The sequence below is a fragment of the Eulemur rufifrons genome, chromosome 23 (assembly GCF_041146395.1).
Source record: "Eulemur rufifrons isolate Redbay chromosome 23, OSU_ERuf_1, whole genome shotgun sequence".
Taxonomy (NCBI): Eukaryota; Metazoa; Chordata; class Mammalia; order Primates; family Lemuridae; genus Eulemur; species Eulemur rufifrons.
Window position 1 is genome coordinate 12,162,648 of NC_091005.1, and position 244,099 is coordinate 12,406,746.

The window sequence follows — 244,099 nt, forward strand, 5'->3', positions numbered from 1 at the left end:
CCCAGCAGACTAGTTGCCAGGACACCCCAGAGGTGAAAGTCCATCAGAGTCGCACCTGCAAGGAGGAATGCCTGCTTTGCACCGGGTGGCAGGCTCTGTTGTCTACCTGCAGTGATCTCAAGGGCAAGGCAAGGCCTCTGGCCAACGTTTCCTTTCCCTGTTGATGCCTGAAATTCCACTTTTAGCACTGGACTGGCCCTCGGAGAGATCTCAACTCTTGGATTTTGATTTTTCCTCTCCCCAGGTGAAAAGCTAAGGAAAGCAGTAGGCCTTGTCACCGGCACCAACAGGTTTGTGTCCAATCTCAGGGCGTTCACAGATACTCCCTCTGCCTCCCCTTCCCCCGTTCCCCAAGAAGCCCATCCTCAGACACCAAGTTAAGAGCCCTGGACCAAGTTCACTAACTCCAAAGCTGTCATTCCTTTGAAAGAAGCAAGGTCGGCCGGGCGCGGTGGCTCACGCCTGTAATCCTAGCACTCTGGGAGGCCGAGGTGGGCGGATCGTTTGAGCTCAGGAGTTCGAGACCAGCCTGAGCAAGAGCGAGACCCCATCTCTACCAAAAATAGGAAGAAATTATATGGACAGCTAAAAATATATATAGAAAAAATTAGCCGGGCATGGTGGTGCATGCCTGTAGTCCCAGCTACTCGGGAGGCTGAGACAGGAGGATCGCTTGAGCTCAGGAGTTTGAGGTTGCTGTGAGCTAGGCTGATGCCACGGCACTCACTCTAGCCTGGGCAACAGAGTGAGACTCTGTCTCAAAAAAAAAAAAAAAAAAAAAAAGAAAGAAGCAAGGTCAATCCCCCAGCCCTCTTTAAGATGCAAATGACCCTGGGAGGGTGGAAAAGACTAGCCCACCTGAGTGAAAGCATTTTTCCCAGCAGATGCCAGAGATAGCCCGAGAGGCTTTAATGGCGACAGTGGGGAAAGGTGCGCTGGGGGTGGGCAGGCTCCTAGGGGCTCACAATTTTGCCTAGAACTGGGAAGAGAATGTATTTGGCCAAGAATGCTAAACGCTAACTTTTGTAGAGTCTTTGCAAGAACTTTGTGAATTAAGTGCTATCAATATCCCCATTTTACTGATGAGGAAACCGAGGCTGGGGAAGATAAAGTGACTTATGCAACCCAACGCGTTGCAGAGACGGAGATCCACAGCCGTAGGCAGCTTAGCTCAACATCAACAGCACAGGCTCCCCCACACTGGCTCATTTCATCCTCACAACGAGGTGTCCCTGTTTGATAGAAGAGGAAACTGAGGCCATCACTGTGTTGCCCACAGTTGCACAGGGCCTCGCCTCCACGGGGAGCCCCTTTGTGTTCCCTCCTCCCCCAGGCGGTGGTGGCGGTGGTGTCATCTGTTCCTGACTCTCCCCGGAGCTTGGAGAAGGACTTGCCCAGAAATCTGAAGGGCTCCTCAGGCCTGACCTGGCTTCAGTGCCCCTAATTGTTTCCTAAAATCCTTTTTATTGAATTATCAGAGTGTAATGGAAGAGTCGATGAGAGTCGCTGCCGAGTTACAAGGCCAGGGCTCGCTGGTAGAAGAAAGTAAAGCCTGAAAGGCTCCCTGGACCCAGTGATGGTATGAAATATGTATTTTTGTTCCTTCTTGATGTACTTTAAAAAAAAATTTTACATAACTGGGAGGAAAAAAGTAAACGGACACTTCTGCCCCATGGGGGAAACGCCTCTTTCTGTATTTCCATTATCTTGTTTAATGCACAGTCTGGAGCCTTGGTGGGAAAGGAAATGCCGGAGCCTTTTCCCTCTGAGCCTCCTGGTGGGTAAGAGACAGAAGGAGCCAAGAAGCAGAAATCCAAAAGGCCTGGGTGTGTGCTTGGAAACCCATTAAAACCGAGGGCACAGGTTGGAGGGGGGGCCCGGCTAACGGGAAACAGCGCCTCGGTTGGAGGCAATCTCTCTCTTCTGCGGTTGAGCATGTACCCTCGATGGGCTCACATTCACCTTTAGCTCCGGGTAAAATATTCCAAACTCGACCTTCCCCATAGGGAAGGGAAATAGGAGGTTGGCATTTCAAAAGAACAACCTCCACTGCAAATGTTTACTGAGCAGTTGCTACTACAGGCCAAGAACTCTGCTTTGTGACTGTTTTTGCATTAGCTTCTGTCGACTCATTTATACAGATGAGAACGCTGACTTGCCCAAGGTCACATAGCTAGTGAGTGGCTGACTCCACCTTCTGTACTATTTCTGATCACGCTTGCTTGGAGGGTGATGGGAAAGAAGGTGTCCTTGTCAGGGTACCCAAACTGCACAGAGGTGGCTGGCCCCAGGCAGTCAGACAGGGAATTTGTCTGACCTAACATTTGCCTGTCTATTCTGTTTTTGTTTTTTTTTTTTAAATGGGGGACAGCAGGTGTCGGGGGCCACTTGCCCAGGACCCTCGATTCCCAGTCCCTGTCATTCTGGGGTTTTTTTGTTTCCTTTTTTGGCATTAAATTTTGTTTTTTAGAGATAGGGTCTTACTCTGTTGCCCAGGCTGGAGTACGGTGGCCTGATCATAGCTCTCTTCAGCCTCAAACTCCTCAGCTCAAGTGATCTTCCTGCCTCCCGAATAGCTGGGTATTCTGTTTTTGATGCCAACATTATTTCACGGAGGATAGAATTCTCTAGAGAAGGTGGTGGTAGCTGTGGTGTGACTGTGACATTAACAGTCCCAGTCTGGGGTTCAGGAGATCTTGGGTTCTGGTCTTGGCTTTGACATTGACTTTCTATGTGACATCGAGCAGGTTATTTTTGCAAATAACAGGTTTGGGGGTTCTCTAAAGGTCTCTTCCAGGTCAGCATTAAAAAACAGATTGAAAACTGCAGCTCCAGCTGGAAGACCATCTGGGGCCCCATGAGATGAAGTTAGAAGAAAGGGCCCTGGAATCGAAGGGAGGTGGGTTCCAGTCCTGCACCGCCTCTTATTGGTCTCAACCTCTTTATGCCTCAGTTGCTGGTCTATCAAATGGGAATGACAGCACAGCTCTTGGGCTGTTTTAAGATGAACTTAAATGAGATGGCCAATGTCAAATGCTTAGCACAGAGCTTGTCACAGTAATCTTCAATGCCCAGCACCTATTACTACTTTTATAATCCCCTCAAGTCTGTACAGAGCCTTTATGGCTCAAGAAACATTAGCCTGAGCAAGAGTGGGACCCCCGTCTCTACAAAAAATAGAAAAATTAGCCAGGTGTGGTGGTGCACGCCTATAGTCCCAGCTACTTGGGAGGCTGAGGCAGGAGGATTGCTTGAGCCCAGGAGTTTGAGAGGTTACAGTGAGCTATGATGATACCACTGCATTCTAGCTGGGGTGAAAGAGCAAGACCCTGTTTCAAAAAAAAAGAGAAAAGAAAAAGAAAACAAACAAACAAACATTGCTCTTATTAACTGTACAGGAGCCTCACGGCAACATAGGAACATAGGGAGGCATTTGTGATCATTACTCCCATTTGGACAGCGGAGAAGTTGAGGTTTCCAGAGGTGGTCCTGACCCAGTGGATCGATTTGCTGATTCACTAACCCATGGAGCCCTAAAGTTAAAAAGAGTTAGTTTTTGTTTTTAAAGAACTAGATAAAAAGTCCTTTCTGATCCCAGGTCTCAGTGAGCCACGGGCGGGCCTGGGATTCGAACCAGGTGGAGTAAGAATCGTGCAGGTCCATCACAAGACCCCTGACCCTACCAAAACAGACCAGTGGGTCACCCGGTCGGCGCGAGGCCGGGGGCGGGGCCGGGGGCGGGCCGCCCCCCTGCCGGCCGGAGGACGCCCAGGGCCGCGCCGCGCCGCTCATTGGCTGCGCCCGGCAGGTGCATCCTCGGCCAATCAGCGGTGCCGGGGGCGGTGCCTACGAGGCTCACCTGGCGGCCGCGGCACAGCTGGGCTCAGTGGCGTCCGGAGCCGCAAAGCACCTGCGAGTTCGCGGAAGTCAGTTCAGACTCTAGCCCGGCCCAGCCCGGCCCGGCCCGACCGCACCCGGCCCCCGCCTGCGCCCGGAGCTCCCGGCCCGCCATGGGCCCCGCGTGCCGCAGCCTCTGCGCGCTCCTGCTGCTGCTACAGGTACGGCGGGCCCCTGACCGTGCGGGACGCTTCCCGGCCCCCCTGTCCGCGCCCAGCCGCGCGTCCCTTCCTCTCTCCCCGCGTCGCCGCTTCCCTTCTTCCTAGAAAGTTTGGGTCGGAGGGGCCGGGACGGCCTGGAAGCCGCGCCGCGCTCTGGACCCCAAGGCGGTGAGAGCAGGAGGGGGTGCCCGCCCCCTCCAGAAAGTACGGGGTGGGGGACGCCTCGCTGCAGGCTCCGGGGACTCCGGTTGGCCGCGGTGTGGGCTTGGGGCGGGCGGTGGGGGCGCGGAGCAGGGTGGGGGTCTGGATATAGAAAAGGGGCGCCCCGGTGCAAATAAAGGGGCACCCAGGTGTAGTGGGGACGATCCCCGAAGTAATCAAAGCGGCCTCCATAGAAAAAAGGCACCTGCCGTGTAAAGAAAGGGCGGTAAACAGGAATGGGGACCCGAGATAAGGAGGTGGGAGCGCCCCTCGGTATGAGGAAATAGACCTGGGAGTGGGAGCGTGCCCGGCCTAAGGAAGGTGGGGGCTGGAAGAGTAAAGATGTCTCCAACGAAAAGAAGGAGACAGCAAGGAAGGCGGGCTAAGTTGTGAGGAGGTGACCCAGCGGCCCCTTCTCCTGAGTTCCTGGGGGGTCGGCGGCCGCAGGTCGGGACGGGAGAGGATGACGTCGCTGCCTGCCCGGGGCCGGGTGGGGGCTCCTCCCACAATCCTGGCGCCGGGAGCGAGGGAGGGGCGGCGCCGTTGGTTTCGGTGTGGGCAGGAGGGCCCCCCCCCTCCCCGAGGTCACCCCAGTTCCATACCTTTCTCCCCACCCCTCCCCCCCTCCAGGTCTCTTCGTGGCTGTGCCAGGAGCCAGAGCCCTGCCATCCCGGCTTTGGCGCCGACAGCTACACGTTTACCGTCCCCCGGCGGCACCTGGAGAGAAAACGCGTCCTGGGCAGAGGTGAGGGCGCGCCGCTGGTGTCCCTGGGCATAGTGGGGTGGGGTTGGGATCGGGTCGAGAAATTGCGCCCCCACGCCCCTGGGTTGCAGCGGGCCAGCTCCTTCCGTGGCTCAAACGACACCCCACTGGAATTTACCCAGGGTTAGGGATCTAAACTTTTACCACGATTGAGCACTGTGGTTGAGCGGGTTAAGTATATTATAAAGAAGCAGAGGAGCCAGGCACTTATTAGAGGCCCTCTGGGTTTCTCATCCTGTCCTGGCCACTTTTGAGGCAGTATTATTTCAGATTGCAAAAACCTGCTGGGTGGGAAGGCAGGACAGGCATATTCCCGTTTTCCAGATGAGCAAATCAAGGCTCTGAGGGGTATGTCTGTCCATTTGCCCAGGGTCAGCAGAGCAGCAATTCAAAGTGGCATCTGACTCCCAGGCCCCATCTCTGGGTGACTGAGGAGGAGCCCTCTCTTGGTTTCCAGGGATGTGGCTTTTGTTCATAGAGATGAAAACATTTTGATACAGGTACTGTTTCCCCCAAGGAATAATGATTTTTTTTTCCCCCAAAAAAAGCATGGTAGCTCAGACTCGGAATGAAAACGCACACAAACACCCCATGTACTTCTAGGCTTATCGCTGTGATAATCTAGAGTTTGCTTTGTTCCCCTTCACTGTTGCCCAGGGGTGGCAGCCAGGGAAGGGGTAGGTTTCTCTTGTGGTTTCGCTGATTCCCAGGTGCTTACTTCGTATCAAACCACTTTTTCCTTCCCCATGAATTTAGTTGATTCGGGGAGTATCATAACAATAAAAGAAATACTCTTTAAACAAAGAAATCCCCCACAATTCCCCTGAGGGAACACTTCCACTGTATTTATTCTTCCAGTCTTTGGCCATGTGAAAAATCAGCAGCAATTCATGCTGTTGTCTTAGAATTTTTTTTTTTTTTTTTTTTGAACTTTGGAATTTGTTCCAACAGTGGGTGGCTTTTTTTTTTTTTTTTTTTAAGAGAAACTGCAGCTTGATTGATGAAACATATTTGCTTTTCTGAGACCCGTCTGTGTGCTGCGGAGCTTTGTATTGGATCAGAAAGGAACCGTTGTCCGCCTGATGTTTCGGTGGCTCTGCCATTACTCAGCCAGTGTTCACTTGACGTTCGGCCCAGCCTGACCATCCCAGGCCTGGGATGTTTTGGTGCCTCAGTGGGCAGCGATGACTGGCTTCTGGGAGGAAGCAAGCTTGATCCGCCCTTGGAGAGTGGGGCAGGGGTTAGAAACCAGAGCATGTGTTTGCGTGTGTGTATGAGGTGTCCCAATACAAGTGCTGGTCCGTTTGTTTTCCTGCACCAAGACATTTGGTGGTGCCAACGGTGGGTTGGCCTGGTTTTTATTTCCCCCCTCTAAGCTCTTGTGTCTGACCAATAATAATATTAAGACATATTAATAATAATCCTGTAGAATAATGATTAGTATTAATAACGGTGCCTACTATATACACTTTGGCCCCAGACCCTGGGGCAAGTGCTTCACGTATTTGATCTTATTTAATTTTCCTAAGAACTTTTGGAGGGTGGACACCATTATTATTTCTGTTTTGCAAGCGAGGAAACTGAGGCATAAAGCAATTGGCTAATCTGCTGAGGGACCCACAGTTGGTCTTTCTCCTTCTCTTTCTCTTCCATAGTGTGGAAAAAAAAAAACAAACAAACAAAGAAAAAGGATGTTTGGGGAATTAGTGTCCATGTGAAGTAGACTGAGAACAGAGGTGTTGACAGGATGAGACCCCTGAGAGCGGGTGGTGATGATGGAGATAGGTCAGACCAGGTGGGGGTGACCGGTGGCTGTGGCAGGAAAGGCAGCCTCCACACAGATCCCACAAGCTTCTCCTGTGGCTGCCTCCAGTTCCCTTTTTTTTTTTTTTTTTTTTGAGACAGAGTCTCACTCTGTTGCCTGGGCTAGAGTGCCATGGCATCAGCCTAACTCACAGTAACCTCAAACTCCTGGGCTCAAGCGATCCTCCTGCCTCAGCCTCCCAAGTAGCTGGGACTACAGGCATGCGCCACCATGCCTGGCTAATTTTTTCTACATATTTTTAGTTGTCCAGCTAATTTTCTTTTTTTTTTTTTTTTTTTTTTTTTTTTTTTTTTTTTTTTTTTTTTGTTGAGACAGAGTCTCACTTTGTTGCCCAGGCTAGAGTGAGTGCCGTGGCGTCAGCTTAGCTCACAGCAACCTCAGACTCCTCGGCTTAAGCGATCCTACTGCCTCAGCCTCCCGAGTAGCTGGGACTACAGGCATGCGCCACTATGCCCGGCTAATTTTTTCTATATAGATTTTTAGTTGTCCATATAATGTCTTTCTATTTTTAGTAGAGACAGGGTCTCGCTCAGGCTGGTCTCGAACTCCTGACCTTGAGCAATCCACCCGCCTCGGCCTCCCAGAGTGCTAGGATTACAGGCGTGAGCCACCGCGCCCGGCCAATTTTCTTTCTATTCTTAGTAGAGACGGGGTCTCGCTCTTGCTTAGGCTGGTCTCGAACTCCTGAGCTCAAACAATCCACCCGCCTCGGCCTCCCAGAGTGCTAGGATTACAGGCGTGAGCCACCGAGCAGACCCCATCCTGACTCAACAGATTTCCTGATATTTAACTTTTTGGGGGCATTTTTGGAGTATGCGGTCTCCTTGTGCCAGTCCAGTGTGGAATTGCCCCATGACGGAAGTGCGGGCTAGTAAAACCACACATTCTTCCACCTCAGGAACTGGCTTTGTCATTTAAAAATGCAGCGGGGATTTGGGGATTTCGGAAGGTGGCCCCACTCTCTCTGTACAGTGCAGGGAAATGGGGAGTGTGGCGAATTTGCTTCATGGGATATGAAAATATGGAACCTGTCACATTTTGTCCACAGGTAGCTGTAGAGTCACAAAGAGGGTTTTAACTGAACTTAGGGGACTTTGGGGGTGGTTTGCTAGGGTCCTTCCTGTGTCCCCAATTTCAGCCTTGTATTTATTCCATTGGTTTCTCTCTTGAATCTAGCATGGGGAACATTTTCAAGATACTCTCTAAACTGATTCTTTAGAGTTGCTGATTATTTTCCTTTTTCTTAGCACAACTGGTGTGAGAAACCTAGGCTATTAGAACGATTGGCATCTCAGAGAAGCATAAGCCTATGGCCCACAGCTTTAAGTTGATTCAGGTGTGGACAAAAGACAGGCTGGCAGGCTTTTCAAGTGACGGTGGCCTGCCTTTGCTTGCTCTGCAATCTGGCTTTGGACAAACAGGGCTGTATTTCGGGTTTGAGCTTTGGCTGCTCGATGGGCTGACCTAGTTCCCAGGCACCCACCTGTGTAGATGAAATACGCCCATTTCCCCTCTTTCCTCAAGGATGTGTGGAAAGGTGGTGAAAGCTATTATGCAGGCCCCCTAATGAAACCAGACTTTAAAAAAGCAAACAGGCAAATGGCTTTGGGATCACCTTACATCATCAGATACCCACACTCCCCACGCCCCTCCTAAACCAGTTACTTCCCCAATTACTCATGTCTTTGACAAGGGTGATGCAGAGCTTACTGGGAAAGAGACAGTGGGCCCCCCTCCTGCCCTTGCCTTTGCGTCCCAAGAGGAGCAGAGGCAGAAAAATCCCTGGCCCGGCAAGGCCATTTAAGGAAGGCTGCCTGCCCTCTCTGCCAGGAGGTTATGGAAATCCCTGTTTGCTCTCCAGGGCTTTTTATTGGGCGAGCTTTTTCTTCTGAAACGCTCACCTTAGTTAGTGTCTATTACACATTCCCTTCCAAGTGTAGCCCCAGATAAGCCAGACTCGGAAGCAATCAGCGCTCAAATCTTCCAGAAGCTGCCAAACCCCTAAAATCCCCGAGAGGCACCTGTCACAATCCAGACTTGGCCTTGCTGGGTTTCCACCCCTCCTCACTCAACCCCTTCTCCTCTGAGGCCACGAGGCTTTCAAGGAGGGGCACGAATGCAGTGAGTAATGAATGGCTGGTTAGGATAGACCAGTGAGGAAGTATGAGAAAGAGCCAGGTCTGAATTTCAGCTACTAGATATGTGACTTTGGATAAGGCACTTTACTTCTATGAGCCTCAGTTTTCCCATCTGTAGAATGGGGACAATAATAAAGGTTTGTTGTGAGAATTAAATATGCACATTCCTTCATATAGTTCATAAATGTGAGTGCCTATGATGTGCTGGCACCAGGCTAGACCCTGGGCTTGCAGCAGATACAGAACATAAATGCAAGAGAGCGAACGTAAAGAAAGGAAGCAGAAAGAATCATTGAATGGTGGCTAATATTTCTTCACAATGTGGTAGGCTCTCATACTATTTTGAATGAATGAATGAACACACGAATACATCACCAACCTGGCTTATTTTTTTTCCTCTCAAGCTCTCTATGCCCTCCATCTAGCCCTTGATGTTGACTGTAAACGGGCAGGGAAGAGTTGGTTCTGTTAGAACTTTCTAAAATGCTTGTGAAGGCTGTGTGCTCTGTGGGGGGCTCTTGAAGCCAGGCTGCAGCGCGGAGTGTGTCCCGGGATAGCGTGTTCTGAGTGCTTCCCTCTGAAAGCTGTGGAGGGCAGAGAGGAAAGACCTCAAACCAGAGTCTGGAAATGGGAGGGCAGCTAGTCATTTTTAAGAGTTGGCCAATTAAAAAGAAATTTGTGGTGCTCCCTTCTAGCTCTCTGTTGTTAATTTCAGTTTCATTTCTCTATGTCCCAGCTCGTCCTTGTTCCTGTTGGGAGGGCTTTAGGCCCCCTCCCTTTCTGCACTTTTTCCTCTTCCCTTTTCTTCCTCTTGTCTGCCTCAATCTCCAATCCTCCACTTTCCCCTCAAGGTTTTGGTAGCATCTCCCCCAAATTCAGAAGGTTCTTGAGTCAGACTGCCTGGGTTTAAATTCAGGTAGTGTCCCTTGCCAGCTTACGGATGTTGGCCAAGGACTTTCCTCGTGAAGCCTTAGTTTCCCCATCTGTAAAATGGGCATAATAGTGCTGAGACATCATAGAGTGTTGTGTCAAGTGCTCAATGAATATTAACTATTGGAGCCTCTGCAGGACCTGGTGCTGAGACTCTCCCATGTTTTACCTTTGGTTCAAAAGTTCCTCAGCCTCCCTCCCACCCAGCAAACCAGTCAAACCAGTTTCCTCACTCTGCCTGCTTCTGTATTAAGCAAACACTGCCCTGCAAACAGTGACTAGACCGAGTGCCTTTGTTAGAAAAGGAAACTGGCGTTTTCTTGCTTGCCACTGTGCAGGGTGCTCACGGTGGGCTGAAATGGGTGGGCTGAAATGGGTTTGCCGAGGCTTAGGAAAGGAGACCTGCTCACGGATGTTGTTTAGAACTGGGGTGGGAGGAGTGGAGCAAGGAGTAGCTGGGACTGGGGAAGTCAGGATGACCTTGAACTTGCCAACTTCTGCTTGGTTTCTAAAAGTATTTCTACTATGAAATACACATACTTAAGGCTACCTGTTTGTTCTCCCATTGCCAAAAATGCTCTGTCCCAGCCCCTGAGACGGAACCCCGGGTGGCTGAGTATCACATCACCTGGGACACTTCGCACCTGCAGATTTGCCCTCCTGCCGATTCACTGAGCCAGCTCTGAGGGTGGGGTGCTGGACCTGGCATTTTTAAAAGCTCTCCAGGTAGCTGCTGCCACCCAGTTCATTGCCCTGGACGAGCCCAGGGGCCAGATGTGTGATGAGTGAATACCTGGTGCCAGCCAGGATCTGGGCATCTGGTTGTCCAGCCTGAGACCAGGGATCCCAGGGCACCCTTGGTCGGTGAGAATAGGGCTGGTGGTTCTGCTGTGCCCAAAAAGGAGAGCTCTGTGGCTGCAAGTAGAGTGGACGGGGAGGGGGGGACCCAGAGAAGTAGCCAGTGTCCTCAGACGTAAGACTTGTCCCCTGCCCTCAGGGAGAGTCCAGAAAGCCTCTGCAAGAGACCCCTTACCGGGTATTCCAGTGTATCTGAGACTGCCATTGGGGTGGGACAGTGTTCAGAAGGCATCAGGAGTGGTCAGTTTCACCTGTTGGGCTTCGGTGACTCAGAGTCAGGCGCAGAAAGGGAAAGGGCGCTGCAGGAAGAAGTGGGTGCCCAAAGGTGTGGCAGGGTCACTGAGGCAGAAGGCTGGAGCTGCGCCTGCCTGGTCAAGGAGGGCAGCCGTGGAGGTGTAGCGGGGAGAGGGCCCGAGGACTAGGCAGTCGCAGCTGGGGCCTTGGGCTGCAGGTGATGGAGGGTTTTCTCTCTCTCTTCTTTTATTAGGCACATTATTCACTTGGTTAAAAAATAAGCTTCAATACATATTTTCATATGCATGAAAAAATTGTACGTGTCTTTATGGACAGTGGAAAGTTTCCTTCCCACCCTACCCACTCTTCACCCAGTTCTTCCCCAGGCCCAGGTGACCAGTTCCTCCCAGGGAACTGATTTTATTCCTCTCTTGTGTATCCTTTTCACGGTTTCCTTATGGAGATACAAAAATGGTCTTACTTCTTCTTCTTTTTTTTTTTTTGAGACAGAGTCTCGCTTTGTTGCCCGGGCTAGAGTGAGTGCCATGGCATCAGCCTAGCTCACAGCAACCTCAAACTCCTGGGCTTAAGCGATCCTCCTGCCTCAGCCTCCCGAGTAGCTGGGACTACAGGCATGCGCCACCATGCCCGGCAAATTTTTTCTATATATATTTCTAGTTGGCCAGATAATTTCTTTCTATTTTTAGTAGAGACAGGGTCTCGCTCTTGCTCAGGCTGGTCTTGAACTCCCGACCTCGAGTGATCCACCTGCCTTGGCATCCCAGAGTGTTAGGATTACAGGCGTGAGCCACTGCGCCTGGGGCTGGTCTACTTCTTTATGCCAATGTATATTTCATAATATAGGATCCTTTTATACAATGAATGACATACGACAACACTGTTCTGTACCTTGTTTTTCTCCCAACAATATATCTGTATCTGCATGTTCTCTCTCTCTCTCTCTCTATACACACACACACACACACACACACACACACAAAGACTTCCACGTTTATTTTTTTTGTGGCTGCATGATACGGATGTACCACAGTTTATGTAACCAATCCCTGATAGGTGGACACTGGGTTGTGTCCTTTTAGGAAATAGTACTGCAGGGAATGATCTGGTATATATGTCCTTTTCTATACATTCCAGTATACCTGGAAGATGAATTTCCACAGTGGGCCTGCTGGCTCAGGGTTTGTGCATTTGTAATTTTGACAGATGTTGCCTTCCACAAGGACTGTCAATTTGCACCATCAGCATCTAGAGACAGCCTGTCTTCCACTGTCCCAGTGGATGATTTAAGCAAGAGGTTGGGAGAGGTGGTGGGTGGGTGCCTGCCTCTCTGAAGACAAAAGCAGTTTTGATTTGGGGGAAGACGTCAGGGTTTTCCACACCTAACTGGATCTAAACAAGAAGCAATTCCAGCAGCTTCTAGAACGTTTCTTTGTACTAACACTGGGAATAGAGGAGAAAGTGGCATAAGTTGAGGGGAGAAAATTAGTTCTTGGCTAGAAATCTGTTGAGTTCGAGTGTCTGAAGGACCCGTGGAGTTATCAAGTCAAAGAAGTATTTGGGAATGTCAGATCTGGAGTCTTAAGAATGTTAAGTTTAAATAAGAATTTGTATAGGACAGTGGCCTTCTCTAATCTTGTGTCAATAGATACAGAGATTTTTTTTTAGAGACTTTACAAACTGGAGGATAAAGTGATAGAAGGTGTTTATTTGGAGAGTGTTTACTTAAAGGCAGCCAACAAATAAAAAACAAATATTTGTTATGGACTGGGTGTTAGAGGGTGGGTCCCGCCCAGGGCCTTGAAGTCTTGACAGTTAATCCTCATACTGCATCCAGGTGGGAACTGTCGTTTCCCCTACTCTAGAAGAGGAAACAGGAGGCTGGACAACTTGGCCAGGATCACCCAGCCAGATAGTGGCAGAGCTGGGGCTACAGCCCAGGACTTTGATCTTCCAAACCTTGTGCTTCATCCAGCCCCCGCTGCCTGCCTTGTGCCAAACTCAGCACCTCCAGTGGGACCTGGTTCACCTTTCTACAGAGAAGGATTTCCCTCCTTCACTTTTGAAAAGCTATCTTTATACCTTTTGCATCTCAACTAATTTTAATTGTGATGCTAGAATTCAGCCTCTTCTGCTTATGGGCAGTTTTGAGCCCTTTTCTCTCTTGGTTTTCATTTCCAAACACACTCGAGCTGAACAGCACTTCATTTCCTTTGTCTTTCAACTTTCTGGGTTCCAGAAATTCCACTTATATTGGCGTTCAAGATTTGGGGTACGGCGACAGGGAAACTGTCCTAAACAAACTCCTGTTCCAACTGGGACTTACCCAAGGTGCTTGAGACAGGCAGACACCTGGCGGTGGATCTCATGGCCAACCAGGGAGAACATGCTACGTGCTCAGATCCCTGTGAGCTCAGATGTTACTACCGGGACCTAATAGGGTATCCCTGGAAGGGTTGAACCTGTTCCCCGTGAACAAGATCATAAACGGTGGCCGGCTCAGGACCCCGTGGGATAATTGGCCAAGCTCTAGATAATAATTAGCTGGCTTTGTAATTAGGAGAGCTCGTAACAAGCCAAAAGCTTTTGAGATTTATTTTACCCGGCCAAGTTCAAAAAAGAAGAAGAACACCTGTTTCTGTGGTTTGGCAGTCCACGACGCCGTGCACTTTCTCTGTTCCCGAAAGAGAAGTTTTTGTGTCTTCACCCTCATCGTCGCAGCAGCCTCCTCTCTGCTCTCCCTGACCCTCCCGCAGCCCGGTCTTTTCTCCACCCGGCAGTCAGAGCGATGGGGTTTGAATTTTTTTTTTTTTTTTTTAAGAGATGGGGTTTAAAGGCCAGGGGTTTTTTTCTTGTTTCATTCTTGGGCTGCATTGCAACTAGCACAGTGCCTGGCACATAATAGGTATTCAGTAAGCAACTGTTGAATGAATGAGTGAGTGAATGAATGATGTTTCAGGATGTATATACAGGTTTGTGCATCTTTTCTTTCTAGAGAAAATTTCACTGTAGTGTGTTTTTTTTTTTTTTTTTTTAAATTTTTGAAGAAAAGATGGGGCCTTCTTTTCTATAGGAAAGGACACAAGCAGGAGGGAACGTTCCCAGGCCATGTGTCTCTGCTTGGCACTCCCAAGTTTCTGCCAGCCCTGCACACCCCTGGTGTAACCTTACCTAATTGTCTTGTCACAAAACAGCTTGCAGTCCGGAGTCTAAAGGTCAGATGAGCCATTTCTGCCCCACACTTCTGGGCGTAAGGAAGCACCAGATCAAAATCTAGACGGATATCTGAGCCGCCAGGGCCATCTGGTTTCCCAGCGTCTGGGTAACACCTTCCTTGCAAGGTTCCCGGATGCACCCAACACCTCCCACCTGGGTATCTCCAGCATCCTCCAGGCCATTAATTGTTCAAGACCCAGTGTCCATTCTTCCAGTTCTTGGCAGGCCGAGGAGCCTGGAAAGAGCATGTTGAGAGATGCAAAAAACTCCAAGACAAATATTTAAGGCTAACTGAGACAGATCTTGGCCAAGATAAAAATCTCACAGCTCCAAATTCCATCTGACCAATAGATATTCATTGAGAGAGTACTGTAGGGCAATAGCTTATAAATCTTTTTGTGAGATTGCTCTGCCTTCGGGAAGATATTGCCTAATGGGTAATATTGCCAGATTTAGCAAATGAAAGTACAAGGCACCCGGTTACATTTGAATGTCAGGTAAACAACGGCTAATTTTTTAGTATATGTCCCGTGCAATAGTTGAGACATACTAAAAAAATTATTTATTGTTTTATCCTCTCTTCTGATTATAAACAACATATTAACTGGTACTTACTAGTATTGAACTCTTTCCATATGCTATCTCCTTTAAACTCACAACAACCTCACAAGAGGTGAGTTGTGGACAGCACAGGTGTGTCAGGCAGACAGAAAGTAGGAGAGGCTGGCCATGTGTTCAAAGCCTGTGTTCTTTTTTTTTTTTTAAGTTTTTTTTTTTGGTAGAGATGGGGGGCGGGGGCGGGTCTTTGCTATGTTGCCCAGGCTGGTATTGAACTCCTGGCCTCAAGTGATCCTACTGCCTTGGCCTCCCATAGCACTGGGATTACAGGCGTGAGCCACCATGCCTGACCATAAAGGCTGTGCTATTTACAGCAGGAAAAGGCAACTAACAGAAGGCATCTGTGACCAGCCACGTGAAGGGGACAAATCATTTTTTTTTTTTTTTAAGAAAGTTTGTGTCCTATAGTTTATTTTTATTTTATTTATTTATTTTTTTAATTTAGAGACAGGGTCTTGCTCTATTACCCAGGCTGGAGTGCACTGGCACAATCATAGCTCACTGCAGCCTCGAACCCCTGGCCTCCATTGATCCTTCTGCCTCGGCCTCCCAAAGTGTTGGGATTACAGGCCCGAGCCAGTATGCCCAGGCTGAGGAGTGATCATCTTTGCTTTGAAGGTCTCAGATGACAGGGGCATTCAAGTGTCTATTCACAGAGCACCTGCCAAGCCCTCTGCTAGGCATTGGGGATACAGCAGGAGCTAAAACAGATCACAGTCCTGCCCTTGTGGAGCTTCTCTTCTAATTGGAGGGGACAGGAGGGGACAGGGACAGTGATCTATGGAAGAAAAATAAAACACATCAGAAAGAGTGATGAAGACCATGCGTGTTGGGGGGAGAGATTTTGTGGGGTTATCTCTAACAAGAATGGCATTTGTATAAAACCCTGAAAAAGTGAGGTGCTCAGTACCTGTTAGAACTGGACTGTGTCTTGAGGGACTAGACTTCCCATATTCTTTGAGTCCATATTTGTGCCCTTGAAAAAGACTCTTGTCTGGCCAGGCATTTTGTAGAGGAATAATCCTGGGGGCTAATTGTCACCATGTCTCCTTAAATGGGTATTGGATTCAAACCAGAATCTAATGCTCTTTCCAAGCCACCCCACCCCTTGGCATGTTGCCCAAGAGGAATCTGACTCTAGTCTAGTTTTCCAAAGCTGCTTATGGTGGAGGGATGAGATTGTCCTAGATGGACATCATGAGCTCTCGGGCATATTTTGTTCGCTTGTTTGGAGCATGTATACCAGCGTCCCCAGACCTGCTCCCTTAGAAAGAAGCCTGGACTCCCAGCATGAGGACTTTCAAAGACTGCAGGCTTCCTCCCCCACAAATTCTTCACCATGATTGTGTGGGAGCGTTTGAGAAGGGAACAAGATGACCAACTTGTTTGTGGGAAAAGTGGCTTTCATATCAGAGAACGTCACCCCTTGAATCAGCAGTGGGACAAATACCTGGGCACTTATTTTATTGACAGGTGGGGCGGGCTCCTGAGTCACCATCATTGGATAGAGGCCTGTGATTTTCAATATCAAAGGTTGAATCAGCCGTGACATCACCCTTTCATAGTAACAGGTACTTAGGTGCCAGCTCTTACTCATAAGTCCCGGGAGATACTGGCCCTAGATCTCTTCCCTCTTTGCTTCCTACTAAGGAGTTTAGGAGAAATGACAGCTTTCACAGCTGTGTGGTGAAGTTCTTGTGGCTGATTGCGATACCACCTGCCTCCCCCAACTCCCAGACTTGTAATCATGACTAGACTTTCTGGAGAAAATAGAATTTGTGGGTATACTTTCTGCTTCCTGTTTTAAGTCTGCTTTTAAAAAGAAATCCTCTCCTACACCTTGTACTTGGGCGTTTCAGAGTTTCAGAGCTTGTCATTTGACTCTTTGATTTTGTCACTCCGATGAAGTTGTGCTGATTTTTCTTTGGACTTGGAATTTAGTGATGATTTTTCACTCTCTTTTTCTTCTTGCTGCTAGTCCTCTCACCTGAACCATGGGAGTATATGAGGCTTTGGGAATTAAATACCTGGGAGGCTGTTGAACATAGGAAACCACATATCACTTGCCAGGTGTGAGGTTTTATTTCTGGTTTTGACAGAGATTTGACTCTTTGGCATTTATTTCTCTTTTACCCTATGAAATGAAAGAACTAGTCTCTCCGAGCCTTCTCCAGAGAGTGGAGATGAATTGGGGAGGGCAGCACGCAAGCAGGGTTGCCTGGATTCCAGTCCCAACTGGACCCTTACTTGCCATGTGACCGTGGGCAAGTTACCTAATCTTCCTATGCCTCAGTTCTCTCCCCTGTAAAAGGTGGGTCAACGAGGTTCATGCTGCATAGGGTTGCAATGAGGTTTCAATGAGTTACATATGCAAAGTGCTTTCCATACCTGGTACAAACACTCTTAGTTTTTAATGGCTAGGCGAGGTGGGGTGCACCTGCAGTCCCAGCTACTTGGGAGGCTGAGGCAGAAAGATCACTTGAGCCCAGGAGTTCAAGGCTACAACGAGCTATGATTCCAGCCTGGGTGACGCAGTGAGACCCTGTCTCTAAAAAAGAAAAAATTAGTTTTTATTATTAGATGTTTCTGCTTTAGACTTGCATCAGGGGAGTGAACAAATGTGTAAGTGCTGAAGGAGCCAAGAGTCCTAAGGATGAGGAAGAGCTACATCCCCTCGCCTCTTTGCACTTTAACTCCCCAAATCTAAGACACTCCTCTGGCCCAAACACCCCTCGAGTGCTGCCAACTGTGTGTGCCGTCAGGCAGCTAATCTACGCCAGTTGATAGTCATAACCTATTTGGGTGAACCAGCCTATGAACTTGATTTTACGACTTTTTCCATTTTACAGAGGAAACCGAACCTCACGGTTAGTGACTTGCCCAAGACCACAAAGCTAGGAAGTGGCAGGCAGAGATTTGAACCCAGGTCTGTTGACCCCAAACCCACCAACTGTGTGCTTCTACCTGGCTGGTGCTTTTCTGGAGAACTCCCGTTGCCCAGGTCCCCTCATAATCATTGTCATTATTTTATATATTTTCCCAGTGTTTCTTAAATTAGGAATGTAGATTCTTATCTCCTCTCCCCCAACTTTTTTTTTTTTTTCTTTTACTTCAATGGTTGCAAATCCCCTAACTTTTAATACAAAAGTTACCACATTACATGCACTGTTCTGCACCTTGTTTTCTGCACTCAATATATCTTGGAGATTGTCCTCATTATTTTTGTCTATTGTATAATCAGCTGCCAATGGATAGTGGCTGTTTTTGATCTTTTACTAACACAGGCGATGTCAAGAGCATTTCAGACGCTGTGAGCAGGAGGTCTGTAGATATGGAAGTCTCTGCGGCTCTGTGACGGTTCCCAGTGGGCCAGATTCCTCCCCCAGCCTGTCCTGGGCACTGGGAGAGGTACTCAGGTTTGCTGACGATGCATGAACTAGGATCAGGATGAGTCCCACGCCACAGGCAGCTTCTTTCACCAAAATTGGTGAGCTGGTTCCTGCAAGTGTCCCCGCCCAGCTCCCCATTTAAAGGATCCTGCCAGGATCCTTTAAGCCTTCCCTGGACCCAGAGTTATAGGGATGACTGAATTCGCTGCTGGCCTTTTGAGACAGCTGAGAGCCAATTAATCTGCTTTTAAATCCTTGTAAAGGGTGTCTTGTGGCCCCTTGGAGAATAGAATAAAAAGGAAATGGAGCAGAAAGTGCAGCAGGAGAGACTAGGGTAAGACTTCTGAGATGGGGTTGGAGCACTGCAAGGGCGTTCCCTGAATATTGACAGCCCTTTTCCAGTTCTGCCTCCTGGACCACTGGTGGTCACCCCAGGGTCGTCTTGCTTCCCCCACTGTCGTGCCTGCTGCCTCAGCCCTGTTGTACAGACTGAATTCCAAGGTCTCTGCAACCCTCACAGACCCCCCCTTCTAGAGGAAAGTTTAGATTGTTTAGCACTAAACTCACAGAGAAAGTATATTTTTAAAAATCCATTCTTTGGGGTCCGAATTAGAAGGTACCTTAAAAATCATTTAGTTTCTTAGTTTGTACGTGAATTGGCAGGTTCAGTGAGTTTAGGTGACAGCTGGTAGGCATTAGAACTAGAATAATAATAATATTGTTGTTAAACAATAACCACAATGTTCATTGCACCATTTATTGATTGAGTACTTAACTGTTCATGTATGTATGATCTTGCTTTTTAAATCCTTATACCAACCTGAGAGGTAGGTACTATGACAGTTCCGTTTTCAGATAATAAACAGAAGCTTTTGGAGGCTGTTTATTAACTAGGGTCCCGCAGCGAGTGGAGCTGGGATGGGAAAGGTGTGTGGCCCAGCCTGGCCAGCCTTTCCCCCTCTCTGTGCTCAGCAGCTCCAGGTCTGAGAATATCCACATCCTAGATCCATCACTTGGGCCTAGAAAGGAACCTCACCTCAAGGTCCAGCCATGCAGCCCCAAAGCCCTTTAGCACTTCTGGGCTTTTGGGTAAATGGAGTTTCAAGATCCTGTCCCCTCTTTTAAAATTCAGAATAAAAAGGGTGTTACTGGTCCCCTTGGGCTCCTTTTAAAATCTGAATGGCTAAACTGAGGCAAGGGACAGACGTGTGCAAGCAGCCCTTTCAGAGCTTTTTGGGCTCCTTTGTGTGTTTGTGTGTGTGTGGGGGGGGGGGGGGCTCCTCCCTATGACACCTTACCCAGGCTGGCATTCCCAGCGCTCAAGCGATCCTCCCACCTCATCCTCAGTCTCCACAGTACCTGGGACTTTTAATTGTTATTTTTTTTCCTTTTCCAAACTACTACCTAGGGATTTTTCATAATCCCTTTGAGGGTGAGAATGAGAGGTGGGGCAGAGGGTAAACCAGTTAACTCTATGAATGCCACAGACAGGATTTGAGGAAAGTATTTTGGTTTTTAAAGATGTCATAATAGTAGTAACGGACTGGGGTTATGTTTAAGAAAAGGGGGATCCAGCGGATACACACACTGGCACAGTTACAGGTGGAAAGGCAGGTGTCTGGAATATGTGAGGAGAGCAGGTATAGATGAAATAAGACAATGCCCAGTGTGTGGGACTCGTTATACTATTTTTCTACTTTAGATGTGTTTGCAGTTCATTCAGCAAGCAGAACCTGAATAATGATCTGAAATAGAAAATCCAAACAGTCCAAAATGCCCTCCCCTCCTCAAGTGCCGGTGTTATAATAACAGTTTGGTGTGTATCCTCTCAGACATGTTTCTATGCGTTTACAGAACACGCGTGCCCATATTTGTGGGTTTATTAAATTGGAGTTTTCCATAAATGGAAATATGAATTGTTCTGTAACATACAACCGTCCCCTGCCCTTCCTCGATAACTCGCCTGGAAAGTTTTGCCCATGGGTCTGTGGAACTCCCCCCCCCACTCGTTCTCTTTCACCTGGAGAAGGTGTTTTTAATATCACAGACCACCACAAACACCTCAAAGCCAGCTGAGACTGTGTTCCCAGCGCGCAGTGATTGAGCGCCTGCTGTGTGCTCCGTGTCAGTCACAGACCTTCCCCGGTCCCTGAGGGGTTTGGAGACGGATCCCGGGTGGTGGAAACGCTGAGATGCCAAGTTATCAGACAATGGGCGCGTTCAGAGTCCAGGTGGGGTAAGACCTGTGTGGGCCGGCGCAGCTGGCCAGGCTCCCCCTAGGGGATCACAGGGGGTGGCGTGGGGGGCGGGCCCGGGACGTTGAGTGGCTTGTGAATGGGAAGCGGGGGAGGCGACCCGTGTTGTTGGCCTGGAGGGGATGCCCTAAGCCTAGACGGGTGGGGCGCGCGACCTCCCAGGCAGATTCCGGGGCTGGGAATGTGACGAAGGCTGTGTGTGGACGGTGACTCAGATAGCTGGGGTGAAACTGAGCTCGCGGGCCCTGCAGTCACTGCAGGAGAGCGGAGCGGGCTGGGAGGAAACCCCCCCTCGGTCCTTCCTGCGTCGCCTCTCAGGCCGACAGGGCCTGACTGGGCCACCGCGGGGCTGTAACGTGGCTGGCTGGGCGGGGCCCCGCTAGCCGGAGGCGAGCGAGCTGGGAGAGCCCGGAGAACCGGGGCGGCCGGTCCCCCTCCCGCTCCCTGCAGCGAGGGCGGGGTGTGGTCCCGCCGTGTTGCCTCGGGCGCCGTGCCTGGCATGCAGCTGGCACTCAGTCGTTTGAGGAGGGGCTTTTGCTCAGGGAGGATTTGGCTGCAGGGTCCCCAGGGTGGGGGGTCTTATCTCCGTCTGTTGGGGACTTTCGAAGGAGTGCATTGTCATGGAGAGGAGGAAGCCAGCGTCCCAAAACTCTACTCTTTAAATCAGATTTTGTTCTTCCTCTTCTTAAAAAACAAAAACAAAAAAAACCATTCAGCTGGGCTTAGATGTGATCTCTCTGGCCATCTTTTGAAACAGTAATGGAGATTTGAAAAGTTTTATGCATCTCTTTTCCCCCATTTACTTCCTAAACATAATCAATTGTAAAAAGCAGCTTCATTTAAAGCGTTCAATTCCTGTTTTTTACATCGAGGAGACGTGATGGTGATAGCTACGAGTTTCCTTCAGTGCTTAGTACCAGCCAGGTTCTGACCCCAAAACTTCAACTCACTCTGGGCTACTGCGCCAGCCCTGTGTCCGGCTTTCACGAGGGCCTGGGGCTGCTGCAGTGAAGAAAACAGGTGAAAATCCAGCTGCTGTGTGGAGTTTCCATTATTGTGGGGGAAGGAAGGGAAGGGACAGTGAACCGAATCCGCAGATGGTTCAGAATGCTCGGTGTTGGTCCTGCTGGGGAGAAGAGCCCACGTCCGACTGGGAGGATGGAGGGTGGGGATTGCAGCTCAAATTCTGTTATTGCCTCATTCCCATTTTACTGGGGAAGAGATTGAGGTTTAGAGAGAGGAACAACCGGCTTTGCGGAGGGTGCTGGGGCAGTTGAGGAAGTGGCTGGAAAGGTTAGGGAACTGGAAGAAGATTGCTGGATCTGGAAGTGGAGGAAGGACAAAAACCCTCCCCACTCGTCCCCTGCTCCTAGGAATGTGGATACCAGAATGGCTCCGTCTTTTGAAATGCGGATCAATCAATTAGCAATTGTTTACAGCTTTCAGCCTAACATTTTAAGCCTGCAATGGAGGGAGAGGGGAAGAACTCTGTCTTTAATGTGCTTGAAAACCACCTGTGTAACTAAGTAAAAATACAGACAGTACCCCTAGAGATTCTGACGTATAAATCTGGGGCTGGGTCCAGGAATCCACATTTTTTTTTTCCCCTTTTTTTTTTTTTTTTTTTTACTCCCCCACCTGCCGCCACTCCCAGGAATCTACATTTTAAAATAAGTCCATCTTGTGCTTGAACTGGTGGTCCCTGGCTCCCACTGCAAGGACAGGCGGGAACAGAGTGGGTTCCCAAACCCACGGCTCCCCTGAAAAGCTTAAAAGTGCAGACTTTGAGGGGCCTTCTCTCCCAGAGATTTGGGGTCAAGAGATCTGAGGGGAACTGGGGGATTTGATGTTTGTTTGTTTTGAGTTTTAAAAACACACGCCCCGGATGATTTTTGGTTGGGTTTGGTGTGGGGAGTAGATCTATGAAGCCACTTGAAGTTATAGTCAACGGGGTGTGTGTGAGGTTTTTTTTGTTTTTGTTTTGAACAGAGCATCCACAGCTTAAATTACACTGTCTGAGGAGTCTAAGTCCCCCTCAAAAGGCATTGAGGGCTCAGCTCTGAGCAGAATTACCAGTGTAACATGGGAACCAGTCAGGGTCTGTCAAGGAAGCCAGAGGTGAAGGGAGGTTGAGGGCGGCGCACTCTCCCTGTGTTCTTGGAGACAGCACCAACTCTGCGGTGGGGGAAGAACCAGTGCATCTGGAGAGGAGAGCTGAGTGGCCAAGGCACCCCCTCCATCTGTCCACTCAGCCACCATTCATTCTTCCACTCAGATCGCCCTTGAGCACCTGCTGTGTCCAAGACCCTCAGCCATCTGGGCTGCCAGAGCCAGGAGGGTCCCGACAATGAAGACCAGAGGGTGACTGGGCCTGGCTTTGGACTCAGGCATCATTTTGATAAGTCCGTGAACACAACTCCCTAATTTATGAGTTGCCCAGCCCAAAATTAAAACGTATCGCTAAATCCTACTGCTGTCCTGGAAAAGCCAGGCTGAAACCTGGAGCAGAAAACAGATCCGACCTGGAGATAAACGGCTGCAGTTTCAGTTTTAGGTTGGGCCAGGAAGAATTTTCGGGACTTTCCTTGCTGAGGATGAGGAGTTAAGTTGCTTTTTTACTTTTTTTGGTGGTGGGGGGACTGGTTTATGATTAATGCATCTGGAGTTTGGTAACCAATCCAGCCAATATGTGAAGCATTTCAGTTATTTGGTTCTAAATGCATTCCCATAATTTTAGAGAGGGCGATTAATCAAGAACCTGAGGACTCTTCAGGTTGTCTTAGCTTGTTATTAAACAAGTTTGCCCCAGACAGGTGATTTATATCCTTTTTTTTTTTTTTTTTTGGTAAGTATTTCTGAACATGTCATGACTTTCAGGTATTTACTGCTTTTTAAAGAGTTATTTTCCTCTCATGGAAAAATTCCCTGCTGCGGTCAGATCTAGTTTCTTCTTGTATCTTGTGCCTTGTTTTCAGCTAATCTTTTCAATATGTGTCAAATAACCAAAGGCCATTATCAAGAACCCTTCAGTTATTGATAGGCACTTGATTTTACATATGTGAGATCATTTAGTTTTCACAGCAACCCTATCATAATTTTATATCCTCCCATTTTATAGATGAGGACACTGCGGCTCAGGGAGGCCCCCTTGGCTGTTTAGTGGCAGGGCAAGGATTCCCAACTTGTACCTAACTGCTGGGACAGCTTCCCTTCCTTGAGAAAATTGGCTCGGGCTGCCCAAACAACTCAGGGGACCAGTAGTGGGATTTCTTTCAAAGTCAACCTGTCCTCCTGGTAAAACTTTTTTTCCTCTGCAAAATGGGATTAATAGCATGTACTTCATAAAGTTATTGGGAAGACTAAATGAGATGAACAATATTGAATGTCAGGCATGCACTGGGCGCTCTGAAATACTAGTAGTTATTACTAATAACTGTAAAATACAATAGCTATTATTATAACACTGACATACCTCTTACTATATGCTGGGCATTGCCCAAAGGATTTGTATACTAACATATAATTCTCCCAGTCACTCTGTGGGAGTAGTGAGTTCTAGACCCTGGTTTTTTTTCTTTCTTTTTTTTTTTTATTTTCTATAAATATTTTTAGTTGTCCAGTTAATTTCTTTCTATTTTTTAGTAGAGACGGGGTCTCGCTCTTGCTCAGGCTGGTCTCGAACTGCTGAGCTCAAACAATCCGCCTGCCTCGGCCTCCCAGAGTGCTAGGATTACAGGCGTGAGCCACTGCGCCCGGCCTAGACCCTGTTTTTATATGAGGAAACTGAGGCCTGGAGAGGTTCATTTAGCTTGTGGTCTACTGTGACGTGAAGATCTGCTACTTAGACATCTTAAGGCCGTTTTTTCCTCTTAATGATGGAACCTGATGAACCAGACCATCCTTGCTATGTTCTAGACTGTGATGTTCCAATAATGGGAAAGTTGGGATTGTTTAGAGATGAGGATTCTCTTTCCCATGATGCTAATGCTTCCCTAAACAACATTCCTTTTTTTTTTTCTTTTTTGCTGTGATTTCCTTGGCAAGAACATTCCTTTTTCAAGCCTTCATTGAGAACCTTTTGTCTTCCTTGGTCTGTTTCTTTGCTTTGTTCATTCCAACCTCACTCCAATGAGTGTGAAGAATTTTAAGGTGTGGGACACCCAGATACATCATATCTGTATCTATATCTCATATAGGCATAAGGAAATGGACAAAGGAAAAATAACGTTAAAAGATACGAGGACAGGAAGAAGGTTGAGTACAGAAATGTTTACCACAAGACCTAGATCTCTGCTAAAAGCAGACCACAGATTTGACTGTGAGCTCCCTACCAGTCAAAACAAAGAGGAAAATAAGATCACTTGCATGATTAGGTTTCCATGTGTTAGGCATAAATCTGCACCTTAGCGGGGTATCCAGTTTCTCCAGGGAGCTCTTGCCTCCCTGTAATTCTGGAATAATAAACACCTCTTAATACCTCAGACTTCTCATTTGTATTTATTATACTACTAATATATGTTTGTTGTGGGGAAAACATTAGAAAATATAGATGACTAAAAGAAAAGAGATTTAGGTTGTGTTTAATGTCACAGCAAGTCCTCAGATATTGGAATGAATGAATGCCTATGCGTAGCTGTTTCTCTTATTTCTGTATTCACTACAAATATATCTGTGTCAATAACAACTATGAATATATGCCGATCTAAATGTTTCCTAAATAGATTTGGATGTATGTACATGTGTATAGTTCAAGACCATGATCTTTCCATACCTACTTAAATGTCTGTTGGCTGCTTGTGATAAGGTGTCTCTAGATTACACCATGGCCTATTAGGGGCTTGTAAAAAACCTTCCACAAATGTAATTTCATGATTAACATATTTTGTCCTGTTGGCCCCGACACTGAGGGTTCAAAAGATACCATCGCAGTCACCATAGAGTACAGGCATCCTTTTTTATTCTATAAAACATTTTTTTTAAAGTGTTGATTTTTTTTGAGTGGCCAATACATTACATTCACATAATTGAAGTCAGGTTTAATCAAGTTCAGTATCCCCGTACCCCCTCCCCCCACCTCACCCTGAGTAGCCGTTGTTATTGGTTTCTTACATTCTTCCAGAGATATTTTAAAAAGTCCAAATATATAATAAATAAATAAGAATACTATTCATCCCCCCGACCCCTGCCTTTTTTAAAACCAAAATGGTAGCATCTTTATGTCCCCAGTCATGCACCTGGCTCTTCCCAGGTAGTGGTCCGTCTTGGAGATCTTTCCTCCTTGTCAGTTTCATGTCCTTTCTTGGCTGTTATCGTGTGGTTTCCTTCACTGTTGCCTCAGAATCATAAAGTTTCAGAGTTGGAAGGGCCGCCTGGCCCAGGCCTCTCTCTGGCCTATATTGTTAAGCTTCCTACCTGCCACCTGGAGCTTTACTGGCCACCACCAGGTGTGTGCTCCAGGGAGCTCTATCTCCCAGCCTAAAAATGTCACTTGCCAAGCACGCTCTCACTTCTCTTTTCCTGGGACTGGAAGGACCTCAGAGGTAAAGACTTTGGTCTCTTTTGTGTCCCATCCTGCCCAGAGCCTGTACCCGGCACAGCGGGCACTGAAGGAATGTTTGTGGGGCGTGAATGACTCCCCGTCCGCCTGCAGACAGGCACCAGTCAGTCTACATTTGTTCAGAGCCTGCTGGAGGCCAGGCAGTGGTATATGGTAGAGAGGGCCATACCCCAGGCCTGCACTTTCAGGGAACAGGGAGATAAATAAGGATTTTAGAGAGTGGTACATTCTGTGTGCAGAGAAATGGGGTAGGGAGTGACTGGGGTGGGAGGCTGAGCACCACCTCTGGCCCTTAGCAAGTCCGCACTGAGGACGTGTGTGCTGTGCCCGGGTGGTAGGAGGACAACACCATGGAAAGAACAGTAGGAAGAGAATTCCAGGCAGAGGAACACCGAGGGCCAAGAGCCTGAAGCAGGAAAGAGGACAGTGTGCCAAAGGGGCAAGAGGCCCAGTGTGGCTGGGCCTGATGGGCAAGAGGCTGACAGGTGGGAGACAAGGTGGGAGGCGTAGGCAGAGGCCAGATCTTGTCTCTGGTTTGGATGGTGTCTTTGGAAGGACAGATAAATGCCTCTGCATCCGCCAGCTTCCCCCAAGATGAAGTGGTGCACACCAGTCCATTCAGCTGATTCATCCTTCTGGTAAAGCAGGGAAACTTTCCCATCACACGGAGGCCTTTTGTCTTTTGGAAATGATGTGCAGGAGACCAGAACAATAGGTCTCGTTTCTTCAATGGCCATGGCTAAGCGGTGCTCTTGTGTCAGAAAGGATTTGGGATGGAGCTTGGTGGACATTAGCTCCTGCCTGTAATGTGCCTTTCAGCCCCATCTAAACCAGACCTTTTCTGGCTGCTACACATATCTTTGCTTTCTTGCTCCAGCTTTTGTCTGATTCTTTTTTTCCCAACCCTGGAATAGCAGCTAACGTCCACTGAGCTTTTGTTCGGTGTCTGACACATGGATTAACTTGTTGAATCATCCCACCCCCTTAGGAAATAGGAATCATCACTATTTCTGTTCTATAGACAATCAAGGCAGGGGAGGTGACGTCCTGTGCCCGAGGTGGCATAGTTGATAAGTGGAGCTGGGCTTTGAACTCAGGTTAGCTGACCTCTGACCTGGGGCTCGTAATCACTTACTACTCTACTATGGCCCTAACATAGGGACTCAGGGTCTAGGCTCTTTATGTCAGAATTGGCCCCTTGTTGCCCCGCGATGGCCAATAGTGTATGTCCTTGCCTTTCTCACTACTTAATTGGGCAGCTCCCAGTGGCCAGAGTCCTGTCTTTCTTACCCACTTCATGCCATGCCTGGAAGGGTCGGGCTCCAGGAGAACTCTGAAGCCTCATCTCTAGTTTACAGTTTTGGTTCTGGCAATTGTTGTCCCTCCCCAGCCTCTTGGGAGAAAAGGACAAGTCTCTTTCATTAGTCCATTAAGATTAATAAGCCATAAACCTTTCAAGAAAAATCCAATAAATATTCACTGAGCATCTTTTATGCAACAGGTTCTGCCTGCATTCAGAGCGAGAGAACAGTCATGGCCGACCGTTAGGTAGTATTGAAAATGAGCTCAGCACTGGGCTAACCTCCACCTGTATACAGACCATGTGTATGCCTCACCCCAGACCCCGTGACATAGGAACTACGGTCAGTTCCGCTGTAACGGGACATAGGCCTTCCTAAAAATCACCACACTAAATAAAGTCACCCAATAAAAACCACCAGGTTTATGGGAAAATGGGGTTAGGGCTTCAGCACTCAAAAAACTTCATTGTGATATATTAGAAAAAAATAATTTTGCTTGTGGAAGTGGGTCTCTGTAGGGTAGCAGCTTGTTATTGTGAAGTCGTGGGAGAAGGGTTATCTGAAATCAGATGAAAGTTGTAATATCAGGTGTGGATGTGTGTAGTGTATCACACATGCTGTGAATTGAGGCAGCTGGAAGGGGTGTGTGTGTGTTTGTGTGTGTGTGTTCTGCATTCGCCTAGTGTTTCTCGTAGTCAAAAGATTGCAAAAGATTGCACACACAAGCAATCTTGCCATTTGAGTTATGCTCAGATTGTTCCCCAATATATCATTTACATTAGGACAAATTTGCATTTTCAAAACAAGCATTATAGGAGGACTGTATTATTTCCACTTTGCAGTGAGGTAAACTGAGGCTCAGAGAGGCAAAGTGACTGGCCCAGGGTAACATAGCTGGGAGGTGGCTGGCAGAGCTGGGATTTAAACTCAGGTCAGCCCAAGTGCTTAACCCTTGTCCCACAGGGCTCTTCCTGTTCTTATTCATGGGAAGCAAGTTATATGGACAGAGTTGGCCAAGAGGAGAGGTCAGTGGTGTACGGTCAGTAGTTAAAAATATTCAGGAGGACCTGGGGGCCTGGGCAGCAGCTGGAGGGTGGGCATGGGTAGGGGGGCCCCCTGCCCCCCCCCCCAGGAGGCTCAGGGCAGAGGCTGCTCACCTACTGATGGGACGTTTTCAATATTTCAACCACTGGTGTAGCTGTGTCAGTCCATACTAGCTGAATATTAGTCCTGATTCTATCCTCAGTAAATACATTGCCAGTTAGTGGGTTAGATCTTATTATAGAATCTCCCTCCACCCTCAAAACTTTTAATTATGAGAAAATTAAAAACATAAAAGTTGAGAAAAAGTACAATGAACACTCACATTTTATTTTATTTATCTATATGTATTTTTTATTTCAGCATATTATGGGGGGTACAAATGTTTAGGTTATGTATATTTCCCTTGCCCCACCCGAGTCAGAGCTTCAAGCGTGTCCATCCCCCAGATGGTGCTCACCACACCCATTAGGTGTGTATATACCCGTCCCCTCCTCCCTGCTCCCAATACCCTCATTTTATAATTAACATTGTCATATTTGCTTATCTGTGCACATCCACACATGTACTTTATGAGCCATTTGAAAGTATTAATATGTTGCGGATAATATGTATCATCCCTAAATACTTCAGCCTGCATCTCCTAAGAATAAGGACGCTCCTTCTGAACCATGATACCATCATCATAACTAAGAAAATTTGCAATATCATCTAACATTTACTCTGTATTCAAAAGTGCCCAACTATTCCAAGAATGTCTTTTATTTATTATAGACTCTCAAATGTGAGCCATTTCAGACATGGCCTCTCGTGGTCCTGTGTGCGCAGTAGGGATGTGCGAAGAGAGGGTGGTGGTCTTCTTGCCTTCCATTAACCTGCACCCTCCTTTTGTTCTCCCGCTTTGGGGATAGGACTTGTTGGATTCTAGAAGGAGGTATTAGTTTCTGTTTTTGTGTTTATAAGCACACGGGTTTCACGTAAACTCTGTGCATGTATACACCAGCCACATATGGAATTCAAGTTTGTAATTTAAAAAGACTTATTATATTTCCCTTCCCTGTAATAAAGCATAGCTGGCATTTCTACATCTGAAGCCTCTAAGGTAAACAAAACTGTTGGTGTCAGCATATTGCTTTCAAAAGAAACAAAAGGGGGCCAGGCGTGGTGGCCCATGCCTGTAATCCTAGCACTTGGGGAGGGTAAGGCTGGAGGCGGGAGGACCACTTGAGGCAAGGAGTTCGAGAGCAGCCTGGGCAACATAGTAAGACCCTGTCTCTAAAAAAATAAAAAATTTAAACAGCCGGATGTGGTGGCGTGTGCCTGTAGCCCCAGCTACTCTGGAGCTGAGGCAGAATAACGTATGCTCGTTTTGAGTTATGCACGGTTTTCAGCAAAACAGCCCATGCATAAAATCCGACAGGCTTGTTTGTCAGGTTCGTGCGGGCCCCTTTCCATCATATGTTATATTTTTTCACTTAATCCTCACGACAGTCCTGTGATTTGGAGGTCGCGGTTAGACCCATCTTATAGACAGAAAGCTAAGGCTTAGGGAGGGTAAATGATTTACCTTCAAGTAGGTCTGAGTGGTGGAGCTGAAACCCCAATTCAGCATCTGACTTCAGAGTTGCGCCCCCGTAACCACCACACAGTCCTGCCTCCCGACTTTGTTGTCCAGTCACAAATGTGACGGTGTTGCCTATGAGCCTTGTATCACGATCTGGTTCAGAGAGAGAAAACCAGAGTTACCCTGGGTGCATTTAGGGTGGCGTTCACGTGCGTTGGTGTTGTGCTTCCTGTGTTCCTTCCAGGCTTTCTCTACAAACTTCATACTCAGAAAGCCCTCCATGAAATCACAGTGCTCAAGACCATCATTCCAGTAACTTATGAGTTATGTGACCGTGAGCAAGTTTCTTGACCCCCGTGTGCCTCAGTTTTCTCATCTGTCAAATGGAGACAGATGATCGTACTGTCAAGTGGAGCGTGCACGTAGGGTGCTATAGCACGTGGTAGCTGTTGCGATGATGAGGAGGATGGTTATTGCCACCACCAAAGGCTTTAGAGAAAGTTGTCTTCAAAGCAGTGTTCGTTTGTTGCAGGGAGGGGAGGGGTGCTCTAGGAAAGGTGACATGTTTCCTTAAAAGATTATTAGCAAAACTACAATAAGATAACACTGGACACTTCCTAGGAATGGGTATCATTTGAAAACAGAACCGAACAGAGCAAGTGTTGGCAAGGACGTGGAGGAATTGGAGCACTCGCTCGCTCAGGCACTGCCGGTAGGAACGTAACATTGTATAGATGCTGTGGAAGACGCGTCCTCAAAAAGTTCAACATAGAATTACCATGTGATCCGACAATTCCACTGCTAGGTATATACCCGAGATACTTGTGCGTGAATGTTCAAAGCAGCATCATTCATAATAGCCAGAAAGTAGGAACAACCCAAATGTTCATCAGCTGATAAACAGATTTAAACAAAAAGTGCTATATTCATACAATTGCATATTATTTGACCGTAAAAAGGAATGAAGCACTGATACCCGCCACAACATGGATGAACTTGAAAACACTGCACTGAATGAAAGAAGCCAGACACAAAAGGCCATGTGTTATATGATTTCATTTACAAGCAATATCCAGAATAGGAAAATGCACAGAGAAAAGGTAGATTAGTGGTTGCCAGGGGCTGGGGGAGAATTGGGACTGGCTGCTGATGGGTACAGGGTTTCTTCTTGGGGAGACGGACGTGTTCCGGAATTAGAAAGTGGTGGTAGTTGCATGATATAGGCAATAAATATACTGAAAAGCACTGGAACTGTACACTTTAAGTTGGTGAATTTTGTGTTAGGTTAATGATACCTCGATTTTTTAAAAATGCCAAGGGGGAAAACATGATCATGAGTGAACCGGCTCCTGTTCAGGCTGGTCGAGCTCCTGTCCTGAGCTTTCAGTAAACAACCCGAACCCCGGTGATCCACAGCCCCGCCCTCTGTGCGGAGCCTTGGTCTGCAGCCTTCCCATAAACAGAACGGGTTCTGGGAAACCACGGCTACCTACCTGCTGAAGAACATGGGCACCCGAGATAAGCGTGATGTATTGTGTAATCCGGCCGGGCAGGCGGACTCTCCAGAAGAGCCTGAGCTAATGGCTTAAAAGGGTGTTTAATAAAAGAGAAAGCTGTAGCCTGACTGGTCTGAACTCCTGCCCAGTCAGCAGAAACGGCACATTAAGAAGGAAAACGGAACGTATTTCAAGCTGGTATCCGTGGCAGGTTTTTGCCCCTGATTTAGTTAATGAGCAGTTTTCTCGTAGTATTGATGAGGGGCAGAGAGGTTTTTCCCTTTCCTTCCTCCCCAGGCGTGTGCCCCCTTATGTGGGAAGGCAGGAAGTTCTCTGGGAATTAACACCCAAAGGTTTTGCTCTTATTTAAGCAAATTAGGGCCTTTGGGAGTGGCCAGGTGGCCTTTCAGGTTTTGCCAGGGCCAACAAGCCAAGGTGTTGAGTCAACTTATTTCCAGCTCTTGGAGCCAGTTCCTGTGCTGTTGACCTCCCCAAGGGCCTCGTCTAAATCGGCCTGCCCGGATGTCAGCCCTGCCTGCTCCTGTCTGCCCCGTCAGCACTTTAGCTTCCACCTGCAGCGGGGGACTCAATGCGACGCCCCAGCAGCTTGTCTGGAGAACCAACTGTTCCCATCTGGAGCCCGCCACCCCCATTTGGTGACTTTGTGCAGGGAGTGAAGAGGCAGAGAGAATGAATGGCAGGGGGATGCGCATCACGGGGAAGAGGTGAGAGTACCAGGGCGAGGCAGAGGCCAAGGTGACGGGCTTTGGGGTCAGGCAGGCCTGAGTTCAATTCCCAGCTCTGTTGTTTGGCAGCTGTGTGACCTTGGGCAAGTCACTCCACCTCTCTGAGTCTTGCTTCATTCACCTGTAAGATGCGGATCCTGCAGTACTTACTCCCCAGGCTGGTTGTGAAGGTTTACTGAGGTTGTGTGCGGTGCTCCTCGGGTTACGGGTACCCGTGGGCAGGAGCTCTTAGGAGGCAGCGCAGTCCTGGATGGCTCACAAAGACTCAGGAAGTTCTGGTGGGCGCTCCTGCTCACGAGCATCCTTGTCCTTCTGCTGGGCAGAACCGGCTTTAGAGAGAAAAATCAAGCAGGGAAGAAGGATAAGGGGGCAGTGCTGGAGGCAGTGGGGTGCCATTTCAAGTACAAGGATTGGGTCTGCATGAAGGTGACCTTGGTGCAAAGATTGGTAAGACCAAGACCTCCTGGAAGGGAGGGAGAGAACTCGCCACGTGGTCCTCTGGGGAAGAGCATTGCAGGTGGAGGGAACAGCAAATACAAACAACTGGGGCAGGAGCGTAGCCAGGGTGTTGGCTGGAGCAGAGAGTGACAAAGTCAGAAGTGGCTGGGGTCTGACCCCGGGGAGTTGGGCTTTTGTCCTGTGAGAAATGAGGAGTCTCCAGAGGGCTCTGTGTAGAGGCTCGCTGTGTGCAGAAGCGGGAAGGCTGTGAGGAGGCGACCGCCACGTCCAGGAGTCCAGAGATGAACTGGGTCTGTGGGGAAAGACGTGTCGGATGCTTGGCTGTCTCCCCATCTCTTCTCATCCCCCATTTTAGCCACCTGCCCCCACTTCCCACCTGTGTTTTGTATTTTATTACTCACAGCACTCAAAGCACGCCCACAGGAGACTTGGAGTTGTTTATCTGCGGGTCAGAGGTTTGAGCAGGGAGGTGGGGGTATTGGAAATGACCAGTCACTGTGGCCTCAGTTGACCCCCTTTCATTCTCCACCCTTCTTCCCAACACCTGTTGCCCCATTAACCGCTAAGTGTGTCTCTGATCCAGAGACCCTCTTTCGGGATGAGACCCCTTTGAGAAACTGTCAAAGGCCATGGAGCCTCCCACAGGTGCCCACATCTTTGCCCAAAGTTCTGGGGGCCCACGCCTTCCTCGATGCCCATTCACTGACCCAATTCTTGGCTCATGTCCGAGGTGCTCGCTGCTAAGGCCTCAAGGCCAGGGTCAGGCAAAGCAGAACAGCAACCCGGGAAACTTCCTTTCACGACCGGCTGCAGAGATGTTTCCAGGTGGCCTGAGAAGGGAGCGGTTGGTGTGAGCAGACGCCAAAGCTTTGATCGGGAAGGGTGGGGAAGGATTGACTTTCCCAAGTTCAGAGATGCCTTCTGGCTCCACAGGCACCCCCCACAGGCAAGGGGCCACCACACCCAGAGGCAGGAGTGGCAAATCCTGAGGGTGGGGACTGAGGCCAGAGGGAGGTACTGATAGGATCTTAGTCTACCGAGAAGGCCCTGGGGTCCTTGCCCTGCCCAAGGCCCACACACCCACCAGGGGCCCTGCCTGTCCTCAGCTATAATACAATAACAGCAGTAGCACTTAGCGGGCTCACCACATAAGACCCTATGATGTGTAGAGACCATTCTCTCTATTTTAGAAAGAGGAAACTGAGACTCAAGGGTTAGTTAATTTACCTGAAGTTGCATAGCTAGTCAGAGGCACAATTCAGATTCCAGTGTAGATCTGTTGAGACTCCAAGCTTGCACACTGGCTGTCGGTGCTCTACGAGCCAGCATCTGGTGAAGCCATCTGTGCCCATACTTTGAGAGAGGGGCGTTCACGAGGCTGACAGCTTCAGTCTGTTTGGGGTCAGCTCTTAGCATAAGAAATGTCTTTCTCTTCTTGGGTTGTCTACTGTTTCTACTCTCTGCTGGCCCATATATTACCCTGTGGTGCCACTGTGACTGATCCGTCTCGAAGGAGTCAGCCTTAGAAATCTTATATATATTTTTTCAGACAGTCTTGCTCTGTCACCCAGGCTAGAGTTCAGTGACATCACCATAGCTCACAGCAACCTCAAACTCCTGGGCTCAAGCGATCCTCCTGCCTCAGCCTTCAGTGTAGCTGGGACTATAGGCACACACCACCATGCCTGGCTAATTTTTTTATTTTTTATAGAGACAAGGTCTTGCTATGTTGCTCAGGCTGGTCTTAAACTCCTAGCCTCAAGTGATCCTCCTGCCTCCACTTCCCAAAGTACTGGGATTACAGGCGTGAGCCACCGTGCCCAGCCCCTTGGAAATCTTGACAAGGAGCCGGTTTCCTCTCCCAGTTTGACCTTCACTCCACGCAGGGCCACTTACATCCTTGCCCTTTTGCCCCTGGACCAGTTCCATGGGTCAGTGTCCCTCTTAAAGCATGACTCTGTGAAGGAAAAACAGTATCACCACTTAGATCATTAGATTGCAACCCTGAGAATGTACTTATCAAACCACAAATAGAATCAGACAGAACAGGACCCTGTTGTCTCCCACATCCTGAGTATCTCATTTCTGATAATGCAACTGAAGTCTGCGTTAGGGGTTTTGAAAGCCACATCACACGGGTTACAGTCAACCAAACATCCATCCCTGCTTCAGCTCAGCCCTCTCATTAAAGAAAAGAAAAAATGTTTGTTTATGTCAAGATAGGAAAACAAACACAAACCAATTTAAATGGTACAAAAGAGTATAAAAGTAAGTGTCCCTCCTGCTAGCGGCTCATCTCCTAAGAAAAGCAGTGTCACCGGTTTCTTGTATCCCTCTGAAGATAATCTAAGCCTGTTCTCTATCCCATTTTGCTTTTTTGAAGACAAGATTCTTATTTGACAGCTACCTCATCTGTTTTAATGTCTGCATTATTTTCTCTTGAGTGGATGCCCATCATTTATTTAACTGGTCCCCTGTCGGTGCTGTGGCGATCTTTTGCCACTGCAAACAAGCCTGTCATTACTCTCCTTGTATATCTGCACATGTGAGTCCATCTGTGGGATGGAGTCCTAAAAATGGGCTTTGCCGGAAGAAAGGATTTAAGCATGTAAAATCTGTAAACGTGGTCAGAGTGTCGTCCAAAAAAGTCATACTGGTTCCCACTTGCCGTGATGTCCAAGAAGGCCTTTGAGCTGCACATTTTTGCTGGTACAGTTCAGCCTCTATGCATTATAGAGAAAACAAGCCCAGAAAGAATGCAAGGGGCTTGCCTGATGCACTCCAGAGAGAATCCGGTCACCTGACTTGGCATCCACGTTCTTCTTCTAGACCAGCTGACCAGCGCCTCTGCCTGCAGCACCTTTTTCCTCCAGCCACGTGTGGGTCATTCTCTTTCCCAGCACTCACAGGGACCCCTCCCCCTGGTCTCTTGCATCCTGTGTTGCAGGGATTCTCAGAGGGGTCGCAGTCCCCTGGCGGTGGGCACAAGGAGCCTTCTGATCAGCCTGCTACTTACTCCCCAAGTCCTCTGAGCATTTGCAAAAATATAAATTTTTCTCCTGTAAAGTAAATAGTAAGTAGCTTACACATGGTCTCCTAGATTTTTTTTTTTTTTAACAGTTTAAGGGTTTTATTTTCTTTGTATAGCACCATGTACAGAGGTAGCAGCCCAGGATTGGTCCAGTAGTCCCATAATGTCATCAGGGCACCCGGGCCCCTTCACCCTCTTGCACTGTCATTTCAGCAGATGACTTTCACCCTCATGTGTGTTGCACCGTGGTTGCAAGAACAAGTTATTTTTAACTTTATGAATGGGTAATGTGTTCACATGGCTGGGAAAAAAAATCAAACAACCTAACAAGTATACATTGAAAAAGTTCTACTCCCACCTCCCCCAACTTTGATCCAATAACGCGACTTCCCCATACATTTAATCTCACTTATTAGTTTCTTTTAAAGTTCTCTGTGTAAATATAAGGAAATATGAACATTTATTCCTATTCCCCTTTTTCGTTACACAAACCATAGTGCTGTTTTGTACTTGCTTTTATCACCTAACAATATGTCTTGAAGTTCATTCCACAGCGATGAGTAAAGAGCTTTCTCATTTGTTTTACAGCCACATAGTATTTCATTGTAAGGAAGTTCTATAATTTATTTAACTAATCCTCTATTGATGGATATTTGGGTTGTCTCCCATGTTTTGTTACTGCAAACAATGCCTTAGTGAATAACCTTTTACATACGTCATTTTGCATGTCTGCGGGTTTTCCAGTTTCACATTGGAAAATGGGAACAGGCCAGGTAAAGGTGCCATGGAGTCTTTTTGCAAGAGCTGCAACCAGGAAAGTAAAGAGCTTGAGAGCCCTGAGACAGGTGCCACTGCATCTTGCGAGTGACCTGTGGCTGTACGCCAGCACGTACCAAACTCTGCATCTGATACCCGGGGGTTGGTCTTCATGTTATTTTCTTTTCTCATTTTCATCATTTTTTCCCACTTGGAATTCTTGGCTTGAGCACTCCCGTCTGCAATATTTCTGCCTCCTTTTTGGTACTCAGAGGGATGCCGCGTGGGTTGTGGGGTTTGTTTTATTATTTGCCCGAGCAGAGGCACACACATGGGCTGAGCAGTCACCTTGACAGGCGGTCAGAGTAGATTTAGCAAATGCTCTTGGAAGCAGCTGCCTTTCACATCAATGCTTACTTGTTCTCGATAATGAGAAATGATGCTAGCATCCATTAAAAAGGAAAAGGCCTCCTCTTGTAAGCTCTATTAGACAAGTGAGCACTTGTTGTGGAGTCATCTGCAAATGCATGTGACCTGGAGACTCTGTGGGAACTGCCTAGTGCTGCAGCTTTGGCTCCCAGCTGCTCTTTCGGGCTGTTTTAGGAGTTTTGTTCCAAATGTCAGAGGCAGAGGGTCCCAGCTTTTTCAGCACAACCCACATTTGGATGTGGTGCAAGCCATGTATTCATTCCTTGTAGAAGAGGTTTCCAGATCTTGTTCTTGAGTTATTGAATGATTCAAAGATTTCGAATTCCCCAACAGCTTTCCTGTGTCAGCTATCGCTTGGGAAATGCGACCCTAAATTGGTGCTTATTTCTATCTGGGTTGTGTTTTTTATAGAGAATAAATCTGGGCTGGGTGCAGTGGCTCATGCCTATAATCCTAGCACTCTGGGAGACCTAGCACTTGAGCTTAGGAGTTCGAGACCAGCGTGAGCAAAGAGCAAGACCCTGTCTCTACTAAAAATAGAAAAAATTAGCCAGGTGTGGTGGCGCAGGCCTGTGGTCCCAGCTACTCGGGAGGCTGAGGCAGGAGGATCGCTGGAGCCCAGGAGTTGGAGGTTGCTGTGAGCTAGGCTGACACCACGGCACTCACTCTAGCCCGGGCAACAGAGTGTGAGACTGTATCTCAAGAAAGAAAGTAAAGAAAGAAAGAAAGAGTCTGAGGTTACTTTTGCTCCTTCCCATGTTGCTGTTAACCACTCTTGGAATTTCTCTTCCACCTCAAGGTCAAGAAAAGAAGCTTTGGCACTGGCGGGTTCTGGGTGTGAATCTTGTTTCAGAGTCCGTGTCACCTTGGGCAAATGCCTTCAGCCTTTGCAGACCTCAGTTGCTCATCTCATGAAAGGGATTGAAAAACCTCACCTGCTTCACCGCAGCATAGATGTCAATGTGACGTGCTTAGCACAGTGCCCACACATAATGACTGTCATATTGAATATTGACTCTTAGACTATTGTTAATTAAGAATTATTTATGACTTCTCTTTCCTGTCTCCACTTTTTGAAGTTCCCCTGGGCACTATAGAAGTTGAGCCCAGCCGAGCCCTACCCAGGCCCAGACAATCATTGATCTGCTTTTTATCTCTCGTTTTCTAGAATTCCTTATAAATGGCTCTGTAATTTTTATTTATTTATTTATTTATTTGAGACAGAGTCTCACTCTGTTGCCCAGGCTAGAGTGAGTGCCATGGCGTCAACCTAGCTCCCAGCAACCTCAGACTCCTGGGCTTAAGCGATCCTACTGCCTCAGCCTCCCGGGTAGCTGGGACTACAGGCATGCGCCACCATGCCCGGCTAATTTTTTCTACCGATATTTTTAGTTGGCCAGATAATTTCTTTCTATTTTTAATAGAGACAGGGTCTTGCTCTTGCTCAGGCTGGCCTTGAACTCCTGAGCTCGAGCGATCCACCCTCCTCGGCCTCCCAGAGTGCTAGGATTACAGATGTGAGCCACCGCACCCCGCCATCTCTGTAATCTTTTGTGAATGGCTTATCAGTGTTTTGTTCCTTTTTCTTGCTGAGTAACTATCCCATATTTTATTCATCCTAATAACTTTATAGGTTCACTATATATAACTTTATAGTGTTTTAAAAAATGGATAAATGTGAAAAATTAAGAAAGGTGGACAGGTAGGTCTTTAAAAATATACTAATGTCCAGACTCTCATTTTAGAGAAACTGGACATCCAGGGATGCAGGACGGGGACTGAGTGAGTCAGGAAAGGGTCCAGGATCTGAAGCCGTAAAGGACATAGAACCGGTGTTAGCAGTGGTTTCTCTATGTAGATGGGATCATGAGTATTTTGTGCTTTTGGTTTTCTTTTTTTTTTTTTTTAATTTGGTAACAGCTTTATTGAGGTATGATTCACATATCATACATCACATCCCTTTAAAGTGTAGAATTTAATGGCTTTCGGTATATTTACAGAGTTTTGCAACATCACCATAATCAATTTTGTAACATTTTCCTCACCCCCAAAATAAACCCCTCCCCCTTAGCTGCTACTGCCCCAGCCCTGGACGTCTGGATCCAGTTAATCCGAGGCAGGGCCCTGGCCTGGGTATTTGTAAAAAGCAGCCCAGGAGAGTCTCTACGCAGCATGCGTTGGACCCTGGGCGGAAACGATGCTAGGCAGTGTTTTGGTGAATGCTTTATTTCACAAGCGGGAATCTAAGCTTCAGCACCACATTAGGGCCCTGGACCCCGTCCCCCACCTCTCGGGCCTGTCTGCTGCCCGTTTCTGCGAGGTGTCAGCAGGAGGCCGGGGGAGGAGGGATTTAGCTGCTTTGGAATTCAGTATGTGGGGCCTCCCTGGCCTCGGGAGCCCAACAGAAAGGAAAAGTGGGCAGACATGAGGTGAGCCTTTTCTTTCTAATCAATAAGCAAACAGTTCCTGGAGTTGCCCAACCTGGCCACAGGAATGTTTCCTGGGTTGCAGCCCATGAGAATGATCGTTTATGGCCTGTGCACTGAGGCAGGCAGGGACGGGTGTATTTGGCACGCAGCCAGAGCTGGGCGGCAAAGCCCTCCCGATGTGGTGTGGAAGCCAGAGGGTCTCCCCGTGCTCCTTGTTCTGGGTGAGGAAACCAAACGAGTTTCCCTCCCTATGACAGGCAGGGAGGAAGTGCCCCTCTCCCGCCACCTCTGCAGGAGGCCAGCTATTGCTGCCAGCCGCTTGCTATTGTGGAGTTAAATTGCCCCTCGCCCCCTTAAAACGAATTGAGATGAGATGCCTTGCCAGTTAGTGCACCACTCTGGAAAACCGAAACCAAGCACTTGGTCTTGCATTGAGCAGAGAAGTAGCCCAGCTTCTCCTCCCGAGCCCGCTGGAGCCCCGGCCAGGCAGGAATATCGCAATTGAACTGGGTACGGTTTTTGTCAATGGGCACTGGCTGTTCTTGTACGGTCTGGGAGAGGACTGGAAAGAAAACTGATTTAAAACTGAGTTCTTTTCTGGCCTTGTTGTCAAGAAGGGCATGGGAAATGGGAAGGCCCTCTGGCCCTTCCAGACTGAAGGAGCAGGAGCTGCCCCCTGCTCACAGGCCTGTGTGGGGCCCTGGTGCGAAAGTTACTTTAATTCCACTAGAACCCCCAGTAGTGATTCCAACAGGCACACAGCAGGTGTGCAGTCCTCCAGTAGACCTAGGAATTCTTGGGCCCACACTGCCCCATGGCTCTCCCCTCTCTCCCCTGTGCAGCTGGAAGGAAGCTGGGGCAGTCTCTTCCAATGCCTTGTGAAGCCGTCCCTGAATGCCCTTTATTAAGTTGTCTTATCTCTTGCATAAAGCCCTTGGGACTCCCTTACCTGCTTATATTTCTCTATTACACTCTTTATTCCTGACACTTACTAATTTACTTGTTAATTGTCTCTTCTCCACTGGAATGTAAGCCCAGGGGACAGGGACTTGTTTGTTCATTGCTATATTTCTCAGGCCTTAGAACCATGCCGGGCCAAGAGTAAGGGTTCAGGAGAGGTTGCTGAAGAAAGAATTGCTGAGGCAATCCCCGGAAGGAGGTAGGAATGCCTCCCTTTTGCAGAGTAGGGAACCCGGTGCTCAAGGGAGGTTAAAATAACTTAGGTAGCACCTAAGAAGCAGAGCTGGGATCTGAACCCACCTTAGTTTGACCCCACTCGCACAGATGTGAAACCGTAAACATGTTTGCACTGGCTTTTAACCAGCTCCAGAAGTGCCATTTATGACCTTTGCCCCTGGCTGGTTCTGGTCAACATCCATGGTGTTTACCTTCAGAGAAGGAAACGGCATTAGCCCAAGCAGAACCACGATCCATTGGGAAGGCAAAGAGACACACACTGCCGGAATGACCTGGTGTAGGAGTAACCTTAAAGCAAGAGGGGAAAAGTCAAGGGTGATGGATTGATTACTCCTTTTGGCCTTATTTACTCCCCTTTGGGAAGTAACAGGTTAATGGGCCTGGGCTAATTTTTCTTTAATCTTCAGCCTCACTGTTTTCTCTCCCTGCACCCTTCCCCCCTCCCCCCTACCACCGTACCCCAGTTCCCCGTTTGCTTTGATGGAAACAGAAGCCAAGGAGACTTTGCTCCTGCTTCCTGGATAGGAAATGCTCATTGTTGACATCTGTTTTCAGGGTGTAAGTTAGTGAAGACAGAGACCATGTATGATTTGTTCTGGGCAAGGATGTTTTGGGGAGATTGGGGAGAAAAAACTTCATAAGCTCCCATGCAAGTAAACTTCCTGTCCCCGGGATCCCACACGAGATGCCTGGCAACAAGTGGTACAGGTGGCTCGGCCTCTGCCCCAGGTGCACATCACACGGGCATTGTGGATGTCGTGGGCGCACGCTGGGAGTCGCGCTTGTGCCGTGTGATAGTCCAAGCTGCTTATCTGCCCCGGAAACACGCTTGGGGTTGAAACTGGCTGTTTAGAGGAACTCTGACTGATTTCAGCTTATGCAAAGTGATGACATAAAGCAGAACATTCTTGAAGTTTAAAACGTCCTCCTTTGCGTGCTATACGGTATCCTTAGGATTTTCTGGGGCCTGGAACTGTTCATCGGAGGAGAGAGAGGGAATGAGTGTGTACAATGATGCTTTTGCTATAATATCATTCTCGTTCTAGTTACTCTCCAACGGTCACATTCTTTTTTGTGAACTCACTTCCCAGTGTCTGTGCAGCTAGCAGTCTCACAAATGGCTCATCAGGATTTAGAGTCCGGCTGCCTGGTGGTTAGTCCTGGAGGTTGAGTCCCGACAGTCACACAGCCTCTGACTTCATTGCTGTGTGACGTGGCCAAGTCCTTTCACCTCTCTGATCCTCAGTTTCCTCGTTTATAAACAAGGGATGCTAAATCCATACCTCACAGGGCTGCTGTATCTAACAAGGACATTAGATTGCTGTCACTGCCCATGGTTGTCAGTAGCAAAAGGACCCATACCGTTAAAGACTTGTGGGAGTGGAAGAGATGGTCGGTCTTCCCAGTGGAACTCGAATCTCCTCTTCAACATGCCCCAAACGTGGACAAATCGGAGGCCTGATTGTCATTTCTCTTGCATTTTTTTAAATGTAAAATTACATTTTCTGTGAGCATGGGTTCTCAATAAACTTGTAATGCTCACTGATTTCATGAACATCCATCAAAAGAACACGTGGGCCAGGCGCGGTGGCTCACGCCTGTAATCCCAGCACTTTGGGAGGCTGAGGTGGGAGAATTGCCTGAGGCCAGGAGTTGGAGACTTGGGCAACATAGTGAGACCCCCATCTCTACAAAATTTTTTTTTAATTAGCTGGGCCTAGTGTCACACACCTGTAGTCCCAGCTACTTGGAAGGCTAAAGCAGAAGGATGACTTGAGCCCAGGAGTTTGAGGTTACAGCGAGCTATGATGGTGCCACTGCATTCTAGCTTGGGTGACCGAGTGAGGCCTTATCACTGAAAAACAAAAAAAAAAATTTTTTTTTAATGTTTAAAAAAAAGAACACATGCAAGAATTACCCAGTGTCATCTAATAAAATGGTCAACCTAGAAAGAAATTTTATATGCTGCTCCTAACCTGCAAAACCAACCCCCCCCCCCCCCCCCCGGGACTGTCTGTCACCCCAGGACGCCTCTCATCCATCAAGTTAAACTTCTTGTCTTTTATCCTCAGTATTTAAGTTGGTAACTGAAGCCTTTAGTTTGGGGGTACACAGTGGCAGCCTGGCCACCAAGAGCCCCAGAAGCTTCTTTGATCTTGTCCTCCAGTTTGTATGCAGGACTTTCTCTTCCTGAGGCTAAACGCTCCAGTTCAAATGGTCCTTGAAATAAAGCTAAATGCAGTGTGCTTCGTGTCAGCTGTGGGGAATGCGTCTGATGAGAGGGATACAGTCCATAATGTGGCCCTTTGTGTGTGCTGCGGGCAAAACTGCTACTTTCAAGCAGTTGCTTCTAAGAGACTGGGTGATTCCACTGGTTACCGAATAACACAACTACGGTTAGCTGCCTTTGATAGCAGGCCCCTGTCCGTCAATCCCAACATCTTCTAGAAATATGTGGACGCTTTTGAGACTGTCTACCCACTCGCATTCCAGTTATGGGGCCGGTGGGAGGAGGAGAAGAAATGGGATACTATCGCTGGGACTGTCCCGTGGCCTGATGGCAATTCCAAGCAAGGAAAGTTGCTGAGCGCTCAAAGCCGGCCTCAGGACCAAAAAGCTTTCCGTGAGCTTCGATTTCGTTTGGCTTTGAACTTCAGTCCTCTTTTCCAGGGTCCCCTGTCGAAAGCTACTACTTTGGCCAAATAGGCTAGAATCACAACATGCAAGAGTCACAGTGTGTTAAAAAGTCATTCTTAATAGTTTTTATCACATTTAAAAAACAATTCTAACAGGCAATATAATACAAAGATGTATAACATCCCTACGCCAACCCCACTTCTTTCAATCTTGCCCCCACCTCCACCCCAATTACTGTTAACTCTCTGGTGTGTACAATTCTGTACTGTTCTAGACTGTCTTTTTGTTCATGGTGGTGGTTTTTCCTTTTCTTTCCTTTTTTAATTTCGAAATATGAAGGGGGCACAAATGTTTTAGGTTACATGGATCACTTTTGTAATGCTCGAGTCCTGAGCCTAAATAGCGTTCATAGTACCCGTTAGGTAGGTTTTTGCTCCCCCCGCCCCAGTTGCTTTCCAATGAGTTTTACTTCCCTCTGTGCACACATGTGCTCATCAGTTAGTTCCAGTTTAATAGTGAGTACATGTGGTGTTTGTTTTTCCATTCTTGAGAGACTTCACTTAGGAGAATGGTCTCCAGTTCCATCTAGATAGTTACAAAAAGGTATTCATCTTTTTCTGTGGCTGAGTAGAACTCCATGGTGTACATATACCACATTTTATTAATCCACTCACAAATTGATGGGCACGTGGGTTGATTCCACATCTTTACAATTGTGAATTGTGCTGCAATAAACATTCAAGTGCAGGTGTCTTTTTGGTAAAATGACTTCTTTTCCTTTGAGTAAATACCCAGTAGTGGGATAGATGGATTGAATGGTAGATCTACTTTCAGTTCTTTGAGGAATCTCCATACTGTTTTTCATGGAGGTTGCACTAATTTGCAGTCCCACCAGTAGTGTATAAAGTGTTCCTTTCCCTCTGCATCCACACCAGCGTCTGTTGTTTTGGATTTTTTGATAAATGCCATTCTGACTGGGGTAAGGTGATAATTCATTGTGGTTTTTAATTTGCATTTCCCTGATGATCAGTGTAGTGATGTTCAGCAGTTTTTCATATCTTTATTGGCCATTTGTTTTTTTTTTTTTCTTTTGAGAAGCTTCTGTTATATCTTTTGCCCACTCTTCTAGATATTGGCCTAAGCAAAGAATTTATGAAAAAGACCTCAATGGCAATCCTGGCAACAACAAAAATTAATAAATGGGATTTGATTAAACTAAAAAGCTTCTGCACAGCTAAGGAAACAATCAACAGAGCGAATAGCCTACAGAAAGTGAGAAAATATTCACGAGCTACACATCTGATAAAGGGCTAATAACTGGGACTATAGGTGCATACTACCAAGCCCAGATGATTTTTAAATTTTTTGTAGAGACAGTTCTCACTAAGTTGTCCAGGCTGGTCTCGAACTTCTACCTCAAGCAATCCTCCCACCTTGGCCTCCCAAAGTACTGAGATTTAAGGTGTGAGCCACCTCACTTGGCCTTTATCTTTAACTTTTTATCATCACAGTGTTCAGATATACCTCGTCCCCATGTACTGATCCTCTAATTTCGACATTTTGTGTTTCTTGTTTCCTCCTACTTGCTGGCCTTAGAGTTTGCTGTGGCTCAGAGACAACTCAGCCCCTGCTAGGCCTGAAGTGGGCTTCCCAGAGCCTTCCTGGGCTGGAGAGCCTCTCAATCTTTGCTGTAATTAACGATTCATCAGCCCAGAGGATCAGGTTGCATGGCAAGATGAGTCTTAATGAGCACCTGGAAATTCAGGTTGGGGCTCCCTGTCACTTCTCAAAGGGTGGGGCTTAGCCACCATTAACGATGCCCCAAAGCAGGTTATGTGCCTCACATCAAGTTATTTTGCAAAACCATTTTCATTTTTTTAGGCCTCCACACCTGGCAAGTCCAATCATGCTTGTCTCAACTTTCACTGCCCAGATTCGGGCCGTTTAGGGAAAGGAATTCAGGACAGCTCTTGTTCTCTGCTTACCCGACAAGCCCCCAAACACAGCCTGGCTGCCCCATTACTTCTGCTGGGGGTGGGAGAGGGTTCTTTGAAAAGCATCTAGTTTTGCTAGTTTGAAGAGAAATTCCTAGCTTAGACTCAAAATGCCCATCCTTTAAGGACTTGCTGTTTCTTCTGGCTTCTGTTGTCATGTTATATACGGCTCATCTGTTCATTTAGCAAGTACTTGTCTTCTAGTTTGTCTACCCAAGTGCACAGAAAGAATAGTCATCTCTTCTGCTTGCGTGGCTCTTCAGCTTACAGGATGTGATCATATTCACCGTCTTGGCTGATCTTCACAAAACCCCAGAGAGGTAGGCTCGACCCGTGCTGGAATCCTTCATATTCTAGTAGAGAAAACCGAGGACCAGACAGTAAAGCAATTTGCTTAAGGCCACTCAGCAAGAACACTGCAGAATCTGGGTTTATAATGCAGTTGTAGGTTCTGCGACCACCCCACCCCACCCTTCTTTGAGACAGGGTCTCACTCTGTCGCCTGGGCTAGAGTGCAGTGGTGTGGTCATAGCTCACTGCAATCTCCAGCTCCTGGGCTCAAGGGATTCTCCTACCTCAGCCTCTTGGGTAGCTGGGACTACAGGTGCCTGCCACCACACCCTACTGATTTTTCTATTTTTTGTAGAGACAGGGCCTCAGTTATTGCTCAGGCTGGTCTCAAACTCCTGGGCTCAAGCCATCCTCCCACAATCCTCCTACCTTGGCCTCCCAGAGTGCTGGGATTACAGGTGTGAGCCACCGCGCCCAGCTCCAGCCTGTTTTTTTTTTTATTACAGCTGCCCTCTGTTCACCCCATCTTCCTCCCCTCCAGTTTGGGAAGTGAGTTGTGGATCCAGCCAAAAGGGTGATGGTAGGGGTCAGGGCAGGGTGGTGATTTTTTTTTTTCCTTTTAACAAATTTAGATGGGAAGGTCAGGCAAGGACCAAGCTCCCTTCCTGTGAACTAACTTTTCTAGGTTTGGTTGCTCAGTTTATTTGCCAGGTAGCAGACTCCCAGCTACTGCATGAGGTGGCCTTAGATTTCTGCCACCCTTAGGATCTTAGTTTGGAGGCAGAATCCGCTAAAAATAGCCAAGGCCTTAACAGGGTCTCTCTAGACAGAAAGTACGAGAGAGCCACCCACGAGACTAAGTAACCCCTGTTAAGGGCCTGTCCCAGCTCTGCTATTAATTAGTTATGGGATGTTAGGTAAATTTCTTAACCTCTCTGAGCCTCAGTTTTGCCTTGGAAATGGAGACAATTGATGGTTATAAATACCTACCCTCTCACCCCCAAATTTGGTCTTATTTTCTCTGGCGAGAGCAGGGCTGTTGGCTTTGGAAATGTTTGCAAGAGTGGCCCCTGGTGGAAATAATGAAAACTGCAGCCCAGGTATCACAGATGGCTTCAGGGCTTTCTGGCAGAAACCTGATCCTCATGAATGCTGAGGTGTCTAGCCTTGTAAAATGGGCATAACAGCTGGAATTTTCATGAAAGAGCACTTGGACGAAATAGAAATTCCACTGGAGAGATGAGGGACAATTATTTGAAAGGGAAGAAAACAGGCTAAGTTGAGAATTTCCTAGAATGAACTGTCTTGTCAACTATTCCCCTCTGTCTGGAAGTCTCTAGGGCCAGATTCCTATAAGACTGACTCCTTCAGGTCCCAGCCCAGATTCCTCTACCTCAGAAAGGCCTGCCCTCACCATTTAACGTAAGTTATGGCTTCGAGAAACTCCCCTCTCTCCCTGTCACTCTTGTATCAGCCTCTTTCAAAATATTTTAATTCCTTTGTATCTAGCACTTATCACTACCTGAAAGTATTGGTTTCTGTGTTTGTCTGTCTTTTCCTCAACAGAGTAAGCTCAATGAGAGTAGATGCTTTATCTTTCTTGTTTCTAATTTGCCCTTATAGTTCAACACAGTGTTTGGCGTATAGTTTGATGGATACCTGTTGAATGAGTCCTTTGGAATTCTGAAGTATAGTGTAGACTCTTTTCACCACAGCTTCTCCAGCTTTGGGTATTACTACTTTTTAAAAGTTTTAATGCTTTAATATTCGTAGCTATAAAGCTTTAAGTAGTTTTGTCTCTGAGCCATTGGTCATAATATTCCTCCACCTAAGTAGTCCTTCTCTGTCTTTAGCATTTGTCCTGCCGCCCTGTATGGTCAGGTTGAAGACTTTTTCCTATGAAACCTTCATCATCTCTCTAAACTGACAGTGATCAATTTCTCTTATATGTCTCAGGTTGCAAACAGGTATTACCTCTTTGTGCCTCGGATACTAAGCATGTAATCAGCACTCAGTAACTATTGACCGTTGTCAATGTCTCTTATGGAATACTTATCGGGGCTGAATCAATGATTAATCAAAGTTATGTTTGTTTTTTAAATTATTATTTATAAAGTTGAAATAATGTTTCTTATGGGCCAGGCGCTGTTCTCTGTATCTTAAAACAGCCCTCACAGATAGTTACTATTGTTGCCTTTGTTCTACAGATGACTGAAGCACAAAGAGGGTACATGACCTGCCCCAGTCACAGAGATAATAAATGGCAGAGCTCAGACTTGAACTAGGCAGTTTGGTCCAGACTCTGCTCTTAACCATTGTGCCATGCTGGCTCTCTCTTATTATCTGCCACTGTTTAATTGTAAACGATTTATTTAAATGTAGACTATCCATAGCATCTCACCATACATTGAACTCTAACTTTCTAACTTTTGGATATAATAGGTATCTTGTCTCTCTGTCTCCTGGGCTAGAGTGTGGTGGCATCATCACAGCTCACTGCACCCTCAAACCCCTGGGCTCAAGTGATCCTCCTGCCTCGGCCTCCCTTGTAGCTGGGACTACAGGCAAGCACCACCACACCCAGCTACTTTTTCTATTTTTAGTAGAGATAGGGGTCTTGCTTTTGCTCAGGCTGGTCTCGAACTCCTGAGCTCAAGTGATCCTCCTGCCTTGGTCCCCCAGGGTGCTAGGATTATGGGTGTGAGCCACTGCGCCTGACTCTGTCTCTGTTAGTTTAGTGGTCTGTTTTCATACTGACAAGAGGCATGTGAAGGGGAGGCCCCTTTTTTTGTTACTGAAAGAAGTTCCTTTCCATACAAGATACTGTTTTCAGTTAATAAGTAGATGAGAAAAAAATCAGACCACCATGAACAGTCACCCTGTAATTGTGAAGCATATACTGGTGATAACGACTCCTTTGATAGCTTTGTTGTTCTGTCACCGGATTATGGTTTGTTTTGCCTGTGTGTGCTTTTGTATCAGGCTTTTGGTGGGTGAATGAAGTTTGCCCTTTGGAGACGTCTTTAACCTGCCCAATTTTCTAATCACTGTGATTTCTGCCCCACAGTGAGTTTTGAAGGATGCACAGGTCGGCCAAGGACAGTCTATTTTTCCGATGACTCCCGATTCAAAGTGAGCACAGATGGTGAGATCACAGTCAAACGGCCTCTGCAACTTCATAACCCAGAGACCAGTTTTCACGTCCACGCCTGGGACTCCACCCACAGGAAGTTTTCCACCAAGGTTACGCTGAAGGCAGTGGGGCACCACCGAAACCACGACCGTCACGTACGTTGGAGTGTTTCTTGGAAGTTCGCTGTTGTTTTAGTCCACTGTCTAATCCGGGTTCTCGGCCTTGGCACCATTGACGTTTTGGGCTGGATAGTTTTTTGTTGTGTGCGGTTGTACTGTAGGATGTTTCGTAGCATCCCTAGCCTCGACTGGCTAGACACCAGCAGCACCTCCACCAGTTGTGGCCACCAAAAATACCTCCACGTGCTGCCGGTAGCCCTTGGGTTGGGGGGAAATCACCCCTCTTTGAGAAATATTGATCTAACTGAGCTAAGTCTTGCTGGGTCTTTGGGTTGTGGTTGAGCTGTGGGGATCGGGAAGTATAGAAGAATGGGCAAAGGCCTGGACCCTATCTGGGATTGAACCTCAGCCCTGCCACTTACCACCTGAGTAACCTTGGGGGAGATACTTAACTTGTCTGTGCTTGAATGTCCTTATCTGTGAAATGGAGGTGACAGTGAGGACTGAATGAATTAATGCATGTGAAATGCTAGGGATATGCAAGGCGTATGATGATTTCCAGTAATTGTTATCTCTGATAACTTTCCTCTTGGAGGACAAATGCACAAGAGGTTAATTCTTTGATCGTTTTGCTGTCCGGTTTTCTAGTGGGGAGGCTCTCAGCAAAGAAGTAGAAGAGCCAGTGGGAAGCTTTGGCCCCGTTAGACTGTAACCTCCATAGTAAGATGTGCGGTGCCTGGCCTTAGGTCTGGAATGGAAGCGTGTATGTCTGCCAAGTTTCCTGGCAAGAATGTTTCTGTGGGTTGTTGCCAAAGCCAAATGCCTTTGCCAGTTTCCAAACTGCTCCCGTGCTGCTTCCTACCAAAATGTGTCTCTGGGGGATATTCTAATTGTATCCAGTTCACTGCCTTGGAAGTGTGGAACGTGTTGTAAGTGCCAAGGCCGTTAAAGTTGGCACCTATTTTTTTCCCCAAAGTCTCTGGAGATTCTTGAAACTTAATAGTCCTCCTGATAGATTTGATTTTTCTCCCTGGTGTAATGAGACCAGAAAAATGAGGAATTTAGTACTGCAGAACTGTATTAACATAGCATTCTGACTCGAGTCTCCAACTCATCCATCATTCATGTGAATAAGTTGAACACAGCAAGTTCTTGCTGGGCAGCTGCATATGGAAGCCTCTTATGACCAAGAGACAGTTTTGAACTTGGTTCTTCAATTTTTCCTCCCTACTTCTTCCAACTTTGCCTCTGCCTCCATATCTGCTATATCAGGATTGGGTTCAAGTACATATTATATAAAACCCCAAGTTATAGTGATTTATGCAAAATACTCCCTTTCAAGTTAAGAGGTCCAAGGGTAAGTTGTGCCCAGTATGGAGACTTCATAGTCATCAAGAGCCCAGGTTCCCTCTTTCCTTTCTGCTCCGCCATCCTCAGCACATGGCTTCCATCCTCAAGGATACCTCATGATCCAGGATGGCTGCTGTAGCTCCAGTCATCACATACATCTTTAGTCTGGGTGATAAGAAGGAAAAAGGGAAGAAGCACATAAACGTATTGCTTAGTTATCTATCTGGCTTTTAAGAAACCTTTGTGGAATTCTCCAACAACACTTCTACTTATATCTCACTGGCCAGAACTTAGCCTCATGGTCACACCTAGCTGCAAAGCATAGTGTAGGAAATGTCTTTTACATGGGTAGGTTGCCAGGTGTGAAATTGAGATATAAGAGAAAGAACATTTTTTATTTTGTTTTTAATCAGAAAGAAAGAATGGATGTTGGGTAGTAGGTGGTAGACTCTGCCACAGTTGGTTTGAGATTCACCTTGGTTTGTCTCTAGGTCAAGGGATACTTGTGGAACTAAGTTATACTGTATTAAGAAGGGGCAGCATTTCTTCTAAAACTTGAGATACACATTTAAAAACAAGAAGAAGAGGAGGGGATAGAAATCTATCTTATCTTTCTTTTAATTTGTATAAGAATAGATCCAAGTTTTAATTCTCTCACTTTGTATAGGTGAGTTTTCTGAGTCTGCTATCCTGTTTTTCTGAGCGATGAATTCCACGTTAGTGTTTGTAGGCACGATTCCCCGTAATTTCACACGTGAAAATGTTAGTGTTATGTTTTGCCAGCACAGTGTTCATCATAATTTATTATCATTGTCTGAAAATATTCAGCAATCCTGATGTCATCAAGGCATGCTGTTTGCCTTCCTTTTCAATATGACGCATGAGTTTGCGTTCATTCATCAGTGCCCATTTGCTCACCATGGCTGCGCACGATGGCCATTTTAAGGCTTAGGGTACAGTGTTGATGGTCAGTTTCATACTTTGTTCCTGTGCTGGGGTCAAATCCCAATAACACCATAACTCAGTGTTTTCCAACTAGTCCAACAATCATCATCGTTATTTATTGAGCACTTACTATGTTTAGGCACTATTCTCAGTGCTTTATATACAATACCAACATCTCATTTAATCTTTCCAACAATTCTACGGGTAGGTACTAATATTATCCCCATTCTAAACATTAGGAAACTGGCACAAAGAAGTTAAGTAATCTGCCCTGGCCAAGGAGGTGTCATAGTGAGCATTCAAAGCCAGGCAGCCTTGGAGGCTCCAGAGCCTGCCCTTGGGGACAAACACCAGGATGTTGAGGGCAGAGGATGCATGGGTGTGTGTATGCACGTGTGCACATGTGGCCAGCGTGCAGGATTGGGGAAGGGGTCTGTGATGATACCTGTGACATCTCATATGTATTTGTGCATCTTGAATCTTCAAAAAGCCAGGAAATAGGGCTTGAGTCAAACTTGGCAAACAGTGACCCATAACTGTGAGTTAGTGTTCTCATGGGGCAGGTGGGAGATGGAATTTTCCTCCGGAAGCTTTCCTGTGTTACCAGTAATCACTTTAAAACACTTAAACAATTTGGAAGATATTTTCCTTTCATCTTCAGCTCTCTTATTTCCCTGCGTGTGCATAAGGTTATCTTTATTGCACACGAAAACTGTTCAATACAAGTCTCAGAGGGTGTTTTTGGTTCCCATCCCAACAGCTTTCTGTTATAACAAATGGAAACCATATAGACATAATGATACAACGACATTGAGAGATTTGTATTGATCACAGAGCAGTTCTTAGTACCAATTCCCAAAACATACTCATTTTGGCTGATAACTCCACTTTGGGGACCTATATCCCCAGGAAAAAGAATAAAATAAAAGAAGTGGAAAACACCTGAATATCGAGTTGTTGAATAAGCTCTAGTATTAAATCATTGGTGTGTAATGTTGCTATTAAAAATGACAGATTGGGCCGGGCGCAGTGGCTCACGCCTATAATCCTAGCACTCTGGGAGGCTGAGGTGGGAGGATCGCTCGAGGTCAGGAGTTCGAGACCAACGTGAGCAAGAGCGAGACCCCATCTCTACTAAAAATAGAAAGAAATTAAATGGACAACTAAAAATATATATAGAAAAAATTAGCTGGGCATGGTGGCACATGCCTGTAATCCCAGCTACTCGGGAGGCTGAGGCAGTAGGATTGCTTTTTTTTTCTTTTTTTTTTTTTTTGAGGCAGAGTCTCACTCTGTTGCCCAGGCTAGAATGAGTGCTGTGGCGTCAGCCTAGCTCACAGCAACCTCAAACTCCTGAGCTCAAGTGATCCTCCTGTCTCAGCCTCCCGAGTAGCTGGGACTACAGGCATGCACCACCATGCCCGGCTAATTTTTTCTATATATATATTTTTTTAGCTGTCCATATCATTTCTTTCTATTTTTTTAGTAGAGATGGGGTCTCGCTCTTTCTCAGGCTGGTCTCGAACTCCTGAGCTCAAACGATCCGCCCACCTCGGCCTCCCAGAGTGCTAGGATTACAGGCGTGAGCCACCGCGCCCGGCCGGTAGGATTGCTTGAGCCCAGGAGTTTGAGGTTGCTGTGAGCTAGGCTGATTCCACGGCACTCTAGCCTGGGCAACAGAGTGAGACTCTGTGTCCAAAAAAAAAAAAAATGACTGATTGGCCAGGCATGGTGGATCACGCCGGTAATCCCAGTACTTTGGGAAGCTGAGGTGGGGGAGGATCCCTTCAGGCCAAGATTTCAAAACTAATCTGGGCAATAGGGAGACCCTGTCAATACAGAAAATAAAAAAATTAGCCAGGCATGGTGACGTGCACCTGTAGTCCCAGCTACTTGGGAGGCTGAGGCAGCAAGATCACTTGAGCCCAGGAGTTTGAGGTTGCAATGAGCTGATGATGATGCCACTGCACTCCAGCCTGGGTGACAGAGCAAAACTCTATCTCAGGAAAACAAAAAAGACATGTTGTGTAGGCTTGAAATAACTTGTAAATTATAATATCAAACCTTCAAACGTGTAATTGTGTATGTAAAATGACTTCAACTCTGGATCCTAAGAAGGATAAAAAGAGAACATGGTCTTTATTATATGGCAAAGGAGTTCACTGGGTTTTGTTTGGGCTGTCGACTTTGGAGGGTATATATATAATTTACTACTGATAAGAGAATGTGTCACTGAGTTAAAAACCATACACTGCCTCAGGAGGCTGGGGACACTGGCTGGGCAGGTTGCACTGTTAGAACCCACATATCTCTCCTGAATCATCTGTTTGTTCTACGTCTCCTTTTCTTTCAGGACTCTGCCTCTGGCGCCCACGTGGAAATGCTCACATTTCCCAGCTCCCGCCATGGTCTCAGAAGACAGAAGCGAGACTGGGTCATCCCTCCCATCAGCTGCCCAGAAAATGAAAAAGGCCCGTTCCCTAAAGGTCTGGTTCAGGTAAAAGAAGTTCTCTATTTCTGTGGGAGGGATTTAGCAGAGAAGGACCGAGGAAAGGCAGGAAAAGACCCACTATCCCTTCTTTGCCAATTGTATTTCTTTCTTCTTGTCTTCAGATCAAATCCAACAGGGACAAAGAAACCAAGGTTTTCTACAGCATCACTGGCCAAGGAGCCGACATACCACCCATTGGTGTGTTTATTATTGAAAGAGAAACAGGGTGGCTGATGGTGACGGAGCCTCTAGATAGAGAAAAAATCGCCAATTACACCGTGAGTATCTCTCAGAAGCTTGTGATAATGAGGTAACATCCGTCCAACGGTTTTTGGTCAACCCATGTTGGATCCCCAGATCAGAGGCTCTGGAAATAAGAGACGCTGAACTTGACACCTCTTGACCTGTTGCCAAGGAGAAATGACAGGAGAACCTGGGATAGTTTGGGGTTGTTAATGTTTTCCTGGTTGGGGAAAAACGGGAGGAGAGGCCTCAGACATCATGCACAAGTCTAGACCCAAGCTGTCACCCTGTTCTTGGGGCTGAAAGCCTCTGTCCTAAAGGAAGAGGACAGTGATGATATAGGGGAGAAAACCCATTTCTGGGACTTGGCAGCCACGTGAGCTCAGGGAAGCCGGGAGGTAATGCTCTGACACCAAATTCACAGATAGCTGGGGGAAGCGCCAGACTGGGGTAGACAGAGCAAGTCTCACCCTGCATAAAGTAAGTCAGAGATTTTTAGATCACCTTTCTCTCTGGTCCTGGTGCCCCAGTCCTCGTGTGGGAATCGGGAGGGCTGGCCTAGTCGGTGTTGCTCTCTAGCCCGTGGGTCTTCCCTCGTCATGATCTCACTGAAGCAGCAGCAGCACACGTGTGGGAAAGTTCTCTGCTGGGGGATGTCACAGAGTGGGAAGGCGTGGAGGCCAAGGAGAGCCCGCTCTGCTCTGGCCAGACCCCTTCTCCCTCCTCTTCTTCCTCGTCAGGGCTCAAGTCACCCTCACTTGGCTCTTACAGCTCTTCTCTCATGCTGTGTCATCGAATGGGCAAGCAGTCGAAGACCCAATGGAGATTGTGATCACGGTGACGGATCAGAATGACAACAGGCCCGAGTTCACCCAGGCGGTCTTTGAGGGGTCTGTCACGGAGGGTGCTCTTCCAGGTATATCCAATCATGAGCTGAATACCTAGAAAGACCCTTAGATTCTTCGGACCCCAAAGTGTTGTCCAACCCCAAAGGCTGACGCTTGGGGTCAGGTCACTGAAGTTGACCCTTCAAATGAACAGAGCTTCCTTGGAAGCCATTGTTGTGTGTGTGGGCAGCGGGGGTGAGAAGCATTCTACCTACAGGAACTTCTATAAAATAAGAACAGTTTAAGAACAACCTTTCTGGTTAAGAAACAGATCCTTGCTGGTACCTTAAACATCTCTACCACCTTCCTTGAGCACATTCTTTTCTCTCCTCCATAAAGGAAACCATTGCCCTGACTTTTGGGGTAATTATTCTCTTTCCTTCCTTCCTTTCTTCCTTCCTTTCTTTCTTTCTTAAAAATTAATTAAAAAACTTAAACCAATTAATTTCTTTCCATTTTTTTAGTAGAGATGTGGTCTTGCCTCTTGCTCAGGCTGGTCTTGAACTCCTGACCTCGAGCGATCCTCCCACCTCGGCCTCCCAGAGTGCTAGGATTACAGGCATGAGCCACCACGCCCAGCCCTCTTTCTTTTCTTTATCTTTTACCATTTGTGTATTTATCCCTACATATTAACTTTTTAGTTTTACCTCTTTTCAAACTCTATATACACAGAATTGTACTATATGTATATTTCTGTGACTTCTTTCATTCAACTTTATAGACATATGGTTCTTCCGTGTGGTTGCCAATAGCAGTAGATTATACATTTTCATTGCTGCATAGTATTTTAATATTTATTTGGGTGAAAATAAATTTATTTGGATGAAAGTAGTTTATCCATTTCACTGTTGATAAAAATTGAGGTTGTTTCAGTTCCTTGCTGTTATGAACAGTATTCTCAGAACATTCCTAAATATGTCTCTTAGTGCAAATACATAAGAATTTCCCTAAGGTATATATCCATAACAGTAGATTTCTCATTGGTAGGATATGTGCATGTTCAACTTTACTATTGTAAATGGTGACAAACTTTTCCAAGGTGACTGAACCAATTTATATATATCCTGGAATCGTTAGACTTTTTAGATCTGCCAATCTGTTGAGTGTATAGTTATATCTCAGTGCAATTTAAAATTGCATTTCTGTGATTACTAATGGGCCCAGCACCATATTATATATTTGTCAGCCATTTGCATTTCTTCTTTATGAGTTATATATTCAAGTCTTTTGCCCTTGTTTTCTGTTGGGCTAATTGTGTTTTTCCTATTGGTTTTTTTTTTTTTTTTTTTTTTAAGCTTTATTTTTTAAGTTTTTTTTTTTTTTTTTTTTAAATATATATAACAGTTGTACCTATTGAGTCTTAAGAGTTATTTAGATGTTCTGGGTACTAGTCCTTTGTCAGTCACATGTGTTATGAATGTTTTCGTCCCCCTAAAAGGCAATGATCTTAAATGACCATTCTCTTTCATGCAAGCAGTGGCTGAGAAGCCAATTGCAGAAAATTCTGGAATTAAAAAAATTTTACACACCATTCCCTCAATATGAGAGTCAGTAAAATGTTACATTTTGAAGTTGTTTATTCCCCGTACTCTTCCCCACGTGGCCCCCACCCAGCATGTGTTGGAAAGGTGGAGTCTTCTGCACTTCGCTCGTTGGGTGTGATGTTTTCCTCCTCCCCTGGCACTTGGGTAAGAATTTTAGAAATTGGAGAACAGGGAAACTGTGACTTGGTACCATCCCCAGGTCCGCTCTTTTCTCACTCAGGACAGAGTTGGGCTGAGTAGTGTTGACCAGGTCCCAAAGCGCAGCTTGACTAAACCTTCTCCTTGAACATTTCCAGGGACCTCCGTGATGCAGGTCACGGCCACAGACGCGGACGATGACGTGAACACCTACAACGCCGCCATCGCTTATACCATCCTCGACCAAGAGCCTAAGTTGCCTCACAGAAACATGTTCACCATCAACCGGGACACAGGAGTCATCAGTGTGGTCACTGCTGGGCTGGACCGAGAGGTCAGGGGTCAGAAGGACCCGGAGGGTGTTGGAGGGTGTCGGAGACAGATGTGTATTAGTTAAATCCCATAGACAATGCAAACTCTGCCGTGGCCAGTCGTTTGTGTGATGATGGTCTACGCTTTGCATCTAAATATCTGCCCAGAGGTTCTGTACCTAGAAGGCAGGCAGGCTGGCATTTGGGCAGATGATTAAATATTCTGGTTCTGTGCAGTGGGCTGGGCCTGAGGTGGCTAGTGGTCTTGGTCCTCACTTGGGTGTGTCGATCTCTCTGCAGACGTTTCCCAGGTATACCCTGGTGGTTCAAGCTGCTGATCTTCAGGGCGACGGCTTAAGCACAACAGCAACAGCTGTGATCACGGTCACCGACATCAACGATAACCCTCCCATCTTCAATCCCACCACGGTAATTCTATAATTCCTTAGACGGTTTCCAGAGAAAGGTCTTTTGTTGTTCATGAACCGAGTTTCACGACTGCTCATGGGTGAACTCTTAGAAAACTCTCCCCAGGCTAGTGAACGTTGACTTTAAACTTAGAAGCAAGCATACTCCCGTGGCAGTTGTCTTTGAACACCTTTGTTCCATCCTTGGCCTGGAGCCAATTGGCACGGGATTGTGAAGTTGCCAATAGCACCTGCTAAATCCGTGTCCTCGTGTTGTGCATCTTTGTAGCAAATATTACTGGGTTTTATTTATTCATTGAACGAATATTTTTTGTTTTATACTAGGCACTGTGTTAGACACTGGAGATATAATCACAAATGAAGCAGACCAGGATTCCATTCTCACGGAGCTTATAGTCTAGCTAGGGAGATGTTAGACAACTTATAAGAATTATTGAATACTTACGTCACCAAAAGTCCAGAGATACATGGTCTACCCTGTCAGTAAAGACCAAGCCTCCTTTGCCTTGCTCTTCCATCATCCTTAGCGCAAGGCTTCTATCCTCAGTGTCACCTTGTGACCCAAGAGGGCTTCTGGAGTCCCAGTCAGTCTGTCTGTGCTCTGTGCAGGAAGGAGGCAAGGGCAAGGGGCACAAAACGCATTGTTGCTGAGTCCAGTTCTCTGATTGATGACATTTCCGTGACAACCCATTCTGCAAGTTTCGCTTGCATCTCATTGGCAACTGCCATCTTCCAGGGAGCCCGGGAAGTGTAGTATTGGAGATGGGCACATTGCTGTTGCCAACGGTATAGTTAGTGAAGGAGAGAATGGACATTTATTAGGCAATTAGCAGCATCTGCCATCCTAACCTAATCACTGGGAGCACAAAAAATTTTGCTTCACAAAGACAGTATGTGACATTTCTAGTACGACTTGAAAGAAGGTCAGGCAAAGGTGGGACCGGGGAAGGTGGAAAAGTGTTTTAGGCTGCGGGATCTGCATGTGCAAAATGCTCTGAGTCAAGAGAAAGCTTGACGCACAGGAAGATCCGAAAAAACAGCCAGCATGACTCAAGTGTAGTAACCAACTAAGGCAGGAGCTCCGGGACCTTGTAGGCTGGGTGAAGAATTTTAGAATTTATCCTGAACACAAGGGGATGTCATCAAATGGTTTTAAGCAGAGGATTTTGATGACCAGACTTCCATTTTATAAAGATTGCTGGTAGAGAGCGCATGGGGGCAGGGGCTGGGGTGAATGAATGGTGGTTAAACCACAGTGTCTTGCACTTGACTGAGATTGCAGTCAGCTCTTGGGCCGGCGTGTGCTAAGGGGCTCTGGTGGCCAGGGCCTTGGAGAGCGGTTCAAGGTACTCACAGAAGAAGGTACTCGAGTACTAGCTCCTCCCCTGGCGTGGAACAAGGGCCTGCTTGTGGAGTGGGCACTGCCTCCAAGACCTGTGCCCACCACCTGGCTTCTGCTCGTCACCTCTTCCCAAAGCCTGAGCTCGGAAAGGACTCCGTTAGCCCCCTGAGACCCTGCTCCATGCTCCGTCTCAGCATGTCATAAATGACCTGTGGTTTCTTTTTCTCTGCAGTACACGGGTCAGGTGCCTGAGAACGAGGCCAATGTTATCATCACCACCCTCAAAGTGACTGATGCCGATGCCCCCAATACTCCGGCTTGGGTGGCCCGGTACACCATATTGAATGATAAAGAGGGACAATTTGTTGTCACCACAGACCCAGGAACCAACGATGGCATTTTGAAAACAGCGAAGGTTTGTATGGTGCCTGGCAAGATGCAGAAACCCCCACCCTGGCAGCTGTCCGCTCCCTCATCCCCTGGTGTCTTGAGAAGTTGGTTAGCATTGGCAGGGTGGGGGTGGGGTGGCTCGGTCTCACATTCTGATGGATCGGCGGGGTTTGCAGATACTCCTGAGGCTCACGTGAGAAATCAAGAAGCTCCTACATAAGATCCTAAAATTGAAGAGGAATTACTGCCTGCTCTAATAGGCTCTTTCTCAGAAACATTTGCCTCGCCCTCCCCCATTTCCATTTTGCAAATGAGAGAGATTATTATTATTATTATTATTTTTGGAGTCAGAGTCTTGCTCTGTTGCCCGGGCCAGAGTGCCTTGGCATCGGCCTAGCTCACAGCAACCTCAAACTCCTAGGCTCAAGCGATCACCCTGCCTCAGCCTCCCAAGTAGCTGGGACAACAGGAGCATGCCACCACACCCAGCTAATTTTTTCTGTTTTTGATAGAGTAGGGGTCTCGCTCTTGCGCAGGCTGGTCTGGAACTCCTGACCCCAAGCGATCCTCCTGCCTGGGTCTCCCAGGGTTCTAGGACTGCAGGCGTGAGCTACTGCACCCAGCCTCAATTTTGCTGGATTATTTTAGAAGTGGGGCAAATCTGGCTGTTTTTGGAAAATGTCTTAAAACATTTGGAAACTAAGAAATTGGGTGAGTTGCTTCTTGCAGTTAGTCAAAGTGTTAATAGATCCTGGAATAGCCCTGGAGCTTTGACCTCCTCTTGAGCATGTGGGCAGCCAGATTTGAGAACCACTGGTAGATGACTGACCAAAAGCAATAGCTAAGGATTTCTTTTCTTTTTTTTTTTTTTCCTTTTTAACCAACACAAAATGTTTGTTTTTAACCTCATTTTTTCCACTCTCTAGGGCTTGGATTTTGAAGCCAAGCAGCAGTACATCCTACACGTGGCAGTGACGAATGTGGCCCCTTTTGTGGTCACTCTGACCACCTCCACAGCCACTGTCACGGTGGACGTGCTGGATGTGAATGAAGCCCCCATCTTTGTGCCTCCGGAGAAGAGAGTGGAAGTGTCCGAAGACTTTGGGGTGGGCCTGGAGATCACGTCCTACACAGCCCGGGAGCCGGACACGTTTATGGAGCAGAAGATAACGTAAGTGTGAGCATTTTGCAGCTGACTTGCAGCAACTGGGTATTTTCATGTATATATAATTTTTTAAAAAATATGTCATTTTATATACATATGAATAATATATAGTTCATATAGGCATTTTATCATCGTTTGTCTTTACAGGACCTTTCTCTTGTTTAGTTTATTTTTTTATTGTCTTTTACCCCTGTTCCCTATACCTTTTTCCCTTTCCTCCTTAGAGAGCTGTTCTTGGTCTAATATGCCTCTTCTCCTCGAGCTCTTGTAGTGTAGCAGGAATGTGATTTTAATTTACATACGTGGTATCGTACTATGAGCTTAATGTTCCTTCTCTTTTTATTTTGTTTTGTTTTGTTTTCTTCCCCATGCCTCTTCTTCTCTTTCTAAACCTGAAGACACCTCTATAATGTAAATCACAGCCACAGATGCTGAAAACCCACATACAAGGCAACCAATCACAACGATTGCTTGAAAATACTCTAATTTTGTACATGCGGTCAATGTACTGCTCATAAGCCAAGGGATACTGCTAGGTGGTCCAAACTGTTAGGCCTGCTAATCAGAGTTTAAAGAAATAGTGAAAAGCCAAAGACAGTAATGTAGGATTTTGTTTGGTGATGATGAAGCCTTGGTTCCCAGGCTAGGTTGATATCTTAGCTTGTAGTAGTGAAATAGATAGTTCAAAGCATCTCCTGGGACCAGTTCAGGGACCCTCTATAAAAGTGTTTGTAGAGGTCCTTACCCCTAGAACAAAGAGCACTTTATGTAATTCATTGCTTTGCTCTTCTAACGAAGTGAGGTCAGGCCCACAGGTTTCTAGAGCCCCTTCCTTCTTGGATTTCTTAGCTTCCCTTTCTGAGCTTTTCTATGACTCCAGTAGATAATAGGGCAGTACATCTCTGTTAGCCTCTCAGGCACCTCCCATGAAATGCCAATAATGCAGCCCACCCCTAAGTCAACGTGTCAACCTAAGTCTCCAAATGTTCGTGGCAGGAGAGGAGGTCGCATGTTGCCACCATTTAAAAACTGCTGTACTCTTTAGGGGAGCTGCTTTTAAAAATAAATAAGGATCATAGTAATCATTGCTTCAGGCAAGAATTACTCATAGATGCTAAATCCATCGGGTGAAAGTTAGTTGGTGAACAGGATATTCTCAGATTATCTGCCTGCAGATTATAGATTAATCACAAAAGGAAAAAAGACACCTTTACTATGAAGAAATCTGGTGACTTTTCCCTTATCCGAGTGATCAAAGTTAGCATCAGCAATAAAAGAACAGACATCACGTGCCTCCTGATGTAACGCACTGAGGAGGAGACAGCATCACCTCTGTAGTATTCGCGTCCCCTCCACAAATGGGTAACCTGAATCTCATTATGAGGGAGCAATCCGACAAACCCCAGTTGAGGGACATTCTGCAAAACAACTGGCCTGTACATTTCAAAAGTGTCAGTGTCAGAAAACAAAAGAAAGCCCAAGGAATGGTTCCCAATTAGTGGAAACTAAAGAGACATGCCCCTGAATGCCATGTGTGGTCCTCAACTGGATCCTGAATCTGGCAGGATGTAGCGTTGCTAAAAGGACATTTTTGGAGAAATTGACAATTTCAGTATATACCGTATATTCAATGGTAGTATTCTACCAAAGTCTTATTTCCTAAAATTGAAAATCAAATTGTGGTTATGTGAGAGAATGCCTTTATTCTTAGGAGATAACACATTGAAGCATTTATGAGAAAGGAACACGATGTCTGCAATTCGTTAGCAAATGGTTCCGCAAAACAAGAAATTATGTGCATGTTAGTATATGTAGAGAGAGAAAGCAACTGTGGCAAAATATTAACAATGGGTAAATCTAGGTGAAGTGTATGGATGTCGTCACACTATTCTGGCAACTTTTCTCTAGAGCTGTTGGTTTTCAAAATAAAAACGTTGGAGTTAACTGTGTAAATGAAGAGGAACCTTAGCTTTCTTCAGCTACATGCTGTTGACTGTTCTTGTCCTAAACGAGAGCTCATGCTTGTTCAGGTATCGGATTTGGAGGGATGCTGCCAACTGGCTGAAGATTAATCCGGACACTGGTGCCATTTCCACTCGGGATGAGCTGGACAGAGAGAACTCGGAGTACGTGAAGAACAGCACGTACACGGCCCTCATCATAGCGACAGACAACGGTAGGTGCGGCCTGGGGGAGCCTTGGCTGCCTCGCCCTCCTGGCTAGCTCCTTCGTCGCCCCATTCTCATTGTCAACAATTCAAAGAAAATGGGTGGAGCAGAAGTTCCTTTTTACCACCTCCTCTCTAAACCTGAGCCCTACTCCTTCCCCACGGGAGCCAGACCACCGGGGTTTATGTCCCAGGTCCGGAGTTTTACACCCATGTGACCTTGGATTTACTACTTAATTTTCATGTCCCTCAATTCCTTTATCTGACAGAGTGATGATACCCCATCTGGATTAAATGAGCTAATTTATGTAAACGTGCCTGGAATAGTACCTGCCACATAGTACACGCTGTATGAGGGCTGTCGTCATTTTTATCACCACCATCACCATCATCAGTTAGGTGTGGGTCCTTCCAGACTGTTTCTTTGTGTTTAAATACATTTATATACATATAGAAATATAGTTTATTATAAAATCACTGTCTAGCCATTTTTATCTGATTTTATTATAGATACCATTATCTTAAACCTTGTTGTAAAATGTTATTTATTTATTATTATTATTATTATTTTATTTGACAGTATGTCTCTAAGACATAAAGCTGTACTGTGGCACATTATAGATCTCTTTAATAAGAATTGAGTATAGCACAATTTAATCATGCACATATTAAAGGACATTGGGGTTGTTTCCAGTGATTCGTTATTTCCATGAGTGATAAGTAAACATCCTTGTGCATGCCTCTGTGCACAAGTATTTCCCTTGGATAGATCTCCAGAAGCAGAATGATTTCTAAAGAGACCTGCCAGCTTCCCACGGTTAATTCTCTCTCCTCTCTTTCACTCTCCAATCTCACGCAGTAGTGACTCCAGGTTTGACAACCTGGAATTCAGCAGACAAGGCAAGCAAGGCCATAGTGGGGCTCTGTTCGCAGAGCACCCTGCATTAAGGGAAAGCTAGCCCATTGCCTCGGCCTGCAGTGCTATCCTGGCCAGCTGCCTCTGGCTGCATGGGGATTCCTTGGCCTGGCCTGGGAGTAATTTGGGGTAAATGGCACCCAAACCAAGGGTCGACAGACTTATTCTATAAAGGACTGAGGAGGGGGTGGTGGTGAAAATTTTAGGCTCTGCAGGCCATACAGTCTTTGTTGTAAAAGAATGAGCAGAGCTGTGGTCTAATTTGGCCAGAAAGCCTTAGTTTGCTGACCCCCTGGCCTACATAATCATAACCAAGGTGTGATGGTTCTGAACGATTCCCTCAGGTGTTACTTGGATTGTTCAAGCCTTTTAATGTAAGGTGTAAGAAGAGAATGAAGTTTCTTCAGAAAATCTATTAGGGCCCGGCGCAGTGGGTCACGCCTGTAATCCCAGCACTCTGGGAGGCTGAGGCAGGAGTATTGCTTAAGCTCAGGAGTTCGAGACCAGCCTCAGCAAGAGCAAGATTGCCCCGTCTCTACTAAAAATAGATAAATTAGCCCGATGTGGTGGCATGTGCCTGTAGTCCCAGCTGCTCGGGAGGCTGAGGCAGGAGGATCGCTTGAGCCCAGGAGTTTTTGAGGTTGCAGTGAGCTATGATGACACCACTATACTCTAGCTGGGGCAACAGAGTAAGACCCTGTCTCACAAAACAAAAAAAAGAAAGAAAGAAAATCTATTTGGTCATTAAAAAAATTTTTTTTAAGTTCATTTTAAACGACACATGTTTATTGTTAAAAAGGAAATTCATTTGATAAAAAGGTAAAAAAAAAAACCCAAAAAACAAAATTCAGAGTCTTGCTGTGTAGGCAAGAACTATGTATATATAGGTTTGAGATAGACTCCTCTGCTGTTATTGTTTCCCTGTCATGTAATAATATCAGTGATGGTTCCTTGGGTGCCTATTTTTTCTGCTACCATATGCTTGGTGCTGTGTCAGGATGTAAAAGCAATGCAAACAGTATGTGTGCGAACTTCCAAAGCTATTTTGAAAAGCAACCTGCAGTGATTTAAAAAGGCTCAACCCCTTTGATAATGACCGTAAATGGCATAGAAGTTCAGAAATAGGAAAACTGACGAGGGAGCAATGTAGGCGGCGGGGGGAAATAAAAGCTTCTGGGAGTAAAGTTTAATGAATGAATAGAGTCATGTGAAGAAGAGGAAGGGGAGGGTGTCTTTGGTGTGCAGAATAACTTGAATCATTGTTATCAAAGTGGAGAATAAGCTCGTCTACTCCAAACGGTCAGGGTCCTGCCCACCTGGGAGTGCAGGAGGGCTGGGACTGGCAGGACAGGAGGCTCCAGGGGTGCGTGGGAGACCACGCTTCAGGGAGTGGTGAGAGACCACTGAAGCCAGGACAAGGCAGTGGGCAGTCATACTGTTCCTGAGCTGTGACATTTCCTCTATATTTTCTCTTAGGCTCTCCAGTCGCTACTGGAACGGGGACACTTCTCCTGGTCCTCTCCGATGTGAATGACAACGCCCCTGTACCAGAACCTCGAAGCATGCACTTCTGCCAGAGGAATCCAGAGCCTCGTGTCATAAACATCTTTGATCCAGATCTTCCCCCCAATACTTCTCCTTTCACGGCGGAACTAACACACGGGGCAAGTGTCAACTGGACCATTGAGTACAACGACCCAGGTGGGTACTTGAGCTGTACTTTGGAAACATTGCTCTGGCTGCCCTCCTCCCCCTTGCCCCACTTCTCAACTTCCCTTCTCAACTTCCAGATGCCACCCTTCCCTTGACGTCTGGTTCCTTGTCCCTTGTACCTTTGAGGCATCGCATCAAAGGTCTCTTTCCTTTTCTGGTATCTAAGTTTTGTAGCATACTTCCCAGTAATCTAAAACCCAAGCCCCTCTGCTCTCTTCACTCAGCTTTGAGATGTCCTTTAGTTCCCTACCAATTTTATCCTAGAATGAGCTTTTTTCCCTCCTCTGGTCCTATCACTTCTTTTTATTGCATTCCCCAGGCCAAGAGTCTATCATTTTGAAGCCAAAGAAAACCTTGGAGTTCGGCGAATACAAAATCAATCTCAAGCTCACAGACAACCAGAACAAAGACCAAGTGACCACCTTGGATGTCTCTGTGTGCGACTGTGAAGGGACCGTCAGAAACTGTGTGAAGTCACAGTATGTCGAAGCAGGATTGCAAGTTCCTGCCATTCTGGGCATTCTTGGAGGAATTCTTGCTTTGCTAAGTAAGTGCAGCCGACAGGTGTTTCAGCCTTTGACTTTTAACATGGGGGAGGTTTGTTTGCTAGAAATGATTTTTCCTCTTGCATTAGTTAGGGTACAGGTTAAACTGATGTAAGAAAGAAACTCCCGAGTATGGTGGCTTAAATAAAATACAAGTTTGTCTGTTTTCAGAGGTAAGTGGTCCAAGACTAGAAGGCAGCCCTGTTCCATGAAGTCAGCAGGGGACCCAGGTTCCTTCTCTTTTGTTTCTTTATATCCTTCAGGTTGGTGCTTCCCAAACTTGAGTGTATACAAATCACCCATGCCTCTTGGTTAAAATAAGAATTCTGATCCAGGAGGTCTGGTGTGAGGCCTGAGATTCTGCAGTTCTCACCAGCTCCCACGTGATGCTGATGCTGTAGGTCCGTCCATGGACCACATGCAGAGTAGTGAGGCCTTGGGGTGCTGTCCTCGGCATGGTCAAAGCTGGCCAGCTCACCAGCACCTCTACATTCCATCCTGGAGGGGGAGTGAGAGAGGACTCACATCCCATTGGCCCAGACACAGCCACACCTAGCTGCAAGGGAGCCTAGAAGCTCCTGTGCGAACTGGGTGACCACGTGCCCAATTAAAATTTGGCAGGGTGTCGGGTGGACTGTGGGGTGAGCAGTGAGTATCAGTGACTAAACGGATGAAGGAGAAAGAGGTAGCTGGGGAAAAAGTGACGTAGCTGGAGCCCACCTTTGGAGGGAGCTCTGGCGTTGACAAAGATGCTGTCATGGCTTCTAAAAGCAAGTGCAGGCAAGTCAGTTAGAAAACCTTCGGAGACCATATATACTTAGGGACTGCGAGGAGTGGTCCCGCTCATAAGTGCTTTTAGAGTCAGAAAAGGCTGTCAATTGAGTCTCAAGGAAGGTTTTGTGGGAGGTGTAAGTGGATGGGCCATGGGGGCTGGTAGAGTTCAGACAGGCAGAGGGGCCTTCAGGAAGGTTCCCCAGGGGGCTCTGTAGGGCGGAGAGCAGGCCAGCCTGGCTGGAGTGAGAAAGGTTTGCAGAGGAAGCAGCAGGACTAAACCTGCGGCTTTCAATTTAGACTGGGCCTGGGCGCCATCTGTGTGTCCTGCTGCTGCACCGGCAGACTCCAGTAGGGGGCGTCTTTCAACCCTCAGGACATGTGTGCTGGGAGCCTTTGGCTCCTGCCCTCTGCTGTGGTGACCTCTCACACTTGAAGAGAAGGACAGTGCTGTTGAGAATTCAGAGCTTTCTAGGCTTTCATTGCTCCGGGCTTTCCATGGCTTTATTGTGCCATGAGATTAGGTTAATTTGCCTGTCCTCTGTCCTCGTCTTGGGTGCAACAACACGAGCCTGCCTGCCCGCTTCCTAGCCAAATGCTATTCGCATGGACCAGTCTGCTTTTGGGGTAGTGGTCACTGACTAGCGTGTTCGTTCTGAGGAGAACCTTAAAGCTTGTGCCAAGCTCTGCCAGGCACTGGGGCCACCAGCTTTCAGTATAGTTGATAAGGAACAGCCTTTTGGAAACCATAAGCTGTCACAAGCTCGTGCAGCCTCAGTTGTCTGTTCAGCACTGTGTCCCTGTGCAGAGACAGGGCTTGGCCCGTGCAGCAGGGGCTCAGAACTCTCATTGCTGAGTCCTGGGCAAGGGAGGTACATCACTTATCTGGTCTCTGGCCTGCTTCTGCTGCCAGAAACGGTAGGTAGGTTAGTGCCTCTGAGAAATCTTTTCCCCGAGTTCATGCCGCCTCCTGTGTGATGCTTCGCTGGGGTGCAATGTGCAGGTAACTGGGCATGCGTAGCTGCAGAGAAAACACACGGAATCATAGATTTTTTTTCATTCACAATGAATCATATGTTTTTTTATAAATTAAGCGTTAATTGTATATATCCTAGAAATAATTCCTAGATCAGATGAAACCTTGATCTTAAGCCCTGATAATTAAACAGATTTTAAAGCTAGCTTACGTGATTTTTATCTGAAGAGGAAATAAAGCACATACCAGGTGATTTTATAAAATGTGTCCCACTGTCAACTGGTTAACAATAATATGTGTTTATCAGTCACATTTAGGCTGACCCAGCAACCCTGCTCACAAACCTTCAGTGGCTTCAAAGTCCCTAAGGTGGGCCACACGTCCCTCCCGCCCCTCTGGCCTCTTCTGCACCTCCTTCCCCCTTGCTCTCCCCGCTGGTAGCCACACTGGCCTCCTCACCGTCCCTCCGTCACACTGAGCATGCACCTGCCTCGGGTTTGGCCCGTACTGTTTCCTCTGCGTGACACACACACATTCCCCCAGATGTGAGGAGATGACAGCGGTTGGTTTTAAGATCCATCTGCAAGTTAAATACCACACTTGAGTTTGGTATCACTGATACCGAGTGTCACTGTCCACTATGTTGTACGGCATATATGAATTTCAGGGCTGTGAGCACCGTGTGCATTGACAGCTGCAAGTGTTCTGAAGGCAGCCAGTGGCTGTCTAGCTGCCGCCTGTCTGGCATGCAGGGCAGGGTGCTCTGCGACAGCCGCTGCTGCCGCCTTCTCCGCCTGTGACGCTTATCATGCTCTCGCCCACTCTCTCCCACCCCAGTCCTGATTCTGCTGCTCCTGCTGTTTCTTCGGAGGAGAGCAGTGGTCAAAGAGCCCTTACTGCCCCCGGAAGATGACACCCGGGACAACGTTTATTACTATGATGAAGAAGGAGGCGGAGAAGAGGACCAGGTGGGTGCTTAAAACCATGGTGGCTCAATGGCAGTCTCTCTATTTGGAAGAAGCAGCGATTAGGAGAGGGCAGACGTTGAAAGTAGCTCTGGGTTACTTTGTGTACTATTTTTTTTTTTTTTTTTTTTTTTTTGAGACAGAGTCTCGCTTTGTTGCCCAGGCTAGAGTGAGTGCCGTGGTGTCAGCCTAGCTCACAGCAACCTCAAACTCCTGGGCTTAAGCGATCCTCCTGCCTCAGCCTCCCAAGTAGCTGGGACTACAGGCATGCGCCACCATGCCCAGTTAATTTTTTTTATGTATATTTTTAGTTGGCCAGATAATTTCTTTCTATTTTTAGTAGAGACAGGGTCTCGGTCTTGCTCAGGCTGGTCTCGAACTCCTGACCTTGAGCGATCCACCTGCCTTGGCCTCCCAGAGTGCTAGGATTACAGGCCTGAGCCACCGTGCCCGGCCAGTGTGTACTGTATTTTTTAAGGCCTTACCCAGGAAAATAGACATTGTTGTTGGACGCCGTCATCATCACCAACACTGCTAACACTTATTGAGCACTCATTGGTCTACACTCAAATGAGTGAAATGAGACCCAGAGCAGTTCAGTAACTTGCCCAAAGTCACACAGCTGGGGAGCAGTAGAGCCAAGTCGTCTGGCTCCATAGCCTGCCCTCCTCACCGCTATTCTCAGACGTGAACTTCAGTCAAATTATCTTTGACCTGAAGCAACTGATCTGTTTTACTATTTTGTTTCTCTTAAGTTTTTAACTAGACGAAAATGTTTTTCGTTTGTGGATGTGAACTGTTTAGGCCGTCTGTATTTCCCCTGAATTTGGAGATGATCTTAACTCATCTTACCCTCAAGTTTTAACTGTTCAGGGTCTTAGAGAGTCTGCTTAGAAAGGGAACCCCGGGGCCTGTCACTGAGTCCTGCTTTTGACTCGAGCCATTTGCTGAGCTCTGTGGTCTACACGAAGAGCCACTGATGAGGATTTCGGTGCTTGCTGCATACAGCATATTGGGGGTTGGAGGTACAGAGAAGGGTAAGGTGTTGTTCCAGGTTTCAGGGACTTCTAAGTCTGGTCGGAGATACCAGATACATCGTATCGGTGAACAGTATAGCAAAAAATCCCAGAATCTCAGTGGCTCACAACATGCATGTCTTTCTCATGTGTTCATGGTTTAGCAAGGGCCATTAGGCTCACGAGAATCTACATGATGGCTAAGGCTCAGCGTGTCTAGGCATAGTTTTACTGAAGGGCTCTAAGCTGTAAGTTGTGTCCAGGTCTCACCTTTGTACCAGCAAGCTAGTGCTACTTGGGAGACTTTCAGTTTTAAAATGGTCCTTCGACATTAAATTGGGCACATGCTGGTAAATATAGAGTTGGCAGTTAAGGCATGGTGCACTAATGTAGTCTATAAACCAAATAGAGCCTTGTGTAGATGACTGATTCTTACTCTTTGTGACACTTTTGTCTTTTGCTCCAAAGGACTTTGACTTGAGCCAGTTGCACAGGGGCCTGGATGCTCGGCCTGAAGTGACTCGCAATGATGTCGCGCCAACCCTCCTAAGCATGCCCCAGTATCGTCCCCGCCCTGCCAATCCTGATGAAATTGGAAATTTTATCGATGAAGTAAGTAAAGTCAAAAACCAAGGCAAGACTCATCCCTAAATTCAGAAAGGAGCAATTGTGTCAAAAATGAGAAAAGGAGTCTTTAGATTCTTTCCATTACCATGTTTTCAGCTTGCCTAATCCCTGAGCCCGATTTTTTTATTTGTGTCTCATCTGAGTTTTGGAACTAATAGCACCTCTAATTGGTCTTGGTGAATTTGAAAAGCCCATATAACAAAAACCAAGAATTGCTTGAAAGAATTTAGTAGATCTAGAAATGAAACTAAGAGATTCATAAATTCAGTTTGGTTTCACTAATGGCTTCCCTTGTATTCCCATATAATGTTAAATGTGTATCACAGATCTATCTGAGTGTAAGAAAAATAGCATCCGTATTGTATATGCCAGAAATGCATTCAGTTCTAAATATGAGAAGCTGAAACAGGTAGGAGTAGATTTACCTTGTGTAGACAGAAAGAGCAGCAAGCAGTCTAGGCTGGTGCATCAGGCTGTTCCACCTTTCTTAGCATGTAGATCCTTGTTCTCATGCCTGTGGCCTCATGATCACAAGATGGCTGCCAAACTTCCAGGCCTTGGGTCTATATTCCAGTCAGGAAGAATTATGAAGGGCAAAGTGGAGCACAAAAAAAAAAATCTTTCTTCTAGCAAACCGTCTTTTTACTCAAGGAAGGAGTTTGCCCAACATATTACTGGCCAGAACTGATTGTCCTTACCTGCAAGGGAGAATAGTAAGTCATTAAATTAATTAGCTTAGGGTAAGGTGAGAAGGAACCCAGTAAAAGGAATAGTCTGGCAGGATCTATTTTCTTAAACTATGTTACCTAATCACTTGCTCAGTTACTGGAGTGATCCAGTGACCCTCAGTGCCTCTTCATGGTGGGGGCTGGTTTTACTTTAGCGCTTTCTATGGGAGTTACTGTCACTAAGGACTATATGAGGCATAGCAGTGTTAAAAGTGATCAAGCCACATCGGTTCTAGCTACGGGATCCTTAGAGAAAACAAGGAACATAAAGGACGAGTTTAACCATCCCATTTATTTATGTATTTATGTATTTATGTATGTATGTACAGACCAGGTCTCGCTATATTGCCCAGGCTGGTCTTGAACTCCTGGCCTCAAGGGATCCCCCACCTCAGCCTCTTCAAGTGCTGGGATTACAGGCGTGAGCCACTGCACCCAGCCTAACCACCCCTTTTAGATACATCTGGACTCAGGTCCTTTGCTCCATTCACATTCATTGCAAGTGATCACACATTTATTTGTAGTTTTTATTTAAATTATAAAAATAACATGCTATTTTAAAAATATAAATTATGAAAATATCTACATAAAGAAAAAAATACATATTCTTCCTCAATTCCTCCAGCCCCACTCCCCAGAAAGTAACTGTTAACAGTTTGGCATTCATCCTTCTAGACCTTTCTGGGCTGAGATACAGCCTGTGCGCACCAGTATGCTTGTTGTTATTGTTTTCAGCCTCTGTTCATCCTGATTGGTTAGTGCTTGTGGCTCCCCTCCCTACATATAATTTACCATTTTGGTTTAAGGGGAAAACCTTCTGCGCATTTTCCTCTGACCTTCCCCTTTCATCAATAACATGTCATGTCCACCTGCCGGTGTGTGTAAATGTACCCTGTTGGTGTTGGTTGCTCCGTGGTGTTCTACGGTCTGCGTGCGCCGCCATGTCTTACATGTTGCTTGAGGCACCAAGAGAAGATTTCTCACCTGAGATGACAGATGTGCCCTCCCTTTCACTGAAAGACCCTTTTGTTCCCCTTCCTTAGAATCTGAAGGCGGCTGATGGTGACCCCACGGCGCCCCCTTACGACTCTCTGCTCGTGTTTGACTATGAAGGAAGCGGTTCCGAAGCTGCTAGTCTGAGCTCCCTGAACTCGGAGGAGTCAGATAAAGACCAGGACTACGACTACCTGAATGAATGGGGCAGTCGCTTCAAGAAGTTGGCGGATATGTATGGTGGCGGCGAGGACGACTAGGGGACTCGAGAGATGGGTCCCTAGACCCAGACGATGAAAATGCAGAAATAATGTTGCTGGTGGATTTTCAGCTCCCTTCCCTGGAGATGAGTTTCTGGGAACAAGAGACTGAACAGTGATGCAGTTAGGATAGTTCTGATTTCCACTTTATAGCTCTAATCTATGTGTTAGAAAGGTTTTGACCTATTCCTTGAATCTTTTTTTTTTTTTCTTCCTTTCATCGCTCCTTACATGCTGATGAAGTCCAAGTCCCCCCAGCTTTAATATTTCAGAAGGACAACGTTAGCCTCAGAAGGTTCTGCCAGCAACTTACAGATTTCCTTAAGGGGTTTTGCCTCATTTTTAAAATGAGATTTAGTTCTGTTGTTTTGTGTTTATTAAAAAAAAAAAAAATTTTTTTTTTTTTTAAATTTGTGTGCTCCTCTCTCCCCCATCACTGCACTGCTGTCCCATGTCCTGACATCCACTCTTACTCCTGAATTCTGTTGCTTTACCCAGATGGAAGTTCTCTGCTGCAGAAATTACTGAGCCCTTCCAGCGGGGGAATAGGTTTGTGTCTTGGTCTGGCCACTTCTTGACTGGATATTGTATACTCCAAAGACCTTTCACGGTTTCCCTTTTTCATCTCTTGAGTACATAACCCGAGCTGGGCATGTATCCATTGACTTGTTCTGAATAAGACTGTTTGTTATGTCAATGTCCTTATGTGGTACTTTGGTTCTAAATGGGGAGACTTGGCCAGAAAATATGGTGAGTTTTCAGGTGCCACTTTATTTTCAACGTTTGTTTGACACTGAAACAAAGGAGTGATGTATTCCGAGACACAGAATAGTGCCTAAAGTGCTGCAGCCAAAGACAGAGGGGAAATAGGAAACGTGGGCTTAGACGTGGCAGGAGAGCTTGTCCTTGAGCCTGGCAGTTGAGCAAACTGATTCTGATGATGATTGAGGTGGATCTATCTCATCTCTGAAAATTCTGGAAGAATGGAGGAATCTCAAACATGTATTTCACCACCTAGGATCCTTGTAGCATGGTTTGTATGTGGAGCCCAGAACCCCCAAGTGCCTGCCTTTGATCATGTTTATAGAAAATGCTGGCTGATCTGAACACACTCGCCCAATTCCGAGTGCACATAGAAAACTGAGAATCTTAGAAATTCCAATTTTTTTCTTAGAAGCAGAAAGAAAACTTTGCCCTAATGATGTTAAGCAGGGAGATTGGGGGTAGAGAGGATCTTAATTTGGAAATTTTTAAATTCAAAATGCAAATTTCAACTTATAACAACCACGAGAAAGAGTTTTATTGAAATAGCTTTACTGTCTGTCAAACGTTTTTGAAGAAAAGAATCAACTCTGCAATCACTTCTTGGAATCATCTTGATTTATCCTCCATTGACACTGTATCTAATGTAGTTCTGTATAGAGAATGTTATGGTAGTTTTGTGTGTATATGTGTGTGGGTGCTAATAATTTTGTATTTTCTTTGGGGATGGAAAAGGAAAACAATTCAGGCTGAGAAAATGACTCTCAAAGATGCATTTTTATAAATTTTATTAAAGAATTTTGTTAAACCATTGTCGCACTTGTTTTATTTAATGCCACCCCAGCTCCAGGCAAGACAACAGATAGATGAGGGTGATTAACTTAGTCAAAACATGGAGAAAGAAGCTTCATGGTGAAATGCCTTCTCTAGAACTTTCTGTCCTAGGGGCAAAGTGGCAGAAACTACGTTCACAAGGTAACTTTATTTGAAGAATGTCTGTCCATGACCAAGAAAATTCCCAAGCCAATGGGGGACGACTGTGGGCTGAGCCGAGGGACAGAGCAAAGTTTCACACAGTGTCCACTGAGTCAGCAAAGTTAGTGCAGATCGGTGGTTCTCTGCTAGGGAATATTGTGACTGCTTCCCTTAGGGGACATTTGCAAATTCTGGAGATACCTGAGGAGGTGCTCCTGTCATCAAATCAAGGCCAGGCATGCCGCTAAACATCCCATAATGCACAGGACAGCCCCCGCAACAGAGAATTGTCCAGTCCAAAATGTCATAGCGCCACTGTAAAGAAACCCTAGTGTAGGCCTACAACTTTTCTTCTGGAGGAGTATGAATTTTTTTTTTTGATAATTTTTTTATTGTGGTAAAATATAAAATTTACTATTTTAACCATTTTTAAGTGTACAGTTCAGTGGCATGAAGGACCTTCACATTGTTGTGCAGCCATCACCACTATCCATCTTCAGAACTTCATCATCCCAAACTGAAGCTGAAATTGGGGACGAAGGAATAGATAAACAAAATGTGTATATACATAGAATACTATTCAGTCTTGAAGGGGATTCTGACACATTTTACAGCATGGATGAACTTTGAAAATATTATGCTAAGTGGAATAAGCCAAACACAAAGCGACAGATACTGCATTATCCCACTTACATGTGGTAGAACAGTCAAATTCAGAGGCATAGAATAGGGGCTACTAGTGGCTGGGGAGAGGGAAATGGGAAGTTACTGTTTAATGGGTACAGAGTTTCTGTTTGGAAAGATTAGAAAAGTTCTGGAGACAAACCGGTGATGGTTGCACAACAGTGTGAATGTACTTAATTCTACTGAACCGCACACTTAAAATTGGTAAAACTTTATGTATATTTGAATACAATTTTTAAAAGTTGGGGGAAAGTAGAATGAGGCCAAGTAAAAATAAATGGTTCTACATGGAATAAAAATTAAACTGTTTAGAGCACCTATAATGTGCAAGGAACTGTACCAGCAGGACGTTAACTTCTGAAAAGGGCCGTGGAGAAGGCAGTCGCACCCAGTGGGGGCCTGGGAGCATGGGAGGCCAGGGGGACAGAAGGCTGCTCCCCCTCTAGCTGGTTTCTTAGATGCCAAGATGCGGGTTTAATACACACTGAATTTCCGGGAATGCAACAACCATGTAAATAGAATAAAGACCAGACTTTCACTGGGAATTTTACTAAGGCCGTTTCAAAAAAAATCGCATCTCCAATAGTAAACATTTGTAGCTATTACATTCACAATGGATATGTATATGTGTATATGTCTATATTTAGTATTTATTTTTAAATGTCACTTATAAAGAAATTCAACAATATTCCGTTGAATGTTGTTTTACTAAGTCATACTTCACTATAAGTAGGTGCAAACATCTATCTACTTCATTATATCTGCCAGTGTTTGGTACCTGAGTATTTTCATACTGAAATACATATTATTTTATGATAAACTACTTCTCCCTTCTCCTTTATATAGCAGTTAATCATATTGAGTTTCTGAAATTGTTCGTGTAGGCAGGTTGTGTTAGCTATTTTGGGGGTTCCCCCCACCAAGGGAGTAAAGGGGGTCGTAAAAAAATATTTGTGATGTGAAGGAGGCATTCTCAATCGAGTAAGCCCCGCCCCACGCCGCAGGCCCCGCCCAAGTGTGCGTGGGCTCCTCCTGCCACACTCAACATGGCGCCGGCGGCCGCCCGCCGAGGCGCCTGAGCTGGTCGCAGGCGACGCGTTCCACGCCAGTCATGGCGGCCGCAGGAGAAGCTGGGGGTAGCGGGGCTCTGGAGACGTGCAGTCTGGATCAGATTTTGGAAGCGCTGAAGCTGCTACTGAGCCCGGGAGGTGAGAGGACGCTGTTATAGTGCCGAGTGCGAGAAATGACCACCTAGAGACCGAAATGAGCCAAATTATGAGTGTTTATTAGTTGGCCAGCGACCACCCCCTGCCCTGTTAGGGTACAGGTACAGAGAATGGTGCTGAGCCGAAAAAGCAGGGACGTTTTATACTATCCTAAGTTAGAGCTACTGTGACTTTAGGCACGGTGGTAGAAACAACATTATATCATCTTTTCCACAGATATGGGGTGTGGGAGCAGCCTCGGACCCCCGTTTCGGTTACAATCTTTAAGCCAGCAGGTTTACAGAACTACAGATAGCACCAATTAAGGAACATTCTTTCAGGCGTTAAGCAAGCACAACAAATTTTGCGACAGGCAGCTGGAAAGTTTAAACAATCAGTTACAAGTTAATTGCTTTAATTTATCTCTGCAGGGTACTTTTTCCCAATTACATACATAGGTCAAGCGAACATACGTCACCTAGCCAGTGGGCCTTTACAGATGCATCTCGGCGCCGGGCTGGATCCGGGACTCTCAGGGCCGCCAGGCTTCCAGGGCTGTCTTGCCTCCCGCAGCGTGCGCACCTCGGGCCCTCTCTGGGACCCCTACCCCGTTGCTGGGGGGGGCTTTGGGCATTGTCTATCCAGCCTCATTTCATCCTTGAGGAAACCGAGGCTCAAGGAGGGCACGGGATACTGATGTAGCCACCATCTCTTGAGTGCTTGCCTTGTGCCAGGCACTGTTAAGCGCCTTGGGGTCATTATTTCATTCAGTCCCTACTGCAGCTCTCTTAGGGACTGCGGAAACCCTTTCAGAAAGGGTTAGGCGCCCATCATGTGTATAAAGTGAGGTCCCAACCGCTTCCCAAGCGCAGGGGTTAATGTGGACGCTTGAGGTTTGTACAAAATTGCAAGGAGTCCAGAAATCGGAAGCAGTGACGTTTAAGCTGGGTTTTAGGGAGAGTGTTTAGGGATTTAGAATCTGAAGGCACATTGGGAGTGGATGAGGCTATCACTCTCCTTGTACGATTGAGGACACCCGAGGCTCACTGAAGAGATTAAGTAACCTGCCCAAAATCATGTGGTCAAATTGGGGGCAGAACACAGACCTAGGACCGAGATCTAGTGAACCTCCTTCTCAGACTAAAGCAAACTGTACAGTATAGGGTCTCTGATGTTATCTGGAGCTTTTGGAAAGGACACAAAAAATGGAGTTCTACTTCAAATTGGAGTTCTACTTCAAATTGGAGTGTGTATTTTGGGGGAAGAGATCTGTAGGATTAGCAAGGTAAGGAAACATGAAAGGCCATGAGGTGATGTGACCAGTCTCAAATTTTGAGATATACCCCAAACTGTGAAAACTCCTGCAAACTTTACACCACACCAGTAGGAAGTGAAAAGAAATTATTTATAATAGTAAATGAGCCAGGCAGGGTGGCTTGCATTTGTACTCCCAGCTACTCAGGAGGCTGAGGCAAGAGGATCACCTTAGGCCAGAAGTTTGAGGCCAGCTTGGACTACATAGGGAGACCCTGTCTCTCTCTCTTTTTTTTTTTTTAAAAAAAGAGGGGCTGGACACGGTGGCTCATGGCTGTAATCAATCCTAGCACTCTGGGAGGCCAAGGCGGGTGTATCGTTTGAGCGCAGGAGTTTGAGACCAGCCTGAGCAAGAGTGAGACCCCGTCTCAAAAAAAAAGAGATTAAAAAAAATAAATTAATTAAAAAAAAGGTAAATGAGTGCCTACTAAGTATCAGTCCCCATTGTATGCTGTTTCAATATATATCACTTAATCCTCATAACAATCCCGTGAGATAGGTATTACTTGTATTCCATTTTTACTGATGAAGGAACCAAGGCTCTGGTACATTGGAAATTGCTAGATGTCAGACTAGTAAATGGCAGAATTTGAACTTAGGTTTCTTCCACTAAAAGTATGATAAATATACATTGCCCCAATTAAGGGTCAAACTGCAAAATACAGTTTTAATTTGCTAATCAAGAGGTCACTTGTTTAACAACTACAACTATCTACAACACAACCGAGAACAAGATTGAATTTTTTAAAAAAGCCTGGAAGTAATCATCTATCACCAAGCACATATAATGTACTTCATTTATTGAAGACTCTCTAATCTCCAAGAGTGTGTGATGGACTTATATACGTGTACTCATTGAATTTATGGGAATTCGAACATTCCTATTTGAAAAAGAATAGTATGGTAAAATTATACTATTTTGTACATGTCTATTATATATTGTATGAGTCTGCCTGCTGTTTCCTTTTATTGTGTTAACTACTGAGAGAATTTGAAAAATACCTGTACATAATGAGTACTCAGATGTCCGTGGTGGACAGAGGCTCAGTGGCCCCTGTAATCGTAGCACTCTGGGAGGCCAAGGCGGGAGACTGCTTGAGCTCAGGTGTTTGAGACCAGCCTGAGCAAGAGTGAGACACTGTCTCTACTAAAAATAGAAAAATTAGCCAGGTGTGGTGGCCCACGCCTGTAGTCCCAGCTACTCAGGAGGCTGAGGCAGGAGGATCACTTGAGCCTAGGAGTTTGAGGTTATAGTGAACTATGATGAGGCCACGACACTCTACCTGGGGTGACAGAAGGAGACTTTTGTCTCAAAAAAAAAAGTAAAGTTTTATTTATTAAAAATGCAGGCCATCTGAGCAATAGTTTTGCTAAAAAAATAGCTTTCCATACCAAATATAGATTCACTGAACTTTGTTATGAAATATGAATTACATGGGAGAGAAGGAGCTGAAAATCCCAATAACATGTAAATAATGAAGCTGTGTCACACATATATTTGCACGCCATATTGCTTTGCAAGCAATAAAAACTTCATAAAAAGTACCCCCTAAACTTAATAAAAAGTACTGCATAAGTTTGAAGTCTGCTTTTAAATGTCACAAAGACTAGACATTTAAATTGGTGATTGGGAAGAATAGATAATATTTTTCATGTGGGCAGTATTTGCCGAAGTGTGATGCAGATGGTTTTAGATGGTACTTTCTGAAGTTGAATAGTGTAGTATAGTGTAGTGATCTAGGACTCAGGTACTGGAGCCAGATCGCCCAGTTTCTTTTTTTCTTTTTCTTTTCTTTTCTTTCTTTTTTTTTTTTTTTTTTTTTGAGACAGAGTCTTACTCTGTTGCTTGGGCTAGAGTGCTGTGGTGTCAGCCTAGCTCCCAGCAACCTCAAACTCCTAGGCTCGAGCAATACTCCTGGATCAGCCTTCTGAGTACCTGGGACTACAGGTGTGAGCCACCATGCCTGGTTAACTTTTTCTGTTTTTGTAGACAGGTCTTGCTTTTGCTCAGGCTGGTCTCCAACTCCTGGGCTCAAGTGATCCTCCTGTCTTGGCCTCCCAAAGCGCTAGGATTACAGGTGTGAGCCACTGCGCCTGGCCCTGACTTTGTATTATTGTGAAATAGTTTTGACCTTGCAGACCCCCTGAGAGGATCTTGGGAACCCCCTGGCAACCCAGGCCCCTATACTACTACACTTTGAGAGCTGCTGCTTTCAGGCAATGACTCCATTTATTTTCAAGTAGATATTATTTCATCACCAGTAGAGGGCAGAGAAGACTACTTCATTAAAGGGGCTCTTGAAAAACTTCACTGAGAGCTTTTGTTTTAAGTCACTTTCTTTGTGTCTCAAGTTTGGGTTCAAAGATGTTATAAAGTCAACAGGAAGTCAGAGGTTGGTTAGTGATCTTAATGGTTAGTAGCAACGAGCTATAAGAGCACTCATTTCCTTCTGAGGTATATATTAGCCAAAGGAACCAGATATTCATGCCAGTGGGTCAGAACACTTGCCCTGGAAAGTTCTAGAGAAGTAGTGCAAAATTCTTACTCTTTTGATTCTCATTATTTTTAAAGAACAATATTATTGTTCCTTTTTAAAAGTAGAAGTAGTTAGTGTTTACTATAGTAAAGGCCAAAACAAAACAAAACCAGAAACCAAAGAAGAAAATTAAAAGTATCTTAATCTTACTACTCAGAGATTACCACTAGTGGCAATCTAGAAAATATTATTTTTCTTTTTTTAAAAACTGGACTCATATATTACATGTTGTTTTATAACTTTAAAATAACTTTTAGAATAGAAATAATACCTGTTTAATGTAGAAAAAATAAAAATATAATTAAGCAAAAAAAAGCAAAATGACCCATAACCCTATCACCCAAAGATCATCGCTTTTATTTTATTTATTTATTTATTTATTTTTTAGGACAGAGTCTCACTTGTGAGTATGTCATTTTGCATTTTGCCTGTATCTCTGTCAGATAGATTACTAAAAGTGGGATTACTGGGCCAAAGAGAAATGCTTATGTAATTTTGCTAGATAATGCCAAATTTCTCTCCTTAGGGATGTACCATTTTAGTTCCTACCAACAATGTATGAGAGTGTGTGTTTCCCCACAGACTTGCCAAAGAATGTGTTATAAAACTTTTGGATTTTAGCCAGTTTGGTAGATGGGATGTGATATTTCAGTATAGTTTTAATTTACTTTTCTCTTATTATGAGCAAGATTGATCATATGTTCATGTTTAAGGGCCATTTGCATTTCTTTTTCTATAAACTGTTTGTATCTTTTGCTCATATAGTGTTTCATACTCTTTGTTCATATTAGAATATATTATGAACATGTCATTAAATAATGTTCAGCATCATTTAATGGCTGCAAAATAACCCATTATTCATTCATTCGACAACAATTTATTGAACAGCCTCTCTGTGTCAGGCCCTGTTCCAGGCAAAGAGAATACAGCAGTGAACAAAATAAATCAACATCCCTGTTCTCAAGGTGTTTTTATTCTTGTCGGTGGAAAGACAATAAACAAAATGAGTATCTCACACCTACAGTATGTTGGATACAAGTAGACCATAATTTACTTGGCCAACCCTGTTATTGGATATACATTTCTAATTTTATACTAGCATAAATAATGCAGTGTTGAACATAGTTATCGTCAATTACATTTTGATTCCTTCTAATTTGTTTCTTAGAAGGTATATTAACTTTAGTTCTGAGGTCTGTTGCTTCTTATACTTATTTATATTTTCAACATTTTTCTTATGATTTTATAAACAAATAGAAAAGTTGAAAGAATTTTACAGTGAAGACCCTTAAGCATACCATTTAGATTCCACAATTCACATTTTATTATATTTGCTTTATCACATTTCTATCCATTTATCCATCAATGCCTCTTCTTTATTCTTTTTTCCTTGATGCATTCAAAGTGAGTTGCAGATACCAGTATACCTTACCCATAAACACTTCAGCATTATAACATTAGCTAGAGTTCAACATTTATTTGGATTTTTTTGTGGTTTACTCATTTGTTTTAGGTAAAATTTACATAGAGTGAAATGCACAAATAATAAGTGTACCATTCTGTGGGTTTTAAAAATACACATGCCTGTGTAATTCAAACGTTTGTCAAGATACAGATCATTACTATCACCCCAGAAATTTCCCTGCTGCCCTTTCCCAATCATTCCCCACTCTTGCTCCCCTAGAGGGAACTGGTCCTGGGTTTTTTACCCCATAGATTAGTATTGCCTGTTCAAGTCTTTGTTGTGAACATATGTATTACTTTTTCTTAGGTAAATATGTTGGAATAGAATTGCCAGATTACAGGGTCTGTGTATGTGTGGTTCTATAAGAAACTGCCAGACCAGCTGTGCTTTGATCATGCCATACTTCCAACAACGTATGAGAGTTCCAGTTGCTTCACATCATTTGGTGTTGTCAGTCTTTTTAAATTTTAGCCTTTCTGGTGTGGGTGTATATATAGCAGTATCTCATTGTGGTTTTAATTTGCATTTCCCTGATAATTAATGATATTGAGCATCTTTTCATAGGTAGATGGTCATTTGAATATCTTCCTTTCTGAAGGGTCTGTTAAAATAATTTGTCCATTTTTTATTGGCTTGTCTTCTGATTGAGCTATAAGCATTCTTTTTTTTTTTTTTTCCTGAGACAGAGTCTCACTCTGTCACCTGGACTAGAGTGCCCTGGTGTCAGCCTAGCTTACAGCAACCTCAAACTCCTGGGCTTAAACGATCCTCCTGCCTCAGCCTCTGGAGAAGCTGGTACTACAGGCGCACGCCACCACACCTGGTTATTTTTTTCTATTTTTAGTTGACACGGGGTCTCACTCTTGCTCAGGCTGGTCTTGAATTCCTGAGCTCAAGCAATCCTCCCACCTTGGCCTCCCAGAGTGCTAGGATTACAGGCGTAAGCCACTGTGCCTGGCCAGCATTCTTCGTATATTCTGAATCAATTTGTTTGTCATATATATCTCCCAATCTGTGGCTTGCCTTTTCATTTTTAGGATTGTATCTTTTTTCTCTCTTTTCTTTAGAGACAGGATTTTGCTACTCTTGCTATGTTGTCCCGGCTGGACTTGAATTCCTGGGCTCAAGCGATCCTTCTGCCTTAGTCTCCTGAGTAGCTGGGACGATAGGTGTGCATCACCATGCCTGGCTCTTGAATTGTACCTTTTGAAGGGAAGTTTTAAATTTTGATGAAGTCCAATTTTTTTCCCTTATGTCTTATGCTTTTTATGTTATAAAAAAATCTTTGTCGGCCGGGCGCAGTGGATCAGGCCTGTAATTGTAGCACTCTTTGAGGCTGAGGCAGGAGGATTGCTTGAGCTCAGAAGTTTGAGACCATCCTGAGCAAGAGTGAGACCGTATCTCTACTAAAAATAGAAAAAAAGATTCCTCCACGTCTTTTTGTGGCTTGATAGTTCATTTCTTTTTATCACTGAATAATATTCTGTTATCTGGATGTAGCACAGTTTATCCATTCACTATGTTTTCTTTTTTAAAAATTTATTCACCTTTTGAAGGACATCTTGATTGCTTCCAGTTTTTGGCGATTATGAATAAAGCTGCTATAAACATACATATGCAGTTTTTTTGTGTGGCCATAAGTTTTCAACTCATTTGGATAAATACCTAGGAGTACAATTGCTGGATCATATGTTTAGCTTTTTAAGAAACTGCCAGACTGTCTTCCAAAGTGGCTGTATCATTCTGCATTCCTACCAACAGTGAATGAGAGTTCCTGTTGCTCCATGTCCTTGCCAGCATATAGTGTTGTCAGTGTCCTGGTGTCCTGGATTTTGGCTATCCTAATAGGCGTGTAGTGGTATCTCTCTTTTTTTTTTTTTTTGAGACAGAGTCTCGCTCTGTTTCCCGGGCTAGAGTATACTGGCATCAGCCTAGTTCACAGCAACCTGAAACTCCTGGGCTCAAGCAATCCTCCTGCCTCAACCTCCTGATAGCTGGGACTACAGGTGTGCACCATCATGCTGGCTATTTTTTTCTATTTTTAGTAGAGATGGGGTCTCACTCTTGCTCAGGCTGGCCTCAAACTGCTGAGCTCAAGTGATCCTCCTGCCTTGGCCTCCCAGAGTGCTAGGATTACAGGCGTGAGCCACCACGCCTGTCCTCATTGTTGTTTTAATTTGCAATTCCCTAATGACATATGATATTGGGCCTCTTTTCATATGATTATTTGCCATCTATACTGTTAAGGATTTTTAAGTTTAGGTTCATGAGGGATATTAAGAAGTAATTTTCTTTTTTGTGATTTTTTTTTAGGGGTAGGTTTTGATATCAGTGTTTGGTTGACTTCTTAAAATAGAGAAGCATTTCCTTGTTCTTTATTTTCTGAAAGAGTTTGTGTAACATTGATGTTATTTCTCCTTAAATCGTTTACTAGTGAAACCATCTAGGCCTGAAGTTTTATTTCTTGGAAGATAGTTAGATAACAAATTTAATTTCTCTAATAGATATAGGGCTATTTAGATATTCTATTCTGCCTTATGACAGTTTTGGTAAGTTGTATTTTTTAAGGAATTTTTTCATTTCATCTACATTGTTGAATTTTTAGCATAATGTTCATAAATTTCCCTAGTTATGCTTTAAACTTTTCTTCTTTTCAAATGTAAGTTTTACAGCTATAAATTTCTCTCTAAGCACTGCTTTAGTTGTATCTCATAAATTTTGATGTTTTTCATTAGCATTTAGTTTGAAATCCTTTCTGTTCCTCTTGCAGTTTCTTTTTTGATTTGTAGATTATTTAGAAGTATGCTGTTTAATTTCTAAACATTTGAGGCTTTTTGGATATTTTGTTGTAAATGCTGTTTTAATGCCATTGTGATCAGAGAACATACTCTGTAGGAAAATAGGTATCTGTTGAAAATACATATTTTGGGAGTCTCTGCTCTCAAAATGTGTGGGGAATAGAAACAGACTAGATAAACTGTAACATGTGAGGACACTCTTCCAATTACATCCAAAGCACTATGGGAAAGCAGGAAATGTGGTCTTGAATTCTGCCTGGGCTGTGTTGGCACAACTGAGGGAGGCTTTCCAGAGCCAGTGACAGCTGAGCCAGGCCTCCGGGGATGAACTGAGTGGGCAAGGCATTCCACTCAGAGGGAAGTACAGTTTGTGTTCCATGTGTGTAATCTCCTTTTTTTCCTTTAAAAGGATCAGGCTCAAGTTCACTACAGATCCCAAAACACGATGTCTTGTTGGCTACTTTAAAATCTAACCTGTCTGCTTTGGAGGACAAGTTTCTGAAGGATCCTCAGTGGAAGAAATTGAAACTTCTAAGAGATGAAATTGCCAGTGAGGCAGAGTGGACACAAAACTCTGAGGATGTCACTTGGAATTTTACTTCTCAAACCTTGTTGTTGCTACTGTGCTTGAAGGAAACCATGATCCGCCTTGCAGCTGATTTCAATCCAGGTAAACCCAACCCCAGGACTCCAGAAGTTGCTCCTGCCCTGAGCCCTGATGCACTTAGCATCTCACAGCAGAAGACTGTCCAGTCTGTTTTGCAGTTTGTAGTCACCTTGGGTGTCTGTCCCTATCTCATGCCTGGTGTTGGAGTCCCTTTGAGATTCAGGACTGAGTTCGGTGCCGTTGTTCAAGATGTGGTCTGTCTCAGTGCTGCCCCTGATGCAACTCGGAGACTGTACACCAGCTGCAGGGTCCTTCTGAATGTTGCTCAGCACGCGTCTCTGGGGAGCTTGATTTTCTGCCGCCATTTCGGGGACATCGCAGCAGGTCTGTGCCAACTGGGATTCTGCCCAACCAAAAGAAAAGCACTAACACCTGCAGAAGAGGTACATATACATTGAACAAGAAAAAGATTGTGTGTGTATGTGTGTGTGAGTATGTGTATATATTTGTGCACACTTGTTATAAAAGACAATTCTTAGTTCTTTGGAAAAGGGCTGATTGAAAGATCTAGAATGTCTGTTGAATGCCAAAGTATATCCAATGGGTAAATGAATCTTTTTTTTGGGAGGGTTGCAGGTTTCATTTGTTGGGTGGTATTCCTCTGCACACCTGGAGAGTCCATTTCACCTGTTCCTTATCATTTTGTAGAACAGCTATTGTAGGCTCTTTCTTTGAGCCTCTGTTTTTTCTTTCGTAAAATGTGTACATTAATACCTGCCTTGGGAGGTGGTTGTGGAGGATTAAGGATAATGTGTATACGGTATCTAACCTAATCCCTAGTAGTGCTTATCAAAAATTAATTACCACTAATATTAGTATCAAACCATCCATATCTCCTTCATTAAGTTCTTGGGAGGATTAAAGTGGGATAATGTATGTAGAGTACTGGGCACACTGCATAACTCAGTGTGCGTTGTTATTTTTAGGTGTTAGGTGTCATATGCCTGTTTTTTGCTCTCACTCAGTAAGCATTTGGGTTCCTGGACCACAGAAGTTGCTGTGGAGGTTACAGAAACATAACACATGGTCCTTTTCTTCAAATAACTTACACACTGACGGGGGAGATAGGACTTACAAGTATGACATAGCAGGAACCCACACTGACCCCCAGCATAGGAGGACCACCGGCATCCGCATAGGAACTAGCCAGAAGAAGGGGTTAGGACATAAATGCATCAAGGGCAAGTATGGCTCCTATGCAGGGTGATTCGTTAGCCAGCACAGCCAGGTCTCACAATGCCCTCATTTCTCCGTCACCCTCATACTTGTTCCTTTTCTGTTTGTTCTCCTTTTCTATTCACTCTCCTGCCTGTGTTCATAAACGATTTCCTGAAAGCCATGACCACCCAAGCAGTGGCACGAAATTATGAGCTCCCCAGTGCCTTTACGTTTTAGCAGCAGAACAACTCCTCTCTCCTATAGGGCTGTGTGTCTTGACAGTTCTAGCAGTGCCTGCTGCCTGCACTTCCCTAAGGTAGGGGGATCTGGGTTGACAGGTCATAGTACTGTTACTGAGGCTGAGCAGGGCCCCGGGGGTCTTAGGCAGGAGAGAGAAAAGAAAAGGGAAACACACAGAAAGAACCAAGTAGGAAAGTGGGAGAGAGTTGAGAGAAGGGAAAACATGATGGGCGTGTGTTAAGCAGCTGGACAAAGTGCCACCAATAACTGCTGCTCTGAGTAGCACCCTTATCTCAGTGTGTGAAGTGATAATGGGCAGGACCCTGACTGTTGGACTGTGAGTAGTAATTACCACAGGGGACATCACTGTTGGGGCTCCAGGGTGCCTCCCAAATAGCACCGTTTTTGTTGCCCAAGTTCCGAATGAATTAAAAGACAATTAAGAGAGTGAGAGAGATGAAAAGTCGAAATGTTGCTCGACTGTTGCTCATAAGGGCAAGTTGGAGGGTGCAGCTATGGGTGGAAGCAGAGCTTCCTAACAGTGCTCTCCGGAATTAGGCACTCTCACTACTCACCCAGTTTAAGGAGCACTGGAAAACTGCAGCACCTTCTGCCCCCTAGCAGGGGCTAGACCTCTGTCAAATACACAGCAAGGAAGAGCAGAACAGAATGTGTCCTCGCTCCCCAAAGAAGAGGAACGAGCTGAGCAGTGAGTGCCAAAACTGTTCAATAAGTGAGTTTATTCCATGCTCACCAATAAGATGAGTCACATAACCTGCCTAGAAGTGGAGTGAGTGAGGGATGGAGAGAGAGCCAGGGCTGTTTTATTAGGTAGCACAGCTTCCTCCATGTGAAAGGAAATCAAGAGAGGATACAAGGCTGCCTTTTTCTCCCCTCACAAGCATCTTTGTACAGTGTTGTAAAACATTACCTTCTATTGCCTGCCTGGTTTGTATTCTACTAAAGCCAAGTGCATATGTCTTTTAGGTTTTAACTGAAGAGGAAAGAACCCTATCCATGGAGGCCTTGAGAGACATGTTGGATCAAGTGTATCAGCCCTTAGCAGTCCGAGAATTACTTATCCTCCAGGGAGGACCACCCCAGGTATTCAGGCCCGGGGACTCTTGTGGGTGGATCATTAATGATAACATGTCCTGGGCTGTCGTCTTCTCCTGGAAGATTAGGTAGCTTTAGTTCCCAATTTAACGATCTATTAATAGTTGAGCCTTATTTCATCTTTTAGATCATTCAATGGTATTTATAAAACTAAGTGACACTGATGCTTAGGATAATGTAAAAGACCTTTTCTTTAATTGAATAATGGATACCTCTTCCAGAAATATTGTGATCACTTTTTTTAAGGCTTATGGCAATTTTATATATGATATATACTATGCGTTCTGAAACTGAATATTTTGTTAAACTAAAGTTTGGCTGTTTGGCAGTATGTTCTTTTGGCAGAAGTATTTGGACACCTTATTCTTTGAATAGAGTGTGTATTCAGAGTCAAGAAATTAGAATTAGAACTATTATTCGTTCTATTCTTTGCTCCTTTGTTTGGAAAACATAATAGTATATACTCTGCTAGTCATAAAATAGTTTCTCTTTTTCCTGAAAAATAATTATCTAAAATGATTTAATTTGATGATTTAGATGGAATGGTCTATTTGCTTTTAGTACCTAAATTTTAGTCATGAATCTAGGTGTGTAAAGAGTAGGGAGCCAGAGGAATTGCTGTAGTTCAGGAACAAGGACCAGCTGAAGCTGGCTACAAAGACATTTCCTAGTTGAGTCGTTTTCATCTTATTCCTGGAATCTTACTGGAACCTTCCATTAGACCTCTCTGGCCTCATATTCTGCTTCTGTGAATGAGTCCACAGTTTGCCAGATTAAACTGAATGTATTCTAAGAGGTTGGTGAAAATCAGAGTCCCTAGGGTTCAGCACAGCAGGACTTAAGCCCAGGATGCAGACGTAGGAGTCTGTAAACCTTTCCATTCCTCAGGTTCCTTATATATAAAATGGGGATAATAACAGTGCCCCTTGTCAGTCCCTTTTGAGATTATGTGGGAGGTACTTAGCACAGTGCCTGGCACATGATAACCCCCTCAATAAATGGTAATTATTAATCCGCAAGTGAAAGAGAGAAAGACTACGGGCAAGTTAGGATTAAATATTTCTGTCGCTAATTTTGGTGCTTATGTAGTTAAGTACAGTCGTTGACAGCAGCATGGTCAATGTTCTAGCCCAAAATAAGGAACCACGAGTCTGTTTTGTTCGTGGTGGCTCCACAGATCTTTCAAATAGGAGCCCTTGAAGGCATCTGACTCACAGAGGCAAGGACTGGAGGGCTCCCTCATTATTGTGAATTGCCCATTCGTAAGAATCTTCTTTGGAAGCTGGATTTTATTGGCAGGGCTGCATTCAGAAATTGTTTGCATTAAGTCTGTGTTCTCAAGATCTACATTTTATTCACTGATGTGTTTGTCTCTTTCTTTCTTTCTTTTTTTTGTTTTTTGTTTTGTTTTTTTGAGACAAAGTCTCACTTTGTTGCCCCAGCTAAAATGTAGGGGCATCATCACAGTTCACTGCAACCTCAAACTTCTAGACTCAAGCAATTCTCCTGCCTCAACCTTCCGACTAGCTGGAACTGCAGGCGTGCACCACTACGCTTGGCTAATTTTTTCTATTTTTTGTAGAGACAGGGTCTCGCTCTTGCTCAGGATGGTCTGAGTTTGAAACTTCATTGATTCTTCAATGTATTTCTACTTTCTTAAAAGTAATGCTAAGGAACATGTTGTAAAGGAGGTTTTTTTTTTTTTTTGGAAAAAATGTTGCTCTTTTGGAATCTGAATAGCACACTGTTAGTTGTCAGTATGACTCAGTAGTTAAAATAACATCTATGTATCATATGTATTTCATTGACATTCAGAATTCACACCTTCTTCTTCCTTTTTTCAGTCCTGCACGGATGGGAAGACACAGGTCAAGTGTCGGTCCCCAGCGTGGCTTCGGCGTCTGTGCGGGCAGCTGCTCTCTGAAAGGTTAATGAGACCCAATGGTGTTCAGGCAGTGGTCCGGGGTATTTTGGAAGGAGCAGGAGGTAAGAAATAAGACTTTTCTGTTACTTTGGTATCTGTTTTCCTTTGAGTCAGACTCTGAGATGAATTATTGGTCTTTAGTATCTACCTGACTTAAACTAAACTAAACTATGTCTTTGCAGCGATTGAGGAGGTTAATCTTCCAGGCCCGCAAGGAGCTTCCTTTCCAAAGAAACTCATTCTCTTGCTATTTTTCTAAAATAGTTGTGATACATTGCTCATCTTGTTGAGCGATATTGTAAGGCATTTCAAATAATTTATACTATCAGAGGAAAACATCGCACAGAAAGTTCAAGTAAAAACCCTAAAGAAAATGTGAAATATAAAATAGTTTTCTTGAAGCTGGAGATACCTTTGAGACGCAAGCTTTGGGATAAAGCTTCAGAGTCATTTCCCCAATTATTAATAATATCCGTATTAACAGAAAAAGATTAATTATCATGCTAAGCATGGAGGTATTTTTTGTTTTGGTTTTTTTTTTTTTTGAGACAGAGAGTCTTGCTTTGTTGCCCGGGCTAGAGTGAGTGCCTTGGCGTCAGCCTAGCTCACAGCAACCTCAAACTCCTGGGCTTAAGCAATTCTCCTGCCTCAGCCTCCTGAGTAGCTGGGACTACAGGCATGTGCCACCATGCCCAGCTAATTTTTTTTTTCTATATATATTTTAGTTGGCCAGATAATTTCTTTCTATTTTTAGTAGAGACGGGGTCTCGCTCTTGCTCAGGCTGGTCTTGAACTCCTGACCTCGAGCGATCCACCCACCTCGGCCTCCCAGAGTGCTAGGATTACAGGCGTGAGCCACTGCGCCCGGCCGAGGTAGTTTTTAATTTATGTTTTTTGTTTGATTTTTAAAACAAAATTAGACATGCACATAGTTTAAAGAGTCAAATAGCTCTACAAAGCTTCTAGTGAAAAATAGCAGTCCTTGGCAGCATTCCAATCCATTTCCCATTTCCAGAAGCGAGCACTTTCAACTCTCTTAGCAGGTTTCTTCTGATACTATATATATTTTTCTTTTAGTTTATATATCCTTTTAACAGACATCAAGCAAGAATGATATTATATTTACCTTTATGTTTGTAGCTATAATATACAGCAACTTCTTAATTTTTCAGTTTTAAGCATCATATATTAATTTTCACTGTGTGTGGAAGAGGATTTCGTTCTTTTTCACAACCCCGCCATCATTCCCCCTCGCATACTTCTCATCCTCCCATGCTCTTAATATAGCTGTATCTTAACTTTAGTTAGATCAATATACACTGTTTATATTAGTTTAACTATTCAATTATTATTTACAACTGAGCTATGTAGCATACTATGATTACTTTTCTTTTTTCACACCATCTTTTGTACTTCTTGGAGTTAATCTTTTTTAGTTTGTGTGCTTAGTTTTCTATGTACTTATCACTAATCTATTCTCAAACTCTTCCTCTTTTGTTTAAATCTCCTTTTAACACATTCAGATACATCAGATATTCTATCAGCTTTATCTTTTTGGAGACATTTCTCTCTGGGTCTTCTGAACTGCTCTAGTCTACACTAGTTACCTTCTACGCAGCTGTCATCCTAGGGTCCCCTTCACCTTTATCCCGGTGACCCCTTTGCTTTTCTTCAGTGGTCAGTCCCTTATGTCCCATATCCCATGACTGTTAGTTTCCTCTTGCTGCTGTAACAACTTACCACGAAGTTTTTGATGAAAATGACATTGAAACTGAGCCCTAAAGGCTAAGTTGCAGTTTGCCAGCTGAAGAGTGAGGGAAGACGATTCCAGGCAGGGGGAGTAGCACGTGTGAGGAGCTGCAGTAGGAGTGAGCTTAGTGCTTCTGAGGACATTTCTGCAGAGTAGAGCAGTGAGGGTGGAGTGGAGGGGGAGCGGTGTGTGCTGAGGGGAGGAATGGGCAGGGGCCACATCAGGGAGGCCATGTGGGCCCATTTCAGGATTTCGAACTTTACTCTCAGGGAAATGAGAACCCAATGAAAGGCTTTAAGAAGGAGAGAGACTTGATCAAAGCAAATTTTAGAAATATCTATCTGGATATATTATGAAGACCGGGTTGAGTATGAGCAGAAGCAGGGAGATCAGTTAGGAAGCAATTGTCTGGGATCGCAATGGCGTGGATCAGTGCGATAGCTGCGGAATGGAGAGAAATGAATGGACTTGAAAGATATTTAAGGGGGAGAGTTGCGAAAACCTAATGAAGGTCTAGATATGTGGGAAAGAGGAATGGAGAGAGAAGAATCAATCTTGACTTCATTTCTGGCATAGTTGATGTACCTTGGTCCTGTCAGTGTGGTTGGTAGATGTTGGCAGATTTGGTCCAGAGTGGCTGCAACGTGGGTGGCCTCCCCGCAGTTCTGCCTGCAGTGGCTTCTGGGACCAGTGAAATGAGAAATTATCAGTTATCTGTGAGAAGCTGTCACATACAAATTGGGCTTTGCATCTTCCTTTTCCAAAGAAGAAAGACAAAAAGACTTCACCCAATCCAGCAGATTAGAGAGCTGTTATAAGAAAATTAGAACCAGGCCGGGCGCGGTGGCTCACGCCTGTAATCTTAGCACTCTGGGAGGCCGATGTGGGAGGATCTGTCAACGTCAGGAGTTCAAGACCAGCCTGAGCAAGAGTGAGACCCCCCCACCCCCCGTCTCTACTAAAAATAAAAAGAAATTAGCCGGACAACTAAAAAATACATAGAAAAAATTAGCTGGGCATGGTGGCACATGCCTTTAGTCCCAGCTTCTCTAAGGCTGAGGCAGGAGGACGCTTGAGCCCAGGACTTTGAGGTTGCTGTGAGCTAGGCTGATGCCACGGCACTCTAGCCCAGGCAACAGAGCAAGACTCTGTCTCAAAAAAAAAAATAAACAATAAAAAAAAAAAAAAAAAGAAATGATACATATAAGGAGACAGAATAATAATAGTAATAATAATAAACACTGAGAAGCTAGTATTGAAGTCATATGAATAACATCATTACAATGACTAAATGCTAGTTTTTCTCTGAACTTCCTAAAAACCAGCATCAAAAGGAAAGTATGGAGGGGTAGATTGTCTTATAGAAAAAATAAACTATTTTAAATAGAGAAAAGAAACATTCTTGACCCTAAATTTTAAGGCAGATTTATCTATGGGGAACTGCTGTGACTTTCTGAATCTCTCTCCATTGTGCCAGCCGGGGCAGCTGGCGGGCGTGATGCTGAGGCGACGGCTGCTGACTGGAAGAAGTGTGACCAGATCGCAAAAATTTTGGCCTCTTGTCCCCAACAGTCTCTCTCACCAGAAAGTTACTACAGGGACATCTGCCCCCAGGTAAATTGTTTGTTTCTTTTGACCATTTGATGATTATCTGCTTATTTACTGAAAGAGGACTTTTAATGTTCCTCTAATATTGAGGTAAAAGCAGTATAATGTTGTTTGTTGTTCAGTGAGGAACGTTCTTAATAAGTGAATAAAATCCTGTGGAAGAGACTGACCTAACATTTTAGAAATGCCTCACCCTTATTAAATGAGTAGCCCTGCTTGCTCTCAGAGATAGAATATGAAACTAAAGTTTCATCTTGTTCATTGTCTTTTCTCTCTGTGTGTTTTTTAATTAGTTTTTTAAAGTAGGTATTAAATAAACAAAGTAGAAAATTAGCTGGATGTGGTGGTGTGCACCTGTAGTTCCAGCTACTCGGGAGGCTGAGGCAAGAGAATCGCTTGAGGCCAGGAGTACAAGGTTGCAGTGAGCTATGATTGCACCACTGCACTCCAGCCTGCGCAACACAGCGAGACCTGTCTCTAAAAAAAATAAAATAAAATAAAGTAAAATAAGCAAGGTACATTAACATGGCACACCATTTAAAAAGCACAAAAGAGTAAACTGAAAAGTAAGTCTCCCTCCTATCCCTGTTCTCTGGGCCCTCACAGGCAGTCGCTGGTATCAATGTTTTGTTTATTTTCCAGAGATATTCTTGCATTATGCATATGCTATTATATGTGTATATGTGTATATGTGAATGTATATGTGTATATATGCTAATTTTTATCCAAATGATAAAACACTGCACACACTGTTTTTCATTTTGCTTTTTTCACTTAACTATGTACCTTGGAGATCACTTCATACAGAGCCATTTCATGTAGGGTTACTCATTCATCTTCATGGGTACATAGTATTTCATCATATTAATAAGTACCACAATTTAATCAGCCTGCTGTTGATGGACATTTCAGTTGTTTTCATTTTTTTTGCTGTTACAAATTATACTACAGTTAATATCCATAAATATTTGTGCACATGTGCAAATATTGTGATAGGAAAGATTCCTTAAGTTGAAATTACTGGTTCAAGGGGGACATGCATTTACATTTTTGATTGATATGGTTTATGTACCTGTTTTCCCACACTTTTGCCTACACAGTCTATTACAAAACTTTTTGATTTTTACTAATCTGATAGATGAAAAATGTGGAAGGAGTTTTTTTTAATCATTACTCCCTATCAATTTAGATGTAAGATATATCTCTTGGAGTACAGTCTGAAGAATGGATGGGAACAAATATCACAATGCAAAGATCTTATACTGAAAAATGCTAAATATATTTATCACTTGCATTAATGAGTATTATATACTCATCATGTTAAGTATAATTTCTGTACTTAACGAAATGATAAAATTAAGTCACAGGTTTCAGGCTTGCTGAAGCTTTGGCAGTGTCCAAGGTCATATACTGTTTTTAGGCAGAAGATTTTCTTGTCTGCAAAAAGTGCAAGATTCACTTTTAAGTCAGCAATCAGAAATGAACTCTTCTACTAGTTGCTGTAATAATACTGGGGTTGCCCACTCACAAGCACTGAGGATAAATGTTTATTTTTGAGAATAAAGTAGCCTCTTGTCTTAGATATTTCAGGCATAGCAGACTCCTCAGATCCTAAGTATATTTATATTTATATGCCTTGAGCCAGTAATTTCATTTGGCAGTATCATTTCTAATAGCAAAATTTGGGAGGGGGGGGAACTGAATGTCTGGAAATTAGGGAATAATTTAATAAATTTTTACAGGTTGAATATAATATTTTTTTAGGAATTTATAGCCAAATGAGAAAGCTTCAACAATACACAAAACTGAGAATTGCATCGTCTTAATTAAAAAAGAAAAAAGACTTATACAGAAAATATATATATTAGAAAAAATACACCAAAAATGTTTATAGTGATTTGGGAAGATTTTAGTTTTCTTCTTAAACCTTTGTTTTCCAATTATCTATCATGAGCATGTATTTTATAAATCTGATAAAATTATTTAATAAAAATACCACCTCTTTAGCTCTCCTACCCTTTGATACAGGGTTGTTAAATTTATAAAACAATTCTGTCGAATCAGTGTTATTGCAGTGAGTTTATTTCTTGGCTTAAAAACATTAATGCTTTTCCTTTTTAGCTAATGTCACGTTCCTTGCAAAGAGCATGGTATTTACGTCATGTAGTTTTTCTTGTAGATTCTGGATTTATTTCACTTTCAAGATAAATTGACAGCACGTCAGTTTCAGAGAGTTGCCACCACCACCTTTTTAACTATGTCAAGAGAACGCCCACAATTGGCAGCAAAGTATTTGCTTCAGCCAGTGCTGACTCCTTTCCATCGATGTTTGAGTACAGCAGGTAAAGGGGGCAGTCTGGTGGTTGGGTGTTCCTCTAAAGGACCTTCTTCAGTATTTTGATTTACATAATTTAAATCTGTGACATTTCAATGTCTTTAGTTTTCCTTTTTTCCGCCAAATCTTTATTTTGAGAAGTTCACAGGAGAGTACATTGAATTACCCATATACATTCCACATAGATTGACCAACTGTTCACATTTTGGTCACATGAGTTTTATCCTTCTCTCTTTCTACACACATAAACATATTTTTTCTTCTCTTTTTTTTTTTTGAGACAGGGTCTCACTTTGTTGCCCTGGCTAGAGTGCAGTGGCATCATTATACCTCACTGGAACCTCAAACTCCTGGGCTCGAGTGATCCTCCCACCTAAGCCTCCTGAATAGCTGGAACTACAGGCACACACCACTATACTTGGCTAATTTCTTCTGTTTTTGGTAGAGATGGAGTCTCACCATGTTGCTCAGGCTGCTCTCAAACTCCTGGCCTCAAGCGATCCTCCTGCCTCAACTTCCCAAAGTGCTGGGATTGCAGGCATGAACTATGATGCCCCGCCCAAACGTATTTTTTCTTAAGCATTTGAGAGTTAGTTGCAGACATCGTGACACTTCATGCCTAAATACTTCAGCATGCATTTCCAAAGAAAGCTGTCAGTCTCCTACATAACCACAACCTAATTATCACACTCGGGAAATTTAATAATGATATAGTATACTGTCATCTAATATATAAATTTTATTCAAATTTTTATACTTGTTTCAATAATTTCTTTTATAACTATTTCTTTTTAAAATCTGGAATCCAATCAAGAACCATGCATTGCATTTTTCTTGGTATGTCTTTTTAGTCTCCTTTAATGTAGAACAGTTCCCTAGTCTTTTGTTTGTCTTTTACAAGGACCTTTGTGAAGAGCCCAGGTTGTAGAATGTTCCTCAGTTTGTATTTGTTTAATTGTTTCCACATGATTAGATCCAGGTTAAACATTTCGGAAGGAATACTATACACATGATATTTTTTTTCTTCAGGGCATCACAGCAGGGGGCACATGTTATCAATTAATCTCATTATTAGTGATGTTAAATTTGACCATTTGATTAAGGTAGTAGCTGCCAGACTTTTTCATTTTGAAAATACCTTCCCTCCTTAATTATTAATTAATTAAAGTAAATTAATAAGTAATCTGTAGGATGATAGTCTGAGACTGTGTGAATATCCTGTTTCCCAATAGTCTTTCGTACTGTGGTTTAGTATCCATACGGTTCCTGCCTAAAGATGGTGTCTTTCTGTTTCTTTTATTCTTTCTAATTGGTTAGTTGGTATTCTCTGTAAAGAAGACCTTTTCTTTCTCCCTGCCTGATCCCTTTTAAAAAACCAGCATCAGTATATATTATATTTTTATTCAGTATGTTCCCAAATATTCCTGTCATTCATTTCGATGCTCAGATTTTCCCAGATTTGGACAGCGGGTTTAGCTGGGTTTTAATTTCTTAAAAGACTGACATGTTTACTACTTCCCTCAGAATGTTTTCATGCTTCATTGAATTTAATACTGGGATACAGACTATCATTTCAATATTTTTAGTGAGTAAGAAAACCTTTCTAGATAGTAATTTTGTAAGATTAAAAAGGAAGAAATAAAATTTATATTATGGTTAAACCAAATTTAGTTCTGTATAGACTTTGAATAGAAGTCATTTGTAGTATAAATTTTTCTTAGGTGTGTATAGGGTGGGATGGGTAAGGTGGGTGGAGATGGAGAAAGTCTAGCTCTTGTGTGTGGTAAAACTTCACCAGTTTGAACCTTGGTAAAGTGAAATTTGTGATTATTCAGACATGATAAGCATGATATTTGAGTAAATGATTAAAATTCCTTACATATTTGATGGAAATCTAGCCTAGAATCAGTATATTCTTCAAAACATGAAGTATTATTTCTGTTGGCCTTCAGTGTTAAGAGTCTAGCAATTCTTTTTTTTTTTTTTTTTTGAGACAGAGTCTCTCTGTCACCCAAGTGCAGTGGTGTGATCATAACTCACTACAGCTCCAAACTTCTGCTTAAGTGATCCTCCCGCCTCAGCCTTCCAAAGTGCTGGGATTACAGACATGTGCCACTGTGCCCAGCCAAGTCTAGCAATTCTTATATGTCTGATTTCCTCTATTAAGACTATACTAACTGGGCATGGTGGTGTATGCCTGTAATCTCAGCTACTTTGGAAGCTGAAGCAGTAGGATCACTTGAACCCTAGGAGTTCAAGACTAGCCTGGGCAACATAGTGAGACGCCCCCCCTCAAAACAAAGACTGTACTTCATTACCAATCTATTTATTTTCTTGTTTATAACTGATTAGGTATTTCCTTTTGTCTGGAGCAATGGTTCTCAAAGTGTAGTCCCAGGACTAGCAGCATCTCCATCACTTGAGAATTTATTAGAAATGCAAACTCTTGGGCTCCACCGCAGACCCACTGAATCAGGAACTCTGGGGTGGGGCCCAGTGCTCTGTGTTTTAACAGGCCCTCTGGGTGATTCGAATGCACATTTAAGTTTAAACACTGGTCTAGAGCGCTGTGCTTGAGAGGCCTTGATTTAGTCCAGTTATGGGTCAATTATGTTTGTCTTGGACCTTGTTCACTCCTTTATTGAACATCTATTTGCCAGGCATTCTTCATGGGTCAGATTACATTTGCAACACAAGCTACATATTTTGCACATACAGCCTGTTAGTAACAAAAAGGACCAGGTAGGAATGTGACTGATCTTACATAGTCCCATCATTGTCACTGGAAAAACAACATAAAGAATAAACTTTATTATTTTGTTTTTCATATTGTTATCACATTTATCAGTTATGAAGTACTATATTTTATCAATTTGATGATGCACATTTTTAGCACATAAAAAAACTTTCATCTTGGAAATCTTTTTCACATTTTAACAATTCTGGTGTCAAGATGCATTTCACAATCACTTTTGGCCAGGTAGCAATCATGAAGTTGTCTGTGCCTACAAATGAACAACAGAACTTGTAAAGTGAATGTCAGTGACTTGGAAGAAAATTTTGACAACAATAGTAGAATGGAGGACTCTTAAGAAATGTTGCATCTCTTGGGTTCTTGGTGGCACAGTAGAAAATACATATGGAAAAATATGAATATCAATAATGATGTTGAAATGTTTTAGAAAAGCTGGACACTTAATGTGAAGTTTTAAGAATTCTTTATCTCATTTCTCCCAATTATTTAGCTTATATAAAGAATGATACATAATAAAACTATATGTCTAATAAGCCGGGCACGGTGGCTTGTGCCTGTAATCCTAGCACTCTGGGAAGCGAAGGCGGGAGGATAGCTTGAGCTCAGGAGTTCAAGACCAGCCTGAGCAAGAGTGAAACCGTGTCTCTACTAAAAATAGAAAACTTAGCCGGGCATAGTGGGTACGCACCTCTAGTTCCAGATACCTGGGAGGCTGAGGCAGGAGCATTGTTTAAGCCCAGGAGTTTGAGGTTGCAGTGAGCTATCATGATGCCACTGCCCTCCAGCTGGGGTGACAGAGTGAGACTCCGTCTCAATCAATCAATAAAAAACTATATGTCTAAATACGCATAAAGAATACTTTTAATACTTTAAAAAAAACTTTATTTTAAAACTTTTTAAAGGGACTTTTTCAAACACTTGCCTACTGAGACTGTATAATGAACTCCTGTGTACCTATCACCTAGACATAACCATCAACTCTCTGCCATTTTCATTTCATCTCATCCCCAGTTTTTCATTCAATAAATTTAAAATTAGAATTCTAAGTGATGATGTGTCATAGGTTAATTGGCAATGGTGTTTTTCTTTCTTAGTGATACATAAAATAACGATGCATGTTTATAATCAGTGGCATCATAGATTCCATGAAATATTGTATATGATGATATATTGTGTGATGGTAACCATGTTGGTTTTCTGATCTTAGCTGTTACTTACTAAACCATCTTTCTAGTAAAACTTTCTTCCTTAGTCTTGGTCTCTTTTACTCAATGAGGTGCTAAATATGAGTAATTTTATTTGTTCTTCTCTAGAGATTCCAGAGAGTGACATGGCACCAGGGACAATTTTGGTGACAGAGGAAGAACTTAGTAGATGTATTGAGGATGTGTTTAAGGTTGGTAATTCGAGTCACTAATGTTTTTAGCTAATATTTGTACTTAGTCTTTTAAGATAATTTTGCCTTTTGACTGGTATTTCAAGACTTGCAATGACTAATCTTAAGCTCCATACTGTCAAAATCTTTTCACTTTGAAAACTGGAAACTATAAGCTGACCTTTTTAAGTGAAAAAAGAGATAACATTTTGAAACTCTATTCATTTCATCATTTACTCTGAATGTTGACACAGTTTAGATTGTCCAGCTGGCACATAGCACTGATGAAGCATGTCTTTTGAAGAAACTGACAGAAGCATTTTCAGTACTGTAGGCTTCCTAAAAGTATAAGATAATATTGAATCTACTTTTTAACTTTTGATAGTAATCACCATCATAAAGAAATCCCAATAAATGAATCCAGCAAATGACCACCTAAATATATATAATGAAAATGAAACATAAGAATGTAAATTGTATGTTCTCTATGATTACAATCTTATAAATATATGTGATATATATTATTAGAAAAAAATAAAATTCATTATGTTAGGGCCAGAGGAAGTTGGGCTACATATTCTTATTTAAAGTTTATTTCAATAAATTTATGATAATATTTTACTATTGAAAATATTTATGTTAGTAAACAGCTTTCCTTTTTTTTTTTTTTTTTTTTAGTAGAGACGGGGTCTCGCTCTTGCTCAGGCTGGTCTCGAATTCCTGAGCTCAAACTATCCACCCGCCTCAGCCTCCCAGAGTGCTAGGATTATAGGTGTGAGCCACCACGCCCGGCCTTAATTTCACTATTTTAACAAACTGAAGTATACCCTTTACGAGGTTGACGTGACACACGAATATGAACCTAAATTGCTCACATATAAAATATGACATGATAGCTGTATGAATATCATGCTGTTTTTATTGTTTAATGCCTCATTTATAGACTCCTGAAAAGATGGGTCTTGTATCCTGTTCTGAATATTTGTAGGCAAGAACTGTTCAGATTATGGAAAGATAAGAAACGACAAAGAGCAGTCTAGAAAGCAAATGTTCTTTAGAGAACAGTGCCCCAGTAACTATCAGAAAGATCATGTCCCATCTAACGAACGGCAGGATGAGAAACTGTTAAATGGTTGGGTGTGGAATGTTGGAAAGATTTGAAAGTACTGTCATGGCAGGGGTGGGACCAGTTGTGACTAAACTTTGGTACAAAACTATCATAGGATTCCTTGGAAGTCAATAAACTTCCTTTAGAGGGGGAAAAAAGCACAAAACAGAGAATTTCTTTCTGTTAGGGGAGATATCCATTGAAAAATAGAGACAGAGATCTGGAAATAGTGAATCCTGCCATTTCTCCTATTCTTGCCCCCCAAAAGTAGAGGAGAAACTCCTCATAGTTCAGTGAACAGTTTGGTGAATTTAAGACCTTCTGGAGAGGCAAGCAAAACGTCAGTTTGCTGTAGCCGCTGATCGTGCACCAAGGATTCTGGCTGTCGTGGAACCAGGAGGGATGTAGGAGAAGGGTAATTACCCTCCACGAGGCTTTGGCAGCCCAGCTGCAGTTGGGAAACGGAAATGTGTATGTTGGAGGAAAATGGTAAACACTGTGAAATTTAGCAACAAAGGATGTGTTGTCTTTATTAGCTTTCTGCTAATGCTAAATTATAGAGTACAGCTCAAAGGCAGGAAATAAGGAAAATATCTGGGATGGGTGAATTGATCCAGAAGCTCACTGGGTAACAAGAGTATTTAAACTAAGAGAAGCATTTGGGAACATTTCCAGCTGTTTTTGCTCTCTCTCTTTTTCTTCTTGTTAACAGATGTATTGAGATAAAATTCATATGGCATACAGTTCACCCATTTAAAGTGTACAGTTCAGTATTTTTTAGTATATTCGTAGGATTGTATAACCATCATTATAATCTAAGTGTAGAATATTTTTGTCTACCCTAAAAGAAACTTCATATCTATTAGCTATCATTCTCCATTCTCTCCACCCTTCCCCCAGCCCTAGGCAACCACTAATCTATTTTCTTTTTCTTTTTTTTTTAATTTCAGAATATTATGGGGGTACAAATGTTTAGGCAACTAATCTATTTTCCATCTCTATAGATTTGCCTGTTCTGGACATTTCATACAAATATAGTCAAACAATATGTGGTCTTCTGTGATTGGCTTCTTTCACTTAGCATAATGTTTTTAAGAGACAGAGTCTTAATCTGTTGCCCAGGCTAGAGTACAGTGGCTTGATCATAGCTCACTGTAACCTCAAACTCCTGGGCTCAAGCAATCCTCCCTCCTGGGCCTCCCAAGCAGCTGGGACTATAGGTGCGTACCACCACCCCTGGCTGATTTTTAAATTTTTTGTAGAGACAGAGTCTCGTTCTTGGTCAGCCTAATCTCCACACTTTGATCCTTCTCTCTACTCTTTCTAGAAGAGGAGTTTTTATAGTCTCCAGCCAGTTGTCATCTTAGTCTGGTGTCTTACTTTGGAGTTTTGGGTCTATTTTATCTTGGCACCTCACTTGACATTTCCAATTTGACATCCTGTGTCACATTCATTATCCCTACTGCCTACCGGGTGGAGCAGCCAGTGTCATCTTTATCTTATACACCACCCCGATCAAACTATTAATAGTTATCTGATTTTTAAAACCATAGCAGAGTTAGAAGTAACAAATTAGAAGTTAGACTAAGGCACCATTACAAGAGAATGCCAGTGGAGAGGAACAAGAAAGGACACAGAAAAACTACCCAAAAAGGGCATCCTAATTTGAAAAGCGAAGTATGTTGGGGCAGGTATATTCAGTATACTTTGTTTAAAAAGGAGGGATTGCATATTAGAAATATTTCCTTCTGAAAGCATTAAAATATAAATACATTTTGGTATTTAAAGGAGTAAACCCTCAACTCTATGAAGGAAAATTTTATGGTGGGAACTATGACAAGGGAAGGCCTCTTACACCCGTATCCCTCATGCCAGCAGGGAGTAGAGCAGGTGCTTATTGATAGCTCTGGTGGGCCAGGGGGAAAGTCCTCCAAATACAGGTGTATATGTAGGTAGAGTTGAATTGAATTGAAAACTTGACATAGCCACTTTTTCTTCATCTGCATAAATAATTCTCATTTCTATGTATTAGATATGTATCCTATACCTGGTAAATTATCTAAATCAAAAAGGGAATATGCAGCTGAGATGGCTGTGAGTCCAGAGGCCCCCTTCTCTCCCCTCTGACTCTGCCTGGGGCCCAATCCCTAGAATGTGTAAATTCTTTTGTCCTCCCTCGTATGAGAGGGATTAATAAGGTGTTTCTTTGTCTAGAGAGGTGAACAGAGGCCTAGATTATACAGAGATCAGTTCTGGGTAGGACAGGGCAAGACAAGTGCAATTCTTTTTTTGTTTGTTTTTTGAGACAGAGTCTTCCTCTGTCGCCCCACTAGACTGCAGTGGCGTCATCGTAGCTCACTGCAACCTCATACTTCCAGGCTCAAGCAAGCCTCCTGCCTCAGGCTCCCAAGTAGCTGGGACTATAGGCATGTGCCACTATAGGCTAATTTTTTCTATTTTTAGCAGAGACAGGGTTTTCCTCTTGCTCAGGCTGGTCTGGAACTCCTGAGCTCAAGTGATCCTCCCACCTCAGCCTCTCAGAGTGCTAGATTACAGGTGTGAGCCACTGCGCCAGCCTGAAATTCTTTTTTATTTGGACATTTTCTTGCTCTTAAGGGGACTGGCCAAATTCTGAAATGGGGAGAAAATGTTCCCCTTTAGTATTCTTCACAACACTTGCCTAAAAGCAGAAGCAATGTTAGCATGGGAAAGACTGGAAGATACTTAATTAGTTTATTTTCTACATTCTCATTTCCATTTTATCTCTCTGTTTCCAGATTCAGGGAATCTTGACTTTAATTAGCCAAGTCTTTTTCCCCATCTAATCTTAATGAATTTCTAATTACAGTGACTGTCAGATTGGCCGTTTGACTCCTCTTTCTGAATTTTAAATTAGATTTGCAGAGTAAATTCAAATCTTAGAACTGGAAGGAACTTTAGAAACAATTTAAGATAACCCCTCCTTTTTTTAAAAATAGACTTTATTTTTTAAGAGCAGTTTTAGGGTCACAGGAAGATTGAGTGGAAAGTATAGAGGGTTCCCATGTACCCCCTGTCCCCAGACAGCCTCCCCGACTCTCCACATCCCACGCCAGAGTGGTACATTTGTTACAGTTGATGTACCAACACACACATCAATATGATCCAAAGTCCATGGTTTATGTTAAGAGTTCACTCTCGGTGTTATACCTTTTATGGCTTTTGACAAATTAACCCCTCATTTTATAGTAAAGCAAACTAAATCCAAAGGATTGTGTGAAGTGACTTGTTCCAAATTATACAGCCCGTGAGTGGCAGAGCTAGTCTAGTCTTTCCTTCTTTCTCTCGCTCTCCTTTTCTGTGTTAAGAAAAGATATTTACACATGGCGCAGATTTAAGAAGCACAAAGGCTTTATAGTGAAAAGTTAGTCTCTTTCTCACCTTGGCCTCTCCTTATAGGCAATCACTTTTTTCTGGAAATTTCCATGTATAATTGAACTGTGTCTTTGAATTATAATGCAAGCAAAGGACCAAAAGAAGTATCCTTCAAAACTGTGGGAGTTGTAGTTGTTAGCTTGCTAGCAGGGCTCAGACTGTGGTATAATGCAGTAGAAAGCACCTGGACCTAAGAGCCAGGCAGACCTATGTTGGAATCTGGCTCCAAAGTTGACTGTCCCTGTGGCTTTATTTATTTATTAATGTGGTTTTTTTTTTTTTGAGACAGTCTCACTCTGTTGCCGGGGCTAGAGTGTTGTGGTGTCAGCCTAGCTCACAGCAACCTCAAACTCCTGGGCTCAAGTGATCCTTCTGCCTCAGCCTCCCCTGTAGGTGGGACTACAGATACTCGCCACCACCTCTGGCTAATTTTTGGTTTCTATTTTTAGTTGCCTGGCTAATTTTTTCCATTTTTTAGTTGCCCGGCTAACTTCTTTCTGTTTTTAGTAGAGACTGGTCTCACTCTTGCTGAGGCTAGTCTCGAACTCCTGACCTCAAGCGATCCTCCCACCTGGGCCTGCTAGAGTGCTAGAATTACAGGTGTGAGCCACCGTGCCCGGCCTCCATGTGACTTTAGGTAACTTATTTAACACTTGAGTTGTGGGGATGAAATAAGGTAACTTTTGGTAGGTTCATAGCATACTGTAGCACATAAGTGCTCAAAAAACTGTCAGTTCCCTTTTGGTTCACGGAAACTCGTTTTTAAAAAGATTGTTTTTATGCAATATGTTCTGAAAGCATGCACAGTGCAAAATACTTGCTATATTAGGGAACTTGCCTTGTTCTTTTTCTTCTCACAAGTCTTAATTACACTCAGCAAGTATACTAGAAGTTCTGGAACACTACTATCAAAAGGATCACTGTAATGTTTTAGAAGGGAGTAATTGACTAGTTTAATCTTTAATAGGGGTAAAATCAAGTTCCAGCCTGTACTGAATTTCAGTGTTAGGATTCAGTCAGCTTGATTCCAAGTAGGACTGTCATGTTTCTGTCTCCACACGTGTATTAATACAGCCCTGTAAAACAGTGGTCCCCAACCTTTTTGGTACCAGGGACCAGTTTCATAGAAGACAATTTTTTCACAGACTAGGGTGGGGATGGGAGGGGCCTTACCGCCTCAGCTCCACCTCAAATTATCAGGCTTTAGATTCTCCTAAGGAGTGCACAGCCTTGGTGCCTTGCATGCACAGTTTACAGGGGGTTCGTGCTCTTATGAGAGTCTAATGCCACCACTGATCTGGCGGAGGCGGAGCACAGGTGGTGATGTGAGTGATGGGGAGCGGCTGTAAATACAGATGGAGCTTTGCTCACTCACCCGCCGCTCACCTCCTGCTGTGCAGCCCCCTTCCTAGCAGGCCACAGACTGGTACCAGTCCACAGCCCAGGGGCTGGGGACCACAGCTATCAAAGATAAAGCCATAAATTAAGAAAATAATTTCATTTACAGTAGCATCAAAAAATAACAAAATATTTTGGAGTAAATTTAACATTTGCACGAGGCTGTATATTTTACAAAATACTTAACATGAATTATCTTAATTGGTCCTTATGCCAATAGCTTAATGCCCTACATTATAAATGAGAAAACTGGGATCCAGAGAGGTTTAAATGTCTTATCCGTGTTCACTCATATAACGTGATTCTTGGGCAATCACAAAGGTGGCAGAGACAAAATTCCCACCCCAGTTTCCTGCCTCCTGACTTCCTGGTGCTCTTTCATCTACTCTGCAGTGGTCTCTAAGGGGCGTGCTTAACAACAGAATGAAAATCTATGAGATGAGAAATGGAGCATGTGAGGACTCCTTTTTGTTTTGTTTTGTTTACTTTGAAACAGAAACCTATGTTTATTCTTAGTGCTTTTGTCCATTTTTATTCCTCTGAGTTTTTTTTTTTCTTCTCTTTTAAATTTCTAGTTAATCCTTCCAGAGAAATTCCATCCTCCAGCTATTGAAGATAGTTGCCCGCACAAGTCAATATAAAATCCAGCCTTCTTTTGTTCCACCTGCTCTCCCTTCCGAGGCTGAAGTTCTGCAATTCTGTTCTGTTAATTATCACTGATCGAATAGTCTCTAGCTACAGCTTTAAAAAAAAATGTAAATGCACAAGGCATTGTAACTTCCTCACAATAATAGAGCTTTTGGGAAAACAAACAGCAGTCTACTTTGTTCATTTATTCTTTGATTCAGTCAGTCAAAAGCATTTAAAAAGTACCTACTGAATGCAGATACTTTGCCAGGTTTACACATACAGAAGTGTTTAAGAGCCAACTAACTGATGCCTTCAAGGAGCTCCCAGTCAAGACAAAGAGTTCTAGCAGTGTGTGATTCCTAGTTAAGAATATCCAGAAATATGAATCTATTTTTTGTTGTAGAGCGGTCCTCCAAGCTTAGATGAAGGATTGTGAGGCTTTACCACAGACGCCTCATATCCTGGCTGGATCTATGAGAGAAAGCCAACATGCAGTCAGAAAGGAACAAGAAAATCCTTGCAAAGGAATGAGGAAATCCCCAGACTGGGTCACTGGTACCAGTCTATACCTTGTCTAATTGTTCTGAGCCACTGTGGTTATCACCGATCCACATTGTCCTCTTATTTTGCCCCTCAGCTCTTCCTTTGTGTTTATATTAGAAAAACCACAGGTAGATAAGGAAGTTCAACTTCTCCTCAAAGCACCCTTTCACTTACCCTCATGCCAGACAGTTGAAACGATACCTTCAGAGTCTGTCTCTCCCTTCCCTGCTTCAGCTTTCCCCTCTCTCAGTACTCTGTTTGGTGATCCTTAGTTGTACAGCTGTTGCAAGTAACCAGAAAACCTTTCAGCTAAACAGGATTTCATCTTTAAAGTACTAACTTTAGGACTGACAGATGAACAGAAAGCATGGGAGAAAGGGTTAGAAATTTGTTACATCTTGGTCAAGTTAAAAGTTCAGTTGTCTCAAACTTTTTTGCAGGAGTGGGTACTTTTTCCCAACTAGTCTTATCTCTTAATGCCTGAGGTACCAAAAGGGTCTAAGGAAAACAAGCAAACTCGCAGTCAAGTCTGACTTCCTTATTTTACAGGAAGCTGACACTCAGAGAAGTAAGCCACACAACTGGTCACTGGAAATATTTCACAAATAATCCTATGTGAGGCATACCCAACAGTTATACTGTTTAAAAAGGAAACTTTCGGTGATATGCTTCTTAGATACATTTTTCCTATAGGTAGAAATAATACATGAAGTACTGGATTGTGTTTAAAGGGAGGTAGATTTGGGCTCAGTACAAGAAAGAATTTACTATTAGTGTTGGAAGGGAGGTGACAATTGTGTGTGTATCAAGAAAACATTGAAATTGTTTGGGATGTAACAAAAAAAATCATTTATCAGATTGAACCAAAAGAAGACCTTATCTCTAAATCTTTCCACTTGAAGGGGGAAAATACCCTCCCACGTCTGCATTCCTGTGAACTTATTAGTTGGTGAATTGATAGCGGTTATTCTTAATTTTTCTTTCTCTTTCTACATGCTCTCACCTTCATCAGTATCCCTTTAACCTGTTTTATTTTTCTTCTTAGCGCTTGTTGCTACCTGAGATCATATAGTTACTGTTTGTTGCCTGTCTCCCTGACTCAAATGCAAGCTCCTTTGAAGCAGATACTTTGTTCACCGGGGTCCCCAGCGCCACACGTCCACACATGTAGGAGCACATAATTGGCACTCAATAAACATGTGCTGAGCCTTTATATAAAAATAAATGATACGTATATATCAATAGCTTTACAGTTTTTTTAAATATAAAAATAGTGCTTGTTCCTTGTAAGCAAATATAGAAAAGTGTAAGGAAGAAGAGAAAAAAAATTGGAGGAATTTATCAACAGCAACATATACCCCTGAGCAATGTGCTCGATTGAGTTTTTGTTAGAGTTTGAAGTGCTTTGGCCCTATCAAGCCAATAAGTAATGGAACTTTAGTTCCATTTATGTTTTGTTGTTTTTTATTTTTGAGGTGTTTTGTTTTGTTTTGTTTTGTTTTACAAAAGATGCTGGTAAGGAAGGATGGCTCCGGAGGGATTACCTCTGAGAACACAGGTTCCAGAGCCAAACAATAGGCCCTTACGTTATCTGGGGGAATCTATTCTTTTACCTCCTGCAATTGGTGATACCGTAATTAGGCCTGCGTATTACTTCTGAACACCGCTGTACAAGACACTTCACTCAGCCGAGCTTATGGAGATTAGATCATGCACAGGAAGCTGGTTCCATGCAGGAGTCAGGAGGCTTAAGGGGTGTGAAAAATTAGAGTTGATTTAAAGGGACAAGGTTCTCTGGAAAAGCAGAGAGATTTTTCCAGCTTGTAAAAGTGCCTCCATAACATTTAGTTTCCCATGAACAGCACTGATTTCTACCTCAAAATTCTTTTTATAAGAAAGAGCTAAGCTTCCCATTCCTCATCTTTAAAATAGGGCTGCTAATACCAACTTTGGGAAAATGTTATAATTTTAATGAACTCTTTAAAGAATCTCGCATAGTACCTGGAAGGTAAAAAAATCTCACATAGTTCTTGAAACATGTACTAAGGGCATAATCACCATTAGTTCCTCTTCTTTTTCCTTTTATCATTATTATTGTCTATACTAATAGATTTTAATTAGATTATTACAACAGAATTACATTTTGAAGTCCTGCTGGGTTTGATTGGAGTTTTGAATAACATTTTGCCCTTCTTAAGACACTTTATCTGCTTTAAATTATTATTTTGATTATTATAATTGGTTTACTTGTTTTATTCTTCCAGTATATCATGAGCAATACAAGGGTTAATGATTATTACTCATTTTTATATTCACTGCAATACCTTGAACAGTGCTTTGAATCCAGTGGATGTTCAATAACAGTTTGCTGAATGCATTTGTGCTGGCCTTATTGAAAGCTACAAATAAAATATGTAACATAGTTATTGTTAATAAAAGTCAGCATCCTCACACATTTAACCACGTAAAAGCCAGCACAGATCTAGGTGCCCAGTGTAATTTCTCTGAAGATTTATTGAATTGGAGGGAATAGGACATACCCATGTGGCAGTCACATCTTAAGAGTGCTATGTTTTGGGTTTTGTTTTGTTTCAAATTTAGTTTTAAATTTTTTTATTTGGTAGTAATGATTTCTTAGTTTTTAACAGCAGGGCCTTCAGCAGTAGGATGGGTAATGCATAGACAAATAATAGGCAGATTAGGGGACTCAGATAGCCAAAAGTAGGAAAAGAAGAAGTCAGAAAATGGGTTAATTTACCCATTGTGGGCAGTTCTTCCAGCTGCACACATGAAAGGCTGCTGCTCCAGTACAGCCCCTCTGTTTCAGCCTCACTGCCAAACTCAAATGGTTTCATCGCCATATCCAAATACATCCTTAGAGCTATTAATAAAAGCGTGCACTTTAGTAGGAGGATATTGCTTAAGATAAGATGCTTAGCCCTGCTAAGTGTCTAGTGTGTGATTGCCATTGCTCTGGCCTTACAGTCATGGTATTTCTCACCGTTCCCTTGGCCTTACAGTCATGGTATTTCTCACCGTTCCCTTTTCCCTAGGTGTACGTGGTGGGGAATGAGCCTTTGACAGTTTTGGTGGATTCCCTGCTTCCAGTCCTGGGAGTGCTCTTTCTTCTCTACTGTTTTACCAAGCAGAGCGTGTCTCACATAAGGTAAACCATCAAAGGAACCTTATTCGTTTATAAATAGAATCTTATTTGTTTATAAATTGTGAAGTCTTGCTTGTTGTTCTTTTTCTTATTTTGAATATAAGGCTTATGCCACTTTAAAATTATTTCCTTTCAAAATCAGGAAAACACTGGAATCTTCTTATTCTGTTCAACTTGAAAAGAAACAGAAGTCTGTAGATAGCAGGGGATTGGATATGGCTTTTAGAATGACTTTCCTCAGCCTGTGTCCTAGACATCAGAGACGAAATCTCTGTTGACATGTGTAAGCATGCCACTGTTTGATCAGTGAGAAATACAGCAATTACGTGTCTAGAAAGGAGGAAATAGGGGAGGGACCATAATGACCTTGTGAGGAGTTATAAAACAGGTTTGAGAAATCTGGATCTGAATGTAGCACGTTGTAATTTAGCCTGGGATTTGGTGTTAGTGATGAAGGGTGTTGTTTAGAAAGAAGAGATTTCTTAGTCATCCAGAAAGTACTCTTTTATAATAGAATTTAAGTAGGACTCATTTTGTATTAGCTCTTTGTTCGTAGTCATTTATATTGTTTATTCTTCCAGGTAAGAGTTTATATCCTATCTGAAGTCCTACAGAATTCTGATTTTTGGTGTTTGGAAATCCCCACATGTAATCTGATACACAATAATAGTACCTTCTTCGCAGGGTTATTGTGAAGGCTAAACATGCATTAAAGGAGTGGTCCCCAACCTTTTTGGCACCAGGGATGGGTTCCATGGAGGACAGTTTTTCCACTGATGGCAGGGGGTGTGAGGCTGAGCTCAGGTGGTGACACAAGTGATGGGGAGCGGCTGTAAATAGGGATGAAGCTTTGCTCGCTTGTCTGCCGCTCACCTCCTGCTGTGTGGCCTGGTTCCTGCCAGACCATGTACAGGTACCGGTCTGTGGCCTGGGGGTTGGGGACCACAGCATTACATTGTTTAGCACAGTCCCTGCCAAATAGGAGGCTCAGTAAATGGTAACTATCATTGCTAAGTGATAAAGGAGAACATTCAGTCTTGCATGTTATTTAAAGCTTATGTATTGCCTTTGGCTCTTCACTTTTGGGGTAGCACCTCATGTAGCCCACAGCCACAGTGGCAGTGACAGGAGAGAATGCAATGGGAGGTGGAGGCTATGCATATGTGACTTTGGATACTGAGGACAGTCCATGTAATATCGCTTATTTTAGTTTTAAAGCCCAAGTCCTCATAGTAGTGTCATATCCTCATCAGAGACTGACAGGGAAGATGTGAACACTGATTCCGTTCCTCTCCTAGTTGATGGGCACAGAGAAGGGGGTGGTGAGGAATCAGCCGCGTTTTCTTGGTATGCTGTTTTTTGGTCACCAGCTATTGGTTCCACTGATAGTAGATGATTGGTCTCCATGTACGCTTTCTTTCACCGTGCTTTATCCAAAGGCAGTAGTACACTTGGAATTAAAAAAAAAAATCATGTGGGGCTCATGCGGCATATCAGGGTTGCTTCTGAGCCAAGGATTAGTCAGTCACTCATCGAATTTCAGGATATTTGCATTCTGAAATTCACAAGAAGCATACTTTCCACTCCTGCGTCTCAGTAGTAGGGGATCGTGCCAGCATTTAGAATGCAGTGGAACCTGACAGTCTCTTTTTTTGTGTTAGCTTGTTAGATACGTAGAGTGAGATGACAGGCTCATTCATAACTGCTTTTTCTGCCAGGTCACTTTGCCAAGAGATCTTATTATGGATTCTGGGAAAGCTGGAAAGGAAGAAGGCAATTGCCAGCCTGAAAGGATTTGCAGGGTTGGACAAAGCTATGCCCTCTCTCCATTCTCTGTGTCAGTTTAGAGCTGCCACTCATGGTGGTGTTATGATTACCATCAAAGAGGCCGTTAGGTGAGTCCACCCATCCGTTACTGTCTCTGATTTTCTACCCGAAAGGGCATTCTGCGACTCAACCACTAAGGGGCGCTGGTAGAAAAGAAACCAGAAACTTAAGCGGCCCAGGCACTTGATATTTATAATCTCTAAATGAAATGTGAGTCTTAAGTAATCCTCCAGGTTTTTTTCCAAGATGCCAGCTAATAGTAGGTACAATTTACTGGAGCCTCAGAGCTTTGCATCACAACAGTTCTTTATCAGGGAATCAGAGTAAAAGGCAGACCCGTGTTCCCCCATAACACCACAATAATCCAGTTCTCCTTCTGACTCTCAAAATAGTATATGTGTGTTCGTAGTCAGATTTATTCCCAAGGGAAATTGTCTGATAGTTATATTTTATGATGGGGATTTGTTTCTCACCCGGATCGATTAGAGAGTGCTTAATAAATGTTAGTGGAGTGGGTAATTTATTTCTCTGACATCTCATAGGTGTATATTTTAACACGTTGACTGCCATGGGAGTTGTGTGTAACTCAGGCTAGTTTTGAGTCCGGGGCCTCATGAAGCAAAACCCTGCAGGTGGTTCGTGAAAATCTTACTTGTTGCTGTTCTTATTGTTACAATTAATATTGACAGTTTAATTCTAAAAATGTGGATTGCATTGCATATAACTCACGCACAGAAAACAATAAAAAATAACAAATTAGGCCAGGCAGAGTAGTTCACGCCTGTAATCCTAGCACTCTGGGAGGCTGAGGCAGGATTGCTTGAGGTCAGGAGTTCTAGACCAGCCTGAGCAAGAGCGAGATCCATCTCTACTAAAAATAGAAAAAATTAGCTGAGCGTGGTGGCACGTGCTTATAGTCCCAGCTACTTGGGAGGCTGAGGCAGGAGGATGGCTTGAGCCCAGGAGTTGGAGGTTGCTGTGAGCTAGGCTGACACCACCCACTTCAGCCTAGGCAACAGAGCAAGACTTTGTCTCAAAAAAAAAAAAAAAAAAAATTAGAAAGGATCGTTTTGTTTTAATAAAACCGTAAGGTCCCAGGGGAAAAAATTGTTTTTCTGGTGTGGCAGTCAATATGTTAAATTATTTCCACTTTCTGGGTGATCCGTGTAGGATGTTTCACCTGAGAACGTAAATTCCTGTTGATCATAGCCCACACAGTACTTAACTGGTGGCAGCTGCTCTATTTGGAGTTCACATCACGTTCAAAGTGCTGCTGTTTGTTGAAGTGTTCAAATTTAATTTTATGTTCATGGTTAACTTTGGCAAAGTTTTCACACACCCTCTCAAGATGATGGACTTGAAGAAAATAGAAAAACACATAGCTATAAACAGAATTATCAGAGCGAGACCCTGACTCAAAAAAATAAAAAACACTTTGGAATGGGTTTTACCTGGGACCAATTTAGTGACTATATAATTTTACAATATCTAACTTAATAATTATAACTTACTGCTATCTTAATAAATCTCTAGTACGCTTCTTAGTGCATATATGTCAAAATCCACACTTCTTATTGAAACTATAGTTTCTCTTCATAGTAGGAAAAGAAATGAATAAGCCATGATTCAGTTAATCTCTGTCCACTGCCAGAAGCAATGGGTCTTTAACCTGGGGTCTCTGCATGGACTTCTAAGGGTCTAAAATCCTCCTGAAATTATATACACAAAAATGTTTTTATGCACACATGGATTTTTTCTGAAAATAGGGTGCATACCTTGTTTCCAAAAAGTTGACAACCATTACACCAGAGAAGAGTGAGTGTGTGTGTGTGTGTGTCTGTGTGTGTGTGATTTTACCATTTGTTCTTTTTTTTTGAGACAGAATCTCACTCTGTTGCCCAGGCTAGAGTGAGTGCCGTGGCGTCAGCCTAGCTCACAGCAACCTCAAACTCCTGAGCTCAAGGGATCCTCCTGTCTCAGCCTCCCGAGTAGCTGGGACTACAGGCATGCACCACCATGCCCGGCTAATTTTTTCTATATATATTTTTAGCTGTCTATATAATTTCTTTCTATTTTTAGTAGAGATGGAGTCTCGCTCTTGCTCAGGCTGGTCTCGAACTCCTGAGCTCAAACGATCCACCCACCTTGGCCTCCCAAAGTGCTAGGATTACAGGCGTGAGCCACCGCGCCCGGCCTACCATTTGTTCTAAAGGTCCTGCTAGTCCCCCAAGGCCAGGGTCAAGGTCTGTATCACCACTTACCTTTCATTCTACCCTTCTGCCCAGTGCCAGTTATCCATTAAAAGTTTGATTAAAGAAACTCTATAGGAACAGCTTAGATTTAGATCATCCAGAGTTTTTACTTTTCTGGAACTAAATATAACTATCTGGAATTGACTCTTTATCATTGAAATTTTAGGAGTGAATATTAATAAAATGGTGCTTCTTAAGATAATTGTTGCCATGTCTTTTTAGGAGTATTTGAACATAGTATTAATACTTCATTTTGATGATCACAATGGTTCACAGAAACTTAGAAGTGTTGTTTATACATTTCAACTTTTCTTCTAACATACAATGTGGTGGAGAAAACATGACTGATCCGAAGGACTCTGGGAGATTCTGGGATAATATAGGAAATAATCCTAAGCTAAATGTATAGGTTATTCATTCTACTAGAGGAATATGAAGGCCATGTTATTAGTGAACTGACAAGTTGGGACATCCTGCCCAGTGAGATGGTCTGCCAAATTAACTTTAATAATTGTACTTTTCAATGAGATGAAACAACATCTGTCATTTTTTAATTTAGTCTGAAAAAAATTTATTTCTTTGATCACAAAAGCCACGTGTTCTTTGTATAATACAAAAACACATAAAGAGGAAAACAAAAATCAACCAGTATCCTATTCACTGTTTATATTATTTTAGTGTCTTGCTTTTTAGTACATCTTCTATGCTTTTGTATTTGTTTACATGATATGGTATAATAATATTGTGTCTTTGTCTCTGCACTTACCAGATGCAGTTAACACTGAAAGCCATAGCACATCTTGAGAAGTTTCTTGTTTTTTTGGAGTAATCATAGCACTGTTTCAGCCAAATTTTATTACTTGGCAATCACATTCGACCTACTCATTTTTCTGAACCTTTATGCATTTTCTTATCTCAACTAATTGATTCATATTAGTTGAAATTGACAGTTTCTCTGCCCATGATTATTGTGTCTTTTTCCACTGCCCATAACCCTTCAGGGGCTCATCAGAAAAAAGTCCAAGTTCCTTTGAATGACATCCAAGGTCCTACATGATCTGACCTCATTTTGCAGCCTTCTCTTTTTCTGTTATTCCTCAGGAACCAGAATATCTGTATACAATTTATACTTTAACTTCTCCTTCCTTTTGCAACTAATGAAATAATAGAAATTCTTCAACAACCGTCTTTTTAAATTTTATTTTGTTTTATTTTATTTTTATTTTGAGACAGAGTCTCACTCTGTTGCCCTGGCTAGAGTGCAGCAGTGTCATCATAGCTCACTGCAACCTCAAACTCCTGGGCTTAAGCAATCCTCCTTTCCTAGCCTCCTGAGTAGCTGGGATTATAGGCATGCACCACTGTAGCTGGCTAACATTCATCTGAAAAGTCACTCTCTTCATGAATCTTTCCCTGTTTGAGCAACTAACCATGCAGGACATAATAGTCTAATTTCTTAGAATAAATACTTTTTCAGCATGGAGAAAGAGAAAAATAAGTTAAACAGATTTTTTGAGATCTTTTTAATGATTAACTGTATGGAAATGACAAGTTAATTTAGAAGATTGTTAAGGGGTTTGGAAAATATATATCTCTGGGTGACACTGCCAAGATAAATCTTATCCTGCATTGCAGTGATGAAGATGAAGATGAAGCTCTATACCAGAAAGTATCCTCAGAGCAGGGCCAGGTGGAACATCTTGGGGACTTGTTGTCCCACTGCCAGGAATGTGGTTTGGCAGGAGACTTCTTCATCTTCTGTTTGAAGGTAAGAACTACATATAGTTCCTTTTTTTTTTTTTTTTTTTTTTTTTTTGAGACAGAGTCTCACTCTGTTGCCCAGGCTAGAGTGAGTGCCGTGGCGTTAGCCTAGCTCACAGCAACCTCAAACTCCTGAGCTCAAGCGATCCTCCTGTCTCAGCCTCCCGAGTAGCTGGGACTACAGGCATGCACCACCATGCCCGGCTAATTTTTTCTATATATATTTTTAGCTGTCCATATAATTTCTTTCTATTTTTAGTAGAGATGGGGTCTCGCTCTTGCTCAGGCTGGTCTCGAACTCCTGAGCTCAAACGATCCGCCCACCTCGGCCTCCCAGAGTGCTAGGATTACAGGCGTGAGCCACCGCGCCTGGCCAGAACTACATATAGTTCCTGACCAGGTTTATTCAGGGGTAGTTCCAGGAGACCCTTCAAATTTTCATGGCATTCATAATTTTTGGTCCTAAAATTCAGGTACTGAATCAGGGAAAACAATCAGAGGACATGCAGGAATTTATTTTTTAGTAGCCTTGGGTTGGTAAAAAGAAGAAATTTATCTTCAGTAGTACTCATGTGATCTAACTACTTTCCAAGGTGACCAGCACTGAAATTGTACAGATGAACAATGGAGAACTGTTGCTCTATGAAAGGGTTAATCTTTGCTCGATGTTGACAGTAAGAACTCTTTTGAAGTTAATAGCAGGTTTTACAGCTATAGAGTAATCCCTTATCCTTTCTGACTGTTGTTTTGTCAGGTATTTGGAAAGGAGATTTAGCAATTCTGCCTCCCGCATTTCATTTTGTAGCCACTTGAAACCTTTTCCGGGTTTGTTTCTTAGAGCAGAGTGGTTGTGCTTCCTTTTGTCCTCATCTCCAATGGCAACTTGTATAACTTGTACCCCATAATGTTACTCCTTATTTGCACTGTCTGGTATCATATGGTGGTGACCTCCAGCTCTGCATTCTCCACTCTTTCCCCTAAATAAAGTATCTGCTCTAGGAGACTGTGGAGATTAAGGTTGGTATGGGTATGGGAGAATGCAAGGAAGGAAACAGGGCTAACACTTCTAGAACTTAAAGCAGGGGACACTTCTGATGCTTTCTTTCCTCCTTGTTCACATCCATCCCCATGCCCAGCCACTCGTTCTAAATGACTTTCCAAGGGGATGTGCTCTTAATTTCATACTTTAAAAAAAATTGTTTAAAAAACAAATTAACAAATCAAAGGGCTTTGTTCTAAAAGAGAGTATCTCTACCTTGGCACTGTTGACATTTTGGACTAGATAAATTTTTTCTCGTGGGGAGGCTGCCTTGTACATTGTAGGAGATTTAGCAGCATCCCTGACCTCTACTAACTAGATTACTCTCCAATTATGACAACCAAAAGTGTCCCCAGACATTGTGAAATGTCCTCTGGGAGCAAAATTGTCCAGGTACAGTTGAGCACCACTGCTCTAAACCGTCGGTTACTTTGGTAAAGCCCTAATTATTTGTTTGGAAACTTAAGGTTTTCATTTCCCAAGGAAGTTTACAACATTGAAGCGCAGATGAAAAGCCTACCAAACCCACAGTAATAAATTATCGATTAGAAGTTTAGTTCTAAATATCTTAGAGGAAAAGTGCTGTAGTACCAAAGGCATCATATGGCCTCTAATAGGAGTTTGAGGATGTGAGGTAGTCTGAGGTCTCAGTTCAAGGAAGGCTATTGACAGAGATAAAAATATTGATAAAGTAAGAAGTCTGTCAAACTAGTTCTTTGTGTGTATGTTTTTTATTGTGAAATTTTATTTTTTTAATTTTATTTATTTCGAGACAGAGTCTTACTCTGTTGTCCTGGCCAGAGTGCAATGGCATCATTATAGCTCACTACAACCTCAAACTGCTGGGCTCAAGCAATCCTCCTGCTTCAGCCTCCTGAGTGGCTGGGACCACGGGCATGCGCTACCACGCCTGGCTAATTTTCCCATTTTTTGCCGAGACAGGTCTTGCTCTTGCTCAGGCTGGTCTCAAACTCCTAACCTCAAGCAATCTTCCTGCCTCAGCCTCCCAAAGTGCTAGTGTTATAGGCATGAGCCTCTGTGACCAGCCTTATTGTGAAATTTTAAAATTTCAAGTACATGGTATCATACTGTATATACTATTCTGCAATTTACATTTTTCACTGAACAGTATTTTTGAGATCTATCTATATTGATATCCATATAGATCTAGTTCATTTATTTTAACTGCTGTGATATAATAAATTCATCACAATTTATTTTGTTATTGCTGGGCATTTAGGTTGTCTCCAATTTTGAGCTAATATAAATAATGCTGCAACAAAAATAGGCTGTTTCTTTTTTTTTTTTTTTTTTTGAGACAGAGTCTTGCTTTGTTGCCCTGGCTAGAGTGAGTGCCGTGGCGTCAGCCTAGCTCACAGCAACCTCAAACTCCTGGGCTTAAGCGATCCTTCTGCCTCCGCCTCCCGAGTAGCTGGGACTACAGGCATGCGCCACCATGCCCGGCTAATTTTTTCTATATATATTTTAGTTGTCCATATAGTTTCTTTCTATTTTTAGTAGAGACGGGGTCTCACTCTTGCTCAGGCTGGTCTCGAACTCCTGACCTTGAGCCATCCACCCGCCTCGGCCTCCCAGAGTGCTAGGATTACAGGCGTGAGCCACCGCGCCTGGCCTAGGCTGTTTCTTTAAATATGCATTTCAAATAGAGTTTTCTAGCTATGTTTGTGAAGACCTTAGTACTGCTGGCTTTTTCTTTATTTTTTTCTTTCTTGCCATGCTTGTAGGAGTTGACTCATGTAGCCATGGAAAATGAAGCAGAATTAAAAACTAAGCCCTTCTCCAACAAAAGCCTCTTGGAATTAGAGCAACACCAGACTCTTCTTGTGGAAGGCCAGGAGCGGAAGTTGCTTGTCCTACAGCTGGTGGCTGTTCTGTGCGAGAGAATGTCCGAGCAGATATTCACAAATATCACTCAGGTCAGTGGTTGCCATATCCAGGACCCCAGCTTGGTGGTATTTGTCTATTTTGGTTTCTGTACATTCTTTCCAAAAAATGTTCAAAAATGTTGCTCAGAGTATGGTTTGATGACAACAGCATCAGTATTTCCTGAATGCAGGTTAAACATGGAAGTAACTGAGCCTACCCCAGGCCAACTGAATCCAAAACTTTCTTAGGTCCTGGCAATCTGTGGGTGCAACAAGCCCCTAAGGTGGTTCTACTGCACATAACACTTTAAGAACTGTTTTAAATATTTTTATTTTCTATCACAGTGGTTTTTAATTTTGGATGTAAATAAAATTATCTGGGATCTTTTTCAAAATATTGATACCCAGCCCACTTTTAGAGATTCTGATTCAGCATGTCTTCATTAGAGCCTGGGCTTCTTTCTCTTTTTAAAGCTCCATGGATGATTCTAATGTGTATGAAAAGTTGAGACTAATTAGAAACTCAAATTTGGGAAAAAAATCACTAATGATAATGAGAGCACCTTGAATTTTATAGGTGTTCTAACTCACAGCTTATCCCTACAGTATCCTGTGAAGTTTTAAGATGTTTTAAAAAAATGCTTTCAGGGTGGTATAACTCTGTGAATCAGTCCCTGAATTGTATTGGCTCAGACATTATTTTTACCACCTTTTAAAAACATCAGAAATAAAAGTAATAAAGCAAAGGCAATGTGGTCGCCATATTTTACCACTTTACCAGAATTTAATGTTGCTCGGTTGGTGAATAGTCAGTTGTAAGATGGTATGATTGTCACGCTTAAATCCGATTCTCCAGCTTTTGTATCATCGTCATTGTCATCAGCCTTCGGGGGTTGCTAAGCAGCATTTCACTATAGCTCCTGCTGAGAAAATTTGCAGCTGCCTGTCAGCTCTGACTTATCGTGTCTGTTTAATGAGAATTATGTTCGTGATTTCTTTCCTGGCCTCTTATTCCTTCAGTTCACTGACCCTGTGTTACTCAGTAGGGTGATTTGTTTCTCCTGCATTTATATCTGTTCCCTGAAGACTTTCATCCAGACCTTATGTCTTTGTCTGAGGATGCTAGTTGGAAAGGGAAATGGTCTAAAAACTGATATGACTTGAGCTTGTGCAATTATCTCCCTTTACTCCTAATTAAGGAACAATGGTTCAGGCAGGTACAAAAATGATTTGTCCCATTAAAATTATCCTTCAGCTAAGGTTAAAATGTATCAGGACAAAAAGAGCCACAGAGCCACAAGGAAATATTAAATTGCGTTTAGTAATCTTGCTGCTAGTGGTAATATTGGTGTATTATTTTGAAACACACACACATATGGATAAAAAAATAAGTTATCAGTAATTTTGTTAATATTAGGAGTCATTATTTTTAGCATAAAAAAGAGTTATAAAATAGAGAACTAGAGTAAAAACCCTATAATTTTTTTTTTTTTTAAGAGATGGGGTCTCTCTATGTTGCCCAGGTTGCACTTGGACTCTTGGGCGGAAGCGATCCTCCTGCCTCAGCCTCCTGAGTAGCTGGGATTACAGGCGCATGTTATCATGCCTGGCTTAAAACTCCATAATATTGAATACTTAAGTTGGAAGTATTAGTATGAAGTTAAGATTTATTTTTCTCTTTTTAAGACATATTATAGATATTTCCTAGGTCAGTCCACTGTAAATCCCAAGAAGCAAAGACAACCCAGTAGCAATAAGCATCCGTAGTGCCAGATTATAGTTTCTAAATACCATTTTCTACTAAAAGAATTCAAAGCTCTTTGGAGTAAAGGTTGATGTGAGGTCTGGGGCAAGAGTCATACATCATAAGCCTCCAGGCATCTTGTGGTGCCTTAATGCAGGGAAGCTACTGAGATTAATGGGGTCATGTCAGTAGCACTCAGGAGCCATCGTGAAGCGGCTCCTATTGGCCATAGTCAGGACAACTAGATCATTAGAAAGAGTAATGCCTGCAATGGACTGAAACACAGATATAAAAATCTGAGTCAAAATAAAAAAAAAAAACAACCCTCATTGGACATCTTTGGAGATTGCTAGGGGATCAGTTCACTATTTTGTAAATTGATAAATAAAGGAGAAGAATAGAGCCTTTGTCTTGTCTTTCCTATGAGAACTGTATTTCAGTGCAACCAAATAGTCAATGAAAGAAAATTTTTCTTTACAGGAGAATCACAGGTAAAAAAAATTAAAAAAGAATACTAGAAAATTACATTTTGCAACCCTCTAATGAAATAATGGATCTGGTAACATCATAGTGTCTGCCCAAACCATCGGATAGACTTTGATGGAGTACTTTATTTATTTTTTTTTTTTTTGAGACAGAGTCTCACTCTGTTGCTCAGGCTAGAGTGAGTGCCGTGGCGTCAGCCTAGCTCACAGCAACCTCAAACTCCTGAGCTCAAGCGATCCTCCTGTCTCAGCCTCCCGAGTAGCTGGGACTACAGGCATGCACCACCATGCCCGGCTAATTTTTTCTATATATATTTTTAGCTGTCCATATAATTTCTTTCTATTTTTAGTAGAGGTGGGGTCTCGCTCTTGCTCAGGCTGGTCTCGAACTCCTGAGCTCAAACGATCCGCCCACCTCGGCCTCCCAGAGTGCTAGGATTACAGGCGTGAGCCACCGCGCCCGGCCTGATGGAGTACTTTATAGTGAAGGTATTAGGGCCAAAATGCCAAAGCAAACTGATTGATACTTTTCCCCCCAATATTTTATTATGAAAAATTTCAAATTTGAAAGAATTTTATGGTGAATACCTACATACCTACCACCTAGATATTTCCATTAATCTTTTATTATACTTGTTTTATGACATATTTATCCATGTTTCATTCTTCTAGCCATCTCACTTTTAGTACATTTCAGTGTCAATGTAGATATCAGTATATATCTCCCTAAATATTTCAGCATGAAGTGATCTTAGGTTATCATCATCGTAAGTGGACAAGCAGATATTAAGTGCTTTCTGATGTAATACAGTAGGAAGTATGCAGCACCATTTGGGAAAGATTCTTACAGAGAAAAAACAAAAGACTTGAACCTGAATCATCAAGGAAATTCAGGGGATAGAGGAGAAAGTTAAACAGTGCCATGAGGGAGCAATGGGCTAAATCCAGAATGTGGGAAATTCTGCAGTACAGGTGACCCAGCTTCGTCAAATAAGTGGCATAAAAAAGAAGCTGGATCCTGATTCACACAAACCAATTATATGAAGACATTTTTGCAACGGTTATGAACCATTGAGTAGAAAATACTGAGGAATTCTTATTGGCTGTAATCATGATATGTTAGTTATATAAAAAATAAATATCCTTATCTGTTAGAAATACATGTTGAAGTATTTATAGGTAAAAGATTAACTATTCAGGGAGGTGGGTTGGGAGATGGCACATTAGTACGTGTGATGGTGCAGAGAGGAGTGAGGCATGCAGTGGTCTGTGTGTTGATCAGAGCCCTGCACCAACTTCATTTCACAAGTCTGTATCGACTTGTGCCACACACTCTTCTAGGCACCAGGGACACAGCAGTGAACAAAACAGACACATATCTATGCTCTCATGGAGTTTGTATTCATAGAGGGGGAAAGAGAGAAACAAGAAAGCAAAAACGTATAGTGTATTAGATGGTGATAATTTCTAGAAAGAAAAATAGAACAAGGAAAGGGGATGGTAACGGGAGTATGGTCATGGAGAGCCTCACTGAGAATGTGACTTTTGAGCCAAGATCTGAAGGCAGGGAAGGAGGGAGCCATTGAGGTGCCTAGTGGAGGAGTGTTCCAGGTAGAACATGCCTGGAATGTGGTAGGTTCGGCAGGGAGGCCAGTGTCAATGCAGTGGAGTGAGATTCTCTTTTCTCTGCCCTTTCAGAAAACTGCCATCCTCTGCTGCCTTCTTTAATTGGGTCACTGCAATTGTTTTTTCAGATGTTAAAATTTTTTTAACATAAGTGACACATGCTCATTGTAAAAACACTTAAACGACACAGAGGTACATAATGTAAAAAGTAGGTACTTCTGATTAAAGACAGAATATTGGGCTCTCTGGAAACCACAGGGACCAACAGACCAGGAGAAAAGAGACATTAGCTAAAAGGGAATAGCAAAATTTGGAAACTGGAAAACAGTAGCTGATCTAGCAACTTGAGAAATTGGAAAGCTTGGTGTCTGCATGGCAAGACATCAAGAAGCAAACCACTATTCCTCAATAAAGCTGTTAAAATATTTTTTTTTTTAAAAAGGAAAAGGGCCAGGCGCGGTGGCTCACACCTATAATCCTAGCTCTCTTGGAGCGGCAGGAGGATTGCTGGAAGCCAGGAGTTTGAGACCAGCCTGAGCAAGAGCGAGACCCCGTCTCTACTCCAAATAGAAAAATTAGCCAGGTGCTGTGGCGCTCGCCTATAGTCCCAGCTACTCGGGAGGCTGAGGCAGGAGGATTGCTTGAGCCCAGGAGTTTGAAGTTGCAGTGAGCTAGAATGATGCCACTGCACTCTACCCAGGGCAACAGAGTGAGACTATCTCAAAACAAAACAAAACAAAAGGAAAAGGAAAAAAGGAGCAAGCTACTTCACACTGCAGGACCCTGGAAGGACAGGAGGCATCAGATAAGCTCTAAAGATGGAGCTGCATTTAGAGCTTAAAACAGCGGGAAAGCCTGGGTAGGGTTCAGTAGACCCATTCATTCCTTCCTCCACTTTGTACAGCTACCTCCTCTTCGCATCGAAAGACAGGAGGTTTATTCCTGAGAGACACTGAACCCAAAGGGACTCAGAACATGAGTGGGAGAAGCAAACTGAAAAACAAGAGGCTCAAGTTGAAGTCTGTATCTTCAACAACCACAATGAGGCCGCCAGCCCCCTTCCACTCAGGTGTCAGTATTTTGGCAGCAGGTTTATACATCCCCATAGGATTACCGTGAGGATTAAATGAGTTAATACCTGTAATGTATTCAGAATGGTGCCTGGTAAGAGTTAATGTTATTACTAAATTAAACAGCTAAATAATTAAAAGTGGTTACCTTGGTAGAGCCAGAATCAGGTGGGAAGAAATGAGGGAGGGCACTGCTATTTTTCATGATAAATTTTCAGGACTATTTGGCTTTTTAAATTATGTACCTTTATAAAAAGTTTTACATAAAAAGTGAAAGTCTCTCCCCACTCTCTGCAACATGCATAAATTCTAGAACAGGCTTTAGTCACATACCTGTTCTTATGGCTAGCAGCCCCACCAAAATTACAGGAAATGAGTAGTAGTGGGAAGCTGCTGTCCAAATGAGTAGGGTAGGGTGGTTTTGGTGTTACAAGAATGTTTAGGGAAAGGGTACTTCATAGACAAGAGTCACAGCTGGCTCTCACTTTACAGTTAGCAAGTCCCAGTTGCTTTTTACATACATGCAAACATACAAAGTTCCTTTTAAAAAAAATATTCTACCTACTTTGCAACATTTAAAAATATATAGACATATATATAGTGGAGAGGAACTTAGAAAAATTTGGAAGGCTAGATAGTACTAATTCTAGTAATTTAACAATACTTGTGCTGAAATAGAAACTAAATACAAACAAGGAGTGTTTCAGAAAACTCTTGGGAGGTGGAAACAGTTTCTACCTAGAAATGTCCAATGTCCTTAACTTCTAGTATCAATGGAGTCTTGGGCCTGGAGAGGGTGGTAAAAATTGCCATAACCAGAACTGTTCATTTCAGTAAATGGAACTTTTAATAACCTTTCTAGTTTCCTGCCTTGCTCCAAGGACAAGTGTTAACAAGCCATTCTCCTGACTTTAAGCTTGCAATAAAGATTCTAGCACAGCATGTGATTTGTCCGGAGAGTTAAACATGCAAGCTTGCATGGCATTTAGAGGCTTATTATGACCTATCTCAGCCTTCCCATTTCCAAGATGACTTCTCTCTTTTGAGTCATTAATCCTAAATATTCATGTGTGTGTGCGTACTTGTGTATGTGTGTGTAGTCATTTATTCAAAGGTGTTTCTTCTTAAGGTGATTAATCCAAGCGCAGTTAAAATGATGCTGACCAAATTATTCCATTGAAAGCTTAGTTGTTAGCCAAATGCTGTGTAACATCTTGAATATAAATAATCTTAGTACTGTAAAATATTTTATACTTTAAAAAATGACTCTGGATCGTTTGTTTGAAATTGTTTGAGGACACTGGCTTCTAGATAAAATTGAACACCTCCTACCCCATTCTTTGCTTACTAGAATTAGACTGTTAAAATGTAGGGGAAAATAAATCCCTGAGGAAGAAACATTTTGAGAAGTAGATCTAGGACTCCCTGAGATGGCCAGAAAGCAACAAATCATTTTTTATAAATAGAGTTTACTTTTTTAGAGCAGTTTTAGGTTCACAATAAAATTGAGAAGAAACTACAGAGATTTCCCTTTTACCCCCTGCACCCGCACATGTATAGTGTCCCCCATTAGCAGCATCCTCCACCAGAGTGGTACATTTGTTATAGCTGATGATCCTGTAATACATTGACACATCGTCACCCAAAGTCCCTAGTTTACATTAGGGTTTACTCTTTTTTTTTTTTTTTTTGTTGAGACAGAGTCTCACTTTGTTGCCCAGGCTAGAGTGAGTGCCGTGGCGTCAGCTTAGCTCACAGCAACCTCAGACTCCTGGGCTTAAGCGATCCTACTGCCTCAGCCTCCCGAGTAGCTGGGACTACAGGCATGCGCCACTATGCCCGGCTAATTTTTTCTATATAGATTTTTAGTTGTCCATATAATGTCTTTCTATTTTTAGTAGAGATGGGGTCTCGCTCTTGCTCAGGCTGGTCTCGAACTCCTGACCTCGAGCGATCCACTCGCCTCGGCCTCCCAGAGTGCTAGGATTACAGGCGTGAGCCACCGCGCCCGGCCTAGGGTTTACTCTTGGTGTTGTACAGTCCATGGGATTGGACAAATTTATGATGACATATATCCACCATTATAGTATCATACAAAATAGTTTCACCACCCTAAAATCCTCTGTGCTCCACCTGTTCTCTCCCTCTCCCCTACCTTGGCATTCCTTGATCTTTTTACTGGCTCTATAGTTTTGCCTTTTCCAAAATGTCATGTAGCTGAGATCATATAGTATGTACCTTTTCAGATTGGCTTCTTTCACTTAGTAACACGCATTTAGGGCTTCTCTGTGTCTTTTCATGCTTGACTGCTCATTTGTTAGTGCTAAATAATCTTCCACTGTCTGGATATACTACAGTTTATATATCCATTCACCTACTGAACGACATATTGGTTACTTCCACGTTTTAGCAATAATGACTAGAGCTGCTATAAACAACCATGTGCAGGTTTTATGTGGATATAAGTTTTCAACTTCTTTGGGTAAATATCAAGGAGGGCAATGGCTGGATTGTATGGTAAGAGTATGTTTAGTTTTGTAAAAAAATGTTAAACTATCTGCCAAAGTCGCTGTACCATTTTGCATTCTTACCAGCAATGAATGAGAGTTCCTGTTGCTCCACATCCTCACCAGCATTCCTAGTGATGTCAGTGTTCTGGATTTTTCAGACATTCTGATAGGTGTGCAGTGGTATCTCACTGATGTTTTAATTTGCAGTTCCCTAATGACTTATGATATGGAGCATCTTTTCATATGTTTATTTGCCATCTGTATATCTTCTTTGTTGAGGTATATCTGTTCAGATCTTTTGTTCATTTTTAATCAGACTGTTTGTTTTCTTATTGTTAGGTTTTAAGAATTCTTTGTGTATTCTGGATAACAGTCCCTTGTCATATATGTCTTTTGCAAATATTTTCTCCCAGTCTGTGGCTTCTGTCTGTATTCTCTTCATAGTGTCTTTTGCAGAGCAAAAAATTTTAATTTCAATGAAGTCCAGCTTATCACTTCTTTCTTTCATGGATTGTGCCTTTGGTGTTGGTGTTGTATCCAAAAAATTATCACCATACCTAAGGTCATCTAGATTTTCTACTGTGTTATCTTCTAGGAGTTTTATAGTTTTGCATTTTACATCGAAGTCTGTGATCCATTTAGAGTTGATTTACAAATCATTTTCATCTTTAATTTCCTGGCAAAATTCATGGAAAGTAAAGGAAATTGGATTAGTACATTAAAACATGTGGGAAAGTATAAAGTAGGCTTTCTCATTTATTAACTGAATGGTCTTGAACAAATAACCTTTTTTTTAAGTCTCAGATTCTTCGTTTCATGATGAGGATAATAGTACCGACTTCACAGAGTTAGTATGAGAATTAAGTGAGACCGTGCTTGTAAAACACTTAAGAGCGTACAGGTTGCTGAACACGTGGAGGCTCTGGGTGGGTGGCTAGCCCAGAGAGGGCATGGAAGCTCTGCGCCCCGGCCCCCATACCTTGTCCTATCCAGCTCTCCATCTGGCTGTTCATCGGTATCCTTTGTAATGAAGCAGTAAACATGGGGAAAAAAACCAACATTGTGCCTGGTACACAGTAGCAGTTGTTCTTGATGGTTCTTGCTATCATCATGTTGATGAAGAAGAAGACGAGCATATAGACATAAGATGTAAGGAGAATTTTGAAATTTTTTTTGTTCTTACTCCTCGCTGATTCTAAATTCCCTTCTTTGGTAGGTGGTGGACTTTGTGGCAGCAACACTGCAGAGAGCATGTGCGAGCTTGGCCCATCAGGCAGAGAGTACTGTGGAATCACAGACACTGAGCATGTCCATGGGGCTGGTGGCCATCATGCTAGGAGGAGCTGTCCAGGTGAGTTGTAGACTTGAGCCAAACTTGAATGGAGGGAAAAGAGAAGCAAAATGCCTGTCTTTTCTTCCATACCCTTGGGAGAAATAAGAATGGATATTGTACATAGGATAATGAGAATTCTCTCCAAAGTAGAGGACAAGACAATTATACCATTTCCGCTCTGTCAACTGAATAGACTTCACTGTCAAAAGGGCAGGGCCCTTTCCTACCTGATACAAGCTTGATTTGGAAACATGTAGCATGGTATTTTCTATCTGAGGCAAATAATACTTGATTCTCTGGCCTGATTGTCCCAAAGTGCAGCCCTCGTTTCTACTACTGTAGTCAGGGGGAAATCCTTAGTAACCTGCTGGTTGCTTAAGATCCATCTATTTTGAATAGCTCCAATGTAGCAGAGGATTCATTGTTCAACCCATATCACATAGCATGTTAAAATTTGCTTCTAGCTACTTTGAAGTGTATATGTCTTTTACATACTTAATTTGTAATTTTTAAGTTTATTCCTTTAAACAGTATTTATTGCCTACTTGCTGTGTGCCAGTTACGGAGCTAAGGTGTGGAGATTATAGCAGTGGGCAAGGCAGACAGGGTCCCTACCTTCATGAAGCTTATAGTCCAGTAAGGGAATGAGACACTAAATATATTTAAAATTGAATGAAGCGCCTTGAAGAGAGGTGAAGGCACCAATAGAACATAGTAACTAACCTAGGCTGGGAAGATTTCACTGAGTAAGTGTAAGGTTAAGCTAAGACTTGAAGGATTAACAGGAATTTGAGTGTGTGTACAGTGCAGATGGAGGAAGCTCTCCCCATTAAAGAAAACATCATATTTCAGAGGCTCGGAAGCAGGAAAGTGCTTGGCATACTTGAGACCCTGATAGAAGGCTGATATAGCTGAACTGTAGAGACCAAAGGGAAGAGTAGTGCCAGCAAGCGACAAAGATAGGCAAGGGCTAGGTCATACATGTGTGTATGACTTGTTAATTACATACCATGTTAGGTTAGGAGACTGCAATAGAGCAGAAGAGGCTTAGTGCAAGAATTATGAAATCCAACTTGAAATCAGCCTGCTCATAACCCTTAGCAATGAGTAGAGAACCCTCTGGGAATGGATTTTTGAGTTTGAGGATTCAAATCTGATCTGATTCTTAATATATAAGAATATGCCTCTTTCTAGCTGTCCTTAAGAGAAAAAGGAATTTTATCTGAGCCTGTTGTTAATGTGAAGCCCATCTCCTGGTAGATTAATTTTATATTCCCCATGTAATTTTTAAAAAAAGTTTTTGGTTCAGTTTCTAGAGCCGTATTACATCCCTGCTGTTAGAACTAGCAAGGAGGGGTTCACCAGTGGAATAGTTTTTTGGGTTTTTTTTAGAAATGAGGTCTTGCTGTGTTGTCCAGGCTGGCCTCAAACTCTTGGCCTCAAGGGATCGTCCCACCTTGGTCTCCCAAAGTGCTGAGATTATAGGCATGAGCCACCACACCTGGCCACCAATGGAATAGTTTTTCTTAAGATGTATTGTTATTGGATTTAGTTGGCTAGATTGATTTTCATTTTTCTGGTTAAGTATTAATTTGAATAGTCTTTGTTTCCATTAATTTAGAGTGCCTTTTTTTTTTTTTTTTTTTTGCTTCTCTTTATTTAACACTTATCATTTCACACCAAATCCCAAATGGAAAATAGATTACAGAAATCTCCATCTCCCTTTCTAGAAACTTGTTGGTGTGGGGCCGGCTGTGTACATTAGTCGTGTTCTAAGAGAGACTCATTTGACTGCTATAAATGTGGATCCCTTGCCTGTCCCTGCCTTTCTGTGAGCCATTCTGACTCACTGATTACACCCTGGATTCCTCTGACTTTGCAGTTAGTTAAGTGAACATAAACACGTCACCCCCTATACTTTTGCCCTAGATCTATTAATTTTTTTTTCCTGTTTGATTCATGGATTTATAAGTGGCTGCTATAATGCTGTTTTTTTTTTTGTCTTTGTATTAAAAAAGAAAGTCATGATTCTCAGTTTTGTTTTCAGTTGATCATTGTCAGGCTAAGGTCTTTGCTTTAGGCTAGAACATTATACTGTCCGTAACCCCTATCAGGACTTGTTGTTTTGGCTAATGAAACAAAATCCAACAGCATCTGAACATTTTTTTCCTTTTCTTTGTAATTTATGTAATTAAGATGATTATTATAACATTATATCTGGGAAGAGGAATTAATTTAGAAAAAGTATAGGGTTAAGACTGCTACCAAGGCAACCGTAATTCCAAATTAATTTTCTAAATTTCAGGGCTAGTCATCAGTAAAAGTATTAGTAACTTTTCCCTGTCCCCTCAAGAAGCAATTTCTGGGCAGGGCACGGTGGCTCATGCCTATAATCCTAGCACTCTGGGAGGCTGAGGCAGGAGGATTGCTCAAGGTCAGGAGTTTGAGACCAGCCTGAGCAAGAGCGAGACCCCATCTCTACTAAAAAAAAAAAAAAAAGTAGAAAGAAATTAGCTGGACAACTGAAAATATATATAGAAAAAATTAAACGGGCATGGTGGCACATGCCTGTAGTCCCAGCTACTTGGGAGGCTGAGGCAGGAGGATTGCTTGAGCCCAGGAGTTTGAGGTTGCTGTGAGCTAGGCTGATGCCATGGTACTCTAGCCCAGGCAACAGAGTGAGATGCTGTCTCAAAAAAAAAAAGCAATTTCTGCAGGATGCTGCAGGGTCCACTGGGTCCTTTAAAGAGCCCTCCCCAACCGTTTTGGCACCAGGGACCAGTTTCATGGAAGATAGTTTTTCCATGGGACTGTGGGGGGTTGAATGGGGTAGTGATGGTCTCGGGATGATTTAAGTACATTTATTGTGCATTTTATTTCTATTATTATTACATTGTATTATATAATGAAATAATTATACAGCTCACCATGATCCAGAATCAGTGGGAGCCCTGAGCTTGTTTTCGTGCAACTAGACAGTCCCATCTGGGGGTGATGGGTGATGGTGACACCCAAAGTTTGTTGCTTATGTCCAGCCTACTCCATAATCTCGTGTTGGTTGCTGTCACTGCAGAAAACCCTGCTTCACAAAGATAGGATGTTGGAAATGGAAGCAGGCTTTTCAGTGCTTTTGTGGCAATCTCAGGATATTCTGCCTTAACTTCAGTCTCGAACGTATGGAGATTTGAAGTTGTCTCAAACATACTTTTAAGGCCACCATCATTTGTGATCTCAAGCAGTTGGTCCTCTTCTAGCATGGACAAAGAATTCACCTGGCTTACTCACAGATGGGTTGTGGATCCATTCCTTCCCAGATCAGGGATCTTTTGAGGTTGGGAAGTAATGCTCAAACTCTTTTGAAAGCTGAGATAGGTGGTCATGCGCCAGCTGGGAGAAAGAAGGCCCTGGCTCAGTCTCTTTCAAAATCTCTGCTACTGTTTGAAACATGTCAAAAATCCGAATGTTCGCTCGTCGCCCCAATAATTCCAGTTTGGCTTTGAATGCAGCCACTTTATCTGCCGACTTGAACACAATTGTCGTTCTCCCCTGAAGTGACAGATTGAGTTCATCACACATCTGAACAAGTTTTGCAACCCATTCTATGTCACTGAAATGTGCTGCCAGTGGTGACTGTTTTTCTAAAAGAAATCTCTGGAGTGGCTCTCATAACTCAAAAACTCTGGCCAGTGATCTATGTTTAGAAAGCCATTTCCTGTGTATAAGAGAAGACATGTGTGCTCTGCATCCATCTCCTCACAGAGCTGCATGAACAGACGTGCATTATCGGCATGTACTTGAATGTGGTTGATGATTTTAATCACATCCTGCAAAACATTGTTTAGTTCAGGTGACATTCGGCTAGCCAGCATTTCTCTATGTTTGACATGGTGCATAGACTCACATTCAGAAGCGACCTCCTTGACCCGAGTAGTGAAACCAGAAAGCTGTCCAGTCATGGCAGCTGCTCCGTCCGTGCATACACTGACACAAAATGGCCAGTTCAGTTTTCCTGATATGTAATCATTCAAAGACTTGAATAGTTCTGCAGCCGTGGTGTTGGTTGGCAACAAAAGTGCACAAAACATATCCTCATACACATCCTCCTGAAAAATATATTGTACAAAAACAAGCATCGTTGCCTTGTTGTCAGTGTTGGTAGACTCATCAACCTGGATTTCATATCATGGTGACTCATTAATCCTAGCAATTGTGCCTCAGTATCTTCTACTATTTCATTAATTCATCTAGTTACGGTGCTAACCAAAAGAGGAACATGTGCCACCTTTTGAACTGCAGCCTCTCCTAAAAGTTCACAGCAAATGTCCTTAGCAGCCGGCAGGATCAACTCTTCACCGATAGGACAGGGCTTCTTAGCTTTGGCAGTACATTAGCCACTGGGAATGATGCAGTCAGTGCAGACACATTTGATGAAGTGGTGGCCTTTAGTAATTGCTTCTGTTAGTGTTCATGTTTTTTTCTTTCAGAAAACTCCAAAGGCTTGTCTTTTAATACAGGGTGCTTGGTCTGCATGTGGCGAAGCAGTTTTGAAGATTTGGTCGCCACATATCATACAAAGTGGGCTTGGAGAATGTGAATCACCTGTTGCAATGACCGTGTGATTTAAGTAGGACTCTTGGTATTTTCTTTAAATGCAGCTTTCATTTTGTTGGCAGTCTTGAGTCTTCTGCTGTCTTGTCATTGGGTCTTTACTCCTTTTCAAAGAACTCTCCAGTGACATTTGTCTTTTACTCATTTCTGCTTGAGTTAGCTTGTGGGCTTACCAACGCTGTGACTGAGACAAGTGTGCAGTGTGGGAAAGAGGCACGGATGGAAGTGGCAAATAAAATAATGGGCAGGCCACGTGTGGACTAAAGTAAGTGTCAGATTCTGACTTAAAGCCTGCCACCAGATGCAGCTGTACATTGAAGTACATCAACTTTCTTGCCACTATAAAGCCTACCACCAGATGCAGCTTAATTGTCACTTGCCACTCATTGATAGGGTTTTGGTATGAGTCTGCAAGCAATGATTTATTATGGTCTCTGTGCAGTTAAACCTCTCTCCTAATGATAATCTGTATTTGCAGCTGCTCCCCAGCACTAGCATCACTGCCTCAGATCCACCTCAGATCATCAGGCATTGGATTCTCATAAGAAGCGTGCAACCTAGATCCCTTGTGTGTGCACTTTATAGTAGTATTCAGGTTCCTATGAGAATCTAATGTCGCAGCTGATCCGACTGGAGGCAGAGCTCAGGCAGTGATGCTAGTGATGGGGAGCGGCCGTAAATACAGATAAAGCTTCCCACAGCGGTTCACCCACTGCTGTGCGGCCCAGTTCCTAACAGGCCACGGATGGGAGGTTGGGGTCTGCAACTCTAAAGCACTGCTGCACAAAGCTGAGCAGACCATTCTAGACACTTCTTTAGGAAAAAAACAAAACCATACTTTTCCAGGGAGGCAGCAGAGCCCACCAGTTCAAAGCTGGGCTCTGATTCTTTAAATCTAGATTCTCTTGGGCTGGGGGTCCATTATTGGGAGACAAAAGGTACATCTCTTCTCTAAAGGAGCAGGGGTCTTTAGCTTGGTGTTACTCTACAATGCTTAGGTTGTGTTTTTGACCAAAGGCCATTGCTCAGACTCGTTGGTAAAAACGTTACCCTGAGCATAGGTGTGTTTTAGGTGTTGTTGGCTTGTATATCAGAATCCTCCCAAACGCTTAGAGACTGGGATGGAAGTAGTGGTAAGCAAACTAGACATCTGCTGCAGAGTGGAAGAAAGGGAGAGAGGGAAGAGCCACGGAAACCTTTTGCATGCTGACTGAGGTGAAGTGGTTGACTCAGTTCCTGTTGGAATGCTGCCCTTTCTCTCCTCCACTGAGCTAGAGATGGGTGTTCTACAGAACAGCTTGGGAAAATTTCCATACTTCAGGCTACTCTATAGAACTTCAAAGAGCAGACAATGATTCTTAATTACTGTTGCTTTCAAGCAACCCACTTCAGAGATGTTTCACTTTTTGCCATATTTAAATCTACCATGGTACAAATTTAATAAACAGTTTTTGGGGCCGGGCGCGGTGGCTCATGCCTGTAATCCTAGCACTCTGGGAGGCCGAGGCGGGTGGATTGCTCAAGGTCAGGAGTTCGAGACCAGCCTGAGCGAGACCCCGTCTCTACTAAAAATGGAAAGACATTATATGGACAACTAAAAATCTATATAGAAAAAATTAGCCGGGCATAGTGGCGCATGCCTGTAGTCCCAGCTACTCGGGAGGCTGAGGCAGTAGGATCGCTTAAGCCGAGGAGTCTGAGGTTGCTGTGAGCTAAGCTGACGCCACGGCACTCACTCTAGCCTGGGCAACAAAGTGAGACTCTGTCTCAACAAAAAAAAAACAAAACAAAAAAAAAACAAAAAAAAAACAAACAGTTTTTGGATTGGTGGATAAATGGAAGGAAGAAAGAATAAAAGGAAGAAAAGAAAGGTGAATTTCTAACTAAGAAGGCTTGAAATTTTTTGTTTATCCAAAGGTCATGGGCTTTGAAAAGTTTAGAAACATTGCCCTCAGCTCCGGGTACACCCAAGGGAGTGCTGTAAATGTTAGTCATGTGTGGCAAGGGGAAGAGGAAAGCCACACATCTTGTTTCCACAGGCATTTGCTTGCTTATCCACTAGGTAATCTAGACTTTTCTCAGAATTTCCCTAAGGTGGAGGGAAGATTCAATCACTTATATATAGGTGATTAAACTGGCTAAAAAAAGCCCTCATGGGGAAAGTACAGTGCCTCTAATTTTACTTTTTAAAAATGACCTTTTGACCTTCCAGTTAACTAAAGACCCCTCTAATTCTTTTTTGCCTTCTTTATTTTTATTTTTGGAGACAGAGTCTTGATCTGTCGCCCTAGGTAGTCATCTTAGCTCACTGAAACCTCAAACTCAAACTCCAGGGCTCACACGATCCTCCTGCCTCAGTCTCCCAAGTAGCTGGGACTACAGGCATGTGCCATTATCAATTTTTCTAGTTTTAGTAGAGACAGGGGTCTCGCTCTTGCTCAGGCTGGTCTTGAACTCCTGAGCTCAGGTGATCCTCCCACCCTGGCCTTCCAGAATGCTAGGATTGTAGGTGTGAGCCACCATGCTTAGCCTCTTTTTGCTTTTGAGATTAAACCATCTATTTCTGGAATTGTCCTCATTGTGTTCATTTGTACACATTATTAAAGATTTCAGAGCTTTATATAATTTCGACAAAGTGATTTCTGTTGACACTAGTGGCCTGTGAAAAAGATTTCCATCTCTTTTAAATCACTAGAAGCATTGATCCCAGTGCTTCCAAAGGTCCAAAATCCTCCAGGACCACCAGTGGACAACTATGGCATCAATGGCATGCATCAATATTAAAGGATGAATTTTAGGCAAAGATTTAATCATTACATTCCAAAATATAACTTTTGTGATAATTTATTATTTTTTCATTTTATTTTTTCCTATGATCTTAGGCTTTACTCTAGGTTTCACACAACTTCTTTTTTAGGTACATTCGAGGACTTGAGACTAGGGTGGAGCTAAGTACATTGCTATTGTAAGTATAAAGATTGATTTATTTCTTTGGAACCTTTCTAGTGTTCTTAACGTAATACAGGGACAATAAATTTTTACTCAACCGCCATGTACATAAAGTCTGTGAAAGCACTTTGTATACTGTGATTGCCATTTGGTTTTCTTGCATCTGTGTAAGATTTTACAGCTTACAAAATTCTTATTTCATTTGATTCTCACAGTTAACCTTTTGCTAGGTAGGTAATATCAGGAATGTATTTATTACAGGTAATCAAAAACTCAATTAACAGTGGCTTAAACAAATATGGTTTAATAATCTCACTTAACAAGAAGCCTGCAGTTAAGCAATTGCTGGTATTTATTGGTCTAGCAACTCAACTATTCCTGTATCATCAAGGACTTGAGATATTTGTCTTTTTACTTCATCATCAATTTTTCTGTCTTTTCAACTTTGGCACGTCGGCTATTCTTGATCCTACTTAATTGCGTTCCGTTTGTGAGATGGCTGCATAGTTCCAGGCATTACATTTGAGATCAGGGCAAGCAGGAAGAAAGGATGGTGCTAGTTACAACTGTCCTCTTCAAACAAAAGTGTCCCCAGAAGCTCCCCAACAGATTTGCCTGTATATTTATTGGTCAAAATAGGGACCACTCTTACCTTCAAGGAGGGCTAGTACAGTGAGCACCCAGCTTTCCAGTGGGAGATGGCAAAGGAGAGGGGAAATGAGTTAGCCAATCAAGGTGGGCAAGTGTTAGTCCCATTTTACTACAGGTGAGGCCTTTGAGGCTCAGGGTAGTAGGGCTGAAACTTGAGTCCAGATCTGAGAGCCAGAGCCCAGTGCTTGCGTCTATCATACCACATTGTTTGAGAGTGTCTTAGAATTAACTCACTGAATAAATATACACCAAGTGCCTTTTTGCCCTCATGGACCTTAACTTATATTGGCTGTGATTAATTTGATGAATTCATCATTTTTTTTAAAAGATCCACATTTCCATATCTTTCTTTCTTTTCTTTTTTTTTTTAGAGATAAGCCCAGGCTGGAATGTGGTGACGCTATCATAGCTCATATCATAGCCAACAAATAGTTGGCACCTCTAGTCTTAGATTTCCCTTATTATTTTGATAGTGGGAAATCTATAGGTTTATCAAGGTGAAAGAATGTATAACTTTAATTGCCTTATAAACTGTTTGATTCAGAGTCCACCTGCCTGCTCACGATGATTAGAGAAGCTGCCCATTGAATAAGATGACTCTCAAAATGACTAAGAAGTCTGAAAACAGGGAGAAAAGATTTTTTTGTAATAGGCTTTATTTTTTAGAACAGTTTTAGATTCACAGCAAAATTGAGCAGAAAGTACAGAGGATTCTCATATACCCACTGCCCCCACACATGCACAGCCTCCCCCACTGTCAATATCCCACACCAGAGTGGTACATCTGTTATAATCAATGAACCAGCATTGACACATCATTATCACCTAAAGTCCACAGTTATATTAGAAGTCGGTCTACATTCTAGGAGTTTGGACAAATGTATAATGACATGTATCCACCATTATACTACATAAAATAACTACCCTAAGAAAATCTTCTGTGTCTTGCCTATTCATCCCTCCCTTCCCCCAACCCCTAGCAACCACTGATCTTTTTACTGTCTCCATAGTTTTGCCTTTTCCAAAATGGCACATAGTTGGAATCATACAGTAAGTAGCCTTTTCAGACTGGCTTCTTTGACTTAGTAGTATGCATTTAAAATTTCTCCGTGTCTTTTCATGGCTTGATAGCTCATTTATTTTTAGTGTTGAGTAATATTCTGTTGTCTGGATGTACCGCGGTTTACTTATCTGTTCACCTACTGAAGGACATCTTGGTTACTGCCGAGTTTTGGCAACCATGACTAGAGCTGCTATAAATAGCCAAGTGCAGGTTTTTGTGTGCACATAAGTTTTCAAATCCTTTGGGTAAATACCAAGGAGCACAATTGCTGGATCATATGGTAAGAGTGAGTTTAGTTTTTGTAAGAAACTGCCAAACTGGCTGCCAAAGTGGCTGTACCATTCTGCATTCTTAGCGGCAATGAATGAGAGTTCCTGTTGCCTCACTAGCATGTGGTGTGGTCAGTGTTTGGGATTTTGGCCATTCTAATAGGTGTATAGTGACATCTCATTGTTGCTTTAATTTTAGTTCCCTAATGACATTTGACATTGAGTGTGTCTTTGTGTGCTTTTTTTCCGTCTGTATATCTTCTTTGGTGAAGTATCTATTCAGGTCTTTTGCCCATTTTTTAATCAGGTTGTTCATTTTCTGATTGTTGAGTTTTAAGAGCTCTTAAACAATCCTTTTCCAGATATGTCTTTCACAAATATTTTCTCCCATCCTGTGGCTTGTCTTCTCATTTCCTTGACAGTGTCTTTTGCAGAGCAGAAGTTTTTAATTATAATGAAGTCCAGCTTATCAATTATTTCTTTCATAGATCGTGCCTTTGGTGCGGTATTTAAAAAATCATCATCATACCCAAGGCCGTCGAGATTTTCTACTATGTTAACTCGTAGGAGTTTTATAGTTTTGTATCTTTCAGTTAGGCCTGTGATCCATTTTTGGTTAATGTTTGTGAAAGGTGTATGTTCTGTGTCTAGATTCATCTTTGTGTATGTGGATGCCAGTTGTTCCAGCACCATTTGTTGAAAAGACTATCTTTTTTCTATTGGAATGCCTTTGCTCCTTTGTCAAAGTTCAGTTGACTGTATTTGTGTGGGTCTATTTCTGGGCTTTCAGTCCTGTTCCATTGATCTACTTGTCTTGGTAGGTTTTTTAGAAGAAATTGTTACATATAATAGATGTGAAAAATAGGCCAAATAGACTGTAGATAGAAACAGATATTTTCATTTCAGATGCTTATAAAAGAAAAAAGTCCACGATACAACAGAGGCAGTGAATAAAGTTTAGCATAATGATGACACTAGTAAAACTGTTCTAAAATGTATTTTTCTGTGCCACAGATTCCAGAAAAAATTGACCCTTAGATAACATATACCTTTACTCTGTACATATATACTCTCTTCTTCTCTTAAGATGTAGTAACATCAGAAAGTCAATCACTTTACACATGAAGATAAACTAACATGTTACAGAGCTAGAAATTATATCTTATCTTGATTTCGCATTGGTTTCTAAATGTGTAAAAAAAAAAATCTGAATATGTGGTGAAATTCTACAGTTACAAACCTGACATATACCTCAAATTTGCATTTACTTGGAAGGTAGTGGTCAGGACAATGAACAGTAACAATTCTTTAGATTTATAGAGTAAAACGAAAACATTAAATAGGTCCTATGAAAATGGTTAATTGGTTAATTAATAATGGTTGTATTAATTGGTTAATTGGTTGGTTGGATAATGAAGTAAGTAAATCATTAAGTAGTAAATTTGAGGTTTTCAAATTTTCAGGGCCTAATGAAGCCTCATGTGATAATTTCTCTAGTATTTTCAAACAGAAAAGTATTACTGTTGATTCTTACTTGTCATTAACTACACATGTACTTTTCTAGTAAGGCATAGGACATTATTCAAACAAAGCTTCTGTAAAGAGTAAAATCTTGCCTAATTTCAACTCCTACTTTCTTAGAGAAATCCCCTTCTGCCAATTGGCATCCCAATCCTTTTGAGATCTATGGTGCTTGGACACTGACTGCCATGTTAGATCGTGTAATTAAGAACCGCTTTATTCTTTCAAGTGAGATCATGTAGGATATTGAGTAAGAGTGTAGGCTTTGATCCTGATTTCTCTTTTTTTTTTTTTTTTGAGACAAACTCTCACTCTGTTGCCCGGGCTAGAGTGCCATGGCATCAGCCTAGTTCACATCAACCTCAAACTCATGGACTCAAGCTATCCTTCTACCTCAGCCTCCCAAGTAGCTGGGACTACAGGCATGCGCCACCAGGCCTGGCTAATTTTTTCTATGTATTTTTAGTTGTCCAGCTAATTTCTTTCTATTTTTTTTTTTTTTTTGTAGAGACAGGGTCTCGCTCTTGCTAGGCTGGTCTTGAACACCTGAGCTCAAATGATTTGCTCACCTTGGCCTCCCAGAATGCTAGAATTACAGGCGTGAGCCACCGCACCCGGCCTGAACCTGATTTCTTGAGTTCGCATCTTACTGTCTTCCAGTTTGTGAACTTGGGCATATTACTTAACTGGTTTGTGCCTCAATTTGCCCGTGTTTAAAATGTAGTTATTAATAGTAATCAGGCCAGGCGTGGTGGCTCACACCTGTAATCCTAGTACTCTGGGAGGCCAAGGTGGGAGGATTGCTTGAACTCAGGAGTTCAAGACCAGCCTGAGCAAGAGTGAGACCCCGTCTCTACTAAAAATAGAAAAAATTAGCTGAGCAACTAAAAATAGAAAAAAAAAATTAGCTGGCCATGGTAGCACATGCCTGTAGTCCCAGCTACTCGGGAGGCTGAGGCAGGAGGATCGCTTGAACCCAGGAGTTTGAGGTTACTGTGAGCTAGGCTGATGGCACTCTAACCTAAGCAACAGAGTGAGATTGTCTCAAAAAAAAAGTAATCATATCGTAGGGATATGAATGTGTATATATGTGTGCTTTGACTTAGAAAAGAACCTGTACATGGTAAGTGTTCAGTAAATGTTAGTTATAATTATTCAATAAAGAGTTATTGAGTGCAAGACCCAGGCAATACTCTGATTACACCATGAACAAGATTTGATCCCTGCCCCCCTTTTCTCAGAATGTGTTCCCTGGTACTTAGGTCATATTAACATTTGCTATATTAATTTGAGTTTGGCTTTTTTTTTTTAATTTCATTTTGTAGTTGAAATCCAGTGATTTTGCTGTCCTAAAGCAGTTGCTGCCTCTGTTGGAAAAGGTATCCAACACGTACCCGGACCCCGTCATCCAGGAACTCGCTGTCGATCTCCGTATTACCATCTCTACCCACGGAGCCTTCGCCACTGAGGCTGTCAGCATGGCCGCCCACAGTACCCTGAACAAAAAAGATCCAGAAGGGAGAATAGAACAGCAGCAGCAAATCAGTCGTGAAAGCTACACTGATGTAGCTCAGAGCCACCTCAAACCACAGCAAAGCCATGAGAAATCCGCCCAAACGGGCCTGCAGTCAAGTGCTCCATTCATTCCTAAGGGGGTCAGTCAGCCCAGCACTACAACAAACCAGAAACCTGCGAGCATAAGCGCAGAGCAGCTCCAAGAGATTCTTCTATCAGCTTATGATCCTCAGATTCCAACACGGGCTGCTGCCCTGCGTACTCTTTCCCGCTGGATAGAACAGAGAGAAGCAAAAGCCCTTGAGATGCAAGAGAAGCTTCTGAAGGTAAGTAGAACACACTACAAAGACACGTGGGCCCGGAGAGGGGCAGCTGTCCAGGAGCCATTAATTCAACTCAAATATTTTTGGAGCCTTGACTGTGTGTCAAGCACCGTCCTGGACCATCCTCCAGGAACTTACAGTTGTTCTGAGGAGGTAACACTTAGACACAGGAAAGATTAGATGACCACATGAGACTACTCAGTTGATATGAACAAACTGCCAAAGTTTTCACATGCAAGAAATGCTATGAACAGTCAAGAAAAAGAGAGAGTTGAAACCTTCTGGAGGATCTAGATCTTAACATGGCCTTAACAAACTGGTAAGGTTTGAGCAGATGAAAGAGAGTGGGTGGGATAGAATGAGCAAATTCCCAGAGATGGGAGAGTGCCTTTTGTGGTAAATAAGTCTATTTTCAGCATTGAGACCTTGCCCAGGTAAGTTACCTGTTTTCTCTGGGTCCCTTTTGAGAGGGGCGCTGGGCAGAACTAGGTCTCTCCCTGCTCTCCCTTCATCACAATGAAGAAGCCGTTCTTTAAATTGTAGAATTATGGGGGAACATATTAATATATGCTTAGTTGGGGATCTCTTCCCTTTTGTGGAAATTGTCCTGACTTCAGTATGGGTTAGAGATTAAGAGCAAGGGGAAGCCGGGCACAGTGGCTCACACCTGTAATCCCAGCACTTTGGGAGGCCACAGCGGGAGGATCATTTGGAGCTAGGAGTTAGAGATGAGCCTGGGCAACATAGTAAGACCCCATTTCTTTCTTTTTTTCCAAGACAAAGTCTCACTCTGTTGCCCGGGCTAGAGTGCTGTGGCGTCAGCCTAGTTCACAGCAACCTCAAAATCCTGGGCTCAAGCGATCCTCCTGTCTCAGCCTCCCTAGCTAGTAGCTGGGACTACAGGCATGCACTACCATGCCTGGCTAATTTTTTCTATATATTTTTAGTCGTCCAGCTAATTTCTTTCTATTTTTAGTAGAGACGGGTCTTGCTCTTACTCAGGCTGGTCTCGAACTCCTGAGCTCAAACAATCCACCTGCTTCGGCCTCCCAGAGTGCTAGGATTACAGGCATGAGCCACCATGCCTGGCCTGTAAGACCCGATTTCTAAAAAAAAAAAAAAAATTAGCCCTACCTGGTTGCACATACCTGTAGTCCCAGCTACTCAGGAGGCCGAGGCAGGAAGATCATTTAAGCCCAGGAATTTGAGGCTGCAATGAGCTATGATTGCAACACTGCACACCAGCCTGGGCAACAGAGTGAGATCTTGTCTCTAAAAAAAAAAAAAAGAAAGAAAGAGCAAAGGTTCTAGACAGTACTGCCTGGGATCACATCCCAGATCAGTTTCTTGGACAAGTCACTTCAACTTTCTGAGCCTCAATTATGATGATGATGGTGATGATAACAAGCTCTTCTATATGCCTTAGCCATTAGACTAAGAATTACATTCTGATCAAAAACATTTATTTTTAATCACTAACGTATTGGAACCGATTGTGTAATAATTGCTGTTTATCGAGCCAGGCCATAGACCTTACAGATACTGTCTCTAATCCTCACAACAACTGCAATATTGGTATTCCCCCTATTTATAGATGAGAAAATTGAGGCACAGAAATGTGCCAAGGATTTGCTGTCATTAAAATATTGCTGAAGGCCGGGCATGGTTGTTCATGCCTGTAATCCTAGCACTCTAGGAGGCCGAACTGGGTGGATCGTTTGAGCTCAGGAGTTCGAGACCAGCCTGAGCAAGAGCGAGACCCTGTCTCTACAAAAAAAAAAAAAAAAATAGAAATTATCTGGACAATTAAAAATATATAGAAAAAGAAAAATTAGCCAGGCATGGTGGCACATACCTGTAGTCCCAGCTACTCGGGAGGCTGAGGCAGAAGGATTGCTTGAGCCCAGGAGTTTGAGGTTGCTGTGAGCTAGGCTGACACCATGGCACTCTAGTCCGGGCAACGGAGTGAGACTCTGTCTCCAAAAAAAAAAAAAAGAAATCTCTGTGCCAGCAAAAGGCATGGCATTATATATGGCGCAGACACCACTTTCTTCCCCTACACACCAAGCAAGAGGAACATGGGCACAGGGCCACTGTCTTTCTTGGCTCTCATGTTGGGGCCTAAGCCTAACATGTCACTGTAGTATCGTCTCAATAAGCAGTAGATAACCCACTGCAGTTGACACCCCCTGGTGGGTTACTAAATTGTGAGAGATATTGAAAGTAATTTGTTGCTAATGTCAGTTGAAGTGCTGGAATTTGCAATACTTTGAACAATAAATTATAAGAGATTCAAAGTTATCTCAGTAACAACATCTCTGTCTCACTTGCGTTTCCATATACTTTGTGAGTGCAAGAAAGAAGGATCCGATTGCAGCAAATGTGCCATCATTTGCACGTAACCCCAAACCTTGCCTCTTGTGTGTTATCACAGCCTGTAGCTTTCATGCCATATGTAGGAATGTTGTTCACCTTGGCTGTAGTGGAAAAATGTCGACGATTGTTCTTCCATTGGTTTCCATAACTACTGCTGATATATATACTTGACTACCTCAAGAATATAAGTATCTCCCTCAATTCCTACCCTTTTTTAACTATTATAAAACTGGGACTTCAAGCATATATACCATTTTCCCTATAAGACTCTAAGTCAGACTGGCTTCTAGCTAAGACAAACAAGAAGAAAAGCATTTTACTCTTTGAAGCTGCTGCTAAGAGGGTCTCTTAAGTCTTCCTTGCTGTTTGTGAATCTTACCATTGCTGTATTGTGTCGTTCCAGATATTCTTGGAGAACTTGGAACACGAAGACACTTTTGTGTATCTGTCTGCAATTCAGGGTAAGTTAGTCTTGGTAAAGGACTTGGAGTCTGTGAACCAAAGATTATATCACGTTTGCACAAAATCTCTACAGTCATAGAGCCACAACACTGCTGGTCAGTTTATCCATCTTTCTGCCTCCTAGCTAGGACACTTTACATCATAATAATAATATTCCTGGAGGGTTCCCAAAAGGTTCCTATTAGAGTTTCAGTGTCTCACAGTGATGAGGAAGTTTTTATTAATGTTTACTTACCATTCTGTAGATCAAATTCCATTTCTTCTAATTTAAGGAGGTAAAGAATGGCTCACACATGAGCTCTTATTACAGTAACCTTTTTTTTTTTTTTTTTTGAGACAGAGTCTCACTTTGTTGCCCAGGCTAGAGTGAGTGCTGTGGCGTCAGCCTAGCTCACAGCAACCTCAAACTCCTGGGCTCAAGCAATCCTCCTGCCTCAGCCTCCTGAGTAGCTGGGATTACAGGCATGCACCACTATGCCCGGCTAATTTTTTCTATATATATATTTTTAGTTGTCCATATAATTTCTTTCTATTTTTAGTAGAGACGGGGTCTCACTCTTGCTCAGGCTGGTCTCAAACCCCTGAGCTCAAACAATCCACCCTCCTCGGCCTCCCAGAGTGCTAGGATTACAGGCGTGAGCCACCGCGCCCGGCCTACAGTAACCTTTTATGTTGACTACTGTCTGTACTTTTGTTCTCACTTTAAGTTAAAAGAGTCTCAGGGTATTTAATAATATTTTTTCATCAAAAATTGTTTTGTAATAATTTTATTTCTCTTTTTATGATTCTTTGTTTTTTCCCACTATCTGCATTAATTTGTGGATTCCAAATCTAGAGAGGGTGCAGAGAATTAGGTGCCCTCCCTAGATGTGATGAGAAGTCAGGATTAACTCAGTTTCCCTGGTTCTGTCAGTGTGGTATAGTGGCTAAGAGCTGGGGTTCTGGAGGCAGATCATGTGGGTGCACCTCCCCACTCCCTCGATTCTCAGCTGTATGGACTTTGGCAAATTATAATCCCTGTGGGCTTTAATTTCTTATCTCTGAAAAGGGGAGGAAATGGGCATGTAAAATGGTATAGCCATTATTCACAATAGCCAAAAGGTGGAAACCACCCATACATCCATCGGTTGATGAGTAGATAAACAAAATGTGGTATATGTACAGTGGAATATTATTCAGCTTTAAAAATTAATTAAGTACTGATACGTGCTATAACATGGATGAATCTTGGAAACATTATATTAAGTGAAAGACACTGGTCACAAAATACCACATTTTGTATGATTCCATTTATACGAAATGTCTAGAATAGGCAAAATTATAGAGACAGAAAGTAAATTAGTGATTGCCTAGGGCTGGGGGTAAGGGGGTAAGTGTTGGGGGTGATAGCTACAGGGTATGGGATTTCTTTTGGGGTGATAAAAATGTTCTGAAATTGATTGTGATGGTTGTACAAGTCCATGAGTCTGCTAGGAACCATTGAGTTATATACTTTAAGTGGGTGAATTGTATGATATATGAATTATAGCTAAATAAAGCTGTTACTAAAAAAAATAATAAAATTTAATAAGAAGGGAGAGGGCTGAAACTGTCAGAGCCCAAGGAGATAGGTGGAGAAATACACTTTCTTGCTTCAGTGGGACAAACTGCCAAGTCACTTAGCAAAGAGCATGGATGTAGGGAGGGGTAAAGAATTCACACCATTAATACAGTTCTTCACACTGATGTGTTCTGTTTACCTTCCAAAGTCAGGGTTCTCACTGGGTACAGAGGCACATGCAGTTCTTATTGGGTAGTTCTTTCTGGATTTAATTTGGGTATGCTCTATACAGACTTAGTATTTGAAGCTTAAGAGAGCAGACAGAGGGGAAAACATACAGTGATGAAGGCCTGGGCCTTGGGATTCTTTCTTTATTCAACAAGCATCTATTGTATGCCTACTGTATACAAAACACTTTAGCTTAACTGTTGTGATCAGGTTAAAAAGCAAAAAGAGAATTCTTCAAAGGAGACAACATGACCACCCATAAGAGGTAAAAGGACAACTAGGTAAGAGCAGACTCCCTAAGAGTGGAGGGTTTCAAGAGAGAAAGTAATGACCTGCAGCTGAGAGGTCAGAGAGGTCAGGAATTGAGATAGGCCTGGGGGCTCAGTAGGACCCAGGGGGCCACATGGCCATGAGTGATACTCAGATAAAATCAATGAAGCAAGAACCTACTATGCCTATAATTAGTAAGTCTCAGAAAATAAGTCACCCTGCACTTTTCCCAAGAAACTATAATACTATCAAGGAGATGTTTCTCATTGATTTTTTTTTTTAGGACTGGGTTTTCGGGAAGTGGTGGCATGTCATTCTCATTTGGCAACATTGCTGTTTGGAATAAGCGTCTTAGCTGATTAACCCATTGAGCTCATTAGCCTCTAGGGTCTGCTATAAAATTGCAACTGTTGGTGTTGTGTTTGTTTTTAGTAATTTTAATTGGTGTGCAAATCAGTTAGTAGCTAATTTGGCAATGAAGAACATGGGAGGTAGAGGTATAATTTCTGTTCTTAGCTCCCCCAGATAGACAAGTTTGAACTAATTGATGTTTTTGGTGTTCATAACATGCACTTAAAAGCCAAAGCCTTAGGTGAATTTCCCATTAAGAAAGAAAATAAATGCATTTTCCCACCTGCATCACCAGTGTAGTTTGCCCAGGCCAAAAGCACTCCAGGAACAAAGCCATTCTGGACTCCCGGTCAGACAAGACCAGCCACTTGTCCTGCAGTACAAGGGATGCCTGGTTGTGGTTTGAGTAGCATGTAGTTGTGGGGACTGTGTGTGTTTCAAGTTTTCCTTTTCTAGGCTGACTAAATGGCTCCGTGTGAAAGTTGCAGTGTATATTTTGCTTAATTAATTGATATTTTGGATTTCTTTTATAAATTTTCACCCACTCTGCAGTGTAGGCAGAGACTAGAGGGGAATTAAATAAACAGGTATTTATTGATGCCTGACTGAGGAATTTCTGATGCATATATTATCTGTTCATCACAACAATCTAAGAAGTAAATGCCCCATGAATTAAATGTTAATTTTATGAAAAACTGTGTGTATCTGTTTCTTCCTTCTGAGAATGAGGTGATTGATTTAGTTGTTCTAGCAGGTGCTCCCAGGTACTTAGTAGCAACTTCTTCAGTTAGAGGATTAGATACAAAGTTAGAGTTCCAGTTACCATACAGAGTTTACAGATAGAGGACTTAGTCTTAAGCAGACAAAGATTAAGTGTCTCCCTTTTTTTTTTAAGTCCTTGTATATTCTTTTTTCATTGTTTTTTTTTTTATCATTATTATACAAGTAATTCATTCTCATTGTTTTTTTAAAAATTTCAATGACAAGTATATAAGGTAAAAGGTAGAAGTCCTTCTTTTTTCCAAAATGGGAATTAAAATATGTCCTTGAGAGTCCCATGATATATATTATATGTTTGGGGTATTTTTCACATTTTAGTTTTCAAATAGATGTTCACTAATAAATTTGATAAATAAATGCTATTCTTTGATAAGTTATAATAGCCAGATTTTTTTTATCTGTTGTGTGTCCTCTCAGTCACTTTCAGCTATTTAAAGGATATTTTGAAAGCAACAGTTGCATTTGGGGGATCCATATGATACCCCTGAGTGTCAAAAGGATCTTTGGATAAAACTACCAGGCTCCTTAAAAAAACAAAACAAAAAAAACCCACGAGGGCTCTGAGCCAAGCATGGGAGGTGAAAGTACGCCAGTGTGTGTAGAGGGAAGAGAATCTAGACATCTTGACATGCCCAAACAAATCACACTAGTTCTTCCACCCTCTTCCTTTCAGAAAAGAGTTTTCATTTCTGGCAAAAAAGCCAAGGGAGGGAAGGCAAAAGGCCCGGAAGGGGGAAGGTAGATACAAGATGAAATTGTTTTTACAGAGTTTCAAACTGAGCAGGACTACAAGCCTTAACTTGTCAGGGACTGAACTCTCTATCTCATTCTCAGATTTCTCCCTCAAATAAGGTTGAGAAACCATTAACTGAAAATAATTCTGTCTCTTGAAGGATCATCTAATTGCATCTGGCATGGAAATTTGGAATGCAGTCCTGTGAAATTCATCGTCTCCATTTATGTCCTGGAAATAGGACAATTTCTTTTACGTCCTGACCTGGTTTCTACACTACGTAATTAACAAATGAGCATTTAGTGAATGTATCTCATATGTGCTATCTCAGTAAATTCTTGACGTAGTTCTGGGAAGTAGACGTTATCCCTATTTTTTAAACTTCTTATGCGACATATAATTTACATACCTGAAATCTACCCAATTCAAATGTGCAAGTCAATGGTTGTTAGTATATTTAAAGAGTTGTGCAACCATCACCACTATCTAATTTTGGAACATTTTTATCATCTCATACCCATTATCAGTCACTTCCCATTCCTTATTCCCCCAGCCCTTGGCAAACACTGATCTATTTTTTGTTTCTATGGATTTGCCTATTTTAGACATTTCATATGAATGGAATCGTATAATGTATGTTTTCTCTTCTGTCTGGCCCCTTTCACAGTAGCATAGTGTCTTTGAGGTTTATTTATGTTGTAGCATGGGTCAGTACTTCTTTCCTTTTTATGACAGAATAATATTCCATTGTATTGCTTAACGACATTTTGTTTATCCATTGGTCAGTTGGTGGACTGTTGAGTTATTTCCACTTTTTGGCTATTGTAAATAATATTGCTGTGAACATTTGGTACAAGTTTTGTGTGGACACATTTTCATTTCGCCTGGGTGTACACCTAGGAGTGGAATTGCTGGGTCATTAAGTAAATCTATGTTTATCCTTTTGAGGAACTGTCAGACTATTTTCCGAAGCGTCTATACCATTTTACATTCCTACCAGCAACATGTGAAAGTTCCAGTTTCTCCACATCCTTGCCAATACTTGTTATTCTCTGTCTTTTTTTATTATAGCTGTCGAAGTCAAGTGAAATACAAAGGCAAATCTCTAAATTTAAAAGGTTTTAATTGGGAAGCAAGAATTGCAGTTGGGGGCGTACAGACAGAATGGGTGGCCTTTGGTATATATGAAGAACAAATAAAAGGTGGGAGATTTTACGAAAAGAAGAAATGTTGTATATTTTATTGTTTAGAAAGAAAGTTCATTGGCACCAGGAAAGTTTTGGGGATCTGGCAAACTCTGGTGAGTGCCAGCAGCAGGTAAAACTAGTTTTAGGGTCACAGCAGGTAGTTTCAGTACACGTTTCCCCGCTTTGATTAAGATCTTTTTTGGAAGTATTGCTGATTAATGATTTTGAACTTAGGCTTAACTGTCCCTCTCTGCTGGGATGGACCTGTCCTAGTTGTCTCTGTCCCACATCATGGAGAAACTATGGGGGCCCATGTCAGGGACCCAGGCCTCATTTGAGTAAAAAAGGAGGCCAGAAGGGAAAATTTTCTCAGGGTAGGTTCATCTGGAGTCTATTACCAAGTTCTATCTTATAAGTTCTGTAGGCATTTGCAATCATCTGGAAGTGTTGGGCTGACATTATTTTTTGGGAGAGCTGGCTTAATAAAGATTAGATAGGCGGTAAGAACAAAGCTTAAAAATTATACTATTAAAAAATTGACGACAAGATAATAAATTTAGTTTGTACAGTGGTTTTGAACTAAGACCCCAAGCCTAAGGGCAACAATCTAAGCAAATTAAAAGCCCACCGGGAAAACCAGTGAGACCTGTTGTGGCGAGCCATTGAGTAGCATTGTGTGACTGGGTCGAAGGAAAGCAGAGAATGCCAGCTTTGTAAGGGACCACCAGTACAATTTGAACAAAAAGTTGTGTTAGGGATATTGTCTAAGTTGTCCACCAGATGGACTAAAAGGATTTTTAGGTCAGGTTTTGTCATGTTACTTATAGCAGGTATTGATTATGAAATTTTGATTATAGCATTATCTGTTGTTATCAAATGAAAAAAGTACCATTAAGAGGGGTAAGAGTCTCATTATGATATGGGGTCTTATTTTGACAAAATAAGCTGTTTGCAGCATGGAAAACTGTCAACTTTTCATCCTGGTTTGTAGTGTGAATGTCTCTGCTTATGGTATCAGGTAGTTTGGTGAACTTTCTGAGTGGCCCGTGCATCAGGCATAAGACTTGTTCTTTAAAATTTATCTAGTTTTAACTTATAGGGCTTTAGAAACAGTAATTCCTATTTTAGTAATTTTATGGAAGAAAATTGGATTGTGGGAACTTAGAAGAATTTAGGACTTTAGTCTGTAGGCAGATAACAAGAACTCAAAACAAAATGTACACAGTTATAATCTAATAAAGGTGTATTATAGCTTTTTAGAAACAAAAAAGTTGTTTTTTTTTTTTTTTTACATTAATCATATAGGAATATTAAATTAAAAAACCTCTTGAGTCTAGGAAGCCAGACCAAGGCAGACTTTAGGTTTTATTTATAGTCTTAAAGTTTCTGGGCTTGCCAGGAAGTGACAGTTTTTATTTACTAACTGTAAGGCTGGGAACCCTTGAAGTCAGGCATTTTATGTATATTTTTAAATACGACATTTTAGTCAAAGCCTTGGTAATATAACCAATGTTTTAAATTGCATTTTTCTATAAAGAGAGAGCAGAATTTTATTGGACTTATGTAAATAACCATATTGTCATAAGCATATTTAGAAATAGTGTTTGAATTTTGGAGGAATTAAGGAGAAAAAAATCCAAATGTTTTTGTCTTCGTTTACTAAGGTACACTTTATCAAATTGTCGGAAATTATAGCTTGCCTAAAAGAGAAATTTTTTTTTAATTCTGGAAGACAAAACATTTGAGTAAAGGACTAACAATGTTTTAATAAAAGTTATTAAACCATTATTATTTAATCTCATGTAATTAACTTTTTTATGAATTTCATTGTAAATATTTTTAGAGAAGAATTTAAAATAGTAACTGTGTGGCTAGGTGTGGTGGCTCACACCTGTAATCCCAGCACTATGGGAGGCCAAGGCGGGAGGATTGCTTGAGGCCAAGAATTTGAGACCAGCCCAGGCAACATAACGACACTCTGTCTCTACAAAAATTTTTTTTAAAAAAATTAGCTGGGTGTGGTGGCACACAGTTGTAGCCCTAGCTGCTTGAGGTGGGAGGATTGCTTGAGCCTCGAAGTTCAAGGCTGCCGTGAGCTATGATTGGCCATTTTGGGTGACAGAACCAGACACTAACTCTCTGTCTCTAAAAAATAAAATGAAACAAAACAATAAATGTGGATGACAAAAATTTAGAATAGTCATGGTTAAAAAATTGACAAAAGTTTATCATTGACAAGGAATTTATTTTTATCATTTGTAACATTTTAAGGTAACCACTAGAATTTTGACTGATAACAGATTTTTATGAATTTTTGTAATTTTTGAAACATTTCTATCAAAAACGTATCTATAAATGTAATTAAAAGAAGATCTAGCATCACTTATTATTTGACAATGGTTTTTATATAATTTCCTAAAGAAATGTAATCATTTAACATTTTTCTAAGATGAAAGATATATCTTTTGAGGCTATTTGGGGAGCCAACTGGAAAATCTTGGAGTTAATTTTAGGTCAAAAAGACTTGGTTTGATTAATTTATCAAAAAATGTTAAAAGGCTCGAAAAACTTGATCAAAATAGAATTACAGGTCAGTGTCAAATAATAGTTATTTGTTTAACCAGAGTGATAATCAAAAAGACTTTAAAAGCAATATAGAAAGTTACATGTATGTAAAAACCTTAACCCTTCTAAAGCTCAGTTTTTTTCAGTAATCAAAAACCTAATAGAGGCAATGCAGAAAATTATCTTGATAAAAATGTAAAATGTTTTTTGTTACAGGAAGCACATTTAAATAACCTGGAAGTTGAACTTGATGAAGAGGTTACTTGAATTTAATCAGACAGAGGAAGACTGTGTCTAAGGTTACTAGTGTAACAATTTACTTGCATGAAAGAAAGTCAAGAGTACAGAACCAAATTGTATTGGAGGAAAACATTGGTTTTTTAGACCTTTAAGGTAAACATTTTAGTGTCAGGCCATAAGAGCAGAGTTAGAACCACAGAAAAAATTTGCAGGAGCTAATGACAAAGTTGAAGGAGAGAGTTATTATCTCAGGCCTTTTTATGTGTAAAAAAAGCTGAAGACAGTGATATTTTACCTGAAAATCACATGTAGTGAGATACAGAAAAAGCTGAACCTCTGAGATATGAATCTGAGAAATTTTGAAAGGAAAACTGTACCTCAAGAAATGAAATTACTATTTTAAATGAAGAGGACAGCATTTTTAACCCGAAACTAGGGAATTAAATCAATTTCAGGAAGAAATGGCAGAAACAGAAACTTTCTGTAGTTTAGAAGATAGCTGTTAAGGAGACAGATTTTAGAATTAAAAATTAAAACCTCTTGTAATCTTAGTAAGAGCAGATTAATGTTTTAAGAAAACCTTGTTTTAAATACAGAGGGCCAGACTCTGGTCCTATATCAGCGTACCCCTGACACTAATGTTTAATTTTTAGAAAAACACATAAACAATTCTTAAAAATCTCAGCTAGCCTAATCGCACATAAAACTTTTTTTACAAGGCCCATTTTTTATAAATCTTTTGGACTGGTTTAGATTTTTCATCCCTTTTTAAAACCCACAGTCTTAGTCTTATAATTTTTTTAAACTAATTTTATAGCCTATTAGATATCAGGTGATTACAAATTAAATACTTGGGTATTTTGTTGCTAACTCAGAAGATATAGCTGTTTTTATTAAATTAACAATATCAAATTTATCAAAGAATTGCATAAAGATCATTTTGGTATAGCCTAGGTTTTTACCTTTATGACATTAAAACATCTAGCAGAGGCAAATATAAAACTGACCAATAAGCCAGGTAAAAATTTATATTGATAAATTAGCCGGGCATGGTGGCACATGCCTGTAGTCCCAGCTACTCGGGAGGCTGAGGCAGTAGGATCGCTTAAGCCCAGGAGTTTGAGGTTGCTGTGAGCTAGGCTGACGCCACGGCACTCACTCTAGCCCGGGCAACAAAGCAAGACTCTGTCTCAAAAAAAAAAAAAAAAAATTATATTGACAATTTTGAAGACATTTTTAACTTTAATTGAATTTAATTTTATTTTTAGAGACAGGGTCTCACTCTGTCATCCAGGCTGGAGTGCAGTGGCATAATTATAGCACACTGTAACCTTAAAGTCCTGGACTCAAGGGAGCCTCCTGCCTCAGCCTCCCGAGTAACTACAGGTACATGCCACCAGGCCTGGCTAATTTTTAAAAATTTTATTTTTAGAAACAGAGTCTCACTGTGTTACCCAGGCTGGTCTCCAACTCCTGGCCTCAAAAAGTCCTCCTACCTTGGCCTCCCAAAGTGTTGGGATTACAGGCATGAGCCACTGTGTCTGACCTTAATTTTATTTTATTAACAATTTTAAAACCAATTAATTTATTCAAAATTTATTTATGTCACATAAACTAAAAAAAAATGGGAGTTAATTATTATCTATTTTCTCTGAGCTCCCATTTATTTAAATAAAAATTTTTAAGGGATTTTTTGGCCAGCTATATCAGATATTATAATGTAGATATAACATGTAACATATACTGTTACATGTGTAATATGTGTAAAAACATATAAACACAAATTTATATAAAGATCTTATGGCTTTTATTTTAGAATTCTAGTCATGAGATAGTAAAATATGAACTTACAAAGAATAGTTGGATATAAATTTTTTTTGACAAATTAGGATAAGGCTAAACTTAAAAAAAAATTTTTTAATAAGCAATCTTATAAAGGCTGTGAACCAAATTTGGGGTAAAGCAGTTTGAGTCACTTACCAATATATTGGATTTGAAAAGAATAGATGACTATAAAAATGTGACTTAATATCTGAAGAGCCCCAACGTATGAGTTATTTTAATAAGGTCTGTACAGTATTTTCTTGGTCTCAACTTTTTGTCCATGAAGATAAGAATGTTGTCATTCTTGGCCAGGAGTGGTGGCTTATGCTTGTAATCCTAGCACTTTGGGAGGCCAAGGTGGGAGGATCACTTGAAGTCAGGAGTTCAAAACCAGCCTGAGCAACCTAGGGAGACCCCATCTCTACAAAAAATAAAAAAAATTAGCTAGGTATGGGGTGGTGAACGCTGGTATTCCCGGCTACTCGGGAGGCTGAGGCAGGAGGATCGCTTGAGCCCAGGAGTTTGAGGTTGCAGTGAGCTATGATGACACCACTGTACTCTAGCCCAGGCCACAGAGTGAGACTCTGCCTCAAAAATAAATAAATAGGAAAAAAATTAATTAAATAAACAAACAAACAAACAAATAAATTAAAGAGTGTTGCCATTCCTTTTAGTAAAGAGAGGGTATCTTTTATATGGGAATTCAATTTTTTGCTTTGAAGACACAGCATAAAGGTCAAAGTGAGTTTTTTTAATATCTGCTGGTTTTTAAGTGGTTTTTACTTAAATAGTCAGTATACCAGAATAGCTGAGGAGTTTAGCTTAGAGAAGGATAAAAAGGAGGAATTGTAAGAAGGGGAGGGGAAAGCTCCAGAGAAGAAAGAATCTCAGCTAACTTTGGGACAGTATTGTGTAGCTAGGCAATCTTTGAGGCCAGAATGTTGGTTTGGTTTTTTTTTTCTTTAATTGAGACATGAGTCTTATTTGGAGCGTATGATTTTATAGCCGCAGTCTTTTAGTTTAGTTTTAAGAACAACAGACTGTTTGAATGATCCCTGTAATGTTTGAACATGTTACCAGCTGGAGTCCCAGAAAGTATCTTGGCATGTGCTATAGTTTGGATATGGTTGGTTTGTCATCACCAAATCTGATGTTGAAATTCGATCCCCAGTGCTGGAGGTGGGGCCTCTGCGGAAGCAGATTCCTCTTGAATCGATTAATGGGAAGGGGGGTGAGTTCTCACTCTATTAGTTCCCTCAAGAGCTAGTTATTTTAAAAAGCCTGGTACCTCCCCCCTTGCTCTCTAGCTTACTCTCTGGCTGTGTGACCTCCGTACGTGCCAGCTTCCTTCGCTTTCCGCCATGAGTGGAAGCAGCCTGAGCCCCTCACCAGATGCCCAGTGTTGACCTTTTCCAGATATCAGAATCATGAGCCAAATAAACCTTTTTTCTTTATAAATTACCCAGCCTCGGGCATTCCTTATAGCAACACAAACCATGCTAAGACAGCATGTCTATGAGCTTTGAGAGCCCATTTGTAATTAAATTTAAATTTATCTAGGTGATTTGTCTTAATGTTGAATATATAAAAGTCAATTAAACGTAAGTGTTGAATATACAAAAGCCAAATATAAACACAAGTGTTAACAGAAAATAAAGTACGTACTTACCAAGAAGAACCATAAACCACCTTTTCCAGCTGAAGGGAGAAAGAAAAATCTCTTCATCAATGCCTCAACCCAAAGGGGGAAAAAACCTCTCCACCCACCCCTCCCAGCTGAGGTCTGCCAGGAGGTAGAGTCCTCCCCCAGCAGGAGATCTCCCAACCAGAGGGAGAAAGATCCCTCTCAAACAGGACAGGGGAAGACCCCTCTAAACAAATCCCAAATGAGGCAGAACATGACCAAAATCGGAGTTCAGTCCAAGAGAGACTCACCAGGGGGAAAAGAAGCAACTCACAGAAGTGGGGGGCTCAGAGGGCCCCAATGTGCGTACATCATGCCATGGTTCTAAGGGCCAGTGATTTTTCTCTGACACGAATCAGCTTTGGAATCCCACTTCTGATACCAAGTATGTCAAAGTCAAATAAAATATAGAGACAAATGTCTAAGTTTAAAATGTTTTACCTGGGAAGCAAGAATTGCAATGTGGGGCATACACACAGAATGAGTGGTCTTTGGTATATCTGAAGAACAAAGAGAAAGTTGGAGGTGTTAGAAAAAGGAGAAATGTTCCATATTGTTCTGAAAGAAAGTTCATGGACACTAGTAAAGTTTTGGGAAGCTGGCAAGCTCTGATTGGTGAGTGAGGGCAGTTGGTGCGTAAAAGTAGTCTTAGAGTCACAGCGGGTTGTTTCAGTAGCTATTAGATAAAACTGGTTTTAGGTTACTGCAGGCAGTTTCAGCAGCCAGGCTTGTAGAGAATTATATTTTGGGAGTAATGTCATGTGTTCTGAGTGCTTTTCTTCCCCTAGCCTCTTGACTCTGTTTTAGTTGAGTATAGCAAGAATGACCCGATTCATATGATCCACTTTCACAGAGCCATCCTGATGGGTGTGAAGTGGTGTCACATTGTGATGTTGATTTGTATTTCACTGATGACTGATAATGTTGAACATCTTTCTATGAGCTTATTGTCCATTTGTAAATCGTCTTTAAAGAAATGTCTATTCAGATTTTTTGCCCATGTTTTGATTGGATTATTTGTCTTTTTATCATCAAGTTATAACAGTTTTTAAACATATTCTAGAGACAAGTCTTTTATCAAATATATGATTTGCAGATATTTTCTGCCATCCTATGTATTGTCTTTTCTTTTACATAATGGTATCATTTGAAGCACAAAAGGTTTTACTTTTGATGGTGTCTAATTTCTCTTTCATTGCTTGCACTTTTGGTGGCCTTTCTAAGAAATCATTACCTATCCCAAGATAATGAAGGTTTATTTCTGTGTTTTCTTCCAAGAGTTTTATAGGTTTAACTATTACATATAGGTCTGTGATCCATTTTGAGTCAATTTTGGGGTATGATGTGAGATATCGCCTTTTTCTAGCTAAAGATTCTGAGACGTAGGTTAAGTCTTTTTCCCAAGATTACATAGCAAATAATTTGAGCCTTGTTCTTGGCCACTAAATCTTATTTTTTCCCTCTAGTATCTTATATTATTTTTCTCGAACTTTTCACATAATATTAGAAATTGGCCCTGCTGTTGTGTTTTTAAAAATAAAAAGATATATTATTAATCTGTATATCAGTAATTATTAAAATTGAATAATGCTTAATCATCTAGAAATCATTTGTTCTGTCCACAAGCCTGAAATATAATGAGAATAAATATTGTTATAATCCTTCTTTTATAAATGAGGAATTGACTTGCCCACAGTCACAAACATTGGGAGAGTGGTGGAGTTGGGACCACCCTGTTTCGCAGGGATTCCCAGTCTCTCGTACCTAATCTTACTACAGTCCAGGTGATACATGATGCCTCCTTTCCCCCTCCCAAGTCAGAGATTGCATTTCAAAGCACAAAACATATGAGTTTTACACTAGCTTCATTTTTGGAATATCTGTCCAGTGGTTTCCTCAATCAAAGATTGATATTTTCAAATTGCATCAGAATATTTAGCAGTTTAGTACTTTTACATGTAAGAAAAAGATGAACTGACTACTTCATGGTTAGTTATTTTCACTTCCCAAGATTTTCCTGGATGTAAGAGAAATGGTAGTAAGCAATATAGAAATTAGCATGTATTGAGTGTCTATTATGTGCCAGTGACAGCAACCCTGCAAGTTAGGAATTATTATCCCCATTTTACAGATGAGGGAACTGAGGCTCATAGAGTATAAGTGGGACAAAGTGGCACAGATACTAAGTGACAGCATCAGGATTTGAATTTAATTCTCTCTGCCTCTGAAGACTATGCTCTTGCCACAGGGAAAAATAATGAATCATAGTGCCCACATTGTTCCTGTTCCCAAGGTATAAGAGCTGAGTTTCCTAATAGTCTTAGGTATAGGAGAACCAGGCCTGCCTATGGAAAATGGTTTCACTACAAATCAATCCTTTGTATGACTTAATAATATGCTGATCTCATACTTCCTTGATTTTTGTTTTGTTTTGCTCATTTGGCAATGTGTCAAGTGTTAATTTTTAAGCAATTTCTGTGTGTATCTTTGAAACTCATGTTCCACTGTGGACTATGAGTATGTGTTATCTCACACACTGCCCACTCTTCCTGCTGGTGATCATTAATGTTTCAGCACTGAGTATATCAGCATCGTTTTAGGAGCATTGGGAGAGAGGCTTTGGAAATCAGTCCTGGGGTTTATGCAGTTTCCTGAAAGTGTGAGTTAGATAAACATGTAGCTTTCTGGATAGAACTTTTGAGACTTGTATTTCTTTTATTTGTTTTTGTTTTTTGTCTTTTTTTTTTTTTAAATTCTGAGATTTGTGTTTCTGATGCCAATAAATGACATTTAAAAATAACTTACTTAATAATACAAATGATGAAGCTATAAAGAAATCAGAACCCTCAGACATTGCTGGTGGAAACATAAAATTGTGCCATTACTTTGAAAAATAGTCTGGCTGTTCTCAAAAGGTTAAACATAGTTATCATGTGAACCACCAGTTCCACTTCTAGGTATATTCCCAAAAGAAATGGAAACATATGTCCACACAAAAGCTTATATATAAGCATTTTTCATAATAGCCAAAAAGTAGAAACAACCTAAATATATATCACCTGATGAATGGATAAAGAAAATCTCATATATCTATGCAATGAAATATTATTTGGCAATAAAAAGGAATGCAGTGCTGATTCATACTACAACATGGATGAACCTTGAAAACACGATTACTGAAAGCAACCAGACACAAAAGGCTACGTATCATATGATTCCATTTATAAGAAATGTCCAGAATAGGCAAATTTGTAGATACAGAAAATAGAGTAAGAGCTGTTAGAGGATGGGGGGACAGAGGAATGGGGAGTGACTGCTAATGGATACGGGGTTTCCTTTTGAGGAGATGAAACTGTTTGGGAATTAGATAGTGGTGATCATTGTACAACCTTCTAAATACACTAAAAGTAACTGAATTATACACTTTATAAAATAAAAAAATGAACTTAAAAAATTCAGAACAGTAGTTTTTCATGGAGCTCTTAGGACTGTGAAAGGATGAATGGGTAGGATTTAGACATTGGAGGTTGGGTGGTTGGACTGAGTCTGAAGGAAAAGCAAAGGGAGGAAGATGTTTAAGAGCAGGTCAGGTATAAAGGAGGGTCAGCAGCTCAAGTGGTTAGCGGAGCGAAGTGGGCATGAAGGTGAGGATTGTGACTGGGCTGGAAGGTGGAAGCTGCTGGAATGCCAGGTCAAGGCATCTGGGCTCTTCTGCGTGGGCTCTAGGGAGCCTTTGTTGTTGCCAGCCCACCAGTAATGTCTTGGGGATGGGCCTCCTAGATTTCAAAGTGTCATGCTTATTTATGGATGGTTATTACTTATGTTTCTTTGGCTCTTATTTTCACTCATGATTTATTAAGCACCACCTATATATCAGATATAACTTTATTTAATTTAGTCCTCACCCCAACCCCACGAGAGTCAGTATCTTCATCTCCCGTTTTTCAGACACAGAAACCGAGGTTCAGAGGCTGTTACGTGGCCAACCAATAAGTGATGGAGTCTGTATTCAACTCCACAGCCAAGGCCCTTACACCACTCTGTACTTCCCTCCTCTCTCCATTTCATTTTCTCACCTTTCTCAAAACTCCATGGCCTCTGCTCTTGCAGACGGTGGAGTTAGGCCACGGCACCGGCAGCTCTTGACATTTTCCGGGAAGCAATTAAATACTTCTTAATTTCATGGTTTCCAGGGCTTGTTTCAAATCCTTCACCTCCTATTCAGGTAGACTAGCTGTCACAAAGGCAGGATTCGTGACCAGGAAGGCAATTGTGAGATACTTAGGGGTAAAGAGTTGGTTGCTTAAATGTCTACTTTACAAGGTATTAAGAAGGTCTAAGTGCCTTCCCTACAGAACAGGTATTTAAATTTTGCCCTGGAGCCACCCTTGCTTTAGTAAAGTTGGAATTTGAGGACAAGTTAGGAGGATAGAGAGAGCTCCGAAGTCAAATAGCAAGTTATACTTTAGACTTATCTTCAAGCACAGCATCGCATACTCTCCAAGGAATCCATCCGGTTCACTGGAGCTACGTTGAGGGTTCAGCTGGAGGGGCTGTTTCCGAGAGGAGGGGTTGGTACCCAGAGTTCAGTACTTGTCCCCAAGGCTGAGTCAGTAAGAATGGAGGATGAGAACACGTGGTTTGAGGAACAGAAAAGAGACGTTTATTAATTTGCCAGCAAATGAGGAGGGCAGTCGACTAGCCTCTGAAAAGACCACCATCCTGTCTTGAAGCAGAAAAACAGGGCTTTTTAAAAGGGGGTTTTTTGGAGGTTGGGCTGGGGGCTATGTGACCTGTGTCACATGTCATGGCTTTGGGATAGTGTTGTTTCACTGTAATTGGTGGTTTCCATGGACCTTATCTCCGATGAGGATGATCTTGTGACCCTTGGACAATTCTGTGGAGCCATTGCCTATGGTTTAAGATACCAGAAAACCAACAGCAAAGAACATTTTTTTGCCCCTCTGATTACTGGCCTCAGAAAGGAAAGCAGGTTTTATTTCCCAAAAAGGGTGGGGGCTTTTAAAGAGACAACTTGTAACACATTTTGTTCCCCCTTTTCAGACCTTTACCTCTGTTACGGGGTACCCTGCTTTTGCTTTTCCCTCCCAAACTAAAGAGCAAGCAGCCTACATTACCCTTCGTTGCAAATACAAATTAAAATTCTTAATCTCACCAGAAGTGATTAATACGGTCACCAAAGGTATTCACACACATAATAAGCCCAATTCTATTTTTTATTAACCCTGACAGAGTTCCTTTTGTTGCTGAATCATATGTTTAACATTTTTTTAATGAATAAAGCATCAATCTCCCCTTCTCTTGTCACGCTGAAATCTTGGACAGTGGTGGGAAAGTACACTTAAGTGGTGTCTGTACAGTTTGACAATTCTTTTTAGATTCTTATAGTTGGTTTTGCTTCCTGACCTTGAGGTATATCTGCTGTCCCTGAAGAGGCTTGAAATTTGGGAATGAACTGACCCTCAGGGAATGAATCACAGACATTGAGCTACCAAAGACCTGATTAGGTCATCTCTCCTGTCCACTTGCCAGGGCATGACTGCTGAGGTTTTCTTTCTTAGGAGAAGAAGGTTTGTTTTAGAAGTACTTTTGTAGTTTGTGTTCAATTTTTTTTTTTTTTTTTTTGAGACGGTGTCTCGCCCTGTCACCCCTGGTAGAGTGCAGTGGTATCATCATAGCTCACTGTAGCCTCAAACTCCTGGGCTCAAGCAATCCTCCTACCCCAGCCTCCTAAGCAGCTAGAACTAAAGGTGTATGCCACCATGCCCAGATAATTTTTCTATTTTTAGTAGAAACCAGGTCTCGATCTTGCTCAGGCTGGTCTTGAACTCCTGAGCTCAAGCGATCCTCCTGCCTTGGCATCCCAGAGTGCTAGGATTACAGGCATGAGCCACTGGGCCTGGCCAGTGTGTCCAACTTTTGTTTTTCATTATTGATAACATGACTTTAGATAGGGACAAAAAGAGAATTGTAAAATATTATCTTTGGCTATTGAGTTTTTTTCTCAGTGGTTTAAATTTTTTATTCAATTCACTCCACAGATATTTACTGAGCACTACTGTGTTTAAGGGCACTGTGTTAGGTGTATCGTGGAAAAAAACAGTCATGTCCCACCTTCATGGAGATTCCAATTGGAAGAGAACAATTAGTAATCAAATAACCACACAGACATATGTAAAGTGTGGCTTTGACAGGTGCTCTGAAGACAAGGTATGTGGTGCTACAGAGCCTGTGTTAGGGACATTTTATCTGACAGAGAGGGGAAGAAGGAAGTGACCCATTAGCCGAGATCTGGTGGATGATGAAGAATTAACCTAGTTAAGCAGGGACGGAAGAGTGTTCAGACACAGCAAAGCAGCAGGACTGTGGCAGTGGGGAGCCGCGGGCAGGAATGCCTGCGTGAATGCCTGTGCCCTCCAGACCCTTGGGATCAGTGAGGAAGGAAACAGGAGAGTGGTCTCGGGCACCATGTAAGCCCACTCTAACCAGATGGCTCTGCTTTTCTCTCTTTCATTGAGTCCCCTCTGAAGATTTCACGTAAACACAAGGTTCTGCTGCTTAAAAAAAAAAAAAAAAGGATTTAAAAACTCACGGTCTTAGGCCATCTACTGCCTTCTGAGGAAGGTATATACAATGTCATGTGCCCTGCCACATACACAGGCTTCCTCACCTCACCACTGGCAGAGAATGCAGTCTCTCGTTAAGCCTATCTTCATGAAATGCATTGAGAATGTTTGGATATCCGTACAAATCTACGAACCTGGTTTTCCAACACACACCCCTTAGCCATTATGAAAAACATCCTCCTAATTGCAAATGAAAATGGTAAAAACATACGGAGTTATTTTAGGCCAGTGGTCTTCAGGTAATTTTTTAGCCGTGGAATCCATCTTCAGATGAGATCTAACATGAAGGCATCAAAAAACTCAGGTGATTTTTATTTTCCTTTGTGCCTTTCCTCTTAGATTCTTTTTCACATTTTCTAGTATGAACATGTATTGCTTTTATAATAAGAAGAGCATGCTTTTTAAATTATATGGCTGTTTAGGGAAACTGAAGTGTTTCATGATAACAAGGTACAGATTGAAACAGATGGCTCCCTCTGTTGTAGTACCCCCCCGTTGACCTTTTCACAACTGGGGATTACTACAGCACGGAGTGACCATGGCTTTTTCACCATGAAATATATGATGACAGCAGAAACCTTGCTGACAAACAGATGTTTTTCCCAAGTGGAGCTTTTCTTAATGAAACGGTTGCTTAGAAACCAGACCATAATAACAACTTTTCTATATTTAGTTTGTAAAGTGATTCAGTTTGCAAAATTATTAAGTCAGAGAATACTAATTAGATAAAATCGAACGTATCTTTTGTTTTCTTGTCTTGTCATTCAGCAACCAAATGGTTAAATGAACAGCAAAATTTCCTCCAGGTTGTGTCTATCCAGATGCTGTTCATAACAGGGGACATACAAGGGAAAGGACAGCTCATGGAGCGACCCTGCTGTCCTCTTAACTCTGATTCTGCAGTGGCACGGTGGTGTTTGATCTTTCACTAGCATGTATTAGAAGCAGTTGCATGTAACACTTATTGGCTTGCTGAGAGGATCGTTTGGGTCACTGGGTCAAAAAATTGTACATGAAAATGTGAAAATCAATCCAAATTGAAGTCAGTGAAACAACAGTGTAAAGGAAGGACTCAGGAGTGAAAATAGTTGTTGAGGATGACAGTTTGTAAATGGAAAATCTGATATGTTAACTGCTACTAAGAACACTGAAACCTTAACATGCACCGTATTTGTCAGGTGGATTCAAACATTAAATCTTAAATTCAAACTGTACATATTCTATAAGAAAATGGATCTCTGTCTTCCGCTTATAGTAATGAGGAGATAGCTCAGCTGAAAACAACTGTCTTACAGGGTAACATATTTAAAACACTTTAACATAGAAGACCCTCCCACATTAAGCTTAGACCCCAAAGGAATAACCTTCAGGTGAATCCAAGGTACCTTCTCCCCTACCCCAGGGCAGTGGGAGTAGAGCTGTCTTGGCATTGAGCGGAGCAGGAGGGAATAAGGAAAGAAAACCTTTCCCTGGGAGGCTGTAATCACTAAACCAACCACTTCTCCTGCAGATTTGCATTATTGGGATTCAGGAAATCTCAAGGAGAGAATTAGAGTTTTAAATGTTTCTATACTGGTAGTGGCTATAGGAGTCTTGCAGAAACAAAAGCATATTTCCTATGGAAGAAGGCACCTTCATCCTAGATTCCAAAGAATCCCCATTATCATTTTTAATTTTTTAATAATTAAAAACATTTTATTGTGGTTTTTTATATTATGTATATATGCCATTTTAGCCCTTTTTAAATGCATAATTCAGTGTCATTATTTATATCCATAGTTTGTTTTGTTTTGTTTTGTTTGTTTGTTTTTAAGAGGTGGGAGTCTCACTATGTTACCCACAGTGGATTTGAACTCCTGGGCTCAAGCAGTCCTCCTGTCTCAGCCTCCTGAGTAGCTGGGACTATAGGTGTGCACCACCATGCTTGGCCTATGTCCATAATGTTGTACAACCATTACCACTATTTCTAAAACTTTTTCCTTACTCCACACAGAAACTCTGTAGCCATTAAGCAATAACTTCCCATTTTGTCCTTTCCCTATAATATTATTTAAGGCCAATAACTAGTACATAGTCACAAAATAACCAAGCACAAGAAAATAAAGTCCCAGAAGACTTTAGATGTTGGAATTGTCACATACAAATTATGAAGTAACCATGCTTACTGTATTTAAAGAAATATAAGGTAAGCTTGACAGTATCTTCAGGGAATAGGAAACAACAAAAAATGATCTAACAGATTTGAAAAACCAAATGGAACATCTAAAAAAAGGTAAAATAACTTTAAATAAAAATTCAGTGGATGAGTTTTGCAGCAGACAGAAGAGAGACTTAATGGACCAGAAAGTACAAAGGAAGAAATTATGGAGAATGCAGCACAGAGAGACAATATTTAGTCTCTGGATGGAGAAGTCAGAAAAGAAAGATTAATAGATTTTATCTAAAATTTTAAAGCTCATTTACATCAAAAACAACCTTAATTAAAATGCAAATATAATTGAAGAAAAAAGATTTGCAACAAAAAGGACAAGCACAGGGCTGGGCACACGGTGGCTCATGCCTATAATACCAGCATTTTGGGAGGCTGAGGCAGGAGGATCACTTGAGGCCAGGAGTTGAAGACCCCCATCTCTACGATAAATAAATAATTAGCCAGGTGTGGTGGCTCACTCCTGTAGTCCTTGGTACTATGGAGGCTGAGGTGGGAGGATTGCTTGGGCCCAGGAATTCAGGGCTGCAGTGAGCTACGATTGGGCCACTGTACTCCAGCCTGGGCAACAAAGCAAAAAAAGACAAGCATAAATTTATAGAGACAGATTTGTGGTTGCCTAGGGCTGCAGGGTTTGAACAAAAAAGGGAAAGTGTTGCTGATGGCTGGAAGTTTTCTTTATGGAGTGATGAAGATGTTCTGGAATTAGTTAGTGGTGACGATTGCGCAACTTTGTGTTGTGAATATGCTGTACTAAAACTGACTGAATCATACACATTAAAAGGGTGAATTTTATGGTATGTGAATTATATCTCAATAAACCTTTTTTTTGGTTTGTTTTAAAAGGACAAGCCAACAACAGTTAATGTCTTTACTGCGTAAGAGTTCATAGAGATTTTTTTTTTCTCTTTTTTTACACCCAAGAATCATGGCTTGTTGGAGCTCATAGAGATTGACAAGAAAAATATCTGGTAGATAAATGGATAAAAACCACAAATAGGCAATTTATGGTAGAGGAATTCATACAAGTAATAAAATTTTAAGAAAATATTCAACTTTTTCAATAGCAGAGAAATACAGATTAAAATAACATACTGTTATTTTATTAATACGATTTTGGGTGCCACTTCAAAAAACAAAATTGTTTTATTTTTTTTTTAATGGGAATAGCCAGTGCTGGCCAAGTGTAGTGAAACAGGTACTCTTGAGCACTCTTGGTGAGAAAATTAATTGGAAGATTTTTGGAATGTAGCTTTGGAAATGTTTGTACCTTTAGGGCCAGTTATTTCTCTTTGGGGAATTACCTAAAGGGTATACACGGGAGGTATACTATGAGATCTTTTCCACACTGAATAATTATGCAAATGGCTCTTGGTCCCAGGGGCAGCCCTCAGTTGAGGAACTTTAGTGCTTTTTGCAACACAGCTCCCTTGTCTGTCTCCAGGTAGCCCCACCCCATCCCACACCCTTTCTACTCCCCTATCCCTCTGCCTTCATTGTGCCAGAACATGCAGTATTAGCCACACTCTCTTGTAATCATTGGCTAATTCGTCTCCTCTCCCCAGACGGGCACTGTCCTGTTACATTTGTATCACCTAGTAACAGAACCTGGCACATGGTAGGCACCCCGTAAATACATGAATGCATGAAAGAATTCTTTCCATTGCCTTCATTTTAAAGCTGTTTTCCAAACTTTATGATTTATGCCATAGCTGCAAATTACTTCTGTATGCTCTTATATAACTGTTTTGCTTTTTAAAAATTGACCCCTTTTCCCCTCTTTTTAACTGAAGTAAATTTTAAAAGAAAGCCTTTATGGGTCTTGCCATTCCAAGTAATAATACTACTATAAGGTTTTAAGTGTCATCGTTAGACTCCCTCAGGTTATCTAGTGTAAAAGCCAAGCCAACTGGGGGAATAAGCCTCCCTTATTCCTCCGTAAAGAAGAAGACTGCTAAAATAAAACAAAGTAGTCCACAGTAAAAACAGTGGGTGTGTCTATATTTATTCAAAGTGTGGTCTATCAAAGAGAGTACATCAAAATGTTTGTGTTGATTTCAGATTTCAGGTGATTTTTTTTTTTTTTAATGGTGAGACAGGGTCTTGCTCTGTTGTCCAGTGGCTGTTCACAGGTGGGATTATAGCTCACTGCAGCCTTGAACTGCTGGGCTCAAGCGATCCTCCTGCCTCAGCCTCCCGAGTAGCTGGGACTACAGGTACAGATTTCAGGTAATTTAAAAAAATTAAAAAAAAAATTATTGAGATATAATTCACATACCATATAATTTACTCTTCTAATGTATGTAATACATTTAGTATATTTAGTATATTCACAGAGCTGTGCATCCATCACCACTATCAATTTTAGAATATTTTCATTACCCTAAAAAGAAACCTACTCTCCTTAGTTTTCACTCCCCTATCCTCCCATATCCCCCATAAGTGATTTTTATTTGACTTTCTTCTTTTTACTGTTCTGTAGTATTTGAATCTCTTACGGTGACCAGGTATGATTTATATCATCAGAGAATAAACCAATCAAGTTCTTTCGATCGTGGAAGCAAATTATTTAAAGGCTTTCCTTTCCCCTCTATGTATAGGTGTCCTATATTCACTGCTTAGCACAGGATTTTAACCCAAGGGGTTAAATTCAAGTTAACCCTTGTGTGGACCCCCAGAGGGTCCCCGACTAGGTCTAGTAAGCCCCTGAAATTATAGGCAGAGTGTTTATGTGTATATGTATGTTTTTTAGGAGAGAAGGGACCTTTTGGGGTTCTTTTTATAGTAGTTGTGTTTGATTTCCATATGACGCTGGAGTTTTAAGTCCCACACGTCATGGTTGCTGATTTCACAACAATCACTTTTTCTAAGCTAGTGCTAGCCGGGAGCACCTATCACAAAGACTTGCCTAATCATCTCATCAGGACATCTTCTAGGCTTAATTAAGCAAAAAAGGAAAATTTAGAAAGAGTTCTCCCTTGCTTCTGTCACTGGCTGGTGCCCCAGGTGCCCCAGGCTCAGGGCAGGTCTCCTAGCCCACCAGGCTTTTCTCAGGACACTGGAGGATGTGAAAGATCAGCCTGTCTTTTTATTTATTTATTTATTTATTTTTGAGACAGAGTCTTGCTCTGTTGCCCGGGCTAGAGTGCCGTGGTGTCAGCCTAGCTCACAGCAACCTCAAACTCCTGGGTTCAAGCGATCCTCCTGCCTCAGCCTCCCGAGTAGCTGGGACTACAGCCATGCACCACCATGCCCAGCTGATTTTTTTCTATATATTTTCAGTTGTCCAGCTAATTTATTTCTATTTTTAGTAGAGACGGAGGTCTCGCTCTTGTTCAGGCTGGTCTCGAACTCCTGACCTCGAGTGATCCTCCCACCTCGGCCTCCCAGAGTGCTAGGATTACAGGCGTGAGCCACCACGCCTGGCCAGATCAGCCTGTCTTGCCAAAGCTTTCCGCCAGGTGACAACTCCCCTCTGGAGTCTTTGGCTGTCTCTAAACTAGTGAGAACTTGACGCCTCAGTCAGCTTTGCTGATTCTGCAGCTTCTCTTTGTGTAGGCTTGAGGTGAAATGTCACTAGAAAACTTTCGGAAAAAAACGAGCCTGAAGTTCAGGCGGTACTACTCCTTCTAGTAGGACTCCCCATCCCAGGGTTTCAAGGAAGCCCCCCTTTTTCTTTTTACTGGTGAATGTTTCTTTTGATAGCATGAAGAGAATGTTGATATGCTTTTCACTCTTTGAAAGCTCCGTAAAGTGAATTCAATGAATGACATCTTGCCTCTTTATTTCTCACTCAAGATTAGCTGAAATGTAAGTTTCTCTGAATCCTGAGGGCAGTGATTACTTTCAAAGCTGCGCTAATTGCTGTTTTCTTTTCCTTCCTTCCTTATGCCTGCAGTGAGTATTAGGACAGCTTTGTTTTTATTTTCGTGCATACAACAGAAACCTCCATCATCGTGGTGTTCTGGAGGCACAGTTTTCCTGACCTCTGCTCTCTTACTCTTTCCCATCTGGAATCATCCACAGGTATTTAATAGAGGCAGCCCTGATGAGGCTGAATGTGAGCTTTTCACTGCTGTTTTGGATTTGATTTGATTTGATTTGTTTGGGGAGGGAGTGGAATAAGAAATTTAGGGGGCTTGCAGTAACCCATAAAGATGTTGTACAGTGGAAATGTTTGAGAGTCGCCAATTAAAAAGCTGAAACTCATTAAAATCCAAGTTTTCCTTTTTGTTGTTGTTGTTGCTGTTGTTGAGATAGGGTCTCATTCTGTTGCTCTGTCGCTCAGGTTAGAGTGCAGTGGCGTCATCATAGCTCACTGCAGCCTCAAACTCCTGAGCTCAAGCGATCCTCCCGCCTCAGCCTCCTGAGTAGCTGGGACTACAGGCACACACCACCACATCTGGCTAATTTTTTTCTATTTTTTGTAGAGATAGGGTCTCGCTCTTGAACTCCTGGCCTCAAACAGTCCTCCCGCCTGGGCCTCCAAGATTGCTAGGATTACAGGCATGAGCCACTACAAGCCCAGCTCCATTTCCTTTTCTATGACTTTACTGTCATCACTAATGTTGGCAGGCAGCACCTCAAGTTAGAATCGTTCCTGAATTTCATCAACATTACTACCTCCCTTTTTCACACGCTAAATAAAGATACCAGCTAGGAGCAAAGCAATCCCTTTGAAGCCCAGCCAGACCCAGTGCAGGATGCCTGGCTGTTCCTGTGGGATGCAGAGTGCAGAGTGCCTCTCCATATGCCGACCTTGGGGTCCATCCGAAAGGAAATTTTATGGAGTGAGGCCGATGTTATGTCCTTGAACATGTAAGGTTTGCTATCTTTAGGGGTAGGATTTGCAAAGCTAGTACTGTTCTGGTAGTTACTTTCTGCTAGGCACTGCTGGCAGGTGGGCTGTGGTGTAGCAGAGTGGTTGGGCAGGCAGCTTGGCCGTTCTGCTCTGCCCCGTGGCAGCTCTGTGATCCTGGGCCGTGTTTTTCACTTCTCTGTTCTTCAGTTTCTCCCTCAAGGAATATTAATAGTACCTACTTCAAAGGATTCTCGGGAGCATTTAATGGATGAATTCGTGTAAGGTATTTAGGACAGTGGCATATTGAAACACTCAGTGTCTTTGCTGTCACGTTTTTATTTATTAATATTTCATGACCCAAGTAGCTTTCAATAAATATGGCTATCAGTATATATAGATTATTCAGACATTTTTATTTTTTCCCCTCCAAAATGGGAATTAGAAAACAATTTAAACAAATATGTTTGCATTATCTTAGTGTTCAAATATGTTATTTGGATCTTGATTTAAAGAGAGAAACACCAGGTACGGTTCTTACAAATCCTCTGCTGTTAGCCACCCCAGCTCATTAGTCTAACCCTGTTTTTTCCTCAGGCTTGAGTAATATTTACTCATCCTGAATCTTTATAAATGTGTTGGGGCTTGTCCACAGTTAACACAGCTTTGGAGCTTTAGAGAAACTAAACATCAAATTGGCATTCTAGACGTTATCATTTATTCTAATTACAAAGACAGCCCAGCTATTCAGTTGAGTTCCCCACACTTCCTTGATTTAATAACCAACTTCCCCAGTTTGTGTAACTTCCTGGATTCCTAGAGCTGAAATTATTGTTAGTTTCCATCATAATAAGAGGTCTCAAATATAACAGCCGAAGTATCCCACTAAAGGGTGGTATTTCCTTCTCTTTGGAGTTCTTCCTTTCTTATCTTTGTGACTTAGAGCTGCAAGATAGGACCATCACAGACTGCTGATGATCTTTTCTTAATCAGAAGGAAAATTTCTTTGTGCCTGACTGCTTCTATTAACCATCACTCATTGTTCTTTGGAACTAGAGCCTCCACTACACATTAGTATACATTTTCTTTGTTATAGTTTTTTAAACAAACTTATTTTATTAGTTATTTGAACATAGTTTTTAAAGAGTCAAAAAGCTTGTCCCTTGCCCTACTTCTTACCTCCCAGTTCCAATCCCCAGAGATTACCATTTTTTTCCTCTCTCACACACATGCACATACACGCCTTTTTAATGTGGTTTCTTCTGGTAATTACTTCCCCATTTCTAAACAAAATGCTTACACAGATTTCTCTTGATTTAGAAAACTTTGGACATGATCTACTCATTTTCTGTATGTTAGATGTGGACGTAGTACACATGCACAGGTACACACGCGCTCAAACTCCTTCTCCTGCCATTTCCCATAACAATTTTTGGCTACATCATTGGGCAGCGTTGACTGCTGACTACGGGATGTTATTCATTGCTGAGCCTAGCGCCGTGATCAGTCTTTCTTGTACATTTGCTTAGTTTTCTATGTACTTATTGCTAAATTTTTCCAAATGATCCAACAGCTCTATTAAACACATATTATTTTGTTCCAGGTTTCTTCTCTTTACCCAGACTTCAGCCTTTGAAACCTATTCCATTCTCTTTTTCCTTGCTTGTGGGTTTATACCTTTTTGGTACCTTATCTGTCACTTTAGTGGGATTTTAGGAAGAAGAGGATACAAACGTTGCTGGTCATTTTGCCATGTTTGGTTGCAAATTTTTGTTTTTACATTTTCACCTCTAGAAGAGGCTGTTCTATTTTAAATGACCATGGCCTTTATCACAGATGTTTTAAAAACTTATATTTTATTTGTTTATATTTGATAGGTAATACATTTATGTGGTTCAAAATTCAAAACATTCCCAGCACAAAGAAACGATAAATGTTTGAGGTGATGGATATGCTGATCACACTGATCTGATCACTATACATTTATATGTATTGAAACATCACTGTTTATCCCATGAATATGTACAATTATTATTTGTCAACTAAAAAAACAAAATTAAAAGTCAAAATTAAAAACGTACTTAAAGATAGATAATAAAAAGTCTCTCTCATATCTATCCCTATCCAGTTTCCCTCCCCAGAAACTATCACTAGTTTCTTGTGTATCCTTTCAGAAATATTTGATGAGTATTTCCCCTTTGTACACAAATAGTTGAATTCTGTATACACTGTTCTGGACCTTGCTTCTCACTTAACAATAGATCTTAGAGTTCATTCCATAAGAGTTCTTTAAAAACTTCATTTTTTCAATGGATACGTTATATTCCATTGCATGAATGACCATAATTTAATCAATTCTCTATTGATGACCGTGTACTTTGTTTCCAGTCTTTTCCATGACAAATAGTGCTACAGTGATGATTTTGTACATAAGTCATTTTCTGCATGTGCTAATATATCTATTAGGATAAATTTCTAGAGCTGAATTTCTGGCTCACTACAGAATTTAGATTTTTAAATGTAATACAACATGTTTGTACAAATGCAAGACCTTCTATGAAAAATGTCAAATGCTTGATTTTTTTTCCTCACTCACATCACAAATAAGTCATTTTTCCCCTTTCTTGTACTCTCACCCTGCAGAGACAACCAAAACAGATTTGGATACAAGAGAAAGCTGATATACTTTGCTCTTGGCTGTAGATTTCCCTTTACATTTAAGATGTGCTATATTATTCTATTTTCTCCCTTTTTCTTCTATTCTAAAAACCTAAAAGGGTAGATAGTAGATATTTTCATATATTTTTATAACAACTTTTTGAGATATCATTCACATACCATACAATTCGTCCGTTTAAATTGAACAGTTCAGTGGTTTTTACTATATTTTCATAGTGTATAACTATTACCACTGTCAATTTTAGGGTGTTTTTATCACCCCAGAAAGAAACTCCATATCCATCATTGGTCCCTCCCCATTTACTTCTCCCAACTCCCACAGCCCTAGGTAACCGCTACATCTATTTTTTCTCTATATAGATTTGCCTATTCTGGATATTTCGTGTAAATGGAATTGTACAATATGTGGGTTTTTGTGTTTCTTATAGTTTTAAACCTCAATACCTATGAGGTTTGAGCGAGTAGGTGGTTTCCCAGGTTGATGTTAAGTATTTTAGAAGGTTGTTATCTGCCCAGGAAGAATGAGGCAGGTTAGTTCTGAAGTGGGGATGGCTTAGCAGGTTCCTGGGGTAGAGCCAGTCAGCAAAGACACCTAGAATCGGACTATCTTTCCTGTAATGCAAGAGCACCGCGTAAAGGGAGGTGACACCTGAACTGCTTTTACTGCTGCAGGTCTGCAAAATCACTGAGTGGCGTGCAGAGGATCATCTTGAAGTCAGCACTGTTTTGATCAAAATATGTTTCTGGCTTTATAATGAAAGTCTTTGGGGGAGAAAACCAGTTATTTTAGAAAGTTGATTGTCTCTGCTTTGTTACATGAAGTTCTTTTAATATTAATTTTTCAGTTGAGTTGACTTTCCTGTATCCTATGCTTTGCCCCAAAACAGAGGTCAGAATGCTTTTGTGAACTCTCGCCAGCTTGGGTTCACTTTTGCTTTCTGTGTATCTCATCTGTTGCATCATATCCTGAGATGCATAGTTATCTTCCTACGATCAGAGCAGGAGGAGTTCTCTCTCACACCATCATTTCGTTCTTATTGCCAGATTGATGTGTCATGTTTCCTTGAAGCCTGTTCGGGCCCAGAAATTACCCTATTTTCAAATTACAGAGGAATTATCCAGTGTGAGGGGCCAAGGGTCACGTGAAGATGACGGCCATGCTTCCCCAGTGTGTCGAAGTTTAGAAAACTTTTCAAATAAGACACTAAAGCAGCCCCACACAATCTCATCCCTTTAGTTTTTGTATGGTATTAAGCATTATATATGATTCTTCTCACTGCTTTGTGGGTAAGGAGGGAACTGCCATTATCCTGCAGGGGTTTATGAACTCTTAGGTGGCGACTGTATCCTAGAAGCTAAAACTCAAACAGTCGTGGGGCGGGGGGTGGGGGTGGGGACTTGGCAGCAGAATGTGGAGCAGGAAGATAAACAATTGCTGTTATACCTGGGACTGTGGGAAGCGAGGAAACTGTACTTTGTATTGGCAACATTTTTCTGGAAGATTGGGAGAACTTTAAGCTCCCTGATAGAGTTTAAAGTTTGGCATTATAGGAAAAGCAAAACAAAAAAAATCTGAAAAAAAAAATTGTTTAATCTGATTCCTTTGGTTGAAAAAAATTCAAACTGGCATAAGCATAAAAGGGTATTTGTTGGCTTATATATCCTGAAAGTCTAGTGGGTAGAAGTACAGCTGGATCCAGGGGCTTAAAGGATGCCGTCAGATGTCTTCCTTTTTCTCTCCCTCTCTTTCGGCTTGACTCTCCTGTGTTGGTGCCGTTCTGGGGTGGGCTTTTCCACATGGTGGCCACTGGAAGTTCCAGGTTAATATCTTCAGCGCTGGGCAGGGGGGAAGTGGAAAGCTTATCTTTCCTAGTAGTTTCAATATGGGTTCCAGGATCCAATCTCCTTCCCTGTTCCTTACCCAGCCATTGTAGTGAGGATGGGATGGAATATCCTATGGGCCAGCCTAGGATAGAACTTTATACCTGGAGGAAGAGAAAGTGATTAGTTAGCCCACTCAAACCACACAGACTGAGAGCGGGGAAGGGATATTTCTCCAAAGGAACACGAGGGTGATATTATCAGAAGAGTAGATGCTGTGTGCAACCACACTTCTGCCCACTGCGGAGAGGAAGTTAAGAGCTAATGTGGCCAAATATGTTCATATAACTAAGTAACTGTCCTCTGCTAAGGATTAATGAGAGAAGATAGGAACAAACAACGTAGCAGGGACTTAGGTAATAGATAGATTTCAGAAAAGCTAGGTATGGGCTGGGTATGGTGGCTCACACCTGTAATCTCAGCACTTTGGAAGTATGAGGTAGGAGGATCACTTGAGGCCAGGGGTGAAAGACCAGCCTGGGCAACATAGCAAGACCCCATCTATTCAAAATATTTAAAAAATTGGCTGGGCTTGGTGGCACATGCCTGTAGTCCCAGCTACTTGGGGGGCTGAGATGGGAGGATTGCTTGAGTCCAAGAGTTCAAGGTTACAGTGAGCTGTGATCACACCCACTGCACTCCAGCCTGGGTGACAGAGAGAGACCCTATCTCAAAACAAAAGGAAAAAAAAGAAAAGCTAAATGGGATTTATAAAGCAAATCCCATTTTCCATTATAAAGTCACAACTACATTCCTAAAAGGAAGCAAATCCATTAGATTTCTGAACTTCTGATGAAAAAGTGGTTATGATAGCTGCAGATCTATAATATATACCAGGCCTTGTAATATATCGGTGATACAACACCTGCCAGAATTGCAGTTACCGTCTACCAATTCATTTTTCTTTTGGGGCTCTTTTAGAATGTGGAAGCTGTTTCCTTTCTCTCCCTTAGTAGACAATTCATTTACCCTTTTGTCAAGCCAGCTATTCCACCTTGAACTTCCCAGGACTTCTCCATCATTTCACGCTAGATCAAACTACAACACGATGTCTCATTTTGCCAACAAGGTTCTGCCACAACCTGAAACTCCCTCAAGAGCAGAACTTCTGCTTGTATAAAATTGGAGCCCACATCCAGGAAGGCGTGGCTTAGGGCCACATGCCAGGCTCTTTGGAAGCAAAGAAAAGGTGGGGGTGGGGAGGGCAGGAAAGAAGATGGGCGGACAGGTGCAGCCCTCAGCAGGCACGCTGCCTTCACAGCTCACCAGATGTGGCGGAGAAGGAGCCGGCTGAGGAGAGAGCGTGTATATGATTTATAAGAGAATGGAATCACAAGCTGTGACACAGAAAACAGTATGTAGACTTCGCCTGCAAGGCTATCAGTTTAAACAGGAGAATGGTAAACTCTGATGAAAAATAATTATGGATTTCTCACGCATTTATATTACTCCCTCCCCTGCTTCTGTTTCTTAATTCCTGAAATTTATATCAAGACTGTATCTTCACCCGTTTTATTTAGGCATTCATTCATTTAACAAGTAATTAGTGAGCACCTGCCGTGTGCTGGCACTGCTCTAGGCATCGGGCATACAGCAGGGAACGGAACGAAATCCTTGACTTTGTAGAGCTCACATTCAGTCCAAGGAGGAAAGCAGACAATAAATAGGGACATACATAACATGTCACGTAATATGAAGTGCTAAGAAGAAAATTGAAGCAGGGGGAGAGGGATAAAGAGTGGCAGGGGAGGAGGCTGCCCTTTTATGTGTGATAGATGTGACTTGTGAACGGAGAGATGATGGGGGTTTGGGAACAAACCTACCCAGGGCAGGAGCAGCAGCCAGGCAGAGGGGCAGGGAGGCAGTGACACGGGCCAGGAGCAGCTCGCTGTCTCCTGCAGAATAGCGAGGCCACAGAGTTGCTGGAGACAGTGAGTGAGGGAGAGAACAAAGGCAGACGGGGGATGGGGACCGCTCATATTCAGGGGAGAAGGGAAACCACTGAGGGGGCGAAAAGGGGTTACATATTTTAAAGAACAGTGAGGCAGAAGAATGAAGGGGCCTGACTTATGATGGAAACTGGATCATTCCAGCTGCAATAAGAGAAAAGGGTAGAAGCAGGGAAACCAGTTAGGGAATTATTGGGAAAGTCCAGACCAGAGATGTGGACCAGAGCAGTCGAGATACAGGTGGTGAGAAGCATTCTCATCCTGGATATGTTCCAGAACCCCCATTTCCTTCTTTATTTTGTTTTGTTTTGTTCCCTTTAAAGTATGTAACCCCTTTGCCTGCCCCTGAATAATGAAATTTGTATTTATATAGTTTTGAGACCAGGGGTTTTGTTCTGATTCTGTCTTGGGTCATATTTAAAGCTTCCTCAGTACAGGGTTTGGCTCAGATCACGACAACACTGTTGCAGTTTACACATTTAGGAGGTGCTGGCATGGATGGGACCAGGGATCAGCGAGTCCGAGGACGGGGATTCACGGGCAGGATCTTCCCTAGTTCTGTTGATCAGGGAACTCAGCCATAAGCTTAGGTCTAGTGTTGATCATGCCCAGAATGCTCTGGAAATGTTTCCTTGTGGAAATGGCTCTCATCGTTGGCAGTTTCGCGGAGAGAAATGATACTGGCACGGAGAGCTCCTGCACAGGCAGTAGGCACTGCTGCGCTTCAGTTGTGTTGGTTACTGACTAGAATTGTCCCTGTTGGCAGGGACAAATGGACAGTCCCAGGATCTGGAGGGTCCCTAGAGGGCCTTCCATTCAGTCTTCTCTTGCTGTTGAATGAATCCCTGCCATGATTTGTCATCATCTAGCCTCTGCTTCAAGAGTGTATAATCCATAGATTGTAGAATGTCAGTGCTGGGAGTGACCTTAGAGATCGTATCAGACTGGACTGGAGAAAACCAGGAGCCCGAACTCCCAGGCCCACGTTCTTTCCACTCCATGTGTCGTCTCTCCAAATAAAGGGCAGCCCTTGCTGGTAGGATTACAGAGGTGGGTCTCAATGTCTCAGTGTTCATCCCATCACAGGATGTCTCGGTTTATTTGCCTTTCAATCCTAAGCAGTAATGAATCCTTTCTTTTTGTTTTTAACCCCAGGGGTTGCCCTGCTCTCAGACGTGTACCCTGAGAAAATCTTGCCGGACCTGTTGGCTCAATATGACGGTGGCAAAGACAAGCACACGTCAGAGACCAGAATGAAAGTTGGGGAAGTCCTGATGCGAATTGTCAGGGCGTTAGGTGAGTTTTCCTGTTCCATCTATCTGGAATGGGATGGGGAGCAGTGTGACTTTGAAACCAGAGTGTGTGTGTGCACCTGGAGGTTTGTTATACGAGCACGATGAGGGCAGTTGAGGGGCTGAGAAGAACTAGTTAGTCCCTGTTTAGAAATTTAGCAAATATCCAGACGCCCTCTAAGAGACTGGCAGCAACAGTGTCCTTTTTCCTACCACTGCTTGGTCTTCTTCCACTGGAGCTATGTTGGGCCTCCACTGTCAGTGGAGCTGGAATGAGAGTTTCATACTTGCGCAGCAGCAAGCACAAAAAGAAGAGGAAAGTCAAGCAGAGAAGGAAGTGTGTTGACGCTCGTTAAATGTCTACTGTGTACCAGGTTGTCAACATATATCTCATCTTACCTTCCCAATAAATCCTATAAAGAGGCTGTTGTTATACCCACTTTATAGATGAGCAAACTGTGGCTCAGCAGTTTGTCTAAGTGGTAAGTGGTGGCACTAAGAATTGAACCAAAAACTTGAAGGAAGTTGCTCTAGGCTGTATAAACTGAGAGTAGTAGTTAAGAGATAGGCCCTAGACTTGCGCTGCCTGGGTTCAAATCCTGAACTGCTTCTCATTGGCTGTGTGATCATAAGAATGTTTCTTAACCTCTAGGTGCCTCAGTGTCCTCATGTATAAAATGAGGATATTAATAGCACTATTTATAGGGCGATTGTAAGGATTAAGTAAGGTAATACTTAGAGTAATGTTTGGCACACAGTGAGGGCTCAATAAATTTTTATTTTTGCCTAAGTGAAAAAGAAAGATTTAAAAAATTTTAAGGATTAAAAATTAAAGAAAATAAGTACTTTATTATTTACTATTTATTGAGTGCCCACATGGATCTAGGAGGTGGAATACTGGGGAATTTGCTTTCTTTGAAATCAACTTTATCAAGGTATAATTTACATACAATAAAATGGTCCCATTGTTAAGTGTACATTTCAACGAGGTTTGATATAAACCCATGTAACCATCACCACTATCAAAATATAGAACATTTTCATCATGTCAAAAAGTTTCCTTATACCTAGTTACTCTCCCATTCCACATCCCATCCCAGGTAACCACAGATATGTTTCCTGTTATTTTAGATCACATTTGTCTTTTCTAGAGTTTCATGCAAATGGAATCATGCAGTATATGCCCTTTTGTGTCTGACTTCTTTTCTTCAGCATAATGTTTTTGAGATTTATCCACATTGCATATATCAGTAGTTCAGTACTTGTTAACTGCTAAATGGTATTGCTTTGAATGAATATACCACGATTTGTTCATATGTTTGCCTGTTGATGGACATTCAGGTTGTTTCCAGTTTTGAGCTATTATCAGTTTAGCTGCTATGAATGTGCTGGTACAAATCTTTGTGTGAATGTATATATATATTTTTTTCATGTCAATACCTAGGAGTGGAATTGCTGGGTCATACACCAGGTGTATAAGAAACTGCCACTGTTTTCCAAAGTAGTTGTACCATTTTACATTATGACTGGCCGTGTATGAGAGTTCCACTTGCTCTGTATCTTCTCTAACACTTGGTATCAATGGTTTTTTTTTAGTTTTAGCCATTTTAATGGGTCAATAGTGGTATCTCATTGTGGGTTTTTTCCTTTCATTTTTTTTTTCCCTCAGTTACCAGATGGAAAAGTGTTCAGAGGTACTTTCATCAAAGCAATTCATTGTGGGTTTAGTATGTATTTTCCTGATGACTAATTATACCGAGCATCTTTTCATATACTTATTTTCTGTTTATGTATCTCTTTTGTGAAGTAACTGTTGAGATCTTTTTCCATTTTTTAATTGGGCTATTTCTCTTCTTATTATTGAGTTGTAAGGTTCCTTGTATGTAGTAGAATCTCTCTTGACCCCATATCTTCTTCCAACTATAGCTCTAATTCTCTGGTCTCCTCCAGAGTAAAACTCTTGGAAAAAGTTGTGTGTGGCCGGGCACAGTGGCTCACACCTGTAATCCTAGCACCTTGGGAGGCCTAGGCAGGAGGATTGCTTGAGCCCAGGAGTTTGAGGTTGCAGTGAGCTATGATGATGCCACTACACTCTAGCCCGGGAGACAGATCAAGACCCTGCCTCAAAAAAAAAAAAAAAAAAAAAAGGAGTCGTCTATACTTGCCGGCTCTACTTCCTCCCTTCCCATGCTCTTCCCAAGTCCCAAGTAATGGGACGTTCATCCCCAACATTCCCTTATCAAACTAAGTATTGACAAAGCCAGTGATCAATTCTTCATCCTCATGTTACTCAACTGCCCAGTAACATTTTGATATGTGTGACCACTCCTTCTTTTTGAAATACCTTCCTTGCCAGGCCTCCCTGACAATGGGCTTGCCTGATTTTCCTCCTGCCTCATGGCTACACTGCCTCAGTTTTCTTTGCTGGCTCTTCCCCTGCTACTAGATCCCTCAATGTTAGAGTCCCCCAGGGTCTTGCCCTAGGTCCTCTTCTGTCTTCCATGCACACAGTGCTACTCAAGACATCACTTTTTATGAAGTCCATTTTATGGTTTTTTTTAGATAGAAAGTTCATGCTTTTTGTATCCTAAGAAATTTTTGCTTACCTTAAGGTTGAGACAATTTTCTCCTATCTTTTATTTTATTTTATTTTATTTTTTTTTTGAGACAGAGTCTCACTTTGTTGCCCAGGCTAGAGTGAGTGCCGTGGCGTCAGCCTAGCTCACAGCAACCTCAAACTCCTGAGCTCAAGGGATCCTCCTGTCTCAGCCTCCCAAGTAGTTGGGACTACAGGCATGCACCACCATGCCCGGCTAATTTTTTCTATATATATATATTTTTTAGCTGTCCATATAATTTCTCTCTATTTTTAGTAGAGATGGGGTCTCGCTCTTGCTCAGGCTGGTCTCGAACTCCTGAGCTCAAACGATCCACCCGCCTCGGCCTCCCAAGTGCTAGGATTACAGGCGTGAGCCACCACGCCCGGCCCTATCTTTTATTTTAGAACTTTAATAATCTTAGCTTTAATAATAGTGTTTAGGTCTCTGATCCATTTCAATTTAATTTTTGTGTTTGGTGAATAATTAGGGTTGAAAAGTTCATTTGTTTTTTTCGTATGGATATCCAGTTATTCTACCATCATTTGTTGCAAAGGTGATTATTTCCCAATTGAATTGCTTATATGCACATGGGTCTATTTCTTGATTTATTCTCTTCCATTTATTTATTAATACATGTCTGTACCTGTGCCACTGTCACATCATTTTGATTATTGTAGCTTTATAGTAAGTGTTTAAATCATGGTTAAGTTTTCCAGCTTTGTTTTTCTTTTTCAAAAATATTTTTTCTATTCCTGGTCCTTTATATTTCTCTATAAATATTAGAATCAGATTATTAATTTCTACCCAAAAAAAGCCTGCTGGGATTTTGATTGGGATTGCATTGAATCTACAAGACGGTTTGGGGAGAATAGACAGCTTAACATTATTGTGCTTTGTAACTTATGAACATGATATATTTTTCCATTTATGTAGTTTGTCTTAGTCAGTTTGGGTGGCCATCCAAAAATACCGTAGACCGGGTGGTTTATAAACAACAGAAATGTATTTTTCACAGTTTTGGCAGCTGAATTCCAAGATCAGGGTGCCAGCATGATCGGGTTCTGGTGAGGTCCCTCTTCTGGGTCGTGGACTGCTGTCTCCTTGTTGTAGCCTCGTGGTGCAATAAGGACAAGAGAGCTCTTTGGAGTTCCTTTTATAAGGGGACAAATCCCATTCATGGTGGCTCCAACATCATGACCTAATTACTTCCTAAAGGCTCTACCTCCTAATGCTATCACATTGGGGGTTAGGATCTCAACATATGAATTTTAGGGGAACATAAACATTCACTCTATAACAGATCTTCTTTAATTTTTCTTGCATTGTTTCTGATCTTAGGGGCAAAGCCTTTAGTCTTTCACCTTTAAATATGATGTTAGCTGTAATTTTTCTGTTGCTATCCCTTATCAAATTGAGGAGGCTCCTATCTATTCCAATTTTGCAGAGAGCTTTTCTCTAAATCATAAATATGTATTGAGATTAGATACACCTATTTAGATGATCCTATGATTTTTCAAACCTTTTTTCTGTTAACACGGTGAGTTACGTTGATTGATTTTCTCATGTGACACCAACCTTGCATTCTTAGCTAAACCCCATTTGGTCCTAGTGTACTGTTATTTTTATATATTGCTGATTTGTTTGATAATACTTTGTTAAAAATTTTTGCATCTTTTTGTATGAGGGCTACTGGTATGTAGTTTTTTTGTTTGTTTTTTGTTTTGGGGTTTTGTTTTTGGTATATGTTTTCCTTATGGTATCTTTGCTTTTGGTATTAGGACAGTGCTGGCTTCATAAAACAATTTGAAAAGTGGCTCCTCGTCTATTTTCTAAAATTGTATTGAATTCACCTGTTAAGCCATCTGATAGTCCTCTATGTGTGAAACTTTTTAAATTCAATTTCTGTAGAAGATATAGGGTTATTCAGATTTTCTGTTTCTTTTGGAGTCATTTTTGTTAATCTGTGTTTTTCAAGGAATTTGTCCATTTCATCTAAGTTGTTGAATTTATTAGCATAAAATTATTCATAATATTCCTTTATTATCATTTTAATGTTTATAGGATTTGTTGTGTTGTCTATCCCCTCTTTCATTCCTGATATTAGTAATTTGTGTCTTCTCTTTTATTTTTTACCTGAGTGATCTAGTTAGGGGTTTATCAATTGTATTAACTTTCTTTTTCAAAGAACCAGCTTTTAGTTTAATTGATTTTCTGTATTGTTTTTAGTTTTCTGTTCCATTGATTTTCTCTCCTTATCTTTAATACTTCATTCTCTATTAGTTGTCTGTAGCTGTAGAACAAATTACCTCAAAATGTAGTAGATTAAAACAACAAACATCTATATCGCAGTCTTTACAGGTCAGAAGCCCAGACCGGGCTTAGCTGGGTTCCTCTGCCCGAGGGTCTGTCACAAGGCTGCAGTCAAGGTGTTGGCTGGGGTGTGGTCGCAGGGAAGAATCAGCTAAGGACAGAGCCATTTTCAAGCTCTCACTGTCTTGGTTGGCAGGATTCAGTTGTTTGCAGGCTGCCGGACTGAAGGCCTCAGCTCCTTGCTGACTGTTGACCAGTGGCCACCCTTTATTCCTTGCCACATGGGCTTCTCCATGGGGCAGCTCCCAGCATGACCTCTACGTTCCATGAGAGCACTCAAGCAAGAGAGAAAGGAAGGACAAGCAAGATGTAACTTTGTAAACTAATTTCAAAATTGACTTCCTATTACTTTTGTCATACTCTGTTTGTTAGAAGTGAGTCACTAAATTCAGCTTCCACTCAAGGGGAAGGAATTACACAGGGCATGAATACCAGGAGAAGGGGATCAATGGATGCCATTTTACAGGCTGCCTATGTTGCCCAGATTGGCCTTGAACTCCTGGGCTCAAGCGATCCTCTCGTCTCAGCCTTCCAAGTAGCTGGGACTAGAGGTGTGCTCCACCACATCCAGATAATTTTTTTATTTTTTGTGGAGACAGAGATCTCACTGTGTTGCCCAGGCTGGTCTCAAACTCCTGGCCTCAAGTGATCCTCCTGCCTCGGCCTGTCAAATTGCTGGGATTACCAACGTAAGCCACCACGTCTGGCCTCTGTTGACTTTAAATGGGAACCATTGAAAGACTTCAAGGAGGGAAGAATTAATCATAATTACATTTTAGCAAAATCTCTTTGGTCACTCCATGAAGGATAACTTAGAAGGGGACAAATCTTGAAGCAGAGAGACCCATTAGGATGTTGTTGAGCCAATAGATGACAGTGGATCTCAGATGAAGGGTTACATGTGAGAAAGAAGGAAAAAAGATGTCCCCAGAAAAGAAAGGAAGCGTGAGAACAGAACAGAAGTGGGATGCATGTGATGAGGATGGAGAACTGAGACTTAACCCGTCTCCCTGAAGAGGTTATGTTGGCTACTACCTTGGGGAAGTACCACAGAGAGTCTAGACTGACATGATGGCCATTTGGGAATCACCATAGATTCCTACAGGAAGTAGCGTGTTGAAAGATGTGTAGGTATGTTTGGCAGGGGCATGAAAGATGCTGAAGAAAAGAGAGCCTGGAGCCAGGGAGATAGCTAGGGGGTGGTTGTGGTGTTCCTTGGCACAAAGAGAGGAGCACTTTGATTAGAGGATTGTCTGTGAGAATGGTGAGAAAAGGTAGATATTACAGGCAATTCAGAGGAAGAAATGAGAGACTGTCTTTTTTTTTTTTTAAACATTTAGTGGAGATGGAGTTATAATCCACCCAGCAACGGTTATTTTCATAGAGCTATTGAGAGGCTCAAATGAAATAATATAAAAAAAGTCACTTATAAATATATGAGTATCTTTAAAGAGATATATTTATCACTATGTTAACTGCTGTGGTGGGGTTGCCAGTACCAAAGTAGAGAGGTGGGACCATCTACAGTGGCAGCCACTGGGCAGATAAATAAGAATTTGACATATGGACTTAACCTTGGAGTGCATTTTACCTCTGTCAGAGGTGTGCACTGTGACCCTATAGTCATAACTTCCTAAGTTTCGATCTTGATTCTTAACATTTAATAGCGTGGACAAGTTAATAACCTCTCTGTTCCAAGTGAGGATAATTATAGTAACTACCTGATAGGGTGGTTATGAAACGAAATAAGATAATATAGGTAAAGCATTTAGAACCAGTATCTTTCATGGTAAGGAGTGAATAAATGTTGGTTGCTATTCTTTTCTTGTTATTTTTGAATGAGTACATCATATTCTTTCATTTTCCCAAGACAAAAGCCAACCCTCGTGAGTAGCCTTTCTGTCCAGTAAAAAGTGTGATCATCCTGTCCTACTCCAGGACAAAGATCCAAGTTCGTACAGATGTTTCTTTGACGGCCCTTCGTTGTTTGCTTTAGAAGTTACTCATCTTTCCAAATCATTCTTATGTCCTTTTTTTCCCCCCAAAATCAAGCTTTGTAGCCTACTTTAAAAAGCAGAAATCTTTACCTTTTATAATTAGATCTCTTTAAGTAGATTCGCGCAGATATTACAGTTGTTTTCTAAAAATCACCAGCTGCAAGAATCCCTGGCTCAGGAGATACAAGATGCCATTTGGAAAGGGGTCCTTTCTTTAAAGATAACAACATAATTATACTGAGATGTTTCAGCATTTTATTCGGCTGTTATTTTTATTTTCAGTGTCTTCATACTTTTTTCTTCTCATCTCACTCCTCTATTCCAGTTTGGAATAAATTAAAGCATTCATTTGGATTCTACTTGAGTATGTATGAGAAAGAACACCGGATAGTAAAGCACCTGGTTTTCTCTTTTCTTTACAAGTTTTGAAATAGATTTTTGCATTCATTTCGACTTATGGACTTGCAAGAGAGTAAACCGACAGTCTAATTGAAATATAGTATTCCCTTTAGGAAGAAAATGTAACTTAATTTCCCTCTTGTTGGATTTGATGTAGTAGGAATTGACTTGTAGCACTTGAGGAATGATCTGCTAATAATTTAAACATGAAGTTACAGTCTCAGACCCAGGCTTCCTGATTTATGTTTGTCAATATTATGAGGCTAGCTAACTCTTGGGCATGCTTTAACGAGTTTGAACATTCATGTGGCAAATTAAATTAATTAAATCACTGGAATGGTTTTAATACTTTAATGATTACAGAATTGTAAAGAGAGTCTCCTTCATTAAGAATATCTAAATTTTCTCTTCTTTCATCTTTTAAAATAACTTCCCACAAACCTGGAACTTTTCCTTCCTTGAGATCACATTTCTAGACTTTACTTTGTTAATTTCACCCTTCAAGAAAGTTTCTGGAGACTGTTACTGTCTGGAGCACCCTTTTCTGGAGAATTCAGTCTGTTTGTTTTATCAGTAACGCAGGAGGGTAGAGTCAGTTATTGCAGGTTTTCCTGGTAGGGTGACTGTGTAAACTGAAAGCTTATTCACCAATTAAACCAACCTTGGCGTTCCAATGAACTATTTAGATGGAATGAGTAACCTTAGTTAATACATAACTGTAGAAGTCTTGGCATCTCCTGTTTCAAACTGTCTTTGTTTCTGTGTTACTTTAGTTCATTGAGTTGCCAAAAATCCACTGATACAAAGCATTTCCTGTATATTGTTTTACTCCAAAAGGTATTTTTGTCTATGGTTCTTATTTGCATATCACCCTGTTTTCTGAAGAAATGGAAAGAAAGAAAACATCCTTTTGCAAGTTGAAGTGCAAAGTAGCGTTTGGCTCTGTAACACTTCTCCCGTCATTTAAAACTTCCCTCTACAGGTCCTTACCCAAGTTTGACCATCACTAGAAAGTAATCAGATTTCAGAAATTGCCCTACCTTCAAATCTTTCTCACACTTTCCCTGCCTACAAACAGTAGGTAGCAGGTGTATTAATATTTACTAACGGGTAGATGGAAGCTTCCTATTGTGTTGCCTTTCCTGGGATTATTTTGCATTTTTAATAAGGAAGCTATTTAATCCAAAGGAATGAAGTTTAAATGATTAAATAAAATCTGAGGCAATACGGTTTACTAATAGAAGAAATATTTGGAGACAAGAAGGTCTCACTCTTTAAAATATTCTTGGTAGGTTACTCGCACCAACAGTAGTCCCACTAACAAGTTTTTTGTTATTGTTTAATAATTCATCCTGTGGGGATCTTCCCATGCTCGCATCTGAGCCTATCAAAGTATCTACACACAATTTGCATCCAAGTCTTTCCTGCTTGTGTGGTCTGTGTGTGACCATGAAAGGGAAGGCTAAGAGCCCCTGAAGTCTTTGCTGACCTATTGCTAGTTCAGGGTCACCTGTTGGTTACATTACCTTAAAGAGGATAACAGTATGAATGAAACAACAAAAGCAGCAGATCAACACTTAGCCTCGGGGCGGAAAATGGGTCCTGACATGTAGACAGCAGTAGGGGGAAATCTGTGTGGGGACTACCCAGCATTCCTGCCCAGTGACTGCTGTGACCTACCTGCCGGGCAGGCCCCATCAAGACCAGAAGGTGGCTTTGGCTCCAACACTCTGCAGTGCCCTAATATGTGCATCAGTCTAGGGATTTAGCAACTTTCACAGGGCCATTTGTCAGTCATCTTTTATGGTTAGGAAATCGGAAGTGTTCCTTTCTTTCCACTTTTGAAAACGGGAAAGAAGAGGGGAATTTTTCCTTCTCTTCAGGCTAGAATGAATAGGATTCCAGCCCTTAACCAAGACTATTAAGTGACAATTCTGCTGTTTGCCCATAGACGAAAGGGGCTTATTCTCATTGTACCCTATTGTTTATGCACCATTTTAAGACTTAAGTCACTGGCTTCTCTTCCATGCATGCCTTATACAGTTAAACAAAGAAAGATGAAAATTGCCAAGACCTTGAAATGTCAGAGATGTGGGGCAATCTGTTGGCCACATTTATGTCCTTTGTTTTAGAACGGAAGTTCCTGCTGTTCTTAATGGAGAGCCAAGTAAAAGTCCTGGTGGCTGCAGAAAGAGCCCTCTGCCTGGGAAACAGGAGTCTGGTTTTGAGAACTTGCCTGCCTCTCAGACAGAAACTTGGTGACCTGGGATAGGCCTCTTTCAAATTCTCCTTTCTTTGTGTGTGTGATACAGGGTTAATTATATTTTTCTCTACCTACCTCAGATTCTTGTGAGGCTCAACCAAGATAATAGGCACAAAAGTACTTTGCAGATAAAGAGGCTTAGAAACGCACACAGCGTTGTTTTATTCTACAGCATTTTATTTCTGGGCTGCACTGGAGCTGCCTCTTTTATATTAACTAAGATCTCCCTCCTGCTCACAAAGGACTATGTGGAGAAGGAGGGAAACTGAAGTTAGAGAAGAGACGATTCCCCCAAGCTGCAGGGAGAATTCAAGGCTGGAAAAGTAATCGTTGTTAATAGGTCAAAATTTACCTGTGAATTTTTTAATGTTGTCATCAAAAATTAATTGCTTTTAAGTTACTTAATTCTCTAAACGGCTTTTGGAAAGGAAATCCTGCCTGTCAGGATCTGCTGTGTCAATCTAATTTCCTTCTGACCTTGACAGAAATTGTAATCTCTGTCGACTCTGGCCCACACGTGGCAATAAGCAGTATTCGTGAGATGTTACAAGAAACCAGTCAATTCTTCTACTGTATTTCCTTCGGTAGTGTGAGGTAGAGAGTTCTAGGTCCTGAAATGCGGGAAAAATGAGTCGATGTTAGCAAGTACAAAAAAGAGCACATCTCAGATTCCTATTCCTGACTTTAAAAAAAAAAAAGACACATGAAGATGAAGAGAGTCAGATCTATATTGTGTCTCCTGTTTCTTCATGGCCTGGATCAGCAAGAGTATTTCTGCCAGGGCCTATGGCCCTCCAGGGTGTCTCCTCTAGAGATCTGTACACTCTAGTTCCCAAATGAATGGGAAGCTAAGATGGGAGGAAAAGTAGTTCATCTGGATCTCTCTCTGTCTCTCTCTTTTTTTTTTTTTTTAATTTCAATAGATTTAGGGGGTACAAATTTTTTTTGTTACATGGATGAATTGTATAGTGCTAAAGTCAGGGCTTTTGGTTGTACCCATCACCAGAATAGCGTACATTGTACCAATAGGTAGATTTTTATCCCTCACGCCCCCAGCCCATGGATCCCTTTCTTCAGTAACTGATGTAGTGAAGTCATACATGTCGCCACACAGAGATCCAATTATTGAGACAACCAGGATTGCGACAGACAGACATCTTGTCAGGAGAATGGAAAGAAGCTGCCTCAAATCCAGTCTCTTCGACTAAGGGAAATCATAGGCTTTTTAAGGAGGGGCCACGTGCCTTGGGGCAGGTGGAGGGAGAAGGTGAGGGCTGGCATCAGGAAATCTGCCCTGGGGCCTTCAGAATCTCAACTCCTTTGCCTTACAGAAAACTCATCATTTCAGGCCGGTGTGGTGGCTCATGCCTATGAGGTCAGCACTTTGGGAGGCCAAAGCGGGAGGACCACTTAAGGCCAGGAGTCCAGTCCATCATTTCTAGGAAACAACTCAAAGGGTCAAGTAATTACTTAAGGGAGAGGATTATAAAACAGGGGGTTCATGGAACCAGTTAAAAAGGTTAAAAATACATATTGTATCCTTTGACCGTTTTACACCTTTACCTTTTGTTCCCCTCAAGATATCTAATATCAAGCTGAAAGTACAGAAAGTGCAGTCCTGGAGAAAGGAAGAACATACTCGAACTAGTTAGATTACGGGGGGGGTACAAACACCATAATTGAGATCCTGGAGTCCGGAAAGATAAGATTAAGGGTCACAGATTTACAGATATCTATCTCCACTGGTCCATAAGAGGAAATGAAATAAAGAGCGAAAGAGATTTGGATTGGACAAAACTGAAAGGCTGGAGCACAAAGGTTCTTACATTCTGGCACAAGTCTTAACTATCCCTGGGTTAATGTTTGTCCAATGTGGTTTGACAGAGCCGTACCCAGAGATGGGATATTGGACCAAATGGCTCACTATACGTAGGACCTCCAGGAGTCTAAATCTGCAATATTTTTCTTGCCTCTGGTAAGAGACTTAAATTATACTAATATTTAAAAACAAAACAGAAGAAATGAAGATTTAGAAGGGTTTTTGTTTTTGTTTTTAAGAGACAGGGTCTTGCTGTGTTGCCCAGGCTGACCTCAAACTCTTAGGCTCAGGAGATCCTCCCTCCTCAGCCTCCCAGCATCATCTTTTACAGACAAATAAGGGCGTGAAGAGCCGGTAGGAGCAATGCCGTTCTCAAAGCAGTGGGAAACCTCTGAGTTATGCTTGGCTGATGGTGGAAGCAGGACTTAGTTCCTGTAGTGGGCACATCACCGAAGAATCCAGATCTCCTGCCTCTTTGTGTTTGAGGGGAGCAACCATTGTGAATCGTCTATGAGATTAACCCCAAGCCTAATTAGTCTCTGCGATTTTGGAAGGTAGAGGTGTGTTTTCATGGCAGATTCTGCTTATGCACATAGACCTGTTCTTTTCTAATATGTGAATATTTTTATATATAGCTTCTTTTTTTTCAGCTTCATTGAAAAATAGATTCTTCAGTCCTCCTTCTGCCCCTCCCACTCTCAAAACTTACTTTAAAAAAAAAAAAACAAACAGCTCCTTCATCTCTAAATCTCCAGTGCCCCATGGAGTCCCTTGTACATAGTGCGTATACATTAAATGTTTTCACTGAAATCTGGGGTTTAGGGGTTAAATTCTGATATATTTTCAGGGGTCTGTGAATTCTCTAAAAGTATTTTAAAATTTTTCTGTTTTTATTTTAATGATAATTCTGAATCGCCCGGATCCACATTATAATCAAGTTGTACTGCACAATTTCATTGCCCATGTTTGTGTTTGAGAAACATTGGACTAAAACATCACTCAGAATATATGTAAACTTCTGATTACAGAGCAGTGCTGGCTGTAAGTGATCCTTCAATTTTTGGAAAATATAATTGGTTTTACCCAGCAGCCCCTTTACCGACAGCGTAAGATATTCCTCAGTTACTTCCTCTTGGTAGACAGAAGAGAGTGTTTAGGGATGGTTTTATCTGTGTTCACTTCTGTGTCTCTAAAAAAAAAAAAAAAGGGTGGGGGAGATAGGACAGAAGGAAGAGGGTCCCCATACATTAATAGAGTGTTAAAAGGATGGTGTAAGAATTTGGCCAAGGGTGGAATTTTTTTCTCACTCAATTTTTCTCAATTTTACTTGTATGGAGGTTTCAGTGAGCTAGGAGTATGGTTGAGCCCTTCAAATCAGCAGATCCCCTGACTCCAAAAGTTTACTGTGTTAATTCAGATTTGCTAGCACCCCTCCACTACGAAAATGTCTCTGGTTACAAGTACCTCGGATCGTTTTTGGAAGAAGAGGGGATCTGATACACATAAATGAAATCTAGGCTTCAAGGTACCCTTGAAAAGCTTGATGAAAAAATCTTCCAAATCCTAATTTGTTAAAAGAATCTTTTTTTCCACAATGCCATAATTGATACAGGTAAATCACAGGCAAGTTAAAATTTTTTCAGCTCTCTCTTTTCATATGCGTTCGATTTTTCACCCTCTAAAAAGCAACTCCTTTTTATCACGTTTGTTCCAACAAATCTGGATCCTTCACTGGCTTTCTTGAACACACAGCTGTTTGCTTCTCGATAAGGTTGATTATCTCTGATTTCCTGAAAAGAATACAGAGATGCAAAGAGCCAGGTGTTGTCATTACTGCTGCACAGAGTAAAAGCAGCTAGAGTGAGACTGAGATAAACCCCACTGACGAGAATACTTGAACAAGCATGTAAAAGTGGGCTTGGATTTACTGTGTTCATTTCCCTGAAGCTGTTTGGAAATGCCTGAGGAAAAGGTGGTAAACGCTCCAACTTCAGTTTCATGGTACCTTTTAGTCTAAATACTGTAGTCTGTGATGAGTACTTTCTGAAAATGGGGGTGGGGGAATTTGGAAATTAATACCGTTTTTTGTAAAAGCCATATAATATGCATATTTTTAAGGAAACAACAGGATAGTAATGAATTTTTGCCCTTGTCAGGGGGCAAATGTATGCCAACTTCCAGACAAAAAATGAATTAGGATCTTGGCATCTTGTGTTTCAAATAAGTTTCTACTGAAGCAATAAGAGCATCTCATTTGGATAAAGAAAAATACAAAGGGAAAAAAACAAGCAAAAAAAAAAAAAAAACCCTCCTGCATGAGATAATTGTGGTTTTGTTGCTTAATCAGAAACTAAAGGATAGTAGTAGGCATCCCAGAGCCCAGGTTTTAATTCATAATCAAATGAATTACGCAATAGTTGGGAAATATACTCAGCATATAACCCCTTCACATAAGCTACTATTGTAAATAGTTACTCACCTTTTTTAAAAATAGGTTGTATAAAGATGACTTAGCTCTTTGGGAAAGTCATATGTATATATGCTGGTACAAGAGTCATACTGTACAACAGACTATAGTCCCAATTAAAATTGTATTAGAAGAAAGAAAAATATTGGGTTTAATTCTTTCTTTTGTTATACCTTGGTGATAAACTGACTTTTCCGTCATTTTAAAAATATGTACTGTCTTAAATTCTTTTGTTTTGGCAAATCTGACTTTTCTGGTGTTTCATATTTTTTTTTTTTTTTTTTTTTTTGAGACAGAGTCTCACTCTGTTGCCCGGGCTAGAGTGAGTGCCGTGGCGTCAGCCTAGCTCACAGCAACCTCAAACTCCTGGGCTTAAGCGATCCTACTGCCTCAGCCTCCCGAGTAGCTGGGACTACAGGCATGCGCCACCATGCCCGGCTAATTTTTTTTGTATATATATATTTTAGTTGTCCATATAATTTCTTTCTATTTTTAGTAGAGACGGGGTCTCGCTCTTGCTCAGGCTGGTCTCGAACTCCTGACCTCGAGCGATCCACCCGCCTCGGCCTCCCAGAGTGCTAGGATTACAGGCGTGAGCCACCTCGCCCGGCCTGGTGTTTCATATTGATAGGCATAGAACTGACATAGAAGTGTTCTATGACTTTAAAGAGCATTCCAATTTTCATATTATATCAGTTAGATTGCTTTTGGTTGCAGGTAACAGAAATTCCCAACTCAAGTGGCTTAATAAGGAATGAATTATCACACATAGCAAAAAAGTCCAGGGTTGGTAATTCCTCAACACAATGATATCACTCAAGACTTAAATTCTTTTATCTTTCTGCTCTGGCAGCCTTAGCTTATGGGCCTTACCCTGTAGTCCCTCATGGTTTCAAGTTGGCTGGAACAACTCAAGGCAACTCTAACGCATGTATCCTTATGATAGCCAAAGGTAAAGCGTTTTCTCAGAGTCTCCCAGCAGACTTTCCTTCACACCTCATTGTCCAGACCTGGGTCGCATGCCCATGCCTAGACCAATCCAAGGGAGGTGTCCACCATGATTCACTTAGACCAGTGAAGACCATGGCCTGAATCACATGGGGAGGGGTGGCAAAAGGTGGGTATTTGAACAGCATTAGAGTGCTATTTGCAAAGAAGAATGGGAGAATGCCAACGAGATGCATACAACAAAATTTAACACACACAGATTCCTAAAGCTCAAATTAAGGACTCCTTATGCAGGACCTTTAAATTCAATGCTTAAGTCAAAACTGTAACCCTGGAAGCTATATCCTTTGACTACATGCATTCATTTTTTTCTCCATAGAAAGCTGGTCAGGCTGACTCCCACCTAGAGAAGACTGAGATACAGTAGTCTTGAGACCTAAGTCACATGGCACAATAGGAACAAGGGGAGGGAAGATCAGTTAGGGGCTAGCAGAGCCCCAGGAAACGGGAGCAAAGCTATAAATACCCAGAGAAGACCAGGTTTGACAGATGTAGGCTGTGTATGTGAGGCCTGCTGGAGATCCAGACTGCAGAGAAGACGATGGCAGGGCACTTTGAGAAATGCGGAGTGGATGCAGTGAGTGTTCCAGCTCTTCCAGTCCAGTAGCCAGTGGGCCCAGAGCCAGCTGCCCAGGCACAGTGCAGGGTCTAGAGATGCTGACCCTCCTTCTGGCTGCTCGGATACAGTTGGGGGTGGGTTGGTAGAGCATGTAGTTTAATGGATGTTCATTGTGAAATAAGTAATGGACCTCAGTTAGGGCAGAAATTTACATAAATGGAACGTTAAGTTGTGATTGTGTTAATGTCATGGTATGCTCTTGACTTACATGCTGGGTCAGTGTAAGAAACAGCCCAGTGACTTTTTTTTTTTTTTTTTTTTTTTTTTTTTTTTGAGACAGAGTCTCACTCTGTTGCCCAGGCTAGAGTGAGTGCTGTGGCGTCAGCCTAGCTCACAGCAACCTCAAACTCCTGAGCTCAAGCGATCCTCCTGCCTCAGCCTCCCGAGTAGCTGGGACTACAGGCATGCACCACCATGCCCGGCTAATTTTTTCTATATATATTTTTTAGCTGTCCATATAATTTCTTTCTATTTTTAGTAGAGATGGGGTCTCGCTCTTGCTCAGGCTGGTCTCGAACTCCTGAGCTCAAACGATCCGCCCACCTCGGCCTCCCAGAGTGCTAGGATTACAGGCGTGAGCCACCGCGCCCGGCCCCAGTGACTTCTATATTGAATATAAAACTGTTGTCCATTCTGTTCTTCGCTTTTCCCCCAGTGATTTCTATATTGAATATAAAACTTCTGTTGTCCATTCTATTCTTTGCTTTTCCCCCAGTGATTTCTATATTGAATAGAAAACTTCTGTTGTCCGTTCTGTTCTTTGCTTTTCCCCCATTCTGTTCTTTCCCCTTTTCCCTTTCACATGACTTGTTCCTTGAGGTCTTCTCCTGAGAGCTTTTCCCTGAGTCCTCACCCCCAGCTCTCAACCCCCCATCTTCCTTATGTTTCTTCATAGCCTTAATTGCTGTTGGAAATTTTATTTCTTGATTATTGTCCTTCTCACCCACTAGAAGGAGGCTCCATGACGATGGGATCATGGGAAGTTTGCTTTCTTCTTCCTGCTGTATTGTGTCCAGTACTGGGAACACTGGAACCCTGGAATATTGTTGGGCACTCGAGATTTGCTGGATGAATGAATGAGATACCTGTTCATGTTCTTCCTAAAGTTTCTCTCTTCTAATGAATTGATATTCCTCCTTTTATTGGATAATGAAAGCTGTGTTTTCCGATTCCTTTTTTGCCTTAGCTACCAGGAATTGCTAAACTAAATTTTGGATTCATTTGCAATAACCATTCTTACATCCCTCCTCCCACTTACTATAGAGCTTTTAAAATATTTTATTTTAATGATGCATGGTTTCAATATTATTTGTTATAAATTACCTCAAATCCTATACGGAAGTAAATGAGGATTGAATAATAATAAGTGAACTGGCTCATTCAAGGGTAACAGAGGGAGGCATCAAAAAGAACAGCACGCTTTTGAGTCTGAGTGAACAAGATAATACTGGAGCTGTTGTTAAATAGGAACCAGGTCAAACGTTACTCATAAAAACCTCTCTATCGTTTTGGCAAATCCCACTCCATTGTTATTGCATGGTCAGTTTTTTACCTCTTCCCCATCAGGCTGTGAATGTCGTGGGGACAGGGACTGTGTCTTTCTTGTTTATGATGGGTGCCCTAGGGCCTAGCATAGCACCTGACACATAGTACATAGTTAATCAATATTTGATAAATGAATGTAATATGCCTTTTCTTTCCATTTATGTTTAACTTTAAATACCTACATTAGTAATATGAACTTGTTTCTCGTGTGCTCTTACCCTTTTTAATCTGCAATTTCCCCGCCCTTTGGATTTCCAAACTTCTTTCCTGACAAGGAACCTTCTTCCTTTTACCACAACAGCCTCCCACTCCAGGGCTCTTGAATGTGTGCTTTTTCTTCCTTCCTTAGTCTCCTAAATCTGATTTTCCCCATGACCAAACCAAAAGTGACTCATCGACTCAGACTTCCCACTGGAAGGGGCCTGAGAACTCATCTTGCCTAACTGGCTCCTCTCACTTGGTCCAGAGAAATGGAGTGGGTTGCCCAGCGTCACACTGCCCGCGGGCAGCAGGGCCAACGCCAGAGCACAGATCTCTTAACTCGAGACCCACCTCTCCCGCTGCAGAGCAAGCAAGCCTCTTCCTAACTCCAGAAAGAGAACGTACTACAGCAAGAGCAGAAAAGGACATTTTACTCTTAGTTGAAAGTATCTTAAATGCAGTATATTGGAGGTGTTCATTGTCAGACGATTTGTTTGAGCCGAGCTCTGTTTACTCTTCAGACAAGTTGTTTAAGTCCTCTGTGTTAGCAGCTATCCTTTGTATGTTTTTTCCTTTGCGTTTGTATATTTAATGTACCTATTTAAATCTGTAAGTTTGGTTTGTTAATAGTGGGAGAAGTGCATGTGCATTTTTACATATGTAAATGGAATATAACGGTTCTATTAGTTTCTTTCACTTAACAATGTCTTGAGGAGACCTTTCCATGTCAGTGTATGTACTTCTGTCCTGGTCCCTATAACAACTGACTGTGTAGTGTTCCATAATATGGATAAACCATGGCTATCTAACCACTTCCATATTATGTTTAGTTTATTTCTTCTCATTTTTCACTGTTATAACTCTGTAGTAAAGTCTTTATGCAGATACCCTTGTGCATATATGTAATTACCCGTCTAGGATAAATAACCACGAATGTGGGCTCACGCCTGTAATCCTAGCACTCTGGGAGGTCCAGGTGGGAGGATCGCTTGAGCTCAGGAGTTCAAGACCAGCCTGAGCAAGAGCAAGACCCCATCTCTACTAAAAATAGAAAAATTAGCTGGGCACGGTGGCACACACTTGTAGTCCCAGCTACTCAGGAGGCTGAGGCAGGAGGATCACTTGAGCCCAGGAGTTTGAGGTTGCTGTGAGCTATGATGATGCCACTGCACTCTAGCCAGGGCAACAGAGCGGGACTCTGTCTCAAAAAAACAAAAACAAAAACAAATAAACCCGGGAATGTGAAGAGTGGGTTAGAGTGTGCACAAATCTCCTCTTCCACTCTGAAAATGGGCTGTGGCTGAGTCACCCCTGCTTCAATCTTGGCAGCATGTGTTACCATTAACAGGGCAGAGGGTGAGGCTTAGGACTGCATGTAGTGTGTTACGAACGGGGGGCATTTTGGAGAAATTACTCCTTCATCTTTTTCTTATGCTGTATGGAAGGAACGTTGTGTTCCTGACCTTGAGGGGAAAACAGAAACAAAAAACCAACCTTCCTTCCCCTCTTCCTTCCAAGGAGCTGGGATTAGTGATGTGATGCTGTCTCAGCAAGCTCTGCCTGACCCTATGACAGCATTTACCACCCAGCACTGTCACCGTCAGTGTGTCTCTGTTTATGCACACCGCCTAAGCTTTGGGCTTCTTAAAGGGTATAAAGATGATGTTTTCTCAATTTTTGTATACCTACAAAATTAACGTGATACCTCACACATAATTATGTTTTGCTGAAAAAATTAATCAATTCAGCGTTACCATTTGTTGTGTACCTAGTACAGTCATATGTTACTTGACAACAGGGATACATTCTGAGAAATGTGTCATTTGGCAATTTCATCATTGCGTGAACATCATAGAGTGTACTTACATAAACCTAGATGCTATATACATTTTTTTTTGTTGTTGTTTTGTTTTGAGACAGAGTGTCGCTTTGTTGCCCTGGCTAGAGTGAGTGCCGTGGCGTCAGCCTAGCTCACAGCAACCTCAAACTCCTGGGCTTAAGCGATCCTCCTGTCTCAGCCTCCCGAGTAGCTGGGACTACAGGCATGCGCCACCATGCCCGGCTAATTTTTTCTATATATATTTTAGTTGGCCAGATAATTTCTTTCTATTTTTAGTAGAGACAGGGTCTCGCTCTTGCTCAGGCTGGTCTCGAACTCCTGACCTCAAGCAATCTACCCGCCTCGGCCTCCCAGAGTGCTAGGATTACAGGCGTGAGCCACCACGCCCGGCTGCTATATACATTTTTATTTATATATATTTTTCATATGGAAAGCTAAATGTCCCAGCATCATTACTGAATATCAGTTATTTTCCCTACTTGATCTGCAGTGCCAATATCAAGTGCCACATGTCAGGTTTCTATATGTGCATGATTACAATCCTATGGGACCACTGTCATATAGGCAGTCCACCACTGACCGAAACATCATCATGCAACACGGGACTGTATATATACAAAGACTGCTAAGAACTGATGGGATCAGAGATGAAGCAGTCTAAGTTCTACCCTCAAGGAATTTATAGTCTTGTGAGAGGAATATAGGCTTAAAACATCTAGGAATCAAGGCATTAATGACAAATGTGATTTAAGCCAAAGTGACTTAAGTACAAAGTACTATGGGACTTTCAAGGAGGACTGAGTGAAGCTGACTAAGAGGATGAAGAAGGTTCCACAAAGGAAGTGTTGTTTGAACTGGGCCTGATTGGACAGGTTGGTGATTGTTCAGTACAGGCTGTCATTTTGGCTGTTAATAATAGATGACTAGGCCAGACATGGTGGCTCACGCCCGTAATCCTAGCATTCTGGGAGGCCTGGGTGGGAGATTGCTCCAGGCCAGGAGTTCAAAACCAGCCTGAGCAAGAGCAAGACCCTGTCTCTACAAAAAATAGAAAAATTAACTGGGCATGGTGGTGCAGGCCTGTAGTCCCAGCTACTCAGGAGGCTGAGGCGGGAGGATCGCTTGAGCCCAGGAGTTGGAGGCCTCAGTGAGCTATGCTGAAGCCACTGCACTCCAGCCTGGGTGACAGAGCCGGACACTGTTTCAAAATAATAATAATAATAATGATGGGTGACTAAACAAATTCTTTGGAAACCATTTTGTCACCATATAGACATCCTGTATCCTTAGGGCCACAAAAAGGCTGCAGGTGGAGTTCTCTACACTTGGGCTCTGAAACTAGGGCCTCAGAACCAAGATCAAGCCAAAAAACAGCTTCAGTTCTTGATACACCAATGGAGGGAGAAGTTGCTTCCATATACAGAAATACATATGTAAAAGAAATCCAATTCCCAATGTCTTAGCATGTGGCTATTTCTCCCCTCTTTAAAAACAAAACCAAACCATCTCCTGACTCCACTTCCTTGAACAGCTTTCGCCTCATTTCTTTGACCCTCACTCCAGAAGAACGCCTCAAGCAATCTTTCCCCGTGCTATTCTTCTTCTCCCATTGTGACTTAGATCTACTTCTATCGTGTTTCACCCCCACCTATCCCTCAGAACCTTTCTTCTCAAGGTCAGCAGTGAGATTGTTACTCAATCTCATGATCAACTTTTAGTCGTCTTTCTCCCTGACCTATTAGCAGCTCCATGAAACCTACCTTGACCACCATTTTAAAAATTGAAGTCTGCCACCATTCCTATTATTACTTATTCTCCCTACTTCTTTGCTTTCCCCCCCAAAGCATGTATTACCCTCTAACATTTTATGTAATTTATACTAGAACATTAGCTCCACAGGGGCAGGAATCACTGTCTCTCATTTGCTGTCATATCCTAAACATCTAGAACAGGGCTTAACACATACTAGGCCTTTCAGTAAATATTTGCCAAATGAGCGAATGAATCATAGTTCTTTCTTTGACAAGGACCCCAAATGCCTTGGATTATCTTTCACTCAATTTGCTGGTCCAAGCAGGCAGTGTGATTGTGTGGGGAAAGTACTGGGCCGATGATTGGGGTGTAGCCTGGGGGCCATACTTACTATTTGTGTAACCATGGGCTGTCATTAGACAGTTGAGCTGGGTGTGTGGAAGTTTATCCAGCTATGTATTTATGAGATATACATTTTCTTGGATGTATATGTACGTTTTTTAAAAATTTTTCTATAATCTGACTCTCTGAAGATAACTGTTAGTAACATTAAGGGAAATATATTCTTCATCTTTTAGCTCTATATGTAGATTTTTAGTTTGAAACTGGGATTCTACTTACTTTTTCACAAACCATACATCATGAATATTTTCCCTGATATGAGATACTCTTCCAGAGCATGGTTATGTAAGTACTTTGAAAAGAATAAGACATCATGCAATGTACCATGGAAGTATCATTATTTCCTCTTTAAGAAGTTAAAAATTTGTTTTAAAAGCTTTGTATTTCTTCCTTCTCTCTATAGGAGACATGGTCTCAAAGTACCGAGAACCTCTGGTCCACACCTTCCTGCGGGGAGTGAGAGATCCAGATAGCGCCCACAGGGCCAGCAGCTTGGCCAACCTGGGGGAACTGTGCCAGAGGCTGGACTTCCTGCTGGGCTCCGTGGTTCACGAGGTACCGTGTATTGATTCCTTTCTCTAGAGCTTGTTTGCACTTAGACCTATGACACAGCTCGGGACTGGGAGTCGGGAGACCTGTGTTCCTTTTCCAGATCTGCTACTGCCTCCCCGTGAGACAGAGCAAGGGAGTCATTTGACTTCCCTGGGCTTCATTGGTCTCGTCTGTGTTCTGAAAGTTATATTAGTAAGAATTTCATAGCTGCAAATGACGGGAAGTCATTTTAACCTACCTTAAGCAATAAAAGATGATGTATTACAAAGATGCTGACGTAATTAACAGAATTGGAGAAACCTTGAGGAAGGGTAAACAGAACTTTACCCTGGGTCTCTGGGCCATATGTGAGTCTTATCTCTCTATTCACAGAAAACTCTAAGGCAGAGACTCTAATCGGCCCTCTTTGTTCCCTGGCGCCCTGTGTTTAGGGGGTGAGGCTGTTTACCAGAAAAGATTTTGGTCGCCACTCTAGACCCAGTGCCTGGTATACAGTAGGTACTCCATAAATGATAGTCAAAAGGATACATAGGCAGCCAAAGTAACAGCCATACGAGGTAGTGGGCTAGAAGCGTCTCCTGGCTTTAGAGTTTATGATTTAATGAAACGTGCATCTTGCTTTTGTCCTCTCTGAGTATCTTTCTTTAGCCTCTTAAAATTTACCTTTGCCTTGTAGCCTTGTATTTATTTCACCATCAATATATCAGTATATATCGTTTTTTTTTTAAGAGACAGGGTCTCACTCTGTCACCCAGACTGGAGTGGAGTGACCTGATCACAGCTTACTGTAACCTTACAGTGACCCTCCTGCCTCAGGCTCCCGAGTAGCTGGGACTGCAGGCGGGCACCACCACACCAGCTAATTTTTAAATTTTTTGTAGAGATGGGGTCTCGCTATGTTGCCTAGGCTGGTCCCAAACTCCTGGCCTCAAGCCTATCGAAGTTCGGGGATTATAGGCGTGAACAACCAGCCTTGCCTCAGTATAACTCCTCTGGGCCAAATACTAACATGGTTCTCACATTTTATTTTTCTTTATTTTCTTGGTCTCTTCACATGTCTCAAACCAAACTGAACCATAAACCGTGAGCTAAAGCAAACTGCTGGACCATGATCCGAACCAAACCCAAATATGATCATTTTTGTTAATGGCTTTACTAAGATATAATTCACATACTATACAATTATTATAGCTCACGCCTATACTCCCAATTAAAGGATACAACGCAATGGTTTTTAGTATGTTCAGAATTATGCCAGCATCATAAAAACATTTCTTAAGCATAGCCATGAACTGCAGAAAAATTTCCCTAGATCTCCAAGTGGATCAGCTCAGACTGATGGGACCCATACATTTTCTAAAACTAATGAACCTGAACAGTACCTAAATAGCATGATCTCTGAACCCAAACACTGAGACTATATTTCTTTTTAAATCCCTAGACTCTTCCTTTTCTCTCTCTCAAGGACACTGTAGCATGGTGGCAGCATCTGATTTACTATCCAAAGTATTAGAGACATTTTTTGGTTTGGTTGATTAAGAAGATTGAGCTAAAACAATTTTTGTAGCATTCAAGAAGTGTCATTTTTCTGGCACCTGCAATATATCAGGCCCTTTGTTAGGGGCTGGGAATACAAAACCCTATCAGATACCACCTTGCCTTCCAGGCCTGGGTAATCTAGTGGAAGACACAGAAATCAATAATCACAATTACAGTCCATTGGGATAGGTGCTGGGGGAGCATATTTGGGTGTTGACAAAGATGTCCTGGAGGAAAAGACCCTTGGAACTGAATCTGGAGAACAAGTAGCAATTAGGTGGGCCAAGAAGGCAGAGGGGAGCACTGTAGCAGAGGAAGCAGCTGGTGCAAAGGCTGTGGGACAGCCCGATGCATTTGAGGAACTACAGGAAGATCCCAGCGGCTGGAGTGAAAGGTCTGGTGGGGCATGAGTTGGTGGCGGGAGCTGAGGCAAGAGAGGCAGGCAGCGGCCACGTTATGAAGGGCCTTGTTGCTTTATGACTTCCGGGTTCACAGCAAGAGTCGAGCATTGTTTATTTAGCCTTTGGGAACGAAGTGCAAATAGGGAGGAGGCTGTTTGCCACCCGTGGGTGCCGACAAAAAGAGAAACACCGTCTGTGACCCTGGGACCTCCTTTATGTTTCAGCCTTAAAAATCGAGGCTAGGCCGGGCGCGGTGGCTCACGCCTGTAATCCTAGCACTCTGGGAGGCCGAGGCGGGAGGATCGCTCGAGGTCAGGAGTTCGAGACCAGCCTGAGCAAGAGTGAGACCCACGTCTCTACTAAAAATAGAAAGAAATTATCTGGCCGACTAAAATATATATATACAAAAAATTAGCTGGGCATGGTGGCACATGCCTGTAGTCCCAGCTACTCGGGAGGCTGAGGCAGTAGGATCGCTTAAGCCCAGGAGTTTGAGGTTGCTGTGAGCTAGGCTGACGCCACGGCACTCACTCTAGCCCGGGCCACAAAGCGAGACTCTGTCCCAAAAAAAAAAAAAAAAAAATCGAGGCTAGAAGATGCTGCTATGGGGGACCTGCCTGGTGAACCTCTTGTCCAGTGACCCTGCCCCACTTCTAGAGACCAGGACTGTGTCAGCAGCATCAATCCCAGCAGTGTTCATGGTCATTAATAAATTGTGAGCACAACGAGGGCAGAACCAATTTTTTTTTTTTTTTTGAGATAGAATCTCGCTCTATCACCCCAGATAAAGTGCAGTGGTGTCATCATAGCTCACCGTAACCTCAAATTCCTGGGCTCAAGTGATCCTCCTGCTTAAGTCTCCTGAGTAGCTGGGACAACAGGTTCGAGCCACCATGCCTAATTTTTCTATTTTTAGTAGAGACAGGGTCTCGCTCTTGTTCAGACTGGTCTCAAACTCCTGAGCTCAAGTGACCCTCCCACCTCAGCATCGAAGAGTGCTGGGATTACAGGGGTGAGCCACCCCACCTGGCCTAGAACCAATCTTGATTCACCTTTTCATACCCCCTAGTGCCTATCCCAGTGCTTGGCAGATAGTGGGTGCGAAGTGTTGGCTAAGTGATTAATACAGCACTGAATGAAGAGGGTAAGGCTGGTTGGAAGGCTAGTTCCTACACGTTTAAAAAATAGTCATAACAGCACAGTAAGCACTTAATACTCTTCTCTTTTTTTATTTTTCCTGAGACAGGGGTCTGGCTCTATTGCCCAGGCTACAGTGTAGTGACACAATCATAGCTCACTCCAGCCTTGAACTCCTGGGCTCACGAGATCCTACTGCCTCAGCCTCCTGAGTAGCTGGGACTATAGGCGAGCGCTGCGCCCAGCTAATTTTTTTCTTATTTTTATAGAGACAGGGTCTCACTGTGATGCCAGGGCTGGTCTTGAACTACTGGCCTCAAGCAGTCCTCCCACCTCAGCTTCCAAAAAAGTGCAGGGATTACAGGCATGAACCTCCGTACCCAGCGTTAATACTCTTCTGAGTGCCTTAGATATGTCAACTGATCCAGTCCTCAGAGAAGGTACTGAGGCACACAGAAATTAAATTAAATAAGTTGCCAAGGTCATGCAGATGGCAGGACCAGGCTTTGAATGCAGACAGCTGGTTCCAGAATTTCTGCTCTTAACCACTCCTCTATCTTATCTCTCAATTACTGTTTTCAGTTCATTTATAAGATTGCTTTTGTGCCCTTGAAACTGAAGAGAAATGCCCCATGAGGAAAGCTACTCACAGGAAGAGTCACACAGCTCTGTCTCAGTAGAGCTTGCTTTCAGCAGTGAGACTTCAGAAGGCAATATAGTCCCTCTGATTTGAAAAACCAAGGGTTTTCATCCCATATAATTTCTGTCTCTGCTTTTTAGATGTTCCTTCTTATGCAGCATCCCACGCTTGCCTTGTCCTCAGTGCCAAACCAGCTACCCTGGGTGCACTGCGAGTATGAACCTGCCAGTCTTTGTACTCCAGCCACTGAGTCTTCCTATAGCCCGACAGCCCTAGTCCCCTCACATGGAAAGAGTGGGGTATCTGACATGGCTCTTAAGTAGTTCTTCATTCATTTGTTAATTAAGTCAACAAATATTTATGGAATACTTACTCTGTGTCAGTTGGGACTAGAGAAAGGGAGCATGTTATTGTACATGACTCGGATGGCAAGTGACATTTGAGCAAAGACCTGAGGAAGCAAGTGGTTGATCCAGATACCTAGGGGAGAGCATTCCAGGTGGAGGGAGCTGCGAGTACCGAGACCCGGAAGCAGGTGTAGGCTTGACATGCCAGGGAACAGCAAGGCCAGTGTGGCCTGAGAGAAGAGGGTAAGAGAAAGAATCACAGGAGTTGGCATGAGAAAGGTGGTGGCCACCTGGGCCCTTGTACAGACTTTGGCTTTTCCTACGTGTAAGATGGGAGGCCAGAGCAAAGGAATGAAATGATCTAACTTCTTTTAAAAGATTACGGTGGCTTCTTTTGTGACAGTTCTTTCAGTGTATCACGAAAGCTCTTGATCTCTTTCATAGTCTCGAAATTGCTTAGCACCAGTGTGTACAGGTGGAGTAGGAACTTTGACTTTGGGGACGCTTGTCTTTGCAAACTGAAGGAATTCTCCTTCATGAGCATTTGTCATGTACCAGGTATGCTAGAAAACACAGATAAAGGACCCAATGTCTTCCCTGAAGGAAATCTCTGTCGAATGTGAAACACAAAGGAGCAAATAGGGGACCAGAGTGATGTGATAGAGCAAACGCCAGGTGCTGCGGGAACCCGGACTCGACAGGGCACCAGGAAGAGCACATTGATCGAGTGTTAGCCAGGCAGAGGAGAAGTGTAATCTATTTTGATATAAAATTAAACCAAGTAGCCACTGTAGTCCCTTCTAACATGATCTATTCTGGGACACCAGTGGCCTTCCTCTCTGGCTGCACCTCCTGGGCACCTGGAGAAAGTGATGCTGACTGTCGGGTGGCCCAGATTCAGGTGCTATCTGTGCTGTGAGGGTGCCGGCTGCGGGGAGGACCATGAAGGGTAGGCTCAACCCTTCCAGTCTTTGTGCTGGGAATTCAGGTTTTCCCCCTCTGTTGATGTCAATATTTAGCCTGTGTAGACAGTATTATTATTTTTTTCCCAGTTTCTCCTTGTTCTTGTCAAGAGCTGTGTTGCTCAAAACCAAATCTTGATTGGTTCTTTCATCTTTATCATTCTCTATGAGGAGTAAGTATGATTTAAGAGAACCACAGCGAGAGGCCTGTCCTCAGTACAGCAGATAAGCTGCACCCCAGGTGACAAGACCATGGAGCAGTGTCCTTTTAACGTGGTGCCCAGAATTCCACACACCTGAGAGCTTTGAGGCCTGGTACAAAGCTACTGCTTCTGATCCCACTGAATGATCTGAATTTATTACCAGGTTTGTCATGATCAGTACGGTTTTCTAAGGGACAGGTCTCATGGAATTTGAGGATTTGTAAACCCCTGAGATGAGGACATGGGTAGATGTTCTGGGAAACCCCAAGGAAGCTAAAGTAGCTGCCATGGCTTCTTTCGTGGCAGGCTGAGCGAGTAAGCCCAGCTCATAATATTTACCGGTCACACTGCCTTTGCTGGGAAGGTTTCTTAGTTTACAGATGGTCTAGTTTCAAACTAATTAGCAGACTGGCTGAAGCTTTAGGAAAAGGGATACAACTACAGTTGGAAAATTGAAGTCATGCTTCCTGGATACATACCTCAACTTGGGTTACCTTCTCGCCTGGAATTTTCCAAAGTCAGTTTTTGGTAATCTCGCCATTAGTATTATCTTTATTGACATAGTGCTGGTTATGCTTGGTGTGTGCCAGCTGTTTGGAGAGTGATGTTTTTCCTTATTTCTGTTGGCTCCTGTCAAGTGTTAAATTGCTTAAACTGACCTTTAATGTTTCCAAAGCAATCATCATGTTTCTCCTGTATGGATTTCAGAAGTGGATATGATTCACATGATTTAGCCCGTGAAGAGAAAGCCTTCTATAGTAGAGTTTATCAGAATAGGTACATTGACCCTCAGGGCAGATGACACGAAGATCACACCGAATGGATATCTGTCCTCTGGGAGGACTTAGACACAGAGAATGGAAATATTACACCAACTCATACATTAGTAAAGACCTTACATCATCAATCTGTCATTCACCAAGCCTTTTAGAGGTGGAACACAATGTTGAGTATGTCCTTTGGATTGGAGGTGAGAGACCATCCATGGAGTGACTTCTCCAGGCTGGTTAGATAGAAGAGAGTGGCCATGTGTCCTCCCTGCTTCTAGTGTTGGATGAGGGGTCTGTCCCTCTGGCCTGCAGGAGGGTAGCATTGTGAGCTGGCTATTGGAGCTTGTCCTAAACTGAAGAAGGCTGCTCTTATCTCTTGATGGTATCTGCAAGACTGTATTAAAACTCTGATGCTCAAAAAGCATTTTGCATGACTAACCACTATACATGTCACAGGGTTTGGTCCTGGGACAGAGGTGTTGAGGAAGGTTCACCAACACTCTTCCTGATTGCCCTGGATGGCTGACTGCCCATGAGCTTGGTACATCTGCCACATAAGTCACTAACAGCCTGTAGCAAGCAGGAGGTTTTTCCAGCTGATCTCAGCAGGGCTTGTCATAACCAGCTCCTCTCTCAGTCATACCTTCAAGGTGGCACAGGGATTCAAGAATTCGCCATGAAAGGAAATCCCTTTTCCAGCCAGGATGCTTCTGCCTGGATATCCCAATGGTGGAATTAATGCCCACCTGTCCTCGGTATAAGCTGAGGTGCAAGCGTGGCCCACTCAACATAGCAAGGCCAAACAGAGGTGGCAAAGGCAGATTCCAACAGGGTTCGAGGCCAGGAAGGCTTGGTCTGCCAAACATGGAAGCATGCGCTCAAAGCTAAACCTACAGGAGAGCCTCTGCTCGTTACATGGCCCTGGGCTGGCTTCCCTACATGAGTTGTCAGACTGCATAAACTCAACTGCCCTGTGTCAGGAAGGACTCAGACCTGGCTCTAACTTGTTTCTCTGGTTTCAGCTCTTACCTTATAAATACTAAGCCTGAAAGTGCAGGTAGCTATTATATTATTACCTGTCTGGAGGTCGCCCAAGGAATTCCTCTTAGGACTGAATTGCTTTTACCGTTAATGCCAGAGGCTTAGAAGCCACTGCTGGCCCTTGGGGTCAGGGGGGTCTCAGGTCAAAGGCAGAAGCAGCTTTCTGAGTCTTTTTGAAAACAGCCCCCCAAAATTGAGCTTTTCTGGGATTTCCCTTCACTTGCAAGCTGCAAGTTTGTCTAATAGATGTACAACTTGATTAAATGCCAGTGTATCACAGATGCAATTATATTTAAGAACAAGCTACTTCTAATCTCTCTGCCATCACTGATTAATTAGACACTTTGAACTATGCCCAACTGTTTGAAAGCTGTGAAAAATACAACCTGCATAGTTAATGATTCTGCACAAGCCTATTTCCTCATTTGTGCCTGTATTCACCATTCTTTAAACATAATATGTATTTATACATGTTTCCAAACACACAATCTGGCTATTTTCTTATCATGGTTAGAAATTCCTGCACTGTTGGCCAAGAAATACACTCACAAAGTAAATCCAATAACAAAAGTTTATGATAGACCAATTGAATAATTTAGACATACCTTTACATTGTTGCTGCCATTGGTCACACTTTCAAAATTTATATTTTCTTTTTAAATCTTGCATGAGTATCTCGGAAAGGTTTATTCTGGTTGTTACTGTTTTTAATTGTATCTCTTTATTAAGATTTGATTTATTTTTTTTCATGATCTAGATGGGATGAAAGGATTTTAGAATATTTTTTTGCCTACCGGTAGCCAAACAAGGGCAGAGTGATTGATACAGGGTATAGAAACTGTATATACATATCCATTTTTTTTTTTGGAGACAGAATCTTGTTCTGTCACCTAGGCTAGAGTGCAGTGGTGTCAGCCTACCTCACAGCAACCTCAAACTCCTGGGCTCAAGCAATCCTCCTGCCTCAGCCTCCAGAGTAGCTGAGACTACAGGCGCGTGCCATGATGTCCAGCTGATTTTTTCTGTTATTAGTAGAGACAGGGTCTCGCTTTCACTCAGGCTGGTCTCGAACTGCTGATTTCAAGTGATCCTCCCACCTCGGCCTCCCACAGTGCTAGGATTACAGGTGTGAATCACCACACCCAGCCTGTATCACTTTATGACATATAATTATTGGCTGTATATCTGGCACCGTGTTTTGCAAGTTATTTCCAGTCTTTATTTTCTGTTATAGAACTGTCTTTTAAAGTAATTGAGCACAGAAAGACCTGTTCCACAAATGAAGAAGCCCAGGCAGGGAGTCTCTGAACTTGGCCCCTGCTGACTCACATGGGGTGTACCCTAGATTTGTAGGACTGGGGCGTCTGGACATGCTGAAGAAGATCACATTGAATATTTCGGTATTTCTGTATCCCTGGACTGAAACTTTCATTGGCGGTGCATTCATCTTCATGCCAGGCCTTGAACTCTGAAGCCTCCTTGGCTAAGTACCCGTGGTCCTCAGTCTCTAGAAGCAGCTTTGTTTTGGACCATCTTTTCCCCTTCACTCAGTGTTCTCAAAGGAGGACAAGTAACAATTCTTAACCACTTTTGCAGAAATATTTGCATTTGACCTTACCTTTTTAAAAATGCATATTCTGTACAGGACACATATTCCTTCCCACTCCCTAACCTCCCTCCTGAATTCCAAACCAGATTCTGTCCTTTTCCAGAAAAGCCAGACTGCATCAAGATCTCTACCACTAGATCTCGCCCTCTTTATTGAGAATGAAGAAACTATCCACCCCTCTCTAAGCCACATTGCTCTTGATGAATGTGTAGTAAGTGGAACACACTGGAAAGGCTATAGTTAATTGTGCACCCCTGATTCTTACTGACTTCTTCTTCCCTCACTTTCCTAGGTAACAGCTTGCCTGATTGCTGTGGCTAAAACAGACCCTGAAGTTCAAGTGCGCAGAGCTGCCGTCCACGTGGTCGTGCTCCTGCTTCGGGGACTCAGCCAGAAAGCTACTGAGGTAAGTCCGTCTCTCACCACTTACAACTTCTCTACCTCTTTATTTTTTTTGTCTGTTTATAAGTCTTTTTACCTGGGAAAGCTTCAAACCTTTTCCCTAAATGTGCTTATGCAAATGAATCAGTCAATAGGGATTTTGTAGCAGGAAATGGTATTGTTTCCATCTTCAATAAGAATCTCTGTTTCCTCTGTTAACATATTGCGCAAACTACACACTAGTTTTTCTTCAGAAAAGCCAGAGCATGAGGTTATAGACTGAGGCCCTGATCCTGGCATTTTCCTCATACGGGCAGGCTCCAAGGTGAGCAGGCTGGAACACATTAGCCCTGCCTCTGTAGCCTGAACTTCAGTGACTTGTCTTCCTGACTCATTTAAGTTTTCATACTGAATTAATAAAGGGTCTCATATAAGATGTTTCCTTTCTAGCGGAGTTCAATCCATGAGATTTTAGTTGCTGCGTAAATTAAAACTTCTTCCTCCTTCAAGTAGGGTTGGCTGGATTTCTCCTCACTGTATGGCCAGTACTGGAAGAAAGTGTATATATCCATATGTGTGCTAAGAGTGAATGACCTCTAAATTAATTTTCTTCTTGATTTTAATGGAATCCCATTCCCAGTTGACTTCATGCAGAGAGTTTGCATTAATAATTCACTTTCCGGCATCCACAATGCTCATTTGTGGCGGCACATTGGTACTTAACCAAGTGTCGGTGAAGCCTTTATGAGAGTGATTGTTTTATCATACACAGAGGCTTTATTTATGCTAGAATTTCACCATATCAAGTTTCTGACACCATTTTTGTACAAGCATGGACTCGTTAGTTATCCCCCTCCTTCCTGACACAGCCACATTTTCTCTTTCAACACCTCCCTGCTATTGTTGCTCTCTTTCAACACCACCTTGCTGTTCAGTGTTCTAGCTCAGTGGTTAGGGCATTGAATGTCCAAATGGCCACTTTCCTGGGTTTTACACTCAGCTACATCTCTTTCCCTTCTCCTCTGCCTTGTGTAGGTTAAGATTTGGATTGAACGAGTTTATTGGAACATGTTTAACTACAAATTATAAAAACTCCAACTACAACGGTCTAAAGAAATAAGGATCTGTTTTTCTCACATCACAAGAAATATGTAGGTAGATGGTGTTTGTTTAGCAGCTCAGTGTCAACAAGGCCGATATTTCTATAATCCTCATGGCCTTTTTGTAGCTTGACTACAAAACAGCTACTGCAGCTCTGGCCATTGGGACTGATTTAAATGAGTAAGAAAGAAGATGGGAGAAGGGCAGCCCTAGATGTTTTTGTATCCTTTTGGGGGAGCTAGAAAAGTTTCTCAGAACCACCCTTCCCCAAGACTTCTACTTTATTTTATTGGCCAGAACTCTCTCACATAATATCATTCATAATTATTAGCTGCAAGGGAGCCCGACAGAAAATTTATCTGGTATATTGCTACTCTGAACAAAATTGAATTTTAGACAGCAAGGAAGATGGCAGGAAATGGACATTGGATAGGCAACTAACAATGATGCAAAGGGGAATGGGGAAGAACGACCTGGCTGACTCATAAAACCTTCTGTAGAGACAGAATGCTCAGGAGCTGGGAGCACTCACCTGGAGGGGTTGGAGGTTCCAGGTTATTATCGGTCCTAGGACCTTGATGGGGATGAGCGACTGTGTATAATTTGTATAATTAAATAAATCGCTACAGGGTACATATTGCTCTTGTTGAGATGCTTTTGTACAAGAGGGAGTTAAGAAGGATCAGTGTTTTTCATCCATTGTTAAGATTTGCAAAACTCTTGGCAAATATATCATTGTCACCTAAGTTGTTAACAAAAGGGAAACTGAGTGAGGGGTAAACAGGAACTCTGTACTATCTTTGCAACTTTTCTGTAAATCTAAGATTATTTCAAAATAAAAATTTATTTAAAATGTACTTTACAACGCTATTAAAAGAAATCTACAAAACTGTGTAAGTGCACACACCCTTACTGAGAGAGAGAGGGAGAGTGTGTGTGTAAAGCAAAGGAAAATGGCATTAGTAAAATCAGAGAAGAAATAAATAGAAACTGTATCCAGATTTCTCACATCTGTGTGTAGCCAATGAAGGCAACATTGCTCGTCTGTGTCACCAGTACTAAAATAATTTATGGCCACGGAAGATTTTTGTCATTTTCAAAAAAGCCATGTGAATGAAAAGCCTCCTATATTCCAGTCCACCCCTAGTCTGCACTCACTTAAACTTGTAAATTGTGCTTACTCAGGGAATAAAGAAAAGGAAATGAGATGGGATGAATGTATGATTTCCTCTTCCTGGTGCATCCTTGAGACCAGGTGTGTTAAATCTTGTAATCGTAGGTGTGATTATAATCAGGGGCATGTTAATGAGAAGCGGAGATAACCACAAAGCTTCCAATCTGGGATTTCTCTTTATGGCTCTGTTTTGCCCCCAGGAACAGCTGAAATGAAAATGCCACTTTGTTGATGAAGTTTTATGTATTTTTTTTCCTTCTAATCACCATCTCTCAGACTATAGAGCGCCAAAAGATAATACCAGGTTGCAGCGAATTCTCTGTTGCTTGTAGATGTGCCTGCCAAGGACCTCTGTGGTTATGGCAGCTTGAAAAGGAGGTAGAGGTTCAGAAGATCAGGAGATAAATTGGGATCAGAGAGGGAAAATATCACCACCCTTAACTCAGGTAGTTTTTACCTCTTTCCCGTTTGAAAATAGCCAGAGTTTTGTGCAGTCAACACAGTATCCACATTGGAGGGAAATGCTGTGATCACTTTCTTGTTGAAAAACTTACTTTCTCTGCTTAGCCTGGTGTTGGCCTGTGACTGTATCTGTTTGTTACATAGCCTGAAGCCTAGTAGAAGCCAAAAGGACCCCACTCCCCCCGCCTCCCCACTCCCCATCCATCCCCACCTTTAAACCCATTCTACCTTACCCTTGCTGAAAAACAAATTTACTAGAAATACCCAGGAGAGGCGATACGGTCAGACCTGCGCTTTCTGTTGGCCTCAGAGTTGAGAAGAGCCCTTCTCAACATGAGTAGACGAGCTAAGCAAGAGAATGAGGAAGTTGTGCGTAGCTACCCAGCTCTCCCCAAGTTAGAGCTTTGCACAGTGAATTGTTTAAGTATCGTAAATGTATAGAGCATCTATATTCATAAATTCATTCCAAAGACAATAATTGGGGCAGTAGTCACTGCGTGATGGCCTAGCAGACTGGCCCTCCTTCAAATAACACCCATAAACTCTGGACGTAATATAATGAACGGCTACTGGAAACCCCTGGAGTGGGGTTAGAAGCAGGCAGATGCTTATTCAAGTCCGTGCTTAGAGGAGAGGTGACTCGCACGTGAGTTTCGTTCTCTTGGCTTTTAACCTAGGGACAGGTGTACTCTGCAAGGCATATGATACAGTATGGGCACTAGTGGAGAGAGCGCTCTTTCTGGCCTGTAGAACCAAAAGATTGAATCTGGGGAAACTATAGCTGCAAGAGAAAGAGGGGCTATGCTGGAAGGGAAAAGTGCAGACAGAGGATTCCAAATTCTGTCTGCCTACTTCTCTGGCTAACCCCTGAACCAAGCAAGATAACTGCCTGCTTCAAAACAAAAACAGACCACCCACTGGAGAAGAACAGAAGCCAGAGTCTCCATAATTTAACATCCATAATGTCCTGGACACAAGTCCTAATTACTCGATATATGCAAAACCAGGAAAACGGAACATACTCATAAACGAGAAAAAAATCAGCTGAGATCAACCCAAGATGATCCTGGTGTTGGAATTATAAGAAAAGGATTTTTTTTTTTTTTTTTTTTTTTGAAAAGGTCTCACTCCATCGCCCCAGGTAAAGTGCAATGGCATCATCATAGCTCACTGCAACCTCATACTCCTGGGCTCAAGTGATCCTCCTACCTCAACCTAACCTTAGTAGCTGGGACTACAGGCACGTACAACCAGACCCAGTTAATTTTTAAAATTTTTTTGTAGAGACAAGGTCTTGCCATGTTGCTCAGGCTGGTCTGAAACTCGTAGGCTCAAGCAATCTTCCCACTTCTACCTCTCAAAGTGCTGGGATTACAGGTGTGAGCCAACACGCCCACCCCCCAGCAACTTTGTAAAACATAACTACCATGAATAATGAAAATTGACTATATATACAATAGAAAAAATTTTATCTTAAAAAAAAATAAGTGATTTGGGATTGACTATAGTTTTAGATTTGTCTAGGTGACTATTGCTGCAGCCCTATACATAGTTTATTGAAAGTTGGCTTGTCTCAGTGGCTCACGCCTGTAGTCCTAGCACTTTGGGAGGCCATGGCTGGAGGAGTTCTTGAGGCCATGAATTAGAGACCAGCCTAAGCAAGAGTGAGACCTCCTCTCTACTAAAAATAGAAGAAATTAGCCAGGCATGGTGGCGCATGCCTGTAGTCCCAGCTACCTGGGAGGCTGAGGCAGGAGGATCGCTTGAACCCAGGAGTCTGAGGTTGCAGCCAGCTATGATGACGCCAGTGTACTCTAGCCCAGGTGACAGATCAAGACCCTGTCTCAAAAAAAAAACATTATTAAAGGTTGACTTCTTAGAAGAACTGTGAAGTACTTGAGAACTTTGCACATAGGTTTAAAGTGACTAAATATGGCGGCATTTTATATTGAAACTCTCTCCCTTTTTAATGTTAAAAGATAATTACCAGAGCAGATTTTCTTCCTTCTAATCCTGAATTTTAGATGACAAAAGAATAATCTATTTTCTACTCTGTCTAGTGGGAGATCAGTAATAGGCTTTTTTTTTTTTTTTTGAGGAATAGGAAAAAGAAATTTATTAATTTGCCAGCAAATAAAGAGGGCGGCAGACGAGTGTCTCAAAAGACCACCATCCTGCCTTTAAGCAGAAAAACAGGGCTTTTTAAAGGGAAAGGGGTTGGCGGTTGAGTTCGGGTCTACGTGACCAGTGTGTCACATGTCTTGGCTGCAGGCTGTTGTCATTTAACAATAATTGGTGGTTTTAGTCCACCTTATCTCCGGTAAGGAAAATCTTGTGACCCTTGTCTAGACAATTACATTGAGCCATCTCCTCTAACCCCTGGACTCAAGATGTGGGGTTGTAGTTTGTTTGTTCTCAATTCCTGGTGTGCTCTTGGCCGAAGAATGACCAGACACACCAAAAGTACGGCAAACATGAAACGAAGTTTATTGAGGAAGGATGAGACAGGTTTACAGAGCAAGAGCGAGACACAGGTTTGCAGAGCGAGAGCAAGATATGTTAGAACGACAAACAGACCCCTCTGTCGTAACAAAAGGGCAGTAGAAGGCTTTGGAATTCATTGCTTCAAGTTGACAAAAAGTCTTAACTTCAGATGGATCTTCAAACATAAGCAAAACCTGGAAGCATCTTCAGGGGAGGAGTTTGGGATTCATTATTAATTGATGTCCGAGTCGGTTTCTGAGCCAAAGCCAGGCCTCCACCCAGGACTGATTTTTAATTTATTCTTTTGAGTTCAGTATTGGACTCTGACGGCAGAAGCCTCGTCCTAGTGACATTATGAATGCTGGTCTCACTGACATTTCTACAGTTGAAGATTACTCTGCTGCTTCCTTGTGCAAGAGAATGCAAAGTGTGGCTGAAAAAGGGAAACGGTTTGTGCGTGACACCGTGCCTTTCCAAATACAGAAGACTTAGTGCCTGTGTCCCGGTTCACCTTGTGCCTGTCTGTCCAGGCCAGATGGGGACTAGGACCAGAGCAGGGTGTGATACAGCACAAACAGCAAGTTAGAAGTAAAGGGACAGCATGAATGGGAAGTGTCCTTCCTTTTATTCGGTTTTTCAGTTCATTGAATGACTTCCTACTAGATCTAATATGTAAATTCGCCCCCTCAGTGGTTCTGTTCCTAAAGTGGGAGAACCGGCCTTCGAGAGAGGACTGCAGCAGCCAAGTCCAGTAGCTCAGGCTTCGAGCATGGACTCTAGAGCCAGCACGTCCGGGATCGAATCCCACCCAGCCTTGCAACTTGCTGGCAGTCAGACGCTGCACAAATAGGTTGACCTCTCTGTGCCTCAACTTCCTGTCTATAAAATGGGAATAATAAAAGTACTACTTTATGGGGTTGTTGTAAGAATTAAATGAGGCTATCTATGTAAAGCATTTAGAATGTATAGGTTCTAAAAGCTCGATATGTGTTAGTTATTATTAATAATGTTATTAACATGCCCTCACAAATATATACATTCATTCCCCTTCCCCACTTTCCCTTAGTTACATTATAGTTTTTATTTTGTCAGCATTCAGTGTCTGTATTATGACTATAACTATTATCTACAGCTATGTAATATACTATGGTTATACTTCCTGTCTTGGATGAATTTTGGTTTTCTCTGAAATTAACAATTGTCTCAGGTTTACATTTGCTACCTTTCTATGAACCTACCATCAATTCATCCCCAGTCTCTGCTGCAAGTTTATAAATTTCATAAAAGTTTCAGACACATCAAGTAAACTAACAGCTTCATCTTCTTGGAGCCAGGTCTCCTGCAACCCTTCACCCACTCACTCTTGTCTGGACTGGTTACTTTCTAAGCCTACTACAAGATTTAAGAACAGAGCACTTAAACGCTGATGACACTCTGTGTACAAGTACTTATTTATGGACTTTTTAAGAGGGTGGCAAACTGGCCAAGTCATTTTCTTGGGAGACTCCATACCATGATTATCTTGAAGTCTTTTGGGGGGGCCTTGGCATAAAAGAATCTTCTAGTTTCCTATGTAGAGAAGCCTGGCTGCAGGGTTCTGAAAGATGAGTGGAAGGAGGATGGAGGTGTCACCATTCAGTGTGTAGACTTTCACTTAATCCTCCTGTTTTTAATGTGGCACTCTCATCTGTAGCTGTACCTGATGTCTCCCTATCAAGAGTGTCTCTGAGCCAGCTGTGGTGGCTCACACCTGTAATCTTAGCACTCTGGGAGGCTGAGGCGAGCAGATCGTTTGAGCTCAGGAGTTCGAGACCAGCCTGAGCAAGAGCAAGACCCCATCTCTACTAAAAATAGAAAGAAATTAGCTGGGCATGGTGGCCCATGCCTATAATCCCAGCTACTCGGGAGGCTGAGGCAGGAGGATCCCTTGAGCCCAGGAGTTTGAGGTTGCTGTGAGCTAAGCTGACTCCACGGCACTCTAGTCCAGGCGACAGAATGAGACTCTGCCTCAAAAAAAAAAAAAAAAAAAAAGTCTCTCTGGTTGGTCCCTCCAAAGGGTAAAACTCCAAGCTCTGCTGTGGTTGTGGGGGACAGTGACCTGGATGCAGAGGGTAGAAGAGGCTTCAGGGCACCTGATCGCTAGGCAAACACACTTTGAACTAGGGCTTCTGTCACCCCTATTTTAAGAGGCACAGCGTCATCAACTCCTGAACTTTTCTGAGTTTCTGTGGCACATTAGGCTTGCTTCTGGGCTTCTTAGGTTTAATGAGTCATTTTAGCATCTAGACCAGGACACTTCTAAGAGTAAAAGAGGATACTATTAATAATTATACCAGAGCATTAGGAATAAAATGTACTATTCTGGGCAAATCAGGACTATGACTCTAGGATTCACCCAACTACTTTCTAGCATCAAAACTTTGGTTGCTATTTCTTTTTTGTTGTTGTTGTTCTGGTAACTTAATGCCATTTTTTGTCCCTTTACTATCATTTTAATGAGGTTTCAGGAGAGAGCAGTGGTGTGCGCTTATGTTTAGTCCGCCAGCTTTCAGGAGGCGGCCTCCACTCTTCCTCTTTACTGGTGGAGAAAGTAGATATGAAGGGCCCATGTGACTATCGTCAGAGCTCTTTTGGTTTTAAGCAGCAGAAACCTGGTCTGAACTAGCTTAAGCAAAGGGAACATGTTAGCCTGTTTCATCCAAAGAAGGACTGAACAACCACGTTGTGGAAAGAGCAGAGATAGAGCTGAGGGGTCAGTGACTCTTAGAATCACCAGCAAATGTTCCATTTCTTATCTCTGCTTCTCTTGCATTTCAACTTTATTCGCCTGCCCTGGAGTCCAGCTTTCTTTCTGTGGCAGCAACATGGCCACTGTCAGTGGCCCCGGGTTGCATCTTAGATCCAACGCTCAGATTCCCTCTCTGGCCCCAAATGCAAAACCTCCAGGGTAGAGACTTAATGTTCCAGCTAAGATGGCATGTCCATCTCCAGCTCAACCAACTTGGCAGGGCCAGGTGGGACATGTGGGGTTGCAGGTTTGTGTAACATCATGTTCAGCCTCTACGGTAGCCGTTTGTGAGAGGTCAGGCTGGGGTCGGTGCCTAGGAATAGGGAATGACCCCATAGATTTCCTCAACAGTAACTTGGCCACATCCATATGGTGTTAGTGATGAATTTGAGAAGCAAAGCGGGTAAAGAGTAGGACTCACTACCTTACTGGGATTGCTAAACTATAAACGTTCAACCTTTTCTAGTGATAACATAAGTGACAGTTTGGAAGCCCTAACATTTAAAACTGCTCCCTTTCTGCCTCTCCTGCATAATCATTTACATAGATCTACATACGTTAGAACTTGGTTTGTCTTCCTCTTCTGTGTCAGACTTAAGATATTTTATTTTCTGGAGGATAACTTTCTCCTTACCCTTCTTATTCTGACCTAAACTGGCCAAGACAATTGTCTCATGTAAACATTCGAAGTTACAGAATTTTAGGATGTTAGAACTAGAAGAGGCCTTAGAGACTATTTAATTTATATTTCACAAAAATTTCCTTATGCTGCGTACAACTCTATATTCCCCTCTTAGAGATTCAGGGCATGTTAGCCCGTTAAGGAGTCTAAGAAGTCCTGTAGCAATGTCCTAAGCTCATTTACCAAGGAACCTTTTTGTCATCATGAGCATGCCAAGTAATAAGGTTCCTTGGAAGCTACTTTGGGAAACGATCCAGCTGTCTTATTTTATGAATGAGGAAACTCAAGCTCATGAAGAGACTGTGGTTATAATATTCCAAAGCTAATGCCAGGAAGAATTAGCACCCATTCCCAGTTATTACTGGTGACTTATGTTGGCCAAGTGCTAATGAAATATAGTATCTTCCCTCTTCTTCCTCTTATTTAATTCACTCATTCATCTTGTTCATCTGGAACAAGGTTGTCTTATTCTCCCGAGTAGCTTAGGTATCATCATTAAGGTGAAATGGAGCACAGAGTAGGCACTAGGATTCAGACAGTCTTGTCCGTCAGCTTCCTTTCCCCACATCAGACCCAATGCACTTTTACCGTAACAAATTATTGTAAGATATTCTGTAGTGTTCCGTTTATAGCTTCTTAACCTGTATTCATATTTTTAAATCAATATAATGCCCCAATTGTAATATAAAGAAGAAATGAAAAGGATAGTAGTTTATAATAAAATAACATGTATTTTAAAGTATAACCGTCTAGGCCACCTCTAAGACATAATGAACTATTCAGCTGCTCTCATATATAAAATCACCATGAATATAATAGCAGAAAATACAAGTTGATTCAGATGTCTTATGTTGATAACTCAGGGGTACCATGAGTGATACTGAGTAGTCTAATTTTCCAAAATGGCAAGCTGTTCTTTGAAAATTCCAAACAAATCAAAATATTCTCTCTCTCAGTTTATGTGATAGCTGTACTCCTGAAAAACAGAGTATAAATTAAAACCACACAAAGAAACACTTTTATTTAGCATTTACTATATGATAGCATTTATACCTGAGGGCTTTACATGAATTAATTCATTTAATCCTCATAATAATCCCATTTAGTTATGATTAATATCCCTACTGGGACAAAGATGATCAATGACTTGTCCGATAGCTCATGAGTGGCAGAGCAGCAGGTGAGCCCAGGCAGCGCAGCTCCAGGACTTGTACTCACATCTTTTTTATATATATATATATATATATATGTACATATATATATATATATATATATACACATATATATATATATACACACACACAATTTTTATTTTTCAATTAAAAAAATAGTAAAAAGCAACATTTCTTTGTTTCCCCTATTTGTCCCCATCTGCCCCCACTGCACCAATTACAGCCCCTTCAAATTTCTCCCCACCTGGCTCTAGGAGCCCCCAGGGGATGTCCCTCGTGCCTTCTGAGATGGTGGCTGTAAAAGGGTGTTTGCTTTTGCTACTGTGTTGCCCTCTGGCTACTTTCTCTCCAGCTTTGTCACGCTGTGGTGAGGCCTCTATGTTTCTGTCAGCTCCAGTGATGCCACAGCTTCTGTATACCCCACTGGTGGTGCTGTGTTAGTCAGGGTTCTCCAGAGAAACACAACCAAGGGAATGGATGGATAGATAGATTGATTATGAGGGGTTGGCTCATGTGACTTCAGGCGCTGAGAAATCCCACAATCTGCCATTTGTCAGCTGGAGGCCCAGGAAAGCCCGTGGTGTAGTTCCAGTACAAACCTGAAGGCCCGAGAACCAGGAAAGCCAATGGTATAAGTCCTGGCCCAAGTCCTAAGGCCAGAGAACCAGGAGTGCCAATGTCGGGGGGGATGGAGGGTAAGCGGAGATGGATGTCCCAGGCTTAAGCAGAGCAGCCATACTCACATCTTCTCTGTCCCTTTCACCTGGGGGACTCAGAAACTCAATCACCTGGGCATTTCCTGCACAGATCGTGGCCAACAGAAGGCTGCTTCAGATCCTGGAAACCATGATACCCAAAGGAAAACAGGCCAGACTACACCCTCACGGCATATTTGCTGTCTACCGAGGAGAATGGCAGCACAGTGACAGGAGAGTGTTTGGGCTAACCTTGGACCCAGGTGCCCTGACCTCCCAGGACCTGCTAGCGTGAACTCTTCAGAGAGCAGAGGCAGGAAACAACCCTGGCTTCGTTTTCTGCCCGTCCTCATGTTCCCCCTATCTCTTGCCAAAAGCACAGTCTAGCCACAGACTACACCACCCGGAAACTTCCGGTAATGTACACTGAACTGGGAAAAGCAGGGAGCAGAGAACTGAAGGAGACCAGTCACTTTCAAGGCTGCCAAGCTGGGGAGTCCCAAAGTCTTGGGACTTTTCCTCCTGCCCTGCAGCCCGATTCAGGAATTATTTCTTCCTCAGAGAGTCATTTTGCTGATAATCAGATGGGCCTCTGGGTTGCAAAACCCGTTTATTTTGCTCCATCATCTGAAAGGGAGGAGTTCTGACTAAGTGTGCCCCGCTTGGAGTGACGTGAGGTGACAGTCTGGATTGATGCTCTGGGATCTGTTCCAGCCCATTGCTCATCACCCCGCGGTTGGTTTGCTCATAGCAAATCTGCAGCCAGATAAATTCCGTGTTCTCTGAGGTTGGTCCTTAATAATAATATAGTTAACATTTATTAAGAGCTTGTTGTATGCCAAGTGAAGTGCCAAGTTCTTTACATGTTTATCTCACTGAATCCTCCTAAAAATGCTGTGAGATAAATAAACTTATTAACTCTGTTTACGGATAAGAAAATTCAGGTGCAGAAAGTTTACACTGGATGCTCAGGTCACACAGCCAGCAAGCGGGGAACATGAGTGCACACCCAGGCTGTCTTCAGCGCCAGTGTGGCTCTTCCCAAGGAGTTAATCAGAACTGGCCTTAGATGGTACTTGAGGAAGAGGTGAACCGTTACTGGGGTACTGGGGCAAACCCGGACTCCCAGGACTTCTGCTTCCTTAACCACTGGACTTCCTTCTGCTCTCTAATTTTCCAGGGTTGACAGGTATTGGGTTACTCAGGATGGTAAGAAAACTACAGCCAGAGAGACCTTTCTTTTTTTTTTTTTGAGACAGAGTCTCACTCTGTTGCCCGGGCTAGAGTGCCATGGCATCAGCCTAGCTCACAGCAACCTCAAACTCCTGGGCTCAAGCGATCCTCCTGCCTCAGCCTCCCAAGTAGCTGGGACTACAGGCATGCGCCACCATGCTTGGCTCAGAGAGACCTTTCTGAAATGCAAATCTGCTGAAGTCCAGTCCCCAGCTGGTGTTCATATTTTTTTTTAATGGTTCCTTGCAGTCCATAAGATAAAGACGAGTCCATTCATAATCTGGCCCCACCTGCCTTCTATGACTTTCTCTCTCACACTTCCCCTCTTATGCCCTGAGAACCGCACGGCAGCCACAGAATAAGCTGCCATGCTGTTTCTTGCTCCCACATCTTGCTCCAGACTCTTTGTTATGCCTCAAATGCCTTCTTTTCCCCATCTGCCCATCTGATGAGTTTTATTCATCCCTTAGGACTCGACTTAAATGTTACACTCTTGTGAAAAGTTTCCTGATTTCTCAGATAAAATTAGTCCTCGCCTCCTCAGGCTCCACAGCACTTCACATATTGGCCCAGGATTACAGTAGATGCTGTAGTGATGTGTTCACATGTCTGGTGTCACCAGGAAACCATAAGTCCCTGAACACTCCATTCCCTTCTACATTCCCCGACTCTAGCACATGGCCTCGTTTATGAGCACGTGAAATCATTTCTGTAAGAGGCATGGAACACTTCTCTTGAATTTCTTTGTGCCTACCTTTGCAGTAAATAGACTTCTTAGATCTTAAACTGGGAATTCTGGGACTTCCAAACTCCTCCAGAAGGAGGTTTCCCAAGAGCCAAACTTGTCTAAACATGTTCTCTTAAGGAGGGAATTTTGCTTCCTTACTTGGAAACATTTAAAGTTTTTTGGTTGTTGTTGCAATTGTGTTGTAGACCTGCTGTCCCAAAATCAGCTGGGAGAAGGAGTCCTGAGGCAGAGTGACAGAATGAATATTGATGTGCAGCCAGAATCAGTCTGCATTTCAAAATTTGGCTTCTTCCACACTATATATATAGACATGTGTGTGTGTATATATATATATATATATATATATATATATTTAGATATATTTAGCTGTCAAAATTTTATCACATGTATTTCCCTTAATTCCTGCCATCTGAGCAGAGGTTTCTACCATAATGGCAGCTACCTTAGCAAGAGGTAGCTGCATTTATCTTATCTTTTCATTTTCCTACATAATGCATGTCGGTAGCCTATGATGTTCCTAGTCTTCACAATCATACGTAATATACACATGTTTAAGAAAATTTTTTTTTAAGATTTTGGGGAAAAGATGCAATCTTAATTTGTGGGTCAAAAATTATTCTGACCACCCCCCTTTTGGAAAATAAAAACCTTATTCTTGATAATTAAGGAAATTCCAAATGTAATAGGTTATGTCTAAATCATTTTGCCCTTGCAGTTGATGCTTAGATTTTTCATAGGCAAAGCCACGACAGTGACTTCTGCTTTTGAGACCATGGCATGTCTCTTACTAAGTCTCCTATCCATTGTTTTTCCTACCATCCTTGCACTGTTGCATCCTTATGATTAGATTATTAGAGTTTTCTGGGCAACGTAAAAAGAACATTTTTTTTTTAAAGCCTGAGCTCTAACCCCTATGATTCTGATTCTTAGGTGCAAGATGAGACCCAGGCATTTTTAAAGTTCTCTGGTGGATTTTAATGAGCAGCGAGGGTGGAGACTCACTAACTAGGACGATGGTATCACTCAGAGGCAATGGCATGCACCCTAGGCAGTGTCACTGTACTTTTCTGATATGGGTGGGGGGTTGCATTTTCCAGTCTGGTCCACACCATGTATATATTGGCACATAATGCAAACCCTGCCAGGACCTCCGATGAGTCCGTGACTCTGGTTTTTCTGCCCTTTGGTTTACCTTATGTTTCTGAAACATCTTGCACAGAGCATTGAGTTCCACTGAACAAACGCCCTAAGGACCGTGTCCTGCACTCGCCCTGCCCATAGAGATCCACAGAGGCATGGCTGACTCAAGCTAGACTTGCGGGTGTGTAACCAGGGTAAGCCTGGGGTGATTTAGGGTGTCCCCAGAGCAAACTGGCACCCCAAAGGAAACCCAAATCTTGGAGTCAGCCACTAGCCCATCTCCTGCTCTTCCTCCTCTCTCACCAGCCAACAACTTCGATGGTGCAAGAGAAAGATCAAATTCTCTGCACGGTATCCTCCGCTATATTGGATTTCCTCATAATGTGCATGTTTCAAAGCAAGGTTTGTGGAGTCAGACCTGACAGATGCGGGTTTGAATTCTAAGCTATTTGTCCTTGAGCAAATCTCTAAACCTCCGTAAACCCCCTTTCCCTAATTCATAAACTGCAGCTAATAATACCTGCCTCATAGGATTAAATGAGATGATGTGTGTAAAGGGCTTAGCACAGCGACTGAAATGTAGTAGACGCCGAAATGGTAGTAGCGAGCCATTTGCAGGTGCTGTCTCGTCTCGAGCTGGAGGCTTTAGGTGCAGAAAGCAAACAGGACTGTGTGGTAATTGCGTAGGGTTTGAAAGCTGGGGTTATAATCACCTTGTTAGGATGGCGCTTCCCGTCTCTTCTCCCACAAGCAGCAGCCTGCTGCCTTTGCACACACTCTGGCCATTTTCCCTGATGCCTTTGTTCTATTTCAGGGCTGTGGGGGTGTGGGAAAGCTGCCTCCGTCCTCACTTTGCTATTTAAAGGCTTTCTGAAAGATGCTGCCTCTGCTGCTCCTACCACCACGGCGGGCGGCACTCCAGTCCCTGCACACACAGCTGCTTGGTCACCGACTCCTGGAAGCCGGGGTGGCATGCCTCAGCATACGCCAGCCAAGGAGCACACAGTTAGGTGTCGGGAAGTCTGACTGTCTACTTTTTGTGTAGGGCCCCTGAGCTATCATCCCTCCCAGGGCTTAACCTCTAGCCACAGTCTTGGTCTTTGTCCCTAAACTGCCTAGCCGGTCTCCGTCCCTGTAGCATTTTTGGCACTCGACCAGTTAAATTTTTTCCCCTTATTCTTCAGTAAAAATCATGCGTGATTCCTCCCTCATCCCTTTCCCACCCCATCTCCAATTTGCACTTGAGATGCTGTCCGCGTTTAACAGCCAGACACAATCCAGAAAAAGTAAAAATGCCATTTATCTCCAGGTCTAGCAGAGAAAAATACTTTGAAAATAAAAGGTTTTTGAAAAGCTCAATAACCTCTGGTTAATAATAATGCCGCGCTGAACTACAGCATGTTTGAGATTCTCTATCCGTCAGGCATGGGTAGGAATCTCTGACATTCGTAATCCCGCCTTTTTTTGCTGACCTTCCCGAAGCTTTCAGTGAAGTGTCTCAAAAGCCTGGTTTTTTGGTCTGAATTGGCCCTAATTTCTTTTTCATAGGCCCATGAAAGTGAAAGTTTGGGTTTTATCGGTAAAGCATTATTCTTCTTCAGGTCAGAGCTCCGTGAATGAGGTCTAGATTGTCTGGCTCCATTCTGCTTCCCCAATTTATTTGTTTCCTGCCCATTATCTTAGAGAGGCCACTGGCCTCGCAGACCTAAGAGTCTGGCTTCTTTCTGCCGGCCAAGCAGAATTCTCCCTGATGCCCTGCGTTCTGCGCAGTAACACGGTCAGAGTGTTCCAGATGCCACCATCATCTGACCCACGGCGGCCCCGGGACTGCACTCAGAGTGCATTAAATCCATCCCCCTTCTTGTCCACCGCCTCCCGCTCCTTCTGTAATAATTCCCCTTCGTCTGTTCATCTGCTTGACCACTCCTCTTTTGCCTCTGCGCTCTGTCCTTTGTTTTCAGAGCTGTGCCTTTCCTCGAATGTTCTTAGCCACCCAAATTTTCTCAATGTGGTGGTAATAATAATAACAATGCTTTGAATTATAGATCATTTTGCTGATGATCATAAAATACCCTCACTTACATTATCCCTTTTAATCCCCACAACAATTTGTAAGGCAGGTAGGATACGTGCTTCATGGCTCCCACATCACAGCGGTGAAAATCGTAAGCGCTCTGAGAGGCGGTAGAGTGTAGTGACGTATAAGGAACCCTGGCTTCAGAGTCAGGCTGCCGGGGCTTGGATCCTGGCTCTACCTGTCACTAGCTGTGTGACCCTGGGCAAACCGGAGGTCATAATAGCACTCTCTCGTGTTGTTGTGAAGATTAAGTGAGATAATGTAGATAAAATGGCCAGAACCATACCTGGCACATAACAAGTACTATATAAGGATTAACTGTCATTATCGTTCATTCATTCCTCAAAGGTGACAGGCTACGTGACAGGCTCTGTTCGGGGCCTCAGTGATGTAAGAGTAACAAGATGGACACGGTCCTGTCCTTCACAGAGATCACAGTCTCCCTGGGACAGACTGTCCTATCACTACTTTCTTAGCACCCACCATTTGCAAGTCTTTGTGCTTAGATCTTTATAGACATCAATTCTTTTTTTTTTTTTTTTTGAGACAGAATCACTCTGTTGCTCAGGCTACAGTGCCATGGTATCAGCCTTGCTCACAGCAACCTCAAACTCCTGGGCTCAAGCGATCCTCCTGTCTCAGCCTCCCAAGTAGCTGGGACTGCAGGTGCACACCACCACACCCAGCTAATTTTTTCTATTTTTTAGTAGAGGTGGGGTCTCCCTCTTGCTCAACCTGTCTTGAACTCCTGACCTCAAGTGATCCTCCCACCTCGGCCTTTCCAGAGTGCTAGGATTACAGGCCTGAGCCACTACACCTGGCCTATAGATATTAATTCTTACAACAATCTTAAAAGGAGGCCATGTTAATCCCCCATTTGACAGATGAGATCAGCAGTTCCGAGAGGTGAAGTAGATTGCTCACAGCTCTCTTGCTAGGAATTAGGAGCTCCAGGGCTCATTTCTCCTCAATTCACCTGCCTCTGGACCATTAGGTTTGACTTTGTGTGTGCTCCGCCCCCACACTGTGAGCTCCTGAGCCTGTGTCCCTCTTCACCCAGAGCACTTAGCCTATTCTCCTGTACACGGTAGGGGAGATGTTTGCTGAGCTGGCCTCTATTGATGATCCTTGACTCTCTGCCCTATAACTAGTCTCACCTGTTCATTCCTCAGCCACAGAATCACTTAGTGGTCAAAATTAGGGTGCTTAGAAGCTGGACTGTAGCTTTCTGACAGGTTCATACCACACCTAATGCTTATTCCAACGTATTTTTAAACAGAACTAGTTGGATTCTGGGGTCTTCTCCTCCTCAGGGCCCCAGTCTGGAGAATCTTTTTGTCTGCCAGGACACTCTCCTGCCACTAACTCCAGTTCACGTCCTTCCCAGTCTTCCCCTGCCTTTTATTTTCATGTCTGACTTCCCTGTTATTCCTGTTTTTGTCTCTCTGCCTCATACTTATTTATTTCTGAGCCACAAAGGGAGCCACAATTGAGGGTTGATAGGATTGTATAGAATTCAGTTTTCTTTCCTTTTGATCTTTTTATTTTTTTGCCTCATCTATTGGTTCTGTAGAAGATTGAATTTCTAAGTACAATCAGTGTATGGTAGCATTTAACTTTTTTATCCTTCAATATTTAGCAACCTATTTTCCCCTTAAATATTAAGAAATTATAGATTGAAAAGCCTCTGCTAGATCGTATCTTTCTGGAGACCTTATTTCTCTAAATGTCATGTTCGTGACCATTTGTGTTATGTCTTGTTGATTCCACGTAATAATAATAGAAGAATAGCAATTGCATTCACCTAAGTTCCATTTGTAAAATCACCTTGAAATGTAAATGACTTTTAAAATACTAAAATAACTTTTTAAAGTGTAAATGAATCTACTTATTCCTAAATGTCTTTACTAATGGAACTTATGTTGAAGAGGTGGTCCAACTAGAGCCTTTTTTTTCTTCTTCTCTTTTCCAGATATTCTGGCTTGTGGTTATATGACTTTTAAAATCAAACAAATAAATTTAGGAATTAAAAAGAAGAAAGGTATTTGTCATTTATTTCTTCTTTTGTTCTTAACTCAAAGAACAACCCCTTCTCGGATGTTCCAGGCCAAGCTTATTGAAACATACAAACACTGTCTTCCTGCTTTTCCATTGAATGTGCACCTGTGTGCCCAAGGCAGTCCTGCTCCCTTTTCAGTCTGCCATGCCTCTTCTGGTCCTTTCTCAGCCACATCTAACCCTAAAGACTGCTCTTGTCCCCAAAGCATCAGCTTTGTGTGTTTCCAGAACGTGGCATCTGGAGGGGGGTGGGAGGAGGAGAGAAAGGGAGAGTGTGTGTACCTGTGTGTGTCACATGTGCTCTCTAAATTCTTCTGATAAAGAACCCAAACCCCACCTCTTCCAAAGAGTGTCAGACTAGGAATCTGCGTACTATTATGCTTTAAGATAGCCATGGCCTAAGAGCTTCTCAGATGGAGAATGTGTTTATTTCAGCCCCCTGCTGCAATCAGCTAAGCTAGCTCTCCTCTGGGTGAGACACAGCCACCCCCACTCACACCAATACCCCCTCCACCTTTCCCTGCAGTCCTTGGGCCTTGATGCAGTTGGGGGATGAATGGCAGGTGTGTTGAACTCTTAATGAGAGGTTTCCTCGTGGGATTGCCTATATCCTGCCCACCACAGCGGCTCCTGTGAGTAACTTTACCTCTGAACTCTCCTTGTATTCAGCCCTTGATCCATGGGATTTGGTGAGAATCCCTGGCTGGCAGGAAGCTTTGATCCTCGGGGAGTCCAGAGGAAGTCCTGTGATGTGTGGGATCCCTAGAGTTACAGGGATTGGGGAGAAGCTACACCAGGGTGGGTTGCTAAGATAGACCCATTAATTAAGAAGGAGCCTTTGCTTAACACTCAGTTACCAGAAAAGGAGATCCGGTAACTGATAACAAGAGGCTCAGCACCCCTCAAGTATGAAGCGGTGTTTGCACAAGCACTATTGTTATTTTAAGGACACAGCAGTGCCCAGGGGAAAATTCCTACCCACACCAGGAAAGAACAGAATACTTTAGAGCTTCCCTTTTTAACAAGTAAAAGCTAACCTTACTTTGACTGTTAGGAGGCTCGAGCAAAAAAATCTCTAAGGTGTCTCTGACAAGGAGAAAGATTCCTCTAGAAGAAAAAAAGAAGATGACCTTAATAAACAGTGAAAACTCTAGAATTTCTGTAATACATGAGACACTCGGGGCTGTAACCCATTGGAGAGAGTGTTAGGAGTCTTGTCTTTAAGCAGGAGCTGCGTGGCAAGCACGCTGGTTTGGGTTAGAAACTGCCTTTCTGGGAGGTGGCTTGGGGCTAAACCGTCCTCATGCCATTCCTTGGAGCCACCCTTCGGCTACAAAGAAATGTCAGCGTGAAGGCCCATTCACATGTAGGGAGATGTCCCTCTTCCCCGCCCCACCTCCAAAGGCAGAAGTGACTTCCTTCACTTCCGCAGAATCGAGCACGTGGAGCTCGCTCTGCGCGGGGTTTGTGTGCCCGTGTCCCCACCGGGCCGCGGCCAGAGGGGCGGGTTCGTGCATTATTCATCTTCTTTGTCACCCGCACGCTGCCTGGGCACGCTGTCAGGCCTTAATAACGATTATCGGATGGGTGAGTAAGCATGAGGCAGCCGCTGCGGGGAGTCATCATCTTTCCGGAATCATCTCATTTTCATGCTGCCAGCCTCGAGGAAAGATTGGACTTCCTCACCCAGAGACAGGTTATGAAAGGGCAGTGGGGACAGTGTCAGAGAGTCAGACGGCTGGCCTAGGCCACCTGACTCCTGTGTGTCTCAGAAGCTCCCTGAGGAGGCACAGGAGATAACTGCCCAGCAGAGATTGGACAGCATCTTTGTGAGGTTTGCTCACAGGACTCACACTACCATGGTGACACTGGGCAAGGAGCGTTGAGGGTTGTTTGCAGAGCCGACTGTATAATATATGGGGCTCAGTGCAAAATTAAAATGCAGGGTTCCTTGTTAAAAAAAAAAAAAGTACCTTTAATGGTATTAAAACATGTATTTTTTTCCTTTCACAGTGTCTCTCTTGACTTACCCTGGTCTTCATTATTTGCTAGAGAAAAATTAAAATATTAAATTATTAGCATGAATTTTCCTGTTCATCTTTGTATTGTGCAATGCCAATTTCAAATGCAAATATGAGAACATTTGCAGAATCACTGAAATTACACAATATGTATTCTGAAGCTCGTACATGCATATGTATTTCCTGCTTAGCAGTAGACACTCACGCAGCACGGGCTCAATGTTTTTATTTAATCATTTCTTGAGACGTGCACATTCTACCAACGCTCTACCTTTGGTTTGCTGATGAGTAAGAAAGGACTGAAAGGAACAAGAACTGTAGGTTGCCCTGCTCTGTTATCATCTTTAGTGTAACTGGTTGGTGAAAACAGGGAAGTACATAAGGAAAAAAGGACGAGATAGGGTTCCCTGGCCATCTGTGTTTCCTAGGAAGTCATTGCCTTCTTTCTGTGTTGAAAGCAAATTCTGGTTTGAATGGAAAGTGTGGCGTCTCAGGGCTGGCATGGCTTCCATTTGCTCTGTGGTAAATGTAATGACGGGCTTACCTTGTACTTGCTTCAAGCCTCCCACACATTGTGACTCCACCAGAATTCTGTGCCTGCGGGGCCAGGTGAACACTCTGTGCAAATGTGCCGCCAAAGAACGGTGGACACAAATCGCAGCATCTCCTCTGCTGACATCCAGGCTCCACCGTCCCACTGCACTTCGTTTAAAAAACACAAGTTCAAAGATAAAATTATTAAGAATTTTAAGATGGCCAGCCTGAGCAAGAGCAAGATCTCATCTCAGGCTGGGTGAGGCGGCTTGCACCTGTAATCCTAGCACTCTGCAAGGCTGAGGCGGGAGGATGGCTTGAGGTCAGGAGTTTGAGACCAGCCTGAGTAAGAGCGAGACCCTGTCTCTATTAAAAATAGAAAAATTAGCCAGGCGTAGTGGCACATGCCTGTAGTCCCAGCTACTCGGGAGGCTGAGGCAGGAGGATCATTTGAGCCCAGGAGTTTGAGGTTGCAGTGAGCTATGATGATGCCACTACACTCCAGCCCAGGTGAGAGAACGGGACCCTTTCTCAAAAAAAAAAAAAAAAGACTTTTAAGATGGGAACAGTAGATCATTAAACCAAACAAACATGGGCCTTCTTAAGCTTATGACCTTGTGTGACTGCACAGGTCATATACCCATTAAGCCAGCTCTGGTTGTCTGGCATTGCTTCAATAGTCATTCTTAGAATTTTTGGTTTTTACCAAGCGAGAGACTGGCCAGGAGTAGCGTGCAGACCTTTATTCATTCGTAAGCTTTTTTCTGTATCAGCCTCGTGCCAGTCACTTTATGAGGCACTGGGGCTACACCAGAGTGAAAAAGGGAAGATGTGGCCTCATTGTCAATAGTTCTTGTGATCTCCTGAGGAAAACATTTTTTAAATTACAGAATAACTATTTAAATTACAATTGGACGGTGCTACAAACAGAACTACAGGAAGAGCAAGAAGACTTGTCTAGGTCAGGGGTCAGGGAAAGGATCCCTATGGAAGTGGCATTTTAGGCTGAGGGGGTAGGAGCCCTGGGTTAAAGAGGAAGCAAAATAGTTCCCCCAGGCTGAGGGAACAGCGTGTGCAAAGGCTTGAGCTGGCAAGGAGCTTCCCGAGACAAGGAAAGAAAGATGGCCGCTAGAGCACTGGCAGCCAGAGGCAGGCAGCTGTGGGAAAGGCACACACTTGGGGAGCTTGTTCTGTGTCGCCCTTTCCCCTGCCTTCCTCCTCCCACTCCCCAGTACCGTGCTGATCAAGAATATCCAAGGATGGAAAGGCTCTTTCTTTTTTTTTTTTTTTTTTAATTTCAGAATATTACAAGGATACAAACGTTTTGATTACATGAATTTTACTAGCACATGTGCACATGAGTGTTGATCGATTAGTTCCAATTTAGTAGTGAGTTCATGTGGTTTTTGTTCTTCCATTCTTGTGATACTTCACTTAAAAGAATGCTCTCCAGTTCCATCCAGGTTATTACAAAAGGCATTAGTTCACCATTTTTTTTTATGCCTAATACTCCATGGTATACATATACCACATTTTATCAATCCACTCATGTATCCATGGGCACTTGGGTTGTTTCCACATCTTTGTGATTGTGAATTGTGCTGCTATAAACATTCGAGTGCAAGTGTCTTTTTTATAAAATGTCTTTTTCTCTTTGGGCAAATACCCAGTAGTGGGATTGCTGGATCAAATGGTAGTTCTACTTTCAGTTCTTTGAGGTGTCTCCTCCATACTACTTTCCATAGAGGTTGTACTAGTTTGCAGTACCACCAACAGTGTATAGGTGTTCCTTTCTCTCTGGATCCATGCCAGCATCTGTGGTTTTTGGGACTTTTTGATAAAAGCCATTCTCACTGGAGTTAGGCGATATATCATTGAGGTTTTGATTTGCATTTCCCTGATGATTAGAGACATTAAACATTTTTTCATATGCTTGTTGGCCATTAGTCTATCTTCTTTTGAAAAGCTTCCGTTCGTGTCTTTTGCCCACTTTTTAATGGGGTCGGTTGTTTGATGTTATCTTGCTGATTCACTTGAGTTCTTTGTAGATGCTGGTTATCAGCCCTTTATTGGATGAATAGCACGCAAATATTTTCTCCCACTCTGTAGGTTGTCTATTTGCTCTATTGATTGTCTCCTTGGCTGTACAGAAGTTTTTTAATTTAGTCAGGTCCCATTTATTTATTTTTGTTGTTGCTGTGATTGCCTTGGGGGTCTTATTCATAAATTCTTTGCCTAGGCCGATGTCTATAAGAGTTTTTCCAACCTCTTCTAGAATTCTTATAATTTCATGCCTTACGTTTAAGTCTGTTAAAGGCTCTTTCTTTATTCTTACAAGTCCAAGACGTGTGATGCTACACACTTAGTGGACTGGGCACCCTGGGCCCAGACCACGTGCTTGATACCCACCACACTGACCAGTTCCCATCACTTCCATCCGCCATCGCCAGCTCACTTGTTCCTCAAATGTGACCTTTCTTTCCTCTGACCTGTCATCACACACTCTCTCTCTGTTCTTTTAGGACCCTTACCATGTCCTATTCTGTATTTATTGTCTTTTTTATAATTTTTTTAAATTTCAAAGTATTAATTGTTTTGGTTTCACGTATCCCTTTTGTAATGCTTGAGTCATGGCTATCAGTGTGCTGGTTACCCAAATAGTGTTCTTGTACCGATTAGGTAGGTTTTTGTCCCTCCCCTCTTCCTCCCTCCCCTCTGCTTGATTTCCACTAAGTTTTACATTCCTCTGTGTCTAAAAGTAGACCTAACATTTGATCCAGCAATCCCACTACTAGGTATTTACCTAAAGGAAAAAAAGCTATTTTATCAAAAAGACAGTCGCACTTGAAATATTTATTGCAGCACAATTCACAATTGCATAGATGTGGAACCAACCAGGTGCCCATCAATTCATGAGTGGATTAAGAAAATGTGGTATATGTATCCCATGGAGTACTATTCAGCCATAAAAAGGATGAATTAATGCCTTTTGCAACAATTCGTATGGAACTGGAGACCATTATCCTTATCTGCACGTCTTCTTATCTTCCTGACACACCGTATGCCTTTTAAGGGCAGGTTCTACATCTGTTTTACCTGTTAAATGGCCTTTGCCTAGTAGTCAGTTCAGTTAAATGTAAGCTTATTTATTTTTTAACAGGTAAAACACTCATAAAATACAATATTAAAAAGACACAAAAGGGTATATAATTCCCCCCTCCCCTTCCCCAGTTTTCCCCTCTGGGGCAACTAGTTTTTTAATGTATTTTGAGGGAGATAGTCTATGTCTATAGTATTCAGGTTATTAAATATGATATTCTATATAATAAATACACATATATAATTATTATATGGCTTTTATATAAAATAATGGATTAATGTCTATATTCTATTACTTGTATTCTGATCTTCCTTCTTTTTAAAATTATACATTGGGTCAGGCGTCGATATTCAGCCAACTCTTGAAGTTCCAAAATAGTGGGAGGTAAATTTTTATTTTATTTCATTTTATTTATTTATTTTGAGACAAAGTCTCACTCTGTTGCCCTGAGAAGAGTGCTGTGGCATCAGCCTAGTTCACAGCAACCTGAAACTCCTGGGCTCAAGCGATCCTCCTGCCTCAGCCTCCCGAGTAGCTGGGACTACAGGTGCGCTCTACCATACCTGGCTAATTTTTCTATTTTTAGTAGAGATGGGATCTCGCTCTTGTTCAGGCTGGTCTCAAACTCCTGAGCTCAAGCAATCCTCCTACCTTGGCTTTCCAGAGTGCTAGGATTACAGGCATGAGCCACCGCACCCAGTAAATTTTTAAAGCCCACTAGAACCAATTATTGTCAGAGATGCTGTATGTAGTGAAATAACCCATCTTGGTGCATATAGGTAGAATTATTAATAAATAGAAGGAACGTTGCATAGTATAGTGGCTAAGATTATATGCCCTATTTCTTTTAAGCAAAATACAAAATTTGAAACCATAAAGTAAAAAAATTGATCAGTTTAATTGTATGCAAAAATATAAATTTCTTCACTGGATAAAATATTTCACAAAGAAAAAAAATGCCAATCTAGGAAAAATATTTACAATCGATATACAGTAGACCTTTTTTTTTCATCTTCAAGGAGCTCTTAGAAATCAACAAGGAAAATTTCAATTATACATACCAGGAAAAAAATATGAATAGTTTATGTATTTATTAGAAGGGTGCAAATTAAAAACAGAAAAATGCTATTTTCATTTACTAGATTAGCAAAGATAAAGTTTATAATACATGACACTGATGAGAATATTAGGAAACAATAATTTTCATAGTATTAGAAAAAATGTAAATTATCGCAACCTTTATGGCCATATCTATCAAGATTTTAGATGTACATTACCCTTTGGCCCAGAAATTCTGTTTCTAGATACTTTCCTATAGATATACTAGTACAAGTCTGCAAAGACTTAGGTATCAGAATGTTTATTGTAGCAATATTCACAATAGAAAAAGATAAAAAACGAATGACTTTCTTTGGGAGAGTGGATAAATAAATTGTGTTACATTCGTCCTCTGCAGCCATAAAAAAAAAAACCAAGTTATTTCCATATGTGCCAATTATACAAAAGATTTCCAAAATATGTAAAGTGTGGGGAAAAAATCATGGTACATAACAGAGTGTAGAATATAATTTTGTGCTTTAAAAAGGAGAGAGAAAAGAGGCGTCTATACAAATATGCTTGTAAAATCCGAGAATATATCTTGTAATTAAGAATGATGTCCTCTGAGAAGGGAAACTAGGAGCCTGGAGTAGGAAGAGCCTTACTTTTTCTTTTTTTTCTTTTTTTTTTTTTTTTTTGAGACAAAGTCTCACTTTGTTGCCCAGGCTAGAGTGAGTGCCGTGGCGTCTGCCTAGCTCACAGCAACCTCAAACTCCTGAGCTCAAGGGATCCTCCTGTCTCAGCCTCCCGAGTGGTTGGGACTACAGGCATGCACCACCATGCCCGGCTAATTTTTTCTATATATATATTTTTAGCTGTCCATATAATTTCTTTCTATTTTTAGTAGAGATGGGGTCTCGCTCTTGCTCAGGCTGGTCTCGAACTCCTGAGCTCAAATGATCCACCCACCTCGGCCTCCCAGAGTGCTAGGATTACAGGCGTGAGCCACCGCGCCCGGCGAGCCTTACTTTTTCATACGTGCTTTGTTGTACAGTATTATCTTTCCAGTAAAAATAAAAAATAACACAGGCTCTGGATGTTAGAAACTGGGCTCTACCATTTTTTTTTTAGCTGAGTAATCTTAACTCTTTAGTCCTCAGTTTCTTCAACTATAAAATGGGTCTAATAACCTTCCTCTATATGACTTTATATGACTGGCATAAAAATTAGATATTATATGGAAAGTACCTAGTATAGTACCTGACCCCAAAAATAGTCATTTTTGAGGTAAAAACTCCTAAACCAGAGGTAACTTCACAAGGAACTACAGACAAGTCATGTGACCCTCTGTGGCCCAGTTGTTTTCTGTCCTTAGTTTGACCAGATAGTCCCCATGTCCCCTTACTCTGTTTCCTTGCGCCTTTGGAACCTGTTTCTTGCTAGAGGTTCTAGCCCAAGCCAGGAGGAGTAGGAGAGCCTGGGAACAGGTACTTTGGGCACCCTCCCTATTCCGTATCAGACCGCAACATCGGAGCACTGGGCATGAAAAACAGGCATGGGCCTGTCTCCGGAGTCCCCTCTCTCTCCCCGTGGCAGAGTTGCAATTGCAAAAAATATATATAGTGAGTGGGGGAAGGGCGTGGAAATGGAAATGGGTGGAAACTTTTAAAAGTAGGGGCAAGGAGAGGCATGATGGCTGAAGAAGTAGCCTCCTGGGTGTCGGCAGAGGGCTTTGTGGGGAGCTAGACAGGAAGTGCTGGTGATCGGTTGTTCTAGGCGCAGCCATGTCTGGGCAGTCTTGCCTGTCTGTGGTCCTGAGGTCACTGCCTTGCTGTGGGACTGCAGGAAGGGGTCTGGCATCTATAATTGGGCCTGAGAGTGAAAGGGAGTAGCAGTCCCAAAGGCCACATGCTGAGGCATCAGGGTGAGTGAGAAACACAGTGGGAAACTATCTCAGTACAAGTGTTCGAGCCACCCCTGTGTCCTTCTCCAACCCAAGAAGGCCATGCATTGTCTTCTTAAGGAAGCCTGGGGGTTTCCTCACAGAATTCGGACGGGAGAAGGCAGTTGAGTCATATGAGAAATGCTGGCACAGGACAGTAGATAGATGGTCATGACTGTCTCTCTCTCCAGGTGCTGAGGGACGTCCTCAAGGATCTCTACCACCTGCTGAAGCACGTGGTGCGTGTGGAGCCCGATGACGTGGCCAAGCTCCATGCCCAGCTGGCCCTGGAAGAGCTGGACGAGATAATGAAAAACTTCCTGTTCCCTCCACAGAAGCTGGAGAAAAAGATCGTGGTCCTGCCCTAGACGGTGTCTCAAAGGACATGGAGGAGGCAGGGAGGGACCAAGCAGCCAAAGCAGTGCCCCGGCCTTCCAGCAGGTGGCCCTGCTGCCTCTTTGGGACTGACAAGATGGCTGACCCTGGAGGTGGCCTTATGATGCTGGTCACTTGGGTCTTCCTTGGTCTTCCTAAAGCATCTATTTAGCCATCCTGCATCTAGCCCAAAGAGTGTGCAGTTAAAAGAAAAAAGATTACAAATCTCATTAATCTGCACAATTTTCACTGTCCCCTAGCATTTGTTTTTCTCCTGATTACATTGAAGATCCGATCCCGTAGCAATCCGGGAAGGACGTCTACCTGATGGAAGTATATCTTAATGTGACCAGTGGGATTTGATTAATTGTCTATTGTCTTGTAACCCGAGTAGAAGAGGTTGGCCACCTACATGTCGCATATCTCGATGTGCTCTCATGGTGAGGTGATTCTTCCTTGTGTTAATGAGGAGCAGACAGCGCTAGTCAGCCGTGGCTCGGTTGGCGGTGGGGAGGGGAAGGAAATAGTTATCACCACATGCAAAATGGAATAAAATTATCTCAGCTGGAAAGGACAACAGGTCTGAATCTGGCCCTCTCATGTTGAGATGGAAAGCTCTGGAGTGGAAAAGGCTTTGATCCCCAAAAAGAGAATGTTCCAGAGAAAAAGAGTGAGCCCTGTTTGTGCTCCTAGGCCATTTTCGTTCACTCCTTCTGCTGCCGTTTGCATAGACTTGTCCTGATCATCAGGAGAAAAGACCCACACGCATCTCAGAGAGTTTATATCCTGCATTCTGTCCTCTGCTCCTTTTTAGAAAGATGATCGCCTGACAATGGGTTAGTGCTAAATGCAGCACGGAAAGTATGTTGCACAGTGGTGGCCCGATGCCAGGGGTAGTGAAACAGTTTCAGATATAGCACCGTGGTCTCCACGTTATTTATATATGTTTGGCCGCTGCATTTTGATTGCAGCTAAAAGAGATAACAAAAAGGAGAAGCTGGCTGGCTGCTCCAGATAAGCCTTCCCTGTTGTCAGCACCTTGACAAGGCTCACCCAGGGCTCCTCAATCGGTTCAGCTTTGCAGGGCTCAATACAGAATTCTATTACAGGATTTCATCCTGCTCTCTGGGGTGACCAGACCAGGGAAACCAAAATGCAATTTCTGAAAACTCAAGTGACTAAAGATCTATATACAACATGGCCAGTTGCCAGTTAATTACATATTTTTTTTTTTTCCATTAGACATAGGGTCTCATTCTGTCGCCCAGGCTAGAGTGCAGTGGTGTCATCATAGCTCACTGCAACCTCGAACTCCTGGGCTCAAGTGATCCTCCTGCCCCAGCCTGCTGAACAGCTGGGACTACAGGCATGCACCTCCACACCCAGCTAATTTTTTTTTTGGTAGAGATGGAGTCTCGCTATGTTGCCCAGGCTGGTCTTGAACTCCTGGCCTCAAGCGATCCTCCTACCTCAGCCTACCAAAGTGCTGGGATTACACATATGAGTCACAGAGCCTAAGAGTCATGTCTTACTTGCCACCCCACCCATGTCTTCTCCCATAGAGCCCCCTTCTGCTTCTCCCTCTGCCCCCTCTCCACCACTGCGCTCTCCGTTCTCCGGGCCCCTCCCTTCAACTGCTCCTCTGCCCAGTGCCTGTCACCCAGACTCCCCTGTAACACTCACTCGGTCTTTTGCTCCGCCCCAGCCCCACTGGTCTCCTTTCTTTCCCTTCCTGGTCTCTTCCTCCTCTTCCCAGGCCCGCTGTCCATAGCAGGGGACATGCAGGGGCCCAAATCAGTGGCTACAGCCAAACCCCCGGCTTCTGCCCATGCTTTGACTGCCTGTTCAGGTTTGACTTCCTGAATGTTCTGGAGAGTTTCCCCTCTGCTTTGTTTTTCTTCCTCCTTGGCACAGACTTGCCCTTCTCCAAGTCCTCTGTTATTAATCAGAAATCTCTTAATTTTCACTTTGCTCCTTATCGTCTCTCCACACATGTACTTTTCCACACTTCCTAACAGCCCCCCTCACCCCTTGCTCCATTTGTTCCCCCCACTGTCCTCCGTTCCTTTACTTTTACGGCTCTGCCCACCCATCCACGTGTAGGAGCCCGCAGGCCAGGGGCTGGAGGGTCAGAAAGCAAGTCTCAGACAACGACAGGAGCTTATTGAGCACCTACTATGTGCCATCTGCTGCACTGGGCCCTGAGAACACAGCAGTGAGCACAACAGACAAAACCCTTGCCCCAGGGGGAAGGAGACAGACAATAAACAAGACAAATAAGCTGGAATGTCAAGTGGTGACAAACGCTTAAAGAAAAAAGTCAGGAAGGAGGATGAGGATCCTGTGAGGTGTGAGCTGCGAGCTGCAAGTCGAGACAAGTCATCCAGAGATGGCCACACGGAGAAGCTGACGCTCCAGTGAGGATCAGAAGGAGGTGACGGAGCGGCCACAGAGATTCCTGGGGGGAGAGTGCCCCACGTAGAGGGGGCAGCAAGTGCAAAGGCCCAGAGGCCAGCTCGAGTCCGGCAGGTTTGGGGGTGGCGCCGTGTGGCTGGAGCACAGTGAGAGGAAAGGGAGGGGATGAGGTGAGAGGGGTGGTCCCATCAAACCTTGGGGGCCACTCTGAGCAAGGTGGCGCATCCACAGACCTATTTTTACCTGAAGCCCCTTCAGCTTGTTTTTGGAAAGTGCTTTAAGGCCAAGATGATAAATGCTGTGACACAGGAAATGCGTATAACCAACCCAGCCACTGTTTTCTTCCTCGGTAAAAGGAAGCAGCAGCCCCATCCCTTTCCACAGCACCCCCCAACCTGGCCCCGGCTGTCCTGCGTTGTCACAGCTCCTCTTCTCTGGCGGCAGCAGTTCCTCCTCGTCGGTCAAAAGAGAAAGGGGAGAGCAACCGTGTGGATCTGCCCTCCGTCCGTCCACCTGCTGTCTCTTTGTCTGAGAGGTGACCGATCGAAGCACTGCCTGCCACCTGCCTGTGACTCTCGCCACCCGCTTGCCGCATTGGAGGGATGGCAACAACCTCTGAAAGTGGATCAACCGATAAGAATAATTTGGGGGATGATTCATCTGACATGTACACAACCAGATAGGCTTGTGCAGTCTTTGCACAGAAATCCAAATCTCAGCTGGCATTTCTGTGGCAGGAGGAGAGAGTTAGAAACGGGAGCTGAGTTCCAGGGTGGGCTGAGACAGAGAGCCATTCTTCCCCGGCTATGAAGGTCTTCTCTGCCACCCTCCTGCCCACAGAGGTCTCTTGACCTCTGAGGGCCTGGCTGTGTCCTCCAGCAAGTTCTGCAGCCACAGACGCGCTGCAGTCACATGCGGCAGCCTCACTGCAGTCTGCAGCACCTCTGACTTCCATGCGCCACTCTGCTTGGAACTGAGTCGCCGCTTGGGGGTTGGGGATGTGTCGGGGCTCACAACACCCGCTGCTGCCTCCTCCCTGCTGCCGGGGCTCAGGCTGTGCTCAGCGTCCTCTGCACAAGCCCGCAAGGGGAAGCAGGGAGGCGACCAGCAGTCCTGGAGTGGCTGAAACTTATCATTTGAGGGCTCTTGCCCTGTTGTCCCTTCCAGAGTTCTTCCCAGTGGCTCGGTAGCTCCCTGCTGTCAGGAGGCTTCAGTTTGTGCCCTTCCCCCGGAGGACACGCTGCAGTCCCTGCGGAACACAGAGTAGCGAGATGAGTTGCTCTGTGTTTCCTTTAGGTTGGAAAGTCATTTTCCATCCTTAAGCTTGTCCAAGTCTCCCAGCAACCGTGCAGGACAGGGTGTCGAGCTATTGTTATCCCCCTTCGGTGGGATTTGGATCCAAGTCTCCTGGGTCCCAGCCAGGATCCTGTTTACCACATTGGAAGACCCTCCATGGACTATTCTGAACATCTGTTGAATACAATGGTGCTTCTGCCCCCAAAACAAGCGTAGAAGTTAAAGCCTTTCCAGGAGAGTCCAGTTTGAGATGCAGACTCAGTGCTCCTGCACACACATGAACCCCAGCACGTGGGGCCCACGAAGAAGTCATTTGAGCTCCAGTGACACATGGCAAAGGCTGCCTGCTGCTCCCCTGCGCTGGCCCCCTGCTCCTCCTGAGGGTGAAGAGTGGCACAGCCCTCAGGTGGGATGCCCTGGCTGCTGTGTGCGAGTGCGTGTGCTTGTGTGTGCAGGTGACATATGTTATATGAATTATAACACATGTAATGTTTATGTACCTTGTAACATGTGCACTGTGCACATATTCATCCACTTGACCCTCACCTGGGCCTGTGAGACAGGTATTATTATTATTCCTGTTCTACAGATGGGAAAACTGAGGCACGCAAGGGGCTAATTACTTGCCCCAGATTACATGGCCAGTAAGAAGTGGCCAAACCAGTATTTGGACCCAGACAATCTGGCTCCAACGGCTGTGCTTTTAACCACTGTGCTGCTGCGACCCAACAGCTACCGTATCTCCAAAGAAAGAAAAATCCCCACAATCTCACCTCAACTCCTACCCCAAGATTACCACTTGCAAACTGGTGCATAGTCCCTCCAGATCTTATTTGCTACCATACACAGTGTCCTGTATATTTTTTTCTTAGTCATGTAACCTGGAGACACTCACATCAGCACTTACAGACCCTGTCCTCGGTGATGATGGTTTGTCATCCAGTGTCTGGGCGAACAGCAGCTTGGTTAAGCATTTGTCCGCTGATGGTCGGTTGAGTTGTTTCTAATTTCTGAGGATTCCCAAACATAACTCTGCATACTGGAGACACTGAAGTGTTTCTACACGTTAATCTTAAGAGGTCGGAATGGCAGATCAGAAGGTATAAATTTTAAATGTTAGTACCAAAATGCCCTTTGTGCCAATGTACATTCCCCCATCCTCAGCTGACATTGTTGTAATGCCCATGAAATGCAAGTTCATTCTCCAAAGCAAAATGTTGATACCATTCCCTAAATACATCAGGACTGGGACATCCACAGGGGCACACAAAGGCGCTTTGTAAGTACAGTCACCAGCAGCCATGTCCCAGCTACGAGGACGAGTTAGTGGCTTACAGGTGCTCACCCTGGAGAGGAATCTTTATCCCCTGCAGCTCTATTAAAAAGGGCTTTTACCAGATGCTCATCTCCGAGACGCTGTCCTAGTATAGGGTCTGCCTTCTCGTGGGGTTTGGGTGTCCCTGGGATGGCAGCCACATTTCCAAACCAGACTCAGGATGTGGGGCCTGAGGGCCCCTCAAAGTATTGGGTTCATCCGGTAAAGCCGGGATGAATGGCGGCTGTAGCTCCACGTCGCTGCATGTCACGATCATGACTGCAGTGAACACTGTAAAGAGGTTATGATGCTCTTCCGTGCACTGGACACATCTTCATCCACTTGATCCTCACCTGGGCCTGTGAGATAGGTACGGTTATTATTCCTGTTCTACAGATGGGAAAACTGAGGCTCACAAGAGGCTAATTACTTACCCCAGATCACAGAGCAATTATATAGTAAAAAGTGGCCAAACCAGGCGCACTGGTTCCAAAGGCTGTGCTTTTAACCACTCTGCTGCTGCTGCCCAATAGACACGGTGTTTCCAAATTGTAAAATCTGTTCTTAGTGTAAGTGAGGATAAAGAAAGTGGTTCCCTCCTTGTGTAAATGGGTTACCTACATCAAGTTAAACTTCACCCCTAATTTTCTAAAAATAGTGTCCTTGTGCATCAAAACCGAACCATAACCAGGCTCAAGGTGCATGCCTATAGCTCTAGCTAGTTGGGGGGCTAAGTTGGAGGATCACTTGAACCCAGGAATTCAAGACCAACCTGGACAACATAGCATAGACCTCGTCTCTGGGGGAGGAAAACAAAACGAAACAAAACAAAAACCCAACACAACCCAATCTCAGACACTAGAACTTGTTTCACAGCTTGTGTTTGACCTTATGTTATAGTTTGCCCAGAAGCTAGAGATGAGGTTAGTTAAAGTTCCCCAGTCCACCTGCCCCTGTACTTTAGCAGCTTTGGTAAATTGCTTATTGAAAGGCTTATTCTTCTTTTATAGGGTGGCCAAGGTCGGAAACATCTAAGACTGCCTTCCCGGGAGCAGAGGAGGCAGAGAGCCATGTCGCAAATGTGCAACACAGAAAATTTAACAAGTCTCCCCATGAACTCCAGAGCCCAGAAATGTCCTCTGTTAAGGTGGCTGTTGTTTTAACCCTTTCATTTTCTGTAAACAGGGCTTCAGTTCTCAGATTTCATTTTCAGAGTAACTGTATTATTTTAACTGTTATTTCTTCCAAGAAGCTCAAAGCATATATACATTAATAGCTCTGTTCCCAGCTGAGCATGGTGGCTCACTCCTGTAATCCCAGCACTGTGGGAGGCGACGGTGGGAGGATCCCTTGAGGTCAGGAGTTGAAGACCAACCTGGGCAATATAGTGAGACCCCCATCTCTGCAAGAAATTAAAAAATTAGCTGGGCATGGTGGTGCACGCCTGTAATCCCAGCTACTCAGGAGGCTGAGGCAGGAGGATCGCTTGGGCCCAGGAGTTTGAGGTTGCAGTGAGCTATGATGACATCATGGGACTCTAGCCTGGGTCACCCTCCCTGGATGACAGAGTGAGACCCTGTCTCAAAAAAAAAAAAAAAAAAAAAAAGGCTCTATCCCGTACCATCCCTGCAAGAAGAAAAAGAGACTAGATTAATGGCCCTCTTTTGGATAAGGGAAAAATAAGGCCCAGAGAGGTAAATTCTTGCCAAGACAAAGCAGAGCAAAGACGGGAGACGTAAGTGCAGGATTGCAGAGAAACTTCTTCCTTCCTTCCCTAGTTCCTCTGTCATCCAGGCGGCCAGCCCGTCTCCAGCACCGAGCTGCGGAAGGGCTGAGGACAGGAGATGTCGCTTTCAGGAGAGGGCATTTTGCGGAGAGCCCCAGGAGCACTTCTCCCCTGGGGAACTAGGAAAGCTACCGGGCCTGTAAGTGGTTTATTCAATGACATCAGATTTCGTCTGCACTGTCTGCCTGGAGAGCTGAAGCCAGCTCAGAACAGCGCCTGGGTGGGGCCTTCCTAAGGTGCAGCCCCAGTCGTCAGACACGCTGGTAGCCACCTGGGCTGGGGAGAACAAAGCCGCCTGCTCTGCATTTCGGAAGTGGCAAGAGCAAGCTCCCCGCCCCCCTCTACACACACACCTTTATTGGACCACACACCACTTTCAAAACTTCAAAACCTGTGACGACTGTATTAATCCTAGAGAAAGGCCAGCCTGAGATTAGAGAATGGCGATACTGATGTTTCAAAGGGCTGGGGGGTGGCGGTGTTCAGAAATTTCAAAGACCAAGTCTCCGCCATCACTTATGTGGGTATTTCTCTGCGGCCAAGACCAAGGCTGTATGAGAGAGAGTAATGGAGACTCTGTGCCCCCAAAGAGAGCAGCTGAGACCCCTCCCGAGTCCCTAGAGAACACCTCGCCCCATCCTCTGCGCAGGGCAAGCCCCCAGAGTGCAAAAGTGCCGTGGGTAAGATAATGAAAGCTAATCATGCTGACAGCCCTGTCCTCCCACTGACGAGGGCGGGCTGGGGTTCTCCCGTTTTCTCCTGGAAAAAAGCAGGCGGCACCTTTGTCAACGAACAACGTTGTTGAAATCCAGTTCCAGGTACGATGGAGAGACCTGGGCACTGACCTCGCCCATCCGGTCCTGTTCTCTTTGTTTCTCCCTGGCTTTCCTTTCCTAATTTCTAGTTCAAATCCATATCCTTCTCCTTTTCCTTTGTTCCTTCTGGCTTGCTAGCTCGTTATTTCATTGTTACGTTTTCAAGGTCAGTTAATTCAAACAGGTGCCGGCACCATGGCAGGCCTGGTGCTACAGGGAAACGGACACTCTTCTTGGGAGCTCTGGAGCTCACTGCCCGACTGGCTGGCCGCCACTGGCCTCTCCATGCCAGAAATGCACTTGCATGTCTCGCTGAGGACAGCCCTCAGGGTGTGTTCTCAGCTGGATGCACAATAAAATTGCCTGGGGAGTCTTATTTTTTAAATTCAAGCCTGGGGCCAGCCCCTGGTGATTCCAGATTAAATTGATCCGGGCTGGGTTCCAGGTATTAGTGTTTTTCAAAAAGCTCCCCGGGTTCTCAAAGCCTAATGTGCAACAGCCAGACAGGAGAACCACTAGTTTGCTGCTGCCATTGGCTCATCTGACGAGAAGAGGGGCGTGTGTGTGTGTGTGTGTGTGTGTGTGTGTGTGAGATGCGCATTGGAGGAGAGCGTCCTAGCCAAAAAATAAAAGTTCTGCAAGTAGGACATACTTTGGGGGTCCCTCCCCACAAAGGCTCTGATGGGAACTGCCCCCTACCCTCGGCTCTTCTCTGCCTGCTCTTATGGAGGGTCCAGCTTTGGGCCTCCTCTGTGACAGTGACAAATGATGCCTTTAATCAAAAAAGAGGACATAAAGCAGAAGTGCCAGCACACTTAAGAATTGTGGTTAAGTTATTGTAACAGGAGCCAAATTAATTTGGAACAACGTTACCTTAAGCGGTTTGTTCCTCTCCTGCTGATCTGGCAACTTGGCGGTAGACTGGGATTGTGTCTCACCAAGGTCTGGGAAAGTGTGTCGCACACAAGTGCGTCACAGTGAGTTGTGTGCGTGTTTTGGGTAGACATGCACATGGGTACTTCTATAGGGGAAGGCTGACAACACCCAAAGGAGAGAACCTCTCCCTGGGGGTTCCCTGGGCAGGACGGCACTGCTGTTGACATCATCATCATCCTTGGAAATACTTTTTTCAGGAAAGCATCCTTTTAGGGGGCTCCTAGAGCCCACATTTAGCATGCACCTCCCTCCCTTACCCAGGATCACCGTGACCGTGGTTGGGGAAGCCAGTGGAGGCTGCAGCCGGCTGGGCTATGCCAGCCAAGCCATGTGCCTTTTATAATTCACTCAAAGGTGCCGGAGGAGCTGGCACCGCTCTACATACTCCCCCTTTTCAGGCTAAATTCTCTCAAAGGAACAGTGGGAGGGATTTAAATAAAGCAAATCACTTGTGTTTTGGCTACCACTAATCCTATATCCTGGCCCTCCCAACTTTATTTACCGCTTTCATTGTAGACGGAGGTTGCCAAACCTTTTTCACATGGACCCACGTACGATACAGGCCACACCTCGCCCAGCCCCAGCTTAAAAGGAAATTCTATGAACTCAACATTCATGCCATTGAAAATACTTTTTCTTTCTTTCTTTTTTAAGAGACAAGAGTTCTCACCATGTTGCCCAAGCTGGCCTCAAACTCCTGGGCTCAAGCAATCCTCCTTCCTCAGTTTCCGAAGTAGCTGGGACTACAGGAGCACACTGTGACACTTGGTCTCAAAATACCTTTTTATTACAAAATTGTTATTAATAGAAAATGCAGGGACTACAGAGAAAAAGGTAAAGAGAAAAAAATCCATTGTTCTATCACCTGATCTTAATATAGTGTCAAACCTATTAATATATTATACTATTAAACCTGATCATAACATTTGGGTAGATTTCTCTCATGCTTTTTATTAATAATTTATAAAATTTTAAAGAAAATAACAAATGTATTTATTCTTATGTAACAATTTCCGTATCTTGTTTATTTCTAACACTGCATTTTTGCATATTCTTCCATTTTTCTCATGAACAGAATTTTTAGTACAATATTCCACCAAGAAGGTCGATTATGGTTGAAAATTGCCTTCCAGATTTTTTTTTCCTACGTTCTCCGAGGAGAGGGAGAGAAAAGTAACATGGCTGGGAAGAGCTTTTTCTGTTTAGGATTCCAAGAAAAGCATCTCCAGGTCTGGTTTGATACTGGGTTATCAGTCTGCCGTGCCCTCCAAATCCTGACCTTCAAGCCAGCTTAAAAGAACCTGACCGCTTTGCCTCCAGCAGAGCAGAGGCCCCTTAATTTGAAATGAAAACGATTCTTCCATCAAAGGGGAGAGAGACTGGAGTTAAAAATCTAACCATTGTAACTGCAGCACAGAAAAGTCCTCAAGCCCGCTTCTTCAAACACAGCACCCAGAAATGGTACTGCTTGCAGAGTGCTTGTCAGTAAGAGGGGAAAGTTATGAAAGGGCAACTTTGTTTGGTGGTAGCTGCCTTGCTCTAGTCAAGGCTCACGCTTGCCACTTTGAATTATGTATTAACTAGTATTGCAGCTTAAGCTGCCTTGAAGAGAAAGCCCTGTTTAGTCAGCTGGGGGAAATAAACCTGCTACTATTGGGAAGCCATTTTAAAGTCACCTTCATCAGCTTCAAGAGGTTTTTATGGCGGTGGCCAGCCCAGGAGAAGTGGATGGGATGAAGCCTGGAGGGGTTGGGAGGCCTGGGGAGCTTGGCTGCCATCCCCGTTCTGTTTGGCTTTGCTAGAAGTCACGGGCTGGATGCCAGGGAGGAGCACTGAAGCGTGAGGGCCGAGGGTGAGGGGCCAGCCGTGGAGCTCGGTGTCCCTGCTGCCCCGCCCCCTCCCTGCTCAAGCCACTCACTAGGGGACAGCAGAGCAGAACAGTGGGACTGATGGAGCACTTGGGCACTGGCAAGGCTGCTCTGCAGCTTCAAGCACCAGTGATGACAGAGAGATTGAGGGGCGGACTCCTACCGGTGCAGAGTATTTGAGCGTTTCATGGGTTTGGATTTGGAAAATTAGTTGAAAAGTGAAATCTTTTGTTTGTGGAACTGTCAACTTTTGGTTACCTCAAACCCTCCAAAGCTTTGAGAAAGGCCCCTTCAACTCTCCAAACTGTAGAAGTCCCTTTCTCTCCATGATTCCTCCACCTCCCTTCGGTCGTGCTCAAGGCAGCTGACACTGCCTGCCCTCCTCACCTTCGTCCCCTGAAGGCTGCACCCACAGTTCTCATCGTAGCTTCTGGCTTTTGCTGTTTTACCTGCCTCTTAACAGATCTCCTGTAACCCATTCCTAGCCCTCACCCCCAAATGCCACCAGCTCACCCATCCCCGAACGGTACTTGTAACCTATTACTGCCTTGCTCCGACATCTTCACTAATTCTCCAATAGCTACCAGGTGCAATCCAGGCTCCTTATTTGGGCTCTCAAGACCCTCCACGGTCTGTCCCCAGATCCTCCTCACAGCAGCTAGAGTTTATCAGGCACTTCCTGTACAGCAGGCCCTGTTGGAAGTGCTTCAGTGTAAATTTCTTGTTTCATCCAAGCCTCTCTTGGTGGTACTTTAAACCCCCCTCACCTGTTTCCATACCTACTCTTGTACTTAAGCCATACCTCCTACCTACAGTGCTCTCACCTTTCTACCTAGAAGCCCGAGTTCTCCATGAAACTCTGCCAGGCCCATTGCAGCTCACAGAGATCTCTTTCTTGAAATTCTCAAACTCTTCTAGTTGGATTCTCTCATCAACATTTAACCATAAACTGTCTTGTACAGGGACTTAATTTTTCAACTTTTTCTTCAAAATGGATGAGCTTCTAGATGGCAGGGGCGAGCCGGAGATCTCTGGGCAGCAAAGCACCATTCTCTGCTCAGGGCAGGTCTTCAGCATTTGCAAATGAATGATGAAGTGCGGTGCGAATCTTCTACCACTGAGCCAAATAGGGAGTCTTATCCTTTGGAACTTGTGTAAAAGCCAATTCAGCAACATCTGAATTCACGTTTTTAAGTGATTGGGTATGGAATTAGTCCTATTTCTAAATCCCCGGTGGTAAGCAGAGATAAACTGGAGCTTTATTGTATCAGCCCCTTAAAGACTCCCCTACCTCCCTCCCCCTGAAGGGATGAATGCAAATAGGGCACCCAACTG

The 244,099-nt window shown here is 42.9% G+C and overlaps 2 protein-coding genes and 1 non-coding gene across 7 annotated transcripts; 2 read left to right on the forward strand and 1 right to left on the reverse strand.

The window, feature by feature from the left end:
- Positions 1 to 3,875: 3,875 nt before the first annotated feature.
- CDH1 (cadherin 1) lies at positions 3,876 to 73,157 on the forward strand. 4 transcript variants are annotated; one of them, XM_069456639.1, is made up of 17 exons: positions 3,876 to 4,058; positions 4,890 to 5,004; positions 48,499 to 48,719; positions 49,829 to 49,831; positions 53,332 to 53,475; positions 53,592 to 53,747; positions 54,484 to 54,628; positions 56,440 to 56,615; positions 56,893 to 57,021; positions 58,595 to 58,777; positions 59,679 to 59,923; positions 61,948 to 62,093; positions 64,477 to 64,701; positions 65,033 to 65,260; positions 67,843 to 67,973; positions 69,455 to 69,598; positions 71,385 to 73,157. In XM_069456639.1, exons 1-17 carry the CDS (start codon positions 4,011 to 4,013, stop codon positions 71,592 to 71,594), a joined length of 2,649 nt encoding a protein of 882 aa, XP_069312740.1. In that variant the 5' UTR covers positions 3,876 to 4,010; the 3' UTR covers positions 71,595 to 73,157. The 4 variants fall into 4 exon arrangements, with proteins under 4 accessions (XP_069312740.1, XP_069312739.1, XP_069312738.1 ...); XM_069456638.1 differs by lacking the exon at positions 49,829 to 49,831 and adding an exon at positions 48,890 to 48,903 and having other exon boundaries at positions 48,499 to 48,714; XM_069456637.1 differs by lacking the exon at positions 49,829 to 49,831.
- A 1,981-nt stretch (positions 73,158 to 75,138) lies between these two features.
- TANGO6 (transport and golgi organization 6 homolog) lies at positions 75,139 to 233,319 on the forward strand. 2 transcript variants are annotated; one of them, XM_069456750.1, is made up of 18 exons: positions 75,139 to 75,223; positions 83,744 to 84,384; positions 86,387 to 86,503; positions 88,360 to 88,501; positions 91,667 to 91,803; positions 93,977 to 94,139; positions 98,201 to 98,283; positions 108,409 to 108,521; positions 110,237 to 110,413; positions 114,233 to 114,365; positions 117,143 to 117,334; positions 125,935 to 126,069; positions 138,438 to 138,953; positions 141,730 to 141,787; positions 174,509 to 174,649; positions 196,331 to 196,482; positions 205,421 to 205,534; positions 232,150 to 233,319. In XM_069456750.1, exons 2-18 carry the CDS (start codon positions 83,974 to 83,976, stop codon positions 232,324 to 232,326), a joined length of 2,961 nt encoding a protein of 986 aa, XP_069312851.1. In that variant the 5' UTR covers positions 75,139 to 75,223; positions 83,744 to 83,973; the 3' UTR covers positions 232,327 to 233,319. The 2 variants fall into 2 exon arrangements, with proteins under 2 accessions (XP_069312851.1, XP_069312850.1); XM_069456749.1 differs by lacking the exons at positions 75,139 to 75,223; positions 86,387 to 86,503 and having other exon boundaries at positions 83,906 to 84,384.
- LOC138374027 (small nucleolar RNA MBII-202) lies at positions 176,305 to 176,364 on the reverse strand. Its single transcript, XR_011231311.1, has one exon. It is a non-coding gene; the product is annotated as a small nucleolar RNA MBII-202 (small nucleolar RNA).
- Positions 233,320 to 244,099: the final 10,780 nt, after the last annotated feature.

What these genes read in the sequence shown, in the direction of transcription:
- CDH1 (XM_069456638.1), top strand. Translation starts at nt 4,011, where the DNA reads ATGGGCCCCGCGTGCCGCAGCCTCTGCGCGCTCCTGCTGCTGCTACAG. An exon ending in CACGGAGGGTGCTCTTCCAG is followed by an intron (nt 54,629 to 56,439) that starts GTATATCCAATC and finishes GAACATTTCCAG; the next exon opens with GGACCTCCGTGATGCAGGTC. An exon ending in AGGAATTCTTGCTTTGCTAA is followed by an intron (nt 65,261 to 67,842) that starts GTAAGTGCAGCC and finishes CTCCCACCCCAG; the next exon opens with TCCTGATTCTGCTGCTCCTG.
- TANGO6 (XM_069456750.1), top strand. Translation starts at nt 83,974, where the DNA reads ATGATCCGCCTTGCAGCTGATTTCAATCCAGGTAAACCCAACCCCAGG. An exon ending in CAGAGCGTGTCTCACATAAG is followed by an intron (nt 108,522 to 110,236) that starts GTAAACCATCAA and finishes TTTTTCTGCCAG; the next exon opens with GTCACTTTGCCAAGAGATCT. An exon ending in TGCAAGAGAAGCTTCTGAAG is followed by an intron (nt 138,954 to 141,729) that starts GTAAGTAGAACA and finishes GTGTCGTTCCAG; the next exon opens with ATATTCTTGGAGAACTTGGA.